This window comes from Acanthochromis polyacanthus, chromosome 22 (genome assembly GCF_021347895.1).
Source record: "Acanthochromis polyacanthus isolate Apoly-LR-REF ecotype Palm Island chromosome 22, KAUST_Apoly_ChrSc, whole genome shotgun sequence".
Classification (NCBI taxonomy): domain Eukaryota; kingdom Metazoa; phylum Chordata; class Actinopteri; family Pomacentridae; genus Acanthochromis; species Acanthochromis polyacanthus.
This window is the reverse complement of record NC_067134.1, coordinates 18,410,337-18,698,694: the sequence shown is the minus strand read 5'-3', so window position 1 is coordinate 18,698,694 and position 288,358 is coordinate 18,410,337. Positions and strand designations below refer to the sequence as shown.

The 288,358-nt window shown below is 40.8% G+C and overlaps 10 protein-coding genes, 2 long non-coding RNA genes, 1 other non-coding gene and 1 pseudogene across 28 annotated transcripts; 9 read left to right on the top strand and 5 right to left on the bottom strand.

Annotated features, from left to right (window-relative positions):
• The first annotated feature begins 13,163 nt into the window (after positions 1 to 13,163).
• Positions 13,164 to 20,616, top strand: lig4 (ligase IV, DNA, ATP-dependent). 3 transcript variants are annotated; one of them, XR_007939586.1, is made up of 4 exons: positions 13,164 to 13,282; positions 15,247 to 17,317; positions 18,294 to 19,924; positions 19,994 to 20,616. XR_007939586.1 is itself a non-coding variant. In XM_022195703.2 (3 exons), the coding sequence occupies exons 2-3, from the start codon at positions 15,255 to 15,257 to the stop codon at positions 18,955 to 18,957; spliced, it is 2,727 nt and encodes a 908-aa protein (XP_022051395.1). In that variant the 5' UTR covers positions 13,164 to 13,282; positions 15,247 to 15,254; the 3' UTR covers positions 18,958 to 20,616. The 3 variants fall into 3 exon arrangements, 1 of the variants encoding a protein (XP_022051395.1); XR_007939587.1 differs by having other exon boundaries at positions 19,971 to 20,616; XM_022195703.2 differs by having other exon boundaries at positions 18,294 to 20,616.
• A 2,911-nt stretch (positions 20,617 to 23,527) lies between these two features.
• LOC110952246 (NALCN channel auxiliary factor 1-like) lies at positions 23,528 to 67,531 on the top strand. The gene is given in 4 exon segments (XM_022195704.2): positions 23,528 to 24,784; positions 59,673 to 59,844; positions 62,940 to 63,058; positions 63,061 to 67,531. Coding segments are annotated over 4 exon segments (1,191 nt in total). The 5' UTR covers positions 23,528 to 24,061; the 3' UTR covers positions 63,238 to 67,531.
• A 1,536-nt stretch (positions 67,532 to 69,067) lies between these two features.
• LOC127532206 (uncharacterized) lies at positions 69,068 to 73,817 on the top strand. Its single transcript, XR_007939605.1, has 4 exons — positions 69,068 to 69,264; positions 69,381 to 69,447; positions 69,965 to 72,719; positions 72,824 to 73,817. It is a non-coding gene; the product is annotated as an uncharacterized LOC127532206 (long non-coding RNA).
• Positions 73,818 to 109,586: 35,769 nt separating this feature from the next.
• Positions 109,587 to 156,256, bottom strand: cckbra (cholecystokinin B receptor a). Of its 2 annotated transcripts, XM_051943152.1 has the most exons (6): positions 155,835 to 155,955; positions 155,110 to 155,225; positions 140,860 to 141,108; positions 124,944 to 125,205; positions 112,380 to 112,507; positions 109,587 to 111,314 (listed from the first exon to the last, which is right to left on the bottom strand). In XM_051943152.1, the coding sequence occupies exons 2-6, from the start codon at positions 155,222 to 155,224 to the stop codon at positions 110,737 to 110,739; spliced, it is 1,332 nt and encodes a 443-aa protein (XP_051799112.1). In that variant the 5' UTR covers position 155,225; positions 155,835 to 155,955; the 3' UTR covers positions 109,587 to 110,736. The 2 variants fall into 2 exon arrangements, with proteins under 2 accessions (XP_051799112.1, XP_022051398.2); XM_022195706.2 differs by lacking the exon at positions 155,110 to 155,225 and having other exon boundaries at positions 155,835 to 156,256.
• An 11,160-nt stretch (positions 156,257 to 167,416) lies between these two features.
• On the top strand, positions 167,417 to 174,467 carry LOC110952226 (carboxypeptidase O-like). The gene is made up of 9 exons (XM_051943540.1): positions 167,417 to 167,791; positions 169,768 to 169,814; positions 169,906 to 170,007; positions 170,087 to 170,191; positions 170,767 to 170,883; positions 171,107 to 171,200; positions 171,805 to 172,007; positions 173,456 to 173,540; positions 173,626 to 174,467. The coding sequence occupies exons 1-9, from the start codon at positions 167,725 to 167,727 to the stop codon at positions 173,889 to 173,891; spliced, it is 1,086 nt and encodes a 361-aa protein (XP_051799500.1). The 5' UTR covers positions 167,417 to 167,724; the 3' UTR covers positions 173,892 to 174,467.
• A 222-nt stretch (positions 174,468 to 174,689) lies between these two features.
• nudt15 (nudix (nucleoside diphosphate linked moiety X)-type motif 15) lies at positions 174,690 to 176,681 on the bottom strand. Its single transcript, XM_022195681.2, has 3 exons — positions 176,378 to 176,681; positions 175,112 to 175,308; positions 174,690 to 175,004 (listed from the first exon to the last, which is right to left on the bottom strand). Exons 1-3 carry the CDS (start codon positions 176,524 to 176,526, stop codon positions 174,889 to 174,891), a joined length of 462 nt encoding a protein of 153 aa, XP_022051373.2. The 5' UTR covers positions 176,527 to 176,681; the 3' UTR covers positions 174,690 to 174,888.
• A 2,850-nt stretch (positions 176,682 to 179,531) lies between these two features.
• On the top strand, positions 179,532 to 186,946 carry trim25l (tripartite motif containing 25, like). Its single transcript, XM_051942358.1, has 11 exons — positions 179,532 to 180,254; positions 180,948 to 181,043; positions 181,161 to 181,394; positions 182,529 to 182,688; positions 182,771 to 182,786; positions 183,852 to 184,081; positions 184,133 to 184,246; positions 185,081 to 185,116; positions 185,221 to 185,289; positions 185,401 to 185,466; positions 186,058 to 186,946. Exons 1-11 carry the CDS (start codon positions 179,637 to 179,639, stop codon positions 186,630 to 186,632), a joined length of 2,214 nt encoding a protein of 737 aa, XP_051798318.1. The 5' UTR covers positions 179,532 to 179,636; the 3' UTR covers positions 186,633 to 186,946.
• On the top strand, positions 183,151 to 184,127 carry LOC127531884 (uncharacterized). Its single transcript, XR_007939123.1, has 4 exons — positions 183,151 to 183,208; positions 183,293 to 183,340; positions 183,445 to 183,507; positions 183,852 to 184,127. It is a non-coding gene; the product is annotated as an uncharacterized LOC127531884 (long non-coding RNA).
• A 1-nt stretch (position 186,947) lies between the features above and the next one.
• Positions 186,948 to 205,991, bottom strand: trak2 (trafficking protein, kinesin binding 2). 4 transcript variants are annotated; one of them, XM_022195707.2, is made up of 17 exons: positions 205,831 to 205,991; positions 202,367 to 202,530; positions 201,038 to 201,223; positions 196,972 to 197,031; positions 196,358 to 196,434; positions 196,152 to 196,268; positions 195,539 to 195,754; positions 195,381 to 195,459; positions 195,179 to 195,309; positions 195,026 to 195,100; positions 193,280 to 193,417; positions 193,076 to 193,155; positions 192,703 to 192,843; positions 191,679 to 191,974; positions 190,493 to 190,990; positions 190,305 to 190,404; positions 186,948 to 189,606 (listed from the first exon to the last, which is right to left on the bottom strand). In XM_022195707.2, exons 2-17 carry the CDS (start codon positions 202,419 to 202,421, stop codon positions 188,814 to 188,816), a joined length of 3,042 nt encoding a protein of 1,013 aa, XP_022051399.2. In that variant the 5' UTR covers positions 202,422 to 202,530; positions 205,831 to 205,991; the 3' UTR covers positions 186,948 to 188,813. The 4 variants fall into 4 exon arrangements, with proteins under 4 accessions (XP_022051399.2, XP_051798125.1, XP_051798126.1 ...); XM_051942165.1 differs by lacking the exon at positions 196,972 to 197,031; XM_051942166.1 differs by lacking the exons at positions 201,038 to 201,223; positions 202,367 to 202,530; positions 205,831 to 205,991 and adding an exon at positions 200,579 to 201,009.
• Positions 205,992 to 205,995: 4 nt separating this feature from the next.
• Positions 205,996 to 213,400, top strand: stradb (STE20 related adaptor beta). Of its 5 annotated transcripts, none has more exons than XM_022195710.2 (12): positions 205,996 to 206,181; positions 206,684 to 206,897; positions 207,496 to 207,576; positions 209,142 to 209,244; positions 209,362 to 209,483; positions 209,587 to 209,695; positions 209,978 to 210,101; positions 210,210 to 210,381; positions 210,524 to 210,628; positions 210,721 to 210,977; positions 211,081 to 211,123; positions 211,694 to 213,400. In XM_022195710.2, the coding sequence occupies exons 2-12, from the start codon at positions 206,886 to 206,888 to the stop codon at positions 211,853 to 211,855; spliced, it is 1,290 nt and encodes a 429-aa protein (XP_022051402.1). In that variant the 5' UTR covers positions 205,996 to 206,181; positions 206,684 to 206,885; the 3' UTR covers positions 211,856 to 213,400. The 5 variants fall into 5 exon arrangements, with proteins under 5 accessions (XP_022051402.1, XP_022051403.1, XP_051798129.1 ...); XM_022195711.2 differs by having other exon boundaries at positions 206,669 to 206,897; XM_051942169.1 differs by having other exon boundaries at positions 206,607 to 206,897.
• A 437-nt stretch (positions 213,401 to 213,837) lies between these two features.
• Positions 213,838 to 217,819, bottom strand: LOC110952251 (uncharacterized). 2 transcript variants are annotated; one of them, XM_051942171.1, is made up of 5 exons: positions 217,694 to 217,819; positions 215,474 to 215,574; positions 215,084 to 215,196; positions 214,846 to 215,004; positions 213,838 to 214,669 (listed from the first exon to the last, which is right to left on the bottom strand). In XM_051942171.1, exons 2-5 carry the CDS (start codon positions 215,489 to 215,491, stop codon positions 214,018 to 214,020), a joined length of 942 nt encoding a protein of 313 aa, XP_051798131.1. In that variant the 5' UTR covers positions 215,492 to 215,574; positions 217,694 to 217,819; the 3' UTR covers positions 213,838 to 214,017. The 2 variants fall into 2 exon arrangements, with proteins under 2 accessions (XP_051798131.1, XP_022051404.1); XM_022195712.2 differs by lacking the exon at positions 217,694 to 217,819 and having other exon boundaries at positions 215,474 to 216,472.
• Positions 217,820 to 217,846: 27 nt separating this feature from the next.
• Positions 217,847 to 271,307, top strand: nbeal1 (neurobeachin-like 1). Of its 5 annotated transcripts, XM_051942158.1 has the most exons (55): positions 217,847 to 217,958; positions 218,452 to 218,828; positions 228,760 to 228,851; positions 232,231 to 232,392; positions 232,511 to 232,592; positions 232,802 to 232,929; positions 233,821 to 233,903; positions 234,984 to 235,069; positions 235,362 to 235,728; positions 236,119 to 236,225; positions 237,164 to 237,250; positions 239,563 to 239,646; positions 240,640 to 240,738; positions 240,935 to 241,506; positions 241,671 to 241,803; positions 242,118 to 242,237; positions 242,354 to 242,663; positions 242,912 to 242,997; positions 243,280 to 243,369; positions 244,179 to 244,356; positions 244,464 to 244,597; positions 246,641 to 246,800; positions 246,994 to 247,096; positions 247,182 to 247,341; positions 249,758 to 249,916; positions 250,082 to 250,241; positions 250,820 to 250,908; positions 251,826 to 252,428; positions 254,438 to 254,613; positions 254,739 to 255,027; positions 255,106 to 255,414; positions 255,497 to 255,646; positions 255,743 to 255,900; positions 256,137 to 256,261; positions 257,202 to 257,328; positions 257,421 to 257,569; positions 257,650 to 257,783; positions 257,947 to 258,048; positions 259,181 to 259,276; positions 259,546 to 259,670; positions 259,808 to 259,948; positions 260,081 to 260,211; positions 261,568 to 261,677; positions 261,874 to 261,991; positions 262,960 to 263,057; positions 263,829 to 263,945; positions 264,088 to 264,177; positions 264,297 to 264,406; positions 264,517 to 264,689; positions 264,872 to 264,966; positions 266,164 to 266,280; positions 266,829 to 266,990; positions 267,312 to 267,460; positions 267,833 to 267,968; positions 268,939 to 271,307. In XM_051942158.1, the coding sequence occupies exons 2-55, from the start codon at positions 218,778 to 218,780 to the stop codon at positions 269,041 to 269,043; spliced, it is 8,277 nt and encodes a 2,758-aa protein (XP_051798118.1). In that variant the 5' UTR covers positions 217,847 to 217,958; positions 218,452 to 218,777; the 3' UTR covers positions 269,044 to 271,307. The 5 variants fall into 5 exon arrangements, with proteins under 5 accessions (XP_051798118.1, XP_051798121.1, XP_051798116.1 ...); XM_051942161.1 differs by lacking the exon at positions 237,164 to 237,250; XM_051942156.1 differs by having other exon boundaries at positions 267,833 to 271,307.
• Positions 271,308 to 272,316: 1,009 nt separating this feature from the next.
• LOC127532221 (uncharacterized) lies at positions 272,317 to 272,435 on the bottom strand (annotated as a pseudogene).
• A 377-nt stretch (positions 272,436 to 272,812) lies between these two features.
• Positions 272,813 to 272,931, top strand: LOC127532228 (5S ribosomal RNA). The gene has a single exon (XR_007939626.1). It is a non-coding gene; the product is annotated as a 5S ribosomal RNA (ribosomal RNA).
• Positions 272,932 to 288,358: the final 15,427 nt, after the last annotated feature.

The following is a 288,358-nucleotide window of genomic DNA, read 5'->3' as shown; positions in this document are numbered from 1 at the left end:
AACTTCCTCATTTTCAAAAATTTTTTGGGAAATTTTTTAAATTTTATTGGTGGAAAAAATGTTTAAAAATGTTTCTTTAAGAATAATCTTCTTAAAGAAAATTTTAGAAGTTTTACTGCTATGCATGGAACCATTTTAGATATTTTTAGGATTATCTTTTGGAAGATTTTTATTCATTTTTTAAAAATATTTACAATTTTCATTTTTTCATTTTTAAAATTTTTGTTTCTTGCAAAATTTGGGGATTTTTTTTCTTAAAAATAAAAACTTTAAGGGAAAACTTTGAGGAATTTTCTTCCTGAAGATTTTTCAAATTTGTATAAATTTGGGGGATTTTTTGCTGAATTTTTTTATTTTTTGTCAGACAAGGAAACAGTATTTTTTGGTCCCGTAAATGAGGACAACAAGAGGGTTAAGACATCTAAGCTTGACAATCCTGGTAAAATACAGCTTAAAATAAATTTTCCCAGCTCATTTTAAGATCTCAGTATTCTAAATATCAAATCTTATTTCAAGAAATCTTACCAAGCCATTTTTCATTTGTTCTGTTGGCTGATTTTTTCACTTATTTCAAGGATAAAGTTCCTTGAAATAACTTTTTATTTCTTGTTTTGAGAGGAGCATTTTTTTTCCAGTGTGTCACCTTCTTTCTGTGACTTTAGTTCTTTGCACCATAAAGACGCAGCAGTGCTCCTTCAACATCTGCTTCCATAAGGAGCCTTAACAAGGAGCTGTCTGCAGGAGCATGAAACCAGTCCTGTTAGTGGGACTGGGCTCATGCCTATAGGAATCTTAGTCAGCAGCACAACAACACCCACTAAAACGAGGTCACAACGGGGTCATGTTTGCGGCAGCCAAGTAAATCATTCGTCATACATGCCAGCCACAAGGCTAAAGCTTACAGAACAGCCACAGTCGGACGGAGACACACATTCCGAGGGCTTAATGGAGGCCGGCGGCACGCAAAGATGCTGCATCCAAAACCTCCCGACCTGATCCAACCTGGCAAGAGACCTACATCCACTCTGCCCCTAAACAAGCAGATGAAGAAGAAAGATCCAAACACCTCTGACACCAGCGGCAGGAAAGTGGAGAGCAAGTCAATAGGTGGCGGCGAGGTGTCCGACAAGCAAAATAAACACGTGGTTATCTTTATATTAATGGCCGTAAGTGTGCTGTAAACAGAGTGTGACCTTTCATTTCATGTCACATGCTTACACAACCGAGGAAGACACGCCTGCAGGTGTTAACAGTGGAGCCGTTTGTAGTCCACTTCCAAACTTCTCTTCTATTCCAACCGGTAACCTCACTAGAGCCGCAGGTTATCAAGAGCTGAACTGTTTTATTAATGACTTGCTGCAAAAACATTTATTACTGCAATTACAGGAGTGTAATGGCATTAGTGAGAGTTGTGTGACTTGTGGCGATGCAGATTTCTCCTCCCCGTCTGTTAGAATACCCGTCAGAACAGAAAACAACAACTCTGACCGGCATCTTGATCAAAACACAGGTCAAAATTAACAAGTTTTAATTTTGAAATTGTGGAAAAAATATATATATTCACAGTGAAACTTCTGAAGTCCACATTTTCAACATTTTTGGACATTTGTTGGTGGGAAAAAAAAGAAATGTGAAAAATGTTTCTTTAGAACATTCACAAATTTTTTTGTAGATGTTCTTAAGGAAAATATCAGAAGTTTTACTGATATATATGGAATCAATTTTGATATTTTTAGGATTTTTTTGGAAGATTATTACTCATTTTTTGAAAATATATACAAGAATTTTCTTGCAAAACTTGTTTTTTTTTAAAAAAAAATTACACATTTAAGGAAAACTTAAAGAATTATTGGAATTTTCTTCCTGAAGGTTTTGCAAATTTTCAGAAATATGGGGAATTCTTTTGCTGAATTTCTGTATTTTTCTTCAGACAAGGAAACAATATTTTTGGTGCCTGTAAATGAGGACAACAGGAGGGTTAATGACTGCTTGGTTCTGACTTGTGTAAATGGGTTGTTGCACACTTTTCTCACATAACAGAAGAAGCAGTATTCAGCAGTATCACAGTCCTGAATGTGCTGCACTTTAAAGAGCAGATGAGTGCGAACAGTCAGACAGAGCAGCTCTGGGCCACACAGACAGACTGTGAGCAAATGTTTGTTTACTAATGACCAGATTGTACTTGCTCCAATTGCTCATTGGATTACAGTCACTGCCAAGTGTCTCTGATCAGCATCACACACTGAGGCCAGAGTCCCAGCCTGAAGAAAACAAAAACACGCCGATAGCACAGAGCGGTAAACAACGGAGTGTATTTGGTTTATTGATTGCCCCAGGGTGCACATTAAACGCTTTGTTAAAGCAATCATTCGTGGCCTGCCGTTAAAATTTCACAGCAGTGTAAATGATCAGAAGTGATGTCTTTTATGGTGTGATAGTGGTGGCTCTGCTGTAAAAGAACAGGCCAATAAATAGACCGTTAAAAAAGTTAACCCTCATGTTGTTCTGTGGGTCAAATTGACCTGTTTTAAAGTTTGAAAATGTGGAAAAAATACATATATTTCCACAGTGAAACTTCTGATGTCCACATTGTCATCTTTTTGGGAAATCTTTGAACATTTTTTGGTGGAAAAAAGAAATGTTAAAAATGTTTCTTAAGAACATTCACCAAGAAATCAAGCAAAATCCGGCGAAATTCACTGGATTTTAGTTGATTTTTATGTGAATGTTCTTAAAGAAAATGTTTGTAGTTTTACTGATATATATGTAATCATTTTAGATATTTATAGGATTTTTTTTGGAAGATTTTTCTACCTTTTTGAAAAATATTTACAAGACCTTTCTTGCCACATTTGAGGGATTTTTTAAAATTAAACTTTTAAGGGAAACTTTTAAAGAATTCTTGGAGTTTTCTTCTGGAAGGTTTTGCAAATTTTCTGAAATGTTGGGAATTTTTTTGCTAAATTTTTGGATTTTTGTTCAGACAATACATTTCGGTGTCTGTAAACGAGGACAACAGGAGGGTTAACTACTTGCAGCTACACTGAATAAGCCAGTTCAAAGCTCGCGTCCCGTTTAACGTATCTAAACTTCACAGCTCACTGTCTTGGCACTGTGCCCTGGTCTGAATCAAAGCTTGACCTCTGAGTCCAACAAGATGCCTTCCAACGCCGCATGTCATTAATTCGAAGGTTATATAAGGAGCTGTTTTTGTGCAGAGCTGCGTCTTAAAGCAGGCCTGAGGTTGCATAAGATGCATCCCAGGCTGCCGATACCGTTCAAAGTATCGGCTACTGATGTGACACGACAACAACGAGCAGAGGCGCCTCGTCATGTTTAAGGCTGAAGGTCGGGATGGGAGCGGTTATCACTCAGGATCCTCTATCGGTCACCGGGTTCAAAGAAAGCACTCGGATAATGAGAGTGCAGCAGGTAACAATTACGGCGTGCGCAATGCAGCACAATCAATAATGTGACCTTAGTGGAGGAGAAGCCTGACAAAATAAATGCCAACACTGCAAGAACATGTTTCAGGAAGCCTTTAGATCAGAGCACAGGGGACACTTTAATTCACCCACTGGGAGGATCTGCTGCTGTATCAGGAAGTAACGGTGTGAATGTGACTAAATGCATAAGCAAGCTGCGTATATGTTATTGTACACACTATGAAATCATGTTTTCTGTTGCTAATTATTAAAAAAAAGACCAGCTGAAACCCCAAAATGTATGTTTTTCCTCAAATGGTCAACTGTACCTTAGTGTTCCTACAGCAGAGAGACTCAAATATCTGAGCTTTTAAAGGCATTATTGTGACAAAAAATGTCACTGATTTATGGGAAAGGCTCCTTAAAGACAAGTCTGAAGTCAATTCATCCAGTACTGTGAAAGCCAATTTAAGATGGACTTACAAAAGGTGTGATTTCTGATTTTTTGATAGTTGAAATGCTATTTTTTGACACATAAAATGCATAATATGTGAAACAGATCATAGTTTCCTGAAACCAAGAAGTCCTTGGTTTCAGGAAAGTTCACAGTCCGTAGGCCTCGTAAGACTCGTTTGTTTTTCTTTTAGCTTTTTACATCCGCAAGTAGAAAAAGTTCTCAGCTGAAAACAGAACAAGGCCTTTCTTCGGTCTCAAAATCTAATCTGTTCTTTGGAAATCTAACGTGGATTTTGTTATGACCCAGCTTGCTAAGGTAAAGGGAAGTAGCATCAAAATAACCAGATATTACCAAAGCTGAAAGTATTTTAATGAATGATAGATTCGAGGAGGACAGTTGATGCTGCTCCAAAAATAACAAATCAATATAAACAAAAAGAAAGACTTCCAACTAAGTTTTAAACTCTGTAATGCAACCAAACCACTCAACATTACCTGCACTCAATGTCCAAAAAACAAAGCGTGCAGGTTAGAATAACAGCTCAAAGCATGACGTATAAACAGTCACTTAGGTTGCAAATTGTGGTTCTCAAAATGTACTTAACAAACCCCCTGAAGCTGACTCAGCCTGCAGTGACGCATGTCTGATGCAAGCAACCAAACACCAAACACAGGTGAGCTGTGAGCTCAGTTCCAGCTGCTCACACCAAAACACAGCTGCACCGAGCGACAGTTTTATCGAACAAGTGGAGCAGTGTGATTTTAAGAGCAGTGCTGGAGTGTCAGACCAAAGCTGTAACAGATTTACATCCATAGTTTGCTTTTATTTGTTCTGCTCAGGTGTTGTTATAATGCATGAGTCAAGCTGAAGCTATATATAGGTCACAGAAGACATATGGGTGTGTGTTCATTTTCACTTCACTCACTGCAGATGGTTGCCAAGGTGTCATACCAGAGAGTTTTTTAACCGTGATTTGGTGTAATTGTTTGAAGTGTTCGATATTTGCATCTTTACACCAAGAGAATATGTGAAAATGTTCAAAATGCATCAGAGATGTAAATAATTTACACCATGGGGAATAAGTGCAGAAATGAGTCAAGCATAGGCCTCAGAAAAACCATGACAACCTAAGTGGCCATAAGCATGTTAGCATTGTTGCTTTGGACATGTTAGCATGCTGACATTAGCATTATGGTTCAAGCATTGCTGAACCAAGGCTGCAGCTCTCTTAAGGACAAATCGTGTTTTTCATGACAGAAATTTGCCATCTTCCTGAATCCATGAGATTGAAATGAGATGAAATTTGTTTAAATTAAATGAGTTTTAATGAAATATCCGCTGCTACACTTGAGCTGCTTTGATTAGTGCATATTTTCCAATGATGGCCTCCAACCTGGATATGGACTGATACTGATGCTGATTATTGGTAATCAAACAAGGCAGATGATTGATAGCTGGAATTGCTATACGTTATATGTGATGTTATAACGGCATGTGACAGCAGGGAACCTGTCGTTCATACTTTGTCATGGCCTCCACTTTCAATTCAGCTTAGCTAACCTCATGTGAGTGTGAGTGGATGTGTGTGTGTGCTTCGCTCCGATTGGATAATCAGCTGAGTGAAGACACCTGCAGCAGGAAGTGGCTCACCTGCTGACAGTCTACACATCCTGCCATAAAAGATGGGCTTGGATCACCACTCAGTTGATCAACTCAGGAGAACTTTCTCTGCTCTGGTTTTGTCGTATTCTAGCTAACCTGTTTTTCCTCTGTTTAGTTCTCCGTCCTTCTCCACGCCTGGACCTCCTTCCCCTCGATGAATCCTCCAACTCTCCCCCAAGCTGCCTGGTTCTACTCCAGACTCTCCTATGATCTGCAACCCGGCACCTTGAGAAACCCTTTGAGACACGTTTCACTCCTGACCACACTCCTCATCCCTGGATGCCAGCAAGGTGGAGAGGTTTGTTAGACTCTTGCCTAAGAAGTATGCACCATCATAATCAAGTTTATTTACTTGTGTAGTCTCTCGTCTCTCCATTTTGTGGAGTTGGAAGTTCCAAAAACATCAATGAGAGCTGTTGGTGTTTTCCTAGGTTAAATGCAAAGCAGTGTGTCCACATAGCAGACCAGCACTGTCAATGAAGTTTACTTCTACCGTTCACATTCATATCCTGCATCAGTCAACATGCATGGACACAAATCATGTATTTAGTCACTTTGGATAAATAGATACATCATTTCAGAGCTGTATAATCTTGTGTCATAAGCTATTTTATTGTAATCGAAATAGCTTTAGACAAAAGCTGCTAAATGTTGTTTGGGAAAATCAAGCAAGATGTAATTTCATCTACAATTTAACAATATTTCTTATTCATTTAATCAATCAAGATCTAAGAAGGTACGATATTAGATGTGTGGATGATACAGATACGAGTCTGCCTGCACAATGTAAGAGATAAGGCATGATCCCAGTGAGGCTGTTTTAGAAAATATCACCACCATAAATTATGCACAGCAAGCCCTGAGAACAACAACACTTATTGTTCTGGTCCAAAATATCTTTAACAGCTAAAACACATGCGGCTGTTTTGGAAAAGAAAAAGATATTTATCTGTATCTCAGTCAGTTTATGATTAGATTATAGATATCAGATTACAGTTATTGAATTATACCGTAACCCTTTGATTCTAATAGGGATCTTTGAAGTTGGATTAAATATATAAACAAAAACAAAATACAGCATTAAAGTAGAATGTCTAATCCAATACACCCTTCCTGTTTCAGCCGGTTTTATAACAAATACACGCTGTGTGTACACAGTAGTGCTCCGTATTTATTTAGCTGACTGCTATGGCCTGATGATTTATCATTTAAAGTGTGACATGTAGGTCTAAAACAGTAACTTTAAAAGAATTATTGATCAATAAAATTTGGTTTTACAATGTGGCTATAATAAAAAAAAAATTACTTTGGACATCATAATACTGTCTAAGTTTGTATATTTTCTGAATTTCAGATTAATTTGTTTATCAATTCCTTGAAAAGCCCAATAAAATATTGTCAAATATCCTGTTTTGCCGAAGCAAAAGCCCAAAATAAGAAAAAGTCATTCACAATTCATTGTAGGTTATTTATTAATCAACTAATGAGCAATGAGTGACATAGATAAGTCAGGGCTAAGGACTTGATAACAAATAGAAATCGGGCTCAGTGGAAAGACATCGAAAGAAAATGTAAGAGGCCTGAGAATGGAGCCCTGAGGTACACCCCAGAATACAAGAGGAAATGTATTGCAGTTCATTCCAATACTCTGTTTTCTGCTATTTATTCATCTTAACTGACTTTACTGAATACATCATGATGCCGAGATCATCAGTGTCTGCAGCAGCAGTAATTTCTAGAGAGGCAAAAGAAGCGTAGATGATAGTATCTGGCATTGATTTCACACCTCGCTTCACACACAATTCGAGTTTCCAGCAGCATGATTAGTTCCAACAACACCTCTGTGGTCCTGAATTGAAACTATTTTAACCAAGAAGCAGAAGAAAGCTTGCCTTCTGGTAGTTTTGGTCAGACAATGCGGAGTAGTTCTGACTCTACAGTCTCTGGTTCCTCCTACGTACTCCACATGTTTACTGTTTCTGCTCATACGCTCATAATCTAACCCGGAAGATCTTCCATCTGCTTCACTTTATTGCTGAAGGAGCTGCTTTCAGCCAGAATGCAGAGTGAGTCAGGGTCAGTGAAGGGCTGCCATGGCGACCTCTCGACTCCGCTGTTATTACACCCCATGATGTAACTACACAGGTCATCTGCCCGTCCAGTCAGGGATTTTATCAGAAAATCATTTCATAACAACACAGACGGAGGGGGGAGAGGGTTATGACACGGCGTGTTATGACAGAGTGAAGGGGGAGACAGTCAGATTGTAAAAAACACAGAAGCTGGATTCTCTGTGGTGTCAAACTGATCTAATTGAGTTCACGCTCAACTGGTTTAGTCTGGCGAAAAAATATAATATTTAGTGTTCTGCAATTTAGGTGAACAGGATCTCGTGTCCTCATCTTTCCTGGCATTTATCTAAGATTATGTGGTGAGGAGTTCAATTGTGCCTTGAGGCGGCGACGCATCAAAAAGCCGCTTTGGCAAGTGTGTGTTTTTTTTTCTCACTCGGTTTATAAAACAAATGCTGGGAACGCACATGAGGCAGCGTCGGTACATACTGTACTGAAAACATGCTCTCATACGCCCTGTGATGGATATCAGTGCTCGCCTCTGGGCTGCACTGTGCTACAGAAACACAGCGACGTCACACACATTCACCAGAGCAGTAAACACAATCAGGTAAATAAGATCTGATGAGGCTTTATTGATTCTCAGGTGAAAAATGTGGCAGCAGCAGAGACGTGAAGTAGTTATAGATAAACAAGCACAGAAATAATAATAGAAATAATGTTAATCCTAATCAGAATTACAAGGCAAGCATCTATCATATAATGACTTGCCAAATAAACAACATGACGCCATAGAAATAGAAATAGCAGCAGTAATTAGTCACAGCCAGCTGTTGATTGACCTACTTTTACTTGTTTTCTGGGGTTGAAAAAGTGGCCAAATTTAAAGTGATGAAAGGTGATTGTGTATTGAATTTTCTTGCCATCGTTTATAACCTACATTTTTGTTTTTAACTCTCCTGTTGTCCTGCGGGTCAAATTGATCTGCTTTAAAGTTTGAAAATGTGGGGAAAGAAAAAATTCACAGTGAAAACTTCAACATTTTCAACATTTTTGGGAAATCTTTGAGCATTTTTTGGCGAAAAAGAAGAAATGTTTAAAAAAATGTTCCAAAAATTAATTTCGCTGGATTTTGGTTGATTTTTTCCCCGAATGTTCTTAAAAAAAATGTTAGAAATTTTACTGATATATATGTGATCACTTTAGATATTTTTAGGATTTTTTTGGGAAGATTTTTATTATTTTTTTTGAAAATATTTACTGTTTTTATTTTTTTAATTTTATTTCTTGACAAAATTTTTTTCGAAATAACTTTTAAGGAAAACTTTTTTGAAATTTTTGGAATTTTCTTCCTGAAGATTTTGCTTTTTTTTTTTTTTTTTTAAATATAAATTTGGGGAATCTTTTTTGCAGACTTTCTTGATTTTGTGTAACTTTTACCTACATTTCCCTTCATGCAACGCCCACAAATGTCCACATCTTTCAAGCTTCCACTCTCAAGTCAACCATGTGGTTGTGTAATCTCAACTTCACTCCACAGCTGAGCACCAATCTGATCCTCACCTGTAAAACCAGCTGACTGCTCTTCTCTCAATATTGGCTTTTACCTGGATCCTCCCTCCATACAGTGTCCGTTAGGAAATCTTACCGCCAGTGTAAACAATCAAGAGGGAAGCTTTTGGGCAAACATAGATCCTAATGTGTCTGGGTCTCTGCAGCCACATCCAGCAGACTGGCCTGACGCTCCACTTAATCATCGGCCATGTCGACTGGGGGATTTTAGCTCTATTACTCTGCCCAATTCTCTCTCTTTCCCTGTGTATCCCTATGCCAAAAGCTCACTCAGTCCTACACTAGCACACTACAACCTCCCCCCTCCTCCCCTGCCAGGCCTGCTGCGAGCTGATGCATGCCACGGAAGCAGTGACGTCAGTTGTTTACTGTCTTGTAGGTCGCTTCTCGTTGCAGTGCAGCAGCACATCCAGCAGGGCTTATGTAACTTCCCCGGCCTGCTGCACGACACCACGACAGGCCTCTGCTGCAGAGCGTGTTTCGGAGGTGGTGGGAGAGAAAAGAAGGGGAGACAAAAGGGGGTGTTGTGCTGCAGCAGCCTGCACAGCATCACCCACATGAGCGCAGGTGCATGCACGTACTGTACTGAGCTTTCCTCTCCACTGCATTGTGTGTGTGTGTGAAGTGAAAACAGAGGGTTCACTGCTGGAGCACATAGTAGCCCTCCTCCCTCCTCCTCCTCCCCACACATATCCCAGCGTCCTCCACTGCAGCAGCAGCAGCAACAGCAGCAGCAGAGAAGTAAACAACTCTGGCTGGCTGTGACTCAGTGATCAGAGCTGCTGATCCTGAGCAGAGTGGCGTCGCCTCCTGCTGGCAGCAGGAAGTGATGAGGAGCAGCTCAATGTGGGCTGCTGGTGGAGAGAAAGTAGAGCCAGGATCAAATGTGTTTACTAGAACGGTGGTCTGTTGTTACTGATCTTATGTCTGTGCTTAAATGACAAAAAAACAAACAAAAAAACAAAATAAAACAGATCCAGATCATAGGGGACCAATTTTTTTCATTTGATGATACTAATACTAATGCCAATACTACTATGAGTACCACTACTAATTATTGTTAGTAGTAGAGTAATTAAATTCATATATGCTAGTTAGTACATATTTATTACTGATAATAATAATAATAATAATAATAATTGCTCTTATTATTATTATTATTAATAGTAGTAGTAGTATTAAATAATTAAATTTTATTAAATATATGACTAAAAAAATCACACAACACTTTTAAATTAAGAATTTTGAGTTTTTTTAAACTCTTGACTAAAAACTATTAGGTAAAATTAAAGATTTGACTGAATGTTTAATGATCTTAATTTGAAAGGTCAAAAACAATGAAGCAAAAAAAAAAACATTTCAAAAGTACATGTTTGATTTTATTATTATTACTGTTTGTTATTATTATTATTATTAATACTACTACTACTATTACTACTACTACTACTAATTGCTGTATTATTATTATAGTTGCTATTATTATTATTTGTGATAATAATAATAATTTTATATTATTGTTATTGTTCCAGCAGTAATAATATGCACAGTTGCAAACAGTAAAGTGCATTAATCAGAGGTATATAAATAAAGAATTTGTGAAAGAAAATGCTCCTTAACTCTAAAAACATGATACAATATTCAAAAGGTACAGAAAAAGAAAATCACAACGTACCACACATACAAGGCATTTGCACATTTCAGGTTTGGACTGTTAAGTGCAGTTTTGGCATTTGGGTAAAAACTGCTTGATTTTTAGGGTTAGGGTTAGCTGAGCAGCGCTGCTTGGTGTCACAGAAGCCTCATGAAAACAGAGAAATCAGGTAAATATAAATAGCAAAAAAAAAAGAATGTAGAGATGCTGTATTGAGCCCCTTGAACAGATTATATCTAGTGAAGAATATGTCATGGAAAAGAACATAATGCCACTGTTATCTCAATTATTGCGAGCAGTCTGATATTTAGACTTTTTAAAAAATAATTCAAGACAATACCCCATTTAGGTATAACAGGAGTGAACAGGTAAGGACACAAGTGTGCAGAAATACATAACTTCCAAATATAATAAATTATATTTTTAGTAGATTATAAATACAATAAATACTTGTTAACATTGTGTGTGAGAGTGAGTGTGTGTGTATTATGTAAATGTGACCTGAAGCCATAGTGAATAAAACATAAGTTACTGGTTTTTATCCTTTTTTTTCATGTGTTGTGTCCTTTTTAACATAAATAAAGTCCAGTGAGATGCTTTGGGGATCTCTCCTCCCACACTCAGGTCAGAGGTGGAGGTCTGAACATCACCTCTGATCCTGGAGGACGTTCACAGTCACACGCCCTCCAGCTGCCATTAAACTACACAAAAAAAGCCCTGAAGTCCACGAGATATGACAGCTGACGGTTTATGAAAAATGAGCATCAGGCACAGAGCTTGTTCAAATAAAGCCTGCGTGGGCGAAAGAATGTAATTAGGTTTGGTGGAATCCACACAAGCAGAAACACTGAATGCTGTTGATTGGACACATGACATCGCTGGAATGATTTCGTGTCATTTTACAAGTGACAGCATGTACTTGGAAATCTACCAGCCACCACCTAATGGAGCGATGGTCAAAACAAGTTTATAATGGAAACACAACAAAAATATGTGTGTTCGACTGTTTTTTTTAAAATACTGTACTGTTATACATATATATATACATATATATATGTATGTGTATATATATATATACTATATAGGACCCACATGTGACTACAGTGACATTAAGACCACAAACATCAGTATTACTCTTCAGAAGGAGCTTGTCTTCACTATCAGGTTTTCTACAACCTGCTGCCACCAGACTTTGATCCATAGATGTCTTACATAATGATTACAGGGAAGAGAAACTCCTTCTTGTGGCCAACAAATGAATTCTTATCTTTTACAACCAGCACAACTACTGCCTCAGACCTGGGAAGGTAAACAATCTAAGCTCTGCAGCGGCTCTCTACTGCCCTCTGCTGGACAATATGTGGATGGCAGACGATTTTCTACAATTGGACCAATCTACTGAAAGTCAGAGAGAAACTGCAATATTTACATTAAATCTATTTAAACAAGTGAATAAAACATCAGTGTCTTTGTCTTTATCACCTGCAGGATTATAATTGCCTCCAAAATGATCTCCTCAAGAGGAAGCTACTTCAAAACTCAGCTGCAGGGTGTTGATTGAGAGCAGAAGAACTCACATTACACCAGATTTCAAGTGTCTGCACTGCTGCCTGTCTGTTTGAATTTTAAGAGCCTTTCATTGGTTTACAAAACTCTTAATGTTTGTTGTTTTATCTGTTTTTCAGACTTCCTGTTATCCAATGAACCTCCCAGTTTTTTTGTGTTTGAATTTCTTTTAATTCAACCCAAATTAAGAACAAATTCAGAATGAGGCATCTTCTGGTTATTTTACAACCTTCCTAAACCTGATATGTTTAAATGCAAATGTAAGACATACCTCTATAGTGTGGTTTGTATTTGATTTGGTGTGTTTTTGCTTGTTTTTTTGACTGTTTATTTATGTGTTTAAGCCTGTTTTATTTTTTTTTAAATCACCTGACTTTACTGTTATTGCTTTATTCTGCTATTCTGAATTTTCTGAATAATTTTTCCTCTTCTGTTTCCTCATTGCCTTGTTTCAGTTCCTCAGATATTACTGGGTTCTTCATTTATAACTTAATATTTATAGAAATATTGTTTTGTGTGTTTTTTATGATCATTTCCTTTTATCTGTTTCATTGTATTTGTATGAAAATATTTTACAATGGACAATATTATTATGTCTGCAGTTAATTTACATAAAGAACAGTATTTAATCTGGCATTATCAAATGACAAAATGTGCACAAATACAAAAGCAACCCAAAAGTATGAAACTAAAAGAGCTCACCACTCAAATAAACGGCACTGGGATAGGAACGAAACTTCCGCTCTTGATTCTGGGGAACGTTTTCCTTGCAGGACCTACTTTAAATTCCAGGAAGTGTCTGTCGTCAACATGTAGTCGTCCGGGATTCTGACGGCTTTTATTTTTACTTTGGAGGCCTGAAGGCAGACGTTAACAGGTAAATATATTACCTCTCATTATATTTTTTATTTAAAACGTATCAAAACTGAGCTGAAATAAAACATGTCGTAGTTTGGCGCTCAATGTATTAACGTCCTGCTTTTTGTGAACAGAATATAACTTTAAGCTGCCTTTCGAAACACTAAAATAGTTTTAAATAACAAAATTTTGTTAGTAAATGTTAGCAATTTTTTATCGATAGACACGTCCGGACAAACTGAACGTAATATGACAACGAAAAGTCGAGAAAATAATCACGAGTTGGTTTATTTAAATATATTTCCACATACGTTGTGTTAATGTAGCTTAAAATAATTATAGTGTGTCCGATTTAATATAAATGTATTATCTATAAATATATTTCGATGGTTGATCTTCCTGGTTGTGTGAATCTGCTGGTGTTTACAGACCTGTCAGAACATGTCGGATAGATCCAACAACCTGCAGCTCAACACACAGAACAGTCAGTAACACAGATCTAAATTCTCACCAACTACATTATTTTAAGTCCAGCGGGTTATTTGACAACAGCAGTGACGGTCATCCTGTAGTGTTAAATCTCAAACATTTAGTTTTCCAGATTAAATATGCAAGGAAACATGCACTTCTAAGCAGAAGTCAATCACAGTTGTTGGTACAGAGCTGCTCTGTAGTCTGTAGTCTAAAAATAGGAGGGAACTTTGATACTTGGAAGTATTTTCTGCACAGACAATTAGAGGCCTGATCCAGATCTCCACCCTGTTCAAAGTGTGAATGAAACACATGTCCAAAATCACTTTTTTGAAAATAGCAATGCGTTGTTTCCAAGCAATGTATGCTGTTTTGGTGGATTTTTGTACCAAACCTGCACACTGAAACTCTACAAATGTAGGGAAAAAAAACATGAATATGGACTTGTGTTTCATTTTAATCAGCTGCTTAGTTGACCTTTCTGTTTGTGGCATTAACTAGGGAAGGTCGTCAACATCTTTCTGTCCCTTCTAGACATTTGACAGAAAATACCAACAACTCTGCACATGGGAAATAAAGGCTTTTCCCCCCAACTTTATTTATAGAACATTTTCAACATTTTAGACAAACACTGTGATTTACAGCACAAGGTGTAAAAAAAAAAAAAAAAAAAAAAAAAAAGGGGGGGGTAAGATAAATATTAAATAAAATAAATACTAAAAAGTAAGTAAATAATTACATGTATCAGTCTGCCAGCTCAGAGGAAGAATCTACGGAATGTATATAGAATGTATAAAATTTGCAAACCCTTCAGGAAGAAAATTCCAATAATTTATTTTAACTTTTCCTAAAAAGTTTTATTTAAAAAAAAATCCCCCAAATTTGGCAAGAAAATTCTTGTAAATATTTTCAAAAAATGAGTAAAAATCTAAGTATCTACAGTGATTACTTCTAATATTTTCTTTAAGAACAATGTTCTTGAGAAACATTTTTAACATTTCTTTTTATTCCACCAGAAAATGTTTAAAGATTTCTCAAAAATGTTGAAAATGTGGACATCAGAATTTTCACTGTGAAAATATGTATTTTTCTTGACATTTTCAAACTTTAAAACGGGTCGGTTTTGACCAACAGAACAACACGAAGGTTAAAATCATCACAAAGGACTTTATTATTTCTTTATGTTACATTTTTCTAATTGTATTTGGACACTGAAGACGTCAAGAGCTGATGTTCTTATCTAACCTCGACAGTTTGATCATTTTGTTCAACCAATAGTCCAAAAATAGACGTTCAGCTTGTTGTCACACAAGATTTTAAAAAAAAATTGTTGTAACATTTCAGAAGTTGGCACCAGACAAATGTTTGCCATTGTTGTTTGAAAAGTTAAAAGCTCTGTTCATTAATTGACTCATCGTTTCTGTTGCCTTCGTGTGATGCATTTATTGGAAAGAACAAACTTTAGATAGCAACAACTGACATGTTGATTTTTGTCATGTTTATGTTTTACAGATTTTATCATGGAGGGAACTTCCAAAAGTGACGCTGCCAGTCAGCCGTCCGTCGCCGCTCAGGTTCCTTTTATTCACTTGTGCACCACTTTAGAGAAAATCCAGAAGGCTAAACTCCGTCCAGATAAATCCAAGATCCTTCGAGATTTTATTGAGTCGTGGCGGAATTTTCACTCAGCCCTCCACAAAGGAAACCCCAAAACTACAGACTCCTTCTATCCTTCTATGCGTCTCATAGTTCCCTCTTTTGAACGAGAGCGAATGGCGTATGGCATCAAAGAGAGCATGCTGGCTAAACTCTACATCGACGTATTGGGTCTCCCTAAGAGTGGCCCAGAGGCCAATAAACTACTGAACTACCGAGCACCGACCACATCCCAGGGAGAAGCTGGAGACTTTGCCGGCATGGCGTACTTTGTGCTAAAGAAACGATGCACCAGCCAAGGAAACCTAAGCATCAAGGAGGTCAATGACTTCCTGGACTCAGTGGCTATAAACAACGCTGGCAAGAAGAAGGATCTTGTGAAGAAGAGTCTGCTGCACCTCATCACCCAGAGTACAGCTCTAGAGCAGAAGTGGCTCATTAGAATGATCCTGAAGGACATGAAGCTCGGGATCAGTAAGGAAACCGTGCTCCAAGTCTTCCACCACGACGCTGCTGAGCTCTACAATGTCAACACCGACCTGAACAAGGTGTGCCTGCAGCTCCACAATCCCTCTGTGTCCTTAAGTGACGTCTCCATCGGGCTTTTCTCTGCCTTCAAGCCGATGTTGGCAGCCATAGCCAACATCCGCAATGTGGAGAAGCAGATGGGCAACAGTCCTTTTTTCATCGAGACCAAACTGGACGGGGAGCGGATTCAGCTGCACAAGGACGGAGATGTGTACAAGTACTTCAGCCGAAATGCTTTTGAGTACACGCAGCAGTTTGGAGGATCTCCACTGGAGGGATCGCTGACGCCTTATATTCACAACGTCTTTAAAAGCCATGTCGTCAACTGTATCCTGGACGGTGAGATGATGGCGTACAACCCGACAGCGGAGACCTTCATGCAGAAAGGGAGCAAATTCGACATCAAGAGGCTGATGGACGACTCCGAGTTACAGACGTGCTTCTGTGTGTTCGACGTGCTGTTGATCAACGACCAGAAACTTGGAAAGGAAACGCTGAAGAAACGCTACGAGACCCTTCAGACAGTTTTCACGCCAGTCAAAGGACGGATCCACCTGGTGCCAAAGACGGAAGCCAGAACCATGCAGGAGGTGGTGAACGCTCTTAATGATGCTATCGACAGCAGAGAGGAGGGCATCATGGTTAAGGATCCTTCATCCATCTACAAGCCTGACAAACGAGGGGAAGGATGGCTGAAAATAAAGCCAGAATATGTGGATGGCTTGATGGATGAGCTTGACCTGCTGATTGTTGGTGGCTACTGGGGCAAAGGGAGGCGTGGAGGCATGATGTCACATTTCTTATGTGCTGTTGCTGAAGCTCCGAAGCCCAGTGAGAAACCTTCAGTTTTCCACACCCTCTGTCGCATTGGCTCCGGCTACACCATGAAAGAACTCTACGACCTTGGTTTAAAGCTCGCCAAGCACTGGAAGGTCTACCGGAAGAACGACCCTCCAGCATCCATCTTGTGCGGAACAGAGAAACCTGAAGTCTACATCGAACCCTGCAACTCTGTCATCATCCAGGTTAAAGCTGCAGAGATAGTCGGAAGTGACATGTACAAAACCAACTGCACCCTGCGCTTCCCCCGGATCGAGAAGATCCGAGACGACAAGGAGTGGCACCAGTGCATGACTCTAGCTGAGCTGGATCAGTTCCGCAGCAAGGCATCGGGGAAACTCGCCTCGCGGCACCTTCGCATTGACAACGACGAACCACAGAAGAAGAAACGCAAGATGCCGGCCAAACCCAAGAAGGTTCCCGGGATCATCGACCACTTCAAACCTCAGGACCTCTCCGGGGTCAGCAAGGAGACGGACATGTTTGAGGACGTGGAGTTCTGCATCCTGAACGGCACCGAGGATCACCCTAAATCTGAGCTGGAAAAGGGCGTGGCCAGGTAACATGATAATTTTGCCTCAAAATTGCCTTTTCAGTAGCTTTTGTTGATTTAGAGATTAGAATGAGGACATCTTGAGGACAGTGGAAATGAGGGCTGGCCTGAATAGCAATTTCTGGGCTCCGGATATTCAGCCCCGATTAATGACAAATGTCCGAATATTCGGATCGGTTCGTAACGTAACGGCAGAAACGAGCCCAATACCGATTGCGTGACATCTTCCGATGGGGGAAGACGGAGGGACAAGTTGAACACCGATTGCACGACATTGTCCAGAGGGGGGAAAGATTCCAAATATTCAGATCTCAAATTAAATATTTGGGTACCACCATAACGACCGAATATTTGGATATTCGGATATTTGGGTCCAGTAGAAACATAATCCTACATTATCATCTTTTGGTGGTGGATATAGTAAGCTGCTGCCAATAATTGCTTCTTTAAATGTCTAGCAGACACAAAGCAATATTTGCATCCATTTCCTATCATGTTTCAGGTCTTCAAGTTAACATATGTCCAATAATATAGTTCTGATTTGGTCATGAGCTGAAGTTGGATGCCAGAAAACCAAAACATTAAGCTGAAAGATGCAAAAATGTTGCATAGAATTAATGGGAACCACAGCGCCTTATATACTTCACTGCAGGTTCATCACTTTAGTACTCAAATCGTCATGTGAGCCACTGTTGATATAAAAATATTGATTATAGCAGCTTTAAAGGGAGACCATGTTGCTGAACAGAAGCCACTGTGGCCACAATCTGCCTCAGTAATATCAGCAAACAGCAATGTTTATCTAATTTTAGCAAACATTAGTCACCATAAACTATTGATCATGCCAGAACAAGTCAGGCAGAGGCAGTAAAATGATGCACTTGCTTGGTTTTCATCATGTTATTTCTTCCTTAGTGTCATGGAAACATGTTTTAAAGTAGCTCTTAACAAACAATTCATTGCTGATGTCGTTTCCTGTTAGGTGCGGAGGTATCGTGGTTCAGAACCCGGGCCGGGACACCTACTGCGTGATCGCTGGCGTGGAGAACATGCGTGTGAAGAACCTGATTTCATCCAACCAGCATGACATAGTTTGGGCCGCCTGGCTGCTGGAGTGTCTGGACCAGAAGGAAGTGGTTCCATGGCAACCACGCCACATGATCCACATGTCGCCCTCCACCAGGGAGCACTTCGCCAAGGAGTACGACGGCTTCGGCGACAGCTTCTTCGTGGACACGGACGAGCAGCAGCTGCGGGAGGTGTTCGACCGGATCAGCAGCGCGGACGCTTCGGTGAACGTCGGACAGGTGGAGGAACGTTACAGCTGGAGCGATCTACCCAGCAGCATGTTCAGACCCTTCACCGCTTACATGGACAGCTACGCCAACATAGGAGACCCTAAAAGCGCCATAGCTGCCTCCTGTCTGGATATCAGGGCGCTGGAGTTCCGCTACCACGGAGGGACGGTGGTGAAAAAGCTGGAGGAAGGAGTTTCACATGTCGTCATCACTGAGGAAACCAGACTTCTGGATTTACGGACTCTGAGGCGCTGCTTCAGGAAGAAGTTTAAGATAGTAAGAGACACGTGGGTGACGGAATCCATCGAAGCAGGTTATCTGATGAATGACAGCGACTACTTGGTTTGAAGAGTCTACTGATTTTAAGTCAACACTGGAGGAAAAAAAAATCTCCTTTAGCATTTTAATTAAGTCCAAATAACATTAGCAATACACTATTTAATAAAAGTTGTAGTATAAAATGCCAGACAATTTTACCTCTTCACACAGTCCTCACTGAGTTTTATCTTTGGTGTTCTTAATAAGTGCTGGTTTTTCATGGTCTGCTCTAAAAATCAGAAAAGCAATTATTGGATTTTCAATTTTGAAAGTATCCTAATAGTTTTTTTTCTCAATTTTCCCCTTTCAAGCTTTTATCTGTGTAGTTATTGAAACATTTTTGGAATAAAAAGAAGATTTTCTGCTTAAGGGAAAATGAAAGGTTTAATTCAAGCAACTCTGAGAATAATTTCAGTGAATAATCTGCATTAGTGGGCAGCAATACTTCACCATAATAATCCCTCCATTGTAAAGGCTGCTCCAGTTATTTAGCATTGCACTGCGTGAAGGTTGGAGGACTTATTAGAAACAGATTTAGAAAATATAGCTAACAATGAAAGATACAGAAATGTCTTTACCTATCAGACGGTAAGTTAAGTTAACTCTTCTTGTTGGAACTAAATCAGAATTTTCAAGCTTAAATGAACCTTGGTTTGTTTAAGCTTAAGCTAGTCATGATTTTTTTGAAAAAGCTTAAATTAGCCCTGATCTATAGGATTAAGTTCCCTTTTGTAAAGCTTAAGCTAACTCTGATTTTGAGCTTCAGTTAACTCTGATTTTGAGCTTTAGTTAAGTCAGATTTAAAGCTTAGGTTAACTCTGATTTTGAGCTTAAAGTAACTCTAATTTTGAGCTTAGGCTAACTCTAATTTTGAGCTTTGGTTAACTATGATTTTGATCTTAAGTTAACTCTGATTTTGAGCTTCAGTTAACTCTGATTTTGAGCTTTAGGCTAACTCTAATTTTGAGCTTAAGTTAACTCTAATTTTTGAGCTTTGGTTAATTCTAATTTTGAGCTTAAAGTAACTCTAATTTTGAGCTTAGGTTAACTCTAATTTTGAGCTTAGGTTAACTCTAATTTTGAGCTTAGGTTAATTCTAATTTTGAGCTTAGGCTCACTCTAATTTTGAGCTTAGGTTAACTCTGATTTTGATCTTAAGTTAACTCTGATTTTGATCTTAAGTTAACTATGATTTTGATCTTAAATTAACTCTGATTTTGAGCTTAAGTTAACTATGATTTTGATCTTAAATTAACTCTGATTTTGAGCTTAAGTTAACTATGATTTTGATCTTAAGTTAACTCTGATTTTGATCTTAAGTTAACTATGATTTTGATCTTAAGTTAACTCTGATTTTGATCTTAAGTTAACTATGATTTTGAGCTTTAGGTTAACTCTGATTTTTAAACTTCAGATAGCTCTGACTTTTAAGCTCAAATTATGTTTTTTAAGCTTAAGTTGTTTCTGATTATTGAACTTGAGTTATCCCTCATTTTTTCTCTAAATTTGGAGCGTTCCCTTCAAAGCAATAAAAGACATCACATGATTGTTGTTTGTTATGAGTGAAATGAACATAAAACCATTTTGATATGAAAAAGAACCAAGAAAATGTGTCTTAAACTGTTTTGTGCCTTTATGCTTCCATGTCATTACATATTAAGTACAACTCTAATAAAAATCTTGAAGTGGTTTGATATACAAGTGTGATTTGCATCTAAAATTGGTGTTAAACTTAAAAGAAGTGTCTTGTGTGTTGTGGTGGCCTTTGCTACTGCTCTTCAGTGACTACTAGAGAGGGACACCACGGGGGTACGTTAAAACCGGTTCAGCTCAAGGCCTTCCAACAAAGATGTGGCCGTGTTTCCTGTCTTCAGAAATGTCACCAGAGTGTCTCGGGACTCATCAATATGTTATAACCTTCATTACCGTTGTCTCTGGGGTGCAGGTAGCTTGCCTGTGGCGTCCCGGGCTTTGTTATGAGTAAATGCTGCTTGAATACGTTTTCAAAGTAGAAATGATGAGCTGCCTATACTGAGAATAACGGCTCTTGTCGACACGTTGTAGGCTTTTGTGCTTTCTGTCACTTCATTGTTGAACAAATTTATTAACTTGCACTGTTCTTCTTCTGTCTTAAAGTGTTCGGCCCAAAAGCAGCACTGAAGTATGAGCAGAAGGATCCTCATTACTGGTTAAAAACTATTCCCTGCCTCAGTAAGCACTCTGGAAGCCATCGCCCACTCTGGACTATTTCCAGGTGATGCAGCGTGAGCGTTTGAGTGACAGCCTTTAATTAGAGCTACTCAACCAGTGCTTATTCCTGCGTGGCTTTGTGAGCTCCTGAGAAGCCCAACCGCTGGTCGTCTGAAAGGACCTCCAGGAGCAGATTATCAGTGCTAAGGATCTGGAGAGGGAAACAGAAGCAGTAAAGCTGGCATTGCAGGAGAAAAAAACACGTCCTAATGGGATAAATGCTCTAATTAAGCCAGCCGGAGCTATTGGGGAACAGGTAGCGGCAGCACTGGACACAGAGCAGAAACAAATGGTTTGGAAGCAGCTCCAGACAAGCAGCGGCTGCATCCACTCCGCTGAAATAAATGAGCTCCTGAGGAGACCAAACACGGGCTGCAGGGAAGGTTTGGCTGCAGCAATTAGCCAGGCCCACCCTTCATGAGGCGGATACACATTATTTTAGGGACTCGTGCATAAATGATGTTAACCTGCATGCTTGTGGTTCATCAGGAATACCTAAAAAGTAATAACAAGTGGGTTGATGAGCAGAGTCACAGGTGAGCTGGTGTGCTGGAGCTGCATGAAGCGAAAGACAGGAACTTTATGGACCTGCACATTTGAGAAGAAGCAGAGCCGCACTGAAGCCATTTTAAGGCAGAAAGGGAACGTTTTAGTGGAATAATCTTCAAAATATGTAACTTTTTTGCACATTTTATGAGTTTTAGGGGTTAAACGCCTCATTATTTATGAGAAAATGTCTCAAAAACACATTCTAATTTACGAAATACATCACATCCTGCCCTTTTAATAACTGCTAACTATGATTTTATTTGATTTCAATGGGCTGAAACATGCAAAAAAGCATTGTGTCCTTTCTTTTGATGAAATCAGGTGAGCACCAACCTGTCTGATTGTCAAGTAAGCCTCAATAAAAGCTATAAGCAGTCTGCAGGTGACAAATTACAAAATAAAACATCTGTTTCAAGGTCTTCGGAGGCATTAGTGCTCCCTAGTAGAGCTGCTTGGTGTTATTAAAAGCGTTTGTTTATGTCTTCATGTGTTGCCTCACAGACGTGGAGACGAAAAATGTGTTTATTTTGTGAAGCTCTTAAAGTTTGAAGCCAGAAATCCAACATCTGAGAGCGGATTTCTGTGCTTCTGACTTGACGCGCCTCTGGAGCGACAGATGCGGCGGCTGCGGTGCGCGCGCATAACGTCAGAGGCGGAGACGTTTCGTCAGGCTCTCGAGATTGAGTAGCACTGCACCGGATATTGGGCTGGATTACTTACAAAATAAAATAAACTCTTATTTGATAGATGAATAATGGGAAATTTTGCTCTCCTTCAGTATGCATTAAACTAAATCCCCCTTACTTAATGAGTTGAGTTTACAGCCTATTAGATGTATTTCTAAATTTTCAACGTAAGCAGCTGTTTCATATTAATAAAAAAAATGAAAAAAAAATCTAAATTGATTTTTAAAGAAATTATGAAGTTACATTGTGAGAGTCCACATAAGGGCCCTGGTGGATGAGGGAAAGAACTTTTCTGTTCTTTCTGTTCTGTTCTGTTCTTTCTTTAACCAATTTATCATTCTGGCTTCATTGTTATTTCATCATCATCATCATCATCAGAATCTGCACAATGTGCAATAAGTAATGCTAAACACTCATGTAAATTTATTTAATCTGTTGCTATTGTTTAAATGAATGTGTGTTTTTTATGAAAGTACTTTGAAAACAAAACAAAATGCATATTATGTACACACAATGTTTGTAGTTTGCGGTTTATTTTTAAGCCTTTTGCCTCCCATTTACTATTTGACCACACATGAAAAACTTTCACATTTCACTTTGTATAATATAATTTATAATCGTGTAATGTTATTATTCTTATTTCTATTATTCTTAATCTTATTGTTTCGGTCTGGAACAGGTACACAATACATTTCACTGCACATTATACTATGAATAATTGCGTTTGCGATAAATAAAGCTCTTGAATCTTAATTTTTTTCTACATATAACACTTTGCAATATTATTATGATCCACGTTGAGATAAATCCATGCAATACCTGGGATTTCTACACATGGGGAAATCTGTTTTTTATCGTTATATGTATATTTATATGTGTTCCCTACACTTTTGCACGATCCTCCTTGCTCCTGTTACACATTTCCCTGCATTAGTGTTATTAAAGATTTATCTTAATATATTCTTCTGGTAAAATAGTTTGTTTTGGGAAACAAAAACAGAATTTGATTGAATTATATCTCCACTGAAAGGACAGAAAAGTGATCCCACAGAGGGAGGTGTGTGCCATAAAGCGCATTCAATTTGCGACTTTTATTTTGAAAGCCGCGACCGGAACCGCCATTGCTCGTCACCGCTGCCTTGACGCGGCTTCCAGCAAACACACACCGTCTCTTGGCGAACATGGCGGCAACTTGACAACGGCAGCGAGATGAAGACGGTGAGGGCTTGAAAAAGACGAGAGGTCTGTTCCCGGCTGTAGGCCCCAACCCGCCGACACAAAGCCACACAGCTTCGCCATGTTGGAAGACGACAGCAGCCTTGTCCGTGCACGACCGAGGCCGGGGGAAACGTAAACGCGTCGGTGAGTGTTTCTAAAAACGGAGTCGAGGCTACGCAGAGGAGCGGAGCGGCGCGGCGCGGAGCTCAGGGCGGGCGGGAGGACAGCGGCTTCACCGGTCAGCCATGGAGGATGCGGCCCGTCTGATTTCCCAGCCGGCCCGTTTTCATGGGAATTAGCACCGTTAGCGGAGAGCAGCCGGGACGAGCCAGCAGCCGACACCTGAGGGGGGGAGAGCGCGAAGCGGACCCGACGTCAATGACTGTTGCGGCAGAGGAGCCCCCACGGTGGAGTCGGCCGGTTCCCGAAATATGACCAGGGGTGCTGGGACGTGTTGGCAGCAAGAAGATGACGACGGCTTCCAAATCTGGCTAGAGCCCCCCCGAGACAACCAAAAGCCATTCACCGACTCCGAGAGGGCGCAGAGATGGCGACTGTCCTTGGCATCCCTCCTGTTCCTCACCATCCTCCTCTCTGATCACCTGTGGTTCTGCGCCGAGGCCAAGCTGGCCCGGACCCGGGACAAGTTCGCCTCCTCCTCCTCCTCCTCCTCCTCCTCCTCCTCCTCCTCCCACCTCCTCCTCTCCCCCCAGACCCACTCAGCACACAGCAGCCTCAGAGGAAACCCAGATGCTATTTTTATAGGAAACTCTACCAAACATTTGTGGCGCCTCGAAACTTGCCACCGGGACAGTTTGTCTAAAGACTGCTTCACTTTCGCGGACGCCGACCATTTGTGCAGGGGCCTTTCCGAGCGAGAGGGGACGCGGGCTGTAAATATGAGCGATTTGTACCTCTCCTTTTGTAACTCCTACTCCCTGCTGGATCTGTTCTACGGGTCCACCAGTCCGGACAATTTGAACTGCAGCCTGGACGTGCTGGGGGACGGGGACACGACCAGGTGCAGCCTGTGTGTCCAGGCGTACCAGCGCTACGACCAGCACGCCCAGGAGAAATATGAGGACTTTGAGCTCCTGACTCAGAAATACGAGCCGGCGGGCTACTCGGTGAGGACGTGCATGGAGCAGTGCAAGGTAGGAAATGTCAGAAAATGTTTTTAATAAAAACGGGGTAGGTGGGAGGCGGTGGAGGGGGTGATGTGGTGGCCATCTGTTGATTTGGGCCCGGATAGATGCCAGCTTCGGTCCTCCTCCTCCTCCTCCTCCTCCTCCTCCTCCTCCTCCTCCTGTCGCCATGGAGACGGATGACAGATTCAAGGAGACTCCGGGCCTCATGTTCATTCATCTCCTCTCTTTGTGTTGGGTGCTGATGTGCAGCTCATGAGAAGGGTTAAAAAAAGGGTAAAAAAAAAAAAAAAAAAAGCCGGAGTGTTTGCTGTCGCAGTCCGCCAGGTGTTCATCATGGCCGCCCCACTCCATATCGAGAGCGTTTCATCAAAGTCAAGAGGTGGTTTCCCTGCTTAATGTGTTTGCTCATTACCAGGCCTCACGCAGGCCCTCCTCTTTTTTATTACCGGCGATGTGTTTACCGGAGCTAGTAGCATCGCCACGGACAGCTCCGGGCCCGGCAGCCGCTCAATGAGCCTCATCTCCGGGGCTCCATTCACAGAAGCCCCGACCAATCCCCACCGGCCTCCATTCAGCCAACCAGGGAGGGACTAAATCACACCATGCCATCTGAATGCTGCTAAAATTCAAACCGTTCCCCCCAATCTATAATCAATTGTTTACTTATTTACAGCAGGAGCCCACCTTCAGAACATAAAAAGTGAAGTTAAAGTGGGGTGACACCTTTATAGATGTAGCATTAAACCCCAAAATAACCACAAATGTTTAATTTTGAGCATATGTGATGCAAAAAGTAGCATTTTTAAAATTGTTTTTGCTTTAAAAAGGCTAAAATGTGGGCGTAATGATGGCTGCAGATGCCCTTAACCCTTGTGTTGTCCTGCGGGTCAAAACTGACTCGGTTTAAAGTTTGAAAATGTGGGAAAAATATATATCCTCAGTGAAACTTCTGATGTCCACATTTTTGGGAAGTCTTTGAATATTTTTCTGTGGAAAAAAAGAAATGTTAAAAATGTTTCTTAAGAACATTCACAAAAAAATCAAGCATAATCCAGAACAATTCGCCAGATTATGGTTCATATTTTTTAAGAACATCCACAAAAAATCACAAAAAATATTTTTTTTGTGAGTGTTCTTCAGAAACATTTTTAACATGTCTTTTTTTCTACCAAAAAATGTTCGAAGGTTTTCCAAAAACGTTGAAAATGTGGACATCAGAAGTTTCACTGTGTAGATAAATATTTTTTTCCACATTTTCAAACTTTAAATCAAGTCACTTTGACCTGCAGGACGACATGAGGGTTAAGAGAAAACACTCAGGAAGATTTGTCTGTCCATTAGTAGGAGGACCTTTTAATACCTTTTCTACTTGTAGCTCCTAAACACCGTCATAAAGCCCTAACGTCTTCCGCCTGCTGCCTCAAAGTTTCCATTAAATAAGTGGTTGGGAACATTTTGCTGTTTCCATCAATGGATGTCTTTAATTTTTTTTCCACAAGTTCTGTTTTTGGCCTTTTGTTGGCTTTATTAGATGTCAGTAGATGGGCAGACAGGGAAGTAGGGAGAAGAATGAGGGAAGAAACTGCAGCAAAGTGCCATGAGCTGGAATTTAACCCTATAGTTTCTGTTTATAGTTTGCTTGCTCAGCCAGCTGACTCACTTTTGGCCACAAAAGCAGCTCTGGTACATCAAAAATGGACCACAGAGTAGACTCCGATAAGCCTCGGAGACTTGAGCTCTGGCCGTAAGTCATTAAACAACACAGAAGTCTTTGTCATGGTGTCTGCTGCTAGCTAAACCCGACACCAACACGGAGCTACCTGTAGTCAGACACGCACTAATGTTCAACAATTTGGTCAATTTCACGTTTCCCATTAAAACTCCCACTTTTATTCATGTGCTAACATAATCACACAAGGGTTTTCTAATCATCAATTAGCCTTTCAGCACCATTAGCTAACACAATGTAGCATTAGAACACAGGAGTGATGGTTGCTGGAAATGTTCCTCTGTACCTCTATGTACATATTCCATTAAAAATCCAGCTGGAATAGTCATTTACCACATCAACAATGTCTAGACTGTATTTATCATTCATTTAACGTTAAATTAATTGAAAAAAAATGCTTTTCTTTCAAAATAAGTGACCCCAAACCTCTGAATGATACTATATGCTGCAGCTAATGTACAAAGCATTCTCTGACATGCATGGCCTTCATCTTCTGCCTCATCAGCTACTATTTTTAATTGTTTAAATTACTGAAATCACCACTAATCATTGACATCTCAAATCCACAGGAGTCGGGTCTAGTTTGGGTCACTAATACTGTATATTAAAGGGTGCACCCCTTTTAGAATGATGTTTATGTTCTTTTGAAACATACAGAATCTGAATGTCAATATGATTTGTACACAAGATCATAACTCAAGACAACTTTGTTATTATAAACCTAAATGTAAAATATTGAAAAAAACTCATTTTGAGTCATTGAAATCTGTCTCTTATGCATAAGATTAAGTAGTTTTTCATGCTTTCCTGACATTAACTGCATCATAACCGAATGAAAACGCGCATAAAAGCATACATTACTTAGACATCTTGGATATTAGTACATGTTGCTCATACTGTATAAATCTGATCACATTCATTCTAAGCTTTCCCACTGAGACGTTCTGCTGCGTTTTAGCTGCTCTTTTGCACATCTGCTTGGATGCTAAACTGCATTTTATAGTCGTAGTACTCTGCGCAATGACAGTAAAGCAGAATCTAATGTAATCTAATCTAAATTTAAGGGAGGAAAACACACACAAAAAAAGAGGCATACTGAATCCATTTGGTGTGCGTTTGTATTCTTCCTGAGCTTTTTTAGATGAGATAATTCCTGCATCCGTGGCTGTAAATAAACACTCACACACTCCTGGAGTAAACAAGAAGCTCCAATAAATCTTACATACATGGAGAAGGGTTTTATGTTTGGTAGTCCTGTGACTAATGACTATTTTTCTATTGATTAATGTATTAACTATTCGATCGATTAATCTAAACAGTTAATCAGGACCATTTCAGGCAAGCCCAGACTGTAGCCGAAGCATTTTCTCACACATTTCTTTATTGGAAACTCTCAGGTAGCAGCCTGAAGACTTCATGAGTGTGTGTAGCAGCTCCAAGGACAAAAGATATTAAAAAGCTCTTCCTGCTAATGAACTGACTGCACTTTTTAGCTTTTCTAGAGGTGCATCTAACAGTTTTCTCTGCGGCGGTCCACGATCCAAACTCTGCACATTTTCCAAAGCACCTGTTAGCTTGGCGCTAACCTGAAGTATCTCAGGCTTTGGATTGACGCTGAGAATGTGACGTAGATTATGTTGATTGTGACGTTTAAAGGTTTAAAACCAGGCTGCACATTTAGGATCTTGTCTAAAATCTTTCGTCTGATCTGCTAAAACCTATTTTGGTGTTTTTTGGGAGATATTTTGTGCCTTTTCTTTTGTTATTAGACAGATGTAGTGAAGAGAAACAGGGAATATGAGGAAAAAACATGCAGCGAATGTCTGGGCTGTAATTGAACCATTGTCTCACTCCATGTAGGCACCCATGGGTGACACACAAAAACCAGGAGGCCATTGGATCACCATCTTTTTAGTCGTAATTTCTTAAATGTGAATAATGTCTTCTTTCTGTCCTCTTCTGTGACAATAAACTGAATGTTTTTGGGCTTTGGGAAACTCATACATTTTGTTTTTTACTTTTTAAAGTTGTTTTCTAGCAAAAACATTTTAAAAAAGTCAAATATTTTCTGCGTTTCTTTGCCACATATGCTTTAAAGTGGAATATCCTTTGGTTTCAGGCTTTAGTTCGAGCAAAACAAGACATCTGTAGGTGTTAATCACGATACCACACTAGAGCTGTGACTATAAATTAATTAGTTGTCCAATATATGAACCAGTTTTAGTAACTTAAGTTTAAAAAAGAGCAAAATTCCCTCCTCCGTGACAGTAAACTGGATATTTTTCTGCTTTGGGAAACACCGATGGCATTTTTCCTGCCGTTTTTAGGCAAAAACAGTGAAAAAGTGTGAAGTATTTGCTACTTTTCTTCGTCCTATGTGCTTTAAAGTGGAATATCCTTTGGTGTTAGGATTTAGTTCGAGCCAAACAAGACAGCTTCAAGTGTCACTTCAGGTTCTGGCAACTTGAACTTGTGCTTTTTTGGCATTTCGTGTGCTGGAGAACATTAGAATATGCTGCAAAGTAAAACAAAGAGACAGCTAAGCCGGCAGCTGGAGTTACCAGCAGGTCTTGTGTGACATTTTTTCTCCTCCTGCACTGAACTGCTTCACATCAGTTCTCCAGGTTCAACCTCTTGGCATTTGGAAGGAAAACAGTCATTTAGTCAAGCTGCTAATTTCTGTAACAATGACCCCTCTCTATCCTGATTGTAGGTTGGCTGCAGCCTCGTGTACGTTACAGGAAAAAGCAGCGTGACTCAAACCTTAACGCCGAGCTCTCGTTGAGTTAATGGCTACCTGCCTCAGGAGACGCCAGGCGAGTGCAAGTAGTGAGGCGGCTCAGACGGATGTATATGCAATCTGTGTAAATATGCTGAGATTACGGCGTACACCGAGCTGGAAAGTGCGAAAACATGAAACGAACGGAGCCGCGCTCGGCTCGTCTGGTGGCAGCGGAGGCGGCGTTTGTCGCAGGACGATCTGTGACATTTTGAGTGAGGATGTTTGACACGGAGAGTCGTGTTTGTTGTGCAGGAGTGTCTCCGGTGGTCCGCAGGTGGTGCTTTGATTCCTCTAGCCTGAGGTGAAACATCACACGGCGGACACGGCCGGTGTGCTGTTCCTCACAATGGGATCCTCCATCATCTGACTGTGTGAAAGCCCACCATTCATCCTGACAGCAGGGCCGGGCTCCCAGCATCCAAACCGCCGCTGACGCTGACTCCAGAGCAACAGTTTCCCAGCGGTTCCTTTTTTCTTTTTCTTTTTTTTTTTTTTTACCTCGAGTGTGAATGTTAGACCCACAGGAAACAACACACAAAAAGCACACTGACTGCTCAACTTGCTCATTGTGATGGCAGAAGTTTTACCCTCCTGTTGCCTTCATTTACGGGCACGAAAGAACATTATTCCCTCGTCTGAAAAAAATCCAAAAATTCAACAAAAAAAAGTCCCCAAATCTCGAAGAAAATTCCAACAATTCCTTTAACCCCCGTGTCGTCCTGCGGGTCACAATTGACTGATTGAAGTTTGAAAATGTGGGAAAAATTTTTTTTACAGTTAAACTTCTGATGTCCACATTTTCAGCAATTCTTAAATATTTTCGAAAAATGAGTAAAAATCTTCAAAAAATCTTAAAAATGTTTAGAGTGATTACACTTGTATCAGGAAAACTTCTAATATTTTCTTTATTTCCAGCGAAAATTCGCTGGATTTTGGTTGATTTTTTTCTGAATGTTCTTGAAGAAACACATCTTTAGCATTTCTTTTTCTTCACCACAAAATGTTAAAAAAAATTCCCGAAAATGTGGAAGTTTTTAAAGGTTGTGAAGTTGTGAAAATGTTTTTTTTTTTCTCTACATTTTCAAACTTTAAGGTGTTATTGGGGCCTGTTCACATGGAGCGTATTTATGCACACAGCTGCATCCGAAGCAGGAGCATCAGCGTTTTCCTTGTTAAAGTTCCTCAAATGGGAACTAAATGGAGGAGCTGGCTGCTTTCAGTCATCAGTAACCGGGTCTGACCATGCTATAAAGTTTATGTAAAACAACTTCCAAGTGTTCTGAAGCACCAATGTTTTCATTTTTGACTATTACTAGCAATGATTTGATCTAAATTGTCAGAAAACAATTAAAAATGATCAGCGTGGCATCCTTAAAGTATTTGTTCTTATTTGACAAGCAGTTCAAATCCCAAAGCATTCAATTAATTATCATAAAAGATGAAAATACAGACTCACATTTAACAAAGCTCCTGATACGACTGGATTTGCAACCATGAATAGAATAGTTGTTTAAGCTATTTAATCAGTTTGACTAACTTAAGAAGAAAAGAGGTAAAATTCTGTGCAGCTTCTTAAATATTTTCGTCTTTCATTCTCTTTTTACAGTCGTCTGAATGTTTTTGGGCTTTGGAAAACTCTTTTTTTTCTTTTTTTTTTTTTTAATGTTTTGTGCATCAATAGTTCCAGGAAATAATGAACAGATTAATGGACAATGAAAAATAATGACTTGTTGAGGAGCTACAGGACCAAACTAACCACAGAAAACATTTCATTATTCGTTAATTGCGCGGTATTTTTAAAAAAAATTGCCAGAAAATAGTTTTGTTTGTCCAACTCAACAACATTCAGTAAGCCAACACAAGATAATCACATTTAAAAGCCTTTATAGCTCTTTTCTCAATCCGCTCCTTTCTGTGGCTGATGGGTTTTTCCATAAACACAGCATTTATTTCTGAAGTTCGACTGGTTCTGCTCGTTTCTCGTGACGGATTTCTGAAATTCTCCCTGCGTTTGTGCTCTTGTTGCTGATTGGAAATGTGCTGGGTTCAGTTTGTCAAATAAATTCATGCACCAGTCAGGATTTATCAACTTCTGGATCAGAATCTGATGACACATGTTGGGTTGTTTGGTTCCTGTCAGTCAGATCTGGTCCGATGAATCCCATACTCCAAGTGCAAAATGTTGAAAAGATCTAAAGATATGCTCTGAAATTCAATATTTAGTGTCGTATAGAGAGACTTGAAGTTTTTCGGGGCCTGAATTTTTGGTTATTTTTTTTAGTTAATCTTGTGTGTAATTGGTGCAAAATAAATTCACCAATTTACTACAAATGAATGTTGAGCTAAAACACAATGAGGGAGCTTGTTTTTGCTCCCGTTTTTTCCCCTTTCAGATCTTTTCGCCAGTGTTTTTCCAACAGAGATGTTGAGTTTACTTCGAAGCGTTTAAGCAGATAAAAGTTTTCATTCATTCTTTCTTCTTAGTCCATTCAGGGACACGAGTCACAGGGAAACTTAAAGCTGAAAGATATAATCTCTCCAGTAAGTCCTGTGTATTTTATTTAGATTTGGAAAAAAGTGTGGATCCTAAATTTAGAGACATGACAATTCTATATTCTTTGTGAGCGTCTGTGGCATTTTACGTTATGGGTTGTTTGTCGCCTTAATTGTTCAGTTGCTCGGCCAGTGATGACTCTTTTCATGTGTGCATATTAAGTTTCACTGTCAGTCTGCTCTGGAAGTGTTTTTTTGGCCCATTTTACGTTGCAGGACTTTCTGAAGGTTCCCGCAACGTTCTTTGCTGCCACAGAGGAAATAAATTTTTCAAGAATTAGAGCAAGTTCACACCGTCTGCTGCGACTTTACTGCAGAAATAAAGCAAAGAGAAAGTCTGTCCAACGGCCAGGACTTACAAAAGTCAAAGATTGAGAAAGAGTGTAAAGCACAAAATTGTGAGGAATCAACTTGCTGCAGTGACTTTGGCAGAAATACAGAGAAAATTTTAGTTTCAACCACAACTTGGGCTGTTTTTTTAATATTGTAGCAATTATTCCAAATTATATTTACGAATTCTACAAATAGAAAATGCCTCGACGTGATCACAACAAGGGGCAGAATATCAGCAGTTTTTCTCAAAAAAAAAAAGTAATTAAACATGACTTGGCAGCTCATTTGTAAATTTGAAAGTCAGAACTTGCACCTGCCTGGTGAAGTAATCAGAGTCTGTCAATCTGTAAAACTTCTCCTTTTTGACCCTCTGCAGCCTCTGTACACTGTTCTACTACTACACCCTGCTACGTCCTCATCTGCTTTCACCACCACATCACTACTTTGATGCAAAATAATTTCACAACACACTCCCTGATTAGTCCTCACACACATCCTGCCCCCACCCTTCAGGTCCAATTGAAAGTCTAATCTTAGCCGGTGTTGTGTGCGAGTGGAAAGGAGGACAGCGTCCACAGCTTCCTCCCTCTTTAGATCCTTGTCAACCGCACACATCTGCATTGATCTCAGCTCTTTCTGAGCCGGGGGGACGGGTGGCAGCGATACCAACAGGCTGATCCCTATTGATTTACTCGTCCTTCATTTGATAGTGGTCAGCTCCTCCGACTGAAATAGGGCAACGGCTGAGCTCGGTGAAGACATCATGTTACGATCTGGACCTATTTGATTGTCCGACCTGGGAGCAAAGAGGGCGTTTCAGAGGAGGGGGAGCAGTTTAGAAAGAAGTGTTGGCATTCCAGCTTTCATCTGCTACTTACAATATGGACAGCTGCGCAATAGTGCAGAAAATGATGAGCACACCGGAAAAAATGCTCCTCTCAAAGCAAGAAAAAAAAACTCATTTCAAGGACCTTTTACCTTGAAATAAGTGAAAAAAAATCTGCTTATAGAACAAGTGAAAAATGGCTTTGTCAGTTTCCTTGAAATAGATACAATAGTTACAATATTGAGAACTTAAAATTAGCTGGGAAAACTTATTTGAAGCTATAGTTTACCTGAATTTTCAAGCTTTGGTGTCTTAAAATAAGCCAAACATATTTTTTAAAAAAGCAGTTTTTCACTCAAAAATAGATTTTTGCTTTCATGTAACCTCCTAATTTGAGATGTATTCAACTTATTTTGAGTTTTCTTGTAAAATAAAACTCAAAACAAGATAATTTCAAGATCGTTTGACTTAAGATATTTAAGATACACTGTTTTAACCCTCCCGTTGTTCTCATTTACAGGCACCAAAAAATATTGTTTCCTTATCTGAAAAAAATCCCCCAAATCAGCAAAAAAAATCCTCAAATTTCTGAAAATTTGCAAAACCTTCAGGAAGAAAATTCCGATAATTCCATAGGAGTTCCCTTAAAAGTTTTATTTAAAAAAATCCCCCAAATTTGGCAAGAAAATTCTTGTAAATATTTTCAAAAAATGAATAAAAATCTTCTAAAAAAAATCCTAAAAATATCTAAAATGATTACATATATATCAGTAAAACTTCTAATATTTTCCTTCAGAACATTCACATAAAAATCAACCAAAATCCAGTGAAATTTGCTGGATTTTGGTTGATTTTTTTTGTGAATGTTCTTAAAGAAGCATTTTTCATTTTTCCACCAAAAAATGCTCAAAGATTTCCCAAAAATGTTGAAAATGTGGACATCAGAAGTTTCACTGTGAAAGCATATTTTTTTTCTCCACATTTTCAACCTTTAAACCGAGTCAGTTTGACCTGCAGGACAACATGAGGGTTAAAGCAAGTTCCTCCATCTTGCTGAAATGTCACTTGTTCAGTGAATTTATCTTAAATCGAGTGGGATGAGACATTTTGACTAAAAGGCCCTGAAACCGAATCCAAACACAGATGGAGCTCCGTGAAGAAATGCAGTTTCCTCTTGGGCTTTGGGAAAAGGCTTGAGCTCGTGCATTCGGAGAACAAATCTGTCATTTCAACAAAATCTCATCAAAATGTTCACAATGTCTAATGAGCTGAGTCACTTTCAAAACCAGCGAGTAATGATTATTTTCATTGTCTATTAATCTGCCATTTATAGACGGAAATATCTCAACAAGTACGGCACGGATTGCAGTGAAATTTGGCACACACGTCCACGGAGATCCCCTCACTGTTCCTTCTGTGCTATGATCTGGTCAGAAGTTACATTTATCCAATAATCACTTCCCAATTAGGCTAAACATTAACCCTGCTTAACTTTAGCTTGCTCACATTAGCATTTAGCTCAAAGCGCTACTTGTTATCCAATTAATTAACTGATTAGATTAAAAAATGTCAGAAAATGATAAAAAATAAAGTCAATCACAGGTCCCCAGAGCCCAAAGAAATGTCTTCACAAGACTTGTAGCGACATAAAGCAGAGAAAATCTTTTTTAAAGGCGAAGACAGCCAGTGTTCAACATTTAGTTTCATACATTTTCTGTTCATCCATTTTCTAACATATTTTGTTTAATAAAATAAGAGAACACAAAGATGCCCTAAAAATAAAAGTAACTATTGATTTTGCGACACTTTTTTTTTTTTTTTTGCTTTTTCTAAGAATCATTCACGTTATCTATGAATTACTACAAAATACCCCAAACAGTTTTCCTTAGACCAAGGTTACGCTTTTAAACATCTTGCATTATCCAACCAAACACATTCAGTCCACAGAGATATTAAAAATAAATGAGCAGTAAACACTTACACTGGAGATGCTTCAACCAGACAGTGCGTCAGCTATCAAACAAGTCACAGATGATTAATTTTCTTAGAACATGTCATATTTAACATCATCATCCTCCCTTCAGTGGAGGCCCAGTGTCGCGATGCAGATCCGTCACTCCCCGTGTCAGTGTGGCGCTTTTATCTGTCGTCTGCTTTACAGATGCATCTTTGTGTTGCGGTGATTTAGCGTGCATACATCAAACCAGCCGTGATTATGACGGCTCGTGGAGTGGAAGTGGATGCTGCTGCAGCTTTGATTCGCTCTCATCCCACAGAACCTCCTACTTGACAACAAGACACAGATACAGACTGTCTCATCCCCAAATCTCTCCTTTATGTTCCAGTGTTAATGTGGTTTATCTCATCTGCATGAATACCCTGTGATCAGCCATGCTTTTTTCAATTGCTGCCTTTGTTAGCCTTTTATTTATTATTCATATTAGCTGACTGTGTGTGTGTGTGTGTCTCCAGTGCATTAATGTACGACAGGCTGTTGCAGTGCATTGCATTGTTCGCCCGTCTAGGTTGCACTGGAGCGCTCACGTGTGATCTCCGCCATTGTGCCTTCCTGCGGCGGCTGCGAACGCTGACCTTGGAGAGGGTTTTGTCCCTTCGAGACGCCCGGCCCACTCCACGACGGCCCCTTTTATGAATGGGCAGATCCCTGAGCAGAATGCTAATGAGGCAGGAGGAGTGCTGCTGCAGTGCACGGCGGCGCTGCCATATTGTTTTAACTGCCAAGCGCCATCCGGGGAGCAGATCAGATCACAGGAGATAGAGGCGGCGCTGGAGGAGGGAGGGAAACCACAGCAGGCGAAAGGGGTTAACGTGGGTTACCCAATTAGTAGGCCTCATTTAACCTCTGTGGCGTCTCAATTATAGATGACACGTTGAGGCGGCCCTCTGATATACAGTAATGTTGTCAATCAAGGGCAAAGACTAATAGCAATCACAGCTGGATTGTTTCTGATTACTGGAGTGGTTCCATTTAGGAGGCGACTTGTTTCTGCACCTCTGTACATCCCAGATTCACTACTATGCCAATTATCTAATGAGCCATTAGGTTTTTAGCTACACTGGCTCTAGTCCCAGTTTGTGGCGCTCCTGTGTTAGCATACGTTCAGGTCACAGAGGTAGCCGTCGGTTTCTCCAAAAACTAATTAGCCGGTGGTGTTTGAAAAAGCCACAAGATCATTTAAAAACGCTTACTGTAGCTGTGAAGACGAATCAAAAACGCTCATCAGACTTTCTCAGCGTAGAAAATATAAAAAGGGATTTTTATTTTCTTGCTTGTAGCCTAAATAATTTTAGATATTCTTCCTCATTTGAGAACTTCTTTGTTTTGAGTCAGAAAGGTGATTTTTTTCATGCATTTGCCAATAATGTTTTAAATCTTATTCTGTTGCATCATCGTAAAATCTGATGTTTGTTGTTTTCAGTGAACCAATGAATACACTGTGTCTTAACCCTCCTGTTGTCTTCATTTAAGGGCACCAAAAAATATTGTTTCCTTGTCTGAAAAAAATCCAAAAATTCAGCCAAAAAAATCCCCTAAATTTCTGAAAATTTGCATAATTTTCAGGAATAAAATTCCAATAATTCCTTTAAAAAATTCCCTTAAAAGTTTTGTAAAAAAAAAAAAAATCCTCCAGATTTGGCAAGAAAATTCTTGTATATAATTTCAAAAAAAGAGGAAAAATCTCCCAAAAAATTCTAAAAATATCTAAAAGGATTATATATGTATCAGTAAAACTTTGAATATTTTCTTTAACAACACTGACATAAAAATCATTGACATTTTTAATATTTTTACCACCAAAAAGTGTTCAAAGATTTCCCAAAAATGTTGAAAATGTGGACATCAGAAGTTTCACTGTGAAAATATATATTTTTTCCCACATTTTCAAACTTTAAAATGGGTCGGTTTGACCTGCAGGACGACACGAGGGTTAAAAGGAGCTGGAAGACGCCTTTAAGCAACACAATGAATTAACTAGCAAAGATAAAGCAGCAGTACTTTTTTGTCATTTTTTGGAAAAGCTTAAAGATATAAATAAGACTGTAAAATCATTTAAAACTTATTTGAAGCCCTAATTTAGGATCATTTTCCTCATTCATCCCTGTTAATGCTATAGCCCATCAGTGTTAGGGTCTAAAGTCGGGTTGCTACATTTATTTACAAAAATGGCTTAATCAGGCTGTTTTCCCTCAGTTTGCCATTTTACAGCCATTTGGCTGATGAAGATACCGAGACAGTATAGACATAATCCTTTAAAAGGGAGCATTAAAGTGTTGCTTTTGTCAATAAATGAGTTGCAGCATGACGACTTTGTGAACTTTTCATAAAGTCAGTCGAACATTTCGTCATGTGCTCCACTGTAGTCAACTTATGGATGTAAACTTACCACAGTAGATACACCACCATTCAAAAGTTTGGGGTCACCCAGACAATTTCATGTTTTCCATGAAAACTCACACTTTTATTCATGTGCTAACATAATCACACAAGGGTTTTCTAATCATCAGTGAGCCTTTCAACACCATTAGCTAACACAATGTAGCATTAGAACACAGGAGTGATGGTTGCTGGAAATGTTCCTCTTTTCCCCCTATGGAGATATTCCATTAAAAATCAGACGTTTCCAACTAGAATAGTCATTTAGCACATTAACAATGTCTAGACTGTATTTCTGATTCATTTAATGTTATCTTCATTGAAAAAAAAGCTTTTCTTTCAAAAATAAGGACATTTCTCAGCGACCCCAAACATTTGAATGGTAGTGTATATAGTTGTTAAATGTTCTTAAAGATAAAGTGCAACTTTACTGTGCAATCTCATGTATGGTCCAGTACTTAGTCACAGCCTCTGCTAAAAGGTCCCATATTCCACCTTTTTTAAAACAAGTTGATATAAGTTTCTTATGTCCCAGAATATGTATTTCGGTTTCATCTACGGTACACAGATCTGTTTAGTCTACCATGTCTATAATATCCCTGTTTCAGTTCTGTTCTAAACAAGATGTTTTAGTGTTTGTAGCTGTAAATGCACCTGAGCTGCTGCTGTCCCTGCCCCCTTCAGGAAGAAGACTCTCTCTGTGAAGCAAAACAATTGACTACGTTAGCCGACAGAGATGTGAATGAGTGTGAAACCAGGACATTGTGACAATTCTAACTTTCATGAGTTTGTCAGACAACGCTGCGATTGTAAAAGTCAGTATTTTATCCGTTGGGAATGTTTAGTCTTTGTCTATTGGTTTAAAATTGCACTAATCTCTGAATGTCGTTCGGCTTTACAGTTTCCACAGACCTCTGACCTGTGGGTGATCAAAGTTGATGGTAACATTAGCCACATTAGCCGCTACAACAGGCTACTCTAGAAAGCAGGTAAACCTGGTGGACTGTGATGCAGCAGCTCATTCTGAAAAGTTCACCTGGAAACAGCAGGAAGTGAGTTTAAACTGGATTGATGTTGGTTTGTTTGCTAATATGTAGGATTTAGGCCAAATTCTCGCTGGCTTGTATATCTTAGCAGTTTTTATTTTACACCTCCAAGTTTGTAACGACCATAAGACATAGATACAGAATGGAAACAGGAATTGATTTACATCATATAGGACCTTTAAAGTTAGTTATCTTGTCCTGACAAATTCATAAGTTGTTTTTATCTTTGGACCAGAATATGTTTAATACTGCCAGAGGCCCCAAAATATATATTTTTGTATATATAAAAATAGATTTTATCGCAATCCTAAACATTGAACAGTTCAGAATGTTCTACTTTCAACATTTCAGAGATAGTTTTCCTCTGTGGTTTTCAGAGATGTATAAAATTGGGAACAGCTGTACGGCAGTCAGGATTTCAGTCTTAATCTGGTGTTGATGGGTCGTTTTGCCAAATGTGATTTTACTGGATGAACTCTTGGAACTTTGACATGAAGGTGATGTTAAAGTTCCAGACAAGTTCCTTTTCATTATACTGCATTTAAAAATAAATAAATAAATAAAAATTTGCCATTACTACAACTTCCTGTATTTGCTGTCCCAAACAAAACAGACAGATGTGTCATAACGACACATTCTTTCAAAAATCCTCCCTGGAGACGAATTGCATTTAGTTGCCAAGCTGTTCTTCCTGTTTGAGCAATAATTGAAAAGCCAAAAATTTAATTATAGTAAAACCATTCATTTTTTCGGCTCCATAATTGTGAGAAAATGAAGATGTTTCAAGCAGGATGTTCTTTTCCTGTGAAACACCTAAGGGTTAGACTAATACCTCCATTCATTTAAGCACATGGCATCAATTAGTCTAACAGTCCTATTGTCTGCATAGGCATTTAAATGGATTATTTCTACAGCGACAGATAGAGGCCTGAATGCACATCCCAGCTGCTTTGTGCTGTATTGCATTATAGTGTTTAACTAATGCAGAAAATGAGTTTTTGGTGCAGAGTGGGGATTGTGCCCTTGCTTACGGGCCGCTCAACTGTGTTGTCCACAGCTGGTGGTGTCAGATATGAAAAGTGATGACTGGATATCCTGAGCCATACCTTCAGATGATCACATCTAAATTCTCCACCACTTTGCACTAATGGGATTATGTGACTTTCCTTTTATCCCCTACTAAGGTACCTCTGCCTTCATGTGCCTTTTTTTTTAAATCCCCTTTGAACCACTTCTTCATGTATATACAGTACAGTGGACTGGGTAAAAGGTTACGTTTGATTCTCTGTTAAGCCCTGTGTGGCCCATTAGGATGATTGAGGATGATGTTTGTCCTGGTAAATGAATTGTCGGTCACTTGTTTTGTTTATGAGAGCGTGGTGCGATGTTTTATTTCCTCACAACAGCCTTTCTACACTTGCACTTCCTTCCATGAAATTTCTCAGTGCACGATGGATGCTGCTGTCTTATGCAATAAGTTTTTTACAGTACGACACAGGCGACTGCACTGGCAGCCAGTGACTTATACGACTGTGTAATGGCTTGAGTGTATTAAAATGAATCCCTCCAGGATACTGTAAAACAAATTAACTTATGTGATCTATCTGCAGCAAACGTCACACGCTATGTTTGAGTAAACCAGCTGCTTTTCATTCAGAATTTGCTGCAGTGGTGATATTACATCATCTTCCCTCTCTGCTCTAAAATTTATTCTGCTTGATACAAAAGACGAGAAGGACGGGGGGAGGCGGGAGAATAACAGGACGTCTGAGAAGACGTCTCAGTCCAGAATCTGCTCACAGGACGACCTGAGAATCTAATGTAGCTCTCAGGCTAACAGCTAGCAAGCCTGCAGCATGCTAATGCTAGTCAGTCACAATAGCACTCTAAGATTCTTTCAGTCTTTTCAACACTTCGCTGTTTACTTCCCCAAGTCTTCTGTTTTTAGGATTGAACATCATTTCATTCAATAAAGAGCCAGCTAGTTTAACATCAGTTGGCAAGCACATTAGCTTAGCTCCTAATGTGACACAGTTTTCCTATCCTGTTCTTTTGACTGTAGTTCTTTGGCCTTCACTCAACGTTACCCTGATAGTAGTCAGTGAAATTCTACGTTTCCCAGTACAAATTTTGATACCACATATAAGAATAATTTATTTTATTTCTAACTTGGGACAGAATCACAAAAAAACTGAGAATCTATTACTGTTATTAAAGCGATTTTTTTTTTGTAGACATAGCATTTCTAGCCTGATATATGAAGAGAATGCAAATAATAAATAGCCACATTGTTATTAAAAAAAATCTATATTTCAAACAATATTGTATTGTAAAACTCACTCCTCTGGGTTCTTTTGACAACTGTGATGTGAGGTTTTGTCATACTTGCTAAGCTTTTGAAAGCGTTACATGTATTTGCTTTGTGTGTGTGTGTTGGTGTCTAACACAACTGCTAATTATTGCCACATGTTCCTGAACATGGTACGCTAGCCTGAACAAGCTACATTAGCCTGAACAAGCTACATTAGCTTGAAAATGCTACATTAGTCAGAGCAAGCTACATTAGCCTGAACAAGCTACATTAGTCTAAACGTCCTATGTTAGCCTGAACAAGCCACATTAGTCTGAGCAAGCTACATTAGCCTGAAAAAGCTACATTAGTCTGAACATGCTACATAAGTCTCAACAAGCTACATTAGCCTGAACAAGCTAAGGTAGCCTGACCAAGCTGCATTAGGCTGAACAAACTATATTAGCCTGAAAAAGCTATGCAAGTCTGAAGAAGCTACGTTAGCCTGAACAAGCTACATTAGCCTCAGTGAACGTAGCGTGTGGAGCATTGCTTCAACAGATGGAGCTGTCATGGTCCACAAATAGTAACATTTCAGGTTGTGAACATTGTGACAACATGTTAATATAAAGCAAAAACTTTAAGTGTCTCCTCTTGAATTCTGTCTACAGATCTGTCTGTCTGTCTGTCTTAGAGCTGCTGTTTGAGGTGTTTCTGCCTACAGATCTGTCTGTCTGTCTGTCTGAGAGCTGCTGTTTGAGGTGCTTCCTTCATTTATGTTTTGCTGTTTATATTCTCACTTTTGCTTGGCTGGAACTTGTCCCTGATCACCGACTCATTCACTGAGTATCTCCACCACTTTTCAGGTGTTTCTTTTCCCACAATCTCAGTGCACATGTTGATCCACCTGTTCTTGGCGACACCATTCTGGAGAATCTCCAGTAGACTACCTGTAAAAGCTGTGGTGACTTCTGCATTACAGTAACTAAGTAAATTTGATATCAGCTTGGTTCCGTAGTTTGGATTCTCACTAATCAGCCCTCAAAATTAAGCATCACTGAACTGATCACAGCAGTTTACCTGATTTCACTGTGAATTTTTGCAATTTTAAATACTGCTATAAAAGCTAGCTTCTCTCCTCCTGTCAGTTTTGTGTGAATATGTGTGGAAGATGCTTGTGGAGGTAGAATTAGTTGATCCACACTAACAGGTATATAAACATAGAAGGTCATCGATTCCAATTAGCCTTACTTCCTGTGTCTGTGACCACATTACTCCTGTTCTCCGACTGACGGAGTGCACAAATGACGAAAACAAAGTCTCAGTAGAGCTCAAAATGAACATTGGTTGAAATTTAAATAGTTTCAAGTGTAGTTTTAAATTTCTGTGATGCTCAGAAATGTTCTGTTGTTGATGTTCATCTTGTAATGTTCACCCTGTAGCGATCCACAGCTGGCATTCTAGCAGCAGGACACTATGAGTGGAACAATAATATGTCACTTAATTCAACTTATTGTAGGATTTTTTTTAAGAATCAGCGGAAGCCTCTCAGTGGTGTTTCAGATGTTTTTCAACCCTTGGTCTGCTTTGTATCACACTGCAACAGTAGTAACGAGACAAATCACAAATATTAGGGTCTCCTGAAGCAACTGAAACACTAAACACCTGTTTAAATATTGATAAAACTGAAAACAAAAGGAACTATTGGTATCACAGAAGGAGAGGCTGCAGAAGAGATCTCAAACTAAACAAAAAGCAAAATTCATTCTCATCAAACCAGGATGTTGTAATCTATCGCATACTGCTCCTGTTTCTTGTCGGAGTCCTGCATTGGCGGGACCGTTTCAGCAAAGCCAAAACAAACCCTTGTATGTGTTTGTAATATTGCCTCATATCCCGTTGTCTGCAAAACAATCTCCGTTAAACTGGGCTTTTTGTGAAACACACCGCTTGTCTTTGACATCGGCAGTTTTTCCAAGTATTTCCATTTTGTGGTTAAGATAAGATGTAACTGATATCCTGTCCTTGAATGTTGCTCCCAGTGATTGAGAGAAAGTGCGAGCTGTGGTATCCCGCCCACAGATATAAGCCCACTTATAATGAAGAAGAGCTGGAACCGTCAGTAATCCAACACTGTCTTTTGGTTTTAGTGGAGAGAAAACAAGAAATGAAGATTTGAAAACGAGATGCTGCTCTCCTCCTGGAAGCTCACTCCTGGAACTATGTTGTCAGAGGGACGTATTGTACATTTATGACAGCTTTTGTGCTTTAAGATTAAGATTTGACACAATAAATACACAATAGATAATATACAAAGCTTTTTGAAGCATTCGTGTTTATTAAAGAGCAGCAACGAAATATGTTGAAAATGGCATTATTATTATTATGTGGCCACACAAAGTTATATCATTAACTTGCAGTTATTTTACAGTAACACAAAAGTAACATCATGAACAGCCTGAAATTTCTTAATAAGTTAAATTTCAACAACATTATGCTTCAGTTTATCATTTATACATCATAGCTTCCAGATCGTAGTGTTTCTGCAAAGGCACAAAACATTTAGTCGCAGATATGTCTAACTGAATGATATAGTATTTTGCTTTATGATCAAAATGACAAAAGTCTGACAAAAAACCCAACAAAAACAAGACAAAATATTCGAAAAATGAGACACAAAATGACAGAAACAAGAAACAAAATGAGAAAAAATGAGACAAACTGCAGGAAACAAAACAAAAACGAACAAAAAATTAGACAAAAAGTTCCAAGTTACAAAGCGACAATAAAAATTAGACAAAAAATGACAAAAGCGAGAAACAAAAAAGCAAAAAAAAATAGACTGAGTTGGATAATAGACCCAAAAAAGTCAGCAGAACTAGCCATTAACATGCTAGAGCAGTCTTAGTTAAGAAAATATCCTGCTAGTAGCTGAAAACATATTAATTAAAAAGTGATGAACATTATTTTTTTGTGTGTAATGACCAGACACTGTTGACCTCTTCTGTAAACCAGAAAATACTCCATCATTTGTTGTCATCTGCTCTCAGACGCACTCCACCAACAACCACTTCCATGAATGGATTTTATTCTTAACTGATTAGCTGATACAAGCCATGTAAATCATTTGGTAACCGTGGCAACGCGTATGTGCGTCAGCGCGAGTGCAGGGATTTCACCCCGATCAGTCGGTCAATAACAGTTGAGACTGCGGTCTGTTGTGTTTGTATCCTCTGTGGACTTTGTCAATTCATTAAGCCCATTAAAAACACACAGCGATCCCAGCGTCTCCACCAGGTTTTCATTATTCGGTACAAAGAACAGCAGCTCACAGTTACAAACCTGGTGATATTCCCCATTGTCACTTATTTTTTCTTGGGCTCTTTGTGCCTCCAGAGAGCATAAATATACACATGAGAAGTATTAAAGATCAGACCGACCTGCTGCCAGCAGACTCAATCTCATTTTCCAACGTAAGTCCAAATGATAGGCTGGTGATGCAGCTTAAACAGTCCAATCAGTGAGATACCAGTCGGTCTGGATGACTTCATGTTACAGAGAATTATTCATCTTATAGTGAACATAAAGCAGACCACAACTAAATATACCAACCACTAACATACTACGAAAATATATGTACTTTGTACCAAAAAACATTTTACCCTTAGACCAGCATACAAGAGATTTCAGTAAAACGGTTGACACAGCAGCTCACAAGTGCACACCGCTGTTTTTTTACGTTTTCTAGTTGGCCTGAGAGCAAAACGTAGCACTAATAGACACTTCATCAATAGCAAGAAAAATGAGTTGGACATGTGTGAGTGTTTGATGGTTTCACTCCATTAAGTCGCATGAAAAATGTGAAATTGGACGCCCAGATAGCTTAGCTGACTGAGTGGGCGTCCCTTAAACAGGGGCTATAGTCTCTGACACAGCGGTCATGGGTTTGAATCCAGCCCATGTCATTCCCTCACAATTCTACTCACATTTCCTGTCCTTCTTTTCACTATCCCATAGAATAAAGGCAAAAAGGGCCAAAAAAATAACATTTGCAAAGAAAAATGTAAAGTTTAGTTACTCATGAAGGTTTTGTATTTGTACATTATAATAGCTTAACTTTTCTATAAATGTTGCTGCTTCTTGTCTAATTCTTTGTGAATTTAGTCCATTAATCTGTTTGTCCTTGGGGCTGTAACATCAGATGTACTTATTCTTCTTCCAAAATTAAAAAGTTTGAATATATTTAATCATTTTCTAGTTCTCCTTTCAGTCTGTTTTTGTTGTGAAAGAAAAGGTTCTCGAGGAAAAATTTCAGAAAACGTCTGCTTGGCGCTTTAATTCAGTAATTGTCGCTGAATGTTTTAGCTGCTTAACCCTAACCGTACTGTAAATGCAGTTTATTTGCCTTACTTTTCCCAAACCTAATCACAGTATAGTTGGTACTTAATTGTACTGCAGGGTTTGCTCCAGTGTCTTGTGCTGGAGTTAGATGTTTGGCAGCCGTCTGCTTCAGAGAGCTGCTCCATTTAGCATGAACAGAGGGAATGTCAAACCATTATCAGAGCCACCTGCTACACCCACAGTCCTAATGCTGCTCCCGCCTGACCTCCCCTCCAAATCCTCACCTCATCTGATCTGCCAAGTGGCCACCTGAGTTGAGAGCTGCTCTGCTGCGTTTTGAGGAGCTGTGACTCCCAGAGCCCTCCGCGGCGGTCAGCTCTGTTCGAACAACGCACATTAAACGGGAACTTTGTCTCATTTCTAACTGATGCCCCTTCACACTCGGCAATAATCAGAATATGTCCCAGAGATATTAGCAAATTTCTCTCCCGGAGACACGAGCGGTGCAGCTCTCAAGGCCGCGGTGTTGACTGCAGCGATGGCAGGAGGAGGAGGTGTATGAAGGCAGGAGCTGATGTCCTGGTGTGGGGGCGGAATGGGAGGCCTCTTGGCTGTTTAACTTCCATTTTGTTCGTATGTATTAATCACACTTACACAGCTTTAGTGACATTTCTGTGCATAATATACCAGAGGTCTGCTTAAAGCTCATGTTTATATTGAACTTGGCGACCGCTGTTGGAGTGTCTTTGTTCTTTTAGAGTCTTCACTACATGGCTGCTCTGGTCAGTCATTTGGTCCTTCTGTTCAGACGAAAATATCTAAACTAGGGTCCAACTGATATGGATTTTTTGAGGCTGATGCCGATACCGATATTTTGCAGAAAAAATACAGATAACCGATTTATCGGCCGATTAATTTAAAAACTATATAATGAATAAAATAACTTCTTTTTAGATCCCTCAACGCTTATAACAACAAAGATATGAATTATAGGCAGAACATTTTACTGTTGTACAACACTTTGTCCTTTAATATTTGTTAAACTTTGCAACGGAGAGGAACTTTTAAGGACAAAAACATGCAACAAAACGTTAAACCTCTGGGAAATTCTATCACCTTAGAAAAATTGAAGCTATAAATGAGTGATGAAATACATCTTGTCCTGTACTTCTTGTTGCTGCAGATTAGAGGTAGGTTGTAGCACAGGTGAAGTTACTGTAAAACATTATATCTGCAGCTCTCTGATGCCCTTTAACATTAAATCACATTTTCTCTACTCCATTATTTTGTTTCCCATGAAGTCAGGACTCGCATGAACCAAAATAAAAACCAGAGACGCCTTTCTCAGATGTCAAAACATGTCGTCTTTGACAGAGTTGCATTTTAAATATAGTATGGTCACAAATAGTCTGACGCTAATGTTCCTCCACAACAACATAGTGAGTTGATGTTACAGCCTGTGGTACGTCATAGTATTTTCTGACAAAGTAAAACTAAGAGTGATCTGGTGACAGTTGCTGAAGACGGACAGTAATGTTAATTTTTTTAACTGAATAAACCCTCTTCCATCTGCATTCACATTATTTCTGCAGTTACTTACTGGCTTTTAAGCCCTCAGCTAATGCTATGCTAGGTTGGCATAACTACAGTGATGTTATTGCTAACAGAAGCAGACATGCTGTCCATGTGCAGCCCATAATATAACCCTACAGAGCCTGGCATTGAATAGTCTTTCCAGAATTTTTCGTCATTAAGTGAAGTCCATTTTGTCTCTACTTTCAGCCCCTCACTCTTTGAGGTGAACGTTCACGCTCTCCGTGCGACGCAGGATCCCAGTATTGACCACAGTTATCTGACCTCCATCACTCCACAGTGACCTTTCACATTTTCACTCCCGTGCAAGCTAATAAATCTATATGCTGATTGCTCGCCACTCTCCCCACAGCCATTCCTCCTCATTCCCTCACTGTCATTAGTGGCGACACTTGGCTGATAATGATTGTTATTTATAGTATTTACATTGAAAAGCGATCAGAAGTCGTGACGTCATTCGCCTCGTACGTTATTTTCTCCAGACGCCAAATCGTAGAAGGTCAATTTATTACTTTGGATGATTTGAGAGTGTGTGAAACTGACTTTTTGTAAACCTTATAATGACTGCATTCTGCTAAGGTCACTCTCCATGAAGTCTGCGGTTGTTATTCTGCAGCAGTTTGATGCAAAGCTGCTGTGAGTGTGACTGTCTTAATAGTTGTGTTGAAAAATACCCACAAAGTGCTAAAAGTGGCCCGAGGTGAGTGAAGAGGGAAACGCATTAATGCAAATGCTGTCAGATATGCTTTAATCCATACTTAGGTGCTGTATTTGTTATTGCATCGTACTCTGAATTGAAGTTTATGTCAGTTTAAACTCAAGCAAGAGCTCAGGCCTTTAGAAAGTGAGCTTAGAATGAATGGGAGCTGCTTACTTTTAAAAATGACTAACACAGCAAACAGTACAGCCGTCCAGTTTCGGTCGGTGTGTGTGGCGAGTCCTCTACTCTGCTGTGTTTATCGTGGAGCAACATCTCAGGGGTGGGGGGGTTCAGTCAATAACATGTCTCGGGTTTAGGTCGAGCCTCCCGCAGTCAGCTGGCTCCCATCGATAGAAAGCAGAGCCACACTGACCCATTCAGCAGCCTCCCTGAAAATGAATTCTTTAAACCTTTAGAGAGGAGGGCTGCAGCGCTGGCTCCGAGCCAACAGGGATCCTGCGACCAGAGCACGGCTTAATCTACTCAATGTGAAACCAAACCTGGGAAACAACCTCATGTCTAGCAGAAATTGGGTTTGTTTTCCACGGCAGATAGGATTTATACATCAGCTGAATGCCAATTGTGAGATCTACCTGTTTGGTAAATGGAGCCCATTCAGTGCCGCGGCTGCGTGCTCAACTGGGATGAAAACAAATCCCGCCATGTACATTCATGATCATGTTTGCTCAGAAATGATCTACAAAACATGCTTCAGGGAAATGCATGCCATGTTTGCGTCTACGATAAGCGGATTTGTGTTTAGATCCACCTTTCAGGAGCCGACACGGAAGATTCACATCATAAAAATCTCTCAGATGCTGTCACTCAGACCTGATGCTCCAACATCCTGTGTGCTCTGCTGAGCATTTCCAGTTAAAGGCTTCAGGTTTCTGGAAACCTGTCGATACGATGATGGATCAATAATCAAGGCCTCTGTTTACACTTTTACTTGTCTTCGCTGTTTGTCTGCATTTACACTAAAGCAGCTCTGATGATCTGCGATTCCAAACAAAGCGTGGGTTTACTTAAGTGAAAGGACATTTTATTTTTTTCTAAGACTACATGAATATTTTCTTGAGTAACTGCAGTTCACTAAAAAAAACAACAAATCAGTGATGAAAACATAATTCTGGGAACTGTCTGTTCAGTTAGAACCTCAGGTACTGTTTCATTTGCACAAAGAAAGATTCTAAATATGTCAAAAACCTAGAATCTTTTGTCTTTAATTCAGTTTATCCTGGTTAAAGAGGTTATAAACTGTATAATACAGCAAAGAAATCTGCTAATAGCAAATGATGTGAGAAACAGCAGCAATAAACTGAATGCAACATGTATAAATACAGCATTGAAAAAGAAAATGTAAACGGCTTTGCTTGGATATGTCCTAAAGCAATAGCTCAACATTTTTTTGAAATGTGCTTATTTACCTTCTTCAATGAGAATATCGGTGCCAAACTTTCAGTTAACTTACAGAAAACATGCTGAGGTTAATTGGTGATTCTAAATTGCCCATAGGTGTGAATGTGAGTGTGATTGTTTGTCTCTTTGTGTAACCCTGTGATGGTCTGGTGACTTCTCCAGTCCCCGTGACCCTAATGAGGATTGAGCAGTGTATAGAAAAACTCTGATTCTGATAATACTGAATGTTGGAACACGTTTATGAATTGCCTCATTTTTAATGCTTTCCAGAGTCTTTTTGTGTGTCTGTGTCGGAGGCATCGTTCCTCTCAGTGTGGACTCGAGTCACAAACCCTCAGGAACCCTCACTTGCCAACATGCTGTTGAAGAATCAAACTAATGGAGCCAAATGTTTGCTCCCGAATTGGCTAAGCGACTGATTCTTTGACAACTCCCAGACTAGTTTTAGGCTCAGCCAAATTCGACCCTCTTAGACCTTGTTGTCAGGAGAGCACTTGTTGGTCAGAGATGACTCGGTGAACATACAAACAAGAGTTGCACTGAAATTGCAAACCATCTAATTTGATGAGAACGCTCCGCCTCAGAGTATCATTTTCCAGAAGCACACATAGAGCGCCTGGATACGCTACATCACCAGGGAATGGGAGGCAATAAGTGCGGACATCAATGCAGGAAAACAGACACCCCCGTTTGCCTGTCCTGCTGGATTATCCAAGGGTTGCGTCAGTGACCCGAGGAGGCCGCTGAGATTTGAGTTGTGAGTGCATCAAAGTCCTGTCAGCAGCATTTAGTCAGGATTTATTCTTTTATGTTGTGTAGGAAAATGCCGTTTCAGTTTCTGGACCACCCAGGTGACCGCTCCCCATTCCCACTTCACAAATGTCCCAATGTGAGATTCGTTTGCTTTAGAAACCTAGACCTAATATTTTGCACACTCAGTACATTGGAGAGCTAAAAAAAAAAAAGAAAAAAGCCTCTCATCAAACGAAGAAATGCGTCTGAAAATAGCGCAGGTAGTGTGAGAGCCGCTTCCTGTTCTACCGCAGCCGTGATTTGTGTGAGTGGTAATGATCTGTGTCATTCAGCTTCTAACTGGGATCTCACTCTGCAGCTGACTCATATGCTTTTTATAGCCGTCTCTGTCATTCCATTTTATAGCCGCCATGTGTGTGTGTCTAGGTGTGTGTGTGTGTGTGACAGCATCGTCTTGCTGGGAGAGAAGCACAGTGTTGATACTTCACAGCGCGTTGACTTAAAGTTTCTACATACCCAGGAGCTTAAGCCAACAGGAGTACAGTTAACTTGCTGCTTGATTTGTGAGCACTGGCTTAAAGCAGGTTTTATAGCATCTGTTTACTGCTGTTTTATGGCTAATAATAAACACACACACTTTATTATAAACATTTAGAGCTTCCTACAGAAACCACCGACTATTCAAGGACAAAAACTTGGACACGAAATGCTTTAAATTTGTTTGACATTTTGAGTTAGATGAGAAGCATTATCTAATGTCTGTCAGGGTTAGATCTTAACACTAGCCCGCTAGCCTGTGGCTAGTGCAGATATCCACGGGCTAGTGCAAAATCTCTGCTACTGGCCCGTGTTGGCTAGTGCAAAACTTTTTAAGTTCACTCTATTTCTACTGTAATGTATTGTTGATGTCATTGTTCATTGACACAGGTAACTGTGTTGCACCATGATCAGTGCTTAACTTGCCACAAGATGGCACCACTATACAGAATCTGTAACTTAGGGTAGATGGCAGGGCAGTAAGGTGGTGTGATGTCAGCCATGTTTGAAAAGTTTGTTTGAAATGTGAGTGAGGAGATTTGCAGTGAATTTGCAAGATAGCATAGCTTATCCAGATGGCCAGTGATTCTGAGCGCAGGGAGCATAACCTGGTGAGTATGGAGATTCAAGAAGTCTCAAAATCTGTTAGTTTTTTTTAGAATTGAAATACATGTGACTTTCAGATTGAGAAACAGGTGTTCCTTAGTGCTGTGTCAGTTAGTTATGAGCATAGTAGGGCTGGCCCGAATAGTGGTTTCTGGCCTCCGAATATTCGGGCCCTATTAAAGACTAATATCCGAATATTCGTTCCGCACCATAACGTCTGACGGGGGGGCTTCAAGTAACGGGCTAGTGCAACATTCTGCGGGCTAGTGCATTTCGCAAGCTACTAGCCCGGGTGGCTAGTGCAGAAAAAAGTTAAGATCTAACCCTGTCTATATATTAAAAATTAAACTTCTAAAGGAAGGTTATTCGCTTGGCTTAGCTTAGCACAAAGATCCGCAACATGGAAAAACAGCTAGCTGGGCTGTGCTTAACCGCATCAAAATACAGCCCTTCTGAAGCTTGTTAATTGTCACATTATATCTAATGGTTGCTGGATAATGTGATGGTTTGCTAGCTTAGCTTGTCATATAAACTGCACACATGGTCAAACAGCTAGCCTAGCTTGGTCTAAAAGTAACAAAAGACACCAGCCCCATTTGTATTTTGTCCGCAGGATAGATATGAGGATCAATTAGCTTAGCATGACACCTGCAAATGTGGGGAAATGCAGCTAGCCTGGCTCTGTCCAAAATGTTCAGATATGTCCCCTTCTATAGCTTACTAATTATCACATTATATTGATTGTTTGTAGGGTAATATGAAGGTTTGTTAGCTTAGCTTATCATATAGACTGCTAACAGAGTCAAACAACTAGCTAGTCTGTGTTTTTGTTGCTTTTGGACAACAGTTAGATATAAGGCATGGTAGCTAAGCAGAAAAACTGTAAACGAGAGGAAATATGACTCTAAGACTCTATATTGAAAACAAATGTTATGTTTGTGTGATAAATATGAAGCTAAGTTAGCTCAGCTTAACATAAAAACTGGAAAAACAACTTGTCCATGTCTGCACTTCAAATAGGCATCCATAAAGAATAAAGATACCATGTGTTAATTAGCAAAAATCATTGCCTACAACTAATTGGTGAAATGCTTTGTGACTAAGGCCGAGATACTTTCTTTTCCGAGACTGAAACACTGTTAAAAGGACTGAATATTGGACTTACACAACTTTAAATAATTTTTGTTTCTTTCTGGGTTTTAGTCATGACAGAATTAAATACCTTTAAAGCCAAAACTATTCCTTGACTTTAAGATACAGTAGCTTTAGGTGGATTCTTTTGATTGACATATTATGATTTATCATCATTATTATTAGAAATATGTGTTTATATACATGGTTATAGTTGCATATGAACCTTTATGAAAACACATTTATTCATTGCCACCTCCCTGATTGTACCTGTACTGCTAATTTACAATTCTGAGAACACCTGATGAATATTTTTTTTTGTGTTAAATGACAGTTTGTTTGAAGTTGACCGTTTCCTTACAGTGGTGGTGTTTTTTGCGCTGTTGCTACTGAATGAATATTGAGCAAACCCACTGTCTGTGCGGCTCAGTGGCTCCTCTTGTCTGCAGACAAGCTCTCCCACAGTCCTCTCTGTGTTCGATGACAGGCCTGTGAATGGGAATGGTGAGGGGAAGCCCTGTGTCTGGGTGAAGCCGAATGGAGGGCGAGCTGCTGTGCATGTCAGATTTACTGGAGCTGTCAGCCTGAGACGGCTGCTTCCTGCGAGCGGCTGGATTCTGGTGGACTGACCAAAATTGACCCGTTTTCACAGCAGAAAAGGCTCAAGGGTTGTGTGTCGTATTCGTCTGAGCTGTGGATCCCCATTAAGTCAAGCAGAGTGAAATTCTTTGTAGTATTAAACACAGGTCATCTCATTACATCATAAATGTGACTCCTCTCTCTCTGTGCTTGATAATTTATGCTACTTGCACCAAAATAGCATAGAAACACTTCTCATCCTTTCACGTTAATTCTGGTTTGCTGCCTGCTGGTTGTAGCAGTTAATGAAGTTAGACTAGTTAACAAAATCATCTGAGAGAAACAAAGGTATTGCTAGGCTAATATAGAACAGATCTGATACAAATACAGCACTGGTATAGTGTTTTAGTGTGACGATTTATCTTTTAAGTGCAAGTTAAGGAGCTATAGCACCTGCAGGGCCCATTATATGACAGTATTGTTGATTTGAATGAATAAAACTTCTCGCACACTGACATGAAATACATATATGAACATGGAAACGGTTCTATTGTACAGCTGATTTGTTACATCTTTAAAGGACAGACGTGTTAAATTGGTATCAGTCCATAACCAGAGCTTCAGTGATGGTAAGCTGCACATGGCTGCAGCATGCATCAGGGAGTCTTGCACCAGGAGTGTGAAGGAAATTCTGGGATATCTGATTCTTGGCCAAAATGAAATGTACTGCAAGTGCAACATAAGAGAAATCTAAAGTCCTAAACAGTGGCGTAGCATCAGGCTCAGAATAAGATGAACATGTACATGCTTCAGAAATAAGAAGCATGACTTGCTACAGTCTGCTTCTTATATAATAGTAATCACTGTGGTGAAATTCAGATGCCAGGCTGCTGACACTTATCTGCCAGAGCGTCAGCTTTTGAATCTTAATTTTTAAATGTTATTTTTAGGCTTCAAAGATTTGCTTATAAGCACTGGGAGGAAAGTCTTACTGGCATGTTTTACATCTCTGCTAATGTAAACGCCGCAAACATGAGGACAACCGTCTCTTTGATTTCCTGTTTGAAATTCAAGATTTGAAGTGTTGACAGATGGAACACGTGAGCGCTGCATGTACAAATGTCCAGGCCGGGGCTGAAATCAGCTGCAGGAATAAAGCCCTGGTGGAAACGGTTGCCAGCTCGCTGTCTTTGCTGTCTGTGTCTCTGGGCTTCAGTACATTGTTTGAAGCAGACTAAGCTGCATGGCGACAGAGGCTTTTTGAGTGCCAGGTTCCCATTCACACTGATCACACATTAGACTGATCAAATCAGACCTCCAGGCCTGCTTCCTGACTAACTCAATTTGCTCTTGTACGCTTCCCTTTTCACGCTGAGCACACACACTTTGACACACACACACACACACACACACACACACAGACCTGTATGCACGCTTCAACATGTGCACACAAACAGAAAACCGACAGAGAGTGGGGCAGTACCCATTGAGCTCTAATGAAAAGCAGAAAAAGCTGTTACCTTGGCAACTGCCAGCATACATCTTCAGGAGGACCCAGATTTCCTGTCTCACTGCGATCGTATTGTTTTGGTTCTCTTTTGATAGCCGCGGCATCCCTAGACGGATTATCTCACCGCTGCAAGAATTTATGCAAAATCATCGCAAATTAAACAGCAGCCGTTTGTGCAGAGAGGAAGTTGAAAATTCACAGTCGCACGTTTAACACCTCAGACTCTGATAAAATGCCCCGACTCCTAAAAGTCAAATAGAATCATTGGTGTGAGTGATTTTTATGCTGGCCTTCAGCCTGTTTCTCCTCTGTGCATTCAACTGCTGAGCCCCTCTACAGCAAGAGCGCTGCTGTCAAAAGCAGAGGATCATGGGTATTAAGCTAGCAGTGTGATTTAACCAAATTACCCTCTAACATACAAAGATGTGTACAGTTTGAATGAAAGTGCTTATTATGTCAGAACATCCACATTTTTATCAGCGCTCCCTCCAGTGTGAGGAGAACCAGGATGAAAATGGAGACAGATCTCCCGTCAAGGCACTGAATCACACAGCATTGACCTTTTTGTTTTTTGTTTTTTTCCTTTGAAGGATGAGTGTATTTCCTGGAAAAAAATCTGAATTTACCTCCAACAGTACTGTATATTCCAGTATGAACATGAAGTCATTTGTGTCTGGAATACATTTGATTTTACAAAGGACACTGTTCTCATCATTATCATTCTCATCACCATCACCATAATCAGATTATTGTAATTATTATAATTGCGTGTGCAGCGCTTGTTATCTTTGTGTGTTGGCATAAACAGGAAACGAATCAGACCCCCATGTGGGAGGCTGTAGGAAGATTTACCTGGATGTAATTTAACCGAACATCCAAGCCAGGAGGAGTCAACTTTAAACCCACAGTGACAGTCAGCCGTCCCACCTCCACCAGGCAGGCGTCTCTGTGGTTAAATAACACAGGATATAATTAACTGTGTGTGCAGCCTGGTCTCCGCTGTGACGTCTTTCTCCTTGGGTTTTGTGTTTGTGACGATGTGTTTGTTGTCAGTACACAGGCTAAATGTGAGATTTTAAGATAAACAATTACAGTGAAAAAGCAATAAATCCTAAACTGTAGGGCAAAAATGAAGCAAACTAAAGAAAAAAATTGTTTTTAGATGACATTTTCTCGAAAATGTTGTCTTCTTAGTCATTAAGTTGGAACAATTTGGCATAATTTACGAAAAAGATATCAATATTTTTGCTTTTTAAAGTTTTTAATAGAAGGACGTCAGCTTGAAACAGGTGATGTCACATGTTTCTTTGCACCAATCAGACCTCAGTAGTATTTAACCCTCCTGTTGTCCTCATTTATGGGCACCAACAAATATTGTTTCCTTGTCTGAAAAAAATCCAAAAATTCAGCAAAAAAAATCCCCAAATTTCTGAAAATTTGCAAAACCTTCAGGAAGAAAATTCCAGTAATTCCTTAAGTTTGCCGGAGAAGTTCTATTTTTAAAAATATTACCCAAATTGTATCGCAAATGTAATTTGTCAAGAAATTGACAAAAGCATACTCAACCAATTTAGCATTACTAGGCAGATGTATGTAAGAAGTTGATCCTTTGTGTAGAGAACAAGGAAAAATGTTCAGTTAGGTTGGTTTTGTAGCCTCTGAAGCAGGAACCTTCCAGATCTGGGCCAATCAGATCAGAGTGGAGGTGGAGACAGGACCTAAAACAGACTATTTCAGACAGCGATGCATAAAAGACAAGTTTCCCATAAATTACAGCTCTTTTGAATTGTAATTATTGCCACTATATCTCTTTAGAGCACCAGAATAAAAGCACAGACCTGGCAATGTGCATGACATGTCCTCTTTTAATAAATGAAAAGGATTAAAATCAATGCTGCAGGTTCAGTGAATCATTTTTGTCCCTGTCAACACCTACCTACAATGCAACGCAACCTCCAACAGAGGTCCAGGTTGGATCCAGGCAGAGATCAGAGGTTTTCTTTTACACCTAAGTGACATCACTTGAGGACATTCACCAGGCTTCAGGCAGCTCCCTCTAGAGACAAAAAGGCTTTATACTCCTCCTTTCACTCCTCCCCAGCACCTGGATGTGTTGAATTGATGGAGTTCCCCTTAAAATGCGAACTGTTTTATTGGTTGGTATGTGCAAACTGTTCATGCTAATGTTCCATCATTCTCCTGCTTGGTAATTACCTGACTGGTGCGAATGGTTTGTTGCGACTTGGAAACGGCTGTTGTACCTCTGTTGCTTGAATGTGTCAGGCAGTCAGAAGACTCCTTCAGCAGCTTTTATCACTTAATAGCAGCATTTTCCCATTATTATTTAACAGACAGAGCTTTTCCTTGCATGTCTCACTGGCTTCTGCAAGACAATAAGTGACTTACTGTTGTTACCACCCAGGTACAGGACACTCTGTTGGCTGATCAGAGGTTTGCTAGGATGCAAGAAGTTCAAGTTGCTGAAGTAGACAATACAGTGACCTTGTGTGGGTTCTATATCATGACATTGTGTGTTTGTATACATGACTTGTCACTGGTTGTTGACAGAGAATGATGTGTGTTCACATCCTCGTGGGGATGACACCTCTGAGGAGTCTTTATCTTGCTAAAATGAAACGTTTGACACATCTAAGATCAACATTTATAAGAAAATGTAATCACAAATATTTTGTCATGACAGAAAAGATAATATATTGCATGTTTTATGTTCAATGTCCTGTCATAAAGAGAATAAATAAATACAATATATTCAATTACTTAACGCTGCCTAACAGGTGCTAACAGATTTTTTAGCCACGTTAGCATTGCGGCTATATGAATAGCATTTTTAATCATTTAATGCTTTGGTCTAGATTTAAATCTCACAGCTTGCCCAAATTCATGTCAACCTCAGCTGTACTGTTTATGTTTATCACTAGTTATGAAATCTTTGTACGTTCAGGTGTAGTATTAAATGATGGTAAACATTCTACCTGCTAGATGTCAACATGTTAGCATTGTCACTGTAAGTATATTTGCCTGACATTAGCATTTAGTTCAAAGCACCATTATGTGTAAGTGCAGCCTCACAGAGCCCCTCACATGGTTAAGTTGTTTTGTTTGCCATGTCAGTGTGAGCTTGTTAGCTTGCTGACTTTAGCTTAAAGCACCACTGTGCACTACAGAGTCAGAACAGCTAGCATGGCCTTGGACTCTTAAGCCTTTTGTGTTGTCTTGTTGCCATGTCAGTATGAACATGTGTGATGTGCAGTGAAACACCATAACACGTCAAACTATTATGGTAAACTTGCTAAACATAGTTGCTCAGTATTAGCATGCTAGCATTGACGTTGTGAGCTTGTTAGCTTGCATACTAGCTAGCAGAGCTGTAGCCTCCTGCCTTTGTTCTAATCCCTTTTACATATATTAATGTTGTGTTTGTGCTTATTGTTACTATTTGCACTAATTTAATACCACTTTTTAAATTAGATAACTAATTTTTCACCCTTTGAATGTCTATCTCATTACATTTCTTTTTTTACATTTCTTGAATGCCTGAGTTGAAGGTATTAAAGCAAAAATGTTTGTTATATATTTTTGTGTAAAATGATGCCTACCATTATTGGTCTATAGACCCTTTAATGACCCACGTCACGAATGACGTCACAGCTTTAGCTGGAGGCAAAAGAGGAAGCCCGCAGCCGGACAGAAAGGCGAAAGACTGAGGGACTAGGCTCTATCAACTGTCGTCCTGCTGTGTTTTTGGATGCCAGAATAGGAGGAATGACATTGGCGAACGCAAATTAAAGTTTTATAGGATTCCACCGAACACTCGTGCTCAGAGGGAACGAAGACAGTTGTGGTTAAATGCACTGAGGCGAAAAGACTGGACAGAGACGATCAGCTGCAGTCAATTCCAGCCATTTTCAGTACAAAAAAATCGCTAATATTCTATTTGTAAATAAAAAATATTCAATTCAATTCAATTCAGCTTTATTCCAGACACTGGGTCCAAATACACACACCATAAGAACAAGGACACAACAAGACACAGAAAAAAATACAATCAAAAACAATAACCCGTTAAATATGACGAGAAATACAGGGAATATTGGACGCGCATCGCGAGGTGCATTTCCTTGAAAACGAACGATTCGTGGATTATATACAGACTTCAAGACATGTTTTGGACAAAATAGTTTACTGGCTTGTGTTGTCTGGATGACCAAGGTTAGATTATGGCCGTTTTTTGTGGAATATTTTCATCTGTGTGTAATAATGAACCCGGAAATGTGAGTCGCGCTGTGTACGTTGAAGCCGTGTACAGAGAAAGGATGGATGGATATTCGTTGTTTGTCGGACAAATGTGTTTATATTACCCGCTGTGGTAATCACATCTGAAAATGGTTTATACCGGCGGATTCATGAGAATCTAAGCTTTCCATCGGCATATAGTGTTTGTATAATCGCGTTTGCAGCCTTCGGACATTCTTTAAATTCCTATGCAAATTAGTAAGTGTACCGCCGGCGGTACACTTAAGTTTAACGGGTTAAAAATGCTCGAGTTTGCAGCGCAAACTCCCAGCGCAAACTATATGCTCCCAGTCCCGCTTGACTTCTCGCTCCGCTTTTGCCTCCAGCATAAGCCCCGCCCACAAAAAACGTCACAATGTTTGTAAACAAATAAAGGGTCTATTGTTCATTTATTGACCTCATGTCCAAACAAACCAGCCCACAAAAGAAGTCACATAGGTTTGTTTGTTTGTAAATAGTCAGCATGAGTTTCATACTAGCTGATGTAGAAAAAGTCTCATGGACATATCAGAAGTTCTGATGACTGTTCATCTCTGCAGGTTGAACATTTTGACAACAGGGCGTTTGGTTCTAAACCAATCTGACTGTATTTTATGTGTTAGATTGTCTGTGCTCTTAGCTGTGATTTCCCTTCTTCTGCATTAAGATCAGTACATGAGGAAAGAGCTAAAAATGAGAATGAATCCAGACTGTGGTTTGCCCTTGGTTCATTTTGTTTTGCTAAGCTTTCCAAGCCTCAGGCTTTGGCTATTGCATGTCACCATCTGTCTCCTTATGCACATAAGTCTGTGCATTTTGTATTACATCCTGCCTCACAAATACAGCAATTTTTACTTGGATGAGGACACAGGCTTAAATTTGTTGAGCTTATTTGGTGCTATTTGTTTTTTTATTGCCTTGGCATCACCCGGCCAAACACACCAAACTAATTTAAAAACATGTCTTATAGTATAGAATAGTTGAAGTAGTCAGGTTAATAGTAAAAATGGAAGATTTGTGTGATGTTTAGCTTGAAGAACAGTGAAAAAAGTCCTGCATCTTTTACCTGCTGCAGCAGCCTCTCATAATTCATATCCCATAAATAAGCATATGATTACACTGTATTTGGCATATTTTACTGTTGGTTTAGCTAATGCTCTGCAGTAAGATTGATCCAACATCCCAGCGGCTCCGCTAGCAGCAGGGCAGCATTAACTAATATTTCCTGAGCTTTCAGTAATGCATTAAGTGTGCATTTTGATTGGGAAAATGCTTGTATCTGATATTCAGGTGTTTCAATAAACTGGTACTTAATGTTTATTGTGTAAATGGGCTCTTGTATAAATTGAATATTAACATCGGGAGGCCTCAGACCCAGCAGAGCCAAGTAACTTCCTGCAGTCCTCAAGTGGAGCATGAACCTGCATCTATTTATGTCATTTTCTCTCTTCTTCTTCTTCTTCTTCCTCCTCCTCAGACGGCCTATAAGCCCTGGCTGTGTGCTCAGTATTTCCCCACCACCCAGCAGTCCTGTCAGAAGAAGGTACCGTGCCACCAGTACTGCCTGGAGGTCCAACAGAGCTGTCCATTCATCCTGCCCGACAACGATGACCTGATCCACGGCGGCAGCCCCAGCTTCATTTGCACAGGTTAATACCACTCGCTGGCCTGTGTCGCTGCCTTTATCCAGCACATGAACGCTGACTGCCTGTTTGCACATGTGGGCGTTTGTGGCCTTATGTTCTCTTCAGGGACCAACCTCCCAATTTAATTTATGTTGGTGAATATCTAGCGAACCGCGTCTTCTAAAATGATGCACACTATTAACTCATCCAGAATGAGTGTCTCCATATTGACTGGATGGTCTCCCTCCAGGAAAGCAGTGAGGTATTTCTGAAGGCTTTCTGATGACATCTAGTGGTGCATTTGAGCATTGCGCCACTCGCACAAGGACATTTTAACAATGCATTGATGAATTGAATTTGGCCTGTCTCTCAATATTTACTGCAGTTTATTCCGTAGTAATCACCGAGGACTCAGCCTCAGAGGACCAGACGCTGGCTGTATGCCAAAGCACAAGTTACCTGCAAGAGATGAGCAACATAACGGTGTCATCTAAAGGCCCATGCAGGAGTTTACACTTACTCTGGATGAAGCCTAATTGATGTCCTTGTGAGATGAATAAAAAATATAAATGATGACTGTAGCTCTGTATGTGGAGGCTGACACAATCCTAGAGGTTTTTTGTATGGACATTAGTTGGTAGCACCAAGATGTAATAGATGTTTTAATATTATTGTGATTAATATTGTTTTCTTAATAGGTCTTAAGTCTTCAAACTGAGGCACAGAAGCAGAGACTAAGGTGTAGCATGAGGTGGCAGGTGCATGCAGATGTTGTAAGGTCTGCAGGAAGTTACTTATCGAAGTCCAGCTGCTGAACTGATGCACTTACACCACCAAAGTAAGCACATTCAGCTGCAGAGCTACAGAGACAATTAAGCTACTTTAAGTCCTCAGTGCCTGTCTGCCACATTTTGAGTCAAAAATAGAACTCCTTCTCTGAGTCATAACTCAGTCAAATCTGAACACACAGACATGATACACATATTTTTAGATTCAGCGTGACTCGCACTTTCCAAACATGTCACATCTTATAAGTCCCTGGTTTTTAAAAGCATCCATTAATCTGTTCAGAGACTATATATAAAAATACTTCTTGTAGCTTCAGAGCTTGCCTGAGAATCGGCTCGTTTTAAGTTTTCTTCAGGATCAATTTAAACCTAGTGATAGTTATCAGTAAATCTGTTGGTACATAGCAAACTGCTACTGCTAATAACTAATTCGGCATACTTTTAATGTAGCTACAGGGTCTAAAAATGGGATTTTAGTTGCAAAACACAAACTAACGCCACAGCAGTATTTGTACTTCCTGTTTAGATCTCTCAAAGCTTAAAGCATGTGGTTAAAGAGGACATGAAGGTAGCTGGTGTGAGAGAAGAAGATGCAGCAGACAGGGTTAGATGGAGGCAATTGATTCGCTGTGGCGACCCCTGAAGGGGAAAGCCGAAAGGAAAAGAAGTTTAGGTCTCTCAAAGCACCATGGGAATCGCAGTTCTAAAACTAAAAAATGTATGATTTATTCAACTATATGACTGTAACAGAGTTGTTTAGATCGGGTTTAGGTGGAGATTTTTGAGTTAATTGTTGGGGAAATACGAATCAAGATCCCACAATGTTCAAAAAATTAATTCAAGACTCTGCACCCCATTTTCATTCAAATCTGTTCAACTGTCCCTTCAAAGAAAGCTGTAAATTATCTCGTTTGATAACTAAAGGAGAGTCAGTCAATCAAACACAGAGAAAAGTTCTAATCTGTCAGATCAATCAATCCTCCTTCAACTCCCGTCATCCATCACTTTGTGTTTCAGTCCAGTGAAAACTAAAGTTCTTCCTCAGCTGCCTGAGTTTTCCCGTGCAGATGAGAGCAGCGACAGGCTGGCAAGTTGAGATATAAAGAGTGATCAGCTGATGCAGCAATGCGTCACCCTCTGGGTGGTTCTGAGTTTAATTTGAGTTCAGCCGAGGGTCACCATGTCTGGTCCTCCATGCCTTATTAGAGCCGCATGGTGAGGAGTAGCGGGTTCGATCCATCTACAGGGCCGAAGGATGTCCAAAAGGAGGGTCAGTGTCAGCCAGATCATCATCATTATGCTTCAGATAAACTACTGGATGCAGGTTGTAGTTATTAACGGGTTATTGCTGTCGTGGATCAGGCTGACATCAGCTCTTTTCCTGGACGTCTAAGTGCTACCTGGACAACTCTGTCCATCATCTGCCTTTCTTTACATTTTTCTTAGCCTACAACAAAATGAATCCATAATCACCATAAACCTGCCGAGGAATCTCTCTGCAATTAGTTCAGAATGGATTTAATTTTCAGTTGCTGCTTATAAACACACTGAAGTGTGTGTTGTGCTTCTTGTGACTTTCTTTGGATGTTTCAGCTTTAAATCCTGAATCAGCCTCTTGCTGTGAGCTCTACATACAAACACAGTATTCCGCCATTCTACATGAGGAATTATATTTGTGTGGACCAAAGTTTATACTTTCAAGTACCAGTAAGATATGACCAACATCTGATTTTGGTTCATGTTTTTTTGTGAATGTTCTTAAGAAATATTTTTAACATTTCTTTTTTTCCACCAAAAAATGTGCAAAGATTTCCCCAAAATGTTGAAAATGTTGACAGCAGAAGTTTCACTGTGAAAATATATAATTTTTCCACATTTTCAGACTTTCAAACGGGTCAGTTTGACCTGCAGGACGACACGAGGGTTATCAGAGGAATGAATTGTGTTGAATTGTACTGAATGAATGTGGTATTTCTAGTGGAAACGTCTCATGGTCTCAGAACTGGCTGCATTTGGAGATAATTGAAGAACACAAGTATTAACTGTTGGCATTTATTAGCAATTTTAAGCAAATATATTTTAACACTATCTATGAAATTCATAATGAGCCTTGTTATAGATAGATAGATAGATAGATAGATAGATACTTTATTAATCGCAAGGGAAATTCAAGTGTTCAGCAGCTTACATACGACAACATAAATAACAAAAAAGGCAAGACAGGCAGGTTAGTACCATCAACATTAAGGTTGGTATATAGTAAATATAACTAACTAGATTTAGACAGCAGGAAAAAGTCAGCATTTTCACCCACTGTAATCTCTTTCTCAGGGCTCTTGAGGGATCATCCGTCAGACAGTGAGGCTCAGTGCTGCGACGTCCGATGGGACTCCAGAATGGACAGCCCTTCAGGCGGCACACTAAAAAGGACTGCTTCTTCCTGCCAGCCCGAGGGGCCTCGGTCACCTCCGCCGCCACCCCGAGACTGTGCAGCGGGCGACTGAAGATCTGCCTGCTGGCCCTCGTCCTCCTACACACTGTCATCATCATTTCAGCCTCCCATAACTCCACATTGGTGGGCGTGGCTGCCATTTTCTCACCAGACGAGAGCGCTTCTAACGAGGAGTGAACCTTGGGGTTGAATCAAGGCCGGAGCTCGCGAGAGAATGATGTCGCCGGAGCGGGATTATGGCTTTTACAGTGTCATGGCTGCCAGGGACACATCTGGCGAGACGTGCTGGAAATGCCTCTAGAATCTGCCGCCGATGAACCATCAACCACAGGAAGTGGGAGGGTTTTAACTGGAGCTATGGGTGCTGGGACTGGACATCGACCAAACCGAGACGTTTGAGAACCACCCCCCTAAAAGAACTGACCTCTTGCCACTTGAAACCTGCTCATTGTTTCTATTCCATCCAAATGTTTTCTAGCATATTGTCCCTCCCTCTCCTCCCCCTCTCCTCCCTCCCCCCCGGTGTTCGTACGGATAGCATGTCAGAGGAGAAACGGACATCGACGAAGCGCTCGCTTTCACTCGTCATTACCTTCTTTCAGGTGCCAGAATGTTTTGACATATCAGCTGCGTTCCCCTTCCTCCCCTGTACCACCTTAGAGGCATCTTCTTCACTAGCGTGTCTGCGATGTTGCTCGAGGGTCTGCCAGGACCGGCTCATCCATCACTCATGTGGGTCTCGTTTCTCTGAAAACAAAAATGTCTGTGATTCTTCTGTGTTCTGATGTTCAGCTTGTATTTTTGTCCCCCTCCCCGGACCTTTTCTCATCCCCCCTTGCGACGGTACATGCCTACACATTTTAGGACCTTAAGTGCTCTGAGACTGGCTCGCTTCTTCTTCTAACCGGTTAGCCGCTGAGCGAGTTAGGAGGGCTGAAGCGGCAAAAGTGGTGAGCTCAGTCACCACGAAATGCTCCTGAAGTGTGGTGTTCTCTGGTTTCTTTTTTTAAGTGTTCAGTTTACCTCATACGGTGGAGTCGGTGGAGCCACAGCGAGTATTTAGAGCTGTCAGACATAAGACTGCAGGGACAACCCAGGGACACTAGAGGACAGCTGCATGAAGCCAAAACACCAGAGGCCTCATTTATCAACGATACGTAAGCCCGTTCCTACACACACACAGTCCGATTTATCAGTTCGGTCTTGTGTTTCTGAATACATTTACAGCAGACGTCTGACCACAAATACCACCAAACGAAACCCCAGCGGGACACTTAGCTGCAGACCCACAATCCAATTCTATCGCCGTGTTGCCAAGTGTTTTCTTCTGGAAAGCAGTGTAGCCTGATCTCATTTTCTCTTCGAGTAAAGATATGCTGTTGAACTAAAAGGACAAATGGAGATTGGACCTTCTTTACTGTCAGCTGTAATGCTTTAATCTCAAGCTAGGTAGCAGGAGTTTGCTAAAAACCCTGGCGGCTATTAGTGGCTACTATAATGTTGACGCACAAAGACAGTTGACGTATCAAACTCTCCTCAGATTCCCTCTGAATGACATCCTCCTAATTGTGGATGTTATCAGTGTTCCCTTCATTGTACAGGTTGGGCCTTAAGTTTCCATACTTAGGAAAAATAAACATTTTATGTTAGACAACTGTTTTTATTTATACAGTGTGCTCTGTATGATTACCATTGTTTTGAGAACACATTAATATGTGTTTTTCACTGTTGATGGACTTGCATTAGCGCAGTTGACGTTCTGCTAGTAAGGGCGTTGGTGATGCGGTCCTTGACATGATTTATGTCTTGTATCTTCACCTGATACACCACGACCTTCAAATGCCCCCAACGATTGCATCAAACGCATCTTCTAGGGTATCTGAAACATAAAAAAAATATACATTATACATTTTCCGATGTATGGCCCACCCTGTAGAATGTCTTGGGCTGCTATACCGTAACAGCCAAGTAGCTAACACTGCGTATAAAAGATGGACGTAGCCATGTGATGTGTTCTGGACTTCCTTCCTGAAGACTTGACTTTGGAATTTAGCCGTCATCATGTTGCCCATTTGAAACCAGACCTAACATAAAAGGAGAGATGGATCTGACTCAGAACTCAAGGACACTACATACTGTGCCCTAAAACACACTCTAAATGGGACTGCAACATAAAAAAAGAACTTTACGCTATATTGAAGTAGACTTGAAACTAACCGTTGGGACCATAAACCCATGAGGAACATATTTACTGAGGTAACAGATCCAGGAAGAAGTAGGGCCATTTTCTCAAGGACTACTATATATATGCGACTTCTTTTTGCAACCAGAGAAGGCGCCCCCTGTTGGTTGTTAGACAGAATGCAGGAGAATGGGGGTTACGTCCATCTTTTATACACAGTTTGTCGTTTGCAGTGGCAGCTTTTTAAAGGTGCAGTGTGTAGGACTAAATAATTTCCAGCTGTGAGGTTGCAAGAACACAAAATGCTCTTTTTGGAGTCAGGTTTGTCCACTCTGGGCTACTGTAGAAACACGGTGGTCCAACACGGAGCTCCACTGACGTAGATCCACTCCCTCTGTAGATGTAAAGGGCTCAATTTTAGCTGTTCTTATTGTCAGGTGATTTGAGACTAATGAAAACCTGAATGTTAATATTAGATTTCAATTCTGCTAATAGATGCATCTAATTCCTGATCCTTTAACAATGCTGCAGAAAATGCAAGACTACTTCACTGATCAGCATCACTCAAAGTTCCTGAACCTTCAGGAAATATTACCATTTCAACAGCGACTTTTTTGGGGGTAAAACTATCTCGCCCTTATTTATTCCAGACTTGGCAGGAGATGAGTTCCTCAGAAGGTTCCCATCTTCCTGCTGTGGCGGCACATCTTCAGCTTGATAAATGAGGCCCCTGATCTTCGAGTGCCTCTCTGTTGCATAAACCAGTGAGGCAGATGCCGGCAATGGAGCAATATAAAAGCAAACAGCCAGGGTTAGCGCCCTACTTTGTGGCATCTTCAATACTGATGGCTCGGCTTCTCAGTATCACAGCTGCTGCAAGTGACCAGCCGGCGAGCCAATCAATCAATCAACCAATCAATCAAACCGGCGACTCTTGAATCACCCTTAGACGAGCTGATCAACCGCTATCTCTCACAGACTAGCAAAGGGCTGTGTTAGCGTCAGCGTGTGAGGAGTGTGAGGAGTTTTCAAGGGCTGATCCATCTGATTTTCTTTTCTCTCTCTGTTCTATGTTTATATTTTTTGCATGGCTGCTGCTAGTAAAGTGCACATTGACACGAGGACGGGTTTCGCAGGGATTAGGAAGACTTTGAAGTTCCCCTTTTCAGCTGGAGATTGGGCAGAAAAAGAGATTAACCCAAAGCTACAACTTGGTACCATGAGCAACTAGTGACAGACCAGAAAGTACAGCTGAGGACGGTGAAGCAGTTTTTTTTTTCCGTCCTCCATCCTGGTTGCCTCTAATGATCGGCTGAAGACAGATTGAAGTTTTAACTGCCTCCAAATTGTTTTGGCTGTGAAAACTCGGTATCGCCTCGCCTCCCCTCCCTCCGTCCCCATTAACAGCTTGACCTTACCTCACCTCACATCACGTAACGGCCATCGATTAGCTCTTCGCTCACACAGCATCAGAGTGGGATGTCACATCAAAGTCAAGTCCACGTTTGCCTCTGGATTTCCACCATGCGGTGCGCAGATTTCCCCAGTTCACTCCCTTTTTTGCTTGATTGTGAGACGTGTTGTTGCGTTCGTTTAGTTTTTTTTTTTTTAATCCTTGACTAACTCTGTTGATGACATTCCCTTGAAGACAGCAGCGGATGTAATAGGCCCACACTCTGTGCTCCATCCCTTCGATCTCTAGCTGTTCACCATCTGAGTCCTGTGGATCTATGCAGATGAACCATCCCCAACCCAAATCAAACCCGCCCAGTTTCCACCTTCACCTCCACCTCCACCACCGCTCCCCTTGTCCTTTCTGTTGTAAATATGTCCTGAGGATCCGAAACCGTCCCCCTCCCACCTTGCCCGACCCCCCCACTGTTGGAATCTCACTGTGTTTTCTGTTCGCCTCCTTGGTTTTTGTCTGTTTTTGGAGATTTTTGCCGCATTTTTCTGTTGTCTAAAGCAGTGGTGTGAGTTGATGAGTAGGACTAAGTTGGATGTTAAAAAGACGAGATGAAGAGGTCTTGAGAAAAATATACAAAAAAATGAAGCTTGAAATGAGAAAAGGGTTCAAATATAGAGAAAAAAATTATGATAAAGTTGTCATATTGTCATACTAGAGATGCTTTAGTTTGCTAATTTACTTTCTTTTTTTTCTACAAAAGACTTGGATGAAATTATTTATAAAATGCGTCCCACGAGTCATGATCTTTTTTGGACGTAAAACAAATACATTTATTAACATTTTGTTGAAAATAAAATAAATATAAATTATGTTAAACATTACTGGTGTTTGTGTTTTTTTCAATGTATTTAGCATTAATAAAGTGTTCAACGCTGAAGAAGATCAGGTGAAATAGATAATCAAATGGAAAAACTTCTGCCATATATAGAAATGATGCATTAATTTGTGACAAAATATTCTTAGAATTATACTGTATATTATATTACAATAATTATTGAATATTGTAATAATTGTCTTGTCATTTTCTGTCTTGTTTCTGTCATTTTGTTTCTTGTTTTTGTCATTTTATATCTAGTTTTTGGAATTTACTGTCTTCTTTTTGTAATTTTCTGTCTTGTTTCTGTCATTTTGTGTCTAGTTTTTGGAATTTACTGTCTTCTTTTTGTAATTTTCTGTCTTGTTTTTGTAATTTACTGTCTTCTTTTGTCATTTTCTGTCTCGTTTCTGTCATTTTGTGTGTAGTTTTTGTAATTTACTATCTTCCTTTTGTCATTTTCTGTCTCATTTCTGTCATTTTGTGTCTAGTTTTTGTAATTTACTGTCTTCCTTTTGTCATTTTCTGTCTCGTTTCTGTCATTTTCTGTCTAGTTTTTGTAATTTACTGTCTTCTTTTTGTCATTTTCTGTCTCGTTTCTGTCATTTTGTGTCTAGTTTTTGTAATTTACTGTCTTCCTTTTGTCATTTTCTGTCTCGTTTCTGTCATTTTGTCTAGTTTTTGTAATTTACTGTCTTCTTTTTGTCATTTTCTGTCATTTTGTGTATGGTTTTTGTCATTTACATCATCAAACAGTTTTCCTAAAGAATGGGTAGAGCAAAGATATGTCTTCTCTTATATTTTTCATATTTTCACAACATTGTCAGCCTTGATTGAATGTCTCACTCTACCTCATGCAACCCTGTTACACATATTATCAGGAAAAGTCTAATTATTTTAGTCTTTCTTTACTTTTTTTCCATCAGTCAGTTTGTCCTCTTGGTCAGCAGTAACAGCTAGCTAAATATCTAGTTTACTGAGAAAAAGCTAACATTAGCATGGATTAGCATCACTGCTGCTGTGATTGGAGTAGGGTTAGCAAACAAGAAATAAAGCATGGAATAAAAATGGTACCTTTGATATTTAAGCTGACCTAATCAATCCTTTGATAGTTTATTATCTACTATTGATGAATATGAATCAGAAAACTGCAACAGAGAAGGTTTATTTTTCAAATTTAAAGCCCAAAAGTCCTCCAATTCTGGAATGACCCATCAGCAATTTCAAATAAACATTGATGACATACATTTTTTCCCTATAATTACATGAGTTGTAATATTTTTTGAATTATTTAACAAACTACTGTTTTATTTATGTATTTATGCTGTTCATTCATGTCATACAGATATAAACACAGTGGGGTTTCATTCATAAAACCTCTGCGGACAGATTCAGTGCAGTGTCTCCTGGTGACCAGCAGAGGGCAGAACAGCATCACACACACATTCACACCACAATAGAGTCATCTTCACAGACATAGTCATCTTCACAGACATGTCTATGGTCATCTAAGTGATTTTTTTTTTTTTTTTGCAGGCGCACCGTGACGTAACACGTCCGTGCACGTGGTCAGAGGTGTTTGAAAGATGGAAAACAGGAAGAGCAAGGATGGTGCGGAGAAGACAGGAAAGTTCTGGAAATAGACGCAGCCGAATGTGTAGAAATTGGAAACTTTTTCACTACAAATGAGGCAAATGAGGCCGAGGAAACGGATACGGATTTTGAACTTTGCAAACCACCGTTCGTGTTAATTATCAAGTCAATTAATTGTGTGTCATTGTGGCGTAAAACATAACATTATATAATTTAAATAATGGTATGATGCGACCACGTAACTGGGAAACTTTGTCCTGCAGCCCTTCAGAGTCAGAAGAAAGATCCAGAATCAAGCAGCAGCCAAGAGCCACAAGTCCAGAGTGAGAGGTAGGATTGTTCACTGAGTGAATATTATTAGAATGAATATAATGAAGAGTCTGGTGTAGACCTGCTCTATATAGGGTTATGAGAAGTGCCTTGAGATGTGAGATGATTCAGCTCTTCATTCATGAAACTGACCTGACAGCTTTGTAAAAAGGGGAGATTTGTGCTGAGAATTTTGACCATTTCAAAAATGTGATTTAGTGTCAGAGCCAGTACTGATGAGGGGATTACTGCTGTCAGTATGGAAGGAACAGGTGAACAGAGTGAACAAGGAAGCATTAGTTGCAATACTTTCTATGCCTTAACAATAGTAGTGACCCATTTTATTTTTTATCATTAAAAGATAGTAAATACACAAAGCTCACAATCGAAAGGGAACCGGATGAGATTAAAAACATTTACTTTCATTACTGATGTCCAGTTTTAATAAAGTTCATGCTACTTTTATAAAATGATGAAAGAGAATAAATTGTATTTGTGTGATCTGTGTTTGTTTTCTGTCTTTTCTCCTGTCATCCAGATGTTCAGAGGGAGCTGATGCCACATCTGGTCCAGCCGACGGAAGGTCTTGAAGTTCTCTGACTGAAGATGGCCCTGTCACTGGATTTAAGGTTCAGGCGTTCAGGAACAAACTCCACCAATTAGCCAACAGGGAAGCTTTAGGTTTATTAAATGTTGCTGTGAAGCATGAAGAATAAACTCTCCACAAAGACAGCATAACAGCCTATAAATAACGGCAACTCCAATTTTTTTATTTTTTTTGTAGGAGTTAAATATAAATCTAGCCCTATTTGAATAAGTTTGCCTGGCTGTGATTTGTTTGATCTGATCTGGTACAGCTGCCACATGAAGGTTTCATAACTTCATATTTTTACTCTTCGTGTTCTTGGCCTGCTGAATGAAACTTTAAAAAGACGGAGAGAAATTTTTGCACCAGATTCTCTTTCAGCCCTGACTTCTGATGGACATGAGATGAAAAGAAGAATGGCAAAAAGATTCCAGTAGAAGAAAAGACATGTAGGAGCAGGATGTCCTTTACTTCAGAATAACACCACAGATACGGCATGCCTAGCAAGAATGTGGTATATTGTGTATAACTGTCTGAGATGTTAGAATCAACTAAAAAAATCACTTTCCAAAAAGGATGAGACAGAGATGAGAAAAGTCATGAACAAGAAAATAAAAGTGAGCACCAGGAAAAGAGAAGAAATGATGGAAACAAGAACATTGAGCCAGCCAAATAGCCCCCAGCATGCGGTTTCACATTATGGAAGGGAGCTGATTATCAGCATGATACAAAAGGTCAGCCAAAGAAAAACTAATTTTACTGTGTTTTGTTTTTTTGTGTGTCTGGTGCATCTTCCATCCATTAGCTACACCTGTTTTATTCGGTATTTTAAAACTCAAGAACCAACCTGGGGAGCCTCAAGATGACCAAAGACCAAAAAAAAAAAAGACAGTTTTTAAACTTCCAGGATCAGTGGACTGAGTAAGATGATGAAGTTACTGCATCAAATAATCCAATAAACAAAGTTTAAACATTTATATCTCTATCCACAATGCTGTGAAGTAGATAGTGACTCAGTAGGTGTCAAGAGGATTTATAGAAGTATTTGGAAATAAAAAAAAAAGTTCACAGAGGCCCCCAGCAAATAGAAAGGAGCCATGACCTGTTACAGCCATAAGGTGGCATCACAGGACCAGTTTAGAGCCAAGCGTGTGAAGTCAGTCTGCCTACATGGATTTTTATCTCCACACTGGAGCCAAATAAACCGGCTAGACGATGATAAAATGACCGATGGCTTTTGAGGGGAAAAATAAAAATAAGGTTGTAAACATGTAAAGATAGAAAATGCACAGAAAAAGACAAAAATAGCTGCACATATAGTATCTGAATATTGCAGTGGGAATGTAAAATCAGAAGCATGGCACCTTTAAATGTATACAGTGGAGGAATGTGTGTGATTTAATGTTCTGTTAATACAAATATACACGGTACGGGCACACAGAAACCTGCTGCTTCCTGTTTACCGCACATTAACATGATTTCGGAATCCAAACAGTCACATGATGCCGCTGCAGGTCTGACGGTTTTACTGCTTCGACGGCAGCTTCCTCTCTGTTCCGTTGCCATTTCATGTAGTCTCCCACAGCACAGCTCACACTACGCCCACTCATTTTCTCCTTCTCTGAACTGATGTGACATTTCTTCTTCTCATGGAGTCTTTTTTTCTTTTACTGCCCAGGCAGGTTTTCGGGAAAAGAGGAGAGACCTCTTGTACTCGGAGGTCTTGTTAGAGCAGAAAATCAAGAAATTCCAAATTGTGTCCTCAAGGCATCAAATGTGAGAGGCTCAGAGACCCAATTTAAAGTGAGGTGTTCTTCAAGTCATCAAACCTGTCGGATGTATGTAGGATTCTGTATGTCTGTGTACCATTTCAGGCGAAATGTACGACACATTTGCACCGTAACTAACTAAATATTTCAAGGCTAAACATGTATTCCTAATTGAATTTTACTTTTAGCTATCCGTCTTGGCTCTTTAGCATTAGCATTGCCCCCAGTTGTTTGTCTGTTACTGTATTTTTCACACTATTAATTTCTCACACGTTTGGTTTCAGATTGCCGAGTTCATTCGTTATCTTTAGTTCAACGTGTGGAAAAATGTTTTGAAATGAACTCATCTATAGTTTCTGAACTCATTTTGAGGACCCACTGTTGTACAAATACTGCTGTTTGGGATTCAGGATGTTTGGATTCATCCATGTAAAGTCACTTCATTACACCGTCTATTGATCCCAGCTCCCTTTTAGAGCGCTCATTACAGTAGCAGTCATTTGTCTTTTTCAGAGAAAATCCAGTAATTCTGTCCTGACATGAAAGCATAAACAAAACAATAAGACTCGCTCTTCTCCCCCCCCTCCCCCCTCAATCACACATAAACAAAGAGCGCACATGTAGAGCTTGTGTTTTTATCAAGCAGCCCACCACCAACCAAAGAGCCCAGTCTGTGTTCTGTCACGCGTTGGAAATGAATCGGAGATGCCAGCCTCCCTCCCACATCTCCCGCTGCCCACTCTGCTCTCCAGTCGCAGTTTATTTATCGAACAAACTGGCATCCAAATTCACTTTGAAACGCTTCAGTGGCTTGACACCTCGAGTACCGTCCACCCAGCGACGGGATCAGAGGCCCCTGAAGCAAGTTGGAGGGCGGACAGAAAAACTCCTGGCCGGATGCGTTTCTGGCTGCTGATGCCTGCAGGAGAACATCTGGGGTAAGTACTGTACAACGGGCCTTTGAGGAGTTGGACAGTTTGACAGCAAATTGAAGAAGAATAATGTGTTTGCGTGATCTTTTTTTTTTTCCCCTCTTCAACAGGAGAAACAAGGTGCAACACAACCTCAATGCACACACAATGCTGCTGAAGTCCGGTGAGACTCTGCAGCCTCGCATCGTGCCCTCCGGGTGCACATGCCACTTCCCATCTGTCTTGTGCACTTTGTCGAACAATCTCCCGGAGCCATTGTGTTTTCAATGCAGGCTGCTACACCTTATAGAACCACATTAAAGCTTAATGCTGTCAGATGAGTTTCTTCATGTGCATCACTGCATCTTGAAACATGAGGTATTGGTGGTCATGGTTCCTACAGGGAGATGTTGTATGGAAGCCACTGAAGGTCAAAACAGTTACATTTGCAAATACAGCATTTATATGGAGTGATGTTTGGAGACATTTAATAATAACTGTATATACGATACTGTTCTAAAGTTTAGTGTCACTTAGAAATGTCATTTTTTGCTAATGTGTTGAAAGGCTAACAGATGATTAGAAAATCTTTGTGCAATTATGATAGCACATGAATAGAAGCATGAGTTTTCATGGAAAACATGAAATTGTCTGGGTGACCCCAAACCTTTGAAAGAAAATGTATATTTAATATTTTCACTCCTTTTACCTCCGTTTTGGTTTCCTCAAATCACAACACTCCTCCGTGTTGTAGTTGCTAACTCTGCTTGTCAGCCTTACGTTGCTAAGCAGGTAGTATCAGTTAGCTTTATAATAACGCTTTTGTTTTTCTTAACTGAAAAAAGCTACAAAAAATGGTTGAAAAGTGATGAGTTGAGTGAGCGGAAACAAAAAGTACAAAGTCCTGCTCAACAAACGAAAACAATAAGCGGTGCTAAAATGTTCTGTAGAGGGACCTAACATCAGGTGATAACTGTGGATTCATTACTGAAGCTGTAATGTGATCTGTTGTTGATATAGAAATACTTAATGTCGCAGTTTTAAGTCTCACAGATGTCAGAGATCAAATATGTGACTAAATATCTTGAAATGATCTTTAAAGCTTCAATGAGGTTTCAAGTACAACTGCGCATTGCATTATTTTTATAATATTTGTACCAGTATGCAGCCACTCTATTGAGGTGAACACCCACAGAAGGGTGGGTGCTCGGGTTCGTAAAGGTAAATGAAACTACTAAATAAATAATGGATATCAAAATATACCAAAATAAAATGAGACCCAGAAAAGGTTTTCTTTTTGGCCAAATTAAGGAGAGGCCGGATTTAATACAACACAAAAATATATACACAACCAATAAGTCAAGAAAACAAAAGAGATATAACATACTTTCCCAAAACTAGTTATTGTCTGTTCAGCCAGGTGACCCCAGATGGTCCAAATGACCAGCTCTGATGTTAAACTAAGTCCCTCTCTCACACAATAAACAATATTTCCCATTCAGTTTATCCCACCGTTTCAAAACCCACAAAGTCAATACAACAGAACAATAGACTTATGCTTAAAGATCATTCACTCAGGCACGCACACCCATACACAAACACACACACACACACAAGTTTACTCACTGTCCCGTGTTCAATTCGAAATGACAACCCGTTGCAACGCTGTTTGGTCCACAAAACATCGAGTGCGGTAAAACAGCGCTCACAAAAACATTGAGTGCAGTGAAACGTTCCAATATGACGGACGCTAGTCGCGGGGCTAGCGTTAGCCACGCTAGCCTCTTATCAGGCAGCTGACACACTGCTTCCGCAGTCGGTCTTCCATCCTTCCGCTCATCATCTGACAGCTGGGCTTATGGGTCCTCAGCCCCGTTCTCCAAGTCTCCTGCTTGGGCTGCTGAGTCTGGCTTCGGCCAAGCCAGAAGAATCCACGCCGCCACACTCCGCTGAAAGACCAAAAGAAGCCACCTGGAGTCTGATGAGCGGAGTGATACCACCTCATCTTAGCCTGAAAGGGCCTGATGAGCGCAGTCAGAGCCGGCCCTGAGCATAGGCGAACCAGGCGGTCGCCTAGGGCGCCATCTGCTGGAGGGGGCGCCCATAGACATTAATGTTTATGGGGAAACCAAGTTGCTGTTCAAAAAACGCTCGTTATTTACGCTTATTTAATATGCCATGTGTTTTATCGGTAATGATAAACAAATAATGTGAAATGTAAATATATATGTATTTATGTATATTCGCAAAACTCTGTGATAATGACCTCCTGTCGCCCCGTCATCACCTCTTCCTAACCTGACTGGCGGCTGCTGCTGTTGTTTACATTGCAAGGTGAGTGGGGCATCATGGGTAGCGCATCTCAGACGTTTTATTGGAGACAAATGGTCGCCGTTGTGGTTGTATTGACATTCTCAACACATTTTTATTATGAAAAGGCATCTCAAGCCTTCAGGTGCTGCTTTCAGAAAGCGCAAAAAAAGAAGAGGAGGAAAAACGTTCACAAAGTAGAGGTATGCATTTAAGATATAGCGTGCTTTTTGACTTTTTATTCGGACACGGCATCTGGTTGGCTAACGCTAGCTAAGTAAATACAGCGACTGTATCAATAAATTTTAACAACATATCAAGTAACCCCACCTGTATATTATGCAATATGCATGCGTGTCAGAAGTTTAACTTAAGTTCATGTAATTACTATAATAATTAAATAACATGCAAAGCGAAGTTTAGTACATCACAATGCAAAATATACATGCAATGGTATGTTTATTGTGAAGGTACTGCAATCTACTGCTACAACTTAATGTATATTTTTTTAATTTGTATTTGTCCAGATGCACTGAGAAAATATTTGCAGCCACGACAGGCACCTGTAGATGCTGCTACAGAGGAAGCCTCAGTCTCTCTGTCTTCTGCACCTGAGGTTCTCAGTGATAGTGAAGACTGTAAGTTTTAAACATGAACACTGGAGAAAATTGGAGTGCTATTTTATAGTTTTGGATCACTTTGCTTCATTTTGTATATCCTTTTTGATGACAAAAAGTAGGACTATTGCATAACTATGTTTGAATAGAGAAACCTCCTTGAACAGATTTTATTGTAACAGTTTTATTTAATTTATTTTTAAAGCATTGTTTTACATAGTTGTTGGATTTGCACAACTATTCCCCCCTGCCAGGAGGACATTTGCACTTGACTTGGATTTGAATTATTTATTTTATTATATTTCAAATTCATTACGATGTGTGCACAGTGTTTTCTGTTTTGTTTATTTGCATTTAACATCATTGTTGGTTTTGCACAACTTTTTCCCCTGCCAGGAGGATTTTTGCAGTAGACTTGTAAGTGTTAAATTGTGTGTGTGTGTGTGTGTAATTGTACATATTGTTTAAAATAATAATATTGTAAGAAATAAAGAAGAAAGACAAGCAATTTTAAATGTGTTGAGATGCGTTAACCCATCTATTAAGAGAGGGACGGGGGGCGTCATTGAACATTTTCGCCTAGGGCCCCTGATGGTCTAGGGCCGGCCCTGAGCGCAGTGATACAACCTGGTTGGGGCGGCTGCCCCGCCGGGTCAAAAATACCCACCCAGACACACTCACAACCAATCAAACAACAGCATGCAGCCAGAGTAAGGCACGGTTGCGTATAAACGTTATAACTCGGTCACCAAAAGTCCAAAAACACATTAGACATTTATTAATAATCAAAGAGGAATATTTTTAACAAAACATACCTGGAGGCAGTTTGTAAATAGATAAGTACATCTGTCATGTTAATATTCTTTTATATTTAGAATTTTCTGTGCTCGCTGCTGAGGTACTGTGACGGCCTTGACTTACTGCTGCTCCTGACGGCTGTGATGCAGTTATCGATAGTCAGCAGAGGTCATGTTGTTGAATAGCACACTGAATGTGATCGGTTTCTTCAGTGTTGGTTCCCATGTGGCTCAGTGTTCTTGCTGCAGCTTGTTCTTCTTGCCGAGCCCGTTACATAGCTAAAATAATCAGTCTGACAGTGAGCATCACAGAACTGAAGTACACAGCAAAATCATTTTACACACAAGGGTACAAAGGAGATGCAGGCTGGGATTAATTACTAGAGGGCTGGTTGGATGATTGACAGTCTCTATTAATTCCTACAGGAGACAGATGTATGGATGAAGTGACTTTAATGAAATCTCACAACATCCAAATATACTCTTCTGGCTTTGCTGAGGTAAACTGACCAGTCTGAGTCTGAAGCTATGAGAGGTGTATAAAGTAGGAGGGCCATAAATCATCTCTCTCTTTTTATTTTTTTTCTGTCTCCAAGAATCTGTAAAAAGTCACAATAGCCAGATGGCTTGTGAGACGCTCCTGGCTGCAGCAGACATGTAGCAGATATCAGTCAGCAGCCCTCCTCCTGTAGCTTCTTCTTTACACTCTGTGCTTCTGCGTTTTTAAAGCGTTTCGCTGCATGAATCATTCATAAACAGAGCGCTGTATAGCTCGGCTATAAGGGGCTGATGTCAGAGGAACGTTTTCCTCCAGTGCACACTTACCACATTGTTTAACTGCCTGTTACACATGTAAGCCTTCAATATCAGTCTCTTCTATTTTCCGCCTTTTGTAAAAAGGAACCTCTGCTACGCTCACGCCTACAATCCACACAGCTCTGGCACTTTAGGGCCCTTAAAATAGAGAATTTTTCTGACCCTGTTTTGGTTTGAAATCTCCGAATCGAACACAAAGAAAGCTGGCGTGATTTCTGTCCGACTCGATCGTGGCTTGCTCTCGATGATAACATCATGAGATCAAGGCGACTGCGGTGTTTGAAGCCAACCGTCACACTTGTTCTGTAGAAACTTCACAGCCCCAGGGCATGATGGGAAACACCTGGCTTTCACTTGATCTGACAGCTGAGCAGAGATGTTGGCTCTAAAATGTGATATTCGGTAGAAACCTGGAGAGATTTTATTTGTCTGGTTTATCAGTCAGAGAGGCTGAAGATTACACATTAAAAAATACACACGAAATATATTACTACACTACACTTAACATTGAACTGGTGTTAAGACACAATAGATGTGAATGTCTATGTAGATATTTCAACCCTGACAGTCTGAATATCTGACATATTTGTGAGTTTTTCCTCTATATTTGAGTATTAATGTAGTTTACATATGTGCTGGTTTACATGAGGTTGAATTATGAACAGAGATCCTTTTAATAGGCTTCTCTTTCATAATTAAAATGATTGCAGAATGACTGATACATGCTTCTGATGACATTTCAATAAATCGATGTGTTGCAGTAACTCCCCGTTTGGGCTGAAGGCTGCCGGAAATCGTCCATCTTCACTGCTGACTTTCGACACCTCCCAATGCTGCTGTCATCTGCGCTCATCTGCTTTTCAGGTACGGCAAAATTCACCTTGAATGAGCTCAAAAACCCGTCAGCTTCACCACTTAGTTACACAACACCGAGGTCAACATGGGCTTCATCTTCCCTGGCGATAAGAGCAACAGTGAGGATACCAACACAGTGCACAGAGACACTCTGCACACCCTGTGGACAAATAATGAAGCCCTTTGCCATTCCGTTTAATTATATCGGATATTACCATCATCTTACTCCCACTCAGGGAAAGCGAATTTCGGCATTAGGAAGCAGAAGAGTATAATCACAATCAAGACGCTCAGCTAGAAATGCTTTGTAAAGGTCAGTCGCCAAAGACAAGCTGTACTTCATTTGTTCTGGGGATGATTTTTTCAGTGTGACATTTGATTTAATATGCAGCATGCGCAATGTACTGTGAGGTGGTGAAAAAAACACTAAGCTGAGCTGACAATTGTAGTTTCTTTTCATTTTGCAAAGTGTTTTAATATTCCAACATCGGCTATGGTGCCAGTCATTTCCTATTTGTGTGTTACAGGCTCAGAATTTGAATCGAGTTTCCCTGGATAGCGAGCATCAGTATTAGCTCATGTAACATATTGATCACACGGTTTTCTGATTTGTTATTTTACAGGTTGATAATCTAATAGGACCCCTGTAACAGTATTTACTGGCTGAGCTGGCCCAGCTGATTAAATCTGCTGTTTTAGTCGCACAGTGAGAGCAGCTTTCCAGCCTGTTTAGCTCACTCCCTCCACGGTTTTAATTTCCACAGGCTAATAAATTGAAAATGCTGAGCAGCGAATCTTGAATGCATACCTGGACCTTCTGTTTCTACTTCATAACCGTACAGATCGTATGATGAGTATGATGGAGGCCGACTGGTGGGAAATAGCAGGAAAAAAGTGGATCTCGGAGGTCAGTTGAAGGCCGAGCAACCACTCAATTAAACATCAGATCTGCTAGCTAACATATAATTAATAGTCGAACAGTTAAATTCACACAAAGTGATGCAAAATGAATGTTCGCTTAATCTCATTAGAGACTGTCGTGAAGCTCAGTAAGCACATTAGCATGTGGCTATTGTGACCATTAGCTTTGATTGTATTCCTACAGGCCAGAGCTCTGTGGAGACCAACACTGAGGAAAAATTAGAAATGTTGGAATTTTTAAGACTTGTTTGAAACCATTATAAAGGCCTGTGTGGGTTAATGTATTTTCCTATTGCCTGTTGATGTTTACATCTGTTTGCTTCTCTCCTGCTCCCTGTGCTCACATTTACGGTATTATAATACAGCTGAATTCATAAGGCAGCTGTTGTCATTTACATATTTGCCTGTTTCTATTCCCAATAGAACATGATGTATTGATTGATGTTAACATACAGTCAGAATCGCTTCATTTTCGATTTTAGAAATGCAACATTGACAAACTCACTAAATGCTTCAGTTAAAAACATGATCCGTTTTCTCTAGAGTGATGACTCAGAGGGAAAGTTAGAAGCAATATAGTGTCCTGGTTTTACACACTAATTTATATCTGTCAGCTAACCCTAAACCTCAAAGAAACATAGTAAACAGTGCCAACCATTCGAAGACAGTGAGCAGAAGCATTCAAAAGATCTCTGTAATCCAACACAGACAAAAAAGCTGCTTTTTTATAATAAAAACTCAGCTTCTTCACAAGATTCTCCACGTTACTTGAAAGTAAGGGAGTCATCAATCCAGACATACGGGTATTTATACATGTGAACCACCGCTATTTCATTTCCCTCAAGTGTGGACACAGAGGGAAATGTCATAGAAGCAGTGAGAGTCTTCTTCCTGAAGGGAGTGAAGACGGCAGCAGCTCATCTGCATTTGAAGCTACAGACTCTAACAACAGCCCATCTAGACCACAGCTAAAACCACCTTTCTTAGTATTTTTCGCTAAAAAAAAACCTTTCTGAAGACAAGTGAGACTTCTTTCTTTAAAAAGTTCAATCACTAAATGTAAATTGCTGTCAGAACTGAAGCTCATGTTGCATACGTGCCACAGTCTTCGTAAATTATTCAAAAAAAAATCCACATTGGCTTTAAACTTCCCCGTGCAGTTCCGTCAAATGATGTGAGAAAGAAAAGGAAGCTGACACGAGCTCCTGAAACCGTTCTGCTTAACCTGCATTGATTCAGGCTGGAGTTGAAATGGGGAAATGGGGGTTAATGACGTTTCGTTGAAATGTTCACATTCAGACTTACACCAATCAAAAACCAAAGTGGCTATTACTCACTGGCAATTATATTCATGCGGGTCCTCAGAGGAAGCCGGAGAAAAAATATTGTAATATTGTGAGGAGTGAAAAATGACTCAAAAAGAGCAGAAATGATTTGAAAAGTTCAGAGTCGTGCTTAAAATGGGGGATTTTTTGGGATTTTGCGTTTCTGTGATTACGCTAGGGAACGACACAAACACACGTACTTCAAAATCAATGAGTTCCTCCCACATGGCGATTGTGATCCAGGACATGGAGACATGTGAAGCCTGAGGCTGTGACTACCTGATTACCTTGAGGGGACGAAAGAATGAGGGGGTGCAAATACTTAAACACCCACACACATTGATTATAAGAAGAGAGGCGCTGAAGCGTAGGGAGCAGAAGGAAGTGTTTGTCGTGGAGAGATGAGAACAAAGCCCAGGATTGCACGTAAAAACAAAGCTTTGTTGCGTTCCTGTGAGACGAGTAGCTCTTGTGAATCACTGCTGTGTCTTTGCTGCAAGCTGAAGGTCCAGTGTGAGTGAGTTTAAGTCGTAATGTGTGCGTGCGTTTACTTAAATCCTTCAGCAGCTCTCCACAACTGTGAGATCTTCAACAACTCCTGGTGGTAAATTACCCATTAATCTTGAAATAATTTGAATTTTCTTCCGGTGCTGAATTTAATGCGACTCCAAATCAGTCATGAACTCCTCGGGCCTCCAGGCAGATGGAGAAGATTGGTGGTAAACTACAAAATAATTGCTGCACTCTTTTGTGGTTCTGTCAGACAGCTCATACTTTCACTTTAATAGCACTAACACAATGGAGAATACATTAAGGGTATTTTACCATCATCACTTCAGCAATTCAGTCCTAAATTTGGGGTTTAGGTCATAAAGACACACATTAACTATCTGAAGTCTTTTAACTTTGTGAAATACACTGCTGGAGCCAGCAGCAACTAGCTTAGCTTAGCATTAAGACAAGAGTAAAAGTGTTGTTTGTAACAACGAGTCCTTCTTGTAATGAAAGAAAGATAAGATACTGTAATTTAGTATACAGTATATGTACCAATCAGACAGCATTTAATGTTCTGCAGGATTTTCTCAAGCAATAAAACAGCTCTAAATTATTGAGGGGTGGAAATCTTGGTGATTTTTCAGCCAATTTGTACATTAACAGCCCATACTACATTACTACTTCTCTCTCCCATAGTTTCTGATCTGTTTTTAGTACCCTCACCAAAATCCAAAGTGTTTAAGGTCCTCTTATGCATTGTTTGTCTGTTTTTCTGTCTATTATTCTGTTCTCTCTTCTTTTTAACCTCACTCCAACTGGTCGAGGCAGATGGCTGCCTTCCCTGACTGAGCCTGGTTCTGCTGGAGGGGGCTTTTCTCTTTCCACTATTACCAAGCGCTGCTAAAAGGGAATCGAAAGGAAACTTAACATTTGTTGGGTTTCTCTGTATAATTTTGTAATTTCCCAGCTCTGTAAAGGGCCTTTAGATAACATCGGTTTTGAATTAACGCTACGTAAATAAAATTACATTGACTTGAATTGATCATTCCTGTACATACGGGCCAATAAGGGCCTCCTCCACAGTAGGGACATAATCATTTATTGTGATCATTAATAATCAGAGGCTAACCCAGATAATGTCAGCGACCTCTTGTAGCTGTGTTTGGTTGAGTCTTCCTGGTATTTTACAGAACTGAGCTTTGAATCTTGAGGGAAAACTTCGTGAAAGGGTGCGTTTTAACCCAAACCAAGATCCTTTTCTAATCCTAACCAAGTAGTTTTGGTGCCTAAACTAATCTGAGATGCAATATTTAGATATGTGATTCATGTCAAAGCAACATCCACGTGAATGAAAGGACCCAAGGTTTTCCAGCAGCACTGAATTATAACAGGAAGATGATCACCTGTCAGTGATTTTAACATTGTGGCTGAATGGCATAATCAAGAAAACACTCCTATCTGTCAGCACCTCCAAACAATACCAATAAACTACTGCTGTCTTGTTGGTCTTCTTAGTCTTTATGGCAAGCTGATCGAATTGCACAGCCCTTAGCTTCATATTTAGAGTATAGAAATCATCATTCTTGTCATCTAATTCTCTGCAGGAGCATGGAGAAGCTGTTCTCCCAAAATTGTTCCAACTGGGAAGAACAAATCAAACGACTGTAAGGAAAATGGACTTTTCAGGACAATTGATGCACAAAGCTGTGTTTGTTGAAAACATCTCTGATTAAAGGTCTAGTGAATTTCAGGTCCAAAGTAAAGAGTCTCTCTCAGGTCCACATGTCTTGAGGATGTTTCCGTCACAGTGTGGCGGCTTTGGAGTGCTTTGGAGTACTCTGGAGTGAGAGCACATCTTACGAGGATGAGGGAAAGGCAGGTATCTGAAGGTGAAAAGCCTACTTGCTCAACACACCTTCAGTGTCGGTAGACTTGTTGAGTTTGGATTCATTTAGCTCACATGTATGGTAGAATGACTGTGTTTCCGGTACAGTGGAAGCCGCTGCCAGAGCTGCAGGCATGCAGGCTCAGAAAACGGCAGTCTTTAGTGTCATCTGAAGTAGGATTCTCTCAAAGAAGCTCTCATAAATAAATCAGTGGCTAAAGACACAAAAAGGAATGAGATTAAATCATCCGTCAACAGCTCCGCATTTTGGAGTCGAAGCTTTTCAGAAGTCCTCTGTGAATAAATGAATGAAAATCCTTCCACTGTAAGCTACTTTTATTTCCTGAGAGACAGAGAAGCTCACAAAGACATGTGAGACACGGTCAAATTAAACACATAAACAGGAACGTGTAAAGTGAATTTACAGGATGAATAAATTAGAAAAAATCTGCAGAAACGTAACCAGCCGGCAGACAGACGGTTAAAGAGGCAACCAGACACAAACAGAAAGCTGATGGAGGCTTAAGAAACTTCCATTTTAACGTATTTTCTCAAAGTGGAGTATAATTCATTCACACTCAGACCAGAGACTTTCATGGTTAGGTGCAGTGATGGAGGAAAACTCTCGACTCTGCCTCATTTTGATAAATGCCCCATTCTTCAGAGCATCGCCGTGTGAATACATTTAGGAAAAAGCCCTCTTTGAAAATCCAATTCCTTCCTCATGCATTGAACTTTCGTGGTGTTAAGTGTTTTAGCAGCAGCGATTCCAAAAGGCCAAAAATATTTTCGTGAACCAACACGCGTAAAAGTAAACAGCTATTACTGAGGTCAAAGCCATGAAGACAGGAGATAAGACAACAAAAACATCAGGTTGATGCATCGCTGTGGGAAAAGTCCTGCATTTTAAAGGCAAGAAAATCCTGCTGAAATTGTTGGCAGTATGGTGCCAGACAGAACCGCTATTATCAGGATGTGAGGGGAATCTGGGTATGTGAAGTTTAAAGGCACAAAAAATATTCCTCACTTGCTTGCTACATATACAGACAAACAATCACACTCACATTCACACCTACGGGCAATTTAGAGTCATCAGTTAACCTCAGCATGTTTTTGGACTGTGGGAGGAAGCCGGAGTACCCGGAGAAAACCCACGCATGCAGAGGGAGAACATGCAAACTCCACGCAGAAAGATCCCAGGCTGGAATTTGAACCGGGGATCTTCTTGCTGCAAGGCAAAAGTGCTAACCACTACGCCACTGTACAGCCCCCATTGAAACTCCTCTAACTTATTTGTAAAGAGGTTAACTTGTGGTTCCTTGAGATTACAGAAGTATACAATGAGGTGAAGCCTTCAGTTGCCAACTCCTCTGTTGTGGAACCAGCTTCCAGCGTGGGTTCAGAGGCAGACACCATCTCTACTTTTACAATTAGGTTTAAAACCTTGTCTTTAGATAAAGTTATAGTTAAAACTGCTCAGGAGACCCTAAACCATCCCTTAGTTATGCTGGTATAGATCCATACTCCTGGGGGATCTTAAATGATGCACTGAGCACATCTCTTCTACTTTCTGTGCTTTTCCATAAATTTATATGAAACTATTGCATGTAACTTTGTGTGAGTGTTTTGTGCTTCCTGCCAGTTTCTGATCAGCAGTTACTAGCCTCACTGACCCCCAAAGGGTTTCTTGACCTCTTATACATTGTTTGTCTGTTCTCTATATGCTGTCCTGTTTGAGTCTGTAGTGAGAATTTAAGTCAGCTAAACAACGATAAAGCTCTATACTCTCAATAGCATCACTTTTGACTGGACGAAGCAGTTGCTTTCAGAGGAAAAGCTATGATAACCCACCAGCAACATTAGCTTCTAGCTAATTAGCACAGTGGAGCATTTAGCGCCTAAAATGCTAACATGCCTCTGCATCCGCTCCACGTGTAAACACAGGAAACTGTTAGAGGAGCAGTTTGCTATATTGACTTTAAAGTGATGTTTTAACCTCTCTATGCTGCCCCGAGTGCTGCTTGGGGTCATATTTAGTTATCTGTCCAAGTCATGCAGCAAAAAATTGTGTCTGCAGTAGTGTGCATGCTGTGTACGTATGGAATTGAGTCCTCCAAGAAGACAAGAAAATGATATTATTTATAACACATAACACGTCCACAGCAGAGTATAATCCCTCAGACTCACAAACACAACATAGAGCTATAGTGGAGGACTGAACTGTAATGGAAGCATGAATAAAATATATGACAATTACACATAAAACATATGGGACACTTACAAATAATGTAATAAAGCCCACAGCCACAGTCACACATGGAACAGATGGCGACGGCATTTACTGCAACTACACCTCACGTCCTGTGTGTATGTCTTTGTCATGCAGTTCCTCTGTGTTTTGCAGCCAGATGGATAGAGAAAGGTGTAAGAACTGCGTGTAATAAATAAAAAGAAGGACGTCCGCTCACAAACTGAGCAAAACTTCAGACTTTGAAAGAAAAGCCGAGACTCTGCAGTCACGTACTGGCTTCTGTGAGTGCCGTGAAAGAAATCAAACACATTAAAGTCGAGGAATTTGGCAGTATAGCCTTGTTCGGTCGTGTAGGTGGAAAAGGTCAGTTTGTTTGTTCACGAGGAAAGGTTGAAGTGGTTATCAATCATTTCTGCTTGAGGGGACGAGATGATGGTGCTTCCTAATTTTACATAATGACTATGAGCTTGAATATCAATACAGGTGTGTTTTTGGAAAATGCAACATGAGGCTTGGTTTTAGCCTATTGGATATGTCGATTTTTTTTTTGTTTGTTTCATTATGCACTCACTAAATTACTTGAATAGTAAAGAAATCTTGAAAATTGATGATTCTCAAGCAAGTTTCAAAGTTTTGAGAATCGTGCCCCATTATTTGATTGTACGTTCGGTTATTTTACTCCGTATTTTGTTTTATATCAACTTGATCTCATTCTCACCTGATTGAATTCCTGTCAGTGAAATGCTTTCAGAGGCACCTACAAGTTGTTTCCCTGAAGAAATAAAAAAAGATTTAGGAATTAAAGGTTTTTAAAAACTGGAAATTCCCTCAGATTAGACTTCTTTCAGAGCGTGTCCTTGCTTGGTAACCAAATGACAATCAAAGAAAGCTTCACACTCGACTGGCTTCTGCTTTGTTTGAGTTCACTAGGTGATTATAATACAGCATGTTTAATCAAAGATGTGCAGAAAATGAGCTAAACCAGCAATGAAATGCCACACAGCAGAAGAAAGAGAGGAATCCAGGAGCTTTAAATCACGTTGCTTAATCCAACAGTTTGAGGAGGCTCATTTCTGAGGCTGTGAAAAGACTCACACAACCTGTTTATGTCTGTCCTCTCTTCTTCCGAGGAAAACCGTGTAAACATTTCAAGCCATTATCTTCTCTTTGAAATTTCAGGAAATTATCATATTTCTTTGAACTTGACTGACTCTGGTCTGACTGGTTTGACTGAAGAGACGGTGCACGTACTAGTTGCTCTGCAATATGGCACTTCCATCTGGACTTTTCATCTTCTGAACAGCCAGTGATGCATGTACGGGATGCAAATCTGGACCACATGAAACATGGTTCATTTCTCTCAATGCAAACATCATACATGCATATGACCAGTCGACTCCTGTAGCTGCCTTCTTAACTCACATTACACTCCATATGATCTCATTTGCTCGTATATGATGCATAATGTCTCATTATTTTTCAGTATTCTACTCTTCTCTGCACACACATGCTCTAATTGTCAAATATACAAATTTAATCTCCCTATTTGCTCCTTTCTTCATCTTTTTCTCACTTATTTTGCAGTAGTTTATCATGGAAATCCCAAATTCCCCACAGGAAACATTAACCTTATTATTACAAGCTGTATGTAATGAACAGTTTTTGGACAAAATGCTGCATGCATGAGAGGTGCAGATGAAGATGGTCTCACAGAGAAGCATTATGACCCTCGTTTTATGCTTTGTTATTGCCTGACTGATCTTCCTCTTTAGGAGGACGGCCTGCATCTGTGAAGTTGTCAGACTGCAATTCATGTGAACGTACTAAAAAGCTAATTATGAAGCCTGCGCTCATTTTAGCACTGACCTTTACTCTGCTTGAGACCTTTGGTGCAACCCAAACCTTTTAAGAAATAAAAATGTTAGTTATTACCCATCAAATTTAAAGACGCGGTGCAACTTCTTTGAACTTTGCAAATTGGGCAGAACTGAAAAGGCGCAGTTCAGGGGGTGAGTATTTGCATGAGAGGCAAGTCGAGAAGAATTAGAAGTAAGCAGTAACAAGAACTGGAAAAGTTAGGCTTGTTCTCCCCCTGACAATCATTAAAACTGCATTTGATCAAGTACTGCCTGTGCATTACCAGCTGCAGTACTTACAGCTGTAGTAACAATCTGAGGAGTAAAGCTTTTAAGCAAACCGGGCTTATCATCTTAAGAGCGATACTGCGTGGCTTGTTGGATAAGTCGTCAAATATTTGTAGACTTCAACCTTGAAGGTAAAAGACATGAAAACATTTGCACAGTTAAGTAAGAGGTCCGGCAAGCGAGCAGTAAGGTGTTGGATGTTAGCGTTGCTGTAGCAGGTGTTGGCCAGAGAAAAACTAATGAAAATAATCAACTGAAAGCAGCAAAAGGTTGATTTACAAGTGGATCAATGTCCAGATCAACGTTGCTTGACCTGCAATGTTTAGGATTAGGGTGGTACATGTCAAACATCCACATGAATGTCAGGACTCAAGGTTTCCCAACAGATTGTTGCATTATAACAAGCTGATCGATGTTATTCACGTCAGTTGTAGATAGATAGATACCAGAGATATTTACATTATGTTCCTTGCTAATGCTACAAGCTAACTGCTAATTGCTAAAATACTTCACGACTTCAGCCAAGCTCACCACAGACAGAGACAAATATATTAATAATATAAATAAGCAGAGTTTGGGGTACTTTTTAAGCCATTTGGGTAGTTTCCACAGACTGAAACTTCTATACTCCAATAAATTGGCCCTGTCCTCTCAGCCAAGTATGACTGACTGATTTAAGTAGCTCAGCTCACATCATTACTGAATTATAATGACTCTCAAAGCCAAATGTTATTTCAGTTCATTACAACGAAGTTGAAACCTTTTCACTCCTCCAATTATCACTCTGTCATAGTTGTGTGATGGAAGACTTTTATTATTGTAACCACAGTTCTGGGTTGGCCTAATTATAGAGATAAAACAGAAGAGTTTAAAAGAATCATTATATTGAAAGATGTAAAAAAAAAGATGTCTATTTTCAGTCCAGTCTGGCGACGTCATGACCAAGAAACAGACCCCAAAAATGTGTTCATTAGACTAGCTTAAAGACTTTTCCAAGTGTGGACAGTGGCGGGCGGTTTGCCCCAGTTTCCAGTCTTTTTTTGCACAGCTCAGCTAATCTGGTGCAGACTCCAGGCTAACAGTTATTTAACAGAAAGATATGAGAGTGGTATCGATCCGACACATCTGTCTTTAGGCAAAAATGTGAATATTCCAAAATGTTATACTGTCCGTTGTACATTTTACTCCGCAGCGTATGGTTTCATATCACAGTTCATTGTCGATTTCACAGTCAGGCGATATAATTCTAATATATCATGAAGTAATATGTGGATAATTGCTAAACTAGGACACTGATAATTTTATTCAAATTGACTCAGGCAGGAGCATCACCATACCTCCTTCTTTCCATGGATGTCTCCGGTGTTCAGTCGCCCTTCGCTCCTGTGACTCCTCCTCACTTTCAGTCCCTCGCGGCCTCAACATGTCGGGATGATTGACGGCATTCTGCCTGGCAACTAAAGTCAAAACCTCTCTGCTGGATCTGTCACAGAAACATGTTTCTCTCAGAGGAGTTAAGTTTCATATTTACCGTGCCGCTCTAAGAAAAGTGCCTAAATCTCTCACTTGTTCAGACACGGTGTCGTGTTTGTGACATTTTACTCAAGCAGTGAGCAATGAAGACAGGTGAGAAAATAAAGGTACTTGAAAAGATGTAGCTCAAGCATGAATTTGTAAAAGTTAGAATCTATTTTGTTTTGGTTAAATGTAGTCTTCCTTTAAGCAAAAACTATCTCTTTTTAAACAATATCATCTGACCCATCCAAAAAATGCATGTAGTACAAAGTCCATGCGTATGTTCATATCTGTGTTTTTATTATCAAAGTCTGTGGCATCAGAGAGCTCTGCTGTGCTCCGAGTGGCGCTTCTTTCTCTGTTTATGTCGAGCTTAATCAACACCTAATCCTGCTGCTTTGATGTCACACTGAAGGGCACGTTGGTGTCTGGGAGAAAGTGAGCAATCTCAACCCAAGGGGCTGCATTAGACTTGATCTGAGAAATCCTTTGGAAGCTCAGAGGAATATGTGATATTTTCATCTTCTGTGCCTGACTGCTGCCTGCGTGCATTTGTAGGTAGCAGCCAAAACCCGCGTCATTCCGGCCTCTGTGTTTTATTCTGTCATCACACAGACACACAGACCGAGGCAGAGGCGTCCTCTGACTTCCCCTGTTGGCTTCCAGAGGTATCAGTGAGCCGAGCCAACAGCAGGCGGCCTCATGCCTCGGTGCCATGTGGTGTGGCCTCGGAGATCACCGTTTTCATAATGAGGTGTCAACAGGCGTGATGCATGATGTCTCCCCTCTCCTCCTCAGTTTGGACACCAAGGTGCAGAGAGTTGGCAAACATGACTGGGAGCGAATCAGAATGCAGAGGAAATGTGGGAGATGTGGGCAGCGTGACTGCATGTTTTTCCATCTCTCCCATTAACAGAGACATCAGTGTGACGCGAGAGCAGAGAAGCGCCTCAGTCCCAGATATTACTGCCAGAATCATTCTGACCTTCACATCCATTTGGTCCTTATAATTTGATTTGGGATGAGCATGCAGCGTTGATCAACATCTTTTAAAATTCAGTGATGGTTCTATTGCGCTGTGGGCCGCTGAAATTGCATTTATTGCCATTTTAAGTGTTAGGATTGTATCGTCGCTCCTGCCTGCACTTGCTCGCTGCTTTTATTTGCTTCACTACGTGGTCTAAATGTCACCAACATGGAGCTTGGCATCCACCAGTAGGTCTTTGCAGTTAGTTTGTTTTATTGATGTGTCAAAATGTATAAAACCAAGACTGATGGTGTGCTCAGACAGAAAGCAAAGTGGATTTTCACATCATTGCTCACACAGGTTTGAGTTCTTGACCATTTTATGTATTTTATCCACCACAAGCTGCACTTCCACTAAATGCACAGATGTTACAGACGGTTGAAGCTAACACCTGCTCATTGTGCTGCCAAATGTCACTAGATGATATCATGTCCTATATTCTTGGCATTATCCCATCAGTATCCACTGTTTGCTTCACTTCTGCTACCTTTTCTCACATATCCACTTCTAATCAACCCACCTTTGACTACAATCGGCCTTGCACGTTGAGACACAGTTTCCTCCTTAGCTAACTGGGTGAACAGTCCTTTTCAAATCCATCCACAAGTTTTCAATAGGATTCAGGTCTGAGCTTTGACTTGGCCACTCTAGAACCTTCATTTAATTGTCTTTAAACCTTTTCTGTGTAGATTTGACTACACAGTCTTTGCTTTATGTCATGGACAGTTGGACAAAATTATGGATTGACTGACGAATGCTGCGGTCAATAGTGTTTGTAGATCTTTAAAATTGTATTTTCCTTACCAATAAATCAAACGGCCCACTGGGTAAATGATATTTAAATATTAACCACAGTGAATATATCAATAGCAATCCATCACATGTGGGTCAGCACATCATATCATTAAAGCAGGTCTGACTAAAATGGCAGTGTTTACTTGGTCAGATAAATTGAAAGTTTAAATTCACCTGTGCTCCTGATACTAATTATAATTTTCCTTTCATTATGATAATCAAAATGGAACAAATTACCTCCCAATTATCGTTGTGTATGGAAACCCGAGGCGTTCCCAGTGTGAACAGTGCAGGAGCTGCTGGTGTTTGATGTGGCCTCATGTTTGCAGTAGAGTTCGGTGTCCAGCTGTGTTCAGTAATTATTTTATCCACTCAAGTATTTCTAATTAGAAGATCATTTTAATGTCAGGATGAAATAAAATTTAGTGTCATAAATAGCGCTGGAAAGCTTAAATTTCATATTTTAAAGCCACAACACTCCTGTACCTGCACATGGAACATTCCTGTGAACACAATAAACCACAGATCATTATTTGAACAAGGTCCCAGATGTGCTACTTGTTGTCACCAGAATAATTACTGCTGCTGTAATGATCAAGCTAATGGCGGCCCTGATGAGGACGCTCATAATCTGTGATTGAGAAACGGTCTCGTAATGCGCTGCAGCTACTTTTGGACGCTTCCAGAGGTTCTTCATCAGTATTGATTTATTTGTATGCTGCTGCTGAATTCCTCCTTCAGGCTTCTTTGTGTTTTGGTGAGAAGTTTCTCTCCGTTGCTTCATCTGTTCTGGCTGAGCTTTACTTTGTCCCCTGTCAGTGTGGTTTGCATTAAAAATAAATGGGGTCTGAACAAGCAAACACATTTCTCATGACCTTGTGTCCGCTGGGTGCATGATGCAGTACAGAGTTTATCCTCAGCAGACATGACAGATCTTTGGATGCCAACACTGTCCAAACTACTAATATGTTAGCCTAGCCGCGCTAGACAACCCACGGCAACGAATTTAATTCTCTGCCAGGGTGGGTCTAGTTACCCTCCATAAGGCTCGAGGCTGGATTCTCCTAAAACTGGCTGGACGAATCATCATGAAGTGTAGAGTCAGAAGTAAGTAAGTGACGACAGAGGCGCGACGATTCTGACAGAAACAACCGGCGCACAATAAACAGTTATCTTTCGACTCGACTTTGGCCACAACCCTTAAAGATTTGAAGCTAAAATTCAACTTGAAAGATAAACAAAGGACGGCACTTAAGTGTTTCATTGAGAAGAAAGACGTATTTGGACTTATGCCGACGGGATATGGCAAATCCTTAATATACCAGTTGGCTCCGCTGGTTGGGAAGCTAATGGGACTTAGCCACAATCCGCCGGCGCTCTAGGAATTATGTCAGCCTATTCGTTGCACTGATTGGTTGTATACTTACCCAATTGCTGCAGAGTGATTTGAAAGACAACCTTTTAGCCCGCCTCCCTCCCTGTCGAGCGGCCCTCGACCCTTGTGCCTTCAGAAACATGGGTCTAGCGCGGCTAGGCTACTAATATGCTGTTTTTAGAGCCTAATCGAATGTGTCATTATATTGCTAGATTGGTATGGCTAACACAAGCAGGTTAGGAACATTGTTTGTCACGCCTGCTCTTTAACCCTCATTTACGAGCACCAAAAAATATTGTTTCCTTGTCTGAAAAAAATCCAAAAATTCAGCAAAAAAATTCCCCAAATTTCAGAAAATTTGCAAAATCTGCAGAAAGAAAATTCCAATACTTCCTTAAAAGTTTCCTTTAAAAGTTTTATTTTAAAAAATCCCCCAAATATGGCAAGAAAATTCTTGTAAATATTTTCCAAAAATTGAGTAAAAATCTTCCAAAAAATCCTAAAAATATCTGTAGCGATTACATTTAAATCAGCAGAACTTTTAATATTTTCTTTAAGAACATTCACAAAAAAATCAACCAAAATTGGAAGCGATTTTTTTTTTTATGTCAGTAAGAAATATTTTTAAATTTCTTTTTTTCCACCCAGAAATGTTCAAACATTTCCCCAAAAATGTTGAAAACGTGGCTATCAGAAGTTTCACTGTGGAAATATAGTTTTTCCCCCACATTTTCAAACTTTAAAACGGGTCAGTTTTGACCCACAGGACAACACAAGGGTTAAACTATTGGCCACATCTTGGCAACTTTTTCTTGAAACGACGCATCATGTGGATGGAAGCATGTTCACACCAAAGACATTTGTTGGTATCTGATTGATCGTCTTTTTTTAAAAAAACTTCAGATGGGACCATCATTTACCAAATGAATATCAGCTGCGACCACAAACTCATTAAGAAAATCTTTACAGTGGTAACAGATTACGACTTCTATGCAATCAGAGTTCTTTTTGCAACCAGTGATCTGCTGCTCTTAAAAAAGAATTCAGGTTTAAAAACACTTCTTCTTCTTCGACTTAACTTTCCAGACGTGAAGGCTACGTCCATCTTTAATGTACAGTCTAATGGATGCATCACTTAAAATTAAACACTGAAGTGGGGTAAAATGTTAATATGTTTGCTAACAATCCTTTATACTATAGAGGCCAAATCCTGGTTTCTACTTGAAAGGGGACAGACTTGGTTCTATTCACACTACAGTAGATTTGCATCATAATAAATGTTTGTTTTAAGCACCATTTGTTTCATTGTCACATATAGAGCCAGCCTGGTTTCAGTGCAGAAAGTCTGCATGGTCACAAATTTTGGGCTCTACATGGATGTCAGTAGAAGCATCCGCGAGTTTGTGTTTGAGATGGAAATTCTGTATTTTACTGCTGGCACTTGGCATGGTATTCGTTTGCATATTTCATGTAATAACTGTGTTCTCTCTCATGTGAAGGTTTGTGTCTCTTTGGCTCTTGTTTGTGCTAAAGAGGCCCAGTTTGACCCTGAGGCCTTGGAGCTCTAAGGAGACCTTATCTCTCACATATGTAAATCAGACAGCTCGGTTTCATGGGAGGATGAGCGGGAGATAGGTTCACAAAAAAAATAATTCTGTGGAGTCTTTGGAGCGTGTCGTTAGTGGAACAGAAACCCAGAGAGGACGACTTCCTCCTTTTTTCTCTGTTGAGAGCTGCATGAGAGACAAACTTTAGTCGAAAGGCATGAGTTGAGTGCATGTTTTAGTAACATTTCATGTCTGCTCTGGAAGCTTTTAGTTGATTACCCAAATGTCCAAATTTTATTTTATATGCATATTTTCACCCAACATTTGAACACTTTAAATTCCAAATAAATGAAGAAGCTGCTTTGACTCAGCCTTTATTCCATATGCAAACTGCATCATCTTTGTCTCCATTGTTGCAAGAAAACCGCAACAACACATGCTTTTTGCTTGTGCTGTGCCAAAAGACTTCCAGCTTAGTTATAAAGTGTGGTTTTAATTAGCCAGGAAAACGCTGATATTTCTAATGGCAAAGTCAGAAGGAAGGGAGATATCTGGAACCCCAAGAGCTCGTAGAATGAAGTATTTTTTATCTTCCTCTTTTGCTCCATCCCCACATTGCAGCACTTGAATCCATTTTTCTTCTGAGGGAAACTTCAAAGCCTTTCTGAGGCAGCTCATGTTACATGTGAGGCCTTCTTATAGCATGTTCATGTCAGGAAACATGCAGTCATTATCACTCATTTAGTTCATTTAGAGTTCCATTGGGTTCCCATGGCTGTCAGTGGTTTAAGACCAAATGTGAAGCATCAATCTGGGAAAGGGCTTTTCTCCAGAGGATGTCCTCCATCTGCTGCACACAGCCTCCCGGTGATTCTGGTTAAAGAGCAGATCCTGAAGAAACAGCGGAGATTTGAACTGTCTTTTACTAGTCGACTTAAATCGACTTCAACATTTTGAACCAACGCATGAAGCAGAACTGTGCCAGAGCATAAACCTGTTATGCCGACACTTTTTCACACTTCCCTCTGCTGGAGGAAATTAATGCACAACACTTGCCAAGTGCAGCAAGCTGTTGGTCCTGGCTTGGAGATGGCCAGGAAGAAGGTACAGTCCCAACCCATTACTATTAGCTCCCATCACACAGGCTGAGTGATTAGTTTCTGTAGCTAAATGCAATGAGGTACAAGTCCCAAAAGCATCAGAGGGTTTCTCACAAACGTGTCTTACCCTGAGGCAGTGACATGGAAAGGGATATACAGCGCCCTCCATAATTATTGGCACCCCTGGTTAAGATGTGTTAAAAGCCTTAAAATAAATTCAATTTTTATTGCAGGAGCATACTCTCACACTGAAAATTGTAGAAAAAATGTATTATAGGAGAAGATTAGCTGCTGTTTTGTTGGCAAAAGGGGGTTGTACAAAGTATGAACATCAGGGGTGCTAATAATGATTGGTTGTAAAAGAATTATTTCTTAATGTGTGATTTTTTTTCCCCTCCCACTGAATAATGCACTTGAATTAAAGGCTGGATTTTTCTCTTTTTTCATTGTGGTCCCATATTATTGAGAAAGAAACCTGAATTTATTAGAAGCTAACACATCAGGGGTGCCAATAATAATGGAGGGCACTGTATATAGATATTGTATGTATAGATACTGTATACATACCAATACTTACCATGCAGGGTTTCATTCCCATGCATCCACATTCTAAATGTAGCCACCCCTTCTCCGCTCTTTTCCAATCAAGCCGTGTGTTTTTATCTGGAATACGTCATATTTCGTATCGTGGAGACTGTTCTTGTCATCAGTTACTTAGCAACTAAATGACAAATCACGGCAATAAAAACCTCGGCGGTGAGAGAAACTTTGAAAAACAGAAGGACACCATTGAGATCGTTGCAATTAATTTCGGCCCGGTGCGGATTCAAGGTAGGACTGTCAACCTCAAGATTTTTCTCCACAACGAGCCATTAGAGCTGCAAGCGAGTCCCTCTGTGGTAATAAGAGTCATTAAAGCCACATGAGCCCCAAGAATGACAACTGGGATGTCAGAGCTTAATTTAGCATCTCTGAATGCCATTCATCATGTCTGCCACATCACCAACATCCTTACCGCTGACAGTTCAGGCTGGGAAAGTTGTTCCTTCTCTTGCAACAATCCCCCGTGGCACGTGATTAAAATTTAAAAAGTGCAGCATTAAGCTCGGCTATTCGGTGAAGATAAAGCAACAGTCAGCCTCAGCAAGGGAAAGGGCAGGTTTCTGTGGTTGATATTTAGCCTGGTGTGGAAGGTTTCACTCTAAAACAAACCCCTCTCGGAAATGTGGCCTTTCACAAAGACTCCTCACCCTTTGGATCATTTGAAAGCTAAATTGAAAGGCTCTTTTTATATCAAAATTAGCCTCCCCGGTCTCAGCGAGAGTTTTTGCGCCTTTCATCAGTGCCATGTGTTTCGCTCACAATGGAAGGTGTGTGAATTGAACAGAAAAAGTCATAATAATTCGTAGCCTGGAGGCTTTTATAGCTCTCGCTGACTTTCTTTGCAAAAGCGCTCCACGTGTTGAGCAGAAAATACCTACTGCAGACATGTTCATAGCAACACATGAATCGATTGTACAGTACAAAATAAAATGTAAAAGTGACCCTTTTTTTAAATTTCTGTGCTGGGAACAGTCCTCCTGCTGTGAATGATAGCTATATGTGCTTTTTTAAGTCCCAATTGAATTAACTGCAGCCTTTACAGATGAACACCATATCAGAGATTTAACCTCTCTTTAACTGCTGCGTTGTGAGTCAACATGGGAAGAAGGAGGAAGAGGAAGATTGGGGTAAGGACAAGAAAAATGCCAGAGGGATGGAAAAGTCATTAGGAATACCTGGTTAGAGGCTGGGAAGAAGATAAATGAGCTGTCTGTTGCGCTCAGTTGGGGGGAGGTGGTCAAGATGGCTACAACTGAGAGGACGTGTCCATTTACTAGACGATCTGCTGTTGACTTCCATTACTGAACCTTGTGGTGGAAGACAGCCAAGACAAATTGTGCAGGAATCAGCGGGCTAATGGTATACAGAACACAATATGGCCGCCTGCAGCTCGCGGGTCCTGAGAAACACGACGTTGGCTGGAATTACAGATGAGCTAACAGCCGTGTGGAGCGCTGAGCAACTCAGTCTGAAACCTGATAGGATGCTTCATCTGTGTTCTGTCATTTGTTTGCAATCAGTGAGGCTGTGAATCCTAATATGTAGCCAGGAACATTTTTCATGAAAAAACAGACATCTAAGGACTACAAAACAGCTAACTTGTAGCACAGCTTGTATCAGGGTCGATTACTGCAAACAGTCATTAGCTCACACTGAAACACAACTCAGTAGGAAAATACCAGAGAAGATGTAAACTGTACATCTGACTTACGCTTGTTAGCCTCAATGAAGTTAGCGAATGTAGCATAATCCAGTGTGGTGGCAAACAAAGCCGACACAACTGTACATAGAGTATTCATCTGCTCCGCTTGCCGCATGACGATGTATTTGACCACTCTATTCGATCTATTCGCCAACTAGTTCCACTGAACCAATTCTGACATAACGACATAACGCTGTACGTTAAACTGAGGACTTAATTGGAAGGTAAGTTCTTGGAGACTGGATTGCTTGGTTTGAGTTTGCATGATATGTCAGAAGCTTTCAGTTTTATTTTAAGCTTTTTTCTTTTCTTTTGCCACTTGGGGAAAGCAGAAACAAACTGTAAGCACAACATCAACATATTAAATTCTAACACTAAACATCCAGCAGTTATGTGTTCATACAGAGTTGTGTTTCAGACCGCTTGGAGATTGTAAATCCAGTATTTACATCTATGTTTGACTCTCGTTTGGGCCTCCACCTTCTCCTATCTATCTCTGACACTACTAAATGCTCCACTATGTTAGCCAGTCAAGGTGGAGGCAGCAGGGCTAAAAGAATGAGCTGAAAGATGGTAAAATACTGCAGAGCTGGAAGGGACTGCAGTGTTTGATGGCCAGGGTTTTTACAAAGTTAAACTAAAGGGTTTAAATATTTCAACAAGCAAACCTTTTAAATGTCAGTGGATCTCTTTATGTTGTTTGAATTTTACAGACTTGTGACATCTATATAACTCACAGATAAATAAAAATAAAGTTTTATTATGAGTTCAGCTCCTTTCAGTTTTATTTATATGGCAGAGATTCACAACAAATGCCTTCTCAAAGTGCTTATGTGTGAAAGTAGTCACCATGAATGTATTTTTTTCTTTTTTAGTGTGAGGATTATGTGCATTCCAGCCTTTAATAGATATCCATTACAACAGTAAACAGCACGGCTATCATTAATATTCAGAAAACACGGCATATTTTGCTGTGTGCTCAGGCTGTGTAAAATATTTAAAAAGCCTGCATTGGCCTGAGAAAAAAACAAATGTGTTTCTGTTTTTGCACAGGGCGAGATCCACATCTCTAAGGATAACTTGGTGGGAAAAAAAATGTAGTTTCTCAGATTTCTGCTCCAAGACGACAGACTAAAGTCGTGGCCGGGCGCGTTGCTATGGAGATGACTCCTAAGCATTCAGCCTCGACTTCATCCCGGTCCGTGAAATGCGGGTTTGAACTTCCTGAAGGCTTCTCCATCCCCTGTGGACTTTGATTCATAGCAGAGTGTATTCGCCGGGGAAGCTGACTTGCCATTGTTTGTTGCTGTTTTATTATTCATCGCCCTTTTTTTTTCATGCTTTCAGTGCTGAATACTTATTCACAGTTCAGCTCTCCTGCGCTTGAGATGACAAAGTGCTTCAAACTTCAGTGCAGGATGACTAATGCTGAGGCATTTATGTCATGGATTTTAATCCAGGAAGACAAAGCAACATGCAGTAATCATCAGTTTTTATGGTTATTCATGTTAAATCATGAGCTCTGGAAAATCTTTCTAATTATATCACACTGAAGACAAGCATGGACACATTCTCCAGTATTAGTCTAGCAGACCTGGAGGCTGTTCTGGTAAACATTAATTGCATGTAGACAGATCATCAGGGATGGATTTTTAATGCTAATAAGAGCTAAATGTTATGATTTCATCACCCCCTCTGTGCTCCTCACCTCAGCATTTCTCTCTGTTTACTGTGAGAGTCTTTTTTCCCCCTGAAGCGAAGACTTTACCCTGGAATACATGTTAACACTTAAGACACTTCCTCAGAAAGTGTTCAGATGCGTCTCGAAAAGAACAACTCCGGTCTCTTCTTCCGGTAGATTCACCTTTGAGAGTGCAGCGGAGAAGACAAGAGCGAAAAAAGGAATTGAAGCAGCAGATTAGAGCAGATTCTTTGGCAACTCGCATTAACACTCAGGTGCAGGAGCTGTAGGCCAAAACAAGTTTTCTTATCCTGTGCCTGAGGTGAAAAAATACAGAAACCACTCCTTGTAATTATAAATTATTCCACAGAAAGGAACAAAATAAAAAAAAAATCCAGCAGAGGCACGTTTGACTCGCAGCTGTCCTCAAGGAAGATATTATAAATAAGTGAGAAACAGCTTCTTCCAATTTACTTGTTTGTAAGTGTTCGCTGCTGGCTGGCAATCTTGTAACTTTTCAGGAACTAAAAAAGCAGCTTTATTTGTAGAAAACTCAAGGTATGCAGAGTTTCCTGCTCAGAGCCTGTAATCCCTCAATTAATGTAAGAAACAGAAAAATACGTCAAATTAGAGGTTAACTTCGGGCAAAATCATAATGAGCAGCAAAAAAAGCACATTATCTGTCAAGTTCCTTTCTTTGTGCTTGTAGAAACTGTTAAATGAGCAGGAATTGGTTTGAATACTGACACAAATGAAATGTTTGCCTTTCTGAAGAGAGCACAAATGATTCATCACCAATATGAGAAGTCGCTGTTTCACTGCCAGGAATGTGACATCTATGGAAGATGACATCGCAGTTCATATTTTTGCGCTGTCACTTCTTTTGTGTGCCGAGATGATCGAAATTTGTTCCACATGTCGTGCGCGGAACTAAAGAGGCGAATGAGGTTTGTGTGGCGCCTGAAGCACCTGATGGGAATTCTTGTAGAAGGAGATAGAGATTAGGGAGGAACCGACTGTGCCCACCGTCCCGTGCCTCCGTCTCATTTCACTTTCAATTTGCGTCAGGCATTGTTCTGGGGACGAGGTCACAATTGGATTTTTCACCCCTGGAGGAGCATTTTTACCTCGTTTTTTAAAGGAGTTTGTCAACTTGCTGTGTTGTGGTCAACTTCTGTTTGTCTCAGTCGACACTTCTTGAGCAGATTCTTGCACTATGATGGTCGATCTTTACATAGCCTTCAAGGAAAATAAAGAAATACACCTTTTTGCTTTCTTACCAACAACAAATAATATAGAAATGTTAGATTTTTTTCGTGGATGCATAAAGATTTTAGTATGACCTGCCATGGTATTACCAGATTTATATCCAGTCAGGATTATGTACAGTATGTTTTTGCTAGTCTCATCTATCACAGGCCTATTGGGAAGCTAATAAGATGAAAAAAAAGTTATGTAGAGTAACTTCAATTGGCCAGACCACCCTGCTGTGACTGATTTATACACTTGGGGGTTCATAAGACTCTGCCTATGAAGGGTTGGACAATTTTTCTCCATCACAGACTACATCATGAGGTTTAAAATGCCCTCCAGAACGATGAGTTTAGTTATTACCACAGAGAATGTTTGATCCCTTTAATGTCGGTCCAATCTGAATGGGGTTTTAGAGAAGAATGTTTTTCACTGCTGTTTTAGGGAGGCTTGAAGCTTTGTGCATGTTCTGACTGCAAGGAAGTACCCTGGAGAAGGGATGTTGTTGGGGGAGAAAACCAAATTGCCACGCAGGTTTTGATGCTTGTTGGTCAAACTCGGGCTGGAAAGTTGATTGGTTGAAGTCAGAGAGGACAACAAGAGGCATTTTCTACCTTCATCCACGGTCAGTCGTCCCTCTGACAACACCCTCAATAATGTACAATTCTCTATACATGCCAACACAACAAACCTTCATTGCTCTATTTCCTACGTGCTCATCCAGCTATCATTTGTCATTGTTTTGGTGAACTCTGAGGTAAGATCATGGTCCAAGCTGCAGGATCCTTCACCAGAATGGAAACATAGACAAAAAGGACAGATTATAGAGCCATTCTGTTCCATCAGTGTTTGCACCGCCTCGTAGCTGCCCTTAGCTCCTGTAGTGGAAGGCTGAACAATTCAAAATTGATTAAAAAATATGCATTTATTTATTTTTTCATGAATAAAACAAACAAGATACTAAAGTGTTGATTATTGACTTTTATGCATGGTTGAACAAAGGTAGCTGCAAAAATGGATCTACAAAGCTAACTCCTTAAGGAGTGCTGCCATTGGATTCATATTTACTGAATGGACATGAAACCTAACTTTTTGGTTTGTGACCAGACATTCTTTGGAGGCGTTGTCTTCCACTTCCCAATTATACACTTGGTTGTAGTGAGTGTGGTTCAAGAACTTTGGGTCTGGCCTGTGGGCTGCCATTGCTCAACACTCCGACTATTTACAGCAGAGACCCCCTTTGCTCTTAAAACTGCAGGTTAAATTTTATTGAGACAGAATCTGACACTGTCTTGCTCTTCTGCACAGATTCTAGTTTCATATTGTTTAATTATTTGTATGAAAGTGTCTCTGGATGAATCCTGAGCTCCAGCAGAGTGGTGAGGACTTTTTAAACCTGTTATTAAGCCCCAGAACTTGACTCTGGTGGTAAGAAAACCTAGATGGTAGCAGCTGTAAGACGCTCTCATTGAAACCCTGCCTTCAGATTAAAGTTTTTTTAGAAGTAATTTTCATAATATATATTAGCATTAACATTCATAAAACAGATTAGAATCAGGAGTTCCAGATGAGGTTCCAGTGATTGAAATCTCTTCAGCAGTGACAGATATTTTACCTCTGCTGTTCTTTTCACTGTTGAAGTGTTTGATTCTCATCCTGCCAAGATCTACAGAGCTCTCTAAGGCTGCCAGGAAAAAGCTTTTGGATGTCTGGGAGTCTGGCAAGAGATTTGAAACGATGCCCAAATTATCTGAAATCAATCATTCTGCTGTGAGGAAAATCATCTGCAAGTGGTATGGATTTGAAATGGCTGCCAATTTGTTCAGCACAGGAGGTTCTAGCAAATTAAGGCCCAGAGAAGAGAGCGTAAAAAAGAAGAAATGTGAAAGAAGACCTAAGGAGTGAAAAGAATCTACTATCAGTATAGTATAGAAGACCTGCCAGGGGAAAGCCTTTCCTGTTCAAAACAACATTTGAGCATTTTGCCAAAGAACATGTCGACAAAGAGCAGGACTTGTAGAACAATGTGCTCTGGGCAGATCAATCAAACATGAGGTTGTTTGGCCACATCAATAGAAGACTTATTTGGTGTAGACCAAAGTCATTTCTCAGTGGAAGAACCTCACAGAACAACTTTTATTCTGCATCTTATCAAACAGTACCTGAGGTCATCTGTCTGAAAGTTGAACTTGAACTGAAGGAAGATATCTCAGCAGGACAAGGATTCTCACAAATCCACCAATCAAAGTCTCAATGGGCTGCCAGAAAAACCTTCAAACATCTTTCAACAGAAGGAATTTTGCATCAAATAATGATTTTAAAGTTTTGCAAACCAATGCTAGAAACTAGAGGGAAGTTATGCAAAAACTCTCGAATAACTTATTTCTGATGAAGGCATGAAACAAGCTACTTACTTTTTCTGCAGAATAATATTACTTCGATTGATGTTTTTGTTCAATCTGAATAAAAAAGCTTATTTTCCATGTGCTGTTGTTCACATTTACCACTTTTATCTGCAGGCGTTCTTTCAAAGAGGATTAAATCTTCAATGATAAAGTCAACAGCTTGCCAGGATGAACTTATTTTTTTCATTTAACTGTGCATCTAAACCTGTATGCCTGCAAAGGTGAATAGATTTGCATAAAGTAGACATTTTTAAGAATAAATCTTGTTTTCTTTTGAAAGCTTTTTACAGAAGTTTCCATGATAAATGTTGACCAGAAGTGTTTGCAATGTTCATTAATAATACACATGGCCAGAGACTTTGATTCTTTTCACAAAGTTGTAAATGTAAACAAAGCCAACTCGGGATTAGGAGGCTTCTTTAATTATTTAGAATTACAATACCTGTGGTCATTTCAGCACTCTTTGCAAGTCAGTAGATTAAAGGCTCAAACTGTCATCTTACAAAACAGATAAATACAAATTTACTGGAAAAGGAAAGCATGTCAGCACAGTGAAATAAATCTAGCAGGTACTCCAGAGCACCGAGTGCTGGCAGAAATATGGAAATCACTCATTGTCTCCTGCCTTAATTACAAAAGCACGCACAGAGCAGAAACCGCCAGCCGAAGTGTTTACAAGTGAAGCTCTATTGGGGATTTTAGTGTGTCAGTTGTCTGTCTGTGAGAGGAGCATCGTTGCCACCTCTGCCGCCGCCTGTAAACTGCTCTCGGACAGCGCTGGTGCCTGCAAATCTCAGCCGTCACGCTATTGTCATTCATGTATTCATACGCCTCTGCGCTGAAAAGGATAAAAGGCTGGGTGGTGGGTGGGTGGCAGGGGGGGCTGCAGGGACACGCAGTGCTAAGCAATGGGAGGACATGAAAAAGGGCCAAAACTTGAAAGTGACAAGATGTGACAGCACTAAGCTGTCAACGCACACCGTATGTAGGACAAAAGTCTTACATTACTCTGCTTTACACCAATACAGTTCTTTCTGTGCTGGTGAGGCCAATTTGGAGTCAACTTAATATCTTAACACAGTTTTAATTATTTACTGCAACACGATCATATCCATATCTGAGTGTAACTGATGGAAATTATGAATGAAGACAAGAATAATTAGATTCGTTAATGAACAAATGTGTCATCGAGAGAGTGTCAGTCATCACTGGAGTCTTCCTACAGATTGTAGACGTGTTTATATTCAGCACACAGCACAAGTCAGTACATTCCCGTGCAATAACAATTAAATGCAAACGATTCAAAACTGTATTGCCTCTCCATTATTTCTAAGTTGGACTGTTTCACTTATGAACAATCAAAAAATAAGTGTATTAGAAAGACTGCATTGAAAATTCAAGCCTAAAAGTAGAAACTCAATGCAACAGAAGTGAATAATGCATCCATGATCACTGATACACAAGTTTAATTCAGTTTTATTGATATAGCGCCAATTCACAACACGTCAGCTCACAGAATCGCACATAATGAGGCGAAAACATTACGAAATTATAGAGTGAAACTCAACAAATCCAAAGATGTGATCACTGAGTACACCTGTGATTTCCAATTAGTCTGCTTGCATGAACATGGTTAGAATATGAGCCACGAGCAGCAGAAATTTCTCCATTTTCTTATATCAGTTGTATCTACCTGTGTGTCTGCATCACTGTGCATGGAAAAGGATACAGGCAGCAGCTAAAAGTCAGCAGAGCAGCAGTAATCTGGAGGCACAGAATGAAAATTTAATCAAATGCTGAACTATTCCTTTAAAGTTCCGTATTTCGTGATGATTATTGCTTCTGTTTCCATTCCAATGTGTTAAGTTCGACCTTCTCTGATGTCTGTTTTCCTTCTTTCTTCTTCAGCTCGACATGCTTTGTTTAAAGGCTCTTCATAAATCAGGTTCGTTAATATTATTATCGCAGGCCTGAAGGATTCGCATGCGCTGTGTTAGTGGAGCCATGTGTCAGCTTCACAAAGTCAAAGGCAGCAGATTTGCACGCAGCAGAGGGTCCCCAAGAAAGACCTCGTTAGTCTGTGCCTGAAACAGGTGCTTTGTACTTAGCCAGTGCTTAGAGTAATTGGCTGCACTGCAGTGGAAGGTAGATAAACATAAAAGACACCACTGCGATAATTGAGCAGAAAAGGTGAATTTGACTAAAGCCCATTTCCGTGCCGTTTGTAGCGAGGGCAGGCAGGAACGAAATCCAGAACATTCAGTCCTTCATGGATGGACTATCTGTACTCTTTCACATCCTCATGTCTGCATCAGTATTCAACGTACATTTGAAGCCGTGCAGATTGAAGTTCCATATCTGAGCCTGTTTGATCACAGTTTGCTACACTACACGCTGGATTACCACAACAAAAGTACCTGCTTCTGTACATCAGCCTTTCTTCACTCATGTATGAAAGCAAATAAAGTGAAAACACAGTCTATCCATGTTTATGTAAAGATGCACCTGCCTTACTGACCTCCGTAATGCTGTACAAGGTCCTCCTTTATTGAATTTTGTTGAACAGTTTTGTTGGTGACTGGATCCTGAGAGGTTTAAATATAACACAAAAAGGGCAAAACACTCAAAAAAAAGCTACACCTAATGCTCAAAACTGCTGAAGTGGACTGTTTATTTTTTAGAAGTTACTAAGGCAAAGTTTTTCCACTTTTATGGGAAAAATGCTGCTTTCAGTATAATCACCACAAGTAGAAAACAGTATTCAAGACTATGGAATAATTGAGCAGCACTGGAATATATCAGGCTTTCTAAAAATATGATGGCATTAGCGAACATAACATATACTTACAGGCCATTCCAGACAGCATAAAGCTCGATTCATAAGCCAGTTGTTTTATTTATTTATTTTTTGTTGGTGCTTGCTAGAAACATGTTAGCATTAGCCAATTAGCTGACATAAACCACAACTACGGGTCATTCAAGACAACATAAACTTAGTTGAAGCCAGGGTTTTAATCAAGGCTTTAGCTAACTTCAAGACTGGAAGTTTTTCCCTAGTCGAACGTCCCTGCTTGTCAAGGGTTAGGGTTAGCTAACAACCCCTCACTAGCTGAAATTTAATGGCTCATCAACAGACATTAAATTTACCGATTTCCCCTAAATGCCTCACAGCACACTTAATTATAGAGTTAACACACCTATATGAGCAGCTGGCTAATCAACGGCTAAATTGATGCAACAACCGACGGGTAGCAATATGAGAGTGATATAGGCTAAAGGAACGTCACAGCAGATGGTTAAAGGCATACTAAAATATACAAAAGGTAAAATGTATGTATATGTTTTGTTACTGTTCTAGTTTGGTGACGTCTTGTACAACAATTTAGCGAATCAGCATGCTTGGACGCTAATCCCGATTAGCGCTTAGCATGCTAGCAACATTAGTCCAGCTAGACTGTGACGCAGTCTGTGATAGTGTGTTTGGTATTATTTAGACCTAAGGCTAACTGAGCTTGTAAGTTGACCTCCAGCTAATAATTATCTTCGTTGTCAATTAACCTGTTGATTATTTTCTCATTACATTGTTTTGACTGTAGAATGTCAAAAAATGGTGAAAAATGGCAGCATAGCTCAGTGGGTAGAGTGGTTGTCTCACAACCGAAGGGTTGCGGTTCAATCCCCCGCCCCGTCGAGGTGTCCCTGAGCAAGGCACCCAACCCCTAATTGCTTGAGGGGCGCTGTACTGGCTGACCCTGTGCTCTGACCTCCCCAGATGGGGTGATATGTGAAAATCTGAATTTAGTAAGGGATAAAAAAAAAAACAATGAGTGCCTCTAAAGCTCACAGTTGTGTTCTGAAATGCTTGTAACCCACAGATTTTTAGTTTACTGCCATGATAGGAAAACAAACCGGTAAAGAAAACTGAAAATGTGATCCATCAAATATAAAATACTTTGACAGAATACATAATGCATTTAATAGCTGATGACTTATCAGTTTTATAGCTGCTCTGTATGTGAGTGTTTGTTTGATTACAGTGACTGACTTGTCTTGTATTTGCAGGCAACGAGGAGAAAACTGTCCCTGGACCCCTTGAGAGGATTTTTCCCACCTGTTTGCGGCTTTGGTGTGAACTGTCGTCACCATGTGTGTGGACTGGCGTAGTATACAACCTCTCCTTCAGCCCAAGCAACATCCCATGGACTTGTAAGTACAAACCAAAATTATATATGTTTGGCAGCTTGTTGAAGCAGCCATTTGTCTGAGGCAAGGACGCAGAGCTGCATGACTTTATTTTTGGTTTCGGTTAGGGTCAGTTGCTTGTCAAACTGAAATTTAAAGCTTGTTTTTGGAGAAAAAATGAGTGACAATCAGAGACTCTATGGTGTACAATTCTACAATTTCACTGAGCAGATGCTTTTATGCAAAGCCACGTACATCTGAGAGTAGATCCAACACAAGCAAGAATCTAGTCATGAGAAAACAGCTTGGGTAAGTACCATAAAACAACTATGTAAGAGCCAAATGTTGCCTCCAGGTCTGAAAATGAATAGCCACCAGGGGGCGACTCCTCTGTTTGAAATAAAGTCTGATTGTATAGAAGTTTATGAGAATGTGACCTTACTACTGAACTTGATTAACAGTTTTCTAATGAGCTTATGGTCTCTTTTGCACATTTAGTGGCTTTTTGTATTTAACATATTTTCTATTATACTTCTGCATTTAAAATACTGAGCATTTGGGGGCAGTCTGATGACTGAGTACTATGTGCCCTCAGCAGCTGACTCTGTAGTTTGATGGAAGGCTGGCTGGGCCTCTACTAGATGTGGCTCACTTGCTCTCTTTCTCACATTTACTCAGTCTCTACTGCTCCTATTCAATGAAGCCAAAAAAACCCTAAATCATCTGAAGTTGAGCTTTGACCCTCTAGATTGAGACCGTAAAATGTACAGTTTGTGATGTCTGATTTGAGTTGAGTCTGTCCTGTTATTACTGGATATGTCTCAAAAAAATAACAGAATGATTTCAAACAAAACTGGCAGGTCACTAAGGGATTATGTTGGCACGTCCTTTCCAGCCAGATAATTGTTCTAGATAATATGTCAAGACTGAAGGAATGAGTGTAAATACACAACCTATCTTGAATATATATTTGACCTTTTTATCAAATAATTGACAGCACATAGGTTTGATAATTGTGTGTTCTTTGGTGTTTGTGGTTGACTTTAAACCTCCTGAGACAATAAGACTAAGCTTATGGAAAGCCTTTTGTTTGTATTTTTATTGTGTATTCCAGTATGTGGGCTTTAATGCATAATTAAAAGCTTTTGTTCTAATGATGTAGCGAATTCCTTGAGGTTCATGGCTCAATGGAATGTGCTTATGAATTAGACACTGATCTGACGTCTTAAAATGTGAGGACGCCTTTCAGATGTTTGTCACTGGAAGCTTTCTTGGGACATTCGGTATATAGTATGTGTTGTGTTATCTGTGTGTGAGGCTTATTTAAGTCTGTTCTACGGTGAGATTTGTGTGGGAGGTGTGAAGGTTTAGACATCAGCTGTATTTTCTAATGAAATCTCTAAACTAAAACAGGGGTGAGGTTTTCTATTTTGGAAGCTGATATTTAACACTTCACAAAGTCAGATTGTATTTTTTTTGTTGTTCAAGGACTACCAAAGTCTGTGTTGTGCTTATTAGTTCAGTTTAATAGAATAACAAAAGAACATTGGATAATTAAATTGAATGTTCTAAAACGGTATTTTGAAATAGTTTTTGTGTTCGTGGAATGTTTTATGCAAAAATCAGAAAAACAGAACGTCAGAGTGGTTCCATATCTAGTGATCTGTCCTCACACATGTATTCAGTGTTCACATCCATTCATGGCATTTACCTTACAGTCATTTGATTGATTTTTTTTTTTTCAAATTTTGGGATCAAATTTGGAATTTTATAATTAAGGATTTTCAGTGGTATTGGTTAGTGTTGATTTTTTTTTTCAGTGACTTATGATAATATTTAGCAAGTAAGGCAGATAATGTGATATTTAACACCCATACACTGTTTTTTGGTTACTTTAGATCTGATTAATCCAATTTAATGAAAACAAATAACTCAAAAAGAAGCTGCACCTAATGCTCAAAACTGCTGAAGTGGACTGTATATTTTTTAGAAGTTACTAAGGCAAAGTTTTTCCACTTTTATGGGAAAAATGCTGCTTTCAGTATAATCACCAAAAGTAGAAAACAGTATTCAAGACTATGGAATAATTGAGCAGCACTGGAATATATCAGGCTTTCTAAAAATATGATGGCATTAGCGAACATAACATATACTTACAGGCCATTCCAGACAGCATAAAGCTCGATTCATAAGCTAGTTTTTTTTATTTATTTATTTTTTGTTGGTGCTTGCTAGAAACATGTTAGCATTAGCCAATTAGCTGACATAAACCACAACTACAGGTCATTCCAGACAACATAAACTTAGTTAAGGCCAGGGTTTTAATCAAAGCTTTAGCTAACTTCAAGACTGGAAGTTTTTCCCTAGTCGAATGTCCCAACTTGTCAAGGGTTAGGGTTAGCTAACAACCCCTCACTAGCTGAAATTTAATGGCTCATCAACAGTCATTAAATTTACCGATTTCCCCTAAATGCCTCACAGCACACTTAATTATAGAGTTAACACACCTATATGAGCAGCTGGCTAATCAACGGCTAAATTGATGCAACAACCGACGGGTAGCAATATGAGAGTGATATAGGCTAAAGGAATGTCACAGCAGATGGTTAAAGGCATACTAAAATATACAAAAGGTAAAATGTATGTATATGTTTTGTTACTGCTCTAGTTTGGTGACGTCTTGTACAACAATAATGCACAAAATGTCTGACCTTACATGAACATTTATTGAGACTCTTGTTCTGCAAAATCTTTGTTTGCTTAAGTTGATCGTCACTTTGTGTGCAGTCTACTAATGTTTGATCCAAAGATGTGTCAACTAAGCAAATGCCAACAAGTCATTTACAAACTAAACTTTGTAAAAACAGAGCGTGAATGAATAGTACAATTGATTTTAGTGCATTTAGGAACAACATTTATCAGCAGACATCAGCGTCTTCAACTACTGGTCTTGTAAACTCATTGACATCTGTAGTTGTCAGCATATTGTCATTTCCTGCTGCCAGCTCATTTAATAACATCTAACATTCTTAATCTTGCCAGCTAATGCTAAGCAGGTGCCAATAACCAATAACCAATAAATCAGCGTAGCCTCTGTTAGCTGTCCATCTGGTAAACAGTCAAGCTGTCAACCTGGTTGTCCACTAATGATGATTTTTTTTCTTCAAAATGGCACCAACCAGAACCCAATTCTTTTGCTATTGCACTAATTGACTGTCAGCGTAATGATGTTGGTCTTTCACTGTCATTGCAGGAAGGAGAAAAGGATAGAAGGGTAGAAAAAAATTCACCAGACTTTTTTCTTACTATAATTTTTATTGATTCTTCAGTTGTGGACACAACAGCGTGAGCACACACAATACAACACTGAACAAACAGTTGTCTCGAGCATTTCCAACACATATACACATATTCCAAGTGTTTCATATGCTAATATTTACTTTCCTTAAGCTACATCATTTTTCATTTAAAAAGCATTACACCATTGTCCTGTCTTAGCTTTCTCATTGGCTGTTAGCAACCTTTTTAAAAGATATTTCTTTGTTGTGTTTCCTTCTCAATCGTTACATTTATATCCTCTTAAGTAAGGCTTTAGTTTAGGACAGCTCCATGGGAATGTTTAGACTTGAGGGGACCACAGAACCTCCTTTTACTGTCATATTGGCAGTCAGTTTTTGATATATGGTTCAGTAAATGGGACTGAAGATTTGTCAAAACAACCAAACATTCTGAGTTGTGGAGACTTTTTACACTTATTCTGTAAACCAAACGGCAAAAAAGTAATAAATAAGTCAGAAGAAAATAGCTAAAATGATAATCGTAAAATAAAATGCACAGTTGGTAGACTCTCACAATAATTCTGATCAGAGAGAGAAAGAGAAAAAGATGCCCAGAATAAATTAAGATGAAGCCAAATTAAACACAACAGGAGCTGAAATCCATAGTAATTGATCTGAAGATAATGAGTCTTCATTGTTCAGCAGTATGTCTCTGTCAAAACATTTATCTCTTTGGCACACTCAGAACATAAAGACGGTATTTATATGTACACAGGATTCATATTTCCAGCTTAGTTTTTCACTAAAATGTCCCAGCGAGTGAACAAACTGTCATGACAAACAAAGCCACACATAGAGCACAGGCACTTGATGTTCTCTTCAGGATGCAACAAAGCAGATGCTGTCAATTAAACAGAAGTAAAAGAATGTCACCAAACTGAAACAGCGTTTTTTTTTTCTCTCCGCCTAACATTCTGCAACCATGCACACAGAATTTCAACGAGACCTTTTAAGACGGCCTGTAAACGAGGGCATGGATATTACTCAGCACATGACTCACAGCATATTAAGATGAAGAGCGACAAACAGAAGATTGAAAAAACAGATGGCGCACGCAGTTACCGCAGCCCACAGCCGCTGATGCCACCACCTGGATCAGCTTTAGACTCAGCAAGTGCCGGTGGTGCTGACGGTGGTGTAGCTGAACTTGGACATGGAGGTGGCCATCGACGTGGCCATGGAGGTGGCGGGGATGCCGTCTTCTCCGCCCTCCTTCCTCCTGCACCAGCAGCAATGGCGGCAGAGACGATTGCGACAGCAGCAGGCGAAGGTGGACAGCAGAGCCTTGCGGAAACGTGTGTTCATGAAGCAGTAAATGATGGGGTTGACGCAGGCCGAGGTGTAGGACAGCAGGTGGATGAAGGAGATGGGGGCTCCTGAGAGGGCTTTAGAGGCAGACTTTAGGTCAAAGGCCTTCCAGGTGTTGACTGTATACAGGGGCATCCAGCAAATGAAGAAGAGGGCTACGATCACCATCAGCATGCGGATGACTCGTCTTTTGGCTTGAAGCTTGGCCTCTGAAGTGTTGCTACGAGCGCGCTCAGTCTTGGCATGGGCGGCGCTAGACGAGGCCGAGAGGGTGGGGAGCTCCACAGCAGAGGAGGGCTTCTTGGACACCTGAATGTAGCACCCATCGTCATCATCATTGGACCCTACCAAAGCCTTGCCTACGCCATTCTTCTGGCCTGTTGATAGTTAGAGTAAAGCGTTAGTTTGGAGCAGCTGAATTATGGCAATGACAAAAACTTTTATCTAAAGTACGATCACATTAATGTGAATGAGCCTATGATGAATAAAATCCAAGAACAATGAAAAGCAGTTGTCTCTAGTGTCAGATACTTCAGGTCGAATTATCACTGCGAGAAGGCTCTTTATAATGAAGCCAAGCTGGACCATCTGCAAACTAAAAAGCAAAAGTCCACCATCACCCTAGGTTTGAAATTTAGAAATTCAAAGTATTTCAATGAGTGCCCTTTAATCGTAGAGAACTTGCATGTTTTAAAATGAAAGCATCTTGGTGTGAATCTACTTTGAACTGACAAGTGTAAAGTCTATACTCACTATTTTTTAGTATTTTGCTCAGAAACAGAGGGTTCAAGTTAAACTGAAGGAAGTTCATCATTTTGCAGCTTCAGAAGGGAATGAAACACTATGCTTAGCAATGATTACAGTCACTACTGAAGGCTATTTGAGATAGTTTTTGATGAATCACACACAAGACTGGACTCCATGGAAACTAGTGCTGCTGGCGCACACAGAACAGCAGCTATAATTCACCTGAAGTGAGCATATTTCAGCTCCAACTGATGCATTTTTCTTTTTCTATGGAGAAATACCAGCTGCAAGGCCACAGAGAAAATTCACACAAATATAAGTAGAGAATAGGACAACTAAGGAAGATATTTTTGGATGTAACAGGTGCAGAACCTGTAGGTAGTGACAAAATATGTCATTCTCTGCTTGAGGCAAAACAAACAAATCTCTATTTGTTTGTATGCAGCTATACCCGTTTGGTTGTATTGCATTAGAATTATTGTTTTTGTCTTTTGGAAAGTACTGTCATTTTTATATTTTAGGGATAATTACAACCCCTTTATTAAATTCTGCCGTTTCTAGACTTTCCATTGTTATTTACCGCAATTTCACAGGTCTACAGAAAGTGAAACAGATATTTTCATCTCCATTACAAGTTAAATCGATGCGAACAAGAGCCTTCTGGCAGTTTGGATTGAATTTATGATGGATCTCACCAGTAGTTTCTCTGCTCTGGCTCAGCTCAAACTGAATGCCTCGGTAGAGCTCTCTGGAGATCAGACCGTAGGCTATAATCATCACCACTCCAGGGACGAAGAACAGAGTGAAGAGCAGCAGCACGTACCTGAAAAACAGCCAAAAAGGAAAGAGGCGTAAAAAAATCACACACACGCAGGAAAAAGCCACTTCTGAATCTGAACTGAATCAAACCCCAAAACTGTCAAAGTAGCTGAAAATCTCACTAGTGAACTGAAGCTGTTTCTTGCTCTGTGCACCTTCCTGCTCATGCTGGAGCTGAGCTAGAGGCCGTGCAGATGGCTGACCGCTCCCCACAGCCCTCTTTACCCCCACATACGATGTGCCAAAAGGTACTGCAGTGTCCTGGGCCAGTTCTGCAGCTTCTCCCTGCCGGCCATCAAGCCTCCTCAGCACCCTGCAGTTTAACCCAGTCTCTCCACACTGCACCGCGTCTTTCTGGACTGTTTACTTACCACTCGGGGTGTTTTTGCTGATGCAATGTTTGCATATATCTACATACTTTACATGTTGCTGTAGCTTTAGTGAGAAACATCTCCTCTTGATGTTAAGTGAGAAGCAGACAACTTTTTCATGTACTGATATTTACTTCTGCTTCTGTAATGAAACACAGGGGAGCTATTTTAATGTGGAAGGAGCAGCATGAGAATACAGGGCGTGATAGTTGTTTGCACATTCAGTTTCATTTTTTCATTGCTACTATGTGTAAGGAAGGCAAGGAGACAGAATTATGTTATCTTGTCATTCAGTACAAGTTCAAGGTTCTGTAGTGATGTTTGAAGAATGCTGAAGAATTGGTAATGTTATCAATAAAAACCCACACAGATTCTTGCATTTACACTGAAGTAAACATAAAGAGGCAAATGAATAAACTCATCTTGATGCACATTAAATGCAGAGAGTGAAATTTGGAGGTGTACAGAGAATCCAGATCCAAATCTACTGCAAAAATATTTAGTATGGTAGGTTTCTGGTCTAGCTACATTATGGTTGTAGCCTGTTTGTGAACAAGGAATATCACACTTGGGGTTCATTCATATAACCTAGCTTGGCATTTTTGCTCTGTACTTTTATGGCCATTTGTGTCTAATATATTTTAAGTGAAACTGCTTAACAGTGTTCTTATTTTTATTGATAAGATGTCTATGAAGTGTGTTTGACTCCTGTGTCATATTGTGTTTGCATTCGGGAGCTTAGTCTCCATCAGGCCTGCTTTAAGCTTAGTAAAGCAAGTAAACATTTGCTTTGTATTAAGGAAAAACATAGCATGTAAACACTCTACAGAATGGTCAATGTTTTCTTCCAACAACACTGCAAAATGCCATTAAAATAAAATCTTTTTGAAGCTCAAAGCAGCCCATATGAATGACAAACTATAGGTTCTCTGCTCAAAGCATGCTAGCAGATTATTTGTGCATTTTTGACAGCTGCCTGTGGACTAACCCTGTCCTCTAACCTGTAGAAAGATGAATTACATCCTTACTTTCACTTTAATCTTAGGTTGTGTCACAGCATCTTTGGTTTCCCTGATAAGAGTACCAATTTAGCAGAACACTTCTGTGAAATCATTGCTCCCACAAAAGAATCAAGATCAATGTATAACTAGGGATATTTTAGAATTTCACTGCCGTTTACCTTGGCATCTCATTTGTGTTGGCTTTAATCTGAGGGTTTTTTAATCCATACTAGTTGTCCTAAGCCCCAGGTTGAGTAAACACTGCATTTGTATTGTATTGAAGTGCTACAAACTAGCAATAATATAGTATAAAAGATAGCATCAGCTGCCACTTGAGAGCACTGGGTCTGATAAGTAACGTACATCTACAAGCAAAACTGATCAAATGTGCGCTTTTACATGAGTGTAGTGGCAGCTGATTCATAGATTAGTACGTAATGTTGTGACTGTAAATCAGAGAACATGCTTAAAAGGAATCGATTCTATTAACAAAATTCAATACACTTTCTGGTTGTTGATTTAACTCTTAAGAACTCATCCCTCAAAATGGATTAGATGTAACGACACTATTGCTTCCTCCAGAATGTGCAGATCCATAAAATCCCTTCCTCTCTCTCCACCCACTCCTCTCACATTGTAGAAAAAAACAACTCTAACACAATAGCAAGTTGTAACTGTAAGAATTTATGGATAGATGTTGGAACCAGAAATGAGTTCTGAAGAGAAATACTGATACAGAAAGCACTAGTTGAGGATTAATTTGTTTTGTTGGACACATATGAAACCTAGGAAGTCTTTAAAAGCATTATGTTGTGTAAGAATCATCCAGCATCTTCCTAACATGAGGTTTCTTTAGTTGTGATCAAGTTAGACCAGTTAAACCAGTTAGTTGCTGCATGTCTAACAGTTTGTAGAAGATGGTAGTAGTCATCCTGTTTCACACAGGAAAGGTTTTCAACACAACCTTATCAAAGCATCCTGTTGACACACTAACAGTTTACACAGTTTCGTGTGCGTATCGACACACGTGATAACGGCGAGATGTCAGACTGAAACGGATCTAAGGAGTTCTGTACTTTGCAACATCAGCACAGTCAAATATTCCCTCATAAAGCTATCAGAGTCATTTTCTTCTTCTTCAGACCGAGCATGAGTCTTTCCTGATCGCAAATGTTCCACTTTTTTCCCCTGTCGCACAAAGTAACAATCACGGCTCCCTTGAGTGCCTGGATTGATGACACATCAAAGGAAAAGTCATGAACTGAGTCTAGTGTGAAAAAGCTGAACAAAACGTTAACAGGAGTTTTTCAGAAGGGCTCAGAAGCTCTCTCACGATCAGACTGCAGATACCGCTCTGCTTATATTCTGACTTCCACTGCTGTGTAGCCTTATTTGAACATGAACATCACCTGGGATTATAAAGGAAAAAACAAACCCTATCACTAAATCAAATGAATATAAACGATGGCGAGGAGGAGAAGGATGGGCGCAATTAACGTAAAACAGAAACTACAAAGCAGTGCGCAAATCAGCTGCAGAAACACTATAGATGCCACTTTGATCATTATAAATCTTTCCATTTGCATCCCTTTTGATTGGCCGTAATCAGAGAATGCTCTTCTTTAACAGTCTGCGGTGCACACTGAGCACATAAAAGTGACAGTAGAGAGGAAGAAGCCGCAATTAATTCATTCTCTGATATTCTAATGTCTTCCTGGGCAACTCTCTGAACTCCGCATAGCCCCTCTCTCTCAGTTGTCGTTTAAAAAAAACAGAGGCTTCAGTCAAAGCCTCTCATCTGCCGGCTGTTTGATACTGTGGAAAATCTGTTAGACAAAAGCTGTGAGGAAATGAACATGTGGGAGTGTGGACGCCGCATTAAAAAATGTAGTAGTGGAGATCTGTGTTTGTTTTGCCTCAAGGGGGAAACCCAGATGGATGGAGTTGAAGCAGAGGGACACATGGAAAAAAAAAAAACATGGTGAATATTCATAGCTGCCTCTTTTGACTGTTCCCACCTCACCTGAAAGCTACGTGATTATCAGCCAGGAAAAAATGGATTTGGCTAACATGAATCATCAAAGAAAAAGATGTGCATATGTCACACGTTTCCGTTGCATTGTTTTAATTCTTAAAACTGAACCTCTAATGTAGCAGGTGGAGAGGTGTTTGTAATGCAGAAATCCTTTTTACAAGTCAGAAAGTGAACAGACCATGAAGGGATGGCAGTTTTCATTCTTGAAAGGTGGATGGTACCAGACTCTTCATGTAGTTTTGTGTGTTTCCATTTTCAAAGCCGCCTTTTATCAACCTACGTGGCGAAAATCTGAAGTTTTGCTCAGGATTCGGATCATGCTGTGAGGCAACTCTGCTACTTTTTTTTGGTGAATTATCCATTTTAATGACAATTCTCACCTCCCTGTGTCAAATCTTTTACTTAAATAGAGCTTTTCTACCATAGTGGTACTCAAAGGGCTTTCACACGTTTCCCTTTGGGTACAGTGTCTTGCCCGAGCACTCTTCAGCATGTGGAGGGCCTGGGAATCGAACCGCCAACCTTGTAATTACTGGACACACCTGAGCCACAACCAAAATGATAGTGATCCTACATAACGCTGCATTAGAGCTGGAGAATGTTCTGGCTATGCAAGACTAGACTACTTCCAACACAAAGAAAAGATGCTTTACCTTGCTGGCATGGTTCGATTTAAAAGGACAAATTGGATCACGCTCTGAGTAAGACTGTAGATGTAGTCGAAACATGTCAGCAATGTAAAACCGTCTTTTCCTTACTTAGTTGTCGGTTTAAAAGTAACGCTATTCCAAAATCTTAAATCTGGAGTATAAACACTGCATTTCGTCCATTTTAGAAATGATATAATCGGTTATTGTCAGAGCAGATCTAAAACCCAGGTAACAAATTCTAAGACAAATTTCAAGTCATAGAAAGCAAACACAAAAATGATTGCCAAAATACTTCAGTCTAATTTTCGCCTCTTTCACAGACACTCTGTCGACACCACGGTGATAGATTGGACAGAAACTGTTGAAGGTGATTTAAAACTTGTGAATGATATTGCAAAATGTCATTTAATACCTTACGCATTTGTACTGATTAAAAAAAATAATTCTCCCTTGGCGATGATGACAACATACAGTCCCACGTTTAAACACTTTAAGGTCCCTCCTTGCTTTAGATGTATTGACACACAGGCCTGATCGAGCATCCCTTACGCTGAGGGATCTGTTTGTCACCTTTCTGCTGACACTGTTGCATTAAACACCTGTTGCTAAGAAGATTCAGCAGCAGACAGATGATGTCTTTGTTATATTGTAACAGAAATGCTGCGACAGCAATTTTGTGTTCTATCTTCTGTTATTTGCAATGTGTGCCGCAAGCAAAATGCATCATAGTAAACTTAATGAAAAATTCAATAAAAACTGTTAAAAAAAAAAAAGATGATGTCTTTGTCACATCTTCTATGTTCTGTCCTAACAGAGATACCAGAAATGTGGTCGAGAAACGCATGTAACTCTGTTGAAACAATCATTTAGTGAAATACGGGTTGTGTGGGATAAAAACGAAAACAAAAATCCTCATTTATATCTCAAAGTGCAGAAAGCTCATTTTTAAGTGTCATAAAAACTGCCGACACGCTGTACTCAACCTTCACGCCACACCTAGTTACCGTGCAACGCTTATTGTTTAGATGTCTTTTGATAAACGATGCTGTCGCATCGGGAGCTACAGCCGGCTGATAGATAGTCCAGATTAATAGATTGAGAGGCAAAGAGAGATGACTATTTATTGCAGGCTTGCAGGGATGAGATATTGAGCCGGGGAAGATTGAATGCTGAAGAACAGCGCTGGTGGCTGCTTGTGCAGAGGAGGAAGAAAACTGTAGCAGCAGAATGGAAAGTCCAGAGTTTAGATTCAGTAGTCAAACCACAGCTGAGGAGATGAAGAGTCATAAACACTGGCTGGAACAGAGCGAAATGATAAGCATGAATTATGATGTCCCTGTCCCAGCATCAAGGCGTTATCCAGAATTAGATTTTCATAATGTTCTTCCTCAACATTAATTACAATATTTAAAGACAGTTATTTGTCGCAGCCTCTATTTATTTATTTATTTAAAATTATATTTAAGATAATAATAGACAACACCGCTTAAGGCAATCGTAAAATATCAAACTCCACAAATATAATTTAAAGTCATTACTTGTCGATTCTGATCTTTTTGATGAAAATGAGCAATTTCACGGCTTCACAAATAACATTTTTGCGATTACTGATGCTGTTGCAGCAGGGGGGAGAAAAAGCCCCCCTGTGGTGGTAGTGAAATGTTGGTAGTTTTAGTGTGAAGTGAAATAAGCATGAACTGATCCCATCTAGATACTCTCAATTGAGGCCAATCATTTTTTTATTCACATAGTATATATATATATATATATATATATATATATATATATATATATATATATATCTGCTGGATGGCCAGATGTTTGCTGCTGGAATCAATCTACTAAGGCACACCTACCTTTTGGAGTGACTAAACTGCAGCAACGCAAGTAAAGACATATAGATATGTCAGTCAGTCATGATTTAGCAGCTTTAGCTCTTTACATCCAGGCAGCACAAGATCAACTGAAAAATGTTATTAATACAAAACCAAAACTTTGCTCTTCAAAGTCTTCCAAATAGCTAAAATACAAAAAGAATGAAGCATTGTTGTGGTTCATTTGTGTTGCAAATGTAGTTGAGAATCTTTATCGGGCTACAGTTGTGAGACAAAGTTAATTCTAAGGTTGAAGTCTGTCAATATCTACAGTTGGAATCAGAAGTTTCCACACACTGTATAAATGGGTCAAAATTCCAGCAAACTATGGTGAGAAGCTTGTGGAAAGATAGCCAAAACTGTGCAATGCTACCAAATACTAAGGAAATATATGTAAACTTCTGACTTTGAAGAAAGTCATAAATTCTCTCTCATTAATTTGGCATTTAGCAAACAGAAGCAATTCTGGTAATCCTAACTGACCTAAAACAGGAAAAGTTTAGTCTGATTTAATGTCAGACAGTGAGAATAAAAGCTTAGGTGTCTTTTTACAGTGTATGTAAACCTATGCTTTCAACTGTATATTAATATGAAACCATTCTAGGAAAAACGTGAGGAAGGTTATATTTTCCAACCCGGTCTCACGGGGATTCGTGAAACTGTCACGTAAGTTTTAGTTTCGGTTTCGTGCGCACCAACACGATTTCGTCATGTTTTTCGTGCCGCTCACCACGAAATGTTTTTCGCTGTGGTAATCACATCTGAAAGTGGTTTATACCGGCGGATTCATGACGATCTAAGCTGTCCATCGGCGTATACTGCTTGTGTGATCGCGTTTGCGGCTGCCGGCCGCCGGACATTCTTGAAATTCCTATGCAAATTGGTAAGTGTACCACCGGCTTATGGTTAGGTTATGGTTAGGTTATGGTTAGGGTTATGTTTAGGGACGATGTCATGCAAAATATAGCGTTGGATTCGCCACGGTTTTACATTAAAAATATAATATACACATTCTTTTGAAATACGTTCTGAGTGGCACGAAAAGTCCGCCGTTTAAAATACATTGGTGTGCATTTCGTGGTGAGCGGCACGAAAAACATGACGAAATCGTGTTGGTGCACACGAAACCGAAACTAAAACTTACGTGACAGTTTCACGAATCCCCGTGAGATCGGGCTGTATTTTCTATGTTTTCAACTTACCAATGCAGGCTTGAATGTGCACTGTGCAGTCTATAATCTGATTGGAATTCAATATAGGCGCACAATATGTTGTAGACTTCCATGAAGATTCTATATTGATGATACAGAAATGTCTTCACTGTCTCTGATGTGGTAGCATAACAAAAACACTCCAATCAGAAGTCTGATCTAATCTGGCCGTATTAGGTAGGTAGATATACAGTAGATCTACCTACTGTATATCAGCAGTAGATATTCAGTATACTGTGGGTTGATTTGCCTCAGTGAATACGATTATTCATCCTCAGGAGCACATTTGCTGCTTGGTTTTATGTAAAAATCAAGAATATAATTTATGTTGAAGGAACGCACAAGAGTCTGCTGATGCCATTGTGCTTCACTAAAATTAAACTTCCCCTCTCATTGTTAGACAAAAACTGTGAGCTGGGAGGGCTTGAACTTTTTTTTCAGCTTCTGAGGAGGGAAGACATGCCAGAAAAATCCCAAGAATTATACGAAGAAGGTGTTATCTCCTAGCAGGCAGAGTTTTAACCCTTCAACCCTGGTGCAATTTTAAATAATAGTAATGATGGGTGACAGTGAATTTAAACTTGAAAGATACTCGCAGTCTGTGACATGGGAACTTTTGACATGTGAGCCTCGACTTTCCTCATCCTCCTCCTCAGCGAGCAGACTAATTAACTGGTCTCCCACTGTCTCGTCTTCCCAGCGAAGCTTAAGAGCTTGATAGACAGTCAGAGAAAAGAGAATTCTTCAGAGTGTTAAACCACAAAAGGCTGTCAAGTAGCGAGATGTACAAGGTTTTACCGTGTTCAGCTTCTCCTTCATTTTAATTGTGCATTTCTGCAGGAGACAAACTTGTTTATGGACAGATCTATGAAAATCCCTGAGTACTGTGTACCAAGATGCTAAGCACATCTTGTCTTTTAGTGCGTTTCCATCTGTTGGGGGAGGCTTTTAATGACAAAGCAGCTTTTGTTGGTCCTCAGAGGTCATGTATGGACAGATGAGTTTCATAACACAAAGCGATCCACTGGTTTCTCCCCTGACCTTTTCCCAAAGCTTTGCTTGTTTCTTTCTCAGCCGACAGCCAGGAGGAGAGAAACAATCGCTGTAATTTAAAGTGATGGCAGAATGGTAATACTGAGGGCAGACACATTAGCTATGGTGTCTCGGTCTAATGATGCAGTCTCCACTTTCTTCCCAAGCTCCTCGATCTTTCGGTGCGACCCCTGCTGAGCCAGAAAACAGATCCATTTTATTCTGCCTCTAATTAAGTCTCACCCGGAGCTGCCTGCTCACCTTTATCATCTGATAAAACCCTCACCTAATGAGTCCAATCATTTTTGTTTCTTCCCCTCAGTAACCACATCTCTGACGCCTGCCCACAGACTCAATCCTAAAATGACAGGAATTGAGGAGCCTTCTCTCCATCATTACCTAAACTTTTTATCCCTGTCATATTTCTGTCTGGCGAGAGAGAAGACGGACTGAAGGCCTGGGCACCGCAGCATTTATAGCTGTGAAATGGTGCAAAAGAATCATTTTACTTTAATGGAATCGACATAAGTGGAAAGGCTCACAGAAGCAATGGAAAATTGTGCAAATCTGTTATGTCAAATTTGATTTAGTTAAACCTTAACATGCGAAATTACCATTTACTAGCGTTTTTCACAGAAGATGAATAGTTGGCTCCGTTATGGGACAGTTGAAGGAGCAAAAGACATATTTTGAATAAACCATTAACTTCTTTTCCCTCTGCTGAGTGCTCACTTTTGTTAAAGTTCCCATGAAATGACATACGGAGTCTTCATATTGATATATTTCCTGTAAAGGCAGAAAGCTGCTCTGATTGGCCAGCTCTTCACCCCTGAGCAGGAGCAGTTTTTGATGTCAAGGTGAAGTGCTGAAAGTACATGGACCATAGCATGCAGTTTACTCTTTCATACATGAATCAAACTGAATGATTTTTAAATTTTTTAAAAAGCTGCATTTAAAAATGCGATTTCACCTTGTTGACATATTAGAATCACGGGTTTTTACTGAAGTTATTTTGCAAATCTATTTTTGTCACTCCATAAATCGACAGTCAACAGCCAGAAAGAAAAAAAATTGCCGTCCTTATAGCAGTAAAATGATTTCCCTCTGAATAAACCTTCAGAATATAGACATGTATAAAGGAGATTTCTGGCTCAGCAGGACAATAAACTGGTTTTGAGAAAACGGCATTCACAGTTAATCATTTTTTTAGATAAGATAATTTAACTCCAAGATAACACCATGAAACCTCAGTTGATTACTTACATTTTTCTAATGTGTAGTGTGTACAATAGCTTTTGTGTAGTAAAATGAATGCCTAAATGTGTGTTTTGGACCTTTTTCTTTGTAATGTCTGGCTCTTGGAAGGCTTGAAAAATCGCCCCATTCTAGGTTGGAGTAATTGTAGAAAATAATGTTGTTTTAGTGGAAATTTGAAAAACTGTCTACTGCGGTGGACATCAAGCATGAAAGGATTGAACTGATATTGATCATGAAGTGGTCAGTCAGAGGGGAGGGACAGAAGAGACAATCACTGAAAGGAAAATGATTAAAAATACCTTTGAGGGCAAGAGGAGTCCTCAGCATTTCTTGTCTTCCTTAAATTCTATTCTAATTGTCCTCTGTGACCTTCTAAATGGTGAATTTGAATCTTCCTACCATCAAAGCCCTTCAAGGTCACAGCTTTCACCATAGTTCTCTACAGTTTCCACAGTGTTATTCTGGTCTGAGGTGAGGTTAATGGAAGAGGCTCAGTTTTGGTGTCCTGAGATAGACCGACTCTGCTCAGTAAATCCAATTAGGACTTCCAAACCGCTCCATTTCTGTCCATCGTGCTCACCTTGTATTAGTATTACAGCAAATGTATGTTCTCTGCACTGAAGAGCAGCAGATGATTCATTCACTCGTTCAGCGACCTCTAGTTTACCGGGTTTAGCTGTAGAACAGATGCTAAATGACTGGAAAACATGAATGCACTTATCCAACGCACGTCTAGAGGAAGCTTCTGATTAAACTGTCCTGGACCTGATTTATTCCTTCTGTTAGCAGTATTAAAGATATCTGATTGAAAGTAATGTTCTGATCCACGTCGGCTGTGTTACATGGGTTGTGTGTAAATGTCAGCTGCTGCCTTCATGTTCTTAGTTTGTCACAGCTGTTTTGTCGCTGCCTCTTGTTGTAATTTGTATGCGAGATAACATTACAGCTGGATGAGAGCAGCTTCCTAATAATCTGCAGTACGACAGGTAGAAACAATCAACGAGAGACAGTTCGTTTGGAAGCTACAGATGCTGCAGTTAAAAAAACGCTTAATTAAAACAATGACTTCATTCAACTGACGGTATGTGTTTCATGCATGTGGGCGTTTCATCAGTAATTCACTTTAATAAAGACACCAGCATGCATGCTGTTTTCACCACTGAATCCATATCATCAACTTCGCTCACTTTAACCTAAAGAGTCGAACTTTCTAAATGTCGAATGTAGCAAAACGAAACAGAAGCACAAACCTCTGTTTTCTTATTATTCATATTCTTATTAATAGGACTATTGATAAATAAATTAGGTGCTTTATAAATATTGTATTTAGAGCAAAAAGGGCAAAAATTAAACTGCTGTAAATACCATAGATTAGTTCGAACACTTTTGCTAACTTTATGAAATTCCCTGTATTAGCTTTATGTGTTTAGACTTTTCTGGGGAGTCAGAACTCATCTCAGCTGACCTTGTGCAAGAGGCGGAGTGCATTAAATCCATTTATGATTTCCAAACTGTAAGCTGCTCTTTTTCTGTCCATCTGCTCACCTTGTATTACTGCAAATGTCTGTTCTCTGCAGTGAAGAGCAGCAGCTCATTCAGCAGATGATCCATTCACTTATTCAATAACATCCAGTTTGCCAGGTCTAGCTTGCTGCACTTATCCAACATTATTTGATTAATGATTACTTCACTCGCCCATTTGTCCGTCTTGAACATTATCATTCCTTTGTTGACAAAGAGTAAAATATTTTGTGATAATTCCTCTTTTAAAATATTACTTTGTTATAGTTTTGGCTTCATTTTTGTTGTTATAAATAAATTACAATGAATATTTTCATCATAGTTTTCATTGACAGTGTCAACGCTCTTCACTAATTTGCCTTCATGGGGACTTAGACAGTTAGCAAGCTAGCTACCCTGACAGTGATTTTCTCCCTTTTCTATAATATTGCTTTATATAATATACAATCTTGAGAACAAAATACCGAGCAGAAATAAATGGCATAAAACTGAGAAAATAGAAACAAGCCTGGAGAGCCACTGTGACTAACAGTAGTACGTCAGCCATTAGCTCCCCAGCTACAGTAGTTGGCTAACCCTGCAAGCACTGCCTGCATCATGTCTCGAACATGACCTATTTCACAAAGACATGGGGATGTACAGTAATTCACTGTGACTCTCTGTGGTGTGACAAAGCCTTGCCGTTCACTCTCCTGTTACTGATTTGTATTTATAAAATATATGACACAGCCTACATGCTACAAGGAAAATCATGAACTATTGCTGCAGAAAAAACTGCTGTATTGATATAAGAAAAAACCCTTCTGTCACCCACCGTTAATGACTCCATTTTACAGCTGTACTGGTGAGCTAAACCTTTAAGTTCCACATCTACTCCACAGATTCCTCGAAATTACTTAAAGTTAATATTTTGCCAGCGGTCTATAAAAGACATTAAGTAGCTCGACTGCAAACACTGGCCTCGTACCAATTTACGGCTCTGTGAACAATGAGGCACCAAAGGTTTAGGTAGAAAAATTGAGCTATATATCACCACAATGGCCCAATCAGCATGCAACTTCTCTTCCAGATGGGAGCAATCAGTAGAAAGAGGTCTGATTGAACCATTCCAAAAATAAAGCTACTGGTCACAGGTATGTAAATGGCACGATTACACTGGATGTAAATCAGAGTTTCTTATCACATTTGGAAGCAAAGCCAAGCAGGCTGTATTCCATTCACTTATTCCATCCATTCATATTCGACTCACTTCTCCCTGTTGTGGTTGTGGAGACACGTCAAATTAATACCATGCATATGAAACGTTGGTTTTAAAAGGCTGTGTGTGTTTGTCTATTCAGGCATGTAATTGCTTTAAAATAGGTAAGAGGCTTCATCACGTAAACGCATATCAGAAAAATGTCTGGACTGAAGAACGTCTGAGGATTTTCTCCATTTTTAGTTGTTGTGTTGCTTTTGTTGCCGGTAAATAATCAAAAGTGCACCTACCAGGTCTGCTCAGCCTTCTGACTGGGCCAGTCCAGGCGACACATGTAGCCCACAGTACCATTGGCCTTTGGGAAAGACTTGAGGGCGCTGAACACCGGGTAGGGCACCATGATTAGCAGTGACAATACCCAGGTAGCAGCAATGACGCGGTAAGCGTGGGATCGGGTCTGCCACGCCCGGGACTTCAGCGGGTTACAGATAGCGCTGTACCTCTCGATGGCGATGGCCACCAGGCTGAAGGTGGAGATGCTGACGGAAACCCCTGCAGGACAGAAAACACGGGCAATGAGAAACACTTTAGAGCCAGCATTTCTTCTAGTGATACCATCAAGCAACTCACTGATGTACACAAGGAGTCTATGGACAGACAATAAATTTACAGCCATGCTCCGAAAGGATCAAATCTTGATCTTTTTGACTGGAGAAGCACTCCAATAACCCGAATACACTAGCCAAACCACAGCAGCCACACACAAGAAGCTTCTGAGTTCCGACATGCAAGCGAGGTTTATTAGTGACTCTGCGAGTCGATATGAATGTGAGAGTGAATGATGATCTGTCTCTACAGCCAAATACCAATCACAACAAATATACTTCTGACAAGTGAAGAGAGCAAACAGTTATCAGCTTGTTACAATGTGATGTTCTGTTGGGAAACGTCAGGTCCCGGCGTTAATGTGGGTGCTACTGTAATGTTAGTTTTTATTCTGTCAAACCCCATGGAAAGGACAGGATGGTTTTGGCTGCACAAGGGGGACCTTACACAATATTAGCCATGTGGTTTTAATGTTGGGGCTGCACAGTGGTTAGCACTTTCGCCTTGCAGCTAGAAGATCCCCGGTTCGCGTCCTGGCTTTCCCAGGATCTTTCTGCATGGAGTTTGCATGTACTCCCTGTGCATGCGTGTTTTTTTTTTGGGGTTGTTCGGCTTCCTCCCACAGTCCAAAAACATGCTGAGGCTAACTGGTAACTCTAAATTGTTCGTCGGTATGAATGAGAGTGTGAATGTTTGTCTCTATATGTAGCCCTGTGACAACCTGGCCACCTTGTGTTGTGGCTACTGTATCAGCTTCCAGCTGAGAATCCTTCTTGTCCTTGACGGCTTGAAGAAAACTTTAATTTCTGCTCTGCTCAGTTGAGATCGAGGAGGGATCCCTAAATTAAGCAAACTCATTAGCAGAAGTCATTTATGGAACAGACACACCCTTTGATTGGAAATCTGATCATGTCCTAGTGATCTGTCGCCACAAGTTGAAGCAGCTTTAACAAAGATTTTGACATTATTGCTCTTCAGATCCAATGAGCTAAAAGTAATGAATCTACTGCGCCAACTGAAAACAGAAACATTTCTTTCTCCATGTTTTCTTTTCATTTCAATCTCAATAATGAGCAACATTATAGTCGAGGAGAGGAAAGCAATAAACACATCATTATCCAAACATAAAAAAATCCCTGTTTACACAGCCTAATTGGTACTTTTAAAGTCTCTATAGGAGCAAACACGAATTTCAGAGCAACAAATTTCAGCACAGAGCTCTGAAATCAAACTGACAGCTGATCCACTTGTTCCACCACTATCAGAAACAGACATGGCTTCAGTTGATGGTTCAAAAAGGCATTTCTCTAAAAACAACCTTGTTAACTCCATGAAGTGAGGGAACTGTCGACACATTTAAAGGAGATGGGATGCAGCCTGTGTGTTAGTCCTATGACTGACTGGAGATCTGCTCCACCTCTTGCACAGGTCAACTGGGATTAGTTCTGACTGCCTAGAAAACCTTCAGCTAAACAGGTAAAGCTAATGCAGGAAATTTATGAAATAATGGCATCAATGTTCGAACTAATCCGTGGCTACACACGTGGACAAAATTGTTGGTACCCCTCAGTTAAAGAAGGAAAAACCCACAATTCTCACTGAAATCACTTGAAACTCACAAAAGTAACAATAAATAAAAATTTATTGAAAATTAAATAATCAAAAACAGCCATTACTTTTGAATTGTTGATTAACATAATTATTTAAAAAAAACAAACTAATGAAAGAGGCCTGGACAAAAATGATGGTACCTCTATAAAAGATTGAAAACTATTTGACCAGAGTGACATGATTAACTCAGGTGTGTCATTTAATTGACATCACAGGTGTTTCCAAACTCATAATCAGTCAGTCTGCCTATTTAAAGGGAGACAAGTAGTCACCCTGCTGTTTGGTGAAAAGGTGTGTACCACACTGAACATGGACAACAGAAAGCGAAGGAGAGAATTGTCCCAGGACATCCGAAAAAAAATGATAGACAAACATCTTAAAGGTAATGGCTATAAGACCATCTCTAAACAGCTTGAAGTTCCTGTGACAACAGTGGCTCATATTATTCAGAAGTTCAAGACCCACGGGACAGTAGCCAACCTCCCTGGACGTGGCCGCAAGAGGAAAATTGATGACAAATTGAAGAGACGGATCGTTGGAATCGTATCCAAAGAGCCCAGAGCAACCTCCAAAGAAATTAAAGGTGAACTCCAAGGCCAAGGTACATCAGTGTCAGATCGCACCATTCGTCGTTGTTTGAGCCAAAGTGGACTTCATGGGAGACGACCAAGGAGGACACCACTGCTGAAAAAAACTCATAAAAAAGCGAGACTGGAATTTGCAAAAATGCATGTTGACAAGCCACAAAGCTTCTGGGAGAATGTCCTTTGGACAGATGAGACCAAACTGGAGCTTTTTGGTAAGGCACATCAACTCTATGTTCATAGACTGAAAAACCAAGCATACGAAGAAAAGAACACTGTCCCTACGGTGAAACATGGAGGAGGCTCAGTAATGTTTTGGGGCTGCTTTGCTGCATCTGGCACAGGGTGTCTTGAAAGTGTGCAAGGTACGATGAAATCTGAAGACTATCAAGGCATTCTGGAGAGAAATGTGCTGCCTAGTGTCAGAAAGCTTGGTCTCAGTCGCAGGTCATGGGTCTTCCAACAGGACAACGATCCAAAACACACAGCCAAAAACACCCAAGAATGGCTGAGAGAAAAGCGTTGGCCTATTCTAAAGTGGCCTTCTATGAGCCCAGATCTGAATCCCATTGAACATATGTGGAAGGAGCTGAAACATGCCATTTGGAGAAGACACCCATCAAACCTGAGACAACTGGAGCTGTTTGCTCATGAGGAGTGGGCCAAAATACCTGTTGACAGCTGCAGAACGCTCATTGACAAATACAGAAATCGTTTAATTGCAGTGATTGCCTCAAAAGGTTGTGCAACAAAATATTAAGTTATGGGTACCATCATTTTTGTCCAGCCCTATTTCATTAGTTTGTTTTTTAAAATAATTATGTTAATCAACAATTCAAAAGTGATGGCTGATTTTGATTATTTAATTTTCAATAAATTTTTATTTATTGTTACTTTTGTGAGTTTCAAGTGATTTCAGTGAGAATTGTGGGTTTTTCCTTCTTTAACTGAGGGGTACCAACAATTTTGTCCACGTGTGTATTAAAGGAGCTATTTTTTTTCCTTTTTTTGCAACAAATGCAACATTCAGAAAGCATTTGATTTATTCATCAATATTTCTATTAATAGGAATGCAAGTATTAAGAAAACGGATGAAAAGTAGGCACTGCTGCCTGCTTTCAGGAGCACAGAGTCTGACATCAGGAAGGTTCTGATCTTCAGGTTAAAGTGAGCAAACTCAATGATATTGTGCCGTTATGCTTCAGTGGTGAAAACAGCGTGCATGCTGGTTTCCTTATTAAAGTGAATTGGTAATGAATCGCCCACATGCATGAAAAGAAAGCTGTCAATATTTTACACCCCCCCCAAAAAAAAAAATTCAGAAATCATGCTTTCATGGGAGCTCGTGGGTTATGAAGAGAAGCCCTGACCCCCTGTTGTTCCACCTTGGTTGGAATTGAAATGAGCATGTTCCAGGTTTGTACAGGATTTTCAACTATCTGAACTTAATCAGGACTTTGATCATATTTTGTTTTCATGTTGACTGCCAGAAATATGCATAAAGCTCGCAATAACTTCTGATTTAGTCATCTGGAGGCAGAACAAACTGGTTGTGAACAACATTCAGATGTTATTGTTTGACACTGAGATTGCTATTCAGCAGATGGAGCAACATTAGCCGCCTAGCAAACCGCAGTCTGATATTTACTGTTTTTTTTGGCATCCACTAACTCCTGAGGGAAATATGTGGCTCTTCAGCTCCTAAACGCTACACATTGCTCAATTTATCAGCGCTTTCTGTGCTGAAAAAGGCAACCTGTTGAGGCTAAGCTTTGAGAGCAGTGTCTGTGAAGCAAATCAGAAAAACCAGACCCATTCTGAATAGAAAAATATTGAGTAAATAAACAATTCGGACACATCACGCCAGTCACAATTATTTACAAAAGAGATGCGAATGAATACACACTTGCAACACAAGAACCTCCCAGTTAGAAGTCAAATAAATGCTCCTTTACCATTATGTCAGCCAAATCAAGCACACAAAAAGACCTTTTTTTTAATAATTTATTATTCATCTTCTCTCAATCAGACTCTACAGCCTCAATAATTATTAAAGGATACTGTCTCTAAAAGGGTTAAATTTCTTCAGAGACAATCCAAGGCCAAGTTGCATTTGCATGTATGAATATGCATAAACCTGCAGTGGGGGAGCAAGCTCAGTCAGTGTTTTGAGGCTGAGTCAGGGTGAGACAAATAGAATTAATACACCCATACCTGCATCCCACAAACAGCTACAAAGCAGGCTGCCCCCAGGAATAAATAAATTCACCACACTGATCCTCCTGCGTTGCTATGAGAAGCAACAACATCAATCCACCGTTTCACTCTGACATATTAATCCCCGTTCATTGTTCCTCCACGACGGAAGAACACATCCTGTCTCAGCCGTAGCTTTGCATTATAATTCAAGGGAGGAAGTCATTATGTATTCTCATACCAGCGTGGTGCAATTAAGTGTACAGGAGCTGCGTTAAGCCTTTCAGTGGTGGGCTGCTCTTGGTTAACTATTTTGGTTCACGCTTTTCGTGCTCGTCTCTTTGGCAAATTGTGATAAACTTTATCAGAAGCTAAAAGTTTATACATTTGGCAACTGGAAAATTTTTAAAGAAGATTGCAAGATTGCAACCCAGAGAAGAAAGAGCAGCGGAGATATTTAGTGTGGGATTTGATGATGTGGAGTGTGATAGCAGCTTTATCTTATTCCTGCACCAACGAAACAAAGGAGCTGACTTGTACAGATACTAGAGAACAAAGAGAACATCGGCGTCACAAAAAGGAGTCTGAATTCCTTTTCTGCTCCACAAGCGTTCACAGAGCCTCTGTTGTGCATTATTAAAAGCATTTTCTGTTCTTTGCGAGATGGGTAATTTGTTTTGATTGCTGCTCCACTGACATGGAACCTGACAGGATCCTACTTCAAACTAAAGCCATCGGGCCACTGAGACGGAGAAGAGTAATTACATATTCTAACTCTTGTTGCATGTTTACTGACAGTCCTCAGCATCAGGTCTTTGACTGAGAGGTGTGTCTCCCCAGTGGGGTGAAGGGGAGTTGAAGCGTGGGACACAGATGGAGGAATGCTGCAGTGAAAGTGAAGGAGACGGGTTTAGGTTGTGCTTTAAAAACAACACAAAGTTGTCAGTGTAGTCAGGACACATGTCAAGCTGCTATAGCATTTCCTAAGTAGACTGGATATACATTCCAGTTATTTGTAATTTAGTTTGTTTGTCAAAAAGAACATTTCAGATAATCACATCGACATCCTTTCATTACAAATCATGTCACTTTAAGCAGTCATGTCTATGGAGTTTCTCATTCCAGAACCTTCACCTCGGTTTTAACTCGTCAGAATGATATTGTAGATACCCTAAACTGATTATAACTAGTCGAAATGTAATTCCAGACATCCTGACTTAGTTTTGAGTGGGCGAAATGACATGGCTGATATCTGTAGTTGCTTTAGAAGGAAGGCAGCGGTTTGTTTTTTAAACTAGACAGCCTCCGTTGAATTTACAGTACATTTCTGCTTCAAGCCTCTGATGAACAAAGCTCTCTTTCTCCACAAACTCCTCACTGATTGGCCTTTTTTTAATGTCGTTTTCTAAGAGTCTTATCCATAACAGCAGCTGCCATTACATTTGCTAACACTGCTTTGTTGCAGCGTCACACACAACAGTTCAGACTAGTTGAAATGACATCTTAAAACTGACTTACAGATATCTCCATATGGTCAAACTCGTTTTGAAATGTTAAAACAGATTGCCGTATGCTGTAAATTGCACCGGAAACCACAGTGCTTCTTTGGAATCTTAACGCGGCCAAATCTGACTACATGTCCCTTTAGATTCAGTCATGAACATACGTGCATGTCACAAAAAACAATCAAACGTTCAAAAATCTCATTAGAAAGGAAAGAAAAAACATGTAACTTTTCCTTTAGAATCAAAGCAATTCATCTGCAGTTGTCCATACATTTTGGTAAAGAAAATCTACTCAAAACTAATTATGGTATACTTTAAATGGTGCTAAATTGACAAAAATGTAAACATAGATTTATTATATGGGACTAGTATTAGTTTACAGTGTAATGCTATCTGCTGATTCGACAGCAACATTATACTTCTTCCTTATTCAATTATATGTGTGCGTCCTGCCTGTCTTTCCAACTTTCAACCCCCGTTCTGTTTAGTCACACTTGTTTGGATTATTTCTGGTGAGTTTTTAGAGCTGTGCCATCTCTGGACATGCTGGTTGGGACTCTTCAGCTCTGTTTTCTGTTTGTGCCGTTGCCACTTTTGTTTGACCAGAACAATAACGGCCGACGTCCCCACAGAAATCAGAGAGAGAACGAGTTGACAAGGAGGAGATAAAAGCCGTGTCTCCCTTCTTCCATCATGTGCTGTGTGAGATTGCTGGACCATAAGATGGAGGAGTTAATGGGTTTAGTGAGGAATTGCGGAGGATTTTGTGACTTTACAGTTGGAGACTATTAAAATATACCTCATTGTTAGCATCGGTCACTTTCAGACACTTCAGGCTGACAGGAATAAGACCAGCAGTGGAAAAGAAAAAGGTGAACAGCTTGCTGCTTTTATTAACGGTAAATGGTGCCAGTCTAGGGCACATTTCCATTAAGGAACATTTCTCCATCCCATATACCGCCCTTTTAGCAGTGGGGCTACATTGATGTATTGACATGCCGTCTTGGTGCTTGTTTACGTCCCTCCCTTTGCAAACCTTCATCATTTACTCATCATGTTGCCACAAGACTGCAGACTCCCAGTGCACCACAGTGTTTTCTTGGATACGTGTATTCAGTTCGACTTCATATATTCCAAAGTTTCTACTCCCAAGATGTAGGTCCAGACGACGATCCAACAAAAAATAATAATAATAAAAGTGACAAAACTTACAAATATATAGTTTTGTCTCTCTGCGTCGGCCGATCACAGCATCTTTTATGACATTTTTTTCAGCTTTATTGCTCATAAACCTGAGTCGGATTCTTTGTTTTTGTTTGCTGACACACAGTTGTTGTAAAAAGAAATACAGTTCTTTTGCTGCTTCTTTTGGTTTGTTGGAAAATCACTGCCACCTCCCAAATTGGAGACAATTTGTGGCAGGGTGCGGCTAAAAAGTCTGCAGCATCAAAAACATTTAAAATTGGAAAAACAAATGCAATATCTGCAGTGAGAGCTGGCAGTAACAGAGCTGCCTTCAGTAATACCAATTTGATCCAACACCTACAAACTGAACACTCAGAGGAACACACTGAGTTCAGCACACACTGAAGGACGCTTTTAAAGGGAGAGAAATTTCCTGTAAACAGCAGCAAGGCCAAAGAGAGTTCACTGAATTCATGGTGCTGGATGAGCAGTCCATCGCTGTGTGGAGAATTCCTCACCACATTTCAGGCTGTGTTCTACCTGTAGCTTCGCAACTTAGAGTTTAGTTTGTTTGCAGAGCTGTTCAGTTGTCAAGCATATACAGTCATGGAAGAAAATATTGGCAGGCCTGGAATTTTTCCAGAAAATACACCATTTCTCTCAGAAATTGTTGCAATTACAAATGTTTTTGGTATACACGTGTTTATTTCTTTGATGTGCATTGGAAAAACAAAAAAAAGCAGACGATAAAAAGACAAAACTGACATCATTTTACACAGAACTCAAAAAATGGGCCGGACAAAATTGTCAGCACTGTGGATAAATCATTTTATTTCAAGCATGTGGTGCTTGTTTAAACTCACCTGTGGCAAGTAACAAGTGCTGGCAGTTTAGAAATCACACCTGAAGCCAGTTAGAATGTCTTAAAGTTGACCCAACCTTCAGGTTGTGTGCCTATGTGTGTCGCAACAATATTGCTGTTGCAAGAAAGCACCCTTCAAATCTGAGAGACCTGGGGCAGTTTGCAAAAGAAGAGTCGTCCAAAATTTCATTTGAGATGTAAGAAGCTTGCTGATGATTACAGGAAGCGATTGGTTTCACTTTTTTCTTCCAAAGCGTGGCAACCAAATATTAAGCTGAGGCTGCCAACAATTTTGTCCGGCCCATTTTTTGAGTTTTGTGTAAAATTATGTCAATTTTGGATTTTGCTTCTGCTTTTTTGTGTTTTTCCAAAGCACATCAAGGAAATAAACGTGTATACTAAAAACATTTGTAATTGCAACAATTTCTGGGAGAAATGGTGTATTTTTTAGAAAAATTCCAAGGGTGCGAATACTTTCGTCTATGACCGTACACTGAACTGATTTTAATCACCTTAATGAACTTGAATCGTATATTATCGGATTGAGACTCGGATCGTGACAATAAAACTTGATCAGAACATCCTTAGTCTTAACATTTTCTACTATCTTATGTAAGTTTGAAAAATATATGTTAATGAGGAAGAGCAGGGTCGAGATTTTGCAAAGTCAAGCTACAAAGCGTGAAGGGGCATCTGACCTCTTTCAATGACGCAGTCATGACTGAGCGTTGGTTTGACCGCTGCACACTACCGGTCAAGCAGCAGATCCACCTCCAGCTACGACTCAGCAGAAGGAAGTGGGTGGCGCAGTGAACACATGCAGATCTCAGCAGCGCTCAGGCACTGAAAGAGTCTCGCACAATAAGTCTCTGACGCCCACACGTCTCTTTCAAGTGCTAAGCGCAGACACAGAAGGACCAAATCACACACGGGGGGTTTTCTTTTGTTGATGCTTGAAGGCGGTCATGCCCAGCCGCAGAACCGGCTTATACACTGATTGTGCAAATGAGGAACACACAGAGGTAGGAATTTCTGCCCTTTTTGCTTTCTCCCAGCATGAAGAGGTGAGTTTTCAAAAGGAACAATAAAAAATAATGAGTAGACGAAGAAAACAAAAGTGCTTTGACAAACAAACGATGTTTGGAGAGAGAAAGCAGTGAAGACTGAGGTTAAATGAGGATGAAAAAAAAACAAATATCATAACACATTTGCATAAAATTAAGTTTAAAGGGAACAATTCACATTGAACAAATGTATCCACTTTTCTGCGGGAAGTTAAGATACTCAAGCCTGAAAACAAGGAAGATGCAGTTCTATTTGCAATGAGTAACACCTGTAGATTTAGCTCTTTCTATTTGAACGGTCCTTTAGTGGATGAATACATGAAGAGAAGCAGCTCGAGCACCATTAGAAAGTGAATGTGTGAAGTCGAGATTGAAACGAGTGCTTTCAAACTCTACACTCAGACTGATAGCTGGGAGGTTGTGTAGATCCATGCAGAGGGGAAATGATGTACAGCACTGATCCTCTCCTGATTTAAATTGATGACACAGTTGCAGCTACACAGACAGCACAGAGGAAAGCTGAGCTGACCACCATCCTTCTTGTTTGGAGGATTAGATTCTTGTCCGGGATCAGCAGGCCCAAATTCATCAACCCGTTCAACATTTCCGTCCAAGAGCACTGGACCATGAGTTTTATCACGGCCATGGGAGACCGTACTGATCTGAGATCAGCTCGACTGATGGACCAATATGTCTAACCTCTAACAAAGAACTATGAAGTAAAACTAGAATTACTGTAGTAGTAGAAGCCACATTAAAATGGACTGCAGCCACTGTGTGCAGCTCATAATCTCCTGTGCATTAATACTGTATGTGCATTTGGCAGTGCATTAACAATAAGGCTGCATTCCCCCCTTTATTTGAATACTAACTTGCTAACATGCTTAATGACCACTGAAACCCATCAACCGCACTCTTATTTTTTCTATATTACATTTAAATTCCAGAAAATATACTCCAGTCATCTCCTTCATAATACTGAGGCTGATACTGCTACATTTTCAGTCGGTGTATTAAACAAAGAAGACACTTTCCCATTACATACGTGCCTCATGTGTCTTAGTTATTGCCTTTCTACGTCCATTCTGGTTGCGGTTTCAGACAGGTGTGCAGATCAAAGCCTCGCTGCCTGACACTTGGCAGGATTGTGAGGCTAATGCTTGAGGAGAGGAGATTCTGTTGTGATTCTGGACAAGGTGCTGCCAAGTTAATTACGAGTCAACTAACTGCGCCAAATGCTCACATTTTCCCCCCTGCGCTGTATCTTCTCTGCCCGAAACGAACACGCTCTAATCCTTTTTCTTGTTCATTAAAGCGGAGTCGAGCCGGTACTCGCAGTAGTCTGCCTGATAACTGGCTTTTGAGCAAAGCTGGGAAGTTTGGTGATGCACACCTCAACCTGGGAGAGACAATCAACATTCCTCAGCTGAAACTAATAATTTTTAGCTCACATTCTCTGCCCTGAAAAGCCCGTTGGCGTAAAAACTTGACAGCTAGAGTGAGTGTTACAGGTGCCAAATACCCTCGCAGCCACTTCTGCATAAGTTTGCTGGAAGCCACGTAAAACCCAAACCCTCATGCATTATGCAGAGTGCACCTCAGGGGAAGCTGAGCTGGTAAGTTGGTCTGTAATTGCATCATACAGCCGGCAACCAGAACACAAACATGGATACATAAACGTGATTGAGGACCGCATGCATACGTACACCCAGAATATTACAACATCGATCTAATAACTGCCACCAAAACAGTAGTGAGGCTATGATTCACATGATTATCGAGCTGCAGCAGATGAATGCATGCATGGATAAATGCACCGCTGGAGGGATGGATGCTGCATTCTATGGCTAATGGTCGTGTGCTAACAGATGACTTTGCGAAGGATAGATGAGCTTGTCGAGCGGGTTCGCCACAAAATCAATGGGTGAGGACAGTCACAATGATCCTGGCTATTGATTAGGTTTGGCTGATGGAAGGTCCTGCTCAGGAGAGGCTCCAATCAGACACTCACAGGAAGTTTGACTGATTCTGGTCCGTCCATGCGGATGCTAACGTTTGCAGAGGAGCGCTGATGTGATATTTTTCCTCCGAAATGATTCAACACTAATGCTGCTAATTAAGAATCCCAGTTTCAGAAGTGATTCAACACAACTGATTGAAAGGTACCAACTCAAACCTTCTTGGTAAAAACATTCATGAATTAGGTTCGTGGAGTTTCTCAAAATCCTAAAACTCTACTTCTAATATTTTTAATGTACTGTTTGCATGGGATTAGTATTACCTGAAGACCTTATGTGTTTCAGGCTAGATTCTTTGCACAGAACAGGCAAAGTCTGTGTTTTATTTAACTTTATGCAAGCAACCACATAACTGCTGAGGTGTTATAATACAGAAAGATCCATCCTTCGAAGCTTCAGAGATTTCGCTTCTTTGTGTACAGATCTTCATGCTCTGTAGCAACATGATGCTCTCAAATTTGTACTCAATGCACCAAACTTTCTTTCCTAATTGCAAGTGCAGCCTCCACAATTCTTATAAATATGGGAAAAGGCACAAGAAAGGTGCAGAGAAAACCAAAATGCTGGTTCGTACAGGAATATAGTCCGTAATTTGTTGTAGAATTTTTACGTTTGAGATTAGTTATGACACCAGCACACGATTAAGATCACTAGATGGCTCCAAATAGTGTTAGAACCGTACAAATAGGTCTTTAGTTGTGAATTTTTGAAGTTTGGTCCTGTGAGTGAACTTTCATCATTTCTGTGATTCCCGCTGAGCCTCATTTATCATTTTATTTTCACAGGATTGGGTTGAAATCTGTCCTCAGCATCCACAAACCTTATTTTTTTGTTGAGTAATTTGCATCAGAGAGTAAATGAATTAAATTTTTTACCCAGTTGAAAGTCTTCAGGTTATTTGCAGTTATACAGCAAATTGTAAAGCATTACATTATAAAATCGTCATTCCATAGTAATTGGAAAATATTTTTACTTTTCTCAGGTGCTAATAATACATTCAGTGGTTTTCTTACTTATTTATGAAAAGGTGTTCATTTTTCTTCCTGTTTATTACAGAGGCTGTAGTGGTGAATATTTTCTGCAGATGTAAAAAACATTTAGAGATGTTATGACTCTCGTTCATGTAATTATTTCACTGTAAGCAAGCATTTGTTACAGTTAACACTGTCAGCAAGAAGTAAAAAGATGGAAGCTTCATCAAAGTGGAACTTTTGACAGATTTCCACATGATCACATTGAAGCAGATCAATGACATGAACTGAGAGGTTTGGTGAGTTAGAGTGACCCAGATAGAAGCTCAGAGCCGTCAGAAGGTGACAGATGTAGGGGGGAAAAAACATCTGAGGAACCTCAAAATTTTACACGCAGCATATAAGAAACGACAGCTCACATTTTGAGCGACACTAACGGTACCGCAGGAAACACCGACAAAAAGCGGCACCATTTGTGAGACGATTCCAGCCAAGAGTCCATGAATAAAGCTCCTCTGCTGGTCGTGCTGTTTCAGGGCTGAGCTCTGAGGTTTTTCCTCTGGCTGTCTCCCAACATATGCCCTCATTTTCTGATTTTCACTGCTTCCTCCTCATAAGGTTGTCGGGCAATAAAACACGGTTCAGTCACGTTACTAACACACCGAAGCATCCTCACATGAGAGCAGATCTGCTGTGACGGAAGCAGAGTGAACTCATCCAGGAAATCCCAAAGCACACAACACTGCTAGGACTGTCACTAGAGCCACGTTAAAGGGAAATACAGGAAATCAGTGATGAATTACACTTTAAAGTGAACTTTGACGTGCAAATTTCCCACCTTTGAGGAAATAAAGACCTTGAGAACTTAGAGAACTGCTGCTATAGTGGTAATAAAGCTGAACATTTTATCAAGATCAGAGTTAATTTCAGTAATATACATAATTATTCATAATTTTTAATGACCCACTTTTTAATAAATGCAAGGACCAAGAATTTTTCATCTAAATTTAACCACCTCACTTTAAAATCAAGCGCTTCAGCTTTATATCGAGGTCTACAGGTGGTAATTTTAATTTATTTTTTACATTAATGTTTTAATGTCATCGACCTCTTATGATACACATTTTATTAGGATTATTGTCTTATGCAGGTCTTTATTCAAAGTTTAACCATTTGAGCCACAAACCTACTGACAGGTTCAAAGTCATAGTATCTTTGAAAATATATTCCCAAAATGTTGCCAGACGCTGTAAAAACCAAATATTTTCAACTTTTCAGTCATCCCTTAAGTTGCACTAACCATGTTCAGTCAGGACAATTAATCAGATCTAAACTGAAAATCATTATTTCATTAAACTCGCTGTATTCTGCATGTTTCATTTGTAAAAAATTACCAAAAATAATTTGTTTGCACCAGATTCTGTAAAAATCCAAAACTTCTGTGCTTCTTGGCACCACTAAGAAACCATTAGAGACTCAGCTGTGACCATCAGGCTGAACTAAGAAGACAAGGATTGAAAAATGTTTTATACAAGTAATAAAATATCTATTGTATGTAAGGAGAGCCAACATTTATTCTAGTACTGATAACACTAGTGGACACTTAAAAATATCGTATATGTTGGTAATTTCATTTTTTCCCCACATTTTTATAAAGTATGGAATCAACTTTAGTATTTTAAAGACTTCTTTAAATAGATTTATGGCATTATAATGGTGTCGTTTCTCATAGAAGTCATTTTTGAGTTTTATCCATGGTTGTGCTGTTTCCTCAGAGGTGCAGGACTTATTGTTGCAGTGAAAAATGAGCCCACAGTGAGGAAAAATGTGACAGGAGCAAAAGATTGCTCAGATATATAATAATGAAACATGTCGTTGTGCAGTATGGTCCTAAGAGAATGAAATGTTCTGGTGTTTTTTAGGTAGCTGCTGTCAGGGAGGAACATTTATCACATCTGCAGTGGAGGACTTCCTGGTCATTATTCTCATCTTCATAAAAGATCAGTATTCCAGCGGTGAAGTGACTCATTACTCCAGTCATTCATTATCAGTCCAAGTGCTCTGCAGGGATAACCTCGACTCAAACGATGAGCATAAAACGATACAAAGCGGGCAAAAAAACTGAAAGTTCTTCCCTCCTCCCCCACATCACAGCTCAGAGAGCCCAGTAATTGAAGAAGAGATTCGGCAGGCCTGTTCTCACAGATGGTGCATCACATTTCTTAGACAATAATAGGATTGTGAACCTCATTGTTCGATAGCTCCTCTCAGCCATTGAAACTTTAAAGTGAAGCGGAGGGATGAACTACTGCAGCCTATCTCGGTCTCTTTGTCGCCTCTTGTGCTTCGGTCTGACTCAGGCCTCACGTGGCACCTTGACTCTGGCATGATGGGAGCCAGCTCATCGCTAAGTCACACTCCCCAAGACGTGTGACTGTTGGAGCACTTTCAGCATGATGGTTAGCCTCTGACAGGCAGAACGGAGCCCAGAGAAAAGCCTCTCCGCAAGACGGTCCTTTGTTAGATCTGGAACGCGCTGTCTGATCAGCTGCCAGATGCAACGAAACGCCAGGTTTTTATGTTAAATTAGTAAAACTCATACTGGCCCTGTTACCGAATGACCAGCTTATGTAGGAAACGATCAGACATTTGATCTCCCCTTTGTTCCTGTGTGCTCTGTTCAGCATTTTTGGTGTTCTCCTTCCAAATGCAACATCTAAACACTCTTGTCTTTTTTGTGCAATACTCAACCATAATATTGGGCTCATGCAGTGATATTTTTCCATACTTACAGTGGGGCAAAAAAGTATTCAGTCATCCACCAATTGTGCTAGTTCTCCCGCTTAAAATGACAGAGGTCTATAATTTTCATCATAGGTACACTTCAACTGTGAGAGACAGACACATGTGAGAACTTTACAAAATAACTGCTTTAATACTTATCTCTTTTAAGGTAAATCAACCTGCAAATAAATGTGGAAAAGATTTAGTTGTATCATGAAAAGCTTTCTGATCTTTAAAAGGACTGAACTCAAATTTTAGTACTATAATTTTCTTGATTTCACGTCCAAATCCAGGTGGGAAGTTTAACACCACTCTCTATCAGCTGGTTAGCTTAGCTCCTATCTTTAGATTTTTTTTGGTGAATGTTCTTAAAGAAAATATTAGAAATTTTACTGATATATATGTAATGACTTAAGATATTTTTAGGATTTTTTTTTTCGGAAGATTTCTACTATTTTTTTAAAAAATATTTACATAAATTTTCTTGCCAAATTTGAGGGATTTTAAAAAAAATAAAATTAAGGAAAATATTTAAGGATTATTGGAATTTTCTCCCTAGAAATTTTGCACATTTTCTGAAATTTGGGGATTTTTTTTGTTGAATTTTTGGATTTTTTTCAGAAAAGGAAACGATAGTTTTCGGTGTCCGTAAATGAGAACAGGAGGGTTAATGGAATAAACTTTGATATACAGAGAGAGTTTTAGGAGTTTAGTCATTGGATAGGGACTTTTAAAAACACATGAAACAGCTGTTTGAATTGATCGAATGCTACAATGATGCAGTTCAGCTCAGGTTTGGAATGAAACATTTCGCGCTCACCCATTAAGTAAGTTACAATCTTGCACATGGCGGCTCCGAAGATGAAGTTCTCCAGGATGTTGGGGATAAGAGTAAAGGGCATGCAGAAGATGGCCATCATCAGGTCGCTGACCGCCAGCGATAGCAGGAAGGAGTTTGTGACGGTCCGCATGCGCTTGTTCAGCATCAGGACCACGATGATCAGCAGGTTGCCGAAGACGCTGAGCAGGAAGATGAGCGAGTAGAGCAGGATACGCAGGGAGTCCATCTCTGACAGAGACACAGACAGACAGACGGTGTTATCAGTCATAGAAAGGAAGCATGTTGGCACAAGTGAATTACCAGACACACTGAATAAATGTTGTCTGTCTGCTCAAATAGAAAATATCCACTTGTTTCAATAAAATCTGTGCGACTGTAGGTGCTTTATCTTGTATGAGAGGGGAAGAGACGTATTGTGTTACTTACTGGCAACAGTAATAAACAAGTGGAAGTGGAAGAATAAATAAAGGGCACAAGATGATCGGTACATTAATTTAACTTGCTGGGTGACAAAGTAGTTCCAGATTCTAACTACCAAGTTAATCCCAAAGCATTTTATTTATCTGTATGCAAATGTAAGCACTTCTTTTGGAGTCATTTAGGCAAACCCATATAGACTGATACATGGAATAACAAAATGAAAAGATGGAGAAGAAAAAAAAAGATGGCAGCATGAATACAAGAAGATTGAATCCGGTTGTTCACCTGGGAAATAAGACTCTGAGCATATAAACAACACCAAAGTCTATTACAAGACAGAATCACTTGGCATAATCAACATCTTAAATTGTTCTAGTGTCAATATTTTCCTGCTCGCCCTGTGAGCAAAAGCAGTAATTGTAATAATTTGCAAGATAAAGACGAAGGCAGACATCATCAGTGCTGAGCAGAGTGTGTCAGGTTTTTCCCTTGGGAAGATGAGATAAAATGGAAAAACAAACTCATACGCTGCTTTTATTATTCTCATCACTGACATCTTTATCTTGTGTTTTCATTCAAATGAGTTAAGTGATTGAAATAGTTGTAAAAACGTGCCGAGAAGTGGCCAAGGACAGCATGAGCCCCCACTAGAATCTGACCGTCCACGAATGGTGCCTCCCTACTAGTCAGTAAACAGCTGAATATGTCAACAGTTGGATTATTAATATCATGGACGGGTTACTGAACAGGTTTGACTGACAAATGTGGATCAGAATGTATGAAGTGACGTGTCCGCTCAGATGAAACCCAAAATGACAAAATGATTATGAAGAGGCAAAAATTACACCAAAATTATGCAAATTACAGAGTGCCTTCAGAGATAAAAATGACTTTAGAGTCAAAAATGACAGCAAAAGATGCAATCTGACAACAAAACGATACAATGTTAGTATAAAAAGATTCAAAATTACAACAAATGGCCACAATATGATTTTAAAAAAGTTGGAAAATGACAGCTAAAGATGAAAAATGGCTACAAAGAAGACACAAACTGAAAACGGCAAGAAACAAAATCATTACAAAGTGGCAAAATGTGAACAAAAATATGCAAAATAACATCAAAATTATGCAAACTGACAAATGCAACATTTTAAAAAGATGTAAAATGACCACAAACAGACAAAAATATCAATATAAAGATACGAAATAACTACAAAAAAGTTAAAGTGACAACAAAAAGATGCAAAATTACTACAAAAAAATGTAAAACTACAAAAATAGATGTAAAGTTACTACGAAAACTGCTAAATGAGTATCAAGCCACACCAGTGTCAACAAATAGAGACGACAGACAAAAATGACAGCAAAAGATGCAAAATGACTCTTAAGACACACAAGGAGATGCAGGGAGACTACAAAAATGTGCAAATTGGTCAAAAAGACAGCCAGTGTGCCACAAAAAGACACTATGGCTACGTTCAGACTGCTTAATGCTCAATTCCGATTTTTTTGTGAAATCCAATTTTTTTGAGAGTTCGTTCACATTTCCAATTAAATGCGATTTGTATGTGATCTCCTGTGTGAACCTCACACGACCCAAAAGTGTCCTGCTTGCACGAAGAGGACACAACCATGCACGCAGAGAGCCTGTTCAGTGTTTATGGAAGTAAACATGGACGCTAACAGTAGAGCATGTCTGGCCATTTTAAAGTTGTTGTCCAGCCGGAGCCAACATATTTATAACTTAATCGTTTTAAGGAGAAGGTCAAGAAGGAAGAGAGCCAGGATTTTGGCCCTGGCGTTTTGTGGGGCAGTGGCAGCAACGTCTGTCCAGAGAACTGTGTGGGTGTGGAGTGGTGGGATAGTGATGTGAGAGGCTTCACAGATGCGAACTTCATTCAGAATTTTCGAATGATGAGGGCGACCTTTACGTACATATGTGAGCGCCTCTTTTTAACACACTCACGGCAATACACACGTCTTCAGCAGTCCGAAGACGTGTTTTGCTTGAACACAGAATAGTGACTTTTGACGTGTACCAATGACGTATAGGTCGGGTAAATGTGACCTGGCCGTTCAGACTGAAGTCGCATGGCAAAAGATCCGAAACGTATCGGAATTAGGACCACATATCCAAGTGGCCTGGGTCGCATTTGAAAAAAACAGATCTGTGTCATTCAGACTGTCATGAAAAGATCAGATACAGGTCGCATAGGGGCAAAAAAATCGGATTTGGGTCACTTGAGCCTGCAGTGTGAACATAGTCAAAATGAGCAGAGATTTGGAACAGCCACAGTGAGGTGCAAAATGAGCACAGCGAGACACGTGATCGGGTTTCACCTGACAGACGAGGAATGGAACAGTCCTCTATAGGAAGCGTTTCGTAAGATTTCTGTCTTTCATCGCTGCCACACAGCTGAGCATCGGGGCAGCAGGACGGCCCGGCCGGAGGGCTTTTGGGATGCTCCCTTCACTCACACACTGACCTGTCACAGCGAGTCTGTTTGAGAATGAGACTATCTGACAGGACAAGGTCGCGGCCGGCCATGTGCAGCGCTGACTGAGTCGTCTGATTAAAGACAGAGACATGGGAGAAGTCTAAAGGTCTGCAGCAGAGCACCTTAGAGGCAGCACTGCTCATGAACAGTGGAGAAAGGACTCTATCAGTACATGTGGGCTTTGAAATGCCTCTTTGTGCCACATTGATGCTGTGCCAAATAAATAACTTGTTAATGATTCAGTAGCAGGCTATTTTTATTTTCATAATTTCATCTCGACCTCCCACATTGTGGCTTAGCTTGAATTTTCATGCTTGCAATTTTTTTATGACACACTATTGAAATGATTTATCATTTGATTTCATGATCTTAATACAAGATTCAAAAATTGAAGTGGCCAAATGAAAAAAAAAATCAAAATTTTCATAGTTTTTGAACATAAAAACAATCCCCAATATGTATAGATACCCCTAAAATCTGAAAAAAAACAATAGATCGGAAAACAGGTCTGACCTGCTGTCATGTCTTTCTCTGCTGTCCTTTACTTCCCCCTTGGAACTGTAAGAGCTGGCATCAAGGTAAAATTTTACTTTTACTGGAAAAAGGGCGACGATAAAATCTGGATTGGAAGTCAGGACACTGCAGGATGCATGCTAACCATCTCTGTAACCTGAGACATGCTGTTCCCCTTGATTCTTTTGAAATCCTCTGACTGCATTTAGAGAGCAGTTTCATCAGCCGAAGACTGACATCATGTCCAAACTCATGTAGGAAACATCGGCTGCATTTCAGTCCCTGAAAGATGCAGCTGACGAGGGTTGGATCCACACAATGGACACATGTGAGACATGCATAATCAGCACTTGGCTGTCTTGTGAGAATTCCAGCACCAAGCAGGGAGCTCCCACTGGCTCGGTAGCAGCTATTGTGTTGGAGTTTTTGCAGTCCAGCTAAGTGAAAATGGAATTATGCATTCATTGAGCACCAGCGGTATGTTGGCTCCCTCGAGCCTAATGACTGCAGGACAGTTCGCTTTGCTTCCTTTGACTCCCTGAAGCATGACAGCTGTGTTCAAATCCACAGGAATCTATAAATACATCACAGATAAAGGAAGCCGTTCACCTCTGAGATGCTCATATGCAGCAGAAGTTGCTGACGTGGAACGTTTTAGTTTTGAAACAGAGCTGAGAGACGCTGCCTCTGTTGGAGTTGTGGTTGTTCATTTAACCCTTGCTTGCTCTATTTGCTCTGCCCGTCCTATTTCCTGTGCAGTACAAACAGTAATTATGTTTCTCCACAGGGTTCATTGAAGTTTCAGCACATCACTTTGCCTTATCTTTAGATTCAGCACAGCTTCATGGGCACAGCAGGCCAGCGAGAAGCACTGTCATTTACTGGGGTTGTGGAGCAAAAGGGCTCCATCTTATCATGAATAAATTGTTACAACGATCAAAAATAATCATCAGTAATGAACTTAGAGGTGATATTTCAGAAAAAGAGCTGCCCTTCTGAACCATCCTTTTAATCACAACCTTGCCACGAGGCTGAGTTTCATCCAAAGCCCCTGTGAGATGATGAAATGTTACAGATTGTTGGAAATTACTTTCAGCTCGGTCCAAATCTCATATTCCTCCTAATTAGAAGTGAGCAGAGAGCTGCTTGGAAGTGAACCTGACAAGTAGTAGATATGAGTCAGAAAATGAATTCTGAACTTAGGGCTGTCAGCAACGATTAGTATTAAAAGCAAGCTGTCAACATGTGTTCTATAACTGCAACATTTAAGCTGCAGCTCACCATTATTGTAATTTATCTGATTATTTGATCTACCAATTTTCAGAAATGAGGGAAAATTCACAATCTCTCAATAGTCCATATTCTGAGAGGGTCAATTTACATAAATATGAAGCAGAGAAAGCAGCCAGTGAAGTTAAACTCTGGCACAAGCCAGTAAGTCAAAAGTTAAGACTTTTTCAAAAGTATTTTAAAGTCCAGAATGAATTTTAAGTAAACGTTTGCCAGGCTTGCTTCATGAATGACTTAGCATATTTATAGGGCATTAAATTAGCTAATTAACATAATGTTGGTCAATTACTGAACTAATCTGCCCTGCACTAATTTAAGCTCCTCTGCATGCAGCTGTAGTTCCTATTTTCTGATTCAAACAAGTGCATCTTAATGTGAATTTAAAATACCGGTGTTTCCGATTAAAACGTACACTAGAGAGTAGAGGAAAGCTCTGGCATCCCATGGGACTAAATGTAAATCTTGCAGGAGTGTGCTCACTGCTAACCAATAACCGCCGTGTATTTACAATATAAAAGCACATCAAATGCCTGAGGTTACTGACAGCGATGGAGGAATATTGATATACAACAGGCACAAATCTGACACCTCAGGGTTGAACTGACACACTTGATGTGTTCTCAAAGTACTGCTTCCTACACATATTATACAAGATACGACTGAGAAGTGTGTAGAAAGTGTCCTTTCTGCCCTGCAGCTACTGATTCATATGAATAGAATTGTAATTTTGCTATATTACTGTCAACAGCTGCAGCATTCGTCTCCATTAATTCTACATCGTAAAATAGTGTGTTTGCCACAGATAAGACATGAAATTAGTAAAACTATGTTGTGCACAATTTACACCTCGCCACATCAATGCAGTTGAGTTGCATCAAACAGAAACGTCGAGGACAGAAAAACAAATCCAAACACTGCAATTCCTTGAACATCCTCTTGAGGCTGGATGTAAAGTGTGTCGAGCCCAATAGACCCCCATGTTAAAATGTCCAACATTATAGCAGGAATTAATATGTTTACAGCCTGGTACAAAATACAATTCTGGTCTCTAGAGCGAGGTTCTGCACTAATTTAAATAGTTTACATTGTGTTCAGGATTACTGTTATTTCGAATTAATGGTGTGGCTGCTTTGAATGACAGGACAGGCCATGGCTCCACCTCTGCTCATTTTTGGATCAGCCATGAGTTATGGTATGTGTCCACCTGATCCGACAATTTCCCGCCTCCCATTCATTGTCTATGTGAAATGCATCCGTTGCGATGTGTTTCGAGCTGCATTTCCCCGGTGCATAAAGTGGACTTGGCTTCACCTTCGTTCAAATTTGATGCAGAGTGCGGAGGTCCGATGCATCGCGAAACTTTCGTCAAATGTCTAAACTAGCCGTTGTTGAAGTAAAACAAGGACAGATGCAAGCTGACGGTTTTGCATGTAAACAATGGATATTTGAAAATGGTAAAAAGTTTTACCCATGTTTTATGCAGAAGGAGAAGCACTAACCGTGTTTACTGGCCTACAAGGACAATGTGAATGAACACATCTGTTTTTTGTTTACATATAAAGTACAGTCAGGGACTTAAGATTCATTTTGTTTGACAGTCGCAGTAGTAGTACGGGTAATATCATTGGATTTCCCCGAGTACTATTGTGTGAAGAAATTTCCAACATTGTGACATGCAAGTCATTTATATTCCTGTTGTAAACAATCCGTTTAACCCTTTCATGCATGGTATCTGCTATAGTGGACAGCTACTCAGATTTCAACTTCAACTAAAACCACCTTATTTGCAGCAATTATTTCAAAACTGCAGAGAGCAATCTCCCAAGTGTTGTCTGTATTTCTATTTGATTATTGATATTTATTCTGTGGAAATATTTACTGTTATGACAAAACACTACAGGCAAAACAGAATTTTTTCATACAAATGTCAAGTTTAAGATTTGTAAAATAGACAAATTTCAGTAATCAGATTGGTGTGATATCTATTAGTTCTATTATTTTTACATGTAAGTGACGGTTTCCAATTATTACATGTATGGAGTTGTTCCTTCTACTCTCTGTCAGAAATCTTCATTTCAGCGGCACTCACTTTAACCAAATGTTTCAGTTTTATTCCTAATCTATATTCCGAAGGTTTTTACTAATGTATAGAACATTTTACTCCTGGGAATGTGAGAATTGATTTTTTTTTTTTCCTGGCTGTGGAGAGTGTTTTCTGATTTATGGAGTGATTAAAAATTGATTTCTGAAATCCTCCCTCTCACAACCTGTTCCTGTTCTATCTTGTACTAATTCCTGCAAAAGGAAACAAAGATTTTAAACCTAATTTTATCCACTGCTCAGTTTTCTGGTGTGGAAAATCTTGTTTGGGGGTAATAAAACCTCACAGAGAGATGAACATTGATTGACTTGTTGGCTCATAACTCATAGTGACAGAAATAGCTAAATTAAATTCTATTTGTTTCACTTACATTCATGCAATATCATAAGAATCAACCCACCTGACCTCGTTTCAGCAGGATATAAAACAAATCCATACCTCTAACTTCATTTGGACTAATAAACGTGTCTGCGTTCTTTTGCATTTAGCATCTGTGGTGTTTAGAAGTCAGAGCAGAGATTCATTTTTTTTCTGATCGGTTTTTCAAGCACAAGCGCCTGCTGGTTATTACATATAAACATCCTTCTCCTTCTATCCATTAATGGATGTGTTTTGGAGTCATTTCATTCTTAACTAGTAAACACTCCAACTTGAGAATAAACCACTACAAACATGCCTGCTATAAATGTCTTCTCGGAGTGAAAAGGTTGCCTCTAATTCCTCCTTATTTGTGTCCACTCTGCCAATAAAGCCAGTGTCTGACCTCACACAGCACTTCCAATCTCTTTAATTCCCATCAATCCTCTGGTTGTCACGGACAACCACACATTGGCTCTTTTCAAAATGCCAAGAAAAGTTCAGGGAGTTGATGGCATGTCTTATAAAAGTTTCAATCCAGAGATAAGGTTTAGTTTGGGGTGCGTTTGATCTCTTTATGTTGAGTTTACTCACAGGAATAATTTCTGAATGCCAGGACTGATTTCACCTTGTGTCAGATCTGTGTCTCTCGTTTGTCTGAACGGATCAAAGTGAATATGTTTGCTCGGTTGCACAACATTTGGTGGGTGCGTTCTGGTTGGACACGAATTTGACGGATATCAGATTTAACTGTGCGCTCAGTACACGACCTGCATTAATGAATCTTAAAAAAAAGTGATAAGAAATGAGTCCTTTGGCAGCGATTTAACTTGGTGCTCGATATGCAGAAGTCCATCTCCACTGTATCTCTAATGATGCGGGTTACTGTAACAGTCAGCACAATTCAACCCAGTCTTCCCACTATGCAACCCCATGAGAGATTATTGATCCTACATTGCTTTGAAATTTTCAAAAGTTGGAAATAAGCTTATTTGTAGTGCATGAACAAGCTCAGCACATATTCAATTGCACCCATAAGGCCAGTTCTGACATATACATCGGCTTCTGATGCCATTAATTCCGTCTTTGTTGTCTGTGTCAACATTTTCTAACTCTAAGCTCAATGTTTTCACTTGAAATCTTTCAAACAAACGGACCAAGAGCAGAAATGTGTTGGCTGTAAATGAAATTTGATGAGTATGGGACAATAAGCTTAATGGCAGGATGGCATATATGCAGCCGCTGTGAGCTCATGTCTTTTAAAGTGAAGCATTCAGCAGGAAAACTGAGGCAGACTTACTGCACTGCAGCCTTTCCTGAGGGTGACAAATTCAGTAAATCCATGTCCCTCTGCTGCCTCTGCAAACACAACGATATGAAGGGAGATGCCTCCCAGTGTTCAAAGGGCAGCCTGGTTACAGACTGTAAATTATACAGCCATGCAGTCTACAGTTTGCAGTGAGTCTACAAACCAATTAAGATTAGGATGCCTGAATGTGCAACAGTAATGACTTCATGACTTGTGCAGGGATGGTTTCCAAGAGCTGTTCACATTTTGGATCCGGTTCCAAACTGGTAAAATATCTTTAGTACTGTTATTAATAAATGCCTTGTTGAATCTTTCATTCACCCTTTGTATTTAGTGAGTCTCTTTTGCTTTGCCTTGTGACACTGAGACATTGGTTTTGGAATGTTTAACTAAAAAAATTCTGTATTAAAAATAGATGCAGTGACTATGTGAACTGCTGTTTTGAAACTGCATTTGGCCGTCACCATCTTGTTCTTTTGAAACCATACGTATTGAATTATTGGTGGTTTTAGCCAGAGAATCCGAGGACAACTTATTGTATTTTAGAAAGCTAATTTATTAAACTTAAAACTAGCTAGATGAACTGCCCTGTTCTGTGAATGTCAAGCACTCTTTTCGAAAATACTGGTGCTGATAAATGAAGCCATCATAAACCTGTGCACTGCAGGGCAAACCAAAACTGCACTTCCTTGAATGGCCATTTGAGGCTGGATCCAGAGAAAGACTAGCCTAGCCACGCTAGACCCATGCTCTGAAGATGCAAGGGTCTGGGCACGCTTGACAGGGAGGGAGGCGGGCTAAAAGGTTGTCTATCAAATCACTCTGCAGCAATTGGGTAGGTATACAACCAATCAGCGCAACGAATAGGCTGACGTAGTTCCTAGAGCGCCAGATTGTGGCTAAGTCCCATTAGCTTCCCAACCAGCGGAGCCGCGGAGCCAACTGGTATATTAAGGATTTGCCATATCCCGTCGGCATAAGTCCAAATACGTCTTTCTTCTCAATGAAACACTTCAGTGCCGTCCTTTGTTTATCTTTCAAGTTGAATTTTAGCTTCAAATCTTTAAGGGCTGTGGCCAAAGCCAAGTCGAAAGATAACTGTTTATTGTGCGCCAGTTGTTTCTGTCAGAATCGTCGCGCCTCTATCGTCACTTAGTTACACCCGCCTTCTGACTCTACACTTCATGGTGATTCGTCCAGCCAGTTTTAGGAGCATCCAACCTCGAGCCTTATGGAGGGTAACTAGACCCACCCTGGCAGAGAATTAAATTTGTTGCCGTGGGTTGTCTAGCGTGGCTAGGCTAGAGAAAGACTGTAAATATGGCGATATTGTAGCAAAATGTCAAGAACAAGTTAGCCCCACCATATCTTAACCTGCTTTATCATCTATTTCACTCTTAATCAGATTACTTCGATAAACCCATTAAGAAAATGTTTCCTGAGTCAAGAATAGATCAAGATTGGAGTAGAGCCATTTTCACAGTCTTTAATAAAACTAGATTTCTGTTTGCTCCGAGAGGAGTCGCCCCCTGCTGACCATTTAAAAGAATATGGGTTTTAGGCTTTAATTTTCTGACCCGGAGGCTATGTTCATCTTTTATTTACAGTTTATGCTGAATCTCCATAGAGCCCCATGTTAAAACATCCAACTTTACAGCAGAAACAAGTTTACAGCCTGGTACAAAAAATAACTTTGGTCTGTAAAGCTAATTTCTCCATTCATGGAAGCTGTATATTTTTATGTAATTCACCAGTTATAATTGTATGTTATTATGCACATATAATAATGGGCGTGACAGGTGGATGCCATCTCAGTGACATTTACATAGACCGCCTCAGCTCCACTCATATCCCAGTTCTATGCTCATTTTTCGATCAGCTAGGAGTTGGTAACAGCACCCAGGAAACCTATGGGTGACGTTGAGGAGGGTTCATCCATCTTTATGTACATGCTCGGCACTGTATTATGTGCATGAAAGGGCATCCATATTGGTACCCATTGCTTTGATGAAAAAGAAACGATGAGAAAACCACAATAAACCAGGCTGCAGTCAAGCAGCTGCATCGGCCTGAGGTACTGACTGAGTCAACTCTGACAATCCTGACTCAGAGACAGACCTACAACATGTCCAAACTTTATATTTACTGTGCATGAGAGACCAGAGTGGTGTCAGTTTATCTAACTTTCTGCAAGAAGTGGAATGAGCATATTTCCCAAAATGTCCAGCCTTTGCTATGAAGCATACTTTTTCTATTTTACCAAACTTTTAGTCCCGTTTGTTTTTATATATTGCCTTTTTGCTCCTCCATCTGTTGTGAAATGAATAAACTTTTCCTGCTTGCTTTGAGTCAACCGCCTTGCTGCGTGTAATATTTCAAGATAGCTATCAATCACGGCAACTCTCACAAACGCCTTCGAGCCTTGATGATTTACTCAATTTAGTGTCACCCAAATACTAATTAGAAGAAGTGAAATCTACTGTCGTGACCCCTAGCTGGTTGAAACGGACTCTCTTGTTTTCTCATTCTGTTCCGTGTAGTCTAATTTGAACCGGCATCTCATTGCAATTATAGGAGTTGCCTCTTAAGGGATTTCCGTTTTAAATGAAACGTTCAGCCGAGGTGTTTTCCACTAGGATCCCATAAATCACTATGCAAAACAAACCAGCGGTGGGGCACCAATTCAACACTAATTAGACTTTTTGGACTTAAGAGACCCCAGAGTTCAGAGTTGAAATCAACTGAAGATCTCAGCTCATTTATTTGAGAATCGTCTTTGAGAGCTCACTGCCATATATCTGCTTATACGTCATCACATATACCGCACTAGTAAGTCACACCATTAAGGATTAACTGGCAGTGAAATTAGTTGCCTATTAGATGCACTGAGCCTAACTGTTAGAAGGTAACCCCCATAAAACCATGGCTCAGCCTCACTCCTGTCCTGTCGTAGAGCGAGTTAGTAGAGCCAGTGTGCAGACAGGGAGCATTACAGATCAATACAGCTATTCCATGGTTGAGAGAATGCTGCACATGTTTAAGAAAATCTTTATTGGTGCTATAATTTTCAACGAGGATCATAATACTCCCTCAAGATTAATGATAAATGTACAGTTTTCGTGGAGTGAACTGATGACACTAAAAGCTATAATCCTTTATTGATTTTCCTCATTAAATGTGCGCTACAGTCGGATTTTTAAGCTCCTCCGGATTGGATTGTACCTAAGAGGCAGCGGCTCATTATCAGCAAACGAGGATGCTTCAAATAATTTGTGCCTGCGTGCTGCGAGTTTCGCCTCACCAGGTCGCTTCCAAATTTTCCAATTATTTGATCTGATTACTGTGCTCATGTTATGACAGGCTACATCAGTGTGCAAATTCCCAAAGGGAATAAGATGTTGATTTGTGCTACAAGACACCTCATTGGGGAAATTGGTTGGATATTAGAAACTCCTTAGCCGCCCTGCCACCGTGTATGCAGTGCAACGTCTCTGCTGCAGTCTCACTCTCTCTCTCTCTTTTTTTCCCCCCCTTTTTGCTCAAGGCAAGTAGCTGGTTTCTCTCTGAATAACAATGTTCATTTAATGCTTAGGAGATCCACTTCATGATAACTTATCTCACATGGACTCAGAAGGACGGGGTGAGCTCAGCAAAATGCCACTTTGAATCAGCAGGGAGCACACAGCGTCCATGCAGTGTCAAGGTGCGACTGCCGATGTTGTTCTACATAAGCAGGAGCCTGTCTGAGCCCAGGAGTCCACAGTGATTACTATAATGTGATATATGTCACATGTCGTTTCACTTTTGTGTGGTTGGAGCTGCTCTATCAGTCGCAGGAACCGCAACAATGAAGGCTGGAGATGAGGAAAAAAACAGCCCAAAATTCAATTGCACAGATCTCAGAGGATCATTTGATATTTTGGACTTTAAAAAAAAAAAGAGAAACAGCCAGAAATAAGTGAAAGAACAAAAATGTAACTACTTCTCCCACCCACCCCAATATGGACAGTTAGACTTGCTGAAAATTTGTCATTTTCTTAATACAAAGTGGACTAAATTAAGACAATGGAACAAAGGACACAGGAAAATACACTTGTTAAAATATCAAAGCTTGTGGACTTCAAATGAAACAAGACTCATATCCCTGCACATTTAAAGCAGAGATGTTCCAAGTCTGACGCTGGGCTTCATTTTTTCAGCCTATATTTGCATACATTTTGGTAAACTGGCACGGTCAAAATTATGCCGAAACTGAAGTAGCAGTTCCAGTTTGCTGGGTAGCCATGGATTTACAGATAAGTTTTACGGATTACTTTGATACTGAATTTAAATCAAAAACATGGTAATTCTTAAGCAAGTTCTGGAGTTGAAAGGAGCATCTTTTTTAGATAATTTCTTAGCCTTTTCTAGATGTTTACTTGCAACGCACATGTGCGATAATGATATCCTCGCAATGCTTACTGAATCTATAAATACATGTATCGTGTGTGTTCAGACCTGCCTTCGTTATCACTCTGTCAGTAAGTGTGATTTTTGAAGCAATCTGCGGCACTGATGTCCATCTGCTGACTTTGTTGAGGAAGCAGCTCAAACCACTGGGCAAAACTACCACATGTAAGCAGCAGTTGTTTTTAGAACAACACCATGCTCCTGTGTCTTTCACCTCGTACTGTATTGTCTCATTTCTCTCTTAGCGCCTCCTTTCAACTCTCCCACGCCTCCCCAGAGAGGTGCACCTCACCCTCTATGGCAACTCTATACCTCTATAGGATCTACAGGAACTAAAGAAGAAAGAAAAGCTCAACAATCATCATGCAGTTGTGACACAAAGCAGACCCTCATTATAATACTGTTAGAAGTTAAGCTGGTGTCAGTAACTATGAGATGTATAAAGCATCCAGCCTGCTATTATTTTTGACTTTTGGTCAGATAAAACAAGCTATTTGAAGATTTCATCTCTGACGGGGATTTTCAGGGAGAAAACAGTTAAGAAAATAATTTGCGGATTAAATTTTCATCTAAATGAGTCATCTCTGTATTGAAATATGTTGATTAAATACAGCACATTTCTTCAATTTTATTGCATTTTTTTGGGGTTGAGACTGTTATAATTGTGCTATAAACCTAAAATGCACCAATTACTATTTATTAACTATCAAAAAAGTTGCTCAGAATAAGTGATTTAGGTGTTTTCTGCTACCATAACCAATAAAGGCAACCCTTTTCTGTGTGAAAACTAATATAAAAGCACTTTTCTACTGTACCTGCAGCTCAGCCCTTCTGCAAGCAAGAGACTAAATCTCCAATTCAATGAATCGAACAGCGGTAATTCCCCAAATGGAGGGATGGGGCTTTAATTTCCTGTCCCAGCTTTGGACATTTGAGAACAACTATGCACATAATGAACCTTTATTGCTCTTCTTCGGCCTGAAAATAAGACGGGGTATGTCCACGACGGATCACAGTGAATAACAGAAGATTATTTGTGTGTCACCCTACAGACATGTGGGAGAGGAGGAATGAGATGGAGCTGGCCAGCGAACGGCGAACACGCCCCACAGCTTGGGATTGCTCTCCAGGTAGTTGAGCCCTCATAGCTGCACGCCTGCCCCTGATATAAGGTCAATAAAAGTAATGCAGCAAAGAAGGAGGAATGTCTGAATTATTTAGTGGGGCAAGGTTTGAAAATTTCTCAATGCTACAGCAGAGGCAGGGGAAAAAAATAAAGAACTCGCACTCACGTTCAGGCCTCATTACCAAACCAGCCCCCACATTCAACTGGTGTCTTGATAGAAGACTTAGCTCGGGGGCCCTTATCTCCTCCCTGATGTGGAGGGGTTTAATCTGCTTTAGCATTCTGAGAAGTATAAGCGAAAAAACAAACATTGAGAATTAAAACTGCTCTTCACGCCGCTCACTGCTCCTTCAGATTGGAGCTTTATTGATGCAGGGGGGAGCAGCAGTAAATTGGGTTGCTTGGTGATTGATTGCACTGAAGGCGGGGAAGGTAAATTAAAGAAAGCTCCTGATTGCGGGTCATTTTCAGGTGAAGCAGACACCAGAGAGGGCGAGCATTAATGGTGAGGAATTAAAGAGCATTTTGTATGTGCTACACCATCCAGCTTAATATGTGTGATAACATGCTTAAAATGTTATCATCAGCCATAAGTGGCAATTTGTAACGTTAAATTAAATACTGCCCCTGTAGCATGCTTTAAACTTGTTTTTGTCCCAGTGCCAACAAAAAGCAATGGAGAAGGAATAACATGAGCCAAATAATAATATTAAAAAAGAAACAATTCGGTTTAACACCTCCTTTGTTTGTATTGGATCTGATGTGGGCCAGATGTTGCCTGATGGTGCAGTTTGGTGCCATCTGAGGCAGTTAACATCTCAGCCTGGGTGATTCATGAGGGACATGTTGATCTGCAGAAGGAGAGAAAAAAGAAGAAAGATCGGGGCTTACCTCTGGCTCTGGTGGCCGGTATGGGGAGGACGGAGCTGTTGGAGCAGCTCATGTTGTAGTCGGTAACTTCCAGGCTCAGGTTACCCGGCTGAGCGCAGCCCGCTGACCCGTCCGCCTCACTGCCGTTCACCGCCTGCAGAGCCATTATGGCACCTACACCTGTTTGAAGCTGGAGCCCAATCAACTTGCTACCTTTTTCTTCATAACATCCGGAGAAAGCGTGTTGTGAAACTTGGAGAAACCCCCCGAAGTGAAGTTTTGTAAGATTAAACCGTGTTGAAAAGCCGAAATGTCACAGGGTAATGACGCGGCGAGGGAAGCCCCGATGAAGCGCTCTGTCGGCGGATTGAAGCCCGACTGTGGAGGAATGAGGCTGCGCTGCTAAGGCAACGGCTCCTCTCTCACACACTTCCTCTCTCTCCTCTCTGCCTCCATTCAGCTCACGACTGTCACAGTACAGTTTAGCCTCAGCAGAGCGTCAATAGGCTGCTTATCTTGAGCTGCAATATGGAGGGACTTCAGCTACAGAGAATAGCTGCCAATTTCCCAAAGAAGGTCACTAGTGGTTTTGAAGGACTTTTATAAAAAGTCACTTCAGTGACTCTGGTAGTGTCAGACCTGTTGCTAATTGATGTAGCTACTGATGATGAGCCCATGGTGTTTTAGCAACTTTTAGTTTGTTGTATTGACTCGTTTTTTTAGCGCAGTATTTCATTTTTTTAGTGACAAAGCTACAAAAATTCACTGTATCCTGCTGTGTTGCGTCGAGGTGTTCAGACCATAACACAGTTAGCATAGCTGACACAGTTAGCATGCGCTAATAAGCTAACGGGAACTGCCGCTGTTATATTGTACTGAGGTTCTTACCGTTTAAATAATTAAAATGATCTCTTTTGGACTGCTGTTGAATGTTTAACTGAGGAAAAACAAGCAACTGATAGAAATATTTAACAGGTGATAATTTATTTTAACAAATTTTACTGTTATGTGTTGAATTTGACACAAAGTCAAGAATTCTTTTTAAGCTAACAGAAAATGGTTGGCATAACTTGTAGATACAGTAGCTGATTGACTACCAGGAAAGCCAAGCTAAATATGAGATTAAAGTTAAAGTAATATATTGTTAAGCTGAGAATAATGTTGAGCAATTGACAATGTTACTGTTGCTAAGTTTTTCCACCTTGAAGCTGTAGTGTTGTAATGACACTGTCAAAAGCATGGATTCAGACTGCTAAAGAACAATTCTGTTGCACATTATTCTTTTGCAGAATCATGGTAAGGTTCAAACATATATGGGTGAATTTTACCAGTATGACAGCTTGCCATAGTGTAGTCTGATTCCTCTTAATGCGCTCAATCTTCTTTCTCCCTTCTGTACAGCTTCAGACACCATGGACATGTAATTGATGCTATTATACTGCTCTGTAGTTTGTTTGAAAACTGCTGGAAGGACTCCATCCATATATGCTCATACATAGCATCAGACAGGGACACGTTTGTTTTAAGGGTTGAAAATAATACTTATGTCTTTTACTGGTTGTGATATGTGTTAGTACTAAAGCAGCAAAGATTTGATCTAATTTATACTTATTTAAATACAGTTCAGTAGTTTAGTCTAGACTTTGCCAGCCTACTGGTCAGGCCTCCTGCAAAGGTTCACAAGACAAATTTCAGATGATTCATGTGGGAGGAAACCAGAAAACAAACTTCTGTTGCACACATTTATTCTGCTTTTGGTCATTTCTTTCACCTTTATTGTTTGTGAAGAAACTGACAATTTTATCCATTTGTTCCTCAAACACAAACGCTGGTTTGGATTTTAATCTGAGCACTTGCTTGACCCCTTTTGTCCTCCGGCTGTGTGTCACCAGTTTTGTTAGGACCCCATTAAACTGTTTTCATTTTGTGTGAAACATTGTTTGTATCTCTTTCTCTCAGGGGATGAATGCTGTTGATTTCTCTGCTGTACTCAACAACGTCCAGGATGTCAGGTGAGGATCATCAGTGGGACAGTGAGCCACAATTTAGAAAGCTTTAGAGAGGATTAGCGGCCACGTTTTCTTGGAGTATCTGATGACTTGAAGCAGAGGATGGTTGGTGCCATGGTTACTAAAGAACAGATATTGCACATCCTGTGTTTTTGATGAGAATATTTTACACATTTTATGTGAATGCCATAGTCTTGTTTACACTTTAACTGTTTTAAATGATTTGTTTAAACTGTAGAACGTCTCGGAGATCTTCCACAGCCTGCGGAACAACTGTTAAATTTTCCATTTGGCAACTTGGCTGACCTGCAGGGATAAGGTAAGAAGTTCTGGGACTCTTGATGTGCAGCATGATGACTTTGTTTATGGGGAACGGTTTCAGAGTGCCTCAGGGTTTAGTTCAGTTCATGTTTTACCGGTTGAGAAATGATGCTGATGCTTTGAAAAATGTCTGGAGGCAGTGGGGGAGGAAGGGGAGTTGCTTTGCACTGTGGGGGAGGAAGGCTACACTATTTGTGTTTGTGATTCGTTAGGTGGTTGCTGTCAGTAGTGGTGATGGTTTTACAAGTGCTTATTGCTTTTATACTGCTTCCATGTGTGGGAGGCCTGTGTGTGTGTGTGTGTGTGGTGTTCCAGCTTGGATAACATGTGCTGGTGTTTTTTTCCACATTTTGTAAGACAGCGGCTTATTTAAGTAGTGCCAAAAGTCTCTCCCTTCTCTCCCTTTAGTGTTGAGAATTTTGCAGCTGCTCCACATTGATTTTCACCGTATCGATGTCTTCACACAGGTCATGACTAGCATGTTTGATGAGATGTGGGAATTTGCCTTCTGATGCTTTGGGTTTTCCGAACATCCTGCTCTAGTAGAGGCATTTTGTTTTGCTTTCATAGAAGTGAAATTCATTGTGTGATAGTCCTTGCCAAAAAAGGCAGCTCAGGTAAAGAAGTAAAGCTCCTGATGTGTGAAAAATGGATTGTCATGCTGCCCGTTTGAACAATTCACTAGTGCCTCAAGACAGCTCAGTCAGTACCAATGAACGTACAGAAGTCATTCCTAAAGCTTTAAAAATAAGATGAATTGACCTTTGACTTTTTATCGATGGCTGCACAGAGCATTCAGTAGTGCCTGATTACATTGTGTAAACCACTGAAGGGCATAATATAACACATACACCTATCAATCACAAGACTAAAACCATCTGCCTGTCATTGTGCAGGTCTTCACTGACCTGCCAAAACAGCTCTGACCCATAGGGGCATTAACACTGGACTTCTGGGGGTGTCCTGTGGGTTTTTGCAATAATACATTGTTATAGGATCCTTGTGGGCTGCATCGTGGGGTCTCTGTGGATCAGGGTTGGTCTGTCGCATCCTGCTAGTCCTGGATTAGGTTAGGATCTGGGGAAGTGAAGCCTGTGTGGATGCCTTGTGCTCTTTGTTGTGTTCCTCGAGCATAAGATGCGTTCTGTTATAGAACAAATTGGACTATTTTATTGCGTGTGATAAGTGGATATAAATAGTACCATATCAGACACACAGGGATCAGTCCTAGACTCCTTACTCCTTTTAATATGTGTTGATGATCTGCAGTTGATTGTGAGGATTTTTATCTGCTAATGATTCAGCTTTGTCAGTGAGTTCTAAATATGTCTATGGTACTGCCAACATTTAATCGAAACAATCAGAATCCATACATATTGATCTTTGGGACCTAAGTGTATACACTGTGAGGGGGTGTACATTGGGAGTACCTTCAAATATTAACGAATATGACAAAATTAAGGTTTGATATCTGCTAATTATCGATGTAAGCTTCCCTGGCATGAGCACCATTAGGAAACCTTGCAACAGATGATGTGAAGTGCATCATCATCAATGTGCTTCTCACATTAATGTGTCGGGAACATTTCATACACTGGATATATATTGCAGATATTTGCAGTTCTGACTCGTCACAGTGTAATTACCACTAGTTAAAATGTCAGTGTTGATATCGCTGCTTTTGATTTTGGAAAATCACACTATGCTATTACATGTTAAAATGACTTGTCACAGAAAAGCTCTCCTGCCAAAGCCTCACTCCTCTCATGCTCGTACTTCTGAAAGTATCAGGGTTCTTAATGGGTTTGAACCGCTCCAGTCTGATTTAATTTCATTAGTGGATTCTTCAACATTGTCCCAGTTCATGTATGCATAATGATTACAACTGTAGTCACTGGTGTCATTATGATTATTATCTCCTCAGGTGTAGACATGTATCTGACAATTAAATGACCAAGTTAAACCTTTTAATGTGAGAGAAAAGCTGTCTAACATGTGTACAGGTGTATAGCCTGAGGTGTGTGTATTTAGAGGCTGCTGACATAAGAATGTTTGGCATTTTCCTTTGTGTGCTTGCTATGTTGCCTGAGGATATTCTCCTAATCTGCATTATTTTACCTTAGCATAAAAACAAAAAGCTGGGGAAAAGAGTTTCAACAGCGTTTTTATAAACACGTTTAATATCCTTCTGTTTATATACAGACTGTGGTACCTTTTGACAGTGCTTCATGCTTAAAGGGATATTTTTGGTAGACTTTTGCATTCTTAAGTGTGGAGCTATATCCAGGAGGAGGTTAGCTCGGTATAACAGAAATGTGGATGCAGGGAAGCAGCGAGAGTAGCTGTTAGAAGATAAAAATAAGACAACCAAACAAAGTGTTTCTTTAATCTTTTGTTGCTAATTGCTCTGCTTTAAAGAAGCTGGTAAGAATTTTTAAAAAACTCTGAACAAAGTCAAACTACCTGTTTTACTGTGCTTTCTGTCTTAATGCTAAGATAAGCGAACTATCTTCTAACCTTACCTTCATAGCTAACGTATAGACAGGAGATTGTCAGTCTTCTCAATGAACTTTTGACCTCAAAGTAAATTTTGCAAAACATTTAGCTATTTTTTTATCTATCTAACTTAGTCTTTGTTTCAGTGTAGGTAAATCCAACGAACAACTGTCAGATACTTTACTATTATCATGCTTTGTTTACTATTCTCTTGAAGTAAATACCTATCTTCCCATACAGGAGGATAAAAAAAAACAAAACTAATAAGGGCACATTTTCAAAGTAATGAAGTCACGATTTAATGACAAACACACGTCAGCTCTGGCAGATGCTTGACTTCCTAAAACTAACTGACCCATAAGAATCCAAAACCTCACAGAATATAACTGCAGTCTTTTCAACTTTTTCAGCTTGCTGGATGTTTACACAGCTTTTCCTCACCATATGCGCACTCAAGTTAACTTCATCTCATTAAACAAAGAGCCCAGTGCTGAAATAAACTGTTGGAGTGATTGTTAAATGTTTAATGGAAAACTGTCAGGTAAAGCAAACTTTACCTGACAGTTCCCCAAATTAAAAAACTCTGAATCGTTAAAGTTTAAACCTTCATTAAGCTTTAGGCCCCAAGAATAATCTCTCTTTCTTACTGATGCATGTGCTATAAACTTAACTTCATGATGTCATCAGTTTGGCTAAGGCCTTACTATGTGTTTGCATACAAATGGATGCAGACGAACAGTTGTTGAAATGTTGCAAGCTTGTGTGTGAGTGCAACAGAGTAGCCTGCCTCTCTCTCATCCAAAGGCATTAGTGCTTTCATCCATCCTTATGAAGAAAGAGCCTGTGAAGTGTGCTCTGACTCTGGGACACCCACACACACACACATTGGGTTTGTGCACGCAGGGCCGAAGCTCAGACAGGTCTTGTCTCTATATCTTAAGAGCAGCTCTCAAACAGACAGGATGCACATGTCAGCAAAGCGGGAACAAAGACTCGGGCTGCTGAGTCGTACTTAACATGCAAGCATTTTACTGTCGGGGTAAGACCACGCAGCAGCCAGACTGACACAGAGAGAGCTCAGAATAAAAAAGGGAGATGGCACTCCAAGAGTAATTAATCTCAAAGGGCTAAAACAGGCATTAAAAAATAGTGGTGAAGACATGTCAAGAATCAGTCTTTTTTAATGGCAACATAAAAACTTCTGCACACTCAGGGGACTCCTTTTTCAAGACGAGACTGTCTGCTTTTGAACTTGAGGTGGTGTTTACATCCTTTACTTGGCAGATAGGTGTTATCTTTTTTAAACACTCAATATTTGCCCCATTATTTGTGTGTGATTGTCAGATACATTCTGTTCTATACTAAGCATTGTACTGACCTCTGCTGGTCAGATTCTACATTATTCAAAGCAAATCTCGCTGCACATTTATTTTGTAGTAATTTATCCTATATTTGTAGAGGTTAGATTCTTTGAAAAATGGTATATTTTGCAGCAAAGACTGTTCATTTGTAGTATTTTACAATTACTTTGGCAATAACTAAATTCAACAACTTCAGCAAACGAATGAAAGCCTCACGTCCCCATAATGTGTCTTTTATTATTCACCTCAAAATATGTGCTGCTGATGGCTGATTCTGTTATTGTTTTAACTCTCTTCTAAATGAACTATTTTAGTTTCAGTAGTTTTTAATACAGTTGGGCGGCTACCGTCTATGGCATCTTCAGGAAGAAGACTGTCTCTGCGTAAAGCCTAACAGCTAATGACCCAGCAGTTGACACAGACGTGAATGAATGTGGGAGGCCATGACCTTCTGGCGCTTCTATCTTTTTCTATGATGGAGTATTTCACATGGAAGTATCGCTAAACTTAAAGCACAGCTGTTGGCTTTATCGTGTTTGGTAAGTTTGTCAGACAATGTTGCGGGAAAGAAGGAAAGAGATGTAAACATCAGCTCGATTTAGGTTTCCTTGAAGCACAAAAGGCAACATGGAAACACAACTACCTCCCCAGTTTGTCTTTGTTGATTTCAAATCACTGTTAGTTTCTAAAGTGTCTGAGTGTCCGTCATTGTTACAAATTGTACCGAGCGCTGATCTGTCGATATACACACGTGGACAAAATTGTTGGTACCCCTCAGTTAAAGAAGGAAAAACCCACAATTCTCACTGAAATCACTTGAAACTCACAAAAGTAACAATAAATAAAAATTTATTGAAAATTAAATAATCAAAAACAGCCATTACTTTTGAATTGTTGATTAACATAATTATTTAAAAAAACAAACTAATGAAAGAGGCCTGGACAAAAATGATGGTACCTCTATAAAAGATTGAAAACTATTTGACCAGAGTGACATGATTAACTCAGGTGTGTCATTTAATTGACATCACAGGTGTTTCCAAACTCATAATCAGTCAGTCTGCCTATTTAAAGGGAGACAAGTAGTCACCCTGCTGTTTGGTGAAAAGGTGTGTACCACACTGAACATGGACAACAGAAAGCGAAGGAGAGAATTGTCCCAGGACATCCGAAAAAAAATGATAGACAAACATCTTAAAGGTAAAGGCTATAAGACCATCTCTAAACAGCTTGAAGTTCCTGTGACAACAGTGGCTCATATTATTCAGAAGTTCAAGACCCACGGGACAGTAGCCAACCTCCCTGGACGTGGCCGCAAGAGGAAAATTGATGACAAATTGAAGAGACGGATCGTTGGAATTGTATCCAAAGAGCCCAGAGCAACCTCCAAAGAAATTAAAGGTGAACTCCAAGGCCAAGGTACATCAGTGTCAGATCGCACCATTCGTCGTTGTTTGAGCCAAAGTGGACTTCATGGGAGACGACCAAGGAGGACACCACTGCTGAAAAAAACTCATAAAAAAGCCAGACTGGAATTTGCAAAAATGCATGTTGACAAGCCACAAAGCTTCTGGGAGAATGTCCTTTGGACAGATGAGACCAAACTGGAGCTTTTTGGTAAGGCACATCAACTCTATGTTCATAGACTCAAAAACCAAGCATACGAAGAAAAGAACACTGTCCCTACGGTGAAACATGGAGGAGGCTCAGTAATGTTTTGGGGCTGCTTTGCTGCATCTGGCACAGGGTGTCTTGAAAGTGTGCAAGGTAAGATGAAATCTGAAGACTATCAAGGCATTCTGGAGAGAAATGTGCTGCCTAGTGTCAGAAAGCTTGGTCTCAGTCGCAGGTCATGGGTCTTCCAACAGGACAACGATCCAAAACACACAGCCAAAAACACCCAAGAATGGCTGAGAGAAAAGCGTTGGACTATTCTAAAGTGGCCTTCTATGAGCCCAGATCTGAATCCCATTGAACATATGTGGAAGGAGCTGAAACATGCCATTTGGGGAAGACACCCATCAAACCTGAGACAACTGGAGCTGTTTGCTCATGAGGAGTGGGCCAAAATACCTGTTGACAGCTGCAGAACGCTCATTGACAAATACAGAAATCGTTTAATTGCAGTGATTGCCTCAAAAGGTTGTGCAACAAAATATTAAGTTATGGGTACCATCATTTTTGTCCAGCCCTATTTCATTAGTTTGTTTTTTTTTAATAATTATGTTAATCAACAATTCAAAAGTGATGGCTGATTTTGATTATTTAATTTTCAATAAATTTTTATTTATTGTTACTTTTGTGAGTTTCAAGTGATTTCAGTGAGAATTGTGGGTTTTTCCTTCTTTAACTGAGGGATACCAACAATTTTGTCCACGTGTGTATGATCAAAGCTAACTGTAGCATTAGCCACATCAACTGCACACTGTTGGATTTTCCTGTTATTGTGGGGACATTGTGGGGAATGTGTATTGACTTTAGCCTATCATCCTTCTATTGTTTGAATTAATGTTACTGTAGTCCCCCTACCGTCGTACTTGGACAGAATTGTTCTCTGCCAATGTTGACTCCATGACTACAACCATGTAAATTGTGACTAAGTGTACAACTGACTCAATTATTGCCACTTGGGGAGAATACACTGGAGAAGAGGTTGCCTTGCCCTACCACTAAAAACAAACATTAATTAAAAGTGAGTCTCTTCTTGTGGTGACTCCAAAATTGTTGCAGTGTACTGACTGTCTGTTCCTGAGCCTGTAACCTGATTAATTGATGTCAGCATCTAGAACTTCTAGTTGCTTCAGTTCAGTTTTTTTGAAAGCTTTCTTATTCTACATAAATTCAAATACTACCCTCTCCATGTATTGCATTTTCTCATTGTTATTGGTTAATCTCATTATATGACTTCTCTTTAACAGAATTATTTGAGAATGACCATTGTGATGCTCCAATTAATAGATTATATGAAGTTGTAGATTAGTTGACACGGATACTAACACTCTGAGCTATGAGATTTTTTTAAGAACTAATGAAACACTTATTGATTATTGGATTATTAATTTCTTCACACAAAAAGGATTTAACTCCGGTGACTTACAGCTGTGCTCTGTCTTTCCTGGGTAAAATGAACCCCTCAGCACAGAAAAAGCAAAAACTTTAGCAGCAGCTGCAGTGACTTGTCCGAAATCAACATCAAGAACATGATAGAAGGTATAAGCAAAGACGGGAAGTGTGGCTGAAAAAATGAACAAAGAGCATCACAACGCAATCCAAAATCCATCGCGTGTTGTTTGAGAACAGCATTGCAGCAATTTATCTCTAAAAAATATACCAAAACCAAGATGTGAGGATCACAGTGAGGACTCTGCTGTCCACAAATACAATCGTAGTGCTACTTTCAAGATGAAAAACTTAACTACGTTTATTCATTATTGTCCTGTGGTCCACCTGAGCACTGCCCATGATGACCAGCTTGATTTTAGACGCGAGTGAAATGTTGTTTATGCCTCTGGTATGTTGCAATGACTAAATTCTAATGCATTTTAAATGCCAAGGAACCTGTTGTTGTGTCACGGTTGCTCATATGATATGTCATAATGTGCCAGGCAATTTCAGGTCATATAAGGCATGCCGCTTTATTTCAGGATAAAGCTGTTTATACAATCACTGTGCCATATGCTAAGTTTGAATTTCCCCTCTAGACATGTTTAAAGATTCATAAGAAATACTCTGTGTTGAATAATAAGTTGTGTCTGGTGGGCTTTCTCCATAAAAAGTTAAATTATCTGGTTAGAAATTCTTAATATGACAGCTGCGCCTCCATCTGCATTGAAAACGTCTATTACGATGCACATATTTTTTGCTATGTATGTTAAATTACTAGATTTTCCTAATTACACTTGTATATGTTGTCTGTTGGGGCAGGATTGGCTTCCAGACCAGCTGTGATGGCTAAAATCCTGCTCACACGCCCACGTCTTCTGCTGAGGTTTCAGGTGAGCTCAAAGAAACCTTCCACTTCCACTGACATTTCAGTCTGGACCAAAGCAGTGAATCACAACAGTCATGCCCTGCTGAAAACAAATCTGATTTTAAGATGACTCGCCTTCCCTTATCCAATAATAAAGAAAAGACATTTACTGACAACAACATGTGCTGAACCTGCATTTATCACTCAGCCTTGTGCGTACCTTTGTTCTTTTTCCTCAGCTGCAGTACTGTTTCCTGTCATGTGTTTGATGTCGTGTTCCGTATCTTGGATCCAGTTTATCTAATCTTCTCCTTCATATGTCCACATTACAAATGGTTTATTGCAGGTGAATGCAATGCTGTTTCAGTATGCGCGAATGGGCACAATTTATTACTGGACCGTGGACCAGTAAACAGTAATTTTTTACTGGACCGAAACAGTTTTTACTGGACCGAATATTTTATGCACAAATGTACCAAAAGTTGATGTATAATTTAATTTTAATCATTTTTATACAAATTTACTACTTTATTAATTATGTTTGCAGGTATGTATGAAACCATGGGCGAAGAGAAATTACCGTTTTTATATAGAATAAACCATACAAAATTAACTATTGGATAAAGAAAAGCACTCATTTGAGATCAAAACATAAATCATGTACTCAACCATGCTAGAAGTACTATAAATCACAGAGCAATGTGGCTGGGTCAAGCAGAGCGACCTTGTAGAAGCGAAATGAGGTGTGGTTTATTTGTTTTCTGTTTATATTATGTGTTTTTATCATGTGATATCGCTGTTCACACGAGAGCCTCTCTGAGGAGCAGCCCTCCTCATCCGGACGGCGCGCCGCTGCGCTGCGCTTGCTGTGTGCTTTGACTTTCGGAGCAAGACAGCGGCGCTTCGTTCCGTTGCACGGCGCGGCGCGATCACATGATGCGGAACTTCGGGGTTATAGGAAAAAAATTACACCGGACATGAGACCAGTAATGTAGTAAGTTTTACTGGACTTTTGGTACACAAATCGGATTTGACCGATGGTCCGACGTCATTGGCGCACACTGCTGTTTGTAATAGACAAGACTATGAGCAGCTTGTCAAATTTTAGATTTGCAGAACTCCTTTCAAAGACCCTGTTTCCAGTTGTGACCGAGGAAACCACTAAATCCATGATTTAATTCCAAAGAGAGACTCGAATTATACTTTGCAGTAAAAAGTTAACCAGCACTGCCTCTCATAGGAGAATTTTCATGATGAGAATTTTAATAGAAAACATCATCTGTTGACAATAAACAGCAAAATCTCATCACAGTCAGACTTGTTGAATCTGTTAAAGTTAGCAGCTGGGAAACACAAGAGGTTAAACTTTGAAAGGTAGTGAAAACAGCAGATAGCAACAGTCAGGAAAAGGCTTACGCAGCTATTTGCTGTACCAGCATGTGGCTCAAGTCTACGTTTTTATGACTGGTTTTAATCAATTTATCAATCATATGACCCTGATGAATACAAGCACATTAGAGTTCATGAAGGCTGTCAGTGATCTAAAAAATCAGCAGTTACTTTTCATTCTGGAAGATGTTAAGTAATCAAGACAGTCAGCTCAGCTTAAACATTAACAAACAACATGATAGTGTGGATAATGCCAGATAACGCCTTTGGATGAGGCAAAGGTGTGTCTTTATCTGATACGTCTTCTATAAGGCTCTAGCTGAAGCTACAGTTGCAAACAAGTAGTTTACCTTCTCAAAGTAACAATGCTGAACTCTGTGGGACTGAGCTTTATGCTGCTGCTCTCAGCAGTGGGAGCAGCAATCGTAGAGAGGTGAGTCTTCCAGTGTCATCTTCTTTTCAATTTCTTAGCATCCAAATCGATACAAGGTGGCTTTCAGGCTTAGAATAAGCATTCAAATCTTTTATTCACACAAAAGCAGCAGGACTGGAATTGTCAAAATTCTTGGTGTGTAAGAAGTAAGTAAAGGTATTTTGTTTGGATATTTTAATAATTTCAAATTATATTTGTATTCTTAGCAGAATGAAAAATGTATTCGCAGAATGCTACATTATTGTAAATCCCTTCAGTTCAACACTTGTACTGAGCTGTTGACCTTACATAAAAAGCATTATGTTGACTTCTTTTTCAGTAGAATATGATGAGCTTATAATTAAAGCATGACTGAGTAATTAATATAGTAATCAAAATGTTTGACAGATCATTAACAAAAATTATTGCTGCTGTAGTACTTTTATGTTTGTGTCGTCTAGGATAATCATTAGCGAGGGCTTACCATCTAAAGACTTCAGAGCCGAATTGAGCTTTAAAGAGCTGAAACTTAACTTTGACATGATCTTTAAAGACTTTATAGATATTATTGTTTACAACTATTTACTGCTTTATGTGTCACTGAACTGTAAGAGTACGATTCTTGATAATCTCACCTCAATCTAACTCATGCTGCCAAAAATCATTAAGCTTCACAGAAGTCTTTGTCGTGGTGCCCCTTCAGTTGCTAAAACCCAATACTGTTCTCTGCTTGCCAAACCAGAACTACTTGCCGCATCAAGCTCCAAGCTTCACCTGGTGGAATGACCAAGTGTTGCAGCTAATCTACAATTCTTGATGTGTATTATCTCAGAAAAGGCTTTTGGGTCTTGGTATATATATCAAATAAATGACTCGGATCAGTTTTGGGGCAAAAACAAAGAAACTTGATCTGGACACCTGCAGTATAGCTTTATTCAGCACCTTTAAGAAATGTCTTGTGCCACTCTTTGAAGATTTTATGTGCTATTACTAGTTTTGAAACCACAGTAAATGGAAAACTACAGTCGTGCAACTTAAAAATTGGTTAACTTCAATAAATTTTTTGTATATATGGTGTAGTGGTAGGGATGGTTTCTAAGGAGAGATTTAGACCCTCCAGAAAAACGCAGGCTAAAATCCTTGATTCCGCAGGCTATAATCCTTGATTCCGCAGGCTATAATCCTTGATTCCGCAGGCTATAATCCTTGATTCTGTGAATAAATATGCAGGGTTTTTATGCCATTTTATGCGGGGAAATTGCGGAAAGTTACAAAGTATGCAAATAGTTGTGAAATATGCAAAAAGTGAAATATGTAAGAACTGGGGGAAAAAAAGGTGATTCTTCTCCTACATCCTGTTACTAGGCGACCACTAAGTTGTTGTTTGAGTCCTTTTTGTTCAGCAAACCTTTTGCTGTGCTTCGTCATGGAGAAGTGCTGCAACACTGTTGATTTTCTTTGGTGCTCCAGAACGATGTTGCACGGGGTGCAAAAAAGTTTCCCCCCACTTTCGTGCAGTAAATCTGGGTACTGTTTTGCCTGGTCTCTGGCTTAAATATTCGTAGGTAAATGGGATCTTTGAGCATTCACCATTCTTGTTTTTCGTCTCTGAGCGCCGCGCTCCGCATCAGCTCGTGCTTCTAGTGTGAGTGAATGCGCGAACTGATGATGTCAGGCCGGGCGTCACATAAAAACTCGCTCACAACTCCATTTATATTGGTTATAGTTTTCTCATTTTATGCGGAAATTGTGAAATCATGCGGGACCCACATATTTCTCTTTTTTTTTTTTGTGGAAATGTGAGATTCTTGCGGGAATTATGCGCTGTTTTGGGAAATAATTGACCCCCGCATAATCAGCGGCATTTTGGTGATTAATGCGGGAATTCATGCGATCGCATAATCGCGTTTTTCTGAAGGGTCTAGAGATTAATACTATTGAGGAATGACAGACATCAGAAGATCACTGCCCTTAATGTGTCCCATATATTTTGTGTGCAACAGAGTGGGGTACGACTACTACAAATATCATCCCATGCCGGAGGTGAGAACGCCTGATCACTGCTCTCACTAATATTGCTTTGACAGATTACTGGCTGCACATGCATTCTAATATATAATGATGCTCCCTACAGATCACTAGTTGGATGACTCAGATGGAGAAGGATTACCCTGGTGTTGTAAGCATAGTAGACTATGGAAAGAGCTATGAGGGCAGGACTATTAGCTTACTCAAGGTAATCCAAATGTGTCATCATTAATTAGTACATGTCAAATGGATAATGATGTGCATTGATGTTTGAATTTCTTTTCCAGATTGGTCTGAATACTGGAGAAAAAAAGAAAGCTATCTGGATGGACTGTGGTATCCATGCCAGGGAGTGGATTGCCCCAGCATTCTGTCAGTACTTTGTGTCACAGGTATGAGACCTGCAGTCATCTTCAAAACTATGATACATCATTTAATTAAAAAAAAAATTATATACACACTACTGTTCAAAAGTTTGGGGCCACTTCGAAATGTCCTTATTTTTGAAAGAAAAGCATTTTTTCAATGAAGATAACATTAAATGAATCACAAATACATGCTAGACATTGTTTGTGGTAAATGATTATTCTAGTTGGAAACGGCTGATTTCTAATGGAATATCTCCATAGGGGTACAGAGGAACATTTCCAGCAACCATCACTCCTGTGTTCTAATGCTACATTGTGTTAGCTAATGGTGTTGAAAGGCTCACTGATGATTAGAAAACCCTTGTGTGGTTATGTTAGCACATGAATAAAGTGTGAGTTTTCATGGAAAACATGAAATTGTCTGGGACCCCAAAATTTTGACTGATAGAGTGTACAAGACTGTTCAAAAGTATTAGAATTTTTCCAGTTTTTTATTGAAATTGAAGGAGTTAAACATCCTGTCTGAAATGAAAACTTGTTGTCCATAACTTCCATTATATCAATCTGACCCTAATGCTTCCGTTTGCTTTTACAACCAGATTCTGCAATCATACAAAACAGACACAATAATGGAACAGATGATGAAGGACATGGACTTCTACGTCACACCAGTCCTCAACGTTGATGGCTACATCTACTCCTGGAAGGACAACACAGTTAGTGCTCATATTTGGTGGATATTTAACAAATTACTTTCCTGGAGTTGTGCACTCAAGTACTCAAACCACAGATGAACAGGATATGAGAGGATGATAGGTTATTAGGGAATGGCAGTTTAGTTCAAATGAGCCACAATTCAACAATTCACTTCTGATGATTAATTACGGAAATGTTATTTACCAATCCTATTTGTTGCTAAATTATTTTTGACCTGTTTAGACTCGACTGTGGAGGAAGAACAGGTCACCGGGACCTCCGGGCTGTGATTGTTACGGCACCGATCTCAACCGCAACTTTGAGGCCAACTGGGGCAGTGAGTGTTGCTGCAGTTCTCCAGTCAAATCTTGCCAATACAGCCTGTTCCACACGAAAAATCTTCCTCTTAAAGCTGCTGTGATCGATATTATAATATTAACAAAGGATCAGTTGACTGCTGCTTGATGTTTTAGCATATTTCACAAAAAATCAACCAAAATCACTGGATTTTGGTTGATTTTTTTGTGAATGTACTTAAAGAAAATATGTTTCACTGATATATATGTAATCACTTGAGATATTTTTAGGATTTTTTTTGGAACATTTTTACTCATTTTTTGAAAATATTTACAAGAAGAATTTTCTTGCCAAAATTGGTTGATTTTTTTTTAAAAATGAAACTTTTAAGGGAAACTTTTAAGGAATTCTTGGAATTTTTAGTCCCCAAATTTTTTTCGTCCACAAATTTTTAGAAATTTGGGGAATTTTTTGCTGAATTTTTAGTTTTTTTTTCAGACAAGGAAACAATTTTTGTTTCTCATAAATGAGGACAGCAGAAGGGTTAACATGTGCAGAAGTCAACTTGCTAGCCTGTGTTATGGAAAGAAGTGGTGTTCCTGTTCTGTCTGATCCTTGTTCTCGTTATTCGGCTGCATTCACAGCAATCGGGGTATCATTTGACTGCTGCAGCCAAACCTACTGTGGGACCAAACCAAAGTCTGAGCCTGAGACCCAGTCTGTGATGAATTTCCTGGCAAGCCGAAAGGATGACTTCCTGTGTTTCCTCACCATCCACTCCTACAGCCAGCTGCTCCTGATTCCCTTTGGACACCCTGACTTCACTGCCACCAACTATGATGAGCTGGTATTTACATCTACAAATACAGTGATGCGTGTCCTATGCAGTTTTTATGAATTCACAATATTCCTCTAAATATTACATTTCAGGATAAACCGCATTTATGCATCTTTACAGTCTGATTATGGTTATCACTGCATGCTTCTCCATTCATGAAAACCTCTGAATAGTGCCACAGAAACTGAGCTTACATCCCAAAACCTGCATTAAATGAGACGATAATGTTACTTGATTCAAAATTTTGGATACAGTTTTGACAGTAGAGTTGAAAGTACATGGCTAAATGCATTAGAACTTAACATGGTGAATGGAAATCCCATGCAACACACTCGGCGTCTAAGAGCAGTCGGTCATCATCTGCCAAGACAGAGCAAAGCTCAACAGGAGGAAGCTGTGAAACTGTGATAGTGGAAAATGATGGCTAGTCTGTTGTTAGGAGGGAGGCTGGTGCAGGTAATAACCCAGTGGAGACGTCTTCCAGAGAGAATTATGTAAAACAGGATTATGTCGGTAAGTTTCTCTGGCTCAAGCAGGCCAGCAGAGAGAGGCCAGCTCGCTGCCCACAGCGCCTCCAACAGCATCGTCATTCTTCAGGTTGGCAGCATGTAGTCACATTCATGGATGATGTGACAAGGCTTTCAATATGAAACTCAAACAAATGAACCTGGCCCAGGATTACTTGATGAACACTGAAGCTCTAAACTTTATACAAAAACCTCCAGTTAGATCTTCTTCATGAGTAGACCGTACAGCCCAGCTGACACTGGATTTGTATTTCTATCACCTCTTATCTATTTTATTTAAACACAGTCTTGATGCCGACTTTTTTGTTCCATATTAAGTGGGACATTTTGCAGGAGAAAAATTATTAACAGCTGGAAAATGAACTCGGTGCTTTCAGGATTCTGATTAAATGTTCAGTCAATGTTAAGTTAGGGCAACCAAACCAATCAAGTTGACCTGCACACTACAATCACTGTAGTCGAGTACATAGTGGAAGAAAACACGTCTGAGTAAAAAAAAAAAAAACATTCAGGTCAGATATATAAAGTAAAAGTTGTTTCACAGCCTGTGTAGACAGTTGAAAAATCAAAAAAAATTATAATTCTGTGATACAAAATCTGATATATGTGGATTAGATGGAGACTAATGAGCAGATTCAGTTCAAAAAAGTTGAACTGGACAAGGTAGTTTACAAACAGTGTCTCTTTTACATGCTGTTCACCAGAAAACACTGACAAGTTAGCTAGTTAAGTAATTAGTTGGGCTATATCCAGAATATTCAGTAAAAATTCAAATGACGAAAGGGAAATGATAGAAAGAATCGTACAAACTGATTTAAGGTCTGAAAAGGCAAATTACACGACACAGTTGAGTCCTCAGGTTGGTGTTTCTGGAAGTACCCTGTCAATGAATTGTGTTAATATGACTCAAACATAAGTGTGGTTCTTCAGATGACGGTGGGTTTGGGAGCATCAGACGCCATTCGGAAGGTCCATGGGATGGAGTACGCTGTAGGAACCTCTCCGGCTATATTATGTAGGTGTACACATCTCTGCTACAAATTCAGATTTCATTGTTTATTAGCTGGAACAAAAATTAAACCGACAAACTCTTCCTCCAGACCCCAACTCTGGTTCTTCCAGAGACTGGGCTCGGATGCAGGGAATCCCCTTATCCTACACCTTCGAGCTGAGAGATAACGGTACATTTGGCTTCGAGCTTCCTGAAGATCAGATCAAGCCAACCTGTGAGGAGGCCTACAGCGGAGCCCTGCACATCATCACCTACGCCCACGATAAGACCTTCAACGGAGCTGTGGTCACCGCTGCTGCCACCCTCTGGACCATGCTGTTAGCAGTGGGAGTCACCGGAGCCAACCTGATTTGAGGTGGAGAGCTGCACTTCTCTCAGGCATCCTGCTATAAATGACAATTCTGTATAGTTCTTTAACTAACCCTCCTGTTGTCTTCATTTACAGACACCCAAAAATTTTGTTTCCTTGTTTGAAGAAAAAATGTTGCTTAAAATATTCCCCAAATTTCTGAAAATGTGCAAAACCTTCAGGAAGAAAATTCCAATAATTGCTTCGAAGTTTTTAAGTTTTATTTTAAAAAAAGAAAATTCTTGTAAATATTTTCAAAAAAATAAGTAAAAATCTTCCAAAAAAAATCCTAAAAATATCTACAGTGGTTACATATATATATATATATATATATATATATATATCAGTAAAATTTCTAATATTTTCTTTAAGAATATTCACAAAAAAATCAACCAAAATCGAATCCAATTGGCTGGATTTTGTTTGATTTTTTTTGTGTGTGAATGTTCTTAAACATTGTTGTTGACATTTCTTTTTTCCACCAAAAAATGTTTTAAAAAAATGACTTGAAAATGTGGACATCAGAAGTTTCACTGTGAAAATATATTTTTTCCCACATTTTTTAACTTTAAAACGGGTCAATTTGACCCGCAGGACAACACGAGGGTTAAAGATAAATAATATGAAAATGGTTGTTAAATAAATAACTCATCCGACGAACAAACTATTTTAAGTGAAATGTGTATTTAAATGTACTGAAATGTTTATTTCTGTAAAGAAAGCTCCATAAATGTAATATTATAGCCAATAATTTATCTCTGAATATCACACTATGTATTATACTTTGTCTGGAGTCAATACGGTTATTTTATCAAATCTGCATTTATTTGTTGATTTTCAAGTCTGGAAAAAAATTCCAGCTGACAATCGTCAATTCCCAAAATAAAAAAAGAATGCATTATGTACACCATTTGTAATGTTATTACAGAGGTTGAGTTTTGAAAAGATGTTTCTGTTAATCCTTGTGGGTAAGGATTAGAGTTTCCAGCGTTACAGGCGGTGTCAGGGTGGACTTTGTGTGTTCCTGAACGGCTGGAAGCCTTGTTGTCTCAAAACGGCCAGCGGCAGAAACAGCTGCTGCTCTGGAGGTAACTCATCCCAGCGTGTCCACGTCCAGCCTGCAGGAGGAGAGCAGAGGACCACACATTGTCTTATCTGCTGCTCAGGTGGGTGGACAGGCTTTTCCCCCGTGTTACTGAAAGAACACCAGTTCCACTTCACGTACCCTCGTTCTTCTCTGGTTCCAGGTTCTGTGGCTCCCCTGACTGCTCCCTGTCCAGCTCCCCCTGCATGAATATAGTGATGTAGTGGTACTGCTCCTCCAGCCGGACGGCGTTCACCACTGACGCATAGCGGATGTTCACCAAACACACCCCGGCTTCCTCCAGCACCTCTCTGTGAGCACATTCCTCCCACGTCTCCCTTTCAGTGACATAAAATCAGTGTCATATCCAGTGGAAAGGCCTCCATGTCTGCTTCTCTTTACATGTCAGGGCAGCTCATATGCTCTGTGTATTAACCCTCGTGTGGTCCTCATTTACGAGCACCGAAAAATATTGTTTCCTTGTCTGGAAAAAAAATCCAAAAATTCAACAAAAAAATTCATTTAAAATTTATTTCAAAAAACCCCGCAAATTTGGCAAGAAAAATCTTGTAAATATTTTTGAAAAAATGAGTAAAAATCTTCCCAAAATTCCTAAAAAATATCTAAAATGATATATATCTTGGTAAAACTTCGAATATTTTCTTTAAGATCATTCACATAAAAATCAACCAAAATCCAGCGAATTTCACTGTTTTATTTTATTTTTTTGGTGAATGTTCTAAAAGAAACAAATTTTTTTTTCCCACCAAAAATGTTCAAAGATTTCCCTAAAATGTGGACATAAGAAGTTTCACTGTGAAAATGTATTTTCTTTCCGCATTTTCAAACTTTAAAACGAGTCAATTTGATCCGCAGGACAACAAGAGGGTTAAGGAACTTAACAAACACAGCTTTTAAACAGGATTACAAATATCCTTTTGCACATTTCAAGCACTTCATTACATTACATTCTATGCAAACTTGTATAGGACTAATTTTAGGTGGCTAATTTACTCATTTGTAAGTAATTCTATTACTTTGTCACTCCTTCTTACTTATTTATCTATAAACCAAGTCAGATTCCTTGTTTGTGAAAACCTATTTGGCAATAAAACCTCGTGATTCTGATTATTATATTTCTACTGCCCTCTAGCTGGAACTTTATTTCGAGATAATCTTAAATGATTAATAGCCTCTCTCCCATAAACCAAACTCCATTCAAAAATACAGCAAATTGGTGGTAACGCACACTTTTTAACAGAAACCTGTAAGAATACAGATTGAGAATATTTCTGAGGATTTTCTGAACACATCGGCAGAAGAACAGTGTTCGTACACTCATTCATAGCCTCACACAAACCGTAAACATGCAGATTTGTGAATGGAGGCTGCCGGCTGAAGACCTACCCGAACTCCAGGTGACCGCCGGGCAGCTGGTACTTCCCTCTGCCCACCGCACTCCTCCGTTTCCCAAGAAGGACGCAGCCTGGGTGGGCTGAGTCTGTCACCAGCACCCCGACACCGACTCCTGGACGTTTAACGGCGCTATTTGACATCGTTATAGAGTTAAAATCGGCTCTTAAATGAGGCTAAATTAGCTAAACCGGGCTAACGAACCCGCGGTGTGGAGAAGCTGTCGGAGCGAGACAAGAGGAGTCACTTCTTGTACTTCCGTGTTCGTATAAAGGTCGTTTGAAAAAGTAGACGCTCGCTGTTTTACGCCTTATTTTGTGCATTTCAAACAAATTAGCAATAATTTAAAGATGCATAAATCATTATTTATCTGCATCCAGACAGTTATTTGGACTTGATGGGACCACAGAAGAGTTCTCTTGAGAGTAAAACACTCTTTGGCATCATGGTAGTAGCTTTCTTGAAGACAAAACTACTATAGCTTTTGTGTTTTAATAGAAGGGACTTCAATAGAACTGGAGTGTAACACTGACACCTAGTGACTCATCTGCTAGTTCTGGATGTCAAGTTAACCCAAATTTTTTCCTATCTGTGCCAGCTTTTTATTTATAGTGAATCTTTATTTAAAATCTCAGAAATGACAAACAAATGACAAGACATTGTGTCAGAGATGTTACAGTAATAATGCCATTTCTAAATGTATTTATTGGTCTTGAAACTGATTTATTTCAAAAAGTGCAGCTTCTCTAATGCATTTTAGAGCATTCTAACATGCTATAAATTGTGAAAAATTAACGCAGTAGTTCTGTAATCAGTTACTAGTCAATACAAGTTGCGACTGAAACCAAGAAGCTCAGTCAGCTGCTCTTAGGGTTCATCACTAAGAGACAGTCGCACGTTGTGGCTGCTCAAGGTGTTTAAAGGCCACGAAGCCATAGCTGAGTGTTTTCAAGAGGCCACAGTGCAAAGGATCATCAGAAAGCACACGGAGTTCTACGCTGTGAAGAAATGTCAAAGGGCTGGTAGGACATCATAGTGTAGCCATGAGCAAAGATCGTTTGGAAGTATATGAGCTGTTTAATGATGTGACAGAAAATAAAGGCTTTGCTGCTGATAACTGAAGTATTTTGGTCATGACATTTTTAATGAAAAGGTAAAACAATAGCAAACAAACATAAAAATTGTTAAGATTTTATGCTGGTTGCTGGTGGTGTTGTTAGAAATTCATATCTCTAAAACAATGTTTTACCGTCTTTTGTCACGTTTGTCATTTTCAGCCAGAAAACCCCCTTTTGTTCTTATAAAGATTCATTCTAAATCAAAACTTTGAGTGGGTATGAATCCTTTTCGGATTAACTGTAACATAACAGCTTCTTTTGAGCAGAAAGAACTAAATGTAGATTTCCACTTCAGTGGGTTTTTCCTCATCTGTGATGAAGAACGTTTCCCTCAGAGCAGCTGTGGGAAGTTATTTATCCGTCTGTAAACATCTGCAGCGCCTGGAGTAGATGGTTCTGCTGCTCACTTGGGTCAAGATCTCCAGCTCCATCGCCATGGAAACACATGGTAACACATTATGAACATACTGTATATAGCTGCACATAGCAAGTCTGTAGTATTAGCCATTTCCTACTGGTTTGTGACTAATGATGAATAAAAATAGTTATAGTTACTGGTCCTGGTCTGTAAATAATAATAAAAATATATATATTATTAATTTCCCCCTTGGTGTTGCTTGAATATGTCTGGTCTCCTACTTGTTTTTAGTGCACAATGTTCATCAGCACACATCTTGAGGTGACAAATGGGGTCATATTTGATTGTATTTCTCTGCTGCAGATTTTGTTAATGTAGCCTTGGATCAAAGTAAATCCACCACTCTGTCGTATATTTTGTGCAACTCTGTTTTTTTTCTTGCAAGAGGAATTTTGCTATATAATAGAGAATCTCATTTTTTAAAAAATCTGGCAGTAAAAGTGCCACTTTTTTTTTTTTACAAGTACAGAATTCTGTAACATTCAAAAACAGTAAATAAAACATATACAAAGTAATTATATTTGGAGAGTATTAAAATGTTATTTTAAAAAAGTAGTGTTATTTTCTATTTCCACATTGTAAGAACAACAAAACAACTAGTCAACGTTCAGCAAAATACAGGTGCTTGAGGCTGAAATGTTAAAGTTATTTACCATTTTCTGCCTTACTTTTTTTTGTCTGCAATCTAGTTATCTGTAATTGAACAAAACTGGTGCAATCTGTAACATAACAGTAAGACTATCCTTAAAATACGTTCACCTACTGGGTTTTCTCACCGCTGTTTTTGATCGACTAGACGGAAATTAAGAGTTTTATTTTTTTTTAAAGCTGGTCCTTCTCCCTCAGTTATCTGTCACAGCCAGTTGCACAAAGGGAAACGTTTTAACAAAAATAATGTCTTGTTATTCCAGTTTTCACATTAATGAACCATATTTTCCTGTAACACTAAACTCAAACTGTGTAGCTGCTGTACTCATACTCCTGTTCCTTTTACAGGTTCAGTGATGTTTTAATTTAATCTTGTGGCAGTTTTTTAATTTGGTTTTGTTTCAGTGTGTATTTATTGTCCGCGGTATTGTCTGTCTTTTTTTAATTTTTTATTTCTGTGTATGGTTTTTAAAATCTTTCTATATGGTTTTTATGTGTTCTGTTGTATTTGTTTTTGTTATTTGTCAAGAAAGGCGCCTACAAAAAAATGTAATATTTTATTTTATTATTAGTTTTACGTATGAGGACTTTTTCCTCTAAAAATCTCATAGTTTCAGTTTAATTAAACTATCTGAACAGTATTGGACAGTTTTGATGCACTAGTATGAACAATCACAGTGTCATCTAAAATCCATTTTCCTTCAAATGCGCAACTATTACTACTTACAGAGGAATATTTTTACATTCCTATATTAGTTGGCCTACTTAAGTAAAGAACCTGAATACTTCTTCCACCCTTGTTCTGATGAAATGATAAATAAATGGTCCACTCCCACCTCTCCTCTCGTGGCATTAAGCAGTTTTCCACCAACACCAGTTTTCCTCGCTCGACCTGCCTGGTGGCTCTGACTCCTCCTAGCTCTCTTCTACCTGTTCTCACCTGAGAGACTAGCTTTTCCTCCAGACTGCTCTACATCTCTGGATCTTTCTTTCCTACTCCTCTGCTTCTGTAAATCTCTGATTGTGTTCTCCAATCTGTCCACCTTCTTGTTTCTTAGTGACTGACACCATGAGTTCGAAGCTGTGGACGGAGGAGCAGTTTAACTGTCCGGTGTGTCTGGATCTCCCCAATGATCCTGTCACCATCCCCTGCGGTCACAGCTACTGCATGGCCTGCATCAAGGACTACTGGAGCAAGGATGACCCCAAGGGGATCTACAGCTGCCCTCAGTGCCGCCAGACCTTCTGCCCCAAGCCCACCCTGTCCAGAAACACCATGCTGGCTGAGGCTGTGGAGCAGCTCCGCAAAGGGGTCCCCAAATCTGAGGTGCGGGAGTCGATGAGAAGCGCCCGCGGGGTCTCCAGATCCAAAGCGAAGCTGTCGTCCTCAGCTGTGCCGTGCGACATGTGCAAAGGAGAGCAGCAGGCGGCGGTGAAGAGCTGCCTGGTGTGTATGAGCTCCTTCTGTGAAGCCCACCTGAAGCCCCACAAGACCAAGAAGGCCCTGAAGGAGCACGAGCTCATAGCGCCCACAGGGAACCTGGCTGACAAGATCTGCACCCAGCACAAGTACCTGCAGGAGTTCTTCTGTCGCCAGTGCAAGATGTTCGTCTGCTGGCTGTGCACCAGCAACCAGCATAAAGGCCACGAGTGTGTGTCCACCAAGGCTGAGCGCCTGGAGAGACAGGTAAGGATGGAAGCCACAGTTTTCTGTTCTGTGTATAGGTAGTATAAAACTGTCTACATTACAAAGACAGTGGAGAAGAAGTTCAGTCACAGCTGGATAGCACAGTGAGTGATCACATCTTTTCCAGTGTGTTCATCTAGTTACAGGACTGCAGCTGACCAGGATTAATGAGCTAATTACTACCTCAATTACCAGATTTATTGTTTGTTTTGTTACAAGTGGAAAAATCCTGCCCGGGCTGATATCTTCAAGATTGCTTTAATTAGCTTCTGAACACAAACACACAAACTCTTCCATAGTGAATGTATCAGTTTTAGCCATCTGGTGAACTCTTCCTGATGACAAAAGAGTATCAATACTTTAGTATTATTTCGTATTTAGTTAAACATTTATAACAGATCCTAAAATGGAATGTATTTCTGTTTGTTTCCATACTGCATCTACAGTTGGAAGTCAATATTCTCTCACTCCTTTTGTGAACTGTCTATTGTTGTCTGATGGGTTTGTATCTAAGGAGTCGTGCTCTTTCCTTTTGTGAGTGTCAGAGGCTCCATCCAGGCTGAAGACATTCCTAACTACATTCCTCTCCATTCATGACGCTCCACCCTCTCAGGTGTCGCCTACACGGCTGCTTCCTCGTGCGTGTGTTTGTCTGTTCCACTGTTTTTGATGTCATCTGGTGTCTTTGTGCAGAAAGTGCTGTCGGAGATGCAGGCAGAGAACCAGCAGAAGCTGAAGGACAGAGAGCAGGAGCTGAAAGACATGAAGAAGATGATAGAGGTGGTGAAGGTCGGTCAAAATGAAAACCCCGGTTCCCATAAGCACTGATTCATCCTTATAGCGTAGTGGTTCTTACTGAGCGCACTGAGATATGATGATCTGAAGTCTGTTTCCCTGCCTGCTCAGCGCTCTGCAGACCGAGTGCACGATGACAGTGAGCAGGTTCTGTCGGAGCTTCGGCGCTCAGTGGAGCGTCTGCAGGAGCTACTGGAGGAGGTTCTGGATCAGGGCAGTCTGGAGAAGCTGGGTCAGGCCCAGGAGGTGGCCGACAACCTAGAGGCTGAGATCAAGGAGCTGAAGAGGAGGGACACTGAGATGAAGGACCTGGTGCGCTGTGAAGACCACATCTACTACCTGCAGGTAGGTTAGACTATGAAGGTCAATGATGGGTTATAGCAGAGGATAAAATATCTTAAATATCTCACGTAATATGTCAGAAGCAACCAATCATGCCAACTTACAGAATTGGCTTTATTACTCCAGTATTACAACTAGTGAGCGAGCTGGTGTGCTGAGCTGCAAGGATTGAGGTGGGGTGATCAAGGAATACCTTCCCATTCTAGATTAAATAACGTTGTAGAGTTATATCAAAGGTATTTTAGGGCAGGAAGGGATTTGTTTCATGGAAAACTTTCTAAATATGTAACTTTTTTTTTAATATTTTATTTTCAGGATTTTCAAATATTTATACAAAGTACAAAAGGCAAAATGAAAAAAAAAGATGAAAAAACAGCAAAACAGAAGACAACACAGAAGAGCTGCCAGATGAAGTTACCAACTTAAAGAAATACAATATTATTAATGGGTACATGGTCAGATGTCACGGAAATGCCAATAAAGTATACATATATCTACATATACACACATACACACACACATATATATATATATATATATGTATGCATGCACGCATACTGTATATACTGAGTTTAGAATAATAAAAAAAGTCAAAACAATTATTTGCTTTTTAGACAGTCAATGAATGGGCCCCATATGTCCAGGAATTTGCTTTGAGATTTTGATTTACAGAAGCGAATCCTTTCCATTTGGATAGTCATTATCATTTCGTTGAGCCATCTCTGAAAGCAAGGGGGAGTAGGGGTTTTCCAAACCAGAAGAATTATCTTCTTTGCAGCAACCATGCCAATCATTAGGGCCTGCTGTATCTCAGGTGAGTATCTAAGGGCAGTCTTTGAGCACCCAAAGAGTGCCAGCTCTGGATCAGGGGAAATGTCCAAGCCATAGGCCTTACTAAAGCACTGAAAAATCTCACACCAAAATGTATGCAGTTGAGAACACAACCAGAAAAGATGCAATAAAGACCCCTCTGCACCTCTGCATCTATCACATAATGGAGAAAGTGAAGGGTAGATTTTATCTAAATATGTAACTTTGATCAGTGACTGTAGAGGGCCTTTGAAGTCCTAGTTGAAGGTGCTGTTGTAGGTTATGCGTTTCCTCTAAAAGTTGAACTGATTGCCATGTTTTCCTCAGACATGTGAGTCCATGTGCAGCCCACTGGAGTCTGGAGACCTGCCCACTGTGCAGGTCAACCCTGAAGCTTCTTTTGAACCCGTGCGAGACGCCATCTTGGACCTGAGGGAGAAAGTGGAGGATCTGTGCAACCAGGAGCTTGGAAAGATCACCAAACAAGGTCCGTCACAAGAGACTCATCTTGTTTACTTTCTGTCTTTTTACACATGAAATGACTTAATATTTGGTCTGTTCTCTTCCAGTCAACGACACAACGCTGTTCACTTTGGGGGACGGTAAGTTCCAAACATTGTTCTTTTCAATATAAGTTGAAGTTGTACCTTTTTTACCAAGTAACAACCTCTTCCCATCTTTTGTAGCCAACCGGAGCGGAGGACTAAAAGGAGGGATTTTAAAATGCAAGTTTTATCTTGTCTTCTGAAATCTGAACATATTACGTTCTTTCCTCTATCCTGAAATAAAGACAGTGATTTCCCTTCTCTCTAGTGTTTTCTGGTCTGGGTCCTCGCAACACAAACAGCCGTTCAACACGTATGTTCTTTATTTTTCTGCCCATCTAAACATGATTACACATTCTCACTTTGTCATCTGTTGTAAATGTTTGTACGATTTTTCATTCGCCACAGCCTCTACACCCAGTGTCTCAGTTGGAGGGCGCAGCACCGACAGACGAGGACTCGGTACTGTGCACTGACATTTGTTACGCTGCATGTGACGGTATTTGTAGTAATTCAAACACATGACGATTACATTTACTTGTTCAGGCGTTGGCCTCCGAAGTCAAGACGTGAGGAGCAGAGACACACCGCGAGGTGAGATTTTCTGTGTTGCTTTAAAAGGAATCCCATTTGCTGTCAGGATATGTGAAGTAGCTGAAATGTGCACGTTTTATGAATGCGTCTCTTCCTTGTTGCAGACAGAGGAAACACAAGCTCACCCAGACAGCGGGACAGACAGAGGAGAGATGACAGAGAGTCAAGTATGTTAGCTGTTACTTCCTACTGCAAGATTTTGTTCTGCTTAAAAGTCAGTTCCCCCTGTTCCTTTCTCATGTTTTATTCAAGGGACAACAGCCTGGGAGAATTACTCTGCATACGAATTTTCTCAGTTTGTCCTTAAACTCGGCTGCATTTATACTGAACTCATTCGATCCACAGTGTTCTAACTCAGGCAGCGAGATCTGTAGTTCAGCCTTCACATACTTTTACAAATCACACATGTTCATCTGATCCTGCTCCATATTTAGTACCAACCGACAGCAGTATTATTTGGTAGATACAATGAACTGACACTGATTGTATTGCTTACATGTTGTCTGAACAGTGAGAGAGACCAACCCAAGACCGAGCCCCACTCCCAGCCGCAGAGAGTCCCAGTCTCTGTGGAGCAGGTCCAGTCAGAACCAGCTTGCCCCAGCTGTGGCTCCCAGTCCAGCCCCAGCCCCGCCAACCCCAGTTCCAGCCCCAGCCCCAACTCCTGCCCTTACGCCTGCATCAACCTCAGGTACCTTCCATCGTTGACATTTGCTGCCCCCAGCTGGCTAATCTTGCACAGTGTCACACCTGTTGTACTTCATCTCTGTTTTCTCCTCCTGGTTCGTTCAGGTTTCAGTCGGATGTCATCGATCACCAGCATCTTCCGCTCCCATCGCCGTGGTACCACCCCAGCAACTCCAGTTGCCTCGACCAGTAACACCCTGTCTGCAGGAGGAAACCCATGTGAGTATTTCACTGACTGGAGTCTTCAAACAACATGAAACCAGAAAAGTTTTTTAAAAATGGTATGCTAAAATGTAGAGCATTTGAAATGGAATGGGTAAACTTTTGGTTATAGTGAAATCAAATACAGTGAAAATAGAGCTCGAATGGAAGGTGAGGTGACAATTTGAAAAAGATTCGGAGGAGGCTCAAGCACTGAAAGTAGTTCCCGTGTCAATTGAAGTGTTGAAATAACTGAGCTGATGGAGTCAGAGCAGTGGAGGTGGTAAGCCAAAAAAGTTTATTTTCAAAAAGAGTAAATCCAAAATGTTTTGACGTGTCAGTCAAGAAGGAGAAAAAAGCAAATACTGCACATTTCAAGTTAATGTTTAAGTGATGAAAGCGTTGTTTGAAAAGTGAAGAGAAAAAAGCAGCTGAAATGGAAAATCAGTTTTCAGTCATGTCCATTTCGCACCAACTTATTCTTTTATTTTTTCCACCTTTTTCTTTACTACCTCAAGTCTGCCAGAAATGCATTAATTCACACAGTGTTGCCTGTAAAATGCTGAACCTGTCAGAAAGTGTTGACACACTTTTGAGGCACTGCGGCTGGCAAACTTTCACTGTGAGTCCGTGAAAAGTTGAAAGAGGCTTTCACAGCAACTCAGCAACCTGCAGGTCAACACATCGAGAGCTTGATTTAAAATTGAGTCACTTTTTGACCTCCAGTTTTTGCATTTACTGACACTCCTCTTCAGACTGATTTATCTCTTTGATCAACTTCAGTACAGGACATTAATGCTTGGATCAGCAGCAAAAATTGTAGACTTTGACTTATTAAAACTTTTTCAACAGGGGGGATGTCTGCTCTGCCTGAAACACCAACAGAAGGTAAGATGCTGCTTTTATCTGTGTGAAATGGTTGTCTAATGGCACCATCAGTTCCACTAACTTGAACACAAATAGGTATTTTAATAAAGTGTTTTCTCATTCAGTCAACCCCAGCCTCTTCTTGGATTTGCCCACCGCTGACACCATGAATCACACTCCTGCTTTCCCTGCATGTGAGTCAGTGTTTCCTCATTTACATATTAGGACAAGAAACGGGAATGAAAAATATATTATGGATATGTTTTATATTTGCTCATTAACCAACAGATTGTTTGGTTTTCCAGTGAGAGAAATCAACATCGACAGCATCCAGGCCCCGGACCCGAGGACCAGAGAGGAGTTCCTGCAGTGTGAGTCTGTGTTTTACTATGTTTCAGTGCTCAGCAGAATAAAAGACGATCGTGTTTGCAGCGGGGACAAAAACAGTCTTCAAAGAACTGAAAACATGGACAATAGATCATTTATGTTTAGCAGGAAAAGGTGAATATTTTATGACAAACCCTTCTCAACTCAAGGTCCATCAGCACTTTTGAGAATCATCATCAGCCAATGGGATTAGCTCAGTTGTCATGGATACAGGTCTGTTGCTATGCTAGCTCACTAGCTGTTAAGGTTTCATTCATGGCATGTTATCTGCATCAAAGTTCACCTCAGTAATCGTACTTCAGAGTCTTGTTTTTTTTTTTTTTTAACCCTTGTGTCGTCCTGCAGGTCAAAATTTTGAAAAGTTTGAAAATGTGGAAATATATATATATATAGTTTCCACCAAAAAATGTTCAAAGATTTCCTAAAAAATATTGAAAATGTGGACATCAGAAGTTTGACTGTAAGTTTTTTTCCCCCCACATATTTAAACTTTAAAATGGATCAACTTTGACCTGCAGAACGACACGAGGGTTAAGAATGTGTAAGCAATTTTTTCCATTAACTGTCTTTTTTAGACTCTGTGAACTTGACCCTTGACCCCAACACAGCCCACAGGCGGCTGGCTCTCTCAGAGGGCAACACTAAAGCCACCCTGCAGGGGGCAGCGCAGCCTTACCCCGACGCCCCGCAGCGCTTCGACGGCTGGACTCAGGTGATGTGCCAGAGCCCGCTGTACGCCCAGCGCTGCTACTGGGAGGTGGAGTGGAGGGGCCGTGGGTCCTCGATGGGGGTCGCCTACGGGGCCCTGAGCAGGAAGGGCTCAGACGCCAGGTCGGGGCTCGGCTACAACGCCCAATCCTGGGCCCTGGAGCTGTCGGACACCTGCTGCTCGGCCATGCATGACAACGAAAAGAGGGACATACCGGTCACCTACTCCCCCCGGCTGGGCATCTACCTGGACCTGTCTGCGGGAACGCTGGCCTTCTACAGCGTGGCAGACAACATGATGCACCTCCACAGCTTCCGCGCCAACTTCACCCAGCCGCTTTACGCCACCTTCGGGGTCGGGAGTGGAGTCGGGGTGGGTCTGGACTTTGCTCTCGGCCAGTTCAGTTCAAGTTCTGACAGCATCAAGATCTGTCCCATGTGAGGCTGCAGGCTCACGGATGATGATGTCGGGACACAATGACTGAAAGTTTTTGTAAAGTCTGCTACATTTAAATACACATACATGGAGAAATGTGTTCTGAAAATAACAAAAACATGGCATTGTTTACGTACCACTCTAGAGATGAAAACATGTTTCATTTTTGACCCAGCCGAGAAATTTAGCAAAGATATTCCTGATCCCCAAAGGAAATATCCGACACCCGAATGTGAACTCTTCCCAACCCTTATTCCCTTTTTTCTCTCCAACATCCAGGTCAAACCTTTCTGAGTCATAATAAACCGCAGAGACACCGACTACATTTATATTGCTTTATTTGAAAAAGAGGCAACTGAATAATAGCCATGAGGGGAGCAGGAATCTCAGAGGAAGTATATTTCAGTCAAAGAAAGACACAAACCTAAACAACTGGACAACTACGGCTAATCTACAGGTATGAACAGTCTGAATGTGCCTTCCTTCTCACAAGCATACAAAACATTTAGCTGGAGCTCTTCAACCTTTTCAAAATGTTACCGCAAATTAGCCTGAAATGCATCACATGAACAAAGCCAGAATATTCCATTTTTTCCAAAACAAAAATAACACTTTTAGCTTGATTTGGATTCCCTTCATGTGAAAAGCAAAAACAAAATGCTACATATATTAACATCTCATGACCAAATGTTAGCTGACAGTGTTACAACAGGCACACGTTATGCTAAATTTTCCTCATTAATACATTAGAATCTTACATCTGTGTTGTCAGTAAATTAAAGGTTAAATACAAAAGTAAAAGTGCAGTTACTGAGTGGGAGGGTCTGCAGGGTGGATGGATGTTAGGAACAGCAGCACTGAAGGCTGAGGGGTCACAGGGGGTCAAGCACAAAGCTTTAATGTCTCTAATTTCATAGTAATCGTTCAGATGCTTTCCTGTAGAGATGCTCCCACCTGCTGGTCAACGTGTGAACAACTGTGAGAGAAATCCGAGACTTTTTAAACACAGAAAACAACAGCTTGTATCATATTTCGCTTCAGTAATGTGTCAGTGGTTTTTCCCTCTTAACCTGAGCACGAGGCTGATAACTGTACTGATTCTCTCTTTAAAGGCCAAACATTTCACCCCATTTCAACCGAACAGTGACCCTGAAATGAACAGAACCTCCAACCCCCACTGAGTGCAACTAATATGTACAAACATGGCTTAACAGGAACTCAGATCAGAACAGTGCTGGCTTCTACTTAAGGCCTCATACCATTTAAAAAAACACACACACAAAACACAAGGACCTGAAGGAAAAGGCAGACCCTTTTCTCTTTTGTTTGCCTGCCGCCCGATTTGGTTCTGACCTCGCCTTCAGTCTGGCCCCACCCGTCTGCAGACAAGTGCATGCTGGGACCTGTAGGCAAGGTTGCTTTTCATGCAGACGCTCGGCCACAGCACATGGACACTTACCAGACACCCGTGCAAGACTGGACTACTGTAAAATCATTAGAGTATTAATACTGGCGTGTTTAGAGGCATGGTCTGACTACGAGATTAGCCTGGCAGTATGCTGATAAGTATGCTAGCGCTTAAAGCCTTCCAGCTCGTCCTCAAGTAATAAAAGCAAGTTGGACCACTTCTCTTCTGACTCTAAAGGCTTGTATTCGCTGAGGCATATGTCCTTAAACCTCTCACTGGGCGATGCTGTTCTACTACAGACTAAAGCTTTTCTAACCCACTACAGAACAAGCCCTTGAAACGGCAACACTCTGGATGCTCAATCTCCCTCTTCACCATCTTCCTTTGTCTTCTAAACATGCACAGATCACGCTGTCCCTCACTTTCACACATCTCCTTCACTCTTACTCTCTTCTGATCCACTTCCACAAACCCTCAAACACTTACTTGCTCTTTCTTCCCCTACCTGAACATCCAGAGAACTATTTAATGTGACTGAGAAGAGAATAACCCACTCAGAGGAAGCTAAGGCCTTATTAACTAGCATCATGGCAGACATCTACACACACACACACACACACCGCGGCATCCCTAAAAACAGTCAGTTCAGTTAAATTGTGCTTTAAAATGAAGTCATGAAAAGGAGGGATTGTTCTGGCCCTGACTCCTCTCTCCAAAGGCAGAAAGGCGGAGAGGTGGACTGGAGGTGGAGGGGAGGGTTCTGGACCTACTTCCTCCCCTCAGCGCTTGGCTGAACTTGACAGGGGGTTGGAGACGGAGGCAAGATGTCTACGGCGTTCTTTAAGGTTCCCCCATGGAGGTGGGGGGAGAGCCAGGGAGGTGGGGTGAGGAGGCGGTGCAGCGTTACCGGCTGGCTTTCCCGCTCGGACCCCGATCATGGCAGGGAGGCTCTGGTTTCGCCTCAGGCCGTCCAGTAGGCTTCCTCCTCCCGCTGACACAAAAGTGGCAGAATCCTGGCGAGGCGCTGAAGCGTCAGACTCAGAACCGTGCAGCACCTTAGTAAACCCCAGCCGCCGCAGCCTCTCCACCAGGCCCACATTACCCGGGTCTGGCCTGGCTCGGCCCGGCTTGGCGGTCGAGACGAGGGCTGGGGTTTCCTGGGAGGGGCTGGGCAGGTCGGGATGGGGGGAGCGGCCCAGGTTCAACCCGTAAACGTCTTGGAGGAAAAGCTCTGCTGGCCGAGAAGCCAGGAAATTATCAGCTGAGTGCTGCCGGGGCTCCATAGGAACAGGGGAGGGAGCGGGGGAGTGTGAGGGGGAGTTAGGGGGAGTGCTGGGCAGGAGGTGGAAGAGGGGCTGCCGGGGGGCGGGTTTGGGGGATGCAGGGGGGGTGTCAGTGGAGACTTGTGCTGAAATGCCCCTCTCCAGGACCAGCTTGGCCAGACCGCTGGGAGGGGCAGGAGGCCGCCGAGGGGGGAAAGAGTCACCCAGACTGAGCCTGCAGGGGGTCACAGGGGTGCTGGGTCCCGTCCTCATGGAGCTGGGGGTGTTGGCCATCAGGGACGACTGAGAACTGGAAGATCAGAGAGGTGAGTTAGAATGATAACATCAGAGAAACAGACACACTGAACGTGTAAGTGGTGGCAGAACACTTCCACTATAGTCAATAAAACTGTTGACACCAGGTGTAAGTGGTGTGTATGTTTTGCTGCAGTAAACACAGACCACATGGTTACAAATTAACTTTATCTCTTACAGTCTGTAAATATTAACAAAACCATACGACACAAACTTGGTAAAAAAGACAACCAAAGATGATGTTTCTCAATCTGTCAGTCAGTTCTGCAGCATATTCAGTCTGCAAACAGTCTACCTATGTCCAATGTAGCCAAAGTGGAAAACATGACTGAATTCCCACTCTGAACACTCAATTGTCAAATGACAGCTTAGCAACCGTAACTAGGGATGGCAGGACTGTCAGGTTTTAGATTTCCTCATGTTGAAGTTGTGTGCATAACTGAAAGTGAAAAGTGTAATTCAAACCCACTGTTTTTAAAAGATAAAACCTGTTACAGTACATTGCGAGAATTGACATACCATGAAAAGCATAGCAACAGTAACTAAGGAAGCAGGACTGAACAGTTAACGCCCTTCATGCTTCTATGTGACTTCTCTGTGGATCCTTCTGTCATCTCACGAACAACAGCGTGTTTAAATGTGATGCATAACCTTAGGAGTTATTTTCTTCTTTATCCTGAGAATGTGACTCACCTTGGAGTCACCTGTGTGATGTCACTCGGGTGCAGAATGCGACAGGTGGTGAAGGTGTAGGTGGAGAAGGTGGAGCTCTGACACTTGCCTGGGTTTTGGACTGAACACAGAACAAATCAGGTTATGAGGAAACGCTCAGACCGGCAGTAATGAGTCATGATGTGGATTTATTTAAAGTGTTTATTCACCAGAGGAAGAAGCGGTTGTTGATGTTGTGGTGCTAAGACTCTGCGATTGGACCGTTGCTGTCAAGGCTCCTGGAATGGATTTATCTGTGACGTGTCGTGGCGTTAGACAGAGGTCTGATGTCACTGATGAGGAGGCGGCGGGTGTCGCGGGTGATGCCGGCAGGGTGGAGGAGAGAGTTGGGACGGGGAGGGGTGACACCGAATGCTTCCTGTCCTTCCTCTCCTCTGGTGTAGAAGAACAGCGCACATTGAAGGTGATCCCTCCTTCCTCCTCTTCCTCATCCTCCTCTTCTTTACCCCTCTCTGCCGCCCCTTTCTCCAGGACGCCAGCCTCTCTGTGCTCTTCGTCCTCCTCGTCTTCCTCCATGTCGGACAGCCGGTACACGGCGTCCTGAGCCAGCGGGCGGAAACCCTTCGTCACCACGCCGGGATGCGGGTCCAGGATGGTGGCCAGGTGGGGTTTGGCCAGCTGCTGCCAGTGGTGCAGGGTCAGTGAGCCTGAAGAGAAATATCACAAAGCATTATACACACATTCAAGTGGCCGTTTAAGAAAATTCTAAACAGATACAGCCACCAAATTAAGAGCCATGTTTGTTCCTTGGACTGTTTTTATGGCAGGTTAATAAGTGGGACCTGGAAGCAGACTGGACGGGAACTCTGGTTGACATGAAATCACCTCAGCAGCAGGAGTTGGTTGTTTTTTGGACTTTCAAGCGGTAAGATACAGATTAATACAGCATTTAACATTACATCAGCTTACTAGTGGGGATGATCAAATTAATATGGTCGCTACTTCACGGATTTTCGTCTATCACGGGGTTTACATTCCAGACCCCCTGCAATAGACAAAGGACCACCGTATCTGAAACTTCATGGACCAAAGAATTATGAATACATGTAATTTTTCTGCCATTTTGGATGTTAGAGTAGAAAATCCACTCTAACTGAGCCTCTGCAGTCTGAACATTTGCTGGACCAGAGGAAGCCGGCCAGTCACCAAGTAGCTCCAGGCTGGTAATATGTCACCAAGAATTTTGCTTCAATTTGACCAAAGACTGATGAGAAGCTGCTGTGACGGGACCTTAGATTGATGCTCCACATTCACAGCCTGCAAACTCTGTGTGACAGCGCTGGCTTCTTGGTTCACATCTAATCAGTTACACATCAAACTGGCTTCCAACTTTACCTTCCATGGGTTTGACAATCTGCAGCTTCTCAGGCAGGAAGGTCTTGAAAACGCTGGAGCTGAAGGAGAGCTCCGACAGGTTGGAGAAGGAGAGAACGCTGCCCATCGGCGAGCTGCAGCCGCTCTCCTCCCCGTCCACCTCGGCGACCGACAGCGCCTGAAGCTTCTTCTCGCGCTCCGCCTGGAAGAACTGACGCTCAGACAGGAAGTTCTGCCGCCGTAGAGACAGCCGGTGGAGCGCTCTGGTGAGGTCGTTTCCTCCTGGACAGCCCGGCTGACCCAGTCGCACCTCCTCCCTGTAACATGAACACAAGTTATGATCTGAAATAATTCAAAGTTGAGTTAACCCTCATGTCGTCCTGCAAAATTGACCCGTTTTAGTTCAGTGAAACTTCTGATGTCCACATTTTCAGGAAATGTTTGAAAATTTTTGTGGTGGGAAAAAAAGAAATGCTAAAAATGTTTCTTAACCCTCCTCTTGTCTTCATTTATGGGCACCAAAAAAAATTGTTTCCTTGTCTGAAAAAAAATCCAAAAATTCAGCAAAAAAATTGCTCATATTTCTGAAAATTTACAAAAATTTTCAGGAAAAAATTCCAATAATTCCTTAAAAGTTTCCCTGAAAAGTTTCATTTAAAAAAAAAAATCCCCCAAATGTGGCAAGAAAATTCTTATACATATTTTCAAAAAAATTAACAAAAATCTTCCAAAAAATCCTAAAAATATCTAAAATTATTCCATATATATCAGTAAAATTTCTAGTATTTTTCTTTAAGAACATTCACAAAAAAATCAACCAAAATCCAGTGAGATTCGCTGGATTTTGGTTGATTTTTATGTGAATGTTCTTAAGAAACATTTTATACATTTATTTTTTTCTACCAAAATATGTTCAAAGATTTCTCAAAAATGTTGAAAATGTGGACATCAGAAGTTTCACTGTGAAAATATATATTTTTTCCCCTGCAGAACGACATGAGGGTTAAAATGCAGGGCGGGGAGGTTAATATTCTTTAAAACTTACCCCTGAGCAGACTGGAAGGGCTGAGCCGTCATCACTAGTGAGCTCTGTCCAGAACCAGGGATAGGAGGAGTGGCCACAGGTGTCCGCGATGTCGAGGCGTTGACGGAGCGGACTGTCTGGAAGACTCGCTTCTGGGAAATTCTGTGGTGGAATAAGGTCAAAATCAGAGACAAGATCTGAAATCTGACAAGAGACCATCAAAAGCAGCTACATTCATGACCTGCTCGGACAGAGTTTAACTGTTGTGAGGCAGCAGAAAATCGATGCAGCCATTTGTCTCCCTGACACCACTAGTCAGCCTGATTAGCAGGAAAAGATACACAAGCTAATCTTCATTGTTTCCAGATTCTGCAGTGAGATTTCGGTCTCTAACCTTTGGTCCTGAAAGGCCGTCTCTTCCTCCACACTCAGCTCCCTCCTCATGGTGCCCTCGATCTCTGCTGCCAGAGAGTCCTGCAGACACACACTTGATTAACAAAGCTCCGTGGCCTGATAGTCACATTACTGCAGCGACATCAGGCTGTTGTTCTGCATGCTCTTGTGAATCTGCTGCATAAAACTTCAGGGTTCCTCTCACCATGGGGTAGAGGCCGTAGGAAAGGTGCCGTCGCATCCCAGCAGAGGGAGTGTTTTTACTGCGAAGCTCCTTGATCTCCTCCTGCGACTCGTGAAGCATCTCCACACACTCAGCGTTCCTGTCTGCCAACTCATTCAGCTGCAACAAACACACACGCATACATACAAGCAACGTTTTTATTTTAAGCCTCCTGTTGTCCTCATTTACAGGCATCAAGAAATATTGTTTCCTTGTCTGAAAAAAAATCCAAAAATTCAGCAAAAAAAATCGACAAATTTCTGAAAATTTGCAAAACCTTCAAGAAGAAAATTCAACTAATTCCTTAAAAGTCTCCCTGAAGAGTATAATTTAAAAAAAACTCCCAAATTTGCCAAGAAAATTCTTGTAAATATTTTTTAAAAATGAGTAAAAATATTTTTTAAAAATCCTAAAAATATCCAAAGTGATTACATGTATATCAGTGAAACTTCTAATATATTTTTTAAGAATATTCACATAAAAATCATCCGAAATCCAGTGAAATTCGCTAGTATTGTTATTGCCTGGGGACCAGACAGCCTTTATATTGTGTATTACAAATTCACATAAAGTCAGTCTGGAACTGCTCCATTGAACCAAATCTAGCCCAGAGGCGGGACTACCGATCACAGCTTGAATTGGAGAGAGCCAATCAGCGTAACACATGTGTGACACAATCACTAAGCGACCTAACAATTGCCTTTCCGCCATGATGTTTTGTAGTTTTAACAGCTTCCTTCGCCGTACAGGGGTCCTGAGGAAAATCTAAGCTCTCCCTTTCAACAGTGGAGGGCAGCATTACGCATTCTATCGTACAGCCTGCCGGAATAAAAAATACATCCTTTTTAAAAAGAAAAGCTTTAAGAGCTGCTTCTTGTTGAGGTTTTAAGGACAAATTCAGCCCGTGCAAAACAGAGGAAAGCGCACGAGAGAAACCTCGCTCTGTTGCGGTCGCCGTTTTGTTTGTATGCGGGAGGTGCACAAGTGTTAGATGGGTAATCTCGGCCCTGAAGATGACGCATCGTTAACTCCCGCCTCTGGTGCTCTGATTGGTTCGGTCTGATCTGCTCGGAGCTTGAAAACCTGTCAAAATGTGTCAATGGAGGAGGGCTAGACCGTATTCCTGTATATCCCTTATAACGGGAATACAGTCTAGCTAAGCTAGGCTAGTATTGTTAACCCTCTGAACTCCAACACGTTTAAAAGGCAAAATAAATAAATGGTTAAAGAACTAAATTAATAAATAAAGTGGCAGAATCAGAGCTAGAAGCTATAATATTTTATCAAAAATCACTTTATTCTACATGTCTTCACTTGAAAATTTGTCAAGAATAAACTGTTTGTTCTGGATTCTGTAAACAAAAAATTTCTTGGACTTAACTGGCCTAAACTGCTGGCTGTTTTTACACAAAACAGAGTATAAATGTATGTAATAAATATAAATACAGTATCTAGTGTCACAGTTTTTCCACTAATATTAATATTTATAGGCACTTGGAAATAGTTATTCATGTAGATTCTTGTTTTGTTTTTTTTTCCATTTTCGTATCAGAAATAATCAAGTAAATTCAACATTTCTTTTTTCTTGTTTATGATTTATGGCAATGTAGCCATCAAACTGCACAGAAGACATTTTAGAGGTCTCTCCACTTCTATACATGGTTGTTCTGTTTCCATAGAGATGCAGGTCCAGGTCTAGCAGTCAGTTTTGTTTCTATGTGACTCTACCTCTGCTGTGAGCTGCCTCTGAGCATCTTTGGAGGCCTGCAGGTGGATCCTCAGCTCCTCTTTCTCCAGAGCCAGCTGGAAAGAGACAACACGACATGAGCTTTGATACGCCCGGCGTTTGTCAAACAGTCTGTAATCAGTGGCAGTATTCACCTCCTTCACTCTGTGTTGCAGCTCTACGATCTGTGAGAGCAGCTGAGCGATTTCCTCCTGGTGTCGGAGCAGCTCCTCGTTCTTCTGAGACAGTTGGTCTGTCAGAGACACCATCTGGCTGTTGGACTCACCTGAGGCAAGAGACACGGAGTTAAAAGTGGATTCTCGACCTGTGAATGTTCTTTTTAAGTGTCTGACTTACGCAGCTCCTTGACACAGTCGCTCACTAGCTGCTGCTCCTTCTCCTCGTAGGTGATGGTGTCTCTCTTCAGCTGACACGCCTGGAGAGGACGAAGACATTAAACACTGCCGAGAAAGGTACGTCTTCAGTGCTCACTTCCCTCCCTGATAACCTCGTACCTCAGACCTCAGCGACAGGTTCTCCTCCTCCAGCTCCTGCAGCTTGTTGTGCAGAGACTCCAGCTGGCTGAGAGCGGCGGCGGCGGTTCCCCCCGGCGGCTGAGGCTGCCGCTGAGGGGTGGACACGCTGGAGTCGGTCTCGCTCTCCTCGGAGGCGCTGGCCACCATCCGCAGAAGCTCATCCTTCTTACTGAGCTCATGCTGCAGCTGGTGAACCTGAACAGTGGGGAAGGGTTGAGGGAAATGATCATGAAAGAGCTTAGGACAGGCAAACTTAACATGCTGAAGTCCTCTTTACTGGAATATATATATATATATATATAAAGTCTCATTTTAAGATGAAATTCGTTCATTGTGTTTAAGAAAACACATTGTCTCACAGCTTTACCTCCTATTGTAGATCATCCTTCATACTGTTTTAGAAGACGCCGGTTCATAAAATGTTATTTCTCTCAGACATTTTAACTCTTTTTGTTTTTAAATACATTTATTTTCATTTTCCCTTTTGCTGAAGCCACATTTCAGACCCGTTTAGCTCACCATGCTCTCACACACCGATTTTAAAGAAACATTTAAAGCAACATCCTCACATTGAAACTTTAAAATAATCTACCTGGTCCAGAGCCTGTGCCAGCTGCTCCTCTACGGCTTCATTTCGTTCCTGCAGCAGGTGGTTTCTATGCAGAAGCGACTGGCCGATGCGAGCTGCCAGCTCCAAGTCTCTGTCTCGCTGTTAAATAAAATCACAGGACACAGTCAGCCAATCAGCTGCCGCTTCTTAGCAGAAAACAAATTACCACAAAGGAGGGGGAAACCTACCTCGGCCAAAAGATGCGTGACCACTTCGATATCATTGTAAGTCTTGGTCATCTGCTCCACGCGATCGGCACTGAGGACTGAGGTCAGAGGGAACATGTTTTAGGGCCCAATCTAGTGTGCACGTTATGGGATGTACATGCAAAATGTGCATCCAAGCAACTCCACATAACTCTAGTAGAAATAAAACCACAACATCACTGCAAACTAATGGACACAGCATGCTAGGTTTGCTCACTACCTGATGAAACGTTCTGACCACATGCAACGCGAGCAGCCGGCGGCTCTAAATCTGCGTGCTGATGCTGACATCAGCAGCCAATAGTGTGGTTAGACTTTATCAGGTATGTCACTGAAGCACTATTACTGCTACAGCAAGTCATTTATGAGCTCCGCAATGTGGCTGTGTGGTTGCCAGTGGTCTGAATGTGAGAGCAGCACTAGCTCTATATGAACATAAAGAGACCACACTCTGAATAATACTACAGCCTACAGACAGCAGAGCTGTGTTATGCAATTCTCTGGTCTGCTGTCATCTACATGCAAAAAGCAGAGCTCCTCTCACACTGGAAGTAAACGACGCAGAGCAGATCAGGCAGGGGGGAAGAGGAAGATACCTTTGGAGAGGCTCTGAGAGCCGGGGTGGGAATAAGAAGAGGGCTCCAAAGCAAGATATGCTAGTGAGAGATACAAGGAGAGAGAGAAGAAGGGGAAGTTGAGAAGGTGTAGAAGCAGAATCAGCCTGTTTGAAGATGAACTGGACAAAGGGGGAAATAACAGACAGAAATGAGAAGCAGAGAACGAAAGCTGAAGCTCCAATAAATCAACTCCACGCAGAAACATTAGTTTGTTGAGCGTCGGAGAATCTACACATCAATTAGTGCGGTCTGCTTTTAGCACCTGAGTGGGCGTCGCCAGCGCTGCACAGCTCCCACTTCCACCTGTTTAGAGAAAAGCGGCATCTCTAATCACTGAGCCATCTGCGTTCACCTCGAAGCTCTTTAACTGAGTGACGCCAGACATTAAACTCCAGCCTGACAACACTCAGCTAGAACATTCATACCGCTGTTAAATCTGCACTTTGGATTTGGCTTTGATTTTTACACAATCTTTGCTTTTTCGTCATACAATGCAGCACGTTTTCATAGCTCCTCTCTTTTTTTTTTTTTGTCATTCTAGTGTAATAAAAGCGTCTAGATTTCAGCAGGGATTAAATGTAACGAGTCCATCCAGATCAAGGCAGCTGCTGGAGTGGATGAAAGCAAAGGTCTGGTAATCTGAGGCCCACAGTGACCTCTGGATCCGCTCTCCTTCAACGATATAAATAACCTCTGCACCGCACAGCTATCTTTGTTGCACACAGGAAGACAGTTACAGTCCACACACAAAGCACATCATCTCTCATGTTGCTGCTTCCACACACTTGCATCCGTTTACCTGCTGGACGGAGCACGGCATCGTTGTGTCGATAATATCCTCGGTTGGATTTGATCATGATCTCATAAACTCCGCATACAGCTGCTAACTCCACGCGGTCGCACACTAATGCAGGTTGTATTTTCTTATGACAGAAGGCGACTGAACTTTGATCACATTAAATTGCATAACTGCAACTTACAAAATTCCAACTCTGGTTTTGATATTGATTCATGGCCTACATGTACGTAGTACAATGGTCAATGAGTGACTTGTTAAGAAACACTACAGACCTCAAAAGACCTTTGCCACCAATAAACTTAGTCTGTACGTACACGTGTTGATACACTGAACTACATAAAGAGTATCACTAACTGTGATCTTGGTAAAAATATTAATTTAGAAAACATTCATGCTTAATTTTGCGTAAAAGAGTGTCAAAGCCGAAGACAAAGGATACGTTAGGGGAAATAGCAGGGACAAGAGTGACAATTCTGCCAAGTTTAGGACGAAAGATTCACAGTCTGTCAGTTAATTCCTCAATTAATTGATGAGTTGCTTCGTAAAATGTTAGAAAATGGGGAAAAAAAAGACACTTATGTTTCTATTTACCCAAGATGACATCCTCAAATTTCTTGTTTTTTTTCTCAGATAAAGAGTTTACTGTGACAGAGGAAAGAAACTAGAAAACATTCACATTTAAGAAGCTGTAATTGGAGAATTATGACTTTTTTTGTTTAAAAAAGTGTTCAAACACACAGATTTGCACATTTCTGTATCACGCTTGCATATTTTAATTTTTCTTTCTCAATGATATTTTTCAGATTCTTATTCTATGTTATTTTATTTTATTTTTTTTTTATCTTATTACAGATTATTTTATTTTATTTTGTTACCTTCACTTTATATCTGACCCTGGTTCCACACTAACTGAAAAACACCCCTAAAAAAAGCAGGAGTTCTGTATGTATTCAGTGCGTTGTGGTATCAGTGTATTTAAACACCTTTATATAGATTTCACAATGTGTCGATTGAGTTATTTGCTCTTTGCCCTTCGCCCCCTGTCAGTTTCTTTTTCTTCAAGACACGTCACTTAACTTTCCTTCACTTTATTGTCATTCATTTTATAAGCAACGTGTAGTCATAAAGCAGTGATCCTCAGTCTGGTCGTGGAAATCCGTTGAAAGTAGAGTCAGAGTATACACTACCGTTCAAATGTTTCTCACACAATTTCATGTTTTCCATGAAAACTCACACTTTATTCACCTTTGATTCGATTGTTCACAAGACTCTGACTGTGTGCAGCACATGTAGCAGAGCACAGCTGAGTAGCAAAGTGAAGCTGCATCCTCATATCTGCAGCCAGGCCTAAAAATAACGTATCACAAGAGGAAGCTATGCGACATACTGCCTTATCGATAGGTTTTTTTTTTTCCCCCCGGGATGGATCGGGCAGAAAATACGCATCAGAGCGAGACTCATTAATAGCTTGAATCCTCCAAATCAGCCCCTGTGCGAATGCTAACATCGCTGACATTTCCAAAACCACAAGCTTGTATATTTTGCACTTCATGAACAATGAGATGTCAGAGTGCTGCTAAATTGACATAAAAAAAACTCTCCAATTCCTCCTCCAATTTCACAACATGACACAAAGCTGGGATACTTGATCCCTGAGGTGCTTGTATCATCATTTTAGACTGCTGAAATATTTAGAATATGACAACATCATCAGCTAAATGTGCAGTACGTCAGAACCACACATTTCTCCATATGTGCTGCTTTCGGACGACCAGAGGGCATCTGAATATTAACACGCCATGTCTGTGCATGTGCTATTAATAGGCTGTGTTTGGTTTTACACCGCAGAAGTAGAGCGAGCAGGAACGTGAAACTAAGAGGCCCTTACTGTACCCCTTCCCTCGCACGTGCAACACTTAACAGGAAACTAACTTTTTTTGTCGTTTTTTTTAAATCCTTGTGCATTGCTGTGAAATAGTGTTGCTCTTTAACTCGTTTTGGAGAGTTAAAACATTAACAAAGGTTAAAAAGCAGAAAAACTGTGTTGACATACTGGAAAAAAAACCTGTTAACCTTCCTGTTGTCCTCATGTACGGGCACCAAAAAATATTGTTTCCTTGTCTGAAAAAAAATTCAAAAATTTAGTAAAAAAATTCCCCAAATTTCTGAAAATTTGCAAAACCTTCAGGAAGAAAAATCCAATAATTCCTTAAAAGTTTCCCTTAAAATTGTTATTTAAAAAATACTCGAAATTTGGCAAGAAAATTCTTGAAAAATGACTAAAAATGTTCCAAAAAAATCCTAAAAAGTGATTACATATATATCAGTAAAACTTCTAATATTTTCTTTAAGAACAGTCACAAAAATTCAACCAAAATCCATCGAATTGAATGTTCTTAAGAAACATTAACATTTATTTTATTTCCACCAAAAAATGTTCAGATTTCCCAAAAATGTTAAAAATGCAGACATCAGAAGTTTCACTGTGAAAATATATCTTTTTCCTCCACCCCTTCAAACTTTAAACTGGGTCAGTTTTGTCAACATGAGGGTTAAAGTTGTAGCTAGTGTCTCTTCTTTAACCGAACTACTCAAAATTGCAAATATGAGATAAACAGGAAGCTGCATTTCGCCGACACTATTCCCACATACCACGACTTGTTTGAATGTAAACACGGCACAAGATTTGCCCACTTCCTGTCTTTCTAACACACACACTTTCCCCTGCTGTTTTTGCCGTCACGTCGCCTCACACACACCAGGCTCTGCGATAACATCTGCGCTCACCTTCCACGGCGAAGTTATCGTACGCTTCCTCATTGTGGACGTTTAAAACCGGCATGTTGGGTCTCTCCTCTCCACTGTCCTGTCTTCATCCTCTATCTGTCCACTCCCCCTCAGCTCTCCCTCATTACTGTCTGTCCCGTGACTCTGGCTCTGAACTCTGCTGGCTGGATGACTAGATTCCTCTCTCTCTCTCTCTCTCTCTCTCATGGTGTCACAGTCGAGCTCACACACCAGACACAATGACGAACCCTCTCCCGAATAACATCCACAGCAAATCCCTGTGATTTTAATTGAACGGGATGGTATAAAGTGAATCCCTCACGTGTCTAATGCACTCAGACTCGCCATCTGCCCATTGATGTCAGCACAGGATTATCCAATCAAAACAAAGCAGAGTTAATTTAGCTGTTGTCGTCTCTACATCTGAGCCAGTGGTTCGGTGAAACATCGAACACTTACTCATGTAGCGGAAAGTCTCCTCGGCCAGCATGGGGGAGATGGCGTTGTGCTGGACGGGGCCTTCGTCTGGAGAGCAGCTCGGGGAAACCACCCAGTCCTGGCTGTCTGACAGGTAGACAGAACCAGCCGAACCAGAACCCAGCGAGCCAGAGCCATAATGTCTCCCACTGCTGCCCAGCCCCTCATCTGGAACACAGACGGACACATAACTTATCATCCGGTGGCTCAGGGTCGACTAAATACCATCATTTTTGCCAAATATTTAAGATTAATAATAGCTCTAGTCTCGCATGATGTACATTTACCAGATATAAAGGTGCAGCCAGGACGTGCTGTGCTTAGCTTAGCTTAGGATCAAGAGCAGAAACAAGAGGAAACGGCACGCTTGACTCCGTCCAAAGCCTCTAAAGCTAATTAATTAACTTGTATCTTGTTTGCTGTTCCAAAACAACCGAGCAACCAGCTGTGTCCACCTGCTTCCAGTCTTTATGCTCCTGTAATGTTTGCCAAGGAAGTAAATAGATTTAATGTAGATCTGAGCTATGACAACAACAAAAAACTAACACGCTAAATAGGCTTTGACTGATTGCAGCCCTGGTTTTTAGTGTTTTATTATGCGTTTTAACCAACTTAGATTTTAAAATTGTGCTACTTCTACCTCTATCTGTAGTCAACACTCCTGTGGACTTGATCCGATTGGTTACATATCAGAAATCATCATATCAAACTGTAAATGTTAAAAAAAGGCATCTTAATTAAACATGTAAAATAAGTCATTTCCCTAAAGTCTAACTTTGTGTTAAGGATTTTTATTTTTTCTCTAAATGTATATCATTTCCAAACAATGAGTTTTATGTATCTGTACTGAAATCAGCACCGAAGAAAACATATCAGTCGACCTCTAACAAAATGTTCCTCACATGTTTTCACTCTAATTATTGATCACTTAATGGAGGCCGTAATCCAAACCATCATTTGGTGGCACAAAAAAAAAAAAAAAATCACAATTAAAACACTAAGTAAGTAAACGACACAGGATGCTTTTATTCTGGAAAATCTGTGCAGTCCTGGGGTGATTTAAATGCTGGTGTGGGCCGCTGAAGCATTCGAATGTGTGCGTGTTCTCTGGGCTCCAGCACTGTACGAGCCAATGTCCTTCCACTTGAGCAAATATGTGGTTTACTGGGACAGACGGAGCTAACTATAGCATCAGGCCTAAAGGCACGGCTACTGTACCTCGGGGCAGTCTGACGGCGGCAGAGCAGCGCTGGAAAAAGTACACAAAGCTAACAGTTGCTGTGTAGATATTTTACTGACAGTAGCTTCTACCTGTCTCTGTGCTCGACTCTTTCTTCTCCACCGCCCGGGGTTTGGCTTCAAACATGTCCTCCCCACTCACAAAAACACAAAGCTGGACAGAATACGGGAGCTGCTACCGCCGTGACGTCACATGCTGCTCGTCACTGCCGGGTGGTGCTCACACACACCTTTACCTGCAATAGAGGAGAGAAGAACAAGGTGTCAGTGAAGACATGAATCCTCCTGAGAGGCTGGAGTTCACATTGACTTTGCCTCTGCTTTTCTCCTTCCAACATGATCGCTGACGATGCAGGCAGATGGAAAAGAAAAACCTCCCACAGAGTTTGCTGTTGGACACTTTAACCGATGACAGTAAAATCTCTAAAACGTTCTATTTTTTCATTCTGATGTGATTGAGAATTTGCAGGGGGATTGTTGTGCAACCATAACAGAGCATGACGCAGGCTATAACTCAGGTATTTTCATTTCTTCTTATGTGCCACATTCTGTTTCTAAGGAGGGCGAAGGAGGAAGAAACAGCCGTCCCACATCCTGTTGCCTATCTCTGTCCCCGGCCTTAAAGGGATGACATCAGGAATGAAACAGGATGTGGTGTCTTAAAGGAGAAGACGGGAGAAGGAATCTGAGCAGCCATGGACACGTGCTTCATATTTCACGGTACTATAACTTGCAGGAATTTTATTTTGGCTCATTCCTCTGCATGTCACACAATAATAAACCACCAATAAACAGGTGCCATAAACATTTTCCACTAACTTAGCATTACGTTTCCAGAAAGTCAGAAGAAAGAATGAACAAAATTGAAGCAGCAGAGGCCGAGACTACACGTCCCATAATGCAATCTTTCATTAGATCCAGTCTGTCTGATAAACTCCCTAAATTTTCCAAACCTCCTACCTTCAGTTTAGGATGCAGCCTTTAAAGTTAAACCTGTGATAACCCCAAATGACATCAGTATTTTTATATTTCTGCAGACTTCAGCTCATCATAGAGCCATAAAAGACAGTGTACAACAGCTTTTACAAGATCAGCTGTAACCTGAATTTGATGTTTATTATTCGTGGCATGTCCTTTTTTTGTGTAGTTATGTTATTGTGGATCAACAGACAAACAATTTTAAAGGACAATGCATGGCATAGCCTGAGCGCCACGTTCATCTCTGACCCTGTGCATGCAGAGGCACATGCACATCTGTGTGGCTGCATGTGTATCAGTGAGCACGCCTGTGGAAAGACAGAGTCCTTTGGGCAACATTCATCCTCTGCTTACATAACAGGGAAGCTGAAACAGTGTGCGACATGAAGGAGATTAGAGGAGAAGTGATGCACGCAATGCTACAGCCTCAACACGCTGCTTACTATTATTAAATGTCTGGCAGATCTACTGTACTGACCCATTAATGCCACTGGTATTGACTGATACTGAAATTATAATGTTCACATTAGCAACTCTGTGAACAAAATATTCTATAATTAGCATGAGCTGCATCCATTATGTTCACATCCATCATAGCCGTCTTTAAAATGCACTCTTGTTCTTTCCCCTGATTTAACCCTCGTCTCGTTTTAAAGTCTGAAAATGTGGGAAAAAATATATTTTCATAGTGAAACTTCTGATGTTCACATTTTCAACATTTTTGGGAAATTTTTGAACATTTGAAATGTTCTTAAGAAAATATCAGACGTTTTACTGATAAGTATGTAATCACTATAGATATTTTTACTCATTTTTTGTAAATATTTACAAGAATTTTTTTGCCAAATTTGGGAGATTTTTTAAAATAAAAATTTTAAGGGAAACGTTGGGGGAATTATTGGAATTTTCTTCTTGAAGGTTTTGCAAATTTTCAGAAATTTGTGGATTTTTTTTTCTGAATTATTGGATTTTTTTCAGACAAGGAAACAATATTTTTTGGTGGCTGTAAATGAGGATAACAGGAGGGTTAAACTGCCAGGACTGATCTTGTCCAAGTGTCTGTGACTCACATCATGAGTAAGACAGTCACAGGCAGACAGCTTCACAGTATTTTCCTACAATCTTAACCCAGAACGCAGAAATTAAAAGGGAATTTGTGGTGCATATTTAATCGACCACATTCACGACATCCTTTGGCTTGAAAAACATTCTAACCACAATCTGGAAACCACCACTTAATAGTGGTGACATAACAAAGATGTAAAACTCAGTGGAGCAAGAGAGCAGCTCTGAGAGTAACTCTGTGCAGCCGACAGCACAGCAGCATAACACAGAGCACGAGTCTGTCACGGCAGGGACGGTCTGCTGATTACATCAGCTTTTTACAGACTTCACCTCCCCTCAGATCTAATCCAGTCATTCAGCTGAATCTCTAATCCAGAATGACCTACAACTGGAGCAGCAGCAGAAACAGCAGCATCTCAATAGCACAGGCTGATGTTATTACAATCACAGGAAAGGGGAAGATGACCTTGTTGTAGTTAAGCTTGCAGTGATATTGTTTAGCCTTATTCATGTTCTATTGCCAAGTATTTGTTGTGCTTCTTCAGCAACACATCTTAGCCTTGACAAACTGGACAGGGCCTGAGGGCCAACTTCAAAGGAAACAGGACACTGGAAGCAGCATGTGACTCTGACTGGACCAGAGACTTAACTGCAGGAATCTGTGACGGGAACATCAGTAGACATTCCTCAACATGCCTTGCAAAAGGAATTACACCAGTCACATAGAACATGATGACATACTGAAGCTTACATTCATAACAACTAACCTCCATATGTGTCGTCCACTGCTTCTACAAACTGACTGAGCAAAACCTTTAAGTTAAAGATGCTTTGCTGTTTAAGATCATAGAGATGAGACAACGATTTAAAGTGTTTTAAATCCACAGAAGCTACTCTCTACTCTCTCAGCTATCAATTATTTCCACTGTCAATTCAATTGTTGTTTATTTTTTAAATAATTATTTTTGGTCTATAACTGTCAAAAAATGGTGAAGAATATCAATCAGTGTTTTTTCAAAGCACAAGATGATCACACATTTCTTGTTCTATCCAAAACCCAAAGACTTTACTGCCACAAAAGAGGACAGAATCCAGAAAATAATAATAATAATAATAATGAGAATAATAATAATAATATAATTTAACAGATTAATCGGTTATCAAAGTAGTTGCCCATCAATGTAATAGCTGACAACTACTCTATTAATAGCTGCAGCTTTAAATTTACACAAATAATACACATACAGCTGCTACAAGTGAACTACCTGTTAGCCCTTTAACAAAATCTCCCTTAGCTAAAATGACGTGTAGTAAATAAATAAATCCTAAAAACTAGCTTCTCGTTTAGCTCTGCTCAGTTGGATAATAGCTTCTCTGTTGCTTAGCATTGCGTTGGCTAACAAAGCCATCAAGCTCAAACTAGCGGCTTCCGTCAACATCCCAGAGTTGATTATAAAAACTCAAAAAAGACGTCTGGCTGCTATGAATCTTACCTTAAGTCAGTGTTATTCCACAGCATCGGTAGTTCTAGCAGGGCATGCGGTGTCTGTCAATCCTTCCCCAAAGCCTCAAACAATGGAGGGGCAGGAAGGGAGGGGAGCAGCCGCTAACAGCTACGTCCGTCATCAAGTGGCGACAGTCAGTGTGGTGACGTCTGTTTTTACGCGACAGATATCTGTGTCAAATTAAAAGACTAGATTTTTTGTTATTATGCGGCTCGGTGTTAACAGTAAAACTTTCCGCGCAACCTCAGAAGAATAAAATAATTTGAAGTGCAGGAACAATACGACGTTTTTGCTTTGTATTTGACTTGTTTACACCTGAGCTGCTGTCGAGAGGAGAAGGTGAGCGGATTGTTTTTGTGAAACGGAGGCTACTTAAAATAAATATAAGAAAAGGCGAACATTAGCTTACTCCTCTAACTTGCCAAATATGTTAACTTTGCTAAGCTTAGCTATTGAAACAGGAGACCTACAGAATGTGCTTGTTTGCAGCGTTAAAATAACCGTGTATTGTTCTCCAAAACTAGATAATTAGCATAACACTCGGTTCTTTTGCTAACAGTCAAATTAACCGTCAGCTGGAATAACGAACGTGCTCTAGTTAGCTAAAATGGCTGCAGTTAATGTGATAATTAATGACATATTTTTGGACTCTACTCAGCAAACACGGGCTGATATAAGCTCATCATAAACAAAGGCGTCACTGCAGTAATAACGATAATTATTTCTCATGGGAACGCCAGGATTCACCCACATTTTTCCTCAAGATGCAAACACCGCTGACTGGGCTGGACGGGGACCTCCTCTGGTGAATCTTGTTCCCTCACAGCTCTCTCTGATGCAGCCAGGTAAGCTGCAGACGGTTGGATGAGAGGCTGGATGGATGGATGCTGGCTGCTTTCTAGTCTAGAGGGGGATTCTCCGTGCGTCTCGTATTACACTGCTGCGCTTCATCCTCCCGTCTCCCTCCATCGCGGTCGGTCTCCTGCAGCCTGTGAGCGGATGAATGCCCAAGACTGTGATTTTACCGTCGCCAAAAGGACTCCATGTCTTTCTTGGTAAGAATTTCACGCCGCATGGGTTTTTGCTCGATCAGTCCGTGTCGCCGAGTTGTGACCTAGTGGATGTGTAGTCACGAATCAGTTGGATCAAGGAGGTAAACTCAGGAGCTTCCAGATACAGATGCACCAAAATATGTGTCAGATGAGTTGATTGAGAAGCAATCGGATTGATATTATTATTTTTGCAGTTACATGAGCAGTCAGTTGGAACAGTGTAACACCTTTGTATTTGTATATGTACTTTGGGCTAATGTGAGTTGGATAATATCAGATGTGTGCATTGTTCACATCTAATGGGTGCTTCTAAATATGTATGCAGCTCTTATCCTGCTCTGTTGGGACACATCAGCTGCCTCTTTGTTGCCTCTTATCATCACTCTAATTCTCTCTCCACCCATCACTTCTGATAAAATACCCTCTGAGTGCCTTCACAGCACACATTTCCCGATGCTTGCTCCTCTGCCTCATCACTGACCCGTCCAAACCCTCCACAAAGCAGCGTTTCACCCTGCACTCCGAAGCTCCATGCTTCCTCTCCACACCTCCTTGTCCTGTAGGGCATGTCTCACCTGTGCTCCTCCCCCCCTTCCACCAGGATTGTTCCTGCATCTCCCACGCTCAGGTCCAGCCCATGGACATAGAGGAGCGCTATGAGGACACCAGCCACCAGTTCCTGGTCAGTAACCACTGGCTCTGTCAGCACGGTGACAGGAGTCGCACTGATCCATCATGTCATCACTGTTCATTTATTATCTGCCTGGAGCTGCCTCAGACCTGTCTCAGAGTAATAATAGACAGTGACTGTAGGGATAACACTGCAGCTGTGAAAACACTTAAAGCGGAACTCTATTTAACATTGACTGTCCATTAAATTGAAATGAACGAGACAGATTACAATAGGAATGGTCAAGATTGATACAACAGAGGCTGAAATTTACAGATTTCCAATCTTTTGTGTAGTTGATGCTCCCAAAAACACTGTATACTGCATTTTCCATAATGCAACTCACTAGTACTTTTCATTAGATATTTTATTTCTAGTAAACATTCTCAATGTTATACTCACAGTTAAGAACGCAGACTTTTTGCAATAAAGCCTCCATTGAGATAACCTTGATGACTTCACTATGACATCATTAGACTTGTCAAAGCTCCTCCCAAACATTTTCATCAAAATGTTCTGTCTAATAATGTTCTTCTATAATGCAGTACTTCATAATTAATATTTATTATTAACTAGCTAATAATAATTATTAATGTACTGCAGATGTGTGAGGTCATCTCCCTCTGGTGATGCAGATAAAATGCTGGGATGAATTCAATCAATGTGTTTTTTTATAGTCAATGAAACACATTCTGCAAGTGTCTCTGTGAAACCGATGTCCCAATAATGTGTCTGCATCACTGAAACTGCAAGCATCCTCTACTCCCTCCCATCGCTCTGATTTGTGTCACAGCGCCACCTGCTGGTAGCGACAGTCCCCTCACGGCAACACCACGACAGCAGAGGAGAGACCTTCCTGAAACAGTCAGCTAGTTTTGTCTGCAGATATCTACAAAGGAGTCTGTAGAATTGCTACTAAAAAGATGCTTCGAGATAATTAATGATACACATTGCAGAACTGGGTTTTTAGTGAGAAGGTTACTAAAAAGAGGCCATAAGTAAGATTTTTATGGCACCATAGTGCAAAAAATCAAAAAGGCTTTGGTTGTTAAATCCAGTGACTAAACATTTTATTTTTTGATCAGATTAAGGTTTATTTTGTCCCACATTATACTCCCTGTCCTAATTTTTGTGTTAAAATGTAATCCACCCCCACCCTGCCCACTCACAGTTTCCACTGCTTAGCGATGGTGGTCCAAATTTGAGACAAGCATTGTTAATATCATCCCAGTGTTTCACATTATTTTGGCTCGTAGCACGATCTTCCTATAGGCTTTCAATTTTTGTCCCCTTTATCCCTTTAATTTTCCAGTTATTTTTACTGAAGTTGGTATTGCTGCAGTGTGGAGGGGGTTTTTGAACACAGCGCCAAACACAGATGCAGCTCGTCCTGGTCATTACCAGAAATAGATGAGGGTCATAGATGATTTAATGTCCGTTTAAAGTGTGTGCGTGCCTGTGTTACTGAATTCTGTTTGTTTGCCGAGTGTCTCTATTTTCTGCACTGTTACCCTTGTGATAAATGTGTGTTTATGGGATGTGTGTGTGTGTGTGTGTGTGTGTGCGCGTCCCTGCAGAGCTGTGACGGGTCTGAATACACTCTGCAAGGGCCAGCAGGTGGCGATGACATCACTGGGCTGTCGGCCGAACCGGCCCACTACCAGCTACTGTCTGAGCTGGGTGAGAACAGCACAGAGTCACTGTAGCAGCAGCCAGAACTGAAAAGCTGAGTCGATTCCTCCTAAATCTATAAAGCAATACTGAGAAATCACCTTATGTCCGATAACTGTGTCGCAGGAAGGGGCTTCCATAATCTGAGCCAGGTAAACATGGCCCGCCACATCCCTACTGGCCAGCTGGTGGCCGTCAAACAAACCAACCTGGACGAGTGCACAGAGGAGGAGCTGCTGCAGCTCATGGTGAGCTGCACCCTTGATGCAGACATTTCTTTAAAGGGCATGCGGTTACACAAGCTTCTCTCCATCCAGGGTTATTCATGTATAATTGTGTGTCAAACCCCAGAATGAGGTTCTGCTGTCTCGACTCTTCCGTCACCCCAACCTGCTGACCTCTCGCCTGGTCTTTAGCTCCTGCTGCCAGCTGTGGGTCCTGACACCGCTCATGGCCTATGGTCAGCCACAACCATAACTTTTAATCCTTAAAAACCATCTAGTGCATGTTTATGAGGAGCCTCTGCATTATGCTATAACCAAGTTAAGTCCATGTTTTGCAAATGCTGTCAAAATTTTCAGGGTTTTTGCATGACTGTATAACTTTTTTATTGCTTTTTCCCCACTCAAAACATCAGAGTGTATTTCTTTCTGCAAAATCTTCTCTTGCCAAAATTGCACTTGTCTCAGAATTTAACAGAATTAGCTGCTTACTGTTCTCTTGCCCTTGTTTTTGCCTGCAGGCTCTGCAGACACATTACTGAGGACATATTTCCCGGATGGAATGAGTGAATCCCTGATAGCGTACCTGCTGTACGGTGTGCTGAAGGCATTGGAATACCTACACCGGATGGGCTACGTGCACCGGTCAGTGGGAGACGAGATATGACGATAAAATATCTTTTACAAAGGAAAAGCAGTTTAATGTTTGCACCTTAATGTCTCTCTGTTTCCCACCTGTTCTTGTCCTGTCAGGGGGGTGAAGGCCAGTCATATCCTACTGTCAGAGGAGGGCCGCGTCTACCTCTCAGGACTCCACAGTGTTTACAGTATGATGCGTGAGGGGAAGAGGATGAGGGCGGTGTTTGATATGCCTCATCACAGTCCAGCACTGCTGCCCTGGCTCAGCCCAGAACTACTGCGACAGGTCAGGACTTTCTCCATTAAGACAGCTTCTTCTTCTCCTCTTGTGCCTTTTTCCATTGCGTACTTCAGGAAGCAGAGTGACTGTTTCAGCCTCAGTGTGGTCTGCTCTGTCTGCCCTCTCCCTGTTGTGTTGTCCTCAGTAGGACCTGCACGGTTATGGAGTAAAGTCGGACATCTACAGTTTGGGCATCGTGGCTTGTGAGCTGGTCAGCGGCAGAGTGCCTTTCCAGGACATGCCACCCACTCAGGTGCTAACTTACATCCACACTGCTCTAGAAGGATGCGTCTTCAGGCAAATTACAAAATCTGTTTGCATCAGTGTTTGAATCTTCCTGTTCAGATGCTGCTTCAGAAGCTGCGCGGCTCCCACTGCTGCCTGCTGGACGTGGCTCCGTTCCCGCTGGGAGAACTGGGAGGGCTGAAGGTGTCGCGCTCCGGCGTGGACTCCGGCATCGGGGAGAGTGTGGCCACAGGCAGCCTGACCCACAGCGCCACCGCTCCCCCTGCTGACAGACCTCAGAGCCCCGGACCCAAAAACCACTCGGCCACCCTACACAGCCTGGTCCAGCTGTGTCTGCAGCAGCAGCCTGAGCGCAGGTCGTAACACTGAAGGAGCAGCCAGATGTATCAGACAGTTGATCAATTCTGATTACATTTATGCACAGTACAAACGCTTTAATGCTGTTTTTGTCTTCCGTAGACCGTCAGCCTCTGAACTGTTGACCCACGCCTTCTTCAAGCAGGTGGGTTTCCTAATCAAGACGTTCTGCTTCATTTGGGAAATTGCTCTTATGTAAAATTTAACAACATGTTTGGTGTCTAAAAGGACATACGCTGATAGATTAAATATAGTGCTTTTGTTTTGGAAGTTAGGACTGCATATATAGAAGCACCTAAAATGCATTTGTTGTAATCACTCCTTTAATGGTCAGTATTTAAAATGAAAACCGACTTGACCTGCTCGCTCAGAGTAACCACACCCTTAATTATGCATAGCTTTAAGCCTTAGTGCAATTTCACTGTGTGAGTTTTATGAAAAAAATCACCAACTAATAATCATCACTGGCAAATGTATATATAAAGACCGAAACCGCTTATTGGATAAGGCTGTAAACATGTTTATTTTTGCTTTAACATAGACGTGGGACTATGGGAATTAAGGACCAATATATGCTTTGTGGGTGGGCAGAGCATAGGACTTCTGGAGAGTTTAGGACTTTGAATTGTGTCAGTTGAATCAAATCAAAGCTCCTCCGAAGTCCAGTTTTAGAGCTCAGAAGAGCAACTGTTTGAGTGTGTCTGCTCTGTTTCAGGTGAAGCGGCACACCAGAGACTCCTTTCTCAGTCTCATGTACCCAGCAGTGCCCATCACCAGCCCTGAGGACCCTCCAGTATCCAGCCCTCCTGCCCCCTCCTGCCACTCTCCAGCCTCAACCGCCACTGATGCCACCGAGGCTGTGTGGGATTTCTCCTAACCCGTCTTTGACGTCCCCAAATCCTGACTAGCAAGCCAAACACGAGACAATCAACGTTAAGCAATGAGGCCAAATTCTACTGTGCTTTTATTTTGTATTCTTATTAACCCGACTCTCTGAGCCTTTTTTTAATAGTTTTGTAGTTTTTTTATATGTTCGTCTGATGCCTCTGTGGATTTTGCGTCAGGAGATGGAGAGGCGACTGTGAAAGTGCTGGATCAAAGAAGCTGCTGATCACATGGTAAGAATCCACCATAACGCTAAAAAAAACTGTCAACGAGTCGTAGAACAAAAGACGAGTCGGTTGACTAAAAATCACGCACTTCCTGTGACTTAAAGGAAAAGTCCACCTGTTAATACTTTATTGTTGAAAGCACAACGTTTTGTTGCTTTTACGGTTTTCTAGTCGTATTTCCAGAGATGATGGTTATTTTGAGGTGGATCACTACAGTATAGAACCTGCTGCTCTGCTCAAATAACACTATTACTGAAATAAATAAGTGAACACACCAAAAAATGAAAAGGTACTGACAACGTAACCCTGAGCATAGGAGATTATGTGAGGCTGGATTTTTCCTTTAAAGTGTTATTACGTATTCAGACTGTGAATAGTGAATACTAAGGTTCATAAACGGAGATATTCGACACATATGTGCATATATATTCATCTGTGCCAGAGGTTTCAACTTCAGAGTTAAAGGGAGACGTGGAGGAACTGGTTCTCCTCCTTGGAGTCATAACTCATTCAACTCTGAACGCACAGACGTGATGCATGTATTTCTGGATTCAGTGTGACGTACACGTCGTGAGGATATAAGTAAGTCTGATGCCCATCTTGAATAAACAATGACAGATCACGTTGAAATCAGAGAAAAACGATGATTTTCAAGACTCCAGAAGTTGCCTGAGAATCATCACATTTTAACATGCTTTTAGGTGTCAAAGGAACTGAGTGGTAGCTGCCTGTGCATGTATGAGCGCATTGCAAAGAGGAGCTGCTAAGAGCTAATTCAGATGCAGCTCACAGCAAGGTAACCAATTCTGTTCTATTCCTGTGTCCTGACAGCTCCAATTCAACCCCCTAATTCATCAAATTCATTTTTACAGGTCCCAGGTCGCCATAGAAACTGTAAATATGATCCTGCTGTGTGTCTGAACATATATGCACATACGGTTCCTGCATAGTAACGTCAAAACTGGTTATCACGCACAAAGAACAAACTGTGCTGTGAAAAAGAGCAATAGAATTTATTTAGTAGCAGTTAGAAACCATCAGTAGAAGAAACCCTTCCCTGATCATCAGTGATGCAACAACAGATTATCTCGACTGTGCTCTGTGACACTTATCCAACAAATGCCTTTCTGTTTTAATGAAACCTCCATCCAGAATATGGTGATCTCTCTGTAACTGTGATTAAGTGTACTGTGTATGTGACCTGCAGTACATATCAAACATGGTAGCTGTGTGAGCCTTATATATAAACACATATTATAAATGATACAGTATACTGTATATGTACATACAAACTTGATTTCCAAACTTTCTGTTGGCGTTGGCTGTTTTTTTTTATTTTTATTTTTTATGAGATCTGTTGACAGAAATGTTATATGTACCGTATGTATGAATGAAACACTCTTACGTATTTTAGGACATTTAGAATAAGACTTTCATCCACAACTGTGCCCTTTGGTGTGACACCTTGTGGTGAACATTTTCCTCACTAATGTGACATAACTGAAAAGAACCTGGTGCTGTTTTATCAGCTTCCCAAGTTTTTGCCACCGCCTCCTTCCAAAAGCGTAGAACCTGCATGGAACTTTCCTGCACAACATGTTAAAACTGTGCCACCAATCTACACTTTCTATCTTGCATCAGGTCCATCTTAAAACCTTCAAATTCTGACATTTACTTCTAATGCGTTGTGTGTTTGGTCCAGTCTTAGACTTCATGTTCCAATAACTTTAGTCAAACTTTCATCACATTTTTTTTTTTTTTGCAATGAAAATGTTTATTAATACATACAGACAATAATGGATATTGGTTGCTGGAAGACGTGAGCATGTGGAATATATCTGCCTCAGGTGGTTTTCAATATAATTCTGAAGCGTTTCTTCTTCTCCTGAGGCTCACTCTCCTGTTTGCTGACGTCACTTGTGTTCTCTCAGCCTGGAGTGACCTTGCTGGTCTTCTTGCCGAAAAATCTCTTCACTTTTTTGACACAGCTCACGTTTTTTTTCTTTGCTTTCAAAGCCCTGGCAACAGCTTCTTCAAAAGCCACTGGGTTGTACGCCACAGCAGACATGAGCGCCGCTGCACATCGAAACTCCTGACAGAGTTGTTTGTAGATGCAGACATTAAGGTTTGAAGTAGTCTGTGGGAAAGTGGAAGTTAGTTCTCCCTCAGTTTGCTCAATCAAACGTTCCAGCTTCTCATAAAAGTCCACCTTGATTGGTGTTCTTGTCTCGGTATTGATGTGATGCAGCAGCCTCCACAGAAACCCAGCAAGAAAGGTGTTTTTGCACCTTTTCAATATGTCAGCTACAAGACGAACCATGTCTTCAATATGAGATGAAGCTTCTGATGTCTTCGTCTGATGGGCAGAGGTTGCTGCCTCCATTTGAGCCAGTTTGCGGTTCACCTTATTCATCACCTCCAATCCAAACAGCTCCACCAGTTCCTCCAACTCGTGGGTTCTCTCCCGTTCTAACCCCAGCGCCTCACCAAAGCAGCGATGGAGGGAATCTCCAAGGCATCGAATGGCTTCTTCTGTTACTCTGTAGATGTGATGCTGCCTCTTTGGTTGAGTTTCAGTCCTTAAAAAGACACAAAAAAGTCACAAATGAGCACCTGAGCTGATTATGTCGGGGTGGATTTTTCGTTTTCATTACATTTTTATGATCAACAGTTTCCACAACAGTCCCAGTATAGATGTTTAGGAAGAAAAATTGAGTGGGGGGGGACAAGATTTTCCTGGAAGCTGTAGACCTACCCTGTGGTAACATATATAATGGTGCCACCATTGGTGACTTGAGGTTCCACGGCTTCCAGGACTGAGACGCTGACTGCATCCACGGTCTCCTTACACATGTCTGACAGCAGGGTGAAGGTGTCTAAATCCATGTGTCCGGCCTGCAGCTGCCTCCATTGCCTGCAGCAGAAGATGAGGAACGGTTAGCCCCAGTGTACATGTGTGCTGGCTAGTTTGCTGTTTTGAATTCGTGACTTACTCAGAGGCGACATCATTCAGAAACATGGAGACCACGGTGTTGAAGATGTCTGGTGTTAAGAGAGGCACGTCCACATCGGTGCGTCTCTGTTCTTCTTGAGCATTTAATGCGACCTAAATAAAAGTACAGCCAGCTCTGAATAATTGGACACCTTTTGCTCACCAATAAATTACTAAGATGGCTGTAAAATCCTAACCAGATGCAACAGTAAATTTGAACATCTCATATTTCATTAGGTCACAGTTGGCATGCAGCAGTAGGATGTGCAACTACATTAACTTGGATTATTTCCTAAACAGCTGATCCAACATACTACATCAAGCATTTCGTTGGGAGATGAAAACACTTTATGAGGAGCTGCGTGTTTGATTGAAGGTCAGAATTTCTTACCCTGTACATCCAAAGCATTTTGTTTGATGCTTTATCCACTGATAAACAGTCACTTGCACTTTATCCAAGTCTTTAGTTCTTCTCTTGAGTGTTTCAGAGATCTGTGGATACAAATGTACAACTATAATGACACGGTGTTACACACATTTTTTCAAGCATAGCAACACTTAATTCGACATCACAATTTTTTTTTACTTAACAAAAACAAATAAAAAAATCCCCTAATTGAAATTTTTTATCATGTAACATATATAAGATGCTGATCTATCAGCATATATCAATTTGCGTTTGGTATTTTTGCGCATGCGCATGACATTTGCCCAGTGCACTTCGTCCTATCGGTCGTTCTTTAAATCAGAGATCGTGGGTTCGCTCTCCGCCACTTCTACGTGCTTAAATTAGATTTATCAAAACATAATTATGTTTATGATTCTGAAACACATCTCCACAGCTCTAGTCATTAGCATCACTTCTCCTTTACGCCACTTGGTGGCAGCACGATATCAAAACAAACCGGTGTCTGCCCGGCCCTTAGCAACCACGAAAGTCCACATCGACAACGTAAAGGAGAAAAACTGTCGCAAACACACTGCGCGTTACAGTAAATATTTAAAGCACGTTTTCGCCACTGTTCAACAAGTTCATTTCGCACTTATAAATGCTATACAACAGAAACACGTATGCTGCACTGGAGCTGCAGTTTAAGCCTGTACATGTTCTCTTGGTTGCTTTTGTTGTTGTGTCAGTTGCTGCAGTGTTTCATGCATCCACTTCACCTACCAAAATAAAAGATCGTCCTGTAATGTGCACACATAATTCATGCACAATACAACACTGGATTAATATGTTGTATATTGACGAGTGTTTTACTCGAACGTTTTGTCCTTTAAGATCCTGAATATGAGTTTTGAAAAGCTACTGAGTTTTTCTTAAAAACTGATAAATAATGTATCAGATTCAATGTTGTTAGTACCTGACATATCCCAGACTGAGATTTTTTTTAAAAAAAAGGCTTTGTTAGCACATGGTATTTTGAAAAAATAATTAATTGTTTATGTTCTCTTTCATAGATACATAGATGCATTATACAAATTAACTAACATTAAAAGTGTTAAAAATCCTAAAAATGAAAGAATATTTGCTACCTATGTTTTAGGACAGATTATGATTTACATATCATACTCAGTGAAAGTGGAAAATAATAACAATAAAGTCGAATATTTCTATGGAAGATATTTCAACTAGGACCTAAGTAAGAGGTTTTTTCTTGTTTTGTTTTCTTTCTAATGTGAAACTGGTGTTTCAGACTGTGATAATGAGAAACAAACCCATTTATCTTTCACTACTTTTCATAAAATAACAACAGTGGTATCATGTGCACAAACTAACATTTAAAGGGTTTTAAAACTGAATCTGACAAAAATATTTGGTTGTTATTATCAGAACTGATGCTTGTTAAAAATGTTATCACAGTAGAAGTGGAAATAAATACCAACATACAAATGTCCTTAAGATCCAAAGCATTTTTTAAACTTGGCACTGCAGGAAAAAATCTGAATCCATCGGAGTCGTTGTGGCTGATAATCACTTATATATTTCAGACTTTCATAATAATAATAGCAATAAAAAAGTTCAATTAAAACTTATTAAATAGAAAATCTTTTTTGTTCTGTGTTCTCATTTAAAAAAAAACAACAACAACAGTATCCTCATCTAAATAACTTTCATTTAATATCCTAAAAACAATGAATACATGGTAGTAATGCTCAGGACTCAGTGAAAGTTTAAAATAATATTAATATATAAAATTTTTAGTATAATTTGAGTCAGTTTTTTGACAATGTTTTTATAGTTCTCTGTGTAACTTTTTCAAATTGAGTCTTGAGGATTAACACAGAATGCAGTTAATTCAATACCACTCATTAGATGTATCACATATGTATGAAAGTATGGGATATTAAAACCGAAACACAAATCTTTCAGTCTGCACTTGGCTTTACATTGAACATAATAAGAAACTAGTTTTCTATTCTGGTTTGAAAAGTAAAGTAATTGCCACATTTTTACAGATACCAAATTTGCAAACAGCTCTAAAACAACAACTGTATTGCTAACAATAACAATAGAATAAACTATAAACAGTGGATTAAGTAGAAATGAACCACATTATTTTTTTGTATCACAATCTCAGCAATATTTAAAAATGAAGGCGTATCTTACCACAAATAGTCGACGTTTGAAGACAGAAAAGTCCGAAAAATAATCCCAACACAGTCCAGATACTTTGCGCAGTGTGATATTCACTTGCAGGCGAAGTAATTATCTTTGCTGGCGTTCTTGCATTTTTCAACTGCGTTCGTTTATTTTGAAATAAATCCTAGCAACCGTCGACGTCATCTGACTGCGCGGTGTGAGTGTCGCGGGCTTGACGCAGCAACAACAACTCCGAACGGCGTCAGTGACAGTTGGTCTTTTCGTTGCTCAGGTGAGTGGTCGTCAAGCTGTCGACGGTTTCGACACTATTTATCTTACTTCCATATGTTTATTATTTCTGTGCGGATGTAGTGTAGCCGGCCTGGCTGGGGCGGACGAGGCGTTTCTGTCACATGAGGAGGAGGAGGAGAAAAGGGGCTTAATAAACAGAAATAGGCTTTTTTGACAGCTAGCTTATGGCTAGCCTGGTCAGGTAAGGTCGAGTGATACGGTGGTGTTTCCCGAGGCGTCGTGCGGCTGTCACGGGATGAGCGAGGCTCCTTGCGGTTTATTTGTAGCGCACAGTGGATATAGACCTTATTAATAGTGTGTGTTTTACCGTGTAGTCAAACCACAACCGCTGCAGCCAGCAGGACAGCTCGGGGTGCATAACGAGTATCGTTACTGGAGGTAATTGTCGCTGCCAGTAGTGAATAGCGTCGCTTTGTTTTACCAAACCACCCGCCTCCATGATATCTAACTGTCTGTGTTGTTATCATTGATAGCGCCGCTGGGAAAACTAAGGAAAGCTGAAAGAAAGTTTAAAGCCAGGCCCAGCTGCTTCAAGACCTCTCCGGGACACACAGCCCTTCTCTGACATGGAATAATTTTTGGAAAGTTTTTTTTTTCCGGTTCATTGTCCCAAGACGTCTACCTTTGGTGTTTAATTTAAAGCTTGTTAAGTAAGTTTTGCACCCTGCCAGAGTTGGACAGTCATGATGTTGAACGTTGAAGTCCAGAAAAAGGAGTTTAACTCATGACTGGAGACCATGAAGCACCCAGGGAAGTGACCTCGGTGGATATCACAGCCTGAGGGTGCCTCACTGGCACCATGGCATCCAACGAGAGACTGTATGAAGTCTGGATGTTCTACTGCACCAAGGTAACACACACACACACACACACACACACACTCCCATTATGACTGATCTGTCTCCTGTTGAATAGCCTCGGGGTGAAGTCATGGACAGTGTGATGGCATTTCCTCCTCGGCAAAGAGCCTATTCTCTCATGGTATTTATATTTTGTTAGTCCAGTATTTCTTCTTGTTTTTGTAACAGATTAAGCAGTGACAGGCTACGGTTAGTTATAAGTATAGTTTTAAACAAACTACCCATATTTGGCCCATTTCTGTGCTGTATATTACACTTTCAGGATGCAAAAACCTCTAAAGTAGCATATAACATTAGACCAATCTAAAGCACTGCAGTAAAAGGCAGACTAATGAAACTGCTCATAGATTCTGAAGGATTTATAAGCAGGGGACACATTAAGTTTGTACATGAATAATTCATCCACTGAGAATACACTAAGACTATGTCAGCTATAACTACCATCTCCATCGTATAGGTGCAGACTAAATAAGATCTAAAACTAAGATTCAACATAGGCATGGATGTGTCCTGATGGCATTACATCATACTGTGGTGCTGCTGTGTTGTTTTTCCAATGGAGATGAATGAGTGGCACTTGAGTAAAGACAGAAGCCCTTGAGTCAGCTGCTGGCTAGATTTAATTCAGTGTGTGATAAAGCATGCGCCCATCCTGGTGTCCAATCAAAACGGCCTGCCTGAGCCGCTGCTCACGTGAGCCAGGCTGCAGTCGCACACTTACTTCCCACAGTAATCCCTCACAAAAACACACACAGTACGCAACCCTCCCTAAATTGTTTACAACCATTAAAGCAAAGCTGCTATTCTTATGTTTAGGATTCGCCATCGAATAATCCTCACCCTGAGAGGTGAAGTGTATGATGATGGCACAGATGGAGCATCTAATGGGTGTTAGAGGGCCTTAGCAGAAGTATTCCGACACAGTTGTGCCTGCACACACTTATCGCAGTCACTTGTGAAAATGCCAGCAATTGCTGCAGGCATACACGCTGCATTTGTTCTAGCAGGGCTCTGTATTTGTATTGACCAGGCATTACACTGCAAGGAAGGATAATTTCATTTCATCCTGGATTTGAGCCAAGGTCCACTGGGACAAGCTTTATCTCTTTATGAGGCGAGGAGGAGGGAGGGTCAGAGGCATTTAAATATATATGTGTAGCTGCCTGTCTGTCTCCCTGAGCAATTGAAATGTCAGGTATGGCTGGCAGGGTGTCCCTACACTATGTGTGTGTGTGAGAGAGAGAGAGAGAGGGTTGCCAGGATATGCTGCCTGTAAGGAGAAGCAGCGGTCACATGGCCTAAATCGGATGAGGAATGTATGTGTGTGGGGCTTGTCTGGCCTCTGAGCCCCGACCCCCTGTGTCCCAATGAAGGGTTAATTGTTCCACTACCATCCTCATTCCCTGGCTCCCCTTTGCAGCCTCATGTTGTCTCAACCGGCACAACTATTTTCTTATCTTTGTGTGTGCAAGTTATGCATCACACAGTATCTCAGCACGACAGCAGTTGTCCAGGTACATTCTGAGCCGTCGTCCAACCTCAAGTGAAGCAGCAGCAATTTAAAGCTATTTCTACATTCATGTGTCTTACAATATGTCATACACTCAATTGTGAAATTCTGCTCAATTTAAATAGTGTGTAACCTCTATTTAAGCCTACAACTACATCAGAAACAACCTGTTCATTTCATCAACTAGCCTATATCCTTCAGCTAGATGACTCAAAGTCTTATTCCTGCCTTCATCCCGATGCAGTGCTTCCCTTATGTCATCTACTAGGTTTAATGATTTACAACAATAAGGCCAGCAGTAGCTTCTTTTTAGTGTCAGAGGTTAACTTTCAAACTGTTGTCCACAGAGGAGTCAGTCGGATGAGTTTTGTTGACAGTGGAAGCTTTTACAATACAAGCAGCCCTCAGCCACACAGGGAGAACCAGCTCATCCCGTTCTGTCAGCCAAACATCAGCTTCCTAACTGATAGTTTATCTCTGTGTGTCGTTATCATTCACCTGATCATCAGCTGGTTCCAGGAACTGAAAGAGGAACAGGCAAGGTTTGCACTGAAACAGATGTGACTGTTGAATTAAGGACTTTGGGCCATGACATTGTGAACATATTTCTGACTGTTAGAAGCCACCAGTGGCAGCTGTCCTGTTGGCAAAATGATGATGAGGTCAGAAATTGTTGACTGAGCAGCTGTGGCATCAATATCAGTGTTGAGAGTGTGTAGGAGGTGTGTGTGTCTATGGGAACTAATGCTCTGAGCAATTTGATGACAGCTAGAATTCTTTTCGGTTTTTATGGGCCTGTTTAACTTTTCCACTTCTGCCACATGGTCACATAACTGAGTGTCAGCTCCAAAACTAAAGGATAACACTGGGGCTATACTTTTGCGATTGGGGGAAAAAAAAAAATCCTCTGAACTGTATTTTATGCTTCTCAATGCTTTCCCAGTCTGTCAGTGAGACTCATCTATCAGCCTATTTGTTTGTCACAGGTTGTAAATCTACACAGTAGTGGTGTTATGCCATATTTTAATTGTGTCCACTTCTGTTGCATCCTCAAAATAGTGAACAGTGTTTTAATGATTAATTGATTGTTTGTCAACTGGTAACTTAATATTCAACAGTTTTGCTAGTTGAATCATTGGTTTGGGCAATTAAAAAAAAATTGATTAGTCTGATTCCGATTTCTTTCATGTGAATATTTTCTGGTTTCCTTTCTCCTACAAAACAATAAACTGTGTTGTGGACAACACAAGACATTTGAAGATGTCGTCTTTAGCCGTGAGAAGCACTGATTGGCATTTTAAAAATAACTTTCTGACATTATCGTGATCAAACAAATTGAATACTTGCGAAAACAACCAACAGATTAGTAGTCAGAGGAAATAATCATTAGTTGCAGCATATTTTCAAGCATCGTTTTTAAGGAAGTGCGGTGAGCAATATTTGGAAGTGGCAGATTTGCCTACAGTCAGTTTCTGCTTTTAACCTGACAGAATAATCATAATATTTGCTTATCGAGGAACATGCCTGCCTCAAGCAGACCAATCCATAGCTAGCATTTAAAGTAGTTATTATCATCTAAATCTAAAGAGTGGCCCCACTTCCAATAGCAATTGCAGAAGACAACAACTGCAACAAGCCTTTTAATCTTAAATAATCGTGACTCAGAGGTTTACTTTTCTAGCTGTGGTATCTGAGCTTCCAACCACATGCACAAAATGAGCCTGTTGTAATTCAAGACTTTTAAAGGTTTGTTTATATTAGTGACCACTGTCAACCACTGTAGCCTTTAAATAAATCAGTGTTCCCGAATTTAATCAGGTGAGAATAGGACTGCAACTCATGTTTATTTTTGCTGTCAATACTGTGCTGCTGCTCATTAGTCTGCTGAAAATGGAATTGCTTAATACATAATATCATTAACTGTATAATACAGTTAAAAGAACAGTAGGATCATTATCACAACAAGAAACTCTTGAGATTGCGGCAGATTTAGATGCTTTTTAATGACACAAATACGCATTTTGTATATTAGTAGATATCTGAAGCAATCATCTGTTTTATATTATGTGACCGCTAACAGTCACAGTGGGATCTGCAGGGGTTGACTCCAGCTTGCCTCTTTGAGTTGTAGCCGACTGAGAGGTCACAGACATCAGCTAAGACTGTTACATAACCAGCCATCTTCTTAGCTGCCTGTCATTGGTTCGAGCCAGAGTTGTCCCTCAGCAGCGGCTGGTTACTGCTGGTGTACAGCGGCAGCACCACTCTGCTGCAGTGCTTTTCCTCTTTCACCAGTATATTATCCACGGGGGGTTGTCAGAGAAAGTGACGGGTTTAGTGGACTTCTGAATAATGCCAGTTATGCTCCTAAAGCCTTTGTCTGCTGCAGAAAAGCCTTTTTAATTCCCAACCACAGGGAACATGCCTCAACAGCCAGGGGCATCATTTCACCCCTCAGTGGCTTTTAAAGTTGAGTCCAGTGTCTTAATTCCAGAGGAATCCTCACTCCTTTTCAGCTGTCCACAAATCAGGGATTTCTGGTTAAGATTCACAGAACCGACACCCCCTTGTCTGCTCTCCCCCCTTACCCTGGCTGGTGAGTCGCTTTTTGACTGGATTGGCGAAAACGCCAGTAATTTGCATAAACCCCTGCACTTATGGGAGCCTGAATATAGAGAGAGGATTGGAGGAAGAGGGGCGGGAACAATCTGAGGACGGGGCAAAAAAAGGGGTAGAGAAATGGAACTGAGCAGTTGAGCTGGAAGTGATGGAGGAGGAGAAAATGCCGTGGTTTCACATGTTTGCTCAAGTAGATTATTCAGGTCGTTTTCCGGCTTTGCTGCTTGTTTGCTTGTTGCAGTCTAATCTCTGTTGCCACACACATACACACACTTTGTACACTATACTACACACAGGCTCACACACTCAGGCTCTGGTTTACCGTATCAGCTGGTATGCGAAGTTTGTTGCCTCAGGCTAGCTTTCTTCCTCACTGTTCGAGTCTTGCTTCTCATTTTGCTCGGTGCTAGGAATATCTCTGCAATAAAACTGATGTCACTAACAAAGTGTATCAGACGTGTCTCGTGTGGTCAAACCCCTCCCACCAGCCGCTATAAATACACCTCTGTCAGCGACGTCATGGCCAGAGGAGTAGTCACTGATTGATGGGGAGCGATGTTGGACCGTGAGGGGGCAGATGCAGAGAGACCACAGCCGTCTTTTAAACCTACAGGGAGGAGGCCTTTAAACATTGTGGTTGCGCTGATTCCATGGCACTTCCACCAAACCAGGTCACCCTCAGCCTCCCGACCAGCTGGCAGACCACGCCTGTCTGGAAGATTGGAGCGCTTGCTGAGTTGCAGACTGTGTAGCTGCACTGCGTAAGAGCATATCGCAGCTCATAACAGATCAATGAAGTAATCAGATTTAAATTACTTTGGAAAAAGCCTCCCCTTTAAAATAATGCCACTAAAGCTGTTGATATTGAGTTACCAAAGAAAGTAATGGAATATTTATTTACTTGTTTGTATTGCATGTGTGTATGTATACGCTATGTTGAATTTGGTGTGCTTTTAATTCAGTTTGTATTGCAGTAGATTGATTGTTTACAGTCCACAAATAAACACCAATATGCGTTGTAGGAATTGTTGCTCTCTAACAAGCTTGCCATGTTTGCCTTCTTTCTCATACAACATTGAAAAAAAACTGTGTTATTTTCATCAATGTTTGCCCTGTTTATCACCAGCTGTTCATCTTTATAATAATGTGGAGCCAACACCTGACTATAAAGCTGTGAGGGCTTCCTCATGTGGGTGAATGATGCAAACAAAATGGGAACACTTTAGTCCTCCAAGGAGTCAAAATACTCCATAGTAACCTTCAAAGGTAACAAACATCAGTTTCTCTTATAAACTCATATCTAATGCTTCTTGTGTAACAGAGCAAATTTGACGTAAAATACTCCCAGTATCAAAAAGTAAAATTGCTGCAACTAAATACTTGACTCAACACTTGATATTTGCAGATTCAAGCCCCTCAGCTGTCCACATTTGTTGCTTTTCTTTGTCATACATGTTAGTGAATTAAATATTTCTATCTAAATGCATCATGTTCACTGTGGGGAAATCATTTTTGGCATTTTTTGCTGTTGACAATATAACGCACTGTCACCTCACAGCAAAAAGTGCAGAGTTTGCATGTTCTCTGTGCCTGCGTAGGTTTTCTCCGGTTTCCTCCCACAGCTCAAAGCCATGCACGGCAGGTTAATTGGTGATTCTGAATTGGCTGTAGGTATGTGAATACTAGTGTGCATGGTTGTCTGTCTGTCTGAGTCAGTCCAACAATATACTTGCAACCTGTCCGGGGTGAACCCCACCGCTTGCTTATTGTCACTCAGCCTCCTGCTAATAATTGTGAAATAATCTCCATTATTTCTGTTAAATTGATGTATTTTATCCATCTATTTAATGGGACGTTGTTTGAATGTTAGGCCTTTTATTATCTGATATTAATCATTGATATGACAGTAAAGTTTAAAGCATCGACTTCTTTTACAGGACTGCGGCTAACAAGTGTTGTTGTTTTTTTCATCCAGATCCAAAACATTCACTGTACAATGATATTTGACAAAGAAAATCAGCAAATCCTTTCATTTGAGGGCCAACCACCCTTTTTGCTCGAAGAGAGGAGAGAAACAATGATCAAAATAGGAGCAAATTCATTTTCTTTTGATCAATTCATAGTCTTGAGAGCACGTCGTTGCTTGTGTCACAATGAATGATGGCTGTCAATTGATCCTGATGCTCAACCAGCGCTTTCACTCAGAGCAACCTGACTCTCCCACTGATCTGGGCATCGATAGAGGTCTCACTTTCAAGAATGAAGTGTATTGATCTGTATTCTGCCGACCTTGTCAGCTTCACAGAGGTCAGCTTAAACAGATCTTTAGGAATGTGATTTAGTGGCCCAGAGCCTAACATGATAATGGAACACACTGGGGAGACGCGTCATCCTCTCATGGGAATTGTTGGTAAGCACTTTGGGACACAAGATGATTGTAAGAGTTGGGACAAGGTGACTGTTATTAAGCTAGGACTCCCTACTTGTAAGTGTAGGTCATCATATGTGTGTGTGTGTGTTTGGCAGGCCGGTGATGAAGGCCAAGGATAAACAGAGCCATGTAGAGCAGGGTGTGTCCCCGCCTGCCACAGTCCAAACCCTCAATGGGCATCTGTGCTCCCAAGCTGCTTCCTAAAAGAGGACATTCTTTCAGACACACACACACATTCATTCAGTGGCTGCTACTAGCAAGCTCAGCCACTTGAGAGGGAAGCTGCTGCCTTAAATCATCATCTTCAAATTTTCTGCCAGTGACATTCACTCACACACGAAGACAATAGAGTATTTATCACCGAAGGTAAAGAGTCTCCAATCATAAATGTTTTCTCTCACTGTAGTCAGTGATTTATCTAGTTAAGGTAACATGTTCTCCCAGCAGTTATCCACACGTGGCTGTGGGTTATTCTATTCAGACGTCTCTCTCCCCCTTTCCTTCTTTCTCTTTTCCCTGCTTCTCTGCCTCAATCTCATACACACTCACACACACACACACATAAAGAGGCCAGCGTCGCAGGATTGTTCTGATGACTTCACTAGGAATTGCACAGAGCTGGCTTCCTGCTTCGTTCTGGCTGATTCCCACTCTGACACGCAGACAGAAGCAGTCAGCCTTTCAGCCCCTCTCCCACTCTTCAGACAGACGGCAGTGCTATCCTGAGAAAACCCCAGTTTTTCTACTTACTCTGTCTTTGATCCTTAGTTTAAAGCTCTAATCTGCAAGTTATTTCATGTTTAGGCACTACTGTGATTGCAAATTCTCTAAATTGGCTCATGAATTATCTGTGGTCCTTTGGTCCCGTGCCAGTCTCTCATCATAAGTTGTTCTCAGGGGTATACCGCATTATGTGAAGTCACAGCAGCAGTGAAAGAAAGTAGCAAGAAAATGCGATAAAGCAAGTCTCAAAAGATCAGACCTAGATCATGGTGAACATAAGTGATGCAGTTTTTTTTTAAATAATGTATTTGGGCAGTGTCTATGGCTGCACTGTATTATTTTGCTTTTCTTCAGTGCATATTGTGATGCAAAAAAATTGAAATGACTTGAATCACTCTATTAGGAAAGAATCATTGTAGACTGTTAATTATGAGGGGAATGCATCTGCAACAAAAGCAAAAAGACAACATTTGTTGTATGGTGTAACGCTGGCAAAAGCATCAAAAATATTTCTTTTCCTTGCATGGTATTCACATCTGGCTTTGCACTCATCATGCAGAGGTTTTTGAGCTCATTTAAATGGCCAAGCAAATTAGCTGCGTTTCCTTGTGTGGTTGCAAGACTAGCAAGACTCGACGATGTGCCTGATGAGTCTGGTAATAATATAACCATATTACTGTGGTTGAATTTCCTTTGCAACCAAACTTTTTTTTGTTGTTCCTCGCTCATTTTACGGTGCACATGTGGAGGCTGCATGTCAACAAACTGAGTTTTAATTAGAATTTATAAAAAAAACTTTATCCAAAAACCCTTAAATTGGTGTTAAATATGTTCAGACTTCATTGTAGATCAGTCATTTTCTTTTGTCTCAAGCAGCAGAATTTAATTACTTTACATCACATATCCTCTGTGACATTATTGCACAATATCTATGCTGAAACTTTACATCATGCAGCCTTAGTAGCGTCGATCCTGCTTGTCTTGGCCTTTATTTACATTTTGTCGAGCACAAGCCTTTAATATCTGCAGCACAAGAAGATGAGTTGTGTGATGTTTCAAAATTCATGCACATCCTTAAACAGTCAGTAGCTCTCACATTTTCTTTACTATATTAGATGGATTGTCATAACATTCACTGCAGCTGCTTCTCGACAGAGTGAATTGTATAGATTTTAACAAGCTCCTGTGTTTTCATTCAGCTCCATCAATGTGTCAGAGGTTACCTATAAATAATTATCTTAATTAATGGCCTACAAAACCGCTGCTGGTCCAGCTACAATAGAAAATGCACAATAAACTGCCTGTTGTTATTGTAATCTGCACTGATCACCTCTTCAGCCCTCCTTGACCCAGATTGCTCACTCACACCCTCCGTATGGCTCAAAGTCCCAATGACAGGATCTACTGGGGGGTTGTGAGCTCGTGATTACTCCTGTATGACGAATCTAAATCTACATATTCACAGTGCAGAACCGAAGCTGTTGTTCCATAGCAACTGATTGATCTAGTTTTTGGTATGGACTTTGGGTTTTGTGAATAAAAGAAACAGTGAATCATTGAGGAAATAAATGCAGGTTAATCGAAGCACGAATCATCACTAGTATCGGTCTTGCTTTATTGCATGCTTTACCAGCTCTGCCTGTAAATGTAATCACTGCTGCAGGCTCCCATTAATTATGTTCAGTGCCAGGAAATTACATGCATAACAACATTACAGTATGTGTAGCTGTTAGGTGTTTCTTCTCAGTGTCCCCAGGTCAGATCCGTAAATGTTGATGGCTCGCCTACGTAAATGAAATATAATGATAACCATAACTCAAAGCGTTGAATAACTCGATTCTGTTAGGTGGGAGGTTGTGAGAATCTTCTGAGTAAACGAGCACATCATTGCAGTTCTTGGATGTGTAGTAGTTTTGTGTTTTCCGTGTTTGTTCCTGTGTCTGAGCCAAGCCAGTCCTCCATGGCTGATGTTGCCAGTCCATTCTTCTCTGGGCATTTTTCCAGGAATTTAGGAAATGCCGATCAGCCGGCTGCTAGAAGCTCAGACTCAGAATGCAGCGGGACTCGTTTTCCACTGCAGCAGGTGCATGCTTTAGCTTCCCCACCCTAAGAAGATAAGATACCTACACACCCACCTGAGACATTCCTGTTAACAGCACAATGTATTGACTTCTCCTTCTGTACGCGATATACACAGAATATCCTGCATTTAATCTCACTTGTTCTTTCGTGTTGCTTCAGTATATAAAACTAAAATGTCTGAAGTTTAAGTACTTGAGTCCTTGAAACAATGAAAACATTTCCTTGAGCATTTGAAAAGTCTGATGTCTGCCATTCTGAATCACAGAGACAAAAAAAGTTTGTCTCCTGTTGTTGTCTGGGAGTAGAGGTCACAGAGGAATCTTTTACACACACACACTGATACAGAAACACTGCACACAATACATTCAATCAAACTGCAGACAAGGCTTGTCAGCTGCCAGACATTTATTTATTTTAGGCACAACAGCTTTTGTCAACAAAGGCAACTAAACACATGGTCTCATTTTTTTTTTTTTTTTTGTCTCTGTCATATATCTGCTTCTGTCTTCTACGTCTATACTTCTCTTTGATTTTCCTGTTTCTTTTCTTTTCTCAGAGGGATCCAGACTACTTGAAGCTATGGCTGGAGACTTTCATCAGCTCCTATGAGCGATGCCTCGATGTGGACTTTGAAAAGCCACCTTCAAGGTAACTTGCAAATTGCAGTTATAGTCACTGGAAGTTTACATTGACGTTGTTTTTCCTGCACAGGGGGAAACTTTGATGACCACCTAATAGTGTTGAAGTTATGTGAATTTAGATTAAGAAATATATTGACATTTTTTGAAGAGTTTTGCTGATTAAGATTTGCTATTTTCAAGAAGAATAGACATTTTGGTTCATCAGTTGGTCAAAAATAACAGGGAAATGAATAGATTTCTGTTAAATGAGGCACATTCTGATCCAAAAAAAAACTCTGTTTGAGGATAATAAACATATTTATACAGTTACTGGTGAAAGTTTTACTTTAACGGTCACATTGAGTACTGATTTGTTATTCTTTTTAACCAAAACTAACTGTAAATATAAGATAATATATAGTGGTACAAACTTAAAGCCCAAGAAAACACCACAAATGATGCTTCTTTCCACCGTGAAAGATGTTTGAGGGGTCAGTCGTCATTCACACAGTCGTTGTTTAGGTGGTTGTGTTGGTACAACACCACTGACTTACACACGTGGACAAAATTGTTGGTACCCCTCAGTTAAAGAAGGAAAAACCCACAATTCTCACTGAAATCACTTGAAACTCACAAAAGTAACAATAAATAAAAAATTATTTAAAATTAAATAATCAAAAACAGCCATTACTTTTGAATTGTTGATTAACATAATTATTTAAAAAAACAAACTAATGAAACAGGCCTGGACAAAAATGATGGTACCTCTATAAAAGATTGAAAACTATTTGACCAGAGTGACATGATTAACTCAGGTGTGTCATTTAATTGACATCACAGGTGTTTCCAAACTCATAATCAGTCAGTCTGCCTATTTAAAGGGAGACAAGTAGTCACCCTGCTGTTTGGTGAAAAGGTGTGTACCACACTGAACATGGACAACAGAAAGCGAAGGAGAGAATTGTCCCAGGACATCCGAAAAAAAATGATAGACAAACATCTTAAAGGTAAAGGCTATAAGACCATCTCTAAACAGCTTGAAGTTCCTGTGACAACAGTGGCTCATATTATTCAGAAGTTCAAGACCCACGGGACAGTAGCCAACCTCCCTGGACGTGGCCGCAAGAGGAAAATTGATGACAAATTGAAGAGACGGATCGTTGGAATTGTATCCAAAGAGCCCAGAGCAACCTCCAAAGAAATTAAAGGTGAACTCCAAGGCCAAGGTACATCAGTGTCAGATCGCACCATTCGTCGTTGTTTGAGCCAAAGTGGACTTCATGGGAGACGACCAAGGAGGACACCACTGCTGAAAAAAACTCATAAAAAAGCGAGACTGGAATTTGCAAAAATGCATGTTGACAAGCCACAAAGCTTCTGGGAGAATGTCCTTTGGACAGATGAGACCAAACTGGAGCTTTTTGGTAAGGCACATCAACTCTATGTTCATAGACTCAAAAACTAAGCATACGAAGAAAAGAACACTGTCCCTACGGTGAAACATGGAGGAGGCTCAGTAATGTTTTGGGGCTGCTTTGCTGCATCTGGCACAGGGTGTCTTGAAAGTGTGCAAGGTACGATGAAATCTGAAGACTATCAAGGCATTCTGGAGAGAAATGTGCTGCCTAGTGTCAGAAAGCTTGGTCTCAGTCGCAGGTCATGGGTCTTCCAACAGGACAACGATCCAAAACACACAGCCAAAAACACCCAAGAATGGCTGAGAGAAAAGCGTTGGACTATTCTAAAGTGGCCTTCTATGAGCCCAGATCTGAATCCCATTGAACATATGTGGAAGGAGCTGAAACATGCCATTTGGAGAAGACACCCATCAAACCTGAGACAACTGGAGCTGTTTGCTCATGAGGAGTGGGCCAAAATACCTGTTGACAGCTGCAGAACGCTCATTGACAAATACAGAAATCGTTTAATTGCAGTGATTGCCTCAAAAGGTTGTGCAACAAAATATTAAGTTATGGGTACCATCATTTTTGTCCAGCCCTATTTCATTAGTTTGTTTTTTTAAATAATTATGTTAATCAACAATTCAAAAGTGATGGCTGATTTTGATTATTTAATTTTCAATAAATTTTTATTTATTGTTACTTTTGTGAGTTTCAAGTGATTTCAGTGAGAATTGTGGGTTTTTCCTTCTTTAACTGAGGGGTACCAACAATTTTGTCCACGTGTGTACACTTACTCATAACTTACAGATTATTCTTTCAATTGTTTATTTGTTGCTTCCAGTCAGCAATTCCATCTGTTCATGCATTATTTTGATCTACATTTTACCCGCACTTTTAGCAAACTATTTCGGCTGTTCATTTGTTATTTTTTGTAGTCAGTTATTTCTACAGTTTTTGTCTCTTTTTTCAACTATTACTCATTAGTTTTAACTATTTAAGACTGCCCCATGCACAATCATAACTGTGTTGATTTCCTGCTCTATTGTTGTTTAATCCAGCACCGTAACCTGCCACCCTCTGTCTGCCTATAATCACACACCCCCATTTCGCTGACCTCCCTATTACACTTACTTGTACACCGGATCAGTTTTCTGGGCCGTCAGGAGTGGGTTCAGAGCTTCTTGAATGCGTCATCCACAGCATGACTACACACTTCCACAGCGCTACCCAAAATAGCACAGCAACAACAGATGCTTTTGTGCAGAGCGGTTACATGTTGTGATGCTGTGATTTGGTTTGACACCTGAGTATACGCTGCAGGTTAATGTGAGAGACACCAGAAAGCCTCCGTCCAGTATTTTACAGTAAAACTGTTTTGGCATCATAACTGTGCTGCCAGTTGTGATCACATGAACATCAGCTGGAACCCTGGGAAGTCGCTCGCTCATACTTTGTAAAGAAGGGCCATGTGAAAGGGTGGTGGAGGAGCATGGGTAGTTAAATCTGATTGGTTGAGCTTTTCATGTCCCTCTTTCTCTGTTATTTCCTTTTTCTCCTGTTTCTTTGACTCATTTTCTCCCATCCTCGTCTGCTTTTCCCTCCTCCCTCGGCTGCCACTTTGTCTTCTCTCCATTTTCCTCTCTCCCGTCCTCGTTTCATCTCCATTCCCTTCCTCTGCAGCTGCCACATCTGTCCTGCTTTCCCACAGCCGCTCACTGCATGGGTTTTGGCTGCACTCTGTCTCTCCGTCTCTCATATGCCCACATGCAGTTTTTGCTCACAGTGGATGCCTGAATGCAGCAGGCATGTGTGATTGAGTGAATGCAGATGGTGGTCCTTCAGATGAACTTGCCCTTGTGTATACTCCAGCAGTGGCTTCATTATAAACACCCAGAATATGCTCTTTACCACATTTGACACAAGCCTCCTAAGCTTACCATATAAGCATCAAATAGCGGTTCCTAATGAGCGTGCTTTGTGGTTGCACCGCTTCTGTGTCTGCAGGCTAGAGGAGGTTCCCCCGGTGTTAACGCTCCTCCCAGACAACATCCTCCAGGTTTTGCGCCACCAGCTGCTGCAGTGCGTCCAGAAAGCCTCTGATGGCCTGGAGCCTGAGCAGCAAAACCTGGCACTGCTGCTGCTGAAGTTCCTCATCATCATCTGCAGGTCTGGGCAGTAAATATGCACATATTATTACCAAGATCACATAAAATGGATACACCAGTACAAGTGATGGATAAGTTGATTTGTGTTGTGTGTTTCTGCATTTAAATGTTTCTCAAAGGAACCTGTCCAACGTGGAGGAGATTGGCACGTGCTCTTACATCAATCACATCATCACCATGACAACACTCTACATTCAGCAGGTGTGACTCCTCCCCTTTTCCCTGCTCTTTGAATTATGGTTCGAAAATTTTCACATGGCATACTCTAATTTTAAAGGGAATAAGAAGCACACATTTCTGAAATTCAAATGTTATCCATCCTACAGCATGTGTACAATTCTGCAGAAATCATCTGAATGTGACATGTAGCAGCAGCTGTGTGAAACTGGTCTCTCTGTGTGGTGTTACAGCTGAAGAGTAAGACCAAAGAGAAGGAGATGGCAGACCAGAGTCAGGCGGAGGAGTTTGTCCGTCATGCGTTGGCGTTCTGTGAGAGCCTCTACGACCCGTACCACAACTGGAGGCATCGAACATGCGGGTAACAACATCCAGCTGCTAGCTTTGTATTTCTTTTCGGTAGCATGACAGCAATGAAGCTAACATTCACAACCAAAATGGGGAATATACAGCTTTCACATGAGTGCACATCTTAGCAAGCGATGTGCTTGCAAGTATTGAGCACTGAATGCTAAACTAGGTATAAAAATAAGTTTATACAGTCCATGGTTCTACAGTTTAGTCAGTGATGCGTTCTAAATTTTCGTCAAGTTTTTATTTTAATGAGTCAAACTGCATTTTGCTGTCAATTATTTTGTGTGCATCTTTTTCTTTGAGCTTTTGGTTTTACTTCTCTGAGATGAAGAAGTCACTGGTAACATCCCTGAGTCTTTTTTTCCTTTGTTCCAAACTCATTTATGCTTAAATGACTGCAAATAATGTATGAAGTACTGTATTGCTCTGGAGACGTAGAGCTAAACATTTGACTAAAATGAGGTATTTGAGGATGTAGAACCCGGGAGCTCTCACAAGAGACGCAGCTAAACAACCTCCCACAGTTCCAAATGTGATTAAAGGTGCTTTTCAGACAGCAAGCCCCCATACCATTCCTCTTCATTGGTCTGTTTGTTCTCTTCTGGTAAAGAGGCATGTCATTCCGATAACTCGGAATGTGTAAAATCCCATCCTGTATTGTTTCCCTCGCTGTGGTTTCTGTGGTTGCCATGGTAACACAGCAAGTTGCATCAGCAAGTTAAAAAGTTGAACTATCCTGAACTTTGACAGAGCTTTGCCCATTCATGAGTGGTCACCCTGCCTCTTTTTGACACTGCCGACGACCTCACCATCCACTGACTGTCTGAAAACTCCACTTTTATTCAAAGACATATTAAACATTCCTCACCCTGTGCTGTTTGTGTTTCTTTTTTCCCAGAGAGCAGTTGGGTACAGTCGAGAGGAGCAGGCAGAAGTACAAGGCAGCTCCACTCACTGTTGAATTTGTCCCTTTCTTTTACCGTAAGTCTCTTGATTTTCTCTCCATTTCTTGGTCCCACTTTCTTTTTTAATGTGCCTAATTGTCTGTGTGCCAAACTAGGTTAAACTGAAACTATTATAGACCTAGACCTTTTATCTAACCTGTCATAACCTTGTGTTAGCTTATTTATAACCACTTGGAATAGTTTTACCATACTTGATGACCAATGTCCTCATTCAGTAGCATCTTCTGGTGTGAATAAGGAATTAAACCTCAGCTTGGTCAGCTACTGTAACGGTTACAGAACATGAGCTCTTCTCTCATCTTCTCTTTTCCTCTGCCATCTTTTTTCTAAGAGCTCTCATGCTGTCACTCTGTCCCGCCGCCTCCTCCCCTTTCCTCTCTGGGTCCTGTTGAATCCACTCTTTGTGCCCTTGCCATGTTTGCCAGGGGTTGAGATGAGCGGATACTTCAGTCATGCTGGCGGCCATTTTGAACAAATATGTCCTTCTGTTGTGTGTCATATGTGTGGCTGCTGTGGTTTGGCACTAATGATGCAACCAACCCAACCAGATACTCTGTGTTTTAGTGTCTTTTCATGCCTTGTCTTTTTGTTTCATGTGCAAACAACAACTTCCTTAGCATCGTTCATACATGAAGCTGAACTCACTGTTATCCAAAGATAGTAGAATGTAGTTCAGTTTTGACATGACTGGCATTAAGAGAGTAGACATCATGGAGCCAAAATGTCAGATTTCTTCTCCCCAGTCGGACGTGTTGACAGATGAGTTAATGGATGACTGGGGACCACCATGACCCAGAGGTTACCAGCAGCGCTGCCTGTGTGTGTTTGTCCACTGTGTGTGACAGCTAAGGTCTAAGCTATCTTATCTGGTTTGCAGAATTCATTGACCTTAATTCCGTGTTTAAAAAATAAAGAGGAGTCTTTGTCTGTGTTTGCTGTCATCGGTGTTTTGTTTAGAATAAAAACCACAGGAACTTCAACAGTTTGCTGTGAGTGATGGTTTTGTTTTGCCATAATGCTGTATTTGCAAAGCTGACATCATGCCTACACATCAAACGAATGCAGTCACGTGTTTGTGTGTGTGTGTCCATTGCAGAGTGCTTCCAGGAGAGCGAGCACCTGAAGGAGAGTCTGAAATGCTGCTTACTGCACCTATTTGGAGCCATAGTAGCTGGTGATCAGGTAAGCGTCTGGTTGACCTTTAACCGGCAGGTCACAAGCTTGAGCCCCTCATTAGAGAGCTTTCCACTGCAGGAATGAATGTTTACAGGAACGTCCCTCTAAGTGGTCCTTTCAGGCTTTCTGTTTCCATTGTATAGAAAGGTCTAATAGGCATTTTGCCCCTTGGGGACATCACAGCTTCACTGTACTCCAGCTCAGTGGTTCTTCTAGTGTCCATATCTTGACTGACTTGCTTTAACTCACCTCTGTACCTTTCACTGTTTTCCTTTCTTCATCTCTCCGTCCCTGGCAGAGGAACGCTCTGCTTGCAATCTCTCCAGCCACCATGGAAGTGTTAATGCGGGTGCTGGCTGACTGCTCCATGGGTAGCTGCTCTTCAGATGAGGGTGAGGACTGGGACAGCGAGGCCCCCGATCGCAAGGCGCTGCTAACTTTAGGCTGCTTGAGGGAGGTGGTGCAGCGTCTCCTGGCCTCCAGCTCTGACCAACGCCAAGTGGAAATCGCTTCCGTGCTGGAAAACTACTTCAAGCTGCTCAACTCGGACCCAGCGGCCGTTGTTGCTGCACAACAACAGCAACAGCAACAAGCCAAGGGCCGAGTGCCGACGCTCGGTCGACACTGGGAAAGTCGATTTGTGGCGCTGCAAGTGAACATGCTAGGTAGGCTCTTAATTAACAGCAGAGACTAACCCCAAGCCGATTTTGGATGTTGTTTTTGCTTCAGTCACATTTTCACTCATTCAGGGCTTATTTTTTGGTAACTTCTGTGCAATGAGACGTTGAAATATCCCGATTTATAACTTAAACGTGGATATTTTTCCAGACAAAACTAAAATCTCCCATGATTACATTTCCTCTTTGTACAGATTTTTGCAAAAACAAAGTGTCATTTTGCAATTAAAAAAAAAAAAGCTTTTCAAACCCACCAGCAGATTTTGGGGTTCAACTCAGCTATTCTTTTGTGTTTAGTCATGATGTGCACAGACGTGAAGCTAATGTGACCTTCTGTTTATATTTCTGTCTCTCTTGATTACTCCTGCTGCCTTTCAGACACTATCAGGGACATGTTCCTGTGTTCAGACAGGCCAGTACTACAAGCCATCTTCCTCAACAGTAACTGTTTCGAGCATCTGACACGACTGCTGCAGAACAGCAAGGTAAAAGCACAGGCCTTCCTACTATTTATAACCTGAAGATGCAGCTCAGATGTGATCTGGTGTTTGATAATTCTGAGCAAGTGTCTTGCTGAGTACTGGGAAAATCGAACCTTTCTCCTACCTCCCTGGTTGTTCCTGATCATTTTTTATATCTCATACAACAGGATTGTAAGGCTGTACATACAGTATAGGAGGAATCAATGTGTAGAAGTGTCGGGCAGCTTGCTGCCTGTTTGTAGTTGTTTTATTTTGTATGTAAAGGAACAATTTACCATTTATGAGGCAATCCCAAGATGCTAAATATTATACAATGTAAAAATACTCAGTCGCAGGTCAAGATTATACATTCAAGATTTAATTTCAGTTCAAGTCCAGCAGTGTTATAAGCAAAACATACTGACTGACAATTATGTTATTTCATATTAAGTATATATTGAATGTATTTAAGCAAGATTTAATGTTGCAGCTTATTAGCTTGGAGCTGAATCTAACCAGTTTTGACATTGAGTATTTTCATCACATATTTGTTGATTAAAAAATGAGGAGTAGAAATATCCTTAGGGACTGCCCACAATCAAGAATTATATCTTGGATTTATTATTACGTCTCTGTTCAGTCTTTTGTAGCAGAGTTATTGTACAAGGCATTTTGTCTGGTCTGTTCTGTATATCCTGTTTACTTGTTCCAGTTTCGGTGTGAGAAGGAGCATTTTGCCCACCTTGCATGTCTCCCTCCCCACAGCCAGGCTGGATCACCAACACGCCTCCACACAGTGACCTCCGTTGAGGGTCACAGCTTCTAACCTCTCACCCTCTCCTCCACTTACAACATCTTTCCTCCCCCCCCTGCCCGTCCTCTGTCTCTCCCTTGTCTCCACATTCTCTCTCTGTCGACCTCCCCACATGCTCTGTTGACATGTTGCCTGTTGTGTGTGTCAGCTGGTTAATGCTAGGTGCACGGCGGCAGACAAGGACCAGAAAGATATAACCAACAACAGGTTACTGACAGGAGAGAGGGACTCTCAGGTACCGCCGAGAAAGCCCCACCTCACCTCACCTGATTCCCCACACATCCACCTACCTGCCCTGACCTCATCCTCATCTGCTGCTGCCACGCCCCATCACCTAAACCTCACCTGAGCCACATGGCCACTCCACAGCAAGACCCACAGGATGATTATTAGTAATTGGATCATGTATTAAAGAGAAAAAAAATAATCCTGTCGTCAAATCACTCGACTGCCAAAATTCTGGAGCATGAAAGATTTGAAGTTGTGTGTTTTTTAGCCACCATGTCTGAAGTGTTTAAGGTCTACACATATTGCTGGTTACACCAAATTAAACGATTCCTTTTATTGAAGGCAAAAACATTTGAAATTGTGTTCAAGTTAGTGTAAATCTCTTGAGTTACTGGTATGGTCGCTCTCACACATGACTTGAGTGGTACTTGGACTTGTTATTCAAATACAACTCAGCGTTTTGGGAAAATAAATTTCTGGTCATAACTTGAGAGTTCATGTAATAATTACGACAAAATCTATAATTTGTAAATGAAGAAAGCATTTTTCTTACTGAAAATCATTCACTAGAGGCATACATGACACTATAGTAACTTCAGTTTTACCTAAAAAATACAAGCAATACCTTATGTTGCTGAGAGAGTCAACAAATGGACAACCAGGAAGTTCTGTTTGGTTTCATTCCTGAATATGGGTGTATTGCACCCAGTTTCCGTTGTACTTGATTTGTTTCATTCACTGCCGGACGCTTAAACTGTCCATATAGTAAAACAGAAAAGCAAATCTCCCAAAATTTAAAACTATTCTTTTGGCATTACCCAAATTCCTTTGTTGCAGTAGAGATGCAATAATCATTACCCACCCATTAACCCAATTGGATGTAAGAAGTAACAGTCTCTGCCTGACACATTTAAGGCCTGTGTCTGGAATGGTGGCTCATCAACGATAGAATCATCTCACATAAAGGTCACTTATTCCACTCAGAGTACACCAGCTTTCATTCTGCTCTTTGTAGTTTTTCTACTCCCAGAGCCACCTTTATGAGGTATAATCTCCCCATTGATGAGAATAGTGTGAATACAGGTGAACAAACATACACAGAGCCACACACACCGACGTGCTTTTGTTGTAGAGAAGCTGTAACCTGATGCAGTGGCAGATACTGCAACCTGCTTGTCAAGTTTTAACGCAGTAAGCTTCCGTTGTTTCCAAGGTAACCAGTAGAAATTTTCTGTAGAACCCTGCAGATTAAAGCGTGTGCTTGGTTAAATTGGAGCAGCGAGAGATTTAAATGTAATGCAGATTTAATGGGGAAAAAACTGAAAGTTAAAAACCAGACTTGAGCTACAGTGCTAAATGGCCCATTAGCAGTGCAACTGCAACGTCCTGCTGTGGAGTGACTTCTGTGCCTCCTTCCCAGCTATGTCATCTCATTGATTTTATTGCCATTTCCCTCACACCTCCCCCGGCCCTCCTCACTCCCCTCTTCCCCTCCACATTGTCCTGGTTTTCTGCGGTATACTTTGGGTTCAGCTGGAATGCTATCACAATGGCCTGGTGTGTGTTCTCACTGAGTTCAGTGGTTTGAGGGGATCTGGACTCCGTGACGCTGATCTAAGTGTTTAATTTTTGCCACCGTCCCTCTCCAGCTGGTCCGAGACTCATTCTAACCAAATGACGGGTTCAGTGACCCAGAACATGTCGGACATGAGCAGGACAGAGCTGGATGGAGATGTGTTTGTGTTTTATGGGTTGCATGCTTTGTTTGTACGTGGTTGTGTGTGTCAGTGTGAGATGATAAGAGTGAGGTATTTCTGTGGCTGGTTGTGTTTGAGGATTTGTGTGTTTCTGTTCTTTTTTGAGCTTCCTGCTCCAGTCACATCTTCACACTATTAAAAGGATTGCTTTTTTTTTTTCACCTGGAGCAGAAAGACGACACATTCCTTATCTTCACTGTGACATCTGCAGTACAACTTTTGATGCCAGCCCCTACTGCAGTGACAAACAGGATTCTAACTATCATCAATGATTTTACTCACTTTTTACAAAAACTAATTGAATCAAACTCCAAGACATCTACATAAATTTCCCTTTTATTCTTTTTGATGTGATGCATGTTGTTTTCAGAGCCTTAAATACATCAATTGTTTCAGAATTACAAACCTTGTGACTTTAAACTGCCCGCATGCTTGTTGCCCATATAAATAACATTCATCCGGTGTAAGAGCAGGTTTGACTTGTGACATCTGTTGTCATCAGTTCTGCCCATTAAATGAGTATGTTGCTAGCTGTAGTGACTGAGTAGTTCATCTTTTTCAGGTGTTTCAAGGGCGACTAGACTCCCTTGCTGTAGCAACCATCAAAGCCCTTACAACGGTGATGCACAAATCGCCAGCTGCAAAGGTAATGCGTTATTGTTGTTATTTTTGCCACATTCCTAAAACTCTCCATTTTTATGAACTCTTGACATAATCTAGTAAGGCCTTGAGTCTAAATATACTTGGAGCTTTATTTTTGTCATACTTTTCTTATTGTAGTTAACACTGTCAGTCATACAAATCTGTTGAATGCCAGTTTAGAAGGTTACATTTTTAGCTGCCATGCTTAAGAACAGATAATGGACAAGTAATGATGCAAACAGTGAGAGGTGATTCATTACAAGAGAGCTAGTGTAGTCACTGTTGCTTGCAAAATTCGACTTAAGCAGTATGCTCTTGTACAAAGGCATAGTGGGTCAGAGATGTGTTCTCAGAGAGACACCAGCAGACAAATACTGAAATTGGGGTATGGTATTCTCTTCTCACAGTTCCAGTTAAAAGCCAAGCATTTTGGACTGAATGCAGAAGAGTCACAGCTTGTTACTGTGAACTTAATATAAGAAACATTTATTGTAAATTTATGGCAGAGGACTAAGTGTCCGTTGCCAAGCTTTTTTTTTTTTTAATAAATTTCATGTCATGGTTGGAGAGTGTGTTTAATTATCCTGCCATTGTCTTTGTTTCGTTGGAGAGCTGAAGCTTCATCAGATGCAACATTTAATAATCTTAAAGCAATTGTTCTGGGCATCTGAAGTACAAAAATCAGTAGGGTTGGCACAGTGATATAATTGCATATCATCTCCGAAACAATGCGTTATGTCGACTAATTTTGTTATAAAGTAAACAAAGTAAAGAGCAGGGCCCAGAAGCCTTGAGGTACACCACAAGTAATTTATGTAGACAAGGGAATGCAACCATAAAATGTGTATCACATCAATAAGGGTTTGAACTACAGTCGACTACATTTGAACTGTTCAACTTATTATATGCTATGAAGGCATTCGAGAAGCTTATTTATCAGAGTTCAGATGCCATGGCATTATATTTTTGCATATGCTTTCTTACGTTGCCCCCGTAGGAAGTTTTTAAGGAGAGGATTGGATACAATCACTTGTATGAAGTGCTCACCTCCCTCGGCCAGCCATCCCGGCACCTTCTCAAAGAACTGATGAACATGGTGAGAGAAAGATGGCTATTTTTTTTTGCAAATGTTGTTTACCTTTTATCCGTGTCTGCCATCTCGATTTTTATTGACCTATTTGAATCCTGTTGTTTGTATTTCTCTAGCTACCTAATCCAGTTGTCAGTAGTGTTTTATCTCTGTGTGTTCCACGTCTTTGTCATTGCTGGTGTGTATGTTTTTCTGTGTCCAGGCAGTGGAGGGTGAGCACACCTCAGTGGGCCTCCTGGGCATCAGTAATGTGGAGCCGTTGCTGCTGTTGGTCCAGTGGCTCCCAGAGCTGGACTCGTCCGAACTGCAGCTCTTTACTGCAGATTGGCTCCGTCGCCTCAGCTGCCTCAATCGACAGACCCGTGCAACCTGTGTCAACGCCGCCATGGTCATGCGAGCTCTCGCTGCTCTAGAGCGCCACCAGCGGCTACACCGAGCTTGTGCCGAAAGCCTTTTGGGATTAGTCGGTTCACTTGGCTCCCAGTCTTTGAGTGCAAAGGAACTGCTGGGACTCCTGCGCCTCCTCAGGCCTCCAGAGTCCAACCAAACACATCCCCACGTAGGTCCTGCACTGAGAGCCCTGTTGGCTATGGTGCGTAAGCAGGGCCTGGAAAGTGCCATGCAGTACTTTGACCTGTCGCCCAGCATGGCAGGGATTGTGGTTCCAACAGTGCAGCGCTGGCCGGGGTCTGCCTTCAGCTTTCTCGCCTGGTTGTCGCTGGACCAGGACCAGCTGGGCCCACCCAGCAAAGACAAGAGGAAACAGCTTTACAGGTGAGTCGAACAGACATCTATGAAGCACAAAAAAGCAATGCTGAAGTCAGTGTCATAAAACCTGTGTTGTGCTATGATATCCAGGTTTGAACAGCCAAAGCTTTCTAACAACGGATGGATGTTAAAATGTATGTTTGAATCTTGGCTAAATTTCTCTCGTCCAGCTTTTTTACCCCTGGAGGAACAGGATTTGAGGCCTTCATTAGCTCAGCGGGTGTGTTGGTGGTGGCTGTATGCACAAAGAAGGAGTATGTCACTGTCATGCTGCCCGACTACTGCTTCTGTGACTCCCTCTGGGTGAGTCAAGCTCAATGACATCATTTTTTGACTTTTATTTACTGACAGGGTGGTGCCACTGAAATATGAAAATGGAGACAGAATAAAAACCTCCGAAGCTTATAAAAACTGAACACAGCACTAACACTTTACCACCCCTTACCTTTCCTAGGACATCTGATGTTAGGCAAAAAAATCAGAATATTGTATAGGACAGCAACACTAATGGTGTCTCTTATTTAGAAGATTAACACCTTTTAACCCGATTTTCTGCAGACTGATTAAAGAGAGCAGTGGCTTAGGATCAAAGGATTGTGTCTGATTTCTGTCCACAGCACAGCATTGGTGTGGTGCATGTGCCTGGAAAGAGGCCATTTGGACAGAGTCTTGTCTACATTTATGTGGATGGACAGCAGAAACTATCTGCCCCCCTCAAGTACCCCACAATGACAGAGGTTAGGCCTGAACTCATTTGTTTATGCGTGAACATTTGCTGTCTTCTTGGCAGCTTGGTCCACCAACCAGACTTTTGCTCATCTGCCCATATTGTTCTGCCGTGCTTCACTCACAGCCCTTCACGTCCTGCTGCATCGGCTCAGCAGGGCAGCGTACCACCACTCCCCCACCCTCCCAAATCCCAGACCCTCCGTTCTCCTCTGCCACCACGCCCACCACTCGCTCCTCACTGAGCGGCATCCTGTCGTCGCAGACCTGGGGGGGACTGCTGGGCGGAAAACCAGAATCTGTGACTAAGCTCATCTCTGCAGGGACCCAGGACAGCGAGTGGGGAAGCCCCACATCACTGCAGGGCCAGCTGGGAAGTGTCATGGTGTTTCATGAACCCCTGCAGCAAAACCACATTAAAGCCATCTGTAGTGCTGGTAAGCAGGAAGGAGATGATGAGAGAGGAGAAGGAGAGATTTAAAAATTACAGAAAAATATGGTGGAATGAACAGTTTATTGCGTTTGTTAGAGCAGATAAGCCGCAACACTGCAACCAGTGAATGCATGTGAGAACAGCAAAGTTGGATAAGAACACATTTCATACATTGGAGTAAAAGCACACTTTAGAATGTATTTGTTCTCTCTTCTGTCATGGATTCTGATTGTCATCTTTTTTCCTACTTAGGTCCAAATTGCATCTCTCCATTTAAAGCCCAGGAATCAGAGCTCGGAGATCTTTCAACCAAATTGCTGCTGCACTACTCACCCAAGGTGATTGGACCACTTCAGCATTTCTTTCTTAAAGCTTCGAAATCAGCTACATACAGTGGATGTGATTGTAGGGGTTATATCGGTGCATTTTATGGTCAATGTTGCAATTTTCCTGCTTGTCACCCTGTATAGAAAGAGTGGTTTGTACAGTGGCGGAAAGTTATTTCCTTGGCGGTCTTTACAGAGGCCACTAGATTTTTTTATCTAAATAATTGAACATTGTTTCATTTCATGTACAGAATTCCTTCTAGTCTTAACTAAACATGCTCCTTTTGTTAACAGGCATGTAGAAACCCGATCTGTCTGGATCTGTCGCCAAACATGCTGCACGGACGTCTGACGGGGAACAAAGTTGTTAACTGGGATATCAAGGTGCAGCTCATGCTGTCATGTAACTGTTATGTGCACAGAGGAATATTTTTACACACAGTACTGGGCAAAAGTTAAAGGCAGGCATAAAAAAAACTGTAAACTAAGAATGCTTTCAAAATATGTAAATAATAATTGTTTTCATCAGTTTACAAAATGAGCAAACAATGGTCAAACAAGGGCACCTCAAAAAGACATGAGGTAGTTATACTGCATCAGCAAGGTCTCTCTCAGACAAAGATTTCAAAGCAGACTGGGGTATCAAGATATGCTGTTCAAGCTCTTTTGTAGAAGCACAAAGAAGCAGGCAATGTTGAGGATCGTGGAAGCAGTCGTCAGTCAAGGAAAATTAGTGCAGCAGATGAAAAACACTTCAAGCTTATTTCCTTTTAAAATCAGGAGATGTCCAGCAGTGTCATCAGCTGAGAACAGGTAGAAAGCAGTGGGACTCAGGTGCAGCCATCTACTGTCAGAGAAGAAACGGAAGGATGTGAGGAAGTTAGTTCTCCAAGATGTTTGGAAAAACCTACAAGCCGAGGTCCTTCAAAAACTTTGTGCAAGTGTGCCAAGATGAATTGATGCTGTTTTGAAGGCCAAGGGTGGCCACACCAAATATTGATTTGATTTAGATTTTTCTGCAGTTCATTCACTGCATTTTGTTAGTTGAAGATAATAAACTATTATCACTTCCATTTTTGAAAGCATTCTTAATTTACAGCATTTTTCTCCACACCTGCCTAAAATGTTTGTCCAGTGCTGTAAATTACATAGATGTACTGTATATACTATGTAAATGTATTGATCTGTGGCAGGATATGATCAACTGTGTTGGAGGTGTGCCAGTCCTTATTCCTATACTGGAGCAGTTGGCCCTGGTGACCCCTGATCAACAGAACAGCGATCCTGCAGCTGGATCAGATTTCATCACTCCTGATGTGACCACACCAGCGGATGGAGACTGGGTCATACTCCCATCCAACAGAGCCTCAGGTCTCAGCCCCAAAGATTTCACTCTACTATCAGTTGTATGATGAAACAAGATCATTGTGTCAACAAGTAGCATATGGAAACAATTGTATATTTATTTTGTGTTTCAGAGGCTCGCCTGGAGAAGAACCTGGTGGCTACTTTCCTGTTAGTGCTGAAGCATTTCCTGCAGAGACACCTGATCAACCAGGAAAACCTGCTGCACTCGCATGGTGTTGGAACATTGGGAGCTCTGCTGCAGAAGGTCTGTTCAAGCCTGATTTGCACATGACTAATATTATCAATGTGTCAGTGTTGAATTATGAGCGCTGCACCGAAAGAGACCCATCAAATTCAGTGACAGTATCTCTTCTGTCTACTTGACTCATACACAAATTAGTATCTGTAGTTAACCCTCTGAACCCCAAAGCCTGTTAGCAAGTTTGAAAGGCATGCTATGGGCATCCCAAAAACAGGGCTATAGTCCCCGATGCAGTGGTCCGGGTTCGAATCCAACATGTTATTTTTTTAAAAAATCTGCAAAAGTTAATCATAGCCAGAAACTGTAAAAACAGAAAAATATTTGGATTTCAACTTTTCGACTGTCCTTAAAAGTACATGTGACGTACAGTTTTCTCATGAAAATTTTTAAATTCAAGCCTACAATCCTCAAATTTCACCAAAATTACATCTCTCTACATGTCTCATTTAAGAATTTACCCAAAAATATACAATTTTCACTAGAACTGCAGGCTGTGTTTAGAGACACTGAGCACAAAATAAACAATACTTGATTAATTAAAGAAGTGTGGCATGGCTCAAAATGTTATTCAGGGAAGGAAAATGTCAACAAGTTGTTGGAAGATACTTATATTTAGGGCCATGATTTACAGCCACCCGCTGTTTGTAACATCTGTGGACACTTAGAAAAATGTTAGATGTGTTAATTCCCCCCCTTTTTTTTGTTTTGCATAGTGAATAGTCAAAGATGTACAGAGGGTTAATAAATGTCTGTAATTTTAGCATTTTGCTGTTTACATGTCATCATGCTTGTAACAGATGTATTACAAGTCTGATAATTATTATATTTTATTACCGTACTTGTAGTACTTTCTTCTGTTAGCAGGTGTCAGAGGAGAATGATTCTGTTGTACTAAAATGTTTACAGTTTAGATTACAAGAGGCAATTTACACCGCACACATAGATCTGCACGTTGTGACCTTTTAAAGAATCTAAAATATCATAATTACAGTGAACGTAGGTGTTCCCTGATGATAAAAATCCTGCATGAGTCGCACAAATAAACTTCAGCTCAGATGTAATATTTTTTGAGTGTGTGAGCTTTTAGCAGAAGTGTGGTGTCCCATTTTCCTTCCTGCAGTTATGTAAAATGGAGGAAGGATTAGGATCTGTTAAGGAAAGTTTTGAAAGCATTTTCAAGCCTGAATGCACAAAAAAGTGTCTGGCCTTTTTTCTTTGTATTTTACAAAGTGCATTGATTATTTGAGACCATGCCAGAAGGACATACGCCTCTTCTGCTTTTCACTCTATTCTAAGTGGATTAGTTTGATATGACAGGGCTTGTAGCGTAGGAATAAGAGGTCTCTGACTGAAATCATTTCATTTGCGATACAAAAGGCCACTTTGCACTGCCTCATACTGTGTGATCATGGCATAGTTTTGGAATTTTAAATTATTAACCTCCAACAGTAAAATGAATCCAGCTCAATACTTTCTGTCCGTGCATGTAGTTTTGTCTGTATTTGTTCTGTGTCTGTGTTTCTCTTCTCCTTTGTCTGTGTCCTTCATGTGCTCGTTCTTTCATCCTAAGCTCTCTTTCTTCCACTTTCCTCTTCTGTCTTTTGTCCTGTGCAAGTGCCTCTGTGTTTATTTGTTTAGCGAGGGCTTGGAAATACCTCTGAGTCAGCTTTTACACCATGGGAAAATAAAAGCCTCCACAGAGACCTAGATAAAATGAAAATGTCTTAGATGCGGTAATAGTTGCTCGAGGGAAAGTAACCACACCCTGTAACTGGTAAATATCCAAATAAGCCTCTAATGTGTTTCCCTATCCTTGCATGTTCCTTATCTGTTTAAGCCGACAGAATTATTGGTGTCCCACTGCTTATACTTGCTTGTTAATGAGCCTCATTGTGGTTCAGGCCTACCTCTTTAACAGGGTCATTTTCATATCATCTGTGTAGCCTACTGTACTCGGTGTCTCATCACTTTGCATCAGCACCATTAAACGTGTGTGTATTTGAAGTGATAGTGGTGTATTTACATGCGTTGTTGGTGTGTGTTTAGTTGCCACCAGGTCACGTGGACGTCAGTGTGCTGGTTGCTATGCAGCTGCTGATCGAGCAGGTGACATACGAGAAGAACCAAGCTCTGCTGCAGCAGCTTCACACACATCTACTGTTCAACTTCAACATCTGGAACAAAGGAGACTTCCCCCTACGCATAGGTGAGATTCACATCTTTCTGTTTGAAAACATCTGTAATAGTAGTTGCACTGAATGTTAATCTACAGAGGTGAGATTCAGTAATTGATTATCTCAAATGAGTATACTAAACGAAAACAAACTGGAGAAGAGTCCTTTATTCAGTCGAGGTTTCAGATTGTGATTTATGCTCTCATTTCTTTACCTCTGATGAAGGTCATATCCAGTACATGTCCACCGTCATCAAAGACAACAGGAAGCAGTTCAGGAAAAAATATGGAGTTCAGTTTCTGTTGGACACCGTACGCCTCTATTATGGGTGAGACTCCATTCTCCAACGTTCATGCGTCTCTGTTTGTTTTTTCCAAAGTATTTCACAAAATGCCACCTATTCTGTGCTTTAGGAGGAATGCTAGTAAAGAAAGTGACCTGAGTGAGGATGACATTCGTACCATCCGGGCGTCTCTGTGTGGCCTCATCAAGTACTACATCAGCAAGGGCATGTCACAGGAGGAGATGCACAGCATTCTGGGATACATCGCTGCAATAGGAGACGAAGACCAGGTAAGAGGCACCCATAGATCGTAGGATATATGCGAGGTAGGGACTTGCTACTTTTCCACCACATTGCTGCTAAATCATCACTTCTCTATGCCTACTTATTCTGTTGTGCTCTGTCACTCAGCTTAATAAAACTGTCCCCTACAAGGACCAGAACACCCCCTAAACTGTACCATTGGGAGTACAGAGTGTTCACCATGAACTCAAGGTTAATTCTTTTTCAGCCTTCCAGGAAGCCAGTCAGCAGCTAGCAGAAAAAATCTTCTCAGATGTGTCAGGCCGGCGTCTAAGAAATTTAGAGTAGGTCATGTTATTATTAGTGTACTCATGCCAGATGGCCCATATATTGTGAAAGTGGTTAATCCCAACAACTCTTGCCATCAGAGGATTTCATTGTGAAATGACATGACCTTTTTCTGCAGGATTTTGAGTTTCCAGTAGAGACTTAGTGCAGCAGTGCCTGTACAGGAAGCTGTCTGCTCATTTCCTGCCTGGCAGCAGTTTTGCCAGCATCTGTCTTTCTGCATTATTTTTAAACAGTTTTTCCTCTCTGTAAGCTACGTCCATTATTCACTTTGGATATCCTTGTACCCTGTAGTTTATACCCTGATCAGCCACAACATGAAAAGAGCCTGGCTAATACTGTTTAGGTTCCCCTTGTATCTCCAAAACAACTCTTAACCACTGAGGCCTCCACAGACCTAAAAATGTACTGTAGTATGAGGCACCAAGACTTTAGCAGCTGATCCTTTAAGTCCTGTAAATTGTGAGGTGGATTCAGATCTGTTGAATTTTGAAGGTCAAGTAAATAACTTGGACTCTTGTCATTCTCTTCACACCATTCCGAGTGAGACGACCCTCCACCTGGACACTAGGTGTGCCTGTCTTTTGTTTTGCAAAGGCTCAGCAGAGGTCAATATACCTGGGCCCAGTGACTCTGCTCCAAAAGGTCTACCTCATTTCTCACACTCTCTGACAGGAGCTGCCATCCTCCAGGAGCACCAGCTGCATAGTTTTGGATTTTGCGTGGTTGCTTTTTTAACATTTTTGTTAAATAAAATAAATCTATATTAGTTGCCACACAGTTGTTGTCTCCCTGTTTTCGTTAGTTTTTGAGTCAAGCTGTAGCAAGAGTGACACTGCACATTCTCCTGTTGTTATAGGGAGTTGGGTGATACTGTTGTCATGAAGAAGTGTGCATAGTTTAGAAAGACACAAGGTTTCCAGCGGAACATTGCCCAGCTAGAGAATCACACTGTGCACCTTCAAAACATGATTCATTTATGTAGACCAGGCCACTTTCTTCCGTTGCATCATGCTCCAGTTCTAATGCTTTGGTCCACTGTGGGAACTTTTGTTTCCATCACTCCAACTGGTCTGTGGCTGCACATCACCATATGCAGCAATCTGTGATGCTCTGTCTGTCCAGACACCGTTGTATCATAGCAGCATCATAAGTATCATAAGCTTGCTGGGAGCACTTCACAAGACCTGCTGCTGCTGTTGAAGATGACCCGTTTGTCTATCCAAGTCGGTCAGGTCCTTCCAACACTTCAACTTCAAGAGCTGACTGTTCACTTGTTTCCTAATACATCTCACCCCTGGACATGTGCCGTTACAGCAAGATAATCAATGTTGCTCACTTCATCCGTCTGTGGTTTTAATGTTTTGGCTGGTCAGTGTGTGTGGAAGCTTACATCACCCATTCTGAACATATGGTCAACATAATCACATTATCCTCTTCCATCACTTAGCATCTGTCATGTCTCTGATATTGTTTATTTATTCATCAACCTAAATTGAGCTGAGTTCAGATGCCTTTGTTAATAATTTATGTCCTCAGTTAAATATTGTCTTGGTATTGCATATATTATTTTGTATGAAAATAGACATTGTATAGGGCCGTGACTCATTTTCAATATGAATTGATATGTTAGTTTTTTCATTGTTTTTTTTATTTTCGACAAATCAGTCAAGACCAAACAGATCTGTCACATCCCAGAAGTCATGAGTCTAATGTAATGTCTTCAAATGTGATGTTTTGTCCAACCAGCAGTTCAAATGGTTGAAGTATTGATATGAACAGTAATACAGCAAAGAAAAGCAACAAAATTATGAGTAAACAGAATCCGTCCATCGAGTATCAAGATTATTGCAGATAAATGTTTTGTGATTTACTTATTGCATTACAATACACTACATGTTCCAGCTCTACTCTTGTAATGGAACTACTTGGACTGTATTATTTCTGTTTTACATGATACCTAAAATGCAATTGTTCGTGGCCATTTTGCTGTTTTTAAATGCATAATGTTTTCTCAAAACAAAGCAACCTTGAAAATACAGTAGAAAAGGTGCCGTTACTGTAATATGCTGTAGGTGAAGGAGCTAATTTTATCTGTGGTTGTGTGTGTCGCAGCTGTGTGGCCTCCTGGAGTTGTTGCTCAGCCTTCTTCAGAGCAGTCCAGCCAGAGACCAGCTCTTCCTGCTCCTTTTTGAGCACGGGGCAGCCGACTGCTGCTACGCTCTTCTTCTAAACAACAAACACTCAGATCGCCTCAGAGAGCTGGTCTTCAAGGTGGGTTACAGCCAGATACACTGTGACTGTCATTTCTAAGCTCCCATCATAATCTGTTGCCATTACATTATTGCTCATTGGTGTTATGAGAAAAGCTACCAGTAGTTATGAGATTCCTGCACTGTAGTGAGTGTTTTATTTAGTGTTCTCTTTACCTCCATGCAGCTCTTTGAGCGCATGCTACGCTGCGACCGTGTCTATGAGAAGAATAAGCAGAGATTGCGGCTGAGAGAAGCAGGTTACGCTGGTCTGTCACTGCTCTTCTCCGAACTCCACATCACTCCCACCTTGGTCCGCTGTCTCCTCAACCAAGTCCTCCATACAGGTCAGTGTTTGCGTTTTAAGCTACTTAACTCTGCTCTTTCATGAAACTAGTGTTGCCTGAACTTTATTTTGTGAAAATGATGACAAGATTATGATATTTTAAAGATTTTTGAGTCTGGCTTTTTCTGTACTTCATGCAATATCTGCCTTTTATATCATGAACATACAGTCCAGGTTGAAGACCTACAGCTGGTCAGCTAAGCTGGGCAGCTTATTCCCTGTTGTCCATTGATCCCAGTGCCATTACGTGATTACTGCTTGAATTAATGGAATCAGTTATGTTAAGCCAGTACTCCTTAGTCATCTTCTTTAAATAGAAGAGCATGGCTTAAGCTTCAGTTGGACTCCACACAGGATAATGCTGGTGCTGAAGGATGAATCCCTTTGTCAGGAAACTGGAAAATAAAATGTTTGACAAAGCTTTGGAACAGGCCTTATGTTGGAAGACAGAATTGCTCCCCTGTCTGTCATTAGGGAGAAAATCAGACAGTAGCATTAGCACATGGAAGCACCAATCAATACAACTGTATAGAGCTGCACAAATGTTAAAGCATATGTTTGTGTGTCTGAAACCTGCAGATCAAGTGGTGAACTACAAGGACCTGATGGCTCTGGTCCAACTTACTCACCGGGCCGGACCCAGTGTACGGCTCATTGTCTGCAAGAGGGTGAGGGAATACCTGCACTTAAACCTGCAGACAGTCGTGCGATTAATTAGATATATTGAACAACTGCAGACACAGGAAATGACTGAGGGCTCCAGCAATCAATCAGTGGCATTAGGTGCTTTCTGCTTTACTTTCTATTTCGTTTCTTCCTTTTTCTAGTTTCATACCTCCCTCTCACACACTCTCAACATTTCCCAACCTGCAGCAATTCATCTGACAGCTAACTAAAAATAGATGCATTTTAGATATGTAACCCCTGCTGGGACTGATCTTGACGATGCATTTTCTTAGACTGTTTTACAGTAAAAAGCTTGTGAATTTTACCAATTTTTATTGTAAAGCAGCGGAAAGGAATGCTTGGATAGATAATGGGTTAGCCTTAAGAACTGTAAAGAACATAGTTTATATCGTTTTCTGTGCATACCTGATTATCGAATCTCAGAGTAAGACTACACTACTAACAATAAAAACTCCTGCGTCATTACTGAATGTAGACAAACTGATATAAAGAGTATCAAAAGCAGGGAGTGACTTCATAACGGCTCAGGGATTATGGAGTTGAAGTGATCTATTTAATACCATGTATTTGCTCTGTTCTTGTGTTTTTATCTGGTTTTCTTGTCTGTAGCCACAATATTTTGTCTTTTGTAAAAACCCAGTAGTTACTTCCAGATACATGTAATAACCTTAACAGGTTCTTATTGTGGCAGTACTGTATTTACATTAGTTACTAGAATGATTAAAGTGTTTCACTTAGAAAACACCAGTTTAAGAAACTATGATTTGTTTGATCGTTAGCAGTTTAAGTTTAGCTCTGGAGATTGTTTTTCTTTTTCATCTTTTCCTGTTGATGTTACATAACTCTTTCCCCCTGCAGTTGTCATTAAAGTTTAATCTTTTTCCTCCTCTGTCTTCAGGTGTACCAGCTGCTTCAGTCCCAACAGGATGCTGCCTTTCAGATCTCAAGGCAGCAGTGTTGGCAGGACACCCTGATGCGGCTGTACCTACGTGGTGACGGTTCCCTGCCGCTGCGTAGCTCTGACACTATCAGCACGTGCAGCCTGGACCTGAATCGGACCAGCGGCAGCTCTAACCGCCTGGAGCTGCCCCTGGACAGGAGGGCGCGAGCAGGCAGCGCTAGCCGCCTGGACCGGCTGGACGATGACCGGATCAGCATTGGTGACACTCGATCCGTGGACAGCCTGGAGAACGGCGATGTCATCTCACTGCTGGATACGCCATCCTCCTCTGCCTCGACCGAGCCGCAACTCCACCCCAAGCCCTGGGTGGTGGGAAAATCAGGAGGCTTGATGCTGGATCTGTCCCATCTACAGTCCTATGAGGGCGGAGACAGTGGCAGCCAGACACCTGGAAGCATGCCCAGTACACCGTCACCTCTGGAGACCTCAAAGCCTTTCCCAGGAACCTCCGGGGATCGAGATGCAACTTCTACACTGACTGAAGACAGCTTCCTCTTCAGTGACAACATCTCACTGGGGGAATCCTTCAACAATGCTGAGGTGAGTTTGGGAATCTTTGCACTGCTTCTTTGACCAGTATCAGATCCTTTTACATCTTCTTGAAGGGGTGGTGAGTTAAGGAGAGTTTAGTCATTACACTGCTGTGAACAGTTTGTTCAAGGATAGTACAAGCAGTATTTTATGTTTTGTTTTTGTCAACAAATCAATTAAAAGGCCAGTACCAACTAGGGCTGGATATTGCATCTGAAAACAGTATCATGATAAATGCCATTTCAGTCGATATGGATGTTTATTGATCATTTTTAATGACCTTTTTTTTTTTTTTATAAAAGTCAGGAAAAAAAAAAGGTTTAATTCTAGCTTAACCACTTTAGCCTGTTTATAAAGGTTCATATGTAATAATTTTAATGTGAGCACATCTATGAAAACACACAAGAAAAATCAAAATAAGAAAAAAAGGAATGATTTCACTTTGATACACATTAAAAATAGAAAACAAGTAAAACAAAATTGCTACTCTACACTGAGGTTAAAGTTCCTTTATCAGCGCCATTTGTCTCTATTGGAAACATTGATTGTCCAAAATACATTTGTATAGTTTATTTTTTTCAGTGCAAAAATTCTTAATCAAGAGAAAGTGTTTCCTGTTTTGGAGGATTAGTCTCAGCTGTGTGTGTGACAGTTTACTGCAACAGGGTGGTATATGTGGGAGTAACACAAATAAACTACAGTGGGTGAGGTCACTGTGATCAAGAAGCTTGTATTTATGTGTAAAATAATATTATTTTTGGACAATAGAGTGACACATGCACTACTTGCTTTGGGGAGTTTTTCCTTTGGGTTAAGCTAAGGGTTAATAAACCAAGTTTAATTTGTAGTTGTACAAACTGGGCTCCACCTTAGCTGATGTCATTTTAAATCTGTAAATATATGTCAAGGCTGCAGTGGTTATAAAGAATGGTTGCTTGTCTCTCCGATGCCAGTGGAGATTGAATGGAGTAAATGCAGTCAGTGCACAGAAATGGTCTGTTCCTGTATAGGAATAATCCTGACACAACCTGAAGCAGGGGTTAAGCTACAATCAATTCTACAAAAATGTTGCTGTCCACTTTCACTTTATTTTCAAAATAAATAAAGGAATGTGAAATATATTAAAGCACAGCACTGGTTTTGATGTCCTGTTATCATCTGTGTAGGTGAATCTGACAGTAAACTATAAATCAAAATGTTGCATCAAGTATAAATCTGGCATGGATGGACGGTAGTTGACATATGTTTCAATTTTTCCTGGTCAGAGAAAACAAAAAAAAACACACGTCATAATATGCATTTTAATATCAGCTACAATTCATCCTAAAACAGTTGAACACAAGCTTGTGTCCTCATTTCATACAGTAGTCAGTATTATGAGGCTGCCTTAATGCTGCTAAACAGCCAGAGCTTCCGACTCAGTGGGTGAAATGTCACTGCCACCTCAGGGAGCCCAACACTGACTGACTTTCATCTAATGCTCCTTTTTCATCATTTCACGGTCTCACTGGAGGGGCAGACGTGGATAACCTGTCAGTTACAGCATCGAATGCGTCATTTTGGAAGTTGTATTTGGGGTGTGTGTCAAAATGTCAAATTAGGTACTATGTAAATGTCCTTTAATTCATGACAGGGCGGTTTAAAGCACCGACACATTAAAGGGCCGACCACACTGAAGCTTCAGTAGACATTAAAAATACTGGAGAGCAGCAACTATTAAAAAAAAAAAAAAAAGAGGAGCTACTATCCACACAATTATCTGTTTTAGATATATTTTAAATTAGTTTTATTAATACTTTTTTTGGCCTTTGTTTGACATTGAATGTGGAGAGAGAGAGAGTAAATGTGAGGAAAGAAGGAAGGGGAATGACATGCAGTAAAAGCGAGTTCTGTGTGGTATGTAAACTAACCATGTATCGATTACCCCTGAAGTTTTACAGTTTTCACCAGACATGTGAATAAAGCTTCATTTGATGATCTAATGACAACCCTCTTTCTGGTCTGTTGTCTCCCCCTAGCGGGCAGAGGAGGAGCTGTGCAGCATGCTGATGGAGATCGTCCTGTGTGTGATGTGGCGAGGCGTTGAGGGTTCTGATGATTCGGCGTGGCTGGAGCGAGGCCAGGTCTTCTCAGCTCTCACAAAACTAGGAACCGCTAATGAGCTGCTGCTTCCTGTCGACCAAATCAAGCTCAGGTCAGCCTTTTCATTCAAATGGCAACAGCACTGGTCAAAGGAAAGGCTGAAATGATGTTGAATACTGACAGAGAAAGGCTTGAAAACAGCATTTTACACTCTCTGTGTGGTCTCTTCTCCTTTAGTCTGATGGAGCGCATGTTGGAGTGGGCAGTGAGTGATAACCGCGAGGCATCAGCTGCTACGTTACCACAACACACCGAGAATGCAGTTCGGTTGCTTCACATGGTACAAGACTTCCTGCAGGCAGAGGGCTTGATCAATCCAGCGCTGTGGACAGAGAAGGTGCTGGAAGAAACTGTGACGCTGATGGACAGCCTCATGGTGTGGTACTCTGCTGGCACTCAGTGGTTCCAGCTCTCACAAGTTGGACTGAGACTGCTGCTGGGTTTCATGGCTCAGGAAGACCCTGAGGTGAACCTCTCCCTTGTGAATTTTTTTTTGTAAAAAGAAATCCCAGGCACACACAGTAATAAATAATTTATGTTCCAGGTATGTGCCATGGCCACCGCCAAGCTCAATGGCATCCTGCAGACCAAGGAGGTGTCCAGCCAGGACGAGGCCTGCTACCTGCTGGGGAAGGTGGAGGGAATCCTGCGGCGCTCCATCCAGGAGCAGACTGAGGAGACGTACTCCTTCCTGGTTCCACTGCTGCGAACGCTGCTCTCCAAAGTCCACCGGCTCCTCTACATGGAGCTGCACCTGCCTCAGCTCCCTGACACCAACGGAAGCCCGTCCTTCTTTGAGGACTTCCAGCTGTACTGCAACTCTCCTGAGTGGCGTGTCTACCTCGACAAATATGTATGAGGCATTTTCAGTTGCTAATTTTCCTGTTTAGGGTCAATAGGACTTTTTGTTCATTTCCATTGTCATTTTTCTCCAGATTATTCCGTACATGAAGCAGTATGAAATCGAGATGTTCAGCCAGGGTCATGAGACAATGGCTCTGTACTGGAAAGAGTGCTATGAGGCGTTCATGGTCAGTCTGCATAAGAGAGAGAGGGAGAGAGGTGAAAGTAAGATCCGCTTCCAGGTTAGTTGGGCTAGAAGTTAATTGATAAAAACTACAAATGCCTTTATTCTGTTTGTTAGGAACTCTGCCACCTCTCCCCTTTTTTCACATTTTTAGGAGCAGTTTGTGGAGCCTTTCTCACGCCGTGGCCGTCAGGAGAACCTGCGCTACAACAGCATGTTGAAGCAGCAGCACAGCCAGAACAGCGCCACTCTGAGGCAGTGGAAAGCAGCACGGCGAGGTCTGGTGTGCGAGAGAGGACCCTGGGCTGACAGGTACCGATGTTCATCACTTTCTCTCTCTGCAATTCTTGTCTTTTCCACTGGAATATCTACTTATGTAATAAGAGTTTTAATCAAAATAAACTATCACATCAGTTCAACTTTAGTTACTAAAGCAAGATGAAAACGGTAGCAGTGGTAGGAAAATGTTATCAATATAGACTGAACATGTACAGATAGCAATAATGGCTAGATTTGTATTATAACAGCCTTGCGACTATTTCTAACAGGCAGCAGGATGAGATGCACTGGAGGGTGTCCAGTGCTGAGAACTTCTCCCGCATGAGGCTGAAGCTGGTCCGTAATTACAACTTTGATCCTCACAGAGAGGCCAGTGCTCTGAGAGACAACCTGGGTGAGCTTCATGCTTGTGTTCTGAAATCTCTTGTTGTGACTTTGGACAAACACCTGGCAGTTTTGTAGTCCCAATAAAGAAATGGATATTGGAATATATTTTGAATGTTTTGCACATTTGGAGGCTCTATCCAGCTTCAAAAGGAACTGCTCCATGGATGGATTTAAAGGATGGATGTGATGATGAGGGATAAGTGTGCATACATCCAACCTCCTCTTGATAAACAGATTAAAGAGAGCTGACCTTGAAAATCCTCCTTAAGCCGAACATATGTCCTACGCCTCCATCTACTTTACGAGAAGGATGATTTATTCTGCTTTGTATGTTTTTCCTCATTAAGTTGCGTGTGAGTGAGATGAAGAGTCAGGGCTTCAGCAAACCTGATTTAGTTTGATATGACTGAAGTACATTTTTATTTTTAAAAGACAGTGTTAAGTTATGAGTTAAACTTTAATGTAATAATGATCTGAGCTGTGGTCTCCTAGCCAGTATCAAGTGCATTGTTGTGGCACAGTAAATAGCTCACAGTACAAGCTGGAATGATTTGTGTGAGTCAGTCCAAGCCCCTTTGTTTCCTATTTGCAGAGCCAGGACTGTGTACAAACACTGTTTTTTATTTAGCACACAAACAGAACAGACATCTAGCGGAACGTGAGGAGATATTTCTGTATTTGACAAACGGTACACAAGAATGTAAACTTTACCTTGTAGCACATATTTTATTCACAAGTGAGCAAGTTTAAGTCTTTAAAGCTTTCGGACTGAGCTAAAAATGCAAGATGTTATGCTCTTGCCAGGTGTGTTTTTGTAGGTTGTCAGCTCATGACAAGCGTGCTAGGAAGTTAATTTCCAGCACTGCCATGTGATATTAACTGCTTTTCCATCTCGGGATGCCTCCTCTCAGTTTTTAATCCCCACTTGTCTCGCTTGCTTTACTCAGGTGTCCATCAGCAGCGTGTAAACCCAGAGCCTCTGCTACTGGAAGCTGTGAAGCAAGTCAAAGTCAGCGACCTGGAAGACGACATCCTGGAGCTGCCGGAGGACGACCCTGCTGCTGCCAACAACCAGTCAGTCACCAAATACTACAACCACACAACAACGCGACGAAAGAACCTTTTAATATTATAGAGATTTCTCATTCTCTGTCTGTGTCCTGCAGGGTTGAAGCAGAGGAGGCGGGCCAGAAGGAGAAGCTGGTGTTGTGGGAGGATTGTGAGCTGGTGACAGTGGTGGACGTGGTGCCTGGTCGCCTGGAGCTCACCACACAACACATCTACTTCTACGACAGCAGCCAGGAGAAAGAGGAAGGTGAGGAGACGGTGACAGAGGGGATGAGGAAACATAATTACCTTGTTACTTGCAATAACTGACTCATTTTTGTTCGTCAGGAGTGGGCCACGACTTCAAATGGCCCCTGTCTCAGATCAGAGAAGTGCACCTCAGACGATACAACCTGCGTCGCTCAGCTCTGGAGATCTTCCTCATTGACCAGACCAATTACTTCCTCAACTTCAAAAAAGAGGTGATCAGCCACAAGCGTAACTTCTCTGTGAAATAATTAGTATGCAGCTGAAAAATGACTAGAAGGAAGTATCCTCTCTTGCCTCTCACAATGCTGTGCAAACTTACAAGATATAGAATGTAGTTTTTGCTGTTGACAATAATATTGTTCTTTTTTTTGATAGGCGAGGAACAAGGTCTACAGCCGCATGTTACTGCTGCGATCCCTCAGCCTTTATGGAACCCGCTCACCTCAGGAGCTCCTCAAGGCCTCTGGGCTCACACAGGTTATTACAGATATCAATCTTAACACATGAAGGCTGCTTTTTATTGTCTACAGATCTATGAGAAGACCAAAATCAACACCAGTTACTGCACTCCCCTACCTGTCTGTTGTCTTTGTTTTGCCATTTAAAATTTCTTAAAAACTCAATTACAGATGTATTAATCAGTGTTAAAATGATTTGATTCCTAAATCTTCTGAGCACACAAATTTTTAGTAAATGTTACTGAACTGGGGGAACTCGTGCATTTGTTGGGGACCGTTTTCAACAGTAACAGTTTTAAGTTATTTGCAGCAGCAGATGGTAAATGTGGAACCGAGTTAAAATGAACAACTGTGTGTGTTAATGGAAATGAAAGAGTGTGTCATCTGGTACCACAGTGTGGCTCAATGATTTGTTTAATTTGGTAGCATACATTCATTATTGTTTTGGTCTTTTCATCAAATTTGTTCACAATGAAGAAAACTTTAGGCTATCACCAGCAGGTTTGAAATGAATGTAATCTTTAAAAATCATCCAAATGATACCAATTATCTGCCAGCTTAAAACTGCAATATTTGATCAAAATCACTTTATTCTAAATATCTCATTGAAAAATTGTCCTGAAGTGCTCCGTTTGAACCAGATCTGGTAGTAAGAAACTGTCCAGGTTAACTGGACTGAAGTGCACACAGTGTTTTCAGAAAGCAAATAGGAAAACGGTTTGGAAATTAAACTTCAGTAGTAAAAAATCTATAGGAAACAGACTCACCAATTTCCCACAGTATTAGAAACACCTGTGTGCACTTTCTGTATATGTTGTTTGCAGGTTTTGGAAGAAATTTAACTTTGGCTTTTTCTATGATTGATGGCATAAATACTTTTACTGCACAGATTTTTTTGATTTCACTCTACTTCTAGCCATGGTGGCGCTGTTTCCATAGAGGTGCAGGACTTTATATTTCCGTGGAAAATGAGCCAACAGTGAGGGAAAATGTGAAAGCAGCAAAAATCACCTAGAAACTGCTTGAAGTTCCAAGAGTTAAAATGACTTTTGCTTTCTTACTGTAGTCAGTTGTTTGACTTCATGTTATCTTCGGGAATATGGAACTGTTAGAGTATAACATGTTAAAATACGTTCTGTCCTTTGTTACAGAAATGGGTGAACCGGGAGATTTCCAACTTTGACTACTTGATGCAGCTCAACACGATTGCAGGCAGAACGTACAACAACCTGGCTCAGTACCCAGTGGTAAGTACATCAGTGAATACTAATTTAATTTATACATTAGGATATCCATCTGGACTGCCCACGATAAGTGAATATTAATATTTGAGCTGATCTGTTTGTGTGTGTGTGTGTGTGTGTGTGTGTGTGTGTGTGTGTGTGTGTGTGTGTGTGTGTGTGTGTGTGTGTGTGTGTGTGTGTGTGTGTGTGTGTGTGTGTGTGTGTGTGTGTGTGTGTGTGTGTGTGTGTGTGTGTGTGTGTGTGTGTGTGTGTGTGTGTGTGTGTGTGTCCAGTTTCCCTGGATTCTCGCTGACTACACCTCAGAGGAGCTGGACCTTTCTGATCCTCGAGTATTCAGGGACCTATCAAAGCCAGTGGCAGTGCTTAACGAACGCAATGCCAAGGCCGTCAGGGAGAAGTACGTTTCATTTCTGTGCTGAATTATCATCTAAAATACCTATAAATGATAATTGTCGGCAGCTAAAGACAGGTGTTTTTTTTTTTTTTTTTTTTTTCAACAATAGTCACAGTTAATCTTTTCATTTTGCCCATCAGATATGAAAGCTTCGAGGACCCAACAGGCACCATTGACAGGTTCCACTACGGCACTCACTACTCCAATGCTGCTGGCGTGATGCACTACCTGATCAGAGTGGAGCCCTTCACCTCCCTGCACATCCAACTGCAGAGTGGACGGTAAGGATCTCCCATCTCTGCACTGAACGTATGGATTTTAAGGATAATCTGGATGTACTTGTCTGTTTAAAGCATTGGTTGTAGATAAATCAGGGCTTTCTTTTTAAACCACGCCATCCTGCTTTGACCCAGGTTCGACTGTGCCGACCGCCAGTTCCACTCCATCCCAGCGACATGGCAGACCCTCATGGACAACCCCAATGACGTCAAGGAGCTCATCCCTGAGTTCTTCTACTTCCCAGAGTTCCTAGAGAACCAAAATGGTGAGGTTTGGCGATTCAAATTCAAAACTTTTTTCAGAAATTCTATCTAGATATTATGTATATACTGCTGTCCTCGTCTGTCAAATACACATTCAAAATGTGTATTTATGAACATATGATGAACCACAGCTTTATAACTGTGGACCTGCTGGGTGTCTGAGTGCAGGAACAGATAAAGATTAGGAGAAATGACAGCCATCAGTAAGAAATTAATTGCTCAGGTGTAGAGAACCGGTGGAGAGCAGGGCAGATGTCTTGATGATGTATGATGATTAGTTAACCTGTCACCTCACAGTACAGTAAAGTTTGCTGTCACCTACTAGGATACAGAATAAGGAGTAGCTGTTTATTTATTAGTCATATCTAGCTTATCCAGCATAAATCAACTTTACGTTCTACAGTGTCTCAGGAGAGCTGAGTCATATCACATTCATGAAGACATACGGCACGCTATTTGTATTTTTGTGCAGCTGAATCTCTGACTAGTGTGTAACCATTGGTCCAGTAGCACCAGTACTAGACACTGCTGCTGGTGGAACTAAAGCAGAAACCAAACTTTCCTTCAGTTTCATACAGTCCTGATTTAGACATCCCATCTAGAACTCCATCATATGCTCATAAATAACCTTCCTGTCTAAAATGAAATTTTTCGCTACAGATGCATCAGTGGGTCTGTTAACTTTTACTAAATTGACCCAAAGCAGCTTCATTATTAGAAAAAGCGTGTACTGGATGTCCTGTCAGGCTTGAGCATGTACCACCTGCACAAGCACAATAATTCACTTTGAAAAATTGTGAAATGCAAAAAAAAAAACACCTCTAAATCACAGCCTGTCAGATTCACTACCATCGACTACTTCACTGCGCATGAAATGTGTGATGTCATGTACGACACTGCAGGGATAAAGTACTTTTTGGTCTGATTTGTGCCTTTGGGACTCATAAAACAAGACAATCATTTCTAAGACACACTGACTATAAATTCTGTGACAAAATTCAACCTGAAGTGGCTCTTTAAGTGATCAACTATCAAACTGTTAAACTGCTTGTTTAATTTAAATTTAGGTGAACTTGTAGTTAACTATATTCTGTGTAGCTGTGACCGGCAGAGAAGAAGAAAGCCGAGTAATATTTTAAAATATGTCCGTCAGTGTGGATTCAAATGATAAAGCCTGATTTTATATTTGATATTTTTACAGAAAGGATGCTCAGTGACTCAGAAGCCATTGTCTTTCTAAGCTGTGCTTATAAATATTGAATAAATTCATCGATGCTTCCTTTTCTCCTCTCACCCTGTTTTTCCTCTCCATACCTTGCTTCTGTCTTTCTGTTTCCTGGTCTTTTTTGTCGCCTCAGGCTTTGATCTGGGTCGCCTGCAGATCTCCAAGGAAAGAGTCAATGACGTTATTCTGCCCAAATGGGCCAAGTCCCCCGAGGACTTCATCTACAAACACCGCAAAGCTCTGGTGAGATGCAGTTTTAATTCTGCTGCTGCAGTATGATGTCAGTCTACAGGGATTATTCCCACGAGAGACAGAGTGCAAGAAGGAAATTGTGCAGCATTGTTGCCTGTGATTATAACTAATCCTAACATCTACTTGTAGCTGCATGCATATTTTTGGAATGGTAGTACTATAACCTCAGTGTTTGTTTCTGTAACAGGAGTCAGAGTATGTATCCGCCCACCTTCATGAGTGGATCGATCTGATCTTTGGTTACAAACAGAGGGGCCCTGCAGCGGTGGAGGCTCTCAACGTCTTTTACTACTGCACCTATGAGGGTAAACATCCACAGCCGCCATCATGGTGTCGTGTCACATCCTGCTTTTGATCATTCCTCAGTTTTCATCAGCAGTATCTTCCTCATATGCAGCATTGTGTGTGTTCAAAATGCAACGGCTTGTTTACAAAATGATCGCCTGAACAGGGAGGGACATATTGTATTTCCTCAAATAGTCACCGGGGACTTATTTACCTCAATTCCTGAAGATAAACGGCATTAATTTGAGGACCGGATTTACTTTCAGTTCCCTCTGTTCATTATTAGTCAACATATTGAAGTGTAAAACCTTGTTTCCATCTGTGCCTGCTGCTGCCAAGTTTCTGCACTAAGCTGTTAATGCTGCAGAGAGTAGGGACTCGATGTTGACAGAAAACTGCATGGATTTCCCAGAGCAACTTCTTTATTAAACGAGCGGAGCATCACCATGTAGACAACTGCATCGACCCTCCGCACTCGTGTAGCGGCTTCACTCATCTAACATGAGGGTAAACAAAACACAACCTGAGCAGCTGAACTGTAAACATAGAACAGCTCATTATGACAGAACTATTTTCAATAACGTTAATAAGCGCTGAAAACACAAAATTTGTCCAACACAGGATGCTACAGTACAAACTGAACACCAGTTTGTGTCGGCTGCATCCTTGGCTATTGACAACCAGGTTTGATTTGAGGAAATACGATAAGTACAGATGAATATAAATAAACCCCTTGTTCCAAACATTCAGGCAAACAAATCTATTCAAATAAATGAGATTTGTATCAGCAAACATGTCTGAATTTGGTGTTGATCTGTGTCATAATGTGAAAAATAAAAAACGGTGGCGATTACATAGATATTTTTACTTCTACACATGGATGAAGAGTCTACTTCTGGAGGCGTTTAACACAATCAGATTGCGATAATGCAGTCCAAACTTCTGCCTTTGTAAATGTACTATATTGAATTTTGGTTTTATGTTTCAGGGGCCGTGGACTTGGACGCCATCACCGATGAAAAGGAGCGTAAGGCTCTGGAGGGAATGATCAGCAACTTTGGTCAGACACCCTGCCAGCTGCTCAAGGTATATGAATGATATACTTGACGTTAAATAACCTTCTGTCTCCCAATTAGTCTTTGGGTATGTTTTGCTACTGTTCCATTTTTGCTCTTTGTGGGCTCATTTCTTACTGCAGTATAAACAACCATAGCTAAAAGGGGTGAGAACTCTCTTTTATTGTGCAGTATAACTTGGTTACAATGCCATTTATCGTAAAAAAAGAAAAACTTGAAATCTTTGGTCTTGCTTTGCAAAAGCTGGAATCAACATGTACAACAGTTTTTGAAGTGCCAACACTGGGATAAAATGGTGGCTCTACAGAGTATAGATATTTTCGGAATTCCATTTCTACATTTTGTGTGTTTCCATGCACATTTACCTACACAACCTGCACTTCAGCCCAAAAGTTGCTGGATTGTTGTCATGTGACTGTCATGTGGTCTGAGTCACCAATGACACCTCAGTTGTGCCGAGAAGTGCAGAATTTTTCTGTTTTTCTTACAGGATCTGGTATAAATGGTGTATTTTTGCCAGATTTAAAAAAAAACAAAACATGTAGAATAAAGTGATTTTCATGAAATATCACAATTAAGCTTAGATTTGGTTAATTTTCACCTACATAATGTCAGAAAGGACCACCAGGAGGTTGAAACTCTGTCGTTTGTTTTTGCAGGTTCTTCTTTTTTTCATAAGTGTCTTTCAAAGTCCCAGGTTCAGAGGGTTGGTGACTGAAATCTGTAAAGTTCTGTATGTGTGCTGATGATTTAGACTTTACTCATGTGTGTCTCTATTCAGGAGCCCCATCCAGTGCGTCTGTCTCAGGAGGAAGTGGAGAAGAGGAAGGCTCAGCTGGACTCGTGTCCTCTCAACATGTTTGAACACCTCGGCGATCTCAAGTCCTTCTTTGTTGAGGTTTGATTGCTCCACCTCCAGTTTACATACCAGTAAAACTGAATGGAATTATTTTCTCAGCCTGTGGAATGCTATAAACTAAAACAGAATGCTGGTCAGCCAATGACTTTTCATTAAATATCTCCCTCCCCTCATGTTACAGGGCATCAGTGACAGCGTGCCGCTGATTAAAGCTGTGGTCCCAAAGAATCAGTCTCATTCCTTCATCACTCAGGGGAGTCCTGACACCATGGTGAGCCTTGGTTCCCTTTTTATAACACTCCTTTTTGATTTTATGCTGCTAATATAAAGTTTAAGGGGAAAAATGAATGAACAGGACACTAAACAGTGAAGCCTTTGTGGCGTTTCCAGGTGACGGTGAGTCAGAACTGCCTGGTCGGGACTCACGGCTGGCTGCCTTACAACAAGAACATCTCCAACTACTTCACCTTCATTAAGGATCCTACCGTGTCCAACACCAAGTGAGAACACAGTACATGTGAAAATGCAGCACATTCACAGTAGATCGGCTCACTGCTGTAATGATGTAATGCTGCATCTGACACCAGTTTGTGTCCTAAAATTCTCCTAGAACCCAGCGTTTCCTGTCAGGACCTTTCGCCCCCGGTGTGGAGGTCACAGCAGGGCTGTTTGTGGTCTCTCACGACGGGAAGCTGCTCTTCAGTGGCGGCCACTGGGACAACAGCCTCCGGGTCACATCGCTGGTCAAGGGCAAAACCGTGGGACAGCACATCCGACACATGGGTAGGAAAAGTCTGCATCTGGACTTGCTAGATTTAGTTTCTGTAAATAAGCTCAGTGATTGTTCTTGCTAATCTTGTGTCTCTGTATGTTAAAACTTTATACAAAAGCACAGTTTGTTATAAAGATTTGTCCCTCTGTATGTGTTTTGCTGCACTCAGTCTTTCTCTTCATCTCTCCTTTAGACATTGTGACCTGCTTGTCAACAGACCACTGTGGCATCCACCTGATCTCTGGCTCCAGAGACACAACCTGCATGGTGTGGCAGGTTCTGCAGCAGGTCAGGAGAGCCGAGACTCACTAGCACAGCACGAGACAAAGAAAATACACGCTTACAATGCACTTTTTTTTTTTACTGCTTTTACAAAATGATTTTTATATTTATATTGTGACTCTGATGCTGCCAGTCTAACATTTACTAGGAGGGATTTTTACAGCTCTGGACACAAACTCTGGTCACAAAGACAAGCTGAGGGAAAGTCAGAAGGTTCCTGCTGTTCGCCTCATCACAAATTAAAAGAAGAAAACATTTGTAATTCGTTATAAAATCCTAAAATCACACCCAACTAACTGATAACTGATGAAGGCAGCAAGAATTGGAGTAATGAAGTCACTACTAAGAGAACAAACAGCATGAATGTGTGAATAATCTTTTCTAAGTCTAAAGAAGAAGGGATGGATCTGAGAGAAAGACACAAATGAAACGCCACTCAGAGATCTGGGACCTCTTTTGTAACATAGGGAGATTTTAGGCTTAAAGCAGGCATAAAATGATCGGTATTATTTCTAGAGCTGTGAGGAGTGATTGTGATGATCTCTGATCTGGAGGCATTAAGACCTTCATCTCAGGTGAGCAGCTGGTCAGTAGAGACTTCAACCAGAGCAGCTTCAGTACCAAGAATAATGTGACTGGTTAGTGATCTGATTCCATTCATTAAAGCATTCAGTCGTATCCAGACGATTATTCCTATAATCCCAGATAAAAGTAGCAGCTTTTAAAGTGGTTACTTAAAACACTGGGATCAAGGGAGGGTTTCTTAAAAAGGTGGCTATTATCTAAATGATCTCAAATCTCTGGACAAACTTTCTCAGTAGCTTCTTTTAAAAACCATGCAGGGATACAATGAGTTGTGCACATGAAGGAATTTAAATGTTTTTCCAAAGAGATTTCTTGAAGTGAGTCAGCTGGGAAGGAGAATGAGATTTTCTGGAGGAAATAAGTCGACTGCTAAGACTTTATCATGAAAATAATTCAGTTTTACAGTGATTGTAAACATAAAAGTAAACAACCAGTATTCATTGTTGCTGTCACATTCCATAAGTAATGAAGTTACTGCATGCTCACTTAAGTCTGTGTACGTTTTAACAAAGATAACCAACTGATCAGCTATAAAGTGGACCCCTCAGTGACTTTATTCTCTTCTTGTCAGCTGATGCGATACATTACATTCACTTTGCTTCTTCTTCTTCCCTGCAGGGTGGAGCTCCTGTTGGTCTTTATCCCAAACCCATTCAGGTGTTGTACGGACACACAGATGAGGTGGTCAGCGTCAGTATCAGCACAGAGCTGGATATGGCTGTCTCTGGATCACGGGTAGGAGCAAACACCACACTGCTCCTCTTTGGTAGCTTTTGCTGTATTTCTTGTCATCCTGCCCACTAATACAAATCGGAGGGAACGAGGGAATAAGACAGAGAATGGTGTCATGCTGGAGATCGGATGGTGTGTGTTACTGATAAACGATTCAAATCGCATGCTAAGTTAATGAGCTGGAAAATGGGGTTCAGACTGAAGGTCAGAGGATGTTTGTCATGCAGGTTTTTGAAGACAGAGAGCTCTGTGGGGCCTTAAACATGGTTGTTATGTGGTTATTTAGGATTTGAAGCTGTACTCACTGCATTTTTCTGTCTATAAAATGTTTTCAGCCTCAATCTAAGTGGAAACAAATGTGGACCTGAGCACTAAAAGCTTATATTCATTGTGTCACTGCTCCAGCTAGAACAATACAGCACTACTGGAATTCAGTTTTTGGTGCTTTTCTTGCTAACAAATGGGTTTTTTTAATTACCACCCGAAGAATGTAGGCCATACAACCCTGTGTGTGTGTTATTAGCAGCGTCTTTCCTTCTACTGTGCTGCAGGATGGGACGGTGATCATCCACACGGTGCGTCGGGGTCAGTACATGCGCTGCTTGCGGCCGCCGTGCGACAGCTCCCTGCCGCTGTCAATCCTCCACCTGGCCGTGTCCTGGGAGGGTCACCTGCTGGTTCACACCTGCCTGGAGGGCAAAGCGACACTCAAGGTGCCTGCACAGCTTTGTCACACACAAACACACACTGCATAAGAAGAGGTAGAACTTGTGAAAGACGACCGAATCTCACCTTGTCAGACTGCATGTAGGAAGAAGTGGATCAGAGTTGTGTGACGGGCAAATGTCCAAGAGATTCAACAAACATCTTTTCCATGAGCTAAGATTTTCAGGAAGCGTCCCATTCAGAAGCAGCTAGCCTTTTTGTTGCTGGCTGGACCAAAGCTGCATTCTTTCAAACAGTTTTTATTATTTCAGTCTGTAAAATCTCAGCAGTTGTTGGTTAACTTCTTACTGTGCTTTGTTTCTTCTCAGGATAAAAATGCTCTGCACCTCTACTCTGTCAACGGGAAGCACCTCTGCAGTGAGCCTCTGAAGGAGAAGGTGACAGATATGTGTGTTTCAGGGGAGTATGTGGTCATCGGCAGCGAGCAGGGATACCTGTCCATCCGTGACCTCTACAGGTAAACTACCACACACCTTTTTTTAAAGCTTATTGGACCTAATTTCACAACGGTCCATTTTCTCAAAGGCCCCATGTTATACTTCGACCCCAGAATGTTTATTTTAACTTTTAGCTCAAAATACTGCAAAGCTTGTTCATTTTGTCATGGATGTCATCCATCTGGTTTTAGCCCTGCTCTAAATAGGCAGCACCTCCCTCTGAGTTTGCTTTGTTCAATTTGTAACTAAGAGAAACTCAAAGGAGGCTGTCAAGGTCACGAAACTTAAGAAAAACGTCATATACAGGGTTCCCTCTTCTATCACAGGGGTTACCTTAAATTTACCTGTGTACCTGCATGCAGACATTAACCGTCTCTGTCTCTCCTGTGCAGCCTGTCTCTGTGTTCAGAGCCGATGGCCATGCGGGTGCCGGTTCGTTGTGTGTCGGTCACTAAGGAGCAGAGCCACGTCCTGGTGGGCCTGCAGGACGGGAAGCTGATCATCGTGGGCGTGGGGAAGCCGGCGGAGGTAAAGAACTCGCTGCGGAACTACATCGCTCAGAGCCTTGAGGGATCGCCGCTCATGGCCTCCCCGCTGCTGGCCCCTCTCCGAGCTCGCTCACCGACCCGCCTGCTGCACCAGCGAGACCAGCTGGTGTTCAGCCCCACTTCCTGCTCCCACAAACCCTAGCGGCTCTAGATCCTCCCTCCCCTTTCGTTGCTGTAGATCCGACACACACACATATCTCCCACACGGTCACCTCTCCGTCTCAGGGATGGTTGTCGCCCACAGTCAATCATTTGGCTTCACTCCTCCCTCCTCAAACGCACACTGACATCTGAGCCTCACAGATTTAACACATTCCTTCAGAACAGAACCACAACTGTGATACGAAAACAACTCTGTGTGCTTACCTCATTCTGTTTCAAAATATTCGGCATCTGTGCAATATTTGACTTGATTTGGCCGTCGACGTAGGAAAACCTCCATCCGATGCTGTTTACCTGAAGTGTTATTAAGTTCTGTGTTTGAGTGTGCTCTCCAAACTGTAACAAAACATGCTGTGAATCAAACTTAACTCTAATTAACGCTTCTGCAAACTCAAGCCATATTACCAGTGTAGCTACAATCTAATACCACTAATAATCTCAAGCTAGACTTTAATGTTTTGATAATGTAAATAGTGTGTCGGTGCAGATGTAGGGCTTTGATACAGGCAGCCTCCCTCTGAATAGTTTGATCTGAATCATTGCACCTTCCTGCTTTTCATCTTTTTTTTTTTGCTCAAATTGACTCACACAAAAGTGAATCAAGCTTTGATTTTTTTTCCTTTATTACCTCACAGGCTCCAATGAACTAATCAATCACTCATGAATCATATTCCTCCTCCTTTTCCCCTCCTCTCCTTTTGTTTCCTTTGACTTCACACTTTTCTTTCCCCACTCTCCCCCTTCCTTCCTTCCTTCCTTCCTTCCTCCTCTTCCTGCACTCTTCCCAGATGCGTTCGGGCCAGATCACACGGAAGCTGTGGGGCTCCAGCAAGAGACTGACTCAGATCTCCTCGGGGGAGACGGTGTACAACACCCAGCACGACCACCACTGACCCATCCCCGAGCCCTAAACCGTCCCTCATTCCTCACCTCCATGTCTGTCCACCACCAAACAGGTCGCCTCACGTTGTCCGATTATCCCGTCAGTTCCTCCATCAGCTCTCCTGTTTAGCAGGTGGTGGGTTTTGGTTCTGAGGTGCAGCAAAACATCACCATAATTGTGTCGGTGTGTTTTATGGGGTGTGTATTCCTGCTTTGAACTGACTGTCCGGCGCTGGCGCTGCGGTTTCAAAGCAGGAGTAGCATCAGAATCCACAAAGCCACACCACTTCCCTCCTCATTTACATCACGCCACGCCTGATTTGATGGGATCGGTCGCATATCTGTACGTGTGTGTGAGTGTGCGGCGTATTGCCGTGCCCGACCCGAAAATATTGTTTAAAGTGGCCTTTCTGTGCCCCCTTAGTTTGCCTTGGGTGCAGACAGGCGGGCCTGTGCTCTGTAGGCCGAGACTTTTCATGGTTGCCTCAAAGCTGCCACCCAGCAGCCTTATGCAGTAAGACAGCTCCACCACACACAAGACCAAACTCTCTGCCTTTTCTATGGGTTTTTATATGTGTGTGTGTGTGTGTGTGTGTGTTGTTTTTTTTATGTTTGTTTCTTTGTTTTTAGTTTCTGTGTTGTTGTTTTTTGATAAATTAATGCATGTGCACAGCGACTTGGCATGGCAGTGTGGTTCATTCTGAGATTAAGTAGGAAACTGAGGATTTTTTTTTTTTTTTTTTAACATTTGGATATAGCTGACTTGTTTTAGTTGAGAGGATTACCACCTGTCTTTAATGTTTTAATGTGAGCATATCATTTAAGATGTAGTTTAAAAAAGTTCACTACAAGTTAAACACTACATTCTCAAACATGACAAGCTTCCGTGTGAAGGTTTATCACAGCGGTGCAGAGAAAAAGCAACTTTCAAGTCTCTCCGTGCTCCATTGAATGTTTTTAAGTTACTTGAATCCGTGTTTATTTATGAGTAAGAGTAGCAGTTTTTTAAATCGGACACCAGTGTGGCATGTTTTGAAACTCTTCTGACTGTTCAGATGCCTGGAAAAAAGAAAGAGAAAGAAGGAATCCTCAAGGGCTTTATGAGATGTCAGTGTTAACAGCAATACAGCTCCTTCATCGTGTGCCTGTCGGTGCTTTCTTCCTATTTCCCCTCAGCCAGCCCTCTATCTGCAGTCTTCCTGTAGCTGAACCAAGACAGTAAATGTCCCCTAAATCCCTCCTCCTCCTCCCCCCTGAAAGCCTTTAGCTCCCATCATCCTCCTCTGTTCTTTTTACATCTCATTCTCCTCCCCGCTCTTTGTGAAGTGACTGATTTCAGAGGAGTTTTTTGTGGCATCGAGAGCGTTTGCATGCCTTGTTTCGGTTGTGTTGTGTGTGTGAATGAATGGGATTTCTTTACTCTGTAATATGAGTCATAAAAATGCCACAGTGGGAAGCTTCTGTGGACGCGACTGATTGATTCATATTTTTGCACCATATCTGTATGCGTGTGTGTGTGTGTGTGTGTGTGTGTGTGTGAGGACATGCCAGTGAAGCATGGGTTTATTTTGCATTGCCAAATATTTGACTTCTTCATACATGTTGACATCTCTGATTCTGTGATTGTTCCTGGTTCATTGTTGGACACACGGTTGCTCTAACAGTTGTCTCTTTTTTTGTTCCCCCCCTGATTTTATATTTTTATTTAAATGTCACAGCAAGGTGGAGTGCAAAGACCAATCTGTGTCCTTCTTTAAGAGATTTCTCTGAAAGGTGCATCCAGTGTTTAGTTTTTTTTCTCCCCTTTGGTTCATCCACATTTGTCGTACAGACAACAGACCACAGTTTGAGTTGTTCCATGACTGCAACAAACAGAGTGCCTTTATCCCAGTGTGGTGTTAATGTAGAGCTAGATTCCTCTCAGCTTCCTGTCCCCGACCTTAGCGGAAATCAGCATTCCACAAGTTAAACCTCCACAGTTTTGACGGGAACCAAGAATGCAGGACTTCAAAGAAAAAATCTAAAAGTACTCTTTTGTGTCTTAGCTACGTTCTCTGTGACTGTCACCAAAATGGATGTGTGTATATCTGTGATTATTTATGAATACAGTATATAATGTACAGCATGATTTTTATTTCAGCGTCTTTGAAATGTACTTTTGCACTTTCCAGGTACTAAATTGTAACAAATTGTTTTAACTTGGCTCCCTAATCTGTACAAACTGCTTTGTATACACAAGTGGAAAATGATCATTAAAGTCTTGTCTAAATTTAAATGTTAGTTTCTTATTTATCTGAACTGTTGAAATAAATGAAGAGTGGGTTGTTTAAAGGAAACACAAACATGCAGATATGTTATATGCAAAGTTTTCTTCCCACACAAGCAGATGGCTTGGTAGGAAAGCAAAATATCACTTGCTGAATGTCATGTTACCATACAATTTAACAATGTTTCCTAAATATACCGCATTGTAGGCTGCAGTCCTCTGACAGTTGTGTTACCAAAAATGACTTTGTAAAGACTATGGCGTTGTAATGCCACATTTGTCCCAAAGGGAACAGAGGTGTAGCTGTGTTCCACATTTCACGAGAAGATGACATTATAAAGCGTAAATACCCCTGTACACCAAAAGTACTTAAGCAACATGAAATTTACATGCTTTTTCCCATTGTGTTTTGAGTCTTGCTTTTATTCTGAAGGATGTGTACACCGATACACAAAAGTGAATAAGTCTGTGAGTGCCGGGAAATTGTTGTTTGTCCTATGGCGGTCTATGTTGATGAAGTTCCTAATAAAGATGCGGCAGTGATACTTTAAAAAAAGGTTGCAAATATTTTTCACGTTAAATGAATCAAAAAACGTCTCTTTCCTCCCTCTGCTGCAGCTCCCTGTTACTGTGGAAAATGAATGAGTACTTAATAAAGATATATTCATTTTATTTTGTTAGTTTTTAAAATGTAATTTCAAATTTGAAGATTATGTGCTCTTGTAAAATCAAATAAAACTAAGAAAATACGTGTCCGAAGAAAACGGAACGTTTAACGCGACATGGGCTGGTTTACAACAAACAAGCATCAGCTGCAGCTGATCCACCTCCACTTTCTCACATACAGCCTCAATACAAAGCAGGAGGCGCCACCTCGTGGTCGTAGGAGCAACCAACAAACAGGAAACTCCTCCTGCAGACGTGGAGGCAGAGTAGTTCACTTGTTGGCTTTTAAAGACCCAGAGAATATCGAGTTCTGCCTCCAGTGAATGAGCAGCAGAGTCCTGTTAAGAAAAAAAGCTTACAGTACGTGGTATTCCCAAATAGTCTCCCATCCAAGTACTGACCAGGCCCGACCTTGCTTTGCGTCCGAGATCAGACAAGATGAGGCGTATTCAGGCTGGTATGGCCGTAAGCAGTAGACCCAGGAATCAACCACAGTTTTCTGGATGCTGTGGTAAGACATGCTGTCATAATTTCAAATTTTTAGAGCTTCTTCAACCTGAAATAAACACTTAAATTGAATGAACACGTCCTTTTCAGGAGCCTGTCTGTGTGACTCTGTTGTCCATGATGTGATATGAGCTGATTTATTGTCTCTGATGTGTCTCAAACGTTTTCATGTTGGACTCAAGGTGAAGCTACAATCAATACCTTGTTGTGTAACGGCGGCTCTTTACTGCCGTGGTGGACAAAGTGTGTGAGTCTGTTCAGAGCTTCAAGTCACGTTCACATGGACATCAGGACTCAAATGATGGACATGTAGAAAAGGTCCCATCGTTCCTAACACTGTCGCTTACGGCCATACCAGCCTGAATACGCCCGATCTCGTCTGATCTCGGAAGCTAAGCAGGGTCGGGCCTGGTTAGTACTTGGATGGGAGACCGCCTGGGAATACCAGGTGCTGTAAGCTTTTTACTTCTCTTCACAACCTCAACAGGACTCTGCTGCTCATTCACTGGACACAGCTTCTGCTGTCTTTTTGTAGTGATGACTGATTGACGCTTTGCTGAAGCTTACACACTTTGTTCAAAACATGCTTCATTACTGGAGGCTTCAATGACACGCAGAGCTCCAGTAGGACATCTAGTGGTCAATAAAATCAAGTGCAGTCGAGACAAAAATACAGATTATTTGATGGATTTTGGTAGTACGTCTTGGGGTTCATTGGTAAAGAGGGTGTGCTTATGGAACTGGTCATCAGTTTTTATTAAGAAACAGTTTAGCCACAGTTTTTGTACGCGAGCGGTTTCTTCTTTTACAGACTATTTCCCCAGCCTTGGAAAAAACCCGTTCACACGGCACAGATGAGGCTGGGGTACACAGGAAATGTTTGGCTACATTACACAGGTTTGGGTAAACAGTGTTGTGGGTGGTCCAGTATGTCAGCGGCTCTGCACTTGTTTCCAGAGGACATCAGCCAGGTACCGGTTCACTTCCACAGTTGCATTCGTAGTTTGTCAGACTCTGTTTGCATCTTGATCCAAAAGTCATTCCTTATTCATAATAGAAGAAAAAATAAATACACGTGGAGGCTGCTGCTGGATCCACAAGTGTAGCAAACTACCAGTCAACTGTTAGATAGATAGATAGACAGACAGACTGCCTGGCCAAAAAAAGTCCCCACCTGGATTTAATGCAGCAAATAGGTAAGAGCCTTCCATTGGATAATTACTGCAGTGATGAATGTGTTTCAGCTGCAACAACTTCTTTAATCCTAGCTGATGCAGTGAGGAGCTTCTCAGTTCTTAAACAACCGTGTCGGATGCGTGCAGAAACATGCTGCAGATGTTTTATCGCTCGGTGGTCTCCAGCGTCCGCTTCCACGCTGCAGTTTGCAGGCTGAAGGCAGCCGACACTAACAGACTTAACAGTCTCATCAGGAGAGCTGGCTCTGTCCTGGGGGTTGAGCTGGAGTCTGTGGTGGAGACGTCAGATGCTGAGGAAGCTGCTCAGCATCACGGACAACACCTCTCACCCCCTGCATGCCACGCTGACGTCCTGTCAGAGCTCCTTCAGTCACACACTGAGACCACTGAGACGCACCACAGAACCACACAGGAGGTCTTTCCTACCTGTGGAAATCAGACTGTACGCTTCCTCCCTCTTCTGCAGGAGGGATACATGATCAACGGACTTATTTCCATGTGCAGCATCATCACACTTTTCCTTGATCGTCTATCTGTATTACCACTGTTCAATATTTCTATACATCTGTTTACTTTAGGGGACTGCACATTGGAGTAGTGGTTAGCACTTTTGCCTTGCAGCAAGAAGATCCCCGGTTCAAATCCCAGCCCGGGATCTTTCTGCATGGAGTTTGCATGTTCTCCCTGTGCATGCGTGGGTTTCCTCCGGGTACTCCGGCTTCCTCCCGCAGTCCAAAAATATGCTGAGGTTAATTGATTACAATAAACTGCCCGTAGGCGTGAGTGTGACTGTTTGTCTGTATATGTAGCCCTGTGACAGACTGGCGACCTGTCCAGGGTGTCCCCTGCCTTCGCCTGAGTCAGTTGGGATAGGCTCCAGCACCCCCCGTGACCCCAGTGAGGATAAAGCGGTGTACAGAGGATGGATGGATGGATGGATGTTTACTTTTGTATTCAATTCACTTCCTGTTTATCCGTTTCTTGTTCTTGCTACAGTTTACATTTTGGAAGTGTGTTATTTTATTTTCTATTTTATTTATTTTTTTAGACACTATTCCTTGGCATCCGCTAAGACACTTCACACTTCACACTGAGCCACTTTACATTTTGTACTTTGTATTCTTGTTTTTATTTCTGTTTTACTACTGACCTCTGTGTAATTGTGTATATTTCACTGACCTTTATTGATTGTATTGTACTCGAGCAAAAAAAAATCTCCAGCAGGACGAATAAAGTTTATCTTATCTTATCTTATCAATCATGCAGCTCCATCGTAGCTTCACCGTGACACGCAGGTGTGGAGGTTGGACCACAAAGACTGGACACCAGATTCAGCCGTTACGGTTTGATCCGATAGTCCGGAGATTAAACAAGCTGACTTTTACTCAAAAGATCTCTGGATCTAATCCAAGCAAACTTTGTTGTTTGTGAATACTTCTCCATTTCAAGGCAAGCAACAAATAAAAAATAAAACAAACACAAGATTCAGACTCTCCAAGGCAACGATACATTGAGGTGCTCGGCCGGTCGAGTCGGTGATTTAGTGGAGATGCTACAACTCCTTCATTTTGAAGGTTGCTGGTTCAAGACCAATGTTTGGAAACATTTTGCGGTTTGTCTGCTACAATCTTCCTGGTACCACGATAGGAAGAAACTAGAGCATGAATAAGGACAAGATGTTGTGGGGTAGAGGAAAGTCTTATGGTTCCTTGTGCAGGAGGTTCACTGTTCAAATCCAGCTTTTGTACTTCGTCCTCATGAAAACCTCTTAGTACCATCACAAGAAGAAACTCAAGCATGAACTTTGCAAGAAAGGTGGTGTAGAGATATGTACTGTGCCTCGTGCAGAGGAGGTTCATAGGAAATTCAAATCCCCCCACGGACATTTATTTGTACTTTGTCCTTGCAAATATTAATTGGCACCACTATTTAAGCAGAGTCAGAGCCAATTTTTGTGGGAAAGATGGTGCAGAGATAAGCTTTGTGTCTCTCATGTTGAAGGTTTGTGGTTGAAATCTCCCTTCAGACCTTTTGTCTATCCTTTGCCCGCTCCACTCTTTACTGGTACCATCATTTAAGCATAGTTACGGCTTCAGCATGTGGGACGGTTGGTGCAGAGGTAAATTTTATGCCTCTCATGTCGAAGCTTTATCATTCAAATCCCCCTCAGGACCTTTTTTTTATTTGTCCATTGTCCTCTTTAATACTTCTTTGTACCATCATTTAAGAAAACTAAGAGCTACACTTTGTAAGACAGATGGTGCACAGATAAGTTCTGTGCTTCTTGTTCAGGAGGCTTATGGTTTAAAGCCAGCATGAAAACTTTTAGCTCTTTGGCTTCTTGAGAACCTCTTGGTACCATCGTTACAACAAAAGTCTAAAAACTGGCCCTCGTAAGAGAGGTGGTGCAGAGTAAGTTATGTGCCTCTAGTGTTGAAGGTCCGTGGTTCAAATCTCTCCGGGGACCTTTTATTGGTACTTTGACCTCTTTACTACTTCTTAGTGCCATCATTTGAGAAAACTAAGAGCTACACCTGGTATGAAGGATAGTGCAGTGGTAAGTTCTGTGCCTCTAAAACACAAGGTTCTTGGTTCAAATCCAGCTCAGGGCTCTTTTGGCTGACTGAGAACCTCTTGGTACCATCATTAACACAAACTCTACCAGACACCCTGCGTGAAAGGTAGCGCAGACGTAAGTTCTGTGGCAGTCATGTGGAAGATCCACGGTTCAAAATCCTGACTGAGAACCTTTTTGGACGTGTTCAGTACCATGCTTTACGTGATAAAATGAAACTAAAGCTGTAAGTCAGTACGGACCACAGTAGCCAAGCGGTACGGTAGCGGACTCTGATGTGGAGCGTTGTCGGCTCAAATCCAAGGAGTAACACAAATGGGAGAAACAACAACTGGAAACACGGAGTAACACAACTGGAACCAAAGTCTGGGAAACAAGGAGTAACACAAATGGGTCAACAACAACCACTGGAATGATCGTCTGGAAATGAAGGTCGGTGACAGAGAAAGTGAGGGTGACACAGACCTGAAGGGGAAGAAGATGGGAGGGGAAGAAGATGGGAGGGGAAGAAGATGGGATGAGATGGGAGCAGGAAAAGAATTTTTTTTCTTTTTTTGCATTTTTTTTGGCCCAAATTTACAAAAAAGCTTCACCAGGGTAGGGTATCAAACCCTGCTCTCCAGGTCACCAACCACTGACACTACCTCTGGACTGCAGGCACTTCATGCTTAAATACAGGGTTTTCTTCTATTCCACAAGGAGATCACCTGAACACGAAAAGAAAAAAAAAAAACAATCTCCAAAAGATTTAAAACTCATAGACACAAGCTAATGTGTCTATGACTTTTAAAGAACATGCTAAAAAACACAATGTCAAAAAGTCACACTCTTCTCCTGATCACTCATTTTGACATTTTAGCACAATTTCAAAGCCACACAAGTCACCTTCTTCATGTCACAAATGGGAGAGAACAGCAAACAATCCATTTTAAAAATCTCGCTGCAATTCCTCCTCATTCAAAATCCCCAACAGATGTTCACATTTTCAACATTTTTGGTGAATTTTTGAACAATTTTTGGTGGAGAAAAAATCACTTAAAATGTTTCTTTAAGAACATTCACATAAAAATCAACCAAAATCAAGTGAATTTCGCTGGATTTTGGTTGATTTTTCTGTGAATGTTCTAAAAGAAAATCTCAGAAGTTCTACTGATGTACATGTAATCATTTTAGATATTTTTAGGATTTTTTTGGAAGACTTTTACTAATTTTTAAAAAATATTTACAAGAATGTTCTTGCCAAATTTGGGGGGATTTTTTTTTAAATTAGACTTTTAAGGGAAATTTTTAAGGATAAATGAAGAGGGCTAATACGTCTCAAATTAGGAGGTTACATGAAAGCGAAAACCTATTTTTGAGTGAAAAACTGATTTTTTTTTTTCGCATATCGAGCTTATTTTCAGACACCTAAACTTGACAATGCTGGTAAAATGTAGCTGAAAATAAGTTTTCCCAGCTAATTTTGAGATCTGAACATTGTAAATATATCTTATTTCACAAAATCTTACCAAGCCATTTTTCACTTGTTGTATTGGCAGATTTTTTTCAAAAATTTCAACTTAAAAGTTCCTTGAAGCAAGTTTTTTTTTTCTTGTGTTGAGAGGGGCATTTTTTCCAGCGCAGACATGTCACAAAATTAAAGTCATTTCAAATGGAAACTTTCTGGTTTCCATTTGATTCTCCATCAGGAGAATCACCCAATTCTAAGCTGAACATCGTGATATTTCATGGAAATCTATTTATTCTGCATTTTAAAAAGAGTCAACAAAAATGAACCAGATTGAATCAAATAGTTTTAATCTGGTTTTCTAATTCTAATCATTTTGTGATTGTTCCATTTCATTTTGTGAAGAACTTTGTCACTTCATTAAAAGGATGGACTACAGAAAGAACCCAGCAGAGTTTAGCTCCAAACAAATGACCTCCAGTCCTAGTTGAAGACATAAAGTGGGATCTGGAGGGAAGCTGTCGGTGTGAACGTGTCGGCTCTCTGGTTAACTCGCCTGCTTGCGTCTCCATCCTGACGCTGCTCTGCTGGACCGGAGCTCCTGGACCGGCCGGGTGGATCTTCCTTCACACGTCTTCCCAGTGGGAGTGATTCTGAGTCGGCCTCTGAGGATTCTGAGGAGAAGCTGCAGGGCCACATGAGACACTGTGAGGAGACAAAGCAGAAATGATTCACACACCAGACATGAAGAAAAGAAACATCAGAGAGTGTAAAACACAACAATGAGTCCTAACATCACTGGGGATGAAGCTGGAGGCAGAAAAACTCAAACAAAAACCACCTCAACAACCTTTTCGCTCCAGAATGCGGAAGAGACTTTATTTCTGAAGAATCTCGTCCAAAGTTGGATTTACTGAAATGTGTTTTAATTTTCAACACGTAAAAGAAGAGGAAGATCTGAGTTTTCAGAGCTGCAAGCAAACTCATCTCATTCTTCTACCTCCTTTGTATCACCATAGAATCTGAACACAGAAACTCATCCAGACACTAAAGCCCCAAGACTGGCAATAAGTCTATTCATCACTTCAAATAACAATTCTACATTTGTTCTTTACTCGCTCCCAAAACCGTTCCAGCAGCTGAAGGAATGAAACCGAAAGCGTCTGACAACCATCACAATGAGACTTAACGTGAGATTCGTCACATAATTACTGGTTTTGTGAGCAGCACGAAAGAACGGCATCTGATGAATGATGATATTTAAAGTGACTTTTCAATCTAAAATAAGGAAACCTACATCTACACAGCTGATAGACGAAGGGACATTAAGGAGCAGATCGGCCACACTTTCACACAGTCTGCATGTTTCTGCAGCTTCTCCTTTCTGACTCTGACTGCAGCAGTTGTGCTGTTTTCAGCCCGGATGACATTTTAGACTTCTCATATTGCTTCATGATGATACTTTGTTCCTGTCAGAAATATTTCACGTTGCATCCACTGACCTGTAGCGTTCCACACCACATGACAGTCAGCTTGCTTATGACTTTCAATCATAGTTTTATGTCTTACAGCCAGAAGAACACAGCCGAGAACATGTCCTTTAAACACAACATGCAGCTGGAATCAGAATCTGAGCTACATGTGAGCTGATAATTTGGTAGGAATATTGTTCATCCTGTTAACATTCACACAGTCTGCACTTTCTGCAGCTTTCCCTCCTTCAGCTGCTGCAGCTGCGTCACTGTCAGTCTGTGTCAGGACTTTATCATCTTTGTGCTTCTCTAATGTCATCGTTTGCTCTTCATTTGTAAAACGGACACTTTGGCTCCGGTACTGTCACGGTCCTGATGATACTGGGACTAAATATGGTGCTCTGCATGGATCATCTGCTTTTAAAAATGACGCAGCCAGCAAACATCAAACAAAGAGCCACTCAGAGAGAATCTTCAACTCATTCACTTTAAAATCAGCAAGCAGCTTCTGTTGAAGCCTCAAATTACAACTTGGAGCTTTGAAAGTCTGGAATCATGATTGATGTCAACTCCAACTCTGGATCTTTTCTCTCTCTCTTTGTAATTCATCAGGTCTCTGCCTCACTATGCTCTGTGCTGTCAGATGCAATGTTGGGAATTTGCTCAGAATTAATCAAAGTGAATTGATTGAGCTCACCTGGATTCAGTGTCCTGGCATCCTGGATCTGGAGCCACTGTAACAGCCACAACAGAAAACAACAACAAACCAGCGTCAGCTGCAGCTGATCCACCTCCACTTTCTCACAAACAGCGTCAATCCACAGCAGGAGGCGCCACCTGGTGGTCGGAGGAGGAACCAACAAACAGAAAACTCCTGCAGACGTGGAGGCAGAAATCCCAGAATTCAGTGCACTTGATTGATTTTAGGAAACCAGAGAGCAGTTTAGCTTGACAGCCAAGAGTGTGGATCTTCTGCTTGAAAAAGTTTGCTGATGCTGGAGGAGAAGATGACAGCTTGCAGCTTTGAGGTCAGAAGACTAGATTTTGAACTCGCATGAAGTTCTACTAACACCTTAAACTACTGTTCAATCTACCTGCCTCCACTACATCTGCATGAATAAATGTTAAGCTGTAGTTTGGAATAAAAGGGAATTACATGGCGAGATAATTCCTACTAGGAAACTTCGAGCTCACACGTGAAAAGCACATCTTACAAAGATCACAAACCAGTGAGAAAATCTATACAGACGAACTAAATATTAAATCAAGTTTTAAGTTGTATATAATGTTAAAAACAATACAATTAAAGTTAAAAAAACAATACATGTATAGCATAACTGAAACACACGTAAAGCACAACGCTCGAGCTAGATAAAAAATCTTCAATAACACATAATATACAACTCTATATATGCATCACAAACACAAACACACATCAACCACAATACCAACACCAGCACACAACAAACAAACAACCCACACAACACATACAGACAACACTCACACAACACAAACCAACAACTACACTAACAAAATTTAATCCATACGCTAATATATGATAAAATATTAAGCAACAGTTTGTTTTAAATAAAATATTAACATCTTACTCATTTCATCCGAAAACAGTTTTAATATAGGTAAGACTATTTCTAGATCACCAAAAGGTACGGTTATTGCACCTGCTCTTAGTATATTTACTAATATTGCCTGAGTGGACTGTGTACTATGTGCGCATCCTGTTCACGTCTGTCGCTCCGCACACATGACACACACACGTTAACAACCCTCATCCACTAACCGAGCCACAAATGGAGGACCGACAACACCTGAGCACAACCTTATACCAACCTTCTTTTATCCAGCTGGCATAGAAGCCCTCTCCCAAAACCAAGCGCTCGAGAGTCCGCCTGCCCCGGAAAAGCTGAAACTCTGATAGAAACCCCGAGGTTCAACCCTCATCCCCAGAAACCGCCGTCTCGCGGGCTCGGGTCGGTTCATCCGTCTGCTTTAGAAGGAATCAACGCCAATCATGAGAGAGCTTATTACAAGATCCCATCCCATGAGTCAGACCACCAAAGTGCTAAGCAGAAGACTCATGAGAATGTCCATATCTAATTCTGTAAGCATTTTAACCGTCGAACTCCGTGGTCCTTAACCAAGTCCTATCAAACTCCATGCACCCATTGCGAACTATGTAGCAATATACAAAGAGAGCCCTGAGAACCAGTTCAAGGAAAAGGCCAAGAACGCAACTGAACAAGCCAAAGACAAAGACAGTTGAGAGTAAAAGATCAGAAAGAACGTTAAAGAAGAATTAGGTGAAAATGAAGCTGACGCGCCAAGCTGGAGACCGAGCGTCTCACCCCTCAGTCCTACTTTGTTTATACCCAACTGACCTTAAAAGGCCTTCAATGTCTCTAGATGCCCAATGTAGTGTTCCGCCCTATCATTCCCTAGTTAAAAGACCCATATAAAAGACAAATCATAAACAGGTGTTTTCCAGGGAAGAGAAAGGAAAGAGAGAAACTACCAGAGCTGGAATTTGTTAGCCAAGAGAGACCAGAGCCAAGCCCAACAGAACTCCAAACTTAATGCTGTGGCTGAAAGATTCAGGAAGGAAGTCGAAACCAGGCCACAACCCAAGGATTCTTGGATCGTTATTAAACCCAGTACCATACTCGACCCTCTGGCCCTTTGGAACATCAGCTCCCAAGAAAGCGTGGCGTTTGGTTCCAAACCAGAATAGAATATGAGGGAATACCATCAAACCTGTCGTCTATATCTTGTCAGAAAATAATTATTTGTCTTACTAATAAAGAAGGTATAGTGCACCAGAAGGCTCTATATCTGCCCGGCTAGCAAAGCTTCACCCCTATCGTGTCACTCTGCGTGATAATTCTACGCAAATCCAGACTGGCCATATTAAATTTCAAGTACACCAGTCGCAATTAACTTTGTGACCTTACAGACGTCACTATAAACTGTGGCCATCCAATTAAAGGTCTCTATTAGAACTCCAACTATTTACTTCGCGTGGCCCCGCTTCGTATTTTGTCTTAAAAAGAGTTCTCATGAAGATTATTTAAGTATGTTTAAGTTTTCCCTGTCCCAATGTGCCCTATTGTTTCGTTATGTAATATCTTGCTGTTCTGATTAAACCAAGCTAAGGAAAAGTAATAAACACCTCCCCCTCCCACTACGAAGATCGTCCTGGGAATGTCCCACTGGCTATTCTAATTAGCACAATTGAACTACCAACTGCCAAAGGGTTATGAAGGACACGGCCAATGAGATATATTAGCTGTCCAACCCACTTGCTGAGAGAAATTAACCTTGAAGCGCATCGACACCACAGTAAATTCCTACTGAAATCTTCAGGAAACATTAGACCATTTCTGTTCAATGCCGCAAGCCGTATCTAAAATCAGCGAACACTAGTGGGATGAGCTAGAGCTATGTAAATTGCAATGCCCATCTGAAAGATCCAATTTTTACATTACCAAAGACAAGATACAACGTTACTGCGAGTGTTTTTCAGTCTGTAAGACTCTGCACCTTGTAGATCTACACTGGGAAATCCAGTCAGCACAATGCTATAGCGACGTTATTTAAATACAAGTAAAAGATGAAAGTTCCTTTACCCTAACTGGCTCTATCCAAACACTACATCACTCCGTCCTAAAAAGCGAACAAATTCAATGCGCGTGTGTACAAATAATGAGTTCTCTTGCCTAGCCAGTGTTCTTCGTTGCTTTCTTTAGCGCAGTTCTCCAGTTTGCGCTCAGAATGCTGCCTGCCCGTCTTTAACCAGCACTCAAAACCGAAACAATAGCCACGGCTCCATTTGCTATGATTGATAGCGCTGTTGTGTTAAGGAATTTGAATAGTGGATAACCCTCTCCCGTCCTCGACACCTGCTCAGTTTTTGTGCTTCCTGTCCCTGTGCCCGACTGCGTTAGTAATAGATGCGATAACAGACGAGGGCGGGATATAGCTTAATTCAAGGAGAATGTCAATCATTCCCACTTCTGTTTTAATGAGTAGCCCTGAATTCACTCAATAAAAAGTCTCGTCTATCTCCAGGAGCGCGATGTAAGTACCAGACAAATGATTTACCAAACCAAAGAAAAAGTACCCATCCCTATGTGCCTTCCGACTAATGAGCCAGGTGAATATGACCCCTCATAACCGAATCATGGCCTGTGAACTAGTTCTGCAGCCCATTCAACAAAGTGACAATAAACAGAAATGCCGCCTGAGGCCTATTCTCCTCATCCCTCCTCTGTATTATTCAACCCCCATAATACCAAAAACCAACCTAGCCTTTATATATCAGTGTGTTCGTCGTCCCTGCTATCGCCACTGCTTGAGCTTGATGCATTCAATATATGACTTCTCGAGACTGTCAGAACCTGCGAGAGTGTTCTATAATCTGGCGAGGGGTTCCAAAAGCATGCTCGCATGCTAGTTTTTAAGAAAGGGAGATAATTACGTTGGGGAGCGCTTCCCTTCCGCATCTACTTTTTGTTGTTGTGGATGTTGTGCCTGCGTCCACTTTTTAAAAAAGCGATCCATGATAGACCAAAACATATTTAGTCCCGCCTCCCAGATTTGTGGAAAACCCGACACACAAACCCCTCACTGCGGTATCAATTCCGGACCAGTATTCACCAACTACTGAGACAAGTGTTCCGTCTTTGAAAACGAAGAGCAAACGAATCAACTTAGAGAAAACAACAAAGATAGATAAACTCCAAGACAGACTGACAAGTCCACGATAATACACAGCTGCAAGCAGCTGAAGGAGGAGAACGCGTGCGAAACAACTGCAGACTGTGTAAATGTAACAGAACAACACAACACAATATTTAACTACCAGCTATCAGCTCACAAGTTAAGATCATTACCTCTAATTCAAGTCGGATCGCAAGTGATTCATGTGACACATGTGCAACGCTTTTTATTCTCTCGCCATTTCGTGGATTGTCACGGTTAACTGCGATCAATCTTCGGAATACTTGCTGCTTTCTTGCTTGTTGTTTATGAATTCTCTATGAATATAGAGAAGAAGCTACTCTATAAGAGGACAAAAGAAACATGTTGCACTTGTATTTGGATTTTATAGATGAAACGACAACTCAGCCTCCGCTCCTCGCTGACGGCATGGAGGAGAATAAAATCCCCACCACACCAGGTCCTCCCTACCAAAGCTATCTTCAGAGTCAAACACACAATTGAGGCATCAGCAAACAACTCCACGAATAGAAACACTGACTTGAAGTTAAATGCAAGTCAACGTCAAACTCACTCAACATTTATTCCTAAAGAACGCTTTAAAACAGCAGCCGCTGAAACAGAAGTGGCTGTCACAATAACAAGGAATAAAAACAAATATAAACAACAATCAAATAACAAACAACCAAACACAATATTATATAAGGCAAGCAGACAACAACAAGCAACAGCAGAGCTACCCGGCGATAAATGTGTTAAAGCCAGTGAATAAAAAGAGGTTTAGTTGTTTTAAAACCGCCAGTGAGGGACAGCCTCTACTGATGTGCATAGGACGTATTATGTTTCCACAAAATCTATGTTGTTAGCCAGTCCAACAGAAAGGCTCCAATCTACCTCTCTGAGCATTCCACCAACCTCAGAAACGCTCCTAGACAGCAGATTTTCCGAACGATCTTTCCCTCCTTCTAGACTTTGCTGACGGTATGTGCAAGGAAGGGATATGAGGATGGAACAGGCTTCCAAGAGACTTCCGGTAGGAGGGGGCCAGACCATTTAAGCTATTAGTTACAAATACAAAGCAACCTTCAAAGCAACCCTAACGCGCAACGGTGGCTAGCAATGGAAGGAGGCTAAACATCCGGTAATCGCTGTCTTCATATTTTATCTAAAACGTGCTCCCCGTTACAAAGACGAGCTTAGCAGTCACCTGAGCCCAACTGAAGACGCGCTAAAGGAACCAGACGTGCTCTTGAAGAACAAGATTTGCCGCAATGAGCATCCCCAGAGTCGAGTTGCCAGCGACAAACATCATTAAAAATAGAACCCTCACAAACGAGCATTGCTTCTCACCTCCTTAGTGCTATACAAATTGACAGGTCTCTAAAACCAACTGACCAAACACTCCTCAAGTACGTTGCCACTAAAAAGGACTTCAGCTGGCGCACAATAGCAACACACTCTCCTAAAAGATTTCTATATGGAAAAGAAACAGTCGCAGCTTGATATCAATATTCTGATATTAGAATAAAAAACTGTATGGTGTCTCTTGCAGACTAGATTTCCCCTTAATTCCAGCAACAGTCGTTGACATAAGCCGAATGTTATACAAATTCATCAGTTGGAAACCACGCCACTCTTGGACAAGACATAAAAACTCGACCTTGAAACTGCTTTAATGACGTTTATAGAGACTGAACTGTGCCCAATACAAGGAAAAAGCATCTTTTTAAGTAAAACAGACAGCTCGCGAGGCATATCAATGGAAAGAGACCCTTAGAGTCTAGTAGCAACACTGACCACAAAGCTACTATGAAGGTCTATCAAAAAATAACGACTTCTGAAATTTTATGGGGAGTCTCCGAATAAAACCACGCCCAGCAAGAGAACAAATGGCGACACGTCAGGGCTGCTTGTCCTCTGGCAGATCTAGTAAGCCCTTCTATCAAGTTCTAACACACTTACATCACAGTCAACCAAATTCGCTCCATCTGACATATCTGACCGCAACAGTCGCTATGCGGAATTGCTTCGACTGCACTAACGGCTGCCTTGGAGCATTTTTAAAACAGAGTCAGTGTATTATTAACTACACCTCCTCCGGTGAGGTTGTTAGTGCAGAGATTTTGTAACTATTCATGTATTGACCTGTACCTTACTGATCTTAGCTACACTGCCTAGACCCTTTTGGCTTCCTTCAACCCAGTCTAGGTAGTTTCACAAGCAGTCTTTACTAAAAAGTAACTAAACGACACTTGCAGCTCAATGTCCTTACTTCACAGCCTGCCTCTAGCGCCACACCACACATCCCTCCTCACTTGCTGTAATTGCGTCGCTCAGACACCACAGCGAGGTCCAGTTTTGCTCCTTAACGCATGTGACAGTCTTTAAAGACGCCACTCTATTCAGACACCTTTACAGAAGTAGATATGAAACCATGACGCACAACCTCAGTTCCTCTGCATCCATAGCGAATAAAATACAGATCTCAATAAACAAAAGCCCACGCGACCGAAACCTCGGAGAGCAGAGAGGAGAGTTCCACCACCCAACAACGCACCAAACAGCCGACCGCAAGTACCAGCAACAGAGGACACCAAGAGTTAGCACCCCCCAGCACACGGAAAGCCGCAGACATTAAAAAATCCACACCGAACATAGACTGAAACACCGAGAATACATTAAATCTCACCGATACTCATATAAGTTCGGAAACAAACCACAAACAATCCATAAGAACAGAACATAGACGTCTAACGTGTGTCCGATGTTCATGTGTGAGCCGACACACCACCTGACAAACAAACCACATTTAGACTAGAGACTGTGCAATTCACAAGAATGTTAGAAAGTCCTTACAGCAGCCAAGACGGCTTTAATCGGGACTGCTACACCCAAAATATGAAATACTAGCAATGCTATGCAAATTTCTCACCGCCTAGCGAATCTAAACTCTTCTATTAAATTATCACGAGTGGTCTAGATTTATTTAATATTCAGGAATTCTTGCTGTCAGTTTGACCATAGAAGATGGAACTTGTTGTTGAGGCAGTTTGTTTTGACGTTTTCTTGCCTCGAGGCCTTCATCACCATGTGCAAATCAGACAGCACATTTATCAGTATTTTATCACTTCTGGTGTCTTTCTATGTTACTTCATGTTCGTACGGCTATGCCTCATTTCTGTTTGTTCTTACGGTCTTCATGTGGCCCTGCCAGCTTCTTCCTCCTCCACCTCTCTGAAGCCTTCATCTTCTTTCATCATCAGGCTGCGCAGTGACTCCGTTTGACGTCTCACCGTGTGCAGCAGCTCAGTCAGTGGTGAGATCCTCTTTATCAGTCATCCCAGACAAACCCCAACCCGAGATCGCGATTGTTGTGTGTGCTACATCTTAAGAAAGTTTGCTGGCAGATTCTGAGTCAGCAGCGAGCTCCATGTTCAACTCCAGCCTCAGTCACATCCATGAGGTCAGAGCACACTCTTCAAGAGCTGAGAGCTCCCAGCAGTTTTCTACCGATTTAAGAACAGATACGACGCACATCCCATACATGACCAAAGTAATAGTCGTTATGTGTAATACTCTCCCCATCTGTAACTTTCCGTCTCATAGTTAGTACACCACAATAAACATTAAGAAAAACACATTAACAAAAACCTAAACATACAAAAATGTTCCATAATCATCCAAAAATATCTTAAATGCACATATGACCCAGCATTTGGTTATTTTGAATTCATATAATGAGTCTACCATCCTGACTCTATACGTTATTTTCACAGTCCCATTAATTCGTGCAACCAGCCCACTAGCTTTCCTCCCTGTGCCGCCGATTACGGTACACCCCCCTCCCATCCTTCTGATTTCACACAATTTTCTCGTCGCACTTTCTCTGAAACAATCCACCGTACTTTCTCCTCCTGAAAACACCTCCTCCTTCTCTGTGAAACCCCAACATTCAATCAGAAACATTGAGCGCTCCAAATGGAAAGAACGAGGGTAAGACGCTGCCATTCATTCCCCTTTATTCCTTAACTACTCTTCTGCAACCTATTGTTATCTTCCTCTACTAACGCCATACGAAGAGATGTAAACTACACTTTACAATACCAATTTAGGGATCATAGTCCCGCTCGCTCTCCACCATCACCTCCCAGCCGATGAACCCAGGTTCCTCAGATCCAGCTTCCCCCACCGACTCCCTTTCTCTCCAGTATCATCCCCGATATACCGAACAGATGGACTCCATCATCAGATCAGATATCCGCCTCCTCCATGCACTTATTATATAAATAATATATTTATATAGTGGTTGGTGGTGGTGGTCGTGTGACAGATCAAATATAATATATAAATATAAAAAACAACAATAAAACTCAATATTCTCCAAATTCAACCAGCAGATTAAACATAATTAATTAGTTAAAATTATGCATCAATATTCTACCCGAAAAGCCAAGCTCCTCCAT

Bases quoted from the DNA above. Each gene is read 5' to 3' on its own strand.
- trim25l (XM_051942358.1), top strand. From the start codon at position 179,637: ATGAGTTCGAAGCTGTGGACGGAGGAGCAGTTTAACTGTCCGGTGTGT. The intron at 180,255-180,947 runs GTAAGGATGGAA...GTCTTTGTGCAG, and splicing joins CTGAGCGCCTGGAGAGACAG to AAAGTGCTGTCGGAGATGCA. The intron at 181,044-181,160 runs GTCGGTCAAAAT...CTGCCTGCTCAG, and splicing joins AGATGATAGAGGTGGTGAAG to CGCTCTGCAGACCGAGTGCA.
- trak2 (XM_022195707.2), bottom strand. From the start codon at position 202,421: ATGTTTGAAGCCAAACCCCGGGCGGTGGAGAAGAAAGAGTCGAGCACA. The intron at 201,224-202,366 runs GTAGAAGCTACT...TCTGTGTTCCAG, and splicing joins AGAGTCGAGCACAGAGACAG to ATGAGGGGCTGGGCAGCAGT. The intron at 195,101-195,178 runs GTGAATACTGCC...GTCTCTTTCCAG, and splicing joins TGCAACACAGAGTGAAGGAG to CTGGCTCTGGAGAAAGAGGA.
- cckbra (XM_022195706.2), bottom strand. From the start codon at position 155,979: ATGGCTCTGCAGGCGGTGAACGGCAGTGAGGCGGACGGGTCAGCGGGC. The intron at 125,206-140,859 runs GTGAGCGCGAAA...TCTGTCCTGCAG, and splicing joins GATTGTAACTTACTTAATGG to GGGTTTCCGTCAGCATCTCC. The intron at 111,315-112,379 runs GTGAGATCCATC...AACTATCAACAG, and splicing joins CCAGAGCAGAGAAACTACTG to GCCAGAAGAATGGCGTAGGC.
- stradb (XM_022195710.2), top strand. The intron at 210,102-210,209 runs GTCAGTGGGAGA...TTGTCCTGTCAG, and splicing joins CGGATGGGCTACGTGCACCG to GGGGGTGAAGGCCAGTCATA. The intron at 210,382-210,523 runs GTCAGGACTTTC...TGTCCTCAGTAG, and splicing joins GCCCAGAACTACTGCGACAG to GACCTGCACGGTTATGGAGT.
- lig4 (XM_022195703.2), top strand. From the start codon at position 15,255: ATGGAGGGAACTTCCAAAAGTGACGCTGCCAGTCAGCCGTCCGTCGCC. The intron at 17,318-18,293 runs GTAACATGATAA...GTTTCCTGTTAG, and splicing joins CTGGAAAAGGGCGTGGCCAG to GTGCGGAGGTATCGTGGTTC.
- LOC110952251 (XM_051942171.1), bottom strand. The intron at 215,005-215,083 runs GTAAGTCACGAA...CTTCTGCTGCAG, and splicing joins CTGAATGATGTCGCCTCTGA to GCAATGGAGGCAGCTGCAGG. The intron at 214,670-214,845 runs GTAGGTCTACAG...TGTCTTTTTAAG, and splicing joins ATTATATATGTTACCACAGG to GACTGAAACTCAACCAAAGA.
- LOC110952226 (XM_051943540.1), top strand. From the start codon at position 167,725: ATGCTGAACTCTGTGGGACTGAGCTTTATGCTGCTGCTCTCAGCAGTG. The intron at 167,792-169,767 runs GGTGAGTCTTCC...TATATTTTGTGT, and splicing joins GGGAGCAGCAATCGTAGAGA to GCAACAGAGTGGGGTACGAC. The intron at 172,008-173,455 runs GTATTTACATCT...GTGGTTCTTCAG, and splicing joins CCACCAACTATGATGAGCTG to ATGACGGTGGGTTTGGGAGC.
- nbeal1 (XM_051942156.1), top strand. From the start codon at position 218,778: ATGGCATCCAACGAGAGACTGTATGAAGTCTGGATGTTCTACTGCACC. The intron at 240,739-240,934 runs GTGAGAGAAAGA...TTCTGTGTCCAG, and splicing joins TCAAAGAACTGATGAACATG to GCAGTGGAGGGTGAGCACAC. The intron at 241,804-242,117 runs GTGAGTCAAGCT...TTCTGTCCACAG, and splicing joins GCTTCTGTGACTCCCTCTGG to CACAGCATTGGTGTGGTGCA.
- nudt15 (XM_022195681.2), bottom strand. From the start codon at position 176,526: ATGTCAAATAGCGCCGTTAAACGTCCAGGAGTCGGTGTCGGGGTGCTG. The intron at 175,309-176,377 runs GTAGGTCTTCAG...TGTCACTGAAAG, and splicing joins GGCGGTCACCTGGAGTTCGG to GGAGACGTGGGAGGAATGTG. The intron at 175,005-175,111 runs GTACGTGAAGTG...CTCCTCCTGCAG, and splicing joins GGAACCAGAGAAGAACGAGG to GCTGGACGTGGACACGCTGG.